The 257,345-nt window shown below is 37.3% G+C and overlaps 2 pseudogenes; one reads left to right on the top strand and one right to left on the bottom strand.

Annotated features, from left to right (window-relative positions):
* Positions 1-18,999: 18,999 nt before the first annotated feature.
* Positions 19,000-141,594, bottom strand: Gm46188 (annotated as a pseudogene).
* Positions 168,957-170,268, top strand: Gm7198 (predicted gene 7198; annotated as a pseudogene).

Below are 257,345 nucleotides of genomic sequence, written 5' to 3'. Positions count from 1 at the left end.
GAGTGGCACTTCATACTCATCAAAGGTAAAATCCTCCAAGATGAAACTATCAATTCTGAATATCTATGCTCCAAGTACAAGGGAAGCCACATTCAATAAAGAAACTTTAGTAAAGCTCAAAGCACACATTGCACCTCACACAATAATAGTGGGAGACTTCAACACACCACTTTCACCAATGGACAGATCGTGGAAACAGAAACTAAACAGGGACACAGTGAAACTAACAGAAGTGATGAAACAAATGGATCTAACAGATATCTACAGAACATTTTATCCTAAAACAAAAGGATATACCTTCTTCTCAGCACCTCATGGTACCTTCTCCAAAATTGACCACATAATTGGTCCCAAAACAAGCCTCAACGTATAAAAAAATATTGAAATTGTCCCATGCATTCTATACGATCACCATGGACTAAGGCTGATCTTCAATAACAAAATAAATAATAGAAAGCCAATATTCACGTGGAAACTGAACAACACACTTCTCAATGATACCTTGGTCAAGGAAGGAGTAAAGAAAGAAATTAAGGACTTTTTGGAGTTTAATGAAAATGAAGCCACATTATACCCAAACTTATGGGACACAATGAAAGCATTTCTAAGAAGAAAACTCATAGCTCTGAGTGCCTTCAAAAAGAAACTAGAGAAAGCACAGATTAGCAGCTTGACAACACACCTAAAAGCTCTAGAACAAAAGTAAACAAATTAACCCAAGAGGAGTAGACTGCAGGCAATAATCAAACTCAGTGGCGAAATCAACCAAGTGGAAACAAGAAGAACTATTTAAAGAATCAACAAATCGAGGAACTGGTTCTTTGAGAAAATCAACAAGATAGATAAACCCTTAGCTAGACTCACTAAAGGGCACAGGGACAAAATCCTAATTAACAAAATCAGAAATGAAAAGGGAGACATAACAACAGATCCTGAAGAAATCCAAAACACCATCAGATCCTTCTACAAAAGGCTATACTCAACAAAACTGGGGAACCTGGATGAAATGAACAAGTTTCTGTACAGATACCAGGTACCAAAGTTAAATCAAGATCAGGTTAATGATCTAAACAGTCCTTTATCCCCTAAAGAAATAGAAGCAGTCATTAATAGTCTCCCAACCAAAAAAAGCCCAGGACCAGATGGGTTTAGTGCAGAGTTCTATCAGACCTTCAAAGAAGATCTAATCCTAGTTCTTCACAAACTATTCCACAAAATAGAAACAGAAGGTACTCTACCCAACTCATTCTATGAAGCCACAATTACTCTGATACCTAAACCACAAAAAGACCCAACAAAGATAGAGAACTTCAGACCAATTTCCCTTATGAATATCGATGCAAAAATCCTCAATAAAGTTCTTGCTAACCGAATCCAAGAACACATCAAAAAAATCATCCATCCTGACCAAGTAGGTTTCATCCCAGGGATGCAGGGATGGTTCAATATACAGAAATCCATCAACGTAATTCAGTATATAAACAAACTCAAAGACAAAAACCAAATGATCATGGCTGTCCACTCTCTCCCTACCTATTCAACATTGTACTTGAAGTCCTAGCCAGAGCAATTCAACAACAAAAGGAGATCAAGGGGATACAAATTGGAAAGGAAGAAGTCAAAATATCACTTTTTGCAAATGATATAATAGTATATATAAGTGACCCTAAAAATTCCACCAAAGAACTCCTAAGCCTGATAAATAGTTTCAGTGAAGTAGCTGAATATAAAATTAACTCAAATAAGTCAATGGCCTTTCTGTACACAAAGGATAAACAGGCTGAGAAAAAAAATTATGGAAACAACACCCTTCTCAATAGTCACAAATAATATAAAATACCTTGGTGTGACTCTAACTAAGGAAGTGAAAGATCTGTATGATAAGAACTTCAAGTCTCTGAGGAAAGAAATTAAAGAAGACCTCAGAAGATGGAAAGATCTCCCATGCTCATGGATTGCCAGGATCAATATAGTAAAAGTGGCTAACTTGCCAAAAGCAATCTACAGATTAAATGCAATCCCCATCAAAATTCGGACTCAATTCTTCAATGAATTAAAAAGGACAATCAGCAGATTCATCTGGAATAACAAAAACCTAGGATAGCAAAAACTCTTCTCAAGGATAAAAGAACATCTAGTGGAATCACCATGCCTGATCTAAAGCTGTACTACAGAGCAATTGTGATAAAAACTGTGTGGTACTGGTACAGCGACAGACAAGTAGACCAATGGAATAGAATTGAAGACCCAGAGATCAACCCACACACCTATGGTCACTTGATCTTTGACAAAAGATCTAAAACTGTCCAGTGGAAAAAAGACAGCATTTTCAACAAATGGTGCTGGCATAACTGGTGGTTATCATGTAGAAGAATGTGAATTGATCCATTCCTATCTCCTTGTACTAAGGTCAAATCTAAGTGGATTAAGGAAGTCCTCATAAAACCAGAGACACTGAAACTTATAGAGAAGAAAGTAGGGAAAAGCCTCGAAAATATGGGTACAGGGGAAAAAATCCTGAATAGAACAGCAATGGCTTGTGCTGTAGGATCAAGATTCGATAAATGGGACCTTATAAAGTTGCAAAGCTTCTGCAAGGCAAAAGACACCATCAATAAGACAAAAAGACCAGCAACAGATTGGGAAAGGATCTTTACCTATCCTAAATCAGATAGGGGACTAATATCTAATATATATAAAGAACACAAGAAGGTGGACTCCAGAAAATCAAATAACCCCATTAAAAAATAGGGCTCAGAGCTGAATAAAAAATTCTCACCTTAGGAATACCGAATGGCAGAGAAGCACAAGAAAAAATGTTGAACATCCTTAATCATCAGGGAAATGCAAATCAAAACAACCCTGAGATTCCACCTCACGCCAGTCAGAATGGCTAAGATAAAAATTCAGGTGACAGCAGATGCTGGCGAGGATGTGGAGAAAGAGGAACACTCCTCCATTGTTGGTGGGATTGCAAGCTTGTACAACCACTCTGGAAATCAGTCTGGCAGTTCCTCAGAAATTTGGACATAGTACTACGAGAGGATCCTGCAATACCTCTCCTGGGCATATATCCAGAAGATGTCCCAACCAGTGAGAAGGACACATGCTCCACTATGTTCATAGCAGCCTTATTTATAATAGGCAGAAGCTGGAAAGTACCCAGATGCCCCTCAAAAGAGGAATGGATACAGAATATGTGGTACATTACACAATAATGTACTACTCTGCTATTAAAAAGAATGAATTTATGAAATTGCTAGGCAAATGGATGGACCTGAAGGGCATCATCCTGAGTGAGGTAACCCAATCACAAAGGAACTCACACAATATGTACTGCTAAGTGGATATTAGCCCAGAAACTTAGGATACCCAAGATATAAGATACAATTTGCTAGACACATGAAACTCAAGAAGAACGAAGACTAAAGTGTGGACACTTTGCCCCTTCTTAGAGTTGGGAACAAAACACCCATGGAAGGAGTTACAGAGACAAAGTTTGGAGCTGTGATGAAAGATGGACCATCTAGAGACTGCCATATCTGGGGATCCATCCCATAATCAGTTTCCAAAGGCTGACACCATTGCATACACTACCAAGATTTTGTTGACAGGACGCAGATATAGCTGTCTCTTGTTAGACTATGCCGGGGCCTAGCAAACACAGAAGTGGATGCTCACAGTCAGCTATTGGATGGATCACAAGGCCTCCAATGGAGGAGCTAGAGAAAGTACCCAAGGAGCTAAAGGGATCTGCAACCCTATACGTGCAAGAACATTATGAACTAACCAGTACCCCGGAGCTCTTGACTCTAGCTGCATATGTATCAAAAGATGGCCTAATTGGCCATCACTGGAAAAAGAGGCCCATTGGACTTGCAAACTTTATATACCCCAGTACAGGGGAACACCAGGACCAAAAAGTGGGAGTGGGTGGGTAGGGGAGTGGGGGGGGGGAGGGTATGGGGGACTTTTGGGATAGCATTGGAAATGTAATTGAGAAAAATATGTTATAAAAAATATCAAAAAAAGTTATGCCCTGGAAAAAGTGTTTTTAAAAAAAATACCTAATAATAATAATAAATAAAAATTTTAAAATTGCATTATAAATAAACCAGCCCTAATCTGTGATGATCTGATAGGATGCATGGGATTATTTCAATCTTCTTGTATCTGTGGAGCCTGTTTTGTGACCAAATAAATGGTCTATTTTGGAGAAGGTACCATGTGCTGCTGAGAAGAAGGTATATTATTTTGTTTTATGATGGAATGTTCTATAAATATCTGTTAAATCCATTTGGTTCATAACTTCTGTTAGTTTCACAGTATCTCTGTTTAGTTTCCGTTTCTATCATCTGCCCATTGCTGAGATTGGGGTGTTGAAGTCTCCCACTATCATTGTGTGAGGTGCAAAGTGTTCTTTGATGAACGTGAATGACCTTGCTTTTGGATCGTAGATGTTCAGAACTGAGAGTTCATCTTGGTAGATTTTTCCTTTGAAGAGTATAAAGTGTCCTTCCTTACCTTTTTTCAGAACTTTTAGTTGAAAGTTAATTTTATTTGATATTAGAATGGTTACTCCAGATTGTTTCTTGGGACTATTTTCTTGGAAAAAAATTTTCCAGCCTTTTACTATGAGTTTGTGTCTGTCTTTGACAATGAGGTGGGTTTCCTGAATGCAGCAATAAATTGGTTCCTGTTTACATGACTAGCATATTAGTCTCTTATTGGGGAATTGAGTCCTTTGACGTTAAGATATCTAAAGGAACAGTGATTGTTGCTTCCTGTTATTTTTTTGTTAGAGGTGAAATTATATTTGTGTGGCTCTTTTCTTTTGGGTATGCTGAAAGATTACTTTGATTTCTTTCTTGCTCTTTTTTTTTTTTTACCTGTAGGTCTTGTCAGCCATTCTTTATTATTATTATTATTATTATTATTATTATTATTATTATTATTATTATATTTTCTTTATTTTCATTTCAAATGCTATCCCAAAAGTCCCCTATACCCTCCCCCTGCCCTGGTCCCCTAACCACTCACTCCCACTTCTTGGCCCTGCCTGTTCCCTGTACTGGGGCATATAAAGTTTGCAAGACCAAGGGGCCTCTCTTGCCAACTAGGCCATCTTCTGATACATATGCAGCTAGAGACATGAGCTGGGGGAGGGGCAGGTACTGGTTAGTTCACATTGTTGTTCCACCTATAGGGTTGCAGACTCCTTCAGTTTCTTGGGTAATTTCTCTAGCTCCTCCATTGGGGTCCCTGTGCTCCATCCTATAGATGACTGTGAGCATCCACTTCTGTATTTGCCAGGCAATGGCATAGCCTCACAGGAGACAGCTATATCGGGGTCCTTTCAGCAAAATCTTCTGGCATATGCAATAGTGTCTGTGTTTGGTGGCTAATTATGGGATGGACCCCAGAGTGGGGCAGTCTTTGGATGGTCCATCCTTTCGTTTAGCTCCAAAATTTGTCTCTGCAACTCCTTCCACAGGTATTTTATTCCCTATTCTAGGGAGGAATGAAGTATCCATGCATTGGTCTTCTTTCTTTTTGATTGTCTTGTGTTTTGGAAAAGAGCTCAAGAAGCTGAACTCCAGAAATTCAAATAACCCCATTAAAAATGAGATACAGAGCTAAACAAAGAATTCTCAACTGAGGAATACGGAAGGGCTGAGAAGCAATTGAAAAAATGTTCAACATCCTTAATCATCAGGGAAATGCAAATCAAAACAATCCTGAGATTCCACCTCACACCATTCAGAATGGCTAAGATCAAAATGTAGGTGACAGAAGATGCTGGCAAGGATGTGGAGAAAGAGGAACACTTCTCCATTGCTGGTGGGATTGCAAGTTTGTACAACCACTCTGGAAATCAGTCTGGCGGTTCCTCAGAATACTGCACATAGTACTACCGGCAGATCCAGCAATACCTCTCCTGGGCATATACCCAGAAGATGTTTCAACATGTAGTAAGGACACATGCTCTACTATGTTTACAGCAGCATTATTTATAGCCAGAGCTGGAAAGAACCCAGATTTCCTTCAACAAAGGAATAGATACAGAAAATGTGGTACATTTATACAATGGAGTACTACTCAGCTATTAAAAACAATGAATTTATGACATTCTTAGGCAAATGGATGTATCTGGAGGATATCATCCTGAGTGAGGCAACCTAATCACAAAAGAAGTCACTTGATATGCACCCACTGATAAGTGGATATTAGCCCAGAAATCTTGTGTTTTCTAGGGTGTAGTTTCCCTTCTTCTGTTGGTGTTTTCCATCTATTATCCATTGTAGGGTTGTATTTATGGAAAGATACTGTGTAAATTTGGTTTCTTCATGGAATACCATGCTTTCTCCATCTATGGGAATTGAGAGTTTTACTCGGTTTAGTAGCCTGGGTTGGCATTTGTGCTCTCTTAGGGTCTGTATGGCAACTAGCCAATATCTTCTAACTTTCATTGCCCTTAGTGAGAAGTCTGGTGTAATTCTGATAGGTCTGCTTTACATGTTACTTGACCTTTACTGCTTTTAATATTCTTTGTTTAGTGCATTTGGTGTTTTGATTATTATGTGACAGGAGAAATTTCTTTTCTTGTCCAGTCTATCTGTACTTCTGTAGGCTTCTTGTATATTCATGCACACCTCTTTCTTTAGGATAGGGAAGTTTTCTTCTATAATTTTTTGAAGATATTTGCTGACCCTTTAATTTGGGAACCTTCCGTTTCTTCTATACCTATTTTCATTAGGTTTTGTCTTCTCATTGTGTGCTGAATTTCCTATATGTGTTAGGAGTTTTTTACTTTTTGTATTTTCTTTGACTCTTGTGTCAATGTTTTCTATGATATCTTCTCCACCTGAGATTCTCTCTTCTATCTCTTGCATCTGTTGGTTATGTTTGCATTTATGGCTCCTTGTCTCTTTCCTAGGTTTTCTGTCTCCAGGTTTGTCTCCCTCTGTGATTTCTTTATTGTTTCTATTTCCATTTTCAGATCATGGATGGTTTTGTTCAATTCCTTCACCTGTTTGGTTATGTTTTCCTATAATTCTTTAAGGGATTTTTGTGTTTCCTCTTCAAGGGCTTCTACCTCTTTACCTGTATTCTCCTGTATTTCTTTAAAGTAGTTATTTATGTCCTTCTTAAAGTCCTTTCTCAGCATCATGGGATGTGATTTTAAACCAGTCTTTTTATCTGGTGTGATGGTGTATCTACGACTTGCTATGGTGGGAGAAGTAGGTTCTGATGATGCCAAGTAACCTTGGGTTTTGTTGTTTATTTTCTTAAGGTTGCCTCTTGCGATGTGGTTATACTTAGTGCTACCTAGCCTCACTTTTTCTGACTAGAGCCTGACCTTCCTGTGATCCTGATTGTGTCAGAAATTCTCAGATCCAACTCTTTCTGTGATCCCGTGATTCTTGGAACCTGTGATCCTGAGATCCTGGGTATGCCAGAGCTCCTGGGAGTCAAGCTGCTTCTGGGATCCTGAAATTCTTGTGTGTCCAAGCTCCTAAGCTCCTGTGGTCCTATATTCCTGGCATGTTAGAGTACCTGGAAGTCCAGATTGTTCTAGGTCTTGTGGGACCTAGTGCCTAAGGTCTGCTCAGGACAATGGCTCAAACCAGAAGGTACACATACCACTGGCTGGACAGGGGTTCCTGAGTTCCTGGATCTGCTGACCCAGTAATTCCCAGTGTTTGAGCAGTTGTTTTGGCCTTCTCGCCTGTGTTAGTGTGCATGTTACAGTGCCTGGGAATCAAGTTTCCTCTGGGTGTTGTGGCACTGGGTATGGAGTTAGTGCCCAAAGTCTGTTCAGGGCACCAATGCAGACTGGAAGTACATCTTGCTTAATTTTTGTGTTGAATACTTGTTGACTATATTTTATGGGTAAATCCACTTCTGTGGAACAAGTCCAAATCGATTTCTCCAGAATGTGAATATATGTCCAGGTCTGGTGGTAATGAGTTAATCCTGGATATTTGGGAGCATGATATTAGACTCTCATAAGTTCAAGATCACCCTAAGCAAAAAGTGGGGTCAAAAGTAGCCTGAGATCCTTAGAAGATCCAGAAAAGAAAGAAAGAATAAAACAAAGAAGGAAGGAAGGAAGAGAAAGGAAGAAAAGAAAAGAAAAGAAAAGAAAGAAAGAGAGAGAAAGAAAGAAAGAAAGAAAGAAAGAAAGAAAGAAAGAAATGGTGAGAGAAGACAGAAACAGAGAGATAGAGGAAGAAGGGAAGATAGGAAGTCAGAAAGACAGGAAGGTAGGAAGAGAGAAGAGAGAAGAGAAGAGAAGAGAAGAGAAGAAAAGAAAAGAAAAGAGAAGAAAAGAGAAGAAAAGAGAAGAAAAGAGAAGAAAAGAGAAGAGAAGAAAAGAGAAGAAAAGAGAAGAAAAGAGAAGAGAGGGAGACTGAGAGTCAGAGAGACAGAGACAGAGGACAGGAGGAAGAGATAAAGGCAGACTGGCAGACAGGACAATATAAGAAATGAGTAAAATGAGGTCCAGTGATGATGTTTCTCAGTACTAAAACACTAATCTGACCTGTACAAAAATCCCTAGTACTTGGGGAAAATAGAATATGAAAAGAATAATAATGTATGAAGATGCTTAGCTAAATTTATCTGGAGGGTGGGGCTGGCATGTACAATACCTAGTCCAGTTTACAGCACTGTGAAAATGACCATTCTACCATACATCAGAGGTAAGACAACAAAAGACATGTTGTAGCAATTGTGCTTGTTTTGATATTTGCAAAAAAGGATAGTTTCATAGCCGATATCCGCTCAGCTTGAGGACTAGATTTTGCAGGAGAGACGACAGAACACTGAAAACAGAATGATATACAAGGTAGCTGACAGGGTAGAAAATATGACTCCTCAGCAAACATATAGACACACAGATCACCATATAGTCTCAGAAACTTATCTTTTTTCAATGATTTGTATATCTTAAAAAAACACATTAGAAATATATGTAATATTCTATTGTAGTACATTAAGGTACCAAAAAAATCAATCCCGGAAATCTGAAATAATTCATCAACTGACAGTATCAGCTGTGTCACATTCCCTGAGCAGTGTGCTGAATATTTGCAATTTTCCTGTTTTACACTTCCCTGGAAGCATTAGCACATTTTCATTTTAGAAACCGTGCTAAACTCAGCATTGGAGCCAATCATTTGAGGAAATCAAAGTGAGGGATAAGATTCTTTTTAATAGTTCGGGTGCACAACTGGGAAAATGATCTGTCAGGATATTTTGTAGAACAAAACAGTTCATGTAATTAAGTTGGTCCAATGAAGGGAGATAGAAAGGACAAGATAGAGATATTCCTTCAGGAGTAATTAGCCCTAAGAGTACAGCAGAGGCTGTGTGAGCATAAAAATGTTGCACAGTCAAATCCTGAGGGAAAAGAAGTTAGAACATAGATTAAGAGCAAGCTAAACGACATCTCTACAAAAGCGAAGGACAAAGGATATACCATAGAACTCATTGAATACCTTTTAACTAGAATTGAAACTTTAGCAACTTTACATTTGATTTTTGCTTTAATAATACGTATTTACATGAAACCAATATCTTGTGAAATAATCAATTATTCTAAATGAATAATCCCTTGATGGAAAAAGTATAATTTTTAAATTTTCCATAATTCTAGGCATATGACAATCTTTAATACATAAGAGAGAATAAGATAACTTAAGGAATATTTAAAAAGATATGTCCTTAGGTCACAAATTTTTTTTTATAGTTTTTTTTGTCATATTCATTAGTAAAAACTTCTCATGGCAGGAAGGTAGATGGGTTTAATTACCATCTCTAAATTATGTAAACTATGGAAAAGTATAAGCTTATGTTTGTATTCTGGTGTTGTTTTCCCAGGAAACCTACAATTAAATGATTTTCTCTTTATATTTATTTGTTGATTGATTTTTATGTTGATGATTGTTTTGCCTATATATGTGTATATGTATGCTCATGGAGGTGAGAAGCTGGCATCAGTTCCACTGAAAATGTAATTATAGATTGTTGTAAGCTACCATATGGGTCCTGGGAACCAAATTCAGGTCCTCTGAAATAGTAATAAGTACTCTTAACTGATAAGCCAATACCCTACCTCCTAAAATATTATTTTGTAAGTATCACATTATGGCTTTAAAACTGTCTAAATATGTAAGTTATTATTAAGATGTTCTAACCTTAATGTAAATATTTCCCTCTATATAGGTTGACTAAATCAAGGCATAAGAGGGATTGTCTAAAATGATTCACTATCAACCTCAAATGTTTTGGAATGTGTACATACTCAGTGTTACGATAACAATTGTTTGAAACATAAAGCCTATTTATAGAAATAAGGGATTGCCTGCAGTGTTCCAACCTGAGGAGAGTGTACAATCTCTTCATTAATGAAATTAATGAATATTGTAAATGTTATACTTATGCTTCCCAGATTTAAATAAATGAAATCATACAATAAATAAGTGAATAATTTTCCAAATCAAGATATTAAAAGTGCAGCAAGGAGATTCTTTGGCCAAGGAAAAAAGTAAGTCTTCCTCATCCAATGTAAGAACCAAACACAGACCTTGCCTCAAAACCTGAGAAATAGGATATTTTGAACCATCTCTGAGTAGATCACAATTTTGAAAAAGGGACATTAAAGTTATTCCAGTAACATGCTCCAGTGTGGAAGTGATTATATGACTTCTTATGGTCATATAATAGGAAAATATTTGAAATTTAAAAATCAGGACAATCTAAAAATATATTCCTTGGAGTATGAGGTATGTAGTATAGCAAAGTACTAGTAGTAGATGTTACATCAAACACAGAGAAAAGCAATGAATTGCTGTAAATATAGCTATGGATCATTTAGCTCTGGAGTTGTAGTATCCCAAATTTACCACAGCAGGATGCACAGATAGAGGACGTTCTAGTATCTTTAACTTAGATGTGAATCTTTTTTTTGGGGGGTGGGAGGTTTAAGTTCATCCTATCTAAAGAAAGAAACAATGTTAATGCAGTTGAATATTGACGTTCAATGCAATAAAACCAAATTTTAAACTCATATACTACACTAAAAAATAGTTCAACATATGTGTAAGACTTAAGTGAGAGCCAAAACAATAAGACTTTCAGAAGAATGCAGGGTTTAAATTTCATTCTCTAAGATAGGGCAGGAAGTTATTCGGTGGGTGCCAAAAGTATCCTCATAAGGAGAACTCAGAAGAATGGTCTCAGTTCTATAGTTCAATGTGCAACATCTGCAGTGGAGGAGCTGGAGTCATGGCTCAGCAGGTAAGAGCATTTCCTGCTCCAGTAGAGGGCCCTAGTTCCGTTTGTACCTGCAAGGCAGCTTCCATCCTTCCATAAATCCAATCCCAGTGGATCTGGTGCTGTCTCTGGCTTCTGTGCCTACCAAGTATACATGTATTGCACAGACATACATGGAGACAACACACAGACACTCACACTTGCATAACATAACAATATTTAGAAGACATTCATATTTATAAGCAGCAATATTCATAATGAAAATGCTGAAACAAAACAAATATCCATCAGCCTAAAAATAAATATATAACTACAGCATGCCCAAACACTAATATTAATTGGTCACAAAAAGGTGGAAAATGTTCTGAACTTGAGTGTGATAATAGTTACACACATCTGGGCATAAGGTTGTGCTTTCTACCAATGAATGGCACATTAGCTTGTCTACTGTTGAACAACAGACAAAAATGGACAAGAAATGGGGGCAAATTGTTCTGTTTCTCTTTCTTTTTGTTTTGTTTTGGCAAATGGCTTTTCCTTTTGTTTTCCTCTACCTCCACTTGAAGCTATGGTGGCTATATGCATTTTAAAACAATCTGCAGAATTCTTAAAGATTTATTTTAATGATTTAGTTTTCCTTATGTGTGGACATATGTACATGAATGCAAGTTAAGAGGAGATGCTTCACTGCTTCCTTGTATTAGAGCTTCAGGTGATTGTAAGCAGTTGAGAATTGACTCTGGCCCTGTACAAGACACTGCACATACTTAAATTCTTTTTTATTAAGGTCATTTTCTTTTTTTATTGGATATTTTATTTTCATTTCAAATGTTATCCCCTTTCCTGGTTTCCTCTCTGGAGACCCCCCTATGCCCTCCCCCCTTCCCCCTGCTTCTATGAGGGCACTCCCCCACCTATCCACCCACCCACTCCCACCTACCAGCCCTGGCAATCTCTGACACTGAGGCATTGAGGCTTCACAGGGCCAAAGGCCTTTCCTTGTATTGATACCCGATAAGGCCATCCTCTGCTACTTATGTGGTTGGAGCCAGCCATGGGTTGCTCCATCTGTACTCTTTGGTTGGTGGTTTAGTCTCTGGGAGCTCTGGGGGTTCTGTTTGTAAGGGCACTGCCAATAGAACATACTCAACTTCTGAACCATCTGTCCAGCCCAAGATTTTGTGTACTTACCTTTGGTTGATAATATTTGTGATCATAACAGAATTCGAAATTGGAATGTTGTATTTATACAATGTAACCTGCTCCATCATATTCAATCTTAGCCGAGCTCAGCACAGTGTAGTTTACACGTGCCAGGAGGATTTGTTCCAAAGGTGTAAGATTTATTGGGAGTAGCCTTGCTCTTTGAGGCACTTGAGTCAGTTTCTTTTTCTGACATTCTTTATATGCAATTTTTTCATATTGTGATTCAAAATGGGGTTCTAGTATAATCTAGGTTTTGTTCTCAATGTCTGACGCGAGAAGATGAAGATTTGAACATTTTATTCTATATGTTCAATCAGGCAAACTGATTCATGTGGTGCTCACAAACCATGGAGAGAGATGATTAGGTTGATTCTGTGGGAGTGACTGGGTAAAAAATGCAGACTACAGACACAGTGTCAAAGTTATGGAGCGAACCACAAGTAGTGATTGAAAGTTTGAAAGGAAACAGGCTATTGATCAGCTAAGCAGTTATAAACATGCACCATTTATACAATAGATTGCAGAGAAACAAAACAAACACTGATGTAGTTGTTTCTCATCATCTTTTTTTTAAAAAAAACTATTCAATATGCATGCACAATTCATTCCATTTTGTGTGTATTTTTAAAAAGTATATCTAATTATTTGTGAGTATAGTCCAATTTCAAAATATTTCTGTAAGTATGTTGTTATTTGATGTTATTCCAGTTTTCAGGGGAATGATATAAATTCATTACACTGGTAGTAATACTGCCCATCCTACATTTATAGTAACAATTCCATTTCTAAGGCAAGTACACTATTGATTTTAGTCTTCATTTTCTTATATGGGATCATTTTGAGTTCTCTTTTAGCAGACATTTCCTTAAAATAATAAAGAGGATACAAGATGGATATACCATTACATAATTTTAATGTAAATACAATGAAGCCTTAGATAGCACATTCCTATGTAACATATAAATGAGAGTACATTTCAACAGTTTTCAATAAGGACAATTAGCTTCTTTATTTGATTTGTATCCTGACAGATATTCAGAATATAAGTAGATGAAATCAGTCTTCACTGAATTAGACTCAAAGGCACACATTCTTAAAAATAATTGTGTAGAAACTAAGTAGGAAGGGACAAGTTTCTTAAGTGAAAATCTTTCAAATATTTGCTCAGGTGTCCTTTATAAATATTACTGTGGCTATTCAAAAGGCTGAATGTGTCCCCTAGCCCTCTGAACTGCACGCTGCTAGCTTTTCCTTGTGAAAACATGGAGGCAGAATTTTGCCATAGCCATTTGATTACTGATTCTAAGGCTGAGATATCACCCTTGCCTCTGTCTTCTGCTTATACTGGGGTCAAGGGAAGCAGAAGAAATTTGTGAGTAACCATGTGAAGGAACTCAGTGCTAAACCAGACAATGTTACTGTATTCTGCAGGGGCTGAAGAACTGTGGCTTACTTTAAAAGAGTTTGTCTCTGCTGAATGAGAATAACAAGAGTTTGGTGTTTTAAAATAAGAGTGAAAGAGAAATGATGTTTTCAACACAGCAAATTTAATTATTCTTTATATTTTATGGGAGTCTGATGTTTGATAAATGGTCTATCCAATAAACTATCAAATAAGGAGGACTGGGTAGTGAAATCAAACTCTCTGAAAAGGAATGAACAAAGGGCCCAAGAGTCAGAACACATAGATTACCATATCGTATTCAGTGGAATTTACAATTAATGTTATTGTATGAGACTTCATTATTCAGTTGCTTCAATTATTATTTTAGAGTACTTCATACTAAATCTACAATAAAACTGACTCTAAATAAAGCCAAAGCTCTTTAACAGCAAAAAAGGGAAAGGGCATCTCCTCCCTTTGATGTGAATTGACTTTAACTAATGATATCATTAGGAACTTTCCTCCAAGTTAGATTTGATTTGATTTTCTTTTCATGCTGCTGTGAATGTCTTCTGTTTATTGATTGAATATGAGGTCTCACCTCCTGAGAAGGTTTTATTGACCTTTGTGCTTAATGAGGCATAGACACAGGCATAAAAGATAGGTAGATGTGAATAACTCACTAACACTTGTAGAACAGAGCTTTTTGATGACTTGACTCAACACTGTTCAATAACATGGAGCTACACATCTAGACATGTTGTAGAGTGTAGTGTCCTATATACAGCACAGAGCTAGCCAATACTGGGAGGCAGTTTGTAGATCACTGGGATATGGACTTTGAATCATCTTGGGCTTGATACAAAACAACATTGCCAGTTACAACCCTGTGACCCTTTGTAGATTATATCACTTTTTAAACCTTAGACCAATGACTAACCCCCTCTTTATAATATAATGCTGAGGACTGAATAAGGTGGTAAATCTGTTATGGCTCCACCCACCACTCACTCCCCCATCCACATTAAAATATAAGAAAAAAAAATAGTATAGTTTTATATCATAGCTTCTAGTATAACAAACCTTCAAATTTCTCTTATCTATGTCTATCAAAGAGCTAGAAAGTTCAGAGCCTTAACTGTCTCCACAATCATTTCTCGAACATGATGTACAAGCTTCAGATCTTTGAAATAAGTTATAAAGATTTACAGATTTAAAAAAGTGATAACTTTGGAGAGATTTCAATAGTTGAAACATCTGTTACATAACCCATGAAAGCGACACCCTAGAAAAGATGCAGCGGTCACATAACAGACCAGTAAATGACAATCTTGAGAAATGAGAGCCTAAGTTATCAACAGCCACTTAACACCTTTGAATGAGAAAACATGTGCTGCCCTTTAAAATCACTCAAAGTGCTCACCAGCTCACAATATCAAATCTGTTGTCATTCTTTTATTGTTTGCAGCTGAGTGGGTCATTGCAAGCATCCAATACATTGAACTTGCTAAATGCATCGGAGAAATGCAATCCAAGTTGTTCAAATGCACCTTCCTACAAGACAAGAAACAGAAAAGTTGGATTTGAAAAAACATCCTTAAATGTGTAAAGTGGCAAGAAACTAATTTCTTGCTTTCAACTCTTTTCTTAACTTTTATCTATGTATAAATATAGGAGCATTGGTATGTGTGGGGGCACACATGTATGTGTGTGCTTTGTATGGAGGTTAGGAGTTAAAATGAGGAGTCTTCCTAGATCGCTTGCCACCTTACTCATTACAGTTTGGTCTATCAATAGAACTCAGAGCTCACTGATACAGTTGGGTTAGATAGCCAGGTTGTTCTAATGAGCCTCTGCTTCTGTATTCTGAGCACTGGAATTAAAGCAGGGCCCCAGAGCTACCTAACATGTAAGTGGTTTATGGAAAACTGAAACTTAGTTCCTTCTTGTGAGGGGCAGGTTAGCCATTGAGCCTTCTCTCCAGGTTCCTCCTTTCCTTTTAAAAGTGACATGCAGGATTTGAGAGCTTAGTAACTTAATTGAAGAAAATAAGAAAAATTTAAAATGCTGTCTTAGAGTTACTCCTGCTGTGATGAAACACCATGGGGGAAAAAAGGATTTATTGGTCTTAGACTACCGTACCTAAAGGAAGTCAGGGCTCAAGCAAGGCAGAAACCTGGAGGCAGAAAGTGATGCAGAGGCCATGAAAGAGTGGTTCTTATAGGTTTTCTCCTTATGGCTTATTCAGCCTGCTTTCTTATAGTGCTCAGGAATACCTGACTAGAAGCTGCTCAACCCACAACAAGATGGGTCTGCCCACATCAAACATGAATTGGGACAATGCTATATAGACTATCCTACAGCCCAGACTTAGAGAGGCATTTTCTCAGTTGAGGGTCTCTCCTCTCTGATAACTATAGCATGTGTGAAGCTGACATAAAATTAACCAGCATATGTGCCATTTAATAAAACTATTTTAAAAAAATCCATCTGTGCTAACAGGGTAAGGTGTTTCTAGCAGTCTAGAGGTCTTCTCTGTGCCTTGAAGAGCATAAAGAAAATGGATACCCAAATACCACCAGCATTCTGATTTTAGAATGTACTTTGTTAGCATATGGTTATCACGATACACAAAACTACTTTCCTCTCTATTGTTTCTATTATTTCCATGACACAGACTCTACCTATATGATGTAATGGCCGTATGTTGTTTCCTGCCAGCAAGCTGTTAAGCATGGATTTACTATGTTTTTAATTTGAAGTAAAATTCTGAGTTTTTACACTTTAATATAAATACAACACTAAACTTGATGTAATCCCTGCTCAGACTTTTATTATGTCCTAATATATATGTAATTATCTAATATGTCTAGTATATATGTAATTTATATGCAATTATATATATATATGTATATATATATATATATATATATATATATATAAAACATAAACATAAAATTTAGGATATGAATGCATTTTTCAAGTAATGGCCAGGTAGTGTTTTTATTTTGTATACATAATTAACACTTTAGTCTGGCTGAAGAATGTCATCTTATATTTTATTTGTTTGCTGGTAGTACACAAATATTTCTTGAATGGTCTGTCTTCATTTCCCCTCATTGTTGAAAACTGTTTCCACTGTTTGTAGACTGTAGACTGACAGCTTCAATATTTCATCAATTTGAAGACATGATGTAGTAGATTGCCAGGTACTGCTTAATCTAGATTTTTGTGTATTTACTTTTCCTTGGTTTGACAATACTTTCTAAATCTCTGGTTGATATATTCATTCAATTTTAGAATTTTTGTACACATTAGCCTTCAAGATAGTAGGCTTACATGCCTGTTTTTATTTTCTGTTTTACCTTTTGCAGTGTGGTATCTATAGGATGTGATGTATTTATATTCTTGACACAGTTTATTCATTGTCTTCCTTCAACTTTAACTAAAATTTACCTAATGCACTTTCTTCTAATAAGCAATTTTCTCACAATGTTTAATAGAAGTATATGACATGGGAATCTTAGGAATAAGCAAGGAAGAGTTACTCTAAAGGTTTTCAATCACCTTTACATCTCACCTAGAATTTTCTACAATTAAATGTCAGGTTCAGAATATTTTAATTTGCATGTGAGCTAAAAGGATTAAATGAAGACAGTTGGGCAGACAACATCTTCTAAAGAATTTCAGAATTGGTGGAAAGAGATATACCAAGGAAATTTGATGACTGTGTTTTGCTCCCACAAATGTTACTATACTCTGTTCTGGGTTTTTAACAACATAAGAAACAATTTTTGTATAGCCAACTTTTTCTTCTAAATATATCTAAATACATAATTGAGATCATTTGTATAAGCTTCACTAAGACATTTTATAATCTTCTTTATGAGTACTATATAATGTTGAATTTATATTTCTATTCCTGTGTATTCCACTGTTTTGTTATCAGCACGTAATTAAGTTTCAATTATAATTGAGAACGAGTTTGTTTCCTATATTATCACTATCTGTGCTAAGTGTAATCACCTGTTAATAATGGGAGTACAAATATTTTAAACATATGAATCATTGTATCAAGATTACATTTTAGCAGTTTTATTTAAATGAAGTTACCTTTTTCAAATTCAGAATTTTGATAAATACAAAAAAGTGACACTTCCATATTAATGCAGAAATATGAAATTCACCAGTTTTTTCTGATTAATGTCCATTGTATGTGAACATATTTAATTTCATTTTAAACAGATTATTTAATGATTATTTGATTATTTAAAATAATTGATTATTTATATTCTTTTAAATTACTTTTACATAATTGACTTCTTGAAAGAAAGCCTAAAATTATTTTTAAAAACTTCAGAATAAAAATTTTGTACAGTATACCGTTCCATTTGTAATTTTTTTGGGGGGGGCGTGTTTTTGAGACAGGGTTTCTCTGTATAGCCCTTCCGGTCCTGGAACTCACACTGTAGACCAGGCTGGCCTTGAACTCAGAAATCTGCCTGCCTCTGCCTCACAAGTGCTGGGATTAAAGGCATGTGCCACCACTGCCCTGCTGTATTTTTTTTTAAACTAAAAGAGCTGACCATTTTATTTTCACATTTCACAATATAAGTAAAAACTTCCCGTTTTTGTATCACTTCTCCCTACAGTAAGTATTCTCTCTGTTAGGAAGGGAAGTTTCCTTGTCATGAATCTAGGAAACACTCAGGCTCATTCATCACCAAGATCTCCTGGTGTGATGGTTTGTATATCCTTGGACCAGGGAGTGGCACCATCTGGAGGTGTGGCCTTGTTGGAATAGATGTGACTTGGTTGGAATGGGTGTGTCACTGTGGGTGTGGGTATAAGATCCTCAACCTAGTTGCCTAGAAGTCAGTCTTCCACTAGCAGCCTTTGGATGAAGATATAGAACTCTCAGCTCTGCCTGCACCATGCCTGCCTGGATACTGCCATGCTCTCACCTTGATGATAATGGACTGAACCTCTGAACCTGTAAGCCAGCCCCAATTAAATGTTTTTTATAAGACTTGCCTTGGTCGTTGGTGTCTGTTTTTAGCAGTAAAACCCTAACTAAGACACCTGGTGAAACAAAAAGAAGTGCAAAATGATAAAGAGTGCTTCTGCTCTCATCTGTCTGGCAGGGTCATGCCAGGCCATGTGGGCACCACCCAGGGCTGGGAAGAGGTCTCATCATTGGAGGCTCACACATCATGGGCATGTGGTCTCCCATGGGTGTTCTCATCCCAAGATCTGCTCCCACTGGCATCATCCCAGGAGGAGGAAGAGGACCTATCATTGGTATCATGGGAGGTCTCCCCATGTTGAGTGCAGGCATCATGTCAGGCCAAGGATGACCCGGGAGACTGGTGGAAGGTGGGATCAAGGCCTCTGCAGGCAGAGGAGCAGAGAACAGAGCCAGAGGGATCTTTCCTTATTGAAATGCAGTGGTTGCTTTGTAAGTCAGACTTTGGACCTGCCCTTCCATCCATTTCTGGTAATAGTCTTCAGACCATGGCAATGAGTCTTCCTCACACATGGTGAATTGTGGGTAAGATACATACCACAGTAGTCACAATAAACTTAGGCATGGTGTTCCACAAGCCGTTGACCTCCTGGGTCCTCATTTATATTTTTATATATATTTTTGCATTTTATTTATATTTTCACCCATTAAGTAATGATGGGTTACAGCTTATATTTTCACATAGAATAAACCTGTTTTTCCAAAACTATTGGGAAGAAAGATTGTCTTTTTCTCTCAATCTTATTTAGCTACTGTACTGGCTAGATTTGTGTCAACTTGACACAGCTGGAGTTATCACAGAGAAAGGAGCTTCAGTTGAGGAAATGCCTCCATGAGATCCAACTGTAAGGCATTTTCTCAATTAGTGATCAAGGGGGAAAGGCCCCTTGTGGGTGGGACCATCTCTGGACTGGTAGTCCTGGGTTCTATAAGAAAGCAGGCTGAACAAGCCAGGGGAAGCAAGCCAGTAAAGAACATCCCTCCATGGCTTCTGCATCAGCTCCTACTTCCTGACCTGTTTGAGTTCCAGTCCTGATTTCCTTGCTGATGAACAGCAGTATGGAAGTGTAAGCCGAATAAACCCTTTCCTCCCCAACTTGCTTCTTGGTCATGATGTTTGTGCAGGAATAGAAACCCTGACTAAGACAGCTACCATGAAAAGAGTTGTCCACACTTAACTCTACCTAGAATCTCTTATTCTTACATCTTTTCTCCTATAATCATGTCAATTTATTTACTGATGTGTTTATTAATAGAGGTAGCTAGTACACAATTTACAACTACTGACTATTTGACTGGCATAATGCAAAGTAGTGAAGTCTTAATCATCTGCCCAACACCGGAGTGCTGAATATTTATGATATATGTATGTATATATATATATATATATATATATATATATATATATATATATATCTGTCATTAACTTATAGCCAGCTGTTCTGTGAGACAGGCTCTAGGTTCAGCATGCACTGGGATGTGGATGTGTACAACATCTCAGAACTAATGTGCATAGTTACATATTATGCATAACTTCAAGAGTCCATGGGAAATCTTAATATAATGGACACCCTGCCATTAGTTGAAAATTATCTTATTTTCTTTTTCATGTTGATAATTCCTTGCTTTTATATACAGAAGAACAAATGACCACTGGTTAGTGGAGCATTCTTCTAAATGCATTGATTTAGAATTCCTCCTATTGTGTGAGCAAAATGTTTAAACTTTATAGACAGATAATTTTTCCAGAGAGTAATGTATATATTGAGAATCTTTTGTGATTCTGCCTTGTAAAGAAAAATAATGATACTATGATATCATGTGGACATTCAGAATAGTTTCTGCATCCAAAGATCCTTCTTTTTTTGTTCCTATTTATATTATGCAGTTTAAATTACCCTTTGCATTTTCAAGTCTAAGATTTTGATAATATTTAGCATGTCATTTTTTAAATATAGCAAAAGCATATGAGATGACTAAAGCTAAAAAAAATTGGTTAATAAAAGGTGTCAAACAGTATAATGGTAAAAAATAGTACTTTTATTTTATGCAAATGCATACTTAAACCACAAGAAAAACCTGAGTATGTATTTTGTGAATGGTTTAAAGCTACTGATGTGCATATAAATCCTAAGAGAATCTTCAATATTCTAATTAGCTCTAAAGATATTCAGAATGTGAGAGTAAGAAAGCAAGAAAGACCCACGAAATGTTTTAATGAGTATTTTCATGACACCAATTATGAGCATAGCTTTTACTTGGTGTGTCCCTTGTAGGTTACAAATGTTTAAATATTTAAATGATTAATTATTAGTAGATGAGTCTAAGCAATTATATCACTTGTATTTAAAATAAAATCTTTTTGTCAAACACATAAAAATTATAAAACACAATTTGATTAAGATTCTGTCTCCTAAGGCTTCCTAGTCAAACAGTCTGGCAGTGAGTTAGTTATTGATATCGATAGCTGACGTAGTCTGACAGAGTTGTGTGGAAAAGTGAAGATCTTAGATTTATCTAGTGAAAATGTAAATAAGATAATATTAGAACTAAGGTACCTCTGTCTCTCCTTGTTCAACTTCTCTGGCAAACAACCCCTTCCCAACAACAGCATAATGCTGCAAAGGTTGGAGCTTGAGAAGTGGCCCATGCCCTTTGGCAAATGGAGAACTATGAGTGTCCCAGCACAAAATACTGAACTTTGTATACTGCTGAATGTGTGAAAAGTTAAAGACTTTGAGGATTTAAAAGTTGAGGTGTTTTATATTGTGGTGTTCGAATTAATATGATATCTTGGGCCTGCAGTTGAGTCTGGGCTCAGCTCTCTGTGTGTAGTGCTAGTCTTGAGCCCATGATGCTGGGTTGTTATAGCAAAGCAGGCTGAGAAATCAGATGAGTACGAAACATTGTTCTCTGATGTTGCTTAAGTGCCTCCCACCAGGTTCCTGTCTTGAGTTTCTTCCCAGACTTCTCTTTATGGTTTGTTATGATCAGGACATGCATATATAAGTACTCTTTCCTTACCTATTAATGTTTGGTCTGCTGTTATATATTGTAATGCTAAATACTGGCCCACAAGGTCTAGTTGCCCCCCCCCCTCAACCCCAGGGACAAGGAAATTTTCACATACACCAAGTGATGCTACGTAATCCTGCTCTTTAAAACTATTGGTTGAATAAAGGTGCCTACAGCCTATAGCAGAGCAAGAGAGAAGTACTCAGGGTTTGTTTTCTTGCGGTTGGGGGTCTGAGGCAAGACCATGAGGGGGAATAGCGGAGGCAGGAGAGGGGAGCAGATGCTATGGAGTAAAGAGTCTTGCAACCTGGGCATGAGGTAAGAGCTGACAAGATAGATATATCATCAGCAAGTGACATATCAGAGTTATTGGCAGGGAAGTAGGCATAATGGCACACAGGGCAGATTCTAGCCAGCTCTAGTGCTTTAAAGGCTTACTATAAATATAAATCTTTTGTGTCCTTTATCTTGGTACAATGATCAAAGGTGGGGTAGAAACAAACCCTCGATTGAAACTAAGTATTTAATATAACACTCTCTATTTTGGTTTTACTCAAGATGATTTTTTTCCCCCAAATAGTAGAAACCCTAACTATGCCAAACACCAAACAATATAAAAATAAAGCTTAAAATCTTAGAAAGATACTCAGTTCAGTCCTATTTTATATAACTTTCATTTCTATTAAACAGGTGTTGAGTAAAAATAACTATTTTTCATTTTTGGCAAATATAATGTTCTCAGTTATCCCTTCTCATATTAAACATTTTAGTAATGTTATAATCTATATGTTCACAGTTTTATTAAATATTCTACTTGAGGTGTCTGTAACCCTATAGGTGGAACAACAATATGAACTAACCAGTATCCCCAGAGCTCATGTCTCTAGATGCATACGTAGCAGAAGATGGCTTAGTCGGCCATCATTGGGAAAAGAGGCCCCTTGGTCTTGCAAACTTTATATGCCTCAGTACAGGGGAATGCCAGGGCCAAGAAGTGGGAGTGGGTGGGTAGGGGAGCAGGGCAGGGGAAATTATAGGGGACTTTCAGGATAGCATTTGAAATATAAATGAAGAAAATATCTAATAAAAAATTGAAAAAAATTCTACTTGATTTTCAAGATCAGTTGTTCCTTAAAACACTTGCCTTCTTTTCACATGGCCATATAAAATGTGTTCTATGTAAATTTATGAATTTTTTAATATGAAATCAGTAAAACTAGTCATTATAGGTAAATTAATTCCTCCAGCTCTTTTTTTTTTTTTGGAAAAATGTATTTTGTTTTGTTTCTGTGGTCTTGATTTTAGTTTTCAAAATTTCTGAACAAGTGTTCAATGCTATATATGTATTAAACATTTACAATACTCACAGGAGGAAATGTGGAAACCAAGTGTAAAGCATAGAATAAAGGAAAGGCCATTTAGAGACCTCTCCACCTGGGGATCCATCCCATATACAGTTAACAAACCCAGACACTATTCTGGATGCCAAGAAGAGCTTGCTGACAGAAGCCTGATATAGCTGTCTCTTGAGAGGCTCTGTCAGAATATGACAAATACAGAGGAGGATGCTCCTAGCCAACCATTGGACTCCGCACAGAGTCCTTAATGGAGGAGTTAGAGAAAGAACTGAAGGAGCTGAAGGGCTTTGCAACCCAATAGGAAGAACAACAATATCAACCAACCATTCCAACCCTGCTCCCGAGCTCTGAGGGACTAAATCACCAACCAAAGAGTACATATGGAAGGACCCATGGCTCCAGCTGCATATGTAACAGAAGATGGCTTGGTCGGGCATCAGTGTGAGGAAAGGCTCTTGGTCCTGTGAAAGCTTGATGCCCCACTGTAGGGAAATGCCATGGTGGAGGAGGTGGGAGTGGGTGGGTGGTTGGGGGAACACACCCATAGAAGCAGGGTGAAAGGGGATGGGGTGGGGAGTTTTATGTGGGGGAACCAGGAAAGAGGATAACTTTTGAAATGTAAATGAAAAAATATCCAATAAAAATGTAACAAACAAACAAATGAACAAAACCCAAAATGCTGTTGTAGATCTTAGAACAAAAACTTTAAGTAGAATTGTGTTTTTGAAAATAGGGACGTTGAGTAAGCTTTGAGACAAATTAACTTGCTTTTGACATTTCTAAAAACAATCATTACAAATCCTGTTAAACAAATACATTAAATTACAAGTTATGAGAAATTTTCAAACCAAAGTCAAGGGTAGTAGAGTGTGCTACACACTATAATTCCTTTCTTCTAAATGAGAAAAGCAAAACAGGATTCCATGTAGAATTAATTAGTAACAATATTACAATCAAAGAGTCAATTTATTTGTTCAACCATGGCATACTTCTGTCAAGCCTTTTTCTTTCCCATAAAAGAGTACGGGGAAGACAAGACAATAATGGTATGCTTATTCATTACCCTGAGAAACTGATGTAAGTAAAATTGATATCTTACCAAATAAGCTCCAATGATTTGTGAGGGGCTAGGCACTGCTTTTGGATTAGCTTGTAGACATATCATGCTTAATATTTTCATAAAACCTTTATTTTTGTTGATTTTAAGACAAAAACCCATAATATTTGTACTTCAGTTTAAATTGGTATATGGCAGACAGTCTTGATGCACTATGTCCTCAATTCTAGACAAATTCTCCATAAGAAGAAAACCTGAGCTGAGAACTTCCAATTTGACCCCAAAGAAATGGTTGTCAAGCCTACCACTAGCTTAGAAAAGATTTTTCAAGCAGTTTTAATTTCAACGTGGATATACTTATTGGTATAAACTCAGCAATTTTCATGTGACATGAGCAGATTTGTCTTTGAGGAGGAAACAAAAGCCCATAAACTTGCTTCCCATTTCCTTGTCTTTGGTTTATAGAACCTAGGCGCATAAGTAAAGTCATTCATCTGTTTCCTACCCCATATAGTGAAAGAAACTTTCAAAAATAACTGGGTTCAAACACACAGATTGGGGAAATTCTGAAATACCTAATTGTAATTCAGGCCTCTCATTTAGTTAGAAAGAAAAGTAACCAGGAGTGTGGAAGCAAGCTAGGACACTATACATGCTTGGGTAGGATATAATACAGATGTTAGCTGTACAGGAAGCCAGGCTTCAGCCTTTTAACTGGTGAGGGGTTTAGTGATTGTTGATGATGATGGTCAATTAACAAATGCATTAGCTACCATGTGGATAGGTGCAGTGGTTAGTCAGTATTTGTTTGGAAAGCTTGAAATTCACATCTGTTTTTCTGGCTCCAGAAGCTGTCCATGAAAACCAAAGCTGATGCAATAACATAATAACACATTTGAAAGTTAGTACATTCTCAGAAACAAGACAAATGAGAGCCAGAACATTATTAGCATGTACGCTGAGACTGGTGAGAAAAATAATCAGGTAAGTAAAATATAGAATTAAAATCAGGCCCAGAGAAAGTCAGAATTGACAAATTGGTGTGTCAGAGTACTAGAAAAATCAACCCTGGTACCTGTCAAAATACTGATCAACTGGGTATCAGTGTAAAGACACTGCAAAAAGAAAAAGACTACACACAATAGACATCAAAGAGAAGAGCAAATAGTTCATGAGAACTTTAAGCTCTTGCCAGGAAGAAAAATAAAATGCTCATGGACCTGGGAGGCAGGGGAACATGAATTAAAATAGATTAAGCTTTGTAAAAACTTCTAATTAGTATTTTTTATATCAAGTTCCGTAGTGAAAGCAAAATTAATAAAAGAGGACCAGTATTTACTCAAAACATAATTGAGTATTCCAATGTCATACTTGGAAGAGTTGGCAGGTAATTACCAGAAGAGAATGAAAACAGCCTAACTCTAAAAACGCCATTTCTAACAGGATCCTAGAACTGAATATGAAGAATTGTTGAAGAATGTTGAAAAGGTAATTGTGACTCTTGTGACTGAAGACATGAATGAAACTTTTGTAGAGCAAGGACAGGTGCACACAGTCTCATATTTGCACACTTTGAATATATTACCAACCAATAAAAGACTCTTGAGGAGGCCCATCTAGCTAAATACAAATTATTAATGAAAATAATTAAATTGGATTTGAATATATAAAAGACCATTGCATTTTAATATTTTATTAAATCTACAAATTATATATATAGTTTCCATTTATATATATAAATTATTTATATATGTACTTTAGAAATCTATACATTATATACATATATATTGTGCATATTCATATGTTAATAGAGATTGAATTAAATACTGAGTAACAATGGTCTCCTTTATATTCATATCTAATATATTTGTCTCAAATAATAATTTGGCCTTGTCTAGATGGGCTTCTTCAAGTATATTTTATTGGTTGTTAATGTATTTACAAAGTGCAAGTGAATATATATATGTACACACACACACACACACACACACACACACACATATCTGTGTGTAAGTGTGTTCAAATGTAATGAATACATACATATATATATATGTATGTATGTATATATACACCAAAATAGTTATAGACATAAAAACTTTATGGATCAATTATGATAAAATTCTAATGATGATATGTGTAGAATAGTACTTACATGTCTAAGTTAAAGGATATATTGAATATCAAGAAAGATATAATTTATAAAGCATAAATATCACCTTTGTGTAGGCTGCAATTTCAAAGCACAAAGCAATTAAGAGTAGGATTTATTAATAGAAGATTAAACCTAATCCTCCAACATCGTCTACATATAAATGTGGTTTTGTGAATATATTCAGTAAGAATAAATTGACTGTGCATTAATGGGCAATCTTTAAGGTAATTTAACAAACATTATGGAAAGCTAGAGAAATTATACCTTTTACCACATGCTCTTTTCATTCCTGTTATTGACTCCCAAAACACATTTGAGTACGTGCTCTGTAAGAAAACATTCTAAAGTTTCCTATATTACATCATGGAACAGATCCTACAGTTATAACTGACCACTTATATCTGACCCAATAGAAGAAAAAAACAAAACAAAACGATAGTCATGATAATGAGTGTGGTGGTTTGGATAGGAATGATCCACATAAGCTTATAATTTTGAATGCTTGATCATCACAGGGTGGGACTACTTCAAACAGATTAGGAGGTGTAGCCTTGCTGGAGTAGCCATGGCCTTGTTAGAGCAAGTGTGTCATAGTGGGTGGGCTTTGGCATTTACAAAGCCCAAGCCAGTCCCAGTGTCACACTCTTCCTTGTGCATAGACTCAAATGTAGAAATGCCAGCTACTTTTCCACATGTTGCCATGCTCCCCACTAGGATAACAATGTACTAAGCCCCTGAAACTCTTAAGACAGCCCCAATTAAATGCTTGCTTTCTTTTTTTTCTTTTTTTTTTAATTACGTAATTTCCTCAATTACATTTCCAATGCTATCCCAAAAGTCCCCCCCACCCTCCCCCCCCACTCCCCTATCCACCCGATTCCCATTTTTTGGCCCTGGTGTTCCCCTGTACTGGGGCATTTAAAGTTTGCATGTCCAATGGGCCTCTCTTTCCAGTGATGGCCGACTAGGCCATCTTTTGATACATATGCAGCTAGAGTCAAGAGCTCCGGGGTACTGGTTAGTTCATAATGTTGTTGCACCTACAGGGTTGCAGATCTCTTTAGCTCCTTGGATACTTTCTCTAGCTCCTCCATTGGGGGCGCTGTGCTCCATCCAATAGCTGACTGTGAGCATCCACTTCTGTGTTTGCTAGGCCCCAGCTTAGTCTCACAAGAGACAGCTATATCAGGGTCCTTTCAGCAAACGCTTGCTAGTGTATGCAATGGTGTCATCGTTTGGAGGCGAATTATGGGATGGATCCCTGAATATGGCAGTCTCTAGATGGTCCATCCTTTTGTCTCAGCTCCAAATTTTGTCTCTGTAACTCCTTCCATGGGTGATTGTTTCCAATTCTAAGAAGGGGCAAAGTGTTCACACTTTGGTCTTCATTCTTCTTCAGTTTCATGTGTTTTGCAAATTGTATGTTATATCTCGGGTATACTAAGTTTCTGGGCTAATATCCACTTATCAGAGAGTACATATCATTTGAGTTCTTTTGTGATTGGTTACCTCACTCAGGATGATGCCCTCCAGGTCCAACCATTTGCCTAGGAATGTCATAAATTCATTCCTTTTAATAGCTGAGTAGTACTCCATTCTGTAAATGTACCATAAGAGTTGTCATGGCCATGGTGTCTCTTCACAGCAATAGAACATTGACTACATTGAGACTTACATCAAAATGGGAACTCAAAAGGATGCCATGTGTATATTAGAAACACAGAGACAGTATCAGCAGACTTATTCAGACACTGGTTTTATTTTGTAGAAGTCCCCAGAAAGAAAGAAGCACAAGATTCTTAGGCAGTGACATAATATTAAATAAAATCTGTGATTTTTTTTTAATATGAGGAAGAAAACAAGACATACTTCAGCATTCAATATAGCCTGTATAATTGCAAACTAACTGTAGATTCAGTTACAAGTCATTGGTGAGCTTAGTGCTAAGTAACTGGTTGGCCAAGTAAAATCATTTGACTTGTGCAACTCAAACATTTATTGCATAAATCAGTTCATGATCAAATTTCATTTTTGTTTCTTCCTAAATATCTTTTTCTTCTTTAAGGTGGAATATATCAAATAATATATGTAAAATGGCTGTAAGTAAACTGTAAAATAAATGTACTATCTTATTACATGGTTGATTATTGTTACCTGTTCTTTTATATTTAAGTGACAGAAATTATTACTTTATTACCTATGAATGAATGTTTTTAGTGAGTTTAGATGTGACACATCAAAGAAAGGACTTAAGTTTTGAATTTTTAGAAGTGGTCATATACATTAACCTAAACAAAATTTCTAAATATCATAAAATCATAAACCATATTTGAGTTAATAAAATATTATATTTAAGATGCATTGGCAATATTGAGCTATAATAATACCTCCTGCAGAGCTTCATACTCCAAAAATGAAACACAAAGCTAAGTACTAGACTTCCACATTTATTCCTTTAGTAGAACAAGGCATATGGAGGTTGGTTTCTGCTTGAGTCTATAGAAGTATATCTTCTTCTTTTTTTTTCTCTTCCTAATTTTTTATTAGGCATTTTCTTCATTTACATTTCAAATGCTATCCCAAAAGTACCCTATACCCACCCCACCCCCTGCTTCCCTATCCATCTACTCCTACTTCTTAGCCTTGGTGTTTCCCTGTACTGGGGCATATAAAGTTTGCTAGACCAAGGGGCCTCTCTTCCCAATGATGGCTGTCTTCTTCCTGGGGATTCTGCAGTTGATTTGGAATTGTGGTGGGCTTAGAGCTTAGGTCTATGGGTATTATATGTCTTAGTTAGGTGTTTATTGCTGTGAAGACATACCATGACCAAGGCATCTGTTATAAAGGAAAATATTTAATTGGGGGCTGGTTTACCATTTTAGAAATTCAATCCATTCTCATCATGGTGGAAAGCATGGGATAGTCCAGGAAGACGTGATCCTGACGAGCTGAGAGTTCTATATCTTGATCCAATGGCAGCCAGAAAGGGACTGGAATTCCACACTAGGTGGGACTTGAGCATAGAAACCTCAAAACCCACACTTACTGTGACACACTTCCTCAAATAAGGCCACACCTACTCCAACAAGGCTACACTTCCTAATAGTGTGAGTCCCTCTGATCAAGCATTCAAACAATAACATCATCCTTAGCCAGTGTTAACTAGGGTGGACACATAATGATATGCAAGGTGGAGCAGAGTGTCCCCATTCCTCTGTAAGGATCTTGCAGTGCTCTGCTGCAGAAAGTATGGAGACTTAGTAATAGGGATAAGACTGAGCTTCCTACTATCTTCTTATGGAATTTGTTTTCTTTTGCTCCAACCAGACCTCACCTGGACATAATTTCTCCTAATTTCATTAGTTCCTGTTAAATTATCATTGTACATGTGTGAAGGTTTAGTTAAGCTGATGTTTTTGTGGATGCAAATATATGAAACTTGTGCTGCTTAGTACATATCACTCTTAATTCAGGGTCTCCTTGTAGAAGACTTGGTCATCACAGTTGTAGCAGTGATATGGTTGTAGAGCATAGACAATAGAGTATTATATAAAAAAGGATCACAGGAAAATATTCTGGTAGATAGTCTAGAAAGGATTTTGTTATATTAGGCTTAAGAACCAACAATCTTCTGTATTTTAAAATTGCTCCACTCATAGCTACCAAGATGAGTATGTAATAATTAATTTATAGTCAAATGGTATGGAGAAGTTACATGTCATCTTTGTAAAATGAAGGCATGATTTTCAAAGTTCAAAACTGAAAGCAACCATGCCCTAAGACCCTTAACTGTATACCTAAAAAAAAAAAAAAAAAAAAAAAAAAAAAGAGAGAGACCTGAATTCATTCTAAAAAAAAAAAAAATGTGTCTATTAACTGTTAAACTCACAAGGCAAACATTGATTCCTGGAACAATAGCACTCATTCTAATTCTAATATCATGATTATATTAAGAGAAAAATAACTTCGAGTGTCTCACTTCATCCTTTAAATGTCCACAGATGTTACAATAATGGAAAAAAACACATGTAACAAAACTATCTATTTGTAAATAAAGCTAACACATTTAGACATTTCACGATTAAGGAACTCTTGATTTATAATGTAACAAATATAGTCAATATGGCAAAATGATAGCATATATATTTTTTTACAAAAATGAGTTATACAATACATATTTATTGAGTAAATGGGACAATTCAAGTTAGAAAAACACTTTTAAAGTATCAATGGATTATTCTCTTGAATTCATCATTGTGAAGCATATCACCTTTCTTTCATCAGTTTTTGATTTCTAAGCAAGTGCATCCTATGTGTTAGCTTGGCTTGAATGACAGCCTTTCATCATTGAAATGAGATCCACATTTTAGAATGCATTTGAAATGCCTTCACCAACTGACATCTATTGAATCTTCTCATTTGAGAAATGGGTTAACCACTTGGAAGTATAACAACTAAAATAAATAAGAGTTGAGAGCCTATAAAAGTTTACAACATGAGAATTGGCCTTCTTTTATGTGGAGATACTGTTCTTATCATTTATTATAAATAAATATTTTTAAATAGCAGATTTTCACCATCTGACATTTCAAATCTTTATAATTTGGAAATATGGCATGTTACTGACCTAGGCCTTTCTTTTTCTTAAATTACAGTTTTGACACTAAGTTTTAATGATTAATCATTTTATTTTATTGGAGAAGAAGTATTGATAAAATAAATCTGTAAAAATAAATATGAATTAGAGTTGTATGAGCACTCTGTTAACCATATACATTCTTTTTACTTAATGTGGGGAACTATGACATTTTCCTGGGCTACCTACCTTAAGAGGCATACATCATAATTTATTTAGGTCAGATTTCATGGCTCCTGGGGAAATATGTGCCTTGGTTTCTGAAAAAAACTGAGGCACTTCCCCAGAGAGTGAAACATTCAGGTTCTGTATTTATCTTTTTTCCCTAAAAGTCAAAGAAGCATATAGATGTTTGACAGAACACTTAGTCTTAAGCATTAATTTTGTACCTTAAAGCTTACAAGTATCACTATATCCTGGCAACTACCATAGTATTGATCCTGGCAGCCACCATTGTATTCTGGTTCTGAGGAGGGTATACAAAGAGGCATTGTTTGCAGTAACCTTGTCCTAGACTCAGTCTTATGTGGTCCCTTTCCCAGCCTGGGTTTCCTTCCCATTCACTATAATCAGGTAAACCTAGCTCACAGAAATGGCTGATGCTTACAACTCTCTCTCTCTCTCTTTCTCTCTCTCTCTCTCTCTCTCTCTCTCTCTCTCTCTCTCTCTCTCTCTCCTCTTTTTTGTCTCTTTGCATATATCTCTCTTAGTCTTTCTCTCTTTGTGTCTCTGTCTCTCTCACACATATGATTCATTCCTTAGCCCTAAGTAACCCAAAAGCCCGGTCCTTTCTTTGCCACACATATATTTGCTAATTTGCATGCAGTAGTTTCCGATCTATTCCAACGATTCAGCAATATGATGCTACTGCACTTTTATCTTTGTGTATAGGAAGCTCATTGCCATTTAGTACTCCCAAGACAAAATATTAAATTTAGAAAAAGACTTTTGAAACTCTTGTTTATTTGCTTCTTTGTTTCAGACGCATTTCCTGGAACATAGCCAATAATGATCAGGATCATCTGCCTCAACTTCCTCAGTGTTCATAATTTATTCATGTCATGTAAAAATATGCCATTCTTACAGAGACATTCCTTCAGCAGAGGACTACAATATATAGTCAAATAAAACCACAATATATAGTGAATCCCAGGAAGTCTTGATGGATTGTCTCATCTCTATTTCCCAAAATAAAAATTGAGCTGAATCCACTACACTAAAAAACTTGTACCTCAACTAAGATATATATTGCCATTAAAGAGTTTCTTGAATTCTCTGTGTATACATTCAATTGTTTATACAATTATGTGTTCTATTTGTGGTAGATGGAGATTAACAACAAAGTACACATCTAGTCAATGGGGAGAGAACACTGGAGAGGGCTCAGTCAAGAATGGGACATCTATATCATTTTGCTTCCTCTGGAGGCTTAGGAATCATTGTAGGAGAAAGAACAGAAAACTGCAAGAACTAGGGAGTTAGATAAGAAGAAGGAAATAGTGAGCTATGGATATAGCATAGCAGTTACACAGAAAGTTACAAAGTTTTCCATAGCACACAGAGACTTTCTTTAGGACCATAGACTCTGCTAAGGTTGAGCATGTTCCACTGCAAGGCCAAATAGCTGTAACTAAAAATATAATATCACCTGTTTCCTTTTACAGATTTTAGGATTTTTAAAAAATCTGTTCCTAAACATTTTTTTCTAACTCAACTGTTTAGTATCTTAATGGCTATTTTTATCAATGTGATACTATATATTTAAATTGAATTTATTTAGATTAGAGAAGAGTTAGATGAATTTTACAGTATTTTATTTCTTATATATTTTAGGATGTCTTTATTATCTGAGCCTTCTATATAAATTCTTGAGTTAGTTTGACAATATCTAAAATATGACTTGCTGCTATTTTGATCTGGTTTGTATTGAATTTATACACTTATTTTGGGGTGAATTGGCATGTTAAAAATGGATTTTGCAGTCTCTGAAAATGGTATTCTTCACCAATGGCATTTTTATAACCTGTTTAACACTGATCAATATATAGACCCACACTCATTTGAGTATATTTATCACTAGTTCAGTTTTTATGCTGATATTAACTTTACTAATTTTAAATTATTTCTATTTATCATATTCTAGGTGCTGGGTAGTACATACCAAATATAACCATAGTTGGTTTTCATTATTGATATTAAGAAATCCAATTCTGAGATTTTTGCTATAACTAATGTTCTTCGTGCTATCAGAGCATTAGCAGTTGCAAAAGAGGTAAAGTTTGGAGATATTTTTGGAGGCTAAGCTTAACCTTTTACAAAACCAACCTCAAATATGCAAGGGGTCATTGTGTCTTAAATGTACTTTAACATCCCCATATTTTAATACTGCTATAATGACAACTGAATTTCAATGTAAGTCTTGGAGAAGACAGACTTTCAATACAGAATTACTATATGTGTCCATCAGTGGCCATGTCTCCCCTTTTCTCTGTCTCATTGGCCTGGTTAGGTTTATCAATATCAATTTTACTGTTTTTTTAAAATGAAAAAAATTGTTACTAAATTTTTTAAATTACTTTGGTTCCTGAAACTGAGCCATATATTCTTATTCTATAAACATCATATTTATCCTCCCATGAATTACTTATTTTACAAGAACCAAGGACGTTCCCAATTCTGTCTTCACTTCTTCCTCTTCCTGCTTCTTCTGTTTCATTTTCATCTTAGGGTGATAAGAAGAGGAATTAATGACTTCTGAACTAAGTTTGAGTTGTAGCTTTCATCTACCATATTTTACTCTTCAAACTTTAAAATCTCTCTAATATGTTGTTTGCTTTTAGAAGACTTTACCTTTCATTTTCACAAGAGAAATGTCCTGACATGGTGAACAGATATGCACAAGATCATCCTTGACAGCAGAGATTTAATTCTTATCTCACAAAAGTCTAAATTTATGACACTTTTCTGTCATCTTAGAGTATCAACCCATGATTCATAGTCATTAAATCCCTAGAGATAGTTTTATCACTTCATGATTCATCAATGTTTTATGGGAAATAGTTGTATTTGAGACCCATTAAAATATCACTCTATTCATTATTGTGTTTAAATATTGCTTGGCTTCTCTTTGAGGCTGCATAATTATTGTACCTGGATAAGATTATACTTATAAATTGTAATAAATTGTGAAGATGAGAACATGAAGTTGATGATGGATGATTTTTAGGTAAAAATGGTTTTGATTTCCTTGTAACTTTGCTTATAAAGTTGTCATTATATTCTCAATTTCTGATTACTAAAAATATTTTTAATATAACCTTTCTTAGCTCACTTTAGTTCTAATGGGGGTATTTTTATTAACGTGTGTTGATATAGCTCTATTAGTTTCACAGAATGCTAAGGATAATCTGGACGAAGCTGAGGTAAAACTGAGTCAATTAATAGAGGAAGCAATTCCTCTTCCCCTGATTTTTATATTTGGGAATAAATGCTTTACAATTTTGTTGATAAACTAGGAGAATATATAATTATGAGTGGATTTAATCTAAAATATGGGTGTTTCAAGAACATTGGATATAGAAACGGGCTTTAAATACCCTGAGATACTAGGTTCTAATGATTGGCTACTATCTAATTAGGTTTGGTACATCAGCACTGCATGGTGCAAATGTTCTTCCAAGCTCCATTTTAGCCAGACGTGAGTGCCATGAACATACATTTGCTTTAACTAATTTTTGTCACGAGTCAAAAATAAGCAAGGGGATATCCATTCTTCTCTTTCCTTTGTCTTTCCATTTTCTCATGGTCACATAGAAAAAAGTCCAAGGAGGAATTTAGCTCCCAGAATCCTATACTGAACCTTACAAAGGAACCTCAGATGATGGATTCAAAATAGCAAAGACTAACACACCTATTTATGCCTCAGTGAAATGCATTTCTCTCTCATAGCCTTGATTATCTTTAATACAACTTTAAAGTAATAACTATAAGTTATACCAAATTTATCTTGTTCATTTGTTAGTCTCCCTAGCTTAAAACCAAACACAAGTATGATCCCATGCCATGATCTTGCAAGCTTACTCTGTCTCTTGGTTTCTCATTTGTTACTTTGGATTCAAATACATACTTTCAAGCTTTTGCCTGTGCCTAAATATCAGAAAAAAATAAATTATCGAATAAAATATGGAATGTGTTCTGGAAGGAATAATGAGATTGGTGTCTTCTCCGAATTAGTGTCCCTCATGCTAATGCTGACCTTCCACTTTCTGAATTCTCCTGCTTAAACCTCGCATTTGCATATGGCTCTTGTCCCTGACTTTGAACATGACTGCTCCACCCTAGTGGTATCTAGAGGAATGTTCTATTCTAGTCAAGATCTCTGTAATGTAGAATTTCCATTGTATCATTGAGTTCTCCCTATAATAGCATTTTCCCCCTAGGATTATTCTTTTCTACTTATTCCTGTGTAACCCTTTTAGGAAGCTAATTCACTTCCTATTCAATCAGACAGGTATTTAATTGCTTTCTCAGTACTTTCAAGTAGCTTTTTTTTTTTTAATATGAGAATTTCTTTCACATTCCATTCTACTTCATAATATACTCTTCCCTGATGGAAAAACAAAAGTTAAGGACGTTTAATATTCTATTGTGCTGTAGATGTTCATAAAACAACTTATTTTTTCCACATAAAACATAGATTCCCTGTTTTGAGGAAGATGAGTCTACTTATCCTGTATCAGATACTAAATTTTAGGCCCCAATGATTGAGTAAACCTAAAAAAAATTCCAATAAATGCTTAATTTATGCATATATGACAGTAGTAGTGTTATTAAAAGACCTACAATTTTTCACAACAATTGTTGCATTATTAGTAATACAACTTGCTTTTATTTCCAAATGAAACTGATTAAAATGAAATTTAAAATTAAATGACGTAATTTTTGATATACATGTCCTTTGGGCTTAGGAATTGTCATTTATATGGTGTGCACTATGTAATATGTGTTATATTTGTTTTAAGAGTTTCATTGTTTTGCTTCATAGTTGGGCTTTGAGACATTTTTCTACCAATACTACCTGGGGGCATTTACTAATCACAGTTCAGGTCACTATAGTATTTCTATTATTAATTTTTTGTTTGTTTGTTTGCTTGGTTTAAAGCAAGAATGTTATATATTCTGTGATCTTCCCAAGTTTACTATGTAGTTGAAGATCTGAAGGTAATGGCCATCGTAAGGATAATCTCATAAGTAAAGAAGTATAAGTATTTTGCCTCAATTATGCAGTTGAAGACTCTGGTCTAGGTTGCAAATTTTAACTAAAAAGTCTGGCTTATATTTATTACTTTCAGTCCTGGAAAAATAAGCCTTCTCTTTAAAGTTTCAGAATATTTTACTTATTATTCTAGAATATTGTTTAAATTGAACCAAATAGCAGGAAAGTAAGTAACAGAGCTAAATAAAGTAATAACTTCAAATTATATTGGACATGGATATTGAACAAAGTGATAGAAGACAAAGAAAGTCAGGTAGGCAGAAGGTCTACAATAGTCCTTTGTCTCCTATTGGGTTTTGTGCCCTCAGTACTATTCAGTGCATCAAGGATTTTCAGTGAGAATTCTGACATGACCATAATTTTGACTATAGCAGCACACAGGGGATCTGATAATCCAAATATTTTCTGTAACCTTTACCTTGCAATCATAACAATTGTGACTATTAACTGTGGAGGGTGTAGCTAGAAATGAAGAATTGAAAAGAAGAGAAAAGTAGTCATATTCATACTTCACAGTGAATTCCTGTAGATTTCAAATGTTTCCAAAATTTCTTACTGGTTACTTTATTTATTTGTATTTCAAATGTTGTCCCCCTTCCTGCACCCCCCTCCTTTGCAGCACCCTCCATCACATCTCCTCTCCCCTTTGTCTCTATGGAAGTGCTTCTCCACCCACTCAACCACTCACCCACTCCCACCTCACTGCTCTAATATCCCTCTACACTGGGGCACCAAACCTCCACAGGACCAATAGCCTTACCTTCCATTGATGCCAGATAAGGCCATCCTCTGCTACTTATGTATCTGGATCCATGGATCCCTCAATGTACATTCTTTGGTTGATAGTTTAGTCCCTGGGAGTTTTGTGTAGTCCTGTTAGTTGATATTGTTTTTCCTATGGGGTTGCTACTCCATTTAGCTCCTTCAGTCCTTCCTCTAGCTTTTCCATTGAGGTCCGTGGGCTCAGTCAGATGGTTGGCCGAGAGCATCCGCATCTGTATTAGTCAGGTGCTGGCAAAGCCTCTCAGGTGACAACCTACCAGGCTCCTGTTAGCAAGTGCTTCTTGGCATCAGTCATAGTGTCAGAGTTTGGTGTCTGCAGATGGGATGGATCTCTAGGTGGGGCATTCTCTGGTTGGCCTCTCCTTTAGTCCCTGCTCCATTTTTTGTCTCTGCATTTCTTTTTGCTGTGGTAGTAAGTCCAAATTAGAGTCATGTTGATTTTATTGACTTAGATCTTAGTGAGACTTCCACTCTACAGTAGGATTTCACATAGGTGTCTGATTAACTCTTCAGGTGGACCAACTACCACTCAAGTAGACATTTCCTTCCTTAAGACCATTGGCTTTTGTCATTTGCTTCATGATATGGCAAGGTTTGTCCGATTGCCAGGTATAAAGCACACATGTTACCATGACCAAAACAGTCCTAATTGTTCATTTTCCAACTCCTTTTTAGTTTATGAGAGCTTAAAACTAATAAGATGATGCATACTAAAACAATGACAAACAAACAGAAGCAAAGGAGCCCATGAGAAGGTAAAAGAAGCAGAGATCTACCTGTTCATACACCCAGGAATCCCATAAAAAAAACACTAAACTCCATGTCATAGTCTGTATGTGGAGGACCTGGTACAGATGAGTTCAGGCTGTTGCATTCTGTCTCAGTCTCTGTGGATTCATATCAAAATGTTATAATGCATAGTATCCTATGTATACTAGTAAGTATATGGATATACACATTCCAAGGGGAAATTGCCACTTATCTTTTCCCACAAATGAAAATTTGCCCTTTGATTATTTTAGATGTTACATTTACCTAATGAAAAGATACAGAATTCAGACAGGTTCATATGATACATCAATAATATAATTTTATGATGGAAAATTTACAGAGTACACTCTCTTTTTGTCTCCTATTTTTCTTTTATTTTTAAAATATTGTCTATCAATAAAGACAAATTCTATACATTTTCCTCCAATGAATTATATGAACCTGTGAAATTTTAACATATTCCTGGATTTCATTATAACAATTTGATATTGGGAATCTGTCACAGTAAGCACATATTTTAAAATAAACAACTAAAACTACAATACATTAAAAATTTAAGAATCAGTATTGAAAGAATGAAGAGATTTCTCAGCGCTTACAGTTCCAATGCAGGATTTCAATTCATTCCTAGCACCTTTATCAGGTTGCTTACAAATGCTTAAATTCTAGTTCCAGGAGATCAGACACAGACATCCTCTTCTGGTCTTTTTTTGTTTTTTGTTTTTGGTTTTTGGTTTTATTTTTTGTTTTTTGACTTTTGGTTTTAGGTTTTTGGTTTTAGGTTTTTGGTTTTAGGTTTTTGGTTTTTGGTTTTTGGTTTTTGGTTTTTGTGTTTTGGTTTTTGGTTTTTGGTTTTTGGTTTTTGGTTTTTGGTTTTTGGTTTTTGGTTTTTGGTTTTTGGTTTTTGGTTTTTGGTTTGTTTTTGGTTTTTGGTTTTTGGTTTTTGGTTTTTGGTTTTTGGTTTGTTTTTGGTTTTTGGTTTTTGGTTTTTGGTTTTTGGTTTTTGGTTTTTGGAGACAGGGTTTCTCTGTGTAGCCCTGGCTGTCCTGGAACTCACTTTGTAGACCAGGCTGGCCTCGAACTCAGAAATCTACCTGTCTCGGCCTCCCAAGTGCTGGGATTAAAGGCATGCTCCACCACAGCCCAGCTTTTCTTCTGGTCTTCTAACACACCTGCAGGACAGTGAGTGACATATGTAAACTCGGGCACAGGTACATAGAAACAGTAAATAAATAGTTCTTTAAAATTAGATTTCATGTTTCTTTCATTTTCATGGCATTAAAATAACACAGTGAGTATATTAGGAGTTACAGTTATATATTTCCTCATTAGATAAGGCTTTATTTTTTTTTAAATAATAGCCATTGGCAAATCTACATACACATATTTATGGAATGGCAAGTGCATTTGGAGATATGTGTTCCGACATTTGAAAGTTAAACAATTTTGAGTGAGTTTGTATAGTAACCTAATCATAGAGCTACTTTAAAATTGGGGAGTAGATAGGGCTGCTTTGTGTTCAGGACCAATTCATGGGACTACAGTGGCAACAGGATGAAGGGACCCATCTTTGCTCCATTCGAGTAGCAAAGACATTTGCTGAGTCCATACCTCAGTTGGTTGATTGTGCGTACACATGAAGCACTGCACCAGTTTGGTGTCCGAAGACATGTTTGTATCCCTCTGCTTGTCAAGTGGAGGAAGGAGAATCAGAAACTAAAGATCATCCAAGGACTTCTCTCTTGGGCTACATGAGACCCTGTTTAAAAAAATAAGATTTTTTTTTAGTTATTGTTTTAGACATTCTAGTGTTTATAGACTATACAATGCATTCTATGAAAGTAGCTATTACATAATATATTAAATAAAATGAGGTCAATGGTATTTTGAGCTAATTTGTTGTAGTAGAATAATTTTATAACTATTTTCAGAAAGTATGTCAGCTGACCTGTATGAATAACCTTGCTTCATAACCATAGGCTGTTTATCTTAACTCTGTCAATACGTGGATCAGATATCATTATGGCACAGAAATATACCAGCAATTGTTACCCCTAATTTCCTTTAAACAAAACCCTATATTTAAAAGGCTTGCTTTGGATATTTAAGAACTTGTTTGAACTTTAATTACTCTTTTTAACTTTTTAATTTTGAAATTAATTACCTTTCAGGAGGAGAATATAATTTGAATTTCTCTGAAATAAATGGAATTAAATAGTTTAATTATACTTTTTCTTTTGAAATCCTCAATTTAAAATTAAGCCTGTTGAAATGTATTGTCAGTTTCTTATCTGTGTATCCCACAAAGCTCACTGATGAGCTCCGGATAAACTTCAAGAGCAGAGTCAACTTTTCAAACCCTCAGTTTCCCATGAATATCTAGAGAATAGATTTCTTAACATAGAATACCAACACACAGTGCTGTATTTCTCCTGATTTCTAAGTTGAAGACCACCATTCTGGAAAAATTTAAGTTTATTTAAGATATTTTTAATTCAAAGTTATGTATCTATTTTATAATAATCTTTAAAAGCAGTGAGATTCTTCTATCTACACCTTTCCAATGCATTGTACAGACTTTTAGGTAAAATATAAACAATACTTAACATTCGGAATCAATTTCAAGGAATTGAATATAAAGAGTCCAAGTAATAATATGACTTTGTTATTATGGAAATGAATACAAGGACTAACTTTTGGACTTAGGTTGATGCTGAAATCTAATTAGAAACCTTTAGCTAATAACTTTTATGCTAATGAACAATAATATCCAACATTTTGTTGTTAAAGTCAACTGTTGTAGGGAAACAAAAATAGTGATATTTTTCTCCTGAAATTATAAGAGAAGAATCTTGTTATAATTTCTTTTCTGATACTATGATAAAATATCATGGCAAAATAACTCAAGAGACAGGAGTTTATATGTCTTTCATGGCAGGGAATTAATAGCAACAGTAACTCAGGAAAACTGTTCATCTGCAGTCAGGACAAGAAATTACTGCATTACTTACTACATTAGTGCATTCCTGCCTTGCTGCCTTGCTGTATCACTGCACTCTTGCCAATGCTTTCCCCTTCAGGTCTACTACAGGGCTCTATAATACAGAATGTTTCCCAACATACTAGACATTTGCTTCTTTACCAAAGAATGAAGTTAAGGTAACTGTTTATGGAAAGTTTTAGAGACATTTATCCTGTGTGTGATTCTAGATTGTTCCAAGTTGATAATTTAAACTATCACAATACATTCCCCTTTTAAAATATTCACATGGAATCACACCACACACACACATACACACACACACACACACACACACACACACACACACACCATCACCATCACCACCAAAAAAAAATGAAATCAAACAAAACAAATAAACAAACAAAAAACCTCAGACAGACAAAATTATTTCAGCAATAGAAACACTGCTGGAGATAACAACATCCCTATTTTCAAGTTATACCACCTAGCCATAGTAGGAAACTAGGAAGGCAATGGCAGAAACAGACACACTGGTTAATGCAGTAAAATTGAGTAAGCAGATGCAAGCCCATGTAGAGCAAGCAAAGCATTTGACTTTGGACAAAGAGGCCAAAAAGCATACACTATAGGCAAGACAGTGTATTTAGTAAATGCTATTATGAAAACGAGATAGGTACAAGCAGAAGAATTAAACTTGGGATTTATGCCTTAACCTGCATAGAAGTCAATTGTAAAGGGATCAATATCTGGATGTTAGACCTGAAACTCTAAAACATCCAAAAAAGAGTTGGGGGTATAGCTCATTATATATACTGGTAAGGATTTTGAGAAAAGGACTCTGGTCACTTGAGAAATTAGTACAGAAATAACACAAGTGAGACTTCATGAAATTGCATAGCTTATGTGGTGCAAATTGTTCATTGCCTAAAGAGTGAGCGTATAGAATGGGAAAAATATTTGCTATCTCTATATTTGACAGTGGGTTGGTGTTGGGAATATACAAAACTGAAATCACCAAGAAAGCTAACAGCTCAATCTTAGAAAGAGGGCTTTCAAGTTCATGAATCTCTCATGCCACTTCAGAAAAGCTTCTGCCTACAGAAAATGAAGATTAAAACTGAGATCTCTGGCTGATCAACATGCATTGAATAAGAGACTGTGGAGTCCAGCTCTAACTAGGGAATCGATATCATAAATCCTACTGCAAAAGTTCAGAAATCATTGAAGAAGAGGGGGAGAGATAATGAGAGCTAGAGGTAGTATACCACTACAGAAGAACAGTGATTTCAGAGCACATGAAAGCAGGCAGTGATAAAATCACAGCAACAGTGTCTGTATGCAAAACCTGCACGAGATCATGCCCAGCTAAATTGCGGCATGGAAGACTTAAATCTGTGGTTCTCAACCTTTTTAATCTACAGCTCTTCACTACAGTTCCTCATGTTGTGACAACACACAACCATAAAATTATTTTGTTGCAAATTCACAATTTTGCTATTGATACGAATAGTAATGTAAGAATCTAGTAAGTAGCATATCTGATACCCTACCTCTAATGAAGTCACAACCAATGGTTTGAGAACTGCCAACTTTGATGGCCACCAAATCCTATAACTATTTGAGAAGCTAGTTCCAATTGGGGGCTGCCATAGAAGGGAAAATAAGTTCTCCTCAAAGATATAGCCCCTGAAATGTTACTCAGGCTTGAGCGAATATCCTTGCAGCCAAGAACATACTGGCAACAGTGAGCAGCCCCAGTAACTTTAGACAGAGACAAAAACAAAACTAATGAAATTGAGGGAAGACAGCAGTAGTGGGACTATGGGAGAAATTAGACCCCTCCAATTTAGGGTGGCTCTAACAAAAAAACCCACATGACCTGCATGTGTTCATATATTTGTCAAAGGGGAAAATAGTCTATGGAACTGAATGTGGAGTTCTTAGAATAAAAATGGGTATGAAATGTTATAAAATTTTTTCACAATCCTTACCCAGTAGGAAAATGGAAATTAAAACCATTTTGATGTTTAACTTTCCTCAGTAAGTATGGCTAAGATTAAGAAACCAGTAGACAACAAAGGCTGGCATGGGTTTAGGAACAAGGAACCCTCACGCACTGCTGGTAAAAATATAACTGCTGCAAACACTATAGAAATCATGTGGTGACTATCACAAAACTAGAAAATAGAACTTTTCCACAGCTCAACTATACCACTGCTGGAAATATATCCAGAACACTACTTCCTACCATAAACAATTTTTCATTCATGTTTACTGCTGTTATATTCACACTAACTATGACATGGAAAAGATCTAGATGTCCATCTACGAATGAATGGATAAACCCATAATTTTATGGGTTTACCATTATGTAAAATCATAAATAGTAAAATTTTATCCATCTACAAAGGAAAATGCAGAGAAATGGGCAGAACTGAAAAATACTACACCAAATGAGGTAACCCACACCTAGAAACACATATTACATCTCCTCACTCATGTGTGAATTTTAGCATCACATGCTTCGTTTATATATTTACCTTGGAACAACTCTAGATTTCAGGAAACTAAAAGGAACATTAGAAATTTTAGGGGACGGTAAGGAAGTTCTAAGGTCAGTGTTTGTAGTAGAACACAGGTGATATGGAACATAAAGGAGAGTAAGGAGCAGGGAGATTTAAATGCAGGGAAAAAAGTAGTCTGGCAAACAATATCTGAGAACTAAATGTGGGATCCTCCCCTCAGGAAATTCTTCAAGCATTTCCCAGAGACCTTCAAGAGAATGCAGTCTATTGTCATTGTCATCAATGGTTAGATATTGTTACTAAAGCACCACAGGCTTTTCCTAGAGTTTAGAGAATTTTTTTTTTGACCAAAGAGTTTGGTTTTTTCATGCTTCAAGTTTTATACTACTCAAGGTGCTGGGTAGGTTAACGAGAAAAAAAAATCATTAACTATATTATTCAGCTGTGAATTTGTGAACTGTAATAATGCCTGGTGTGCTTTTATGCTCATGACTGAAGTAGTGACATGAAAGTCATGGAAGTAACCAAGAACTTTCTGATTAGATGGAAGGCCTACTCCACGAGATTAAATGTGTGCTTTCAAATGCAAAGCTGGCCAAGGACTGTTTTTAGGGAGATCACAGGCTGAGGGGTGAACCTACAACTGTTATTTTGCTAAATGGACATACTGTCAAACTGACCTCTCAATTTGCCGCCCTATACTCACAGATTAATAGGATAACTCAGAGAGATTTCTTTCTGTAGGAGATGCAGTTAATGCAGAAAGCCACACCTGGGCAGTGTACAGAAAAACAAACAAACAAACATGTCAGTAAAGTGCTCAGCCATAAATGGGACATCTCTATCAGGACTATCAAAGTGATTAGGGACCCTAGCAGAAGAGAAAACAGAAAGGATACATTGTAAGAACATGGGATTGGTGAAAAGTGGAGAGGAACAGTGTTTTGTGAATATGATTCATCCACTATAGTCATGAGTTCATAGAATCAGGGGTTGCCTGTGTAAGTTGTAGACAATATCAAGCCAATCAGTACCATATGCATGCATTCATACGGTCCCACTATTGGCTAATGAGCTTTTCATTTAATGGCTCCTATGAGAATAATAATCAGTTTTCTTCAAGGGTATGACCACTGTTGTGTTCAACAGGCTATAAGAGATGCCAACATGCCCAGATTGTATGGGCAGCAAAAAGTAGACTTGGAGAAGTATTAACAACAACAAAAACAACAACAACAACAACAACAACAACAACAACATGTTTTTAAAAAGAAAAAATACACACAAATTTGGGGTGATGAATGGTTCATCTGGGAAGAATTAGAGTGAGGAGTGGGGGTAGATCATCATCAAAATATTGAAAAAAAAGTTCTAGAAGAATTAATGAATATATAATTTTTAAAAGTGAAAAGAAGCAGTCATTCCAGAGAACGACCAAAATATATCAGAAATACTTCAAATCCTGCAGCTAATACCCAGCACCTGAGGTATATATTGTAATCAACTGAGCTCCAAAGCCTTAGGTGTTCTGATATCTGAAGCACACACAGCCTTGCTCTTGAGTTGGTCCATTCTTAGTGGATGTTTCACAGGCCTTGCATATTCAATATTCTCATACCAGCAGGAAACTTAGGCTGTCATTCCTAGCTCCACATAGTGCCTTTTCATGCCCCCTACATAGCGAATCCCATCCTGCAGGTCCCCAGGTGTTCAACATGATCCCTTCAATTTTGCATCTCTCCTGCTTTAAAAAACATTATCATATGATGACTTCACCAAGTTCTGTAAGCAGAGGGTATATACACTCCTCCACCTTGGACAAGTCTTATCTCAGTTTCTGTATTATGACCCTGAGAATACACTATGTAGTGTTTGCTCCAGGAGAGCATGAAGCAAAGTATTCAGTTTCCCTTAAATGGAGCTAAATCGTTTGGTTTTTCTGTTTGTTTGTTTGTTTTGGCTGTTGTTTTTTTCTTTTTGTTTTTTTTTCTTTTATTCTTCTCTTAAATATTACATCCTAAAATCAGTTTCCTCTTCTTTCCCTCTCTCCAACATTCCCTACCTCTCTCCTCTAAATGACCCCAACTCGCTGCTATTCCTCTCCCCAAAACTCTACTCCTCCTCTTAGAAAAGAGCAGGCCTTCCAGGGACATTAACCAAATATGGCACAACAGTCTACAATAAGACCAGGCACACACTGGTTGGGTAGCAAGGTTAAACAAGGCAACACAGTGGAACGAAAAGGGCCTCACAAGTAGGCAAAAGAGCCAGGGACAGGTCCTGCTTTCACTGTTAGGATTTCCATAAGAACACCAAGCTGCTCAGCAAAAACATGCATGTAGAACCCAGAAGAATCAGCATCAAAGGACCAGACAGACTTCATCCAACAGCAAGCGAATCATCATCAAAGAGGGCAGAGAGACTTCATGCAACAGTAAGTGATGGGAACAGATGCAGAGTACAACAACCAAACATTAGCTAGAGCTTGGGGAGTTCTGCTAGGACTGGGAGCAAGGACTGGGGGAACCAGAGAGGTTAAGGACACTCCAAGAGAACAAAGCCCACAGAATCAACTGGCTTGAACTCATGGAAACTGAGTGATCAGGGAACTCATCGGAGATAAATCTTTAAGAACTATGTCTGGTTTATTGTTTGTACTCTCCCTTTCTGAACTTTTAGCTTGCTCACAGTTTTCCTTTGTCATATACGTTAAAACATCATCTTACTTAATTTTATACATATATTCTGGATGGAGGCAAAAATGACACCAATTCATGACCAAAATTCTCAAATGGCCTAAAGGTCCTTGATAAAGTCCTTCTTCGTCTTTGAGACTTCATGATCTGAGCCTCCATTATCCATGTACCTTTCAGTATTACTGTATCCAAGCTTCTATTAAATTGGCCAATTAAATACAACTTGAAGAATTCAAAGGCATTTCCATACCAAAGTTCTAAATTCTTCCATGCTGCTCTTCAGAAACTGAAAGCTTACAAGCTACATGGTCAGATTTATCACAGCAACAGCCCTAATTCTGGGTACAAATTTCTGTCATAGTTTCATTTCTGTTGCTGCAACAAAATACACCCACAAAAGGAAGTAAATGGAAAAGAGTATTTGTTTCAGAATTTCAGATCATACCTTATTATAGCAGAAGGCAATGAATTCACAAAAGCATTAATTCATTACTCTCTCCTGGAAATAGAGTAGCAATTTAACCAGCTGCTTCAAACTCCTATTGCTGTGACTTCACTGTCATGGTAGACTATAGCCTTCACTGTGACAAAATGCAAACAGATTATTTTAGGCAACTAGAAAGACATATACTACAAGTAGTTCCTACAACTAAATAAAAAATCTTGTGTATAATATGGAGATGCGTACCATAGAGTAAGCACTTTATTACTATTACGTGTTGGCTTTTTATTGGGGGGGTTGTTGTTTTATTCAAATACTCTTAAATTTATTCCATGAATAATAAATTTAACATTAATAGTGCTCAATTTTTCTTTTTTATTGGATATTTTCTTTATTAACATTTCAAATGTTATCCCCTTTCCCATTCCCCCACCCCCAGATATCCCGTAATCCACACCTCCTTCCCCTGTTCTATGAGGGTATTCCCCCACCCACTCGCTCCTACCCACCTTGGCATTCACTTACACTGGGTATCGAGCCTTCACCAGAATAAGGGCCTCTCCTTCCATTAATGTCCAACAAGAAAGGCTATCTTCTGCTACATATTCGGCTATAGACATGGGTCCCTCTTTGTGTACTCTTTGGTTGATGGTTTAGTTCCTGGGAGATCTAAGAGGTCTGGTTGGTTGATATTTTTGTTTTTCCTTTGGGGTTGCAAACCACTGCAGCTCCTTTAATCCTTATACTAACTCCATTACACTAACACACTAACTCCATTGAGGACCCATTGATCAGTTCAATGATTGGATGTGAGCATCCAGCTCTGATTTTTCAGGCTCTGGCAAAGACTCTCAGGAGACAGCTATATCAATCTCCTGTCAACAAGCACTTCTTGGTATCTACAACAGTGCCTGGGTGTGGTGTCTATGTATAGGATGATGACCAGGTGGGACAGTCCCTGGAAGGTCTTTCCTTCTGCCTCTGCTCCAAACGTTGTCTCCACATTTTCTCCTGTGAGTATTTTCTTCCCCTTTCGAAGAAGAACCAAACAATCCACACTTTGGTCTTCCTTCTTCTTGACCTTCATGTGGTCTGGGAATTGTATCTTGGGTATTCTGAGCTTTTGGGCTAATATCTACTTATCAATGAGTGCATACCATGTGTGTTCTTTTGTGACTGGGTTTCTTCACTCAGGATGATTTACTCTAGTTCCATCCATTTGCCTAAGAATCTCATGAAGTCATTGTTTTTTTTTTTTTTGTTTTTGTTTTTTGTTTTTTTTTTTGAAGTCATTGTTTTTAATAGCTGAGTAGTACTCCATTCTGTAAATGTATCACATTTTCTGTATCCATTCCTCTGTTGAAGGGCATTTGGGTTGTTTGTAGTTTCTGGCTATTATGAATAAGGTTGCTATGAACATAGTGGAGCATGCGTTCTTGTTTTATGTTAGAGCATCTTTTTGGTATATACACAGGAGTGGTATAGCTGGGTCCTCAGGTAATACTGTGTCCAATTTTCTGAGGAACCACCAGACTGGTTTCCAGAGTTATTGTACCAGCTTGAAATCCCAAGAATGGTGGAGTGTTCCTCTTTCTCCACATCCTAGCCAGCATCTATTGTCACCTGAGGTTTTGATCGTAGTCATCCTGACTGGTATGAGGTGTAATCTCAGGGTTATTTTGATTTGCATTTCCCTGATGACTGATGATGTCGAACACTTCTTTAGGTGCTTCTCAACCATTCAAGTTTCCTGAGTAGAGAATTCTCTGTTTAGCTCTGTCCTCCATTTATAATAGGGTTATTTGATCCTCTGCTGTCTAACTTCTTGACTTCTTTGTATATATTGGATATTAGCCCCTATTGAATGTAGAATTGGTAAATATCTTTTCCCAATATGTTCATTATCATTTTCTCCTATTGACAGTGTACTTTCCCTTACAGATACTTTTCAATTTTATGAGGTCCCATTTGTTGATTCTTTTTTTTTTTTTCCATTTTTTATTAGGTATTTAGCTCATTTACATTTCCAATGCTATACCAAAAGTCCCCCTTACCCACCCACCCCCACTCCCCTACCCACCCACTCCCCCCCTTTGGCCCTGGCGTTCCCCTGTACCGGGGCACACAAAGTCTGCGTGTCCAATGGGCCTCTCTTTCCAGTGATGGCCGACTAGGCCATCTTTTGATACATATGCAGCTAGAGTCAAGAGCTCAGGGGTACTGGTTAGTTCATAATGTTGTTCCACCTATAGGGTTGAAGATCCCTTTAGCTCCTTGGGTACTTTCTCTAGCTCCTCCATTGGGAGCCCTGTGATCCATCCATTAGCTGACTGTGAGCATCCACTTCTGTGTTTGCTAGGCCCCGGCATAGTCTCACAAGAGACAGCTACATCTGGGTCCTTTCAGTAAAATCTTGCTAGTGTATGCAATGGTGTCAGCATTTGGAAGCTGATTATGGGGTGGATCCCTGGATATGGCAGTCTCTACATGGTCCATCCTTTCATCTCAGCTCCATACTTTGTTTCTGTAACTCCTTCCATGGGTGTTTTGTTCCCACTTCTAAGGAGGGGCCTAGTGTCCACACTTCAGTCTTCATTTTTCTTGAGTTTCATGTGTTTAGGAAATTGTATCTTATATCGTGGGTATCCTAGGTTTTGGGCTAGTATCCACTTATCAGTGAGTACATATTGTGTGAGTTCCTTTGTGATTGTGTTACCTCACTCAGGATGATGCTCTCCAGGTCCATCCATTTGGCTAGGAATTTCATAAATTCATTCTTTTTAATAGCTGAGTAGTACTCCATTGTGTAGATGTACCACATTTTCTGTATCCATTCCTCTGTTGAGGGGCATCTGGGTTCTTTCCAGTTTCTGGCTATTATAAATAAGGCTGCTATGAACATAGTGGAGCATGTGTCCTTCTTACCAGTTGGGGCTTCTTCTGGATATATGCCCAGGAGAGGTATTGCTGGATCCTCCGGTAGTACTATGTCCAATTTTCTGAGGAACCGCCAGACTGATTTCCAGAGTGGTTGTACAAGCCTGCAATCCCACCAACAATGGAGGAGTGTTCCTCTTTCTCCACATCCTCGCCAGCATCTGCTGTCACCTGAATTTTTGATCTTAGCCATTCTCACTGGTGTGAGGTGGAATCTCAGGGTTGTTTTGATTTGCATTTCCCTGATGATTAAGGATGTTGAACATTTTTTCAGGTGCTTCTCTGCCATTCGGTATTCCTCAGGTGAGAATTCTTTGTTCAGTTCTGAGCCCCATTTTTTAAGGGGGTTATTTGATTTTCTGAGGTCCACCTTCTTGAGTTCTTTATATATGTTGGATATTAGTCCCCTATCTGATTTAGGATAGGTAAAGATCCTTTCCCAGTCTGTTGGTGGTCTTTTTGTCTTATAGACAGTGTCTTTTGCCTTGCAGAAACTTTGGAGTTTCATTAGGTCCCATTTGTCAATTCTCGATCTTACAGCACAAGCCATTGCTGTTCTGTTCAGGAATTTTTCCCCTGTGCCCATATCTTCAAGGCTTTTCCCCACTTTCTCCTCTATAAGTTTCAGTGTCTCTGGTTTTATGTGAAGTTCCTTGATCCACTTAGATTTGACCTTAGTACAAGGAGATAAGTATGGATCGATTCGCATTCTTCTACATGATAACAACCAGTTGTGCCAGCACCAATTGTTGAAAATGCTGTCTTTCTTCCACTGGATGGTTTTGGCTCCCTTGTCGAAGATCAAGTGACCATAGGTGTGTGGGTTCATTTCTGGGTCTTCAATTCTATTCCATTGGTCCACTTGTCTGTCTCTATACCAGTACCATGCAGTTTTTATCACAATTGCTCTGTAGTAAAGCTTTAGGTCAGGCATGGTGATTCCACCAGAGGTTCTTTTATCCTTGAGAAGAGTTTTTGCTATCCTCGGTTTTTTGTTATTCCAGATGAATTTGCAAATTGCTCCTTCTAATTCGTTAAAGAATTGAGTTGGAATTTTAATGGGGATTGCATTGAATCTGTAGATTGCTTTTGGCAAGATAGCCATTTTTACAATGTTGGTCCTGCCAATCCATGAGCATGGGAGATCTTTCCATCTTCTGAGATCTTCTTTAATTTCTTTCTTCAGGGACTTGAAGTTTTTATCATACAGATCTTTCACTTCCTTCGTTAGAGTCACGCCGAGATATTTTATATTATTTGTGGCTATTGAGAAGGGTGTTGTTTCCCTAATTTCTTTCTCAGCCTGTTTATTCTTTGTGTAGAGAAAGGCCATTGACTTGTTTGAGTTAATTTTATATCCAGCTACTTCACCGAAGCTGTTTATCAGGTTTAGGAGTTCTCTGTTGGAATTTTTAGGGTCACTTATATATACTATCATATCATCTGCAAAAAGTGATATTTTGACTTCCTCTTTTCCAATTTGTATCCCCTTGATCTCCTTTTGTTGTCGAATTGCTCTGGCTAATACTTCAAGTACTATGTTGAAAAGGTAGGGAGAAAGTGGGCAGCCTTGTCTAGTCCCTGATTTTAGTGGGATTGCTTCCAGCTTCTCTCCATTTACTTTGATGTTGGCTACTGGTTTGCTGTAGATTGCTTTTATCATGTTTAGGTATTGGCCTTGAATTCCTGATCTTTCCAGAACTTTTATCATGAATGGGTGTTGGATCTTGTCAAATGCTTTTTCTGCATCTAACGAGATGATCATGTGGTTTTTGTCTTTGAGTTTGTTTATATAATGGATTACATTGATGGATTTTTGTATATTAAACCATCCCTGCATCCCTGGAATAAAACCTACTTGGTCAGGATGGATGATTGCTTTAATGTGTTCTTGGATTCGGTTAGCGAGAATTTTATTAAGAATTTTTGCATCGATGTTCATAAGAGAAATTGGTCTGAAGTTCTCTATCTTTGTTGGATCTTTCTGTGGTTTAGGTATCAGAGTAATAGTGGCTTCATAAAATGAGTTGGGTAGAATAACTTCTACTTCTATCTTGTGAAAAAGTTTGTGCAGAACTGGAGTTAGATCTTCTTTGAAGGTCTGATAGAACTCTGCACTAAACCCGTCTGGTCCTGGGCTTTTTTTGGCTGGGAGACTATTAATAACTGCTTCTATTTCTTTAGGGGATATGGGACTGTTTAGAAGGTCAACTTGATCCTGATTCAACTTTGGTACCTGGTATCTGTCCAGAAATTTGTCCATTTCGTCCAGGTTTTCCAGTTTTGTTGAGTATAGCCTTTTGTAGAAGGATCTGATGGTGTTTTGGATTTCTTCAGGATCTGTTGTTATGTCTCCCTTTTCATTTCTGATTTTGTTAATTAGGATTTTGTCCCTGTGCCCTTTAGTGAGTCTAGCTAAGGGTTTATCTATCTTGTTGATTTTCTCAAAGAACCAACTCCTCGTTTGGTTAATTCTTTGAATAGTTCTTCTTGTTTCCACTTGGTTGATTTCACCCCTGAGTTTGATTATTTCCTGCCGTCTACTCCTCTTGGGTGAATTTGCTTCCTTTTTTTCTAGAGCTTTTAGATGTGTTGTCAAGCTGCTAGTATGTGCTCTCTCCCGTTTTTTCTTGAAGGCACTCATAGCTATGAGTTTCCCTCTTAGAAATGCTTTCATTGTGTCCCAAAGGTTTGGGTACGTTGTGGCTTCATTTTCATTAAACTCTAAAAAGTCTTTAATTTCTTTCTTTATTCCTTCCTTGACCAAGGTATCATTGAGAAGAGTGTTGTTCAGTTTCCATGTGAATGTTGGCTTTCTGTTATTTATTTTGTTATTGAAGATCAGCCTTAGTGCATGGTGATCTGATAGGATACATGGGACAATTTCAATATTTTTGAATCTGTTGAGGCCTGATTTGTGACCTATTATGTGGTCAATTTTGGAGAAGGTACCATGAGGTGCTGAGAAGAAGGTATATCCTTTTGTTTTAGGATAAAATGTTCTGTAGATATCTGTCAGATCCATTTGTTTCATCACTTCTGTTAGTTTCAGTGTGTCCCTGTTTAGTTTCTGTTTCCATGATCTGTCCATTGGTGAAAGTGGTGTGTTGAAGTCTCCCACTATTATTGTGTGAGGTGCAATGTGTGCTTTGAGCTTTACTAAAGTTTCTTTAGTGAATGTGGCTGCTCTTGTATTTGGAGCATAGATATTCAGAATTGAGAGTTCCTCTTGGAGGATTTTACCTTTGATGAGAATGAAGTGTCCCTCCTTGTCTTTTTTGATGACTTTGGGTTGGAAGTCAATCTTATCAGATATTAGGATGGCTACTCCTGCTTGTTTCTTCATACCATTTGCTTGGAAAATTGTTTTCCAGCCTTTCATTCTGAGGTAGTGTCTATCTTTTTCTCTGAGATGAGTTTCCTGTAAGCAGCAAAATGTTGGGTCTTGTTTGTGTAGCCAGTTTGTTAGTCTATGTCTTTTTATTGGTGAGTTGAGACCATTGATGTTAAGAGATATTAAGGAAAAGTAATTGTTGCTTCCTGTTATTTTAGTTGTTAAAGGTGGCATTCTGTTCTTGTGGCTGTCTTCTTTTAGGTTTGTTGAGGGATTACCTTCTTGTTTTTTCTAGGGCGTTGTTCCCGTTCTTGTATTGGTTTTTTTCTGTTATTATCCTTTGAAGGGCTGGATTCGTGGAGAGATAATGCGTGAATTTGGTTTTGTCGTGGAATACTTTGGTTTCTCCCTCTATGATAATTGAGAGTTTGGCTGGGTATAGTAGCCTGGGCTGCAGTTTGTGTTCTCTTAGTGTCTGTATAACATCTGTCCAGGCTCTTCTGGCTTTCATAGTCTCTGGTGAAAAATCTGGTGTAATTCTGATAGGCTTGCCTTTATATGTTACTTGACCTTTTTCCCTTACTGCTTTTAGTATTCTATCTTTATTTAGTGCATTTGATGTTCTGATTATTATGTGTCGGGAGGAATTTCTTTTCTGGTCCAGTCTATTTGGAGTTCTGTAGGCTTCTTGTATGTTCATATGCATCTCATTCTTTAGATTTGGGAAGTTTTCTTCAATAATTTTGTTGAAGATGTTTGCTGGACCTTTGAGTTGAAAATCTTCATTCTCATCCACTCCTATTATCCGTACGTTTGGTCTTCTTATTGTGTCCTGGATTTCCTGGATATTTTGAGTTAGGATCTTTTTGCATTTTCCATTTTCTTTGATTGTTGTGCCGATGTTCTCTATGGAATCTTCTGCACCTGAGATTCTCTCTTCCATCTCTTGTATTCTGTTGCTGATGCTCAAATCTATGGTTCCAGATTTCTTTCCTAGGGTTTCTATCTCTAGTGTTGCCTCGCTTTGAGTTTTCTTTATTGTGTCTACTTCCCTTTTTAGGTCTAGTATGGTTTTGTTCATTTCCATCACCTGTTTGTATGTTTTTTCCTCTTTTTCTGTAAGGACTTCTACCTGTTTGATTGTGTTTTCCTGTTTTTCTTTAAGGACTTGTAACTCTTTAGCAGTGTTCTCCTGTATTTCTTTAAGTGATTTATTAAAGTCCTTCTTGATGTCCTCTACCATCATCATGAGATATGCTTTTAAATCTAGGTCTAGGTTCTCAGGTGTGTTGGGGTTCCCTGGACTGGGCGAAGTGGGTGTGCTGGGTTCTGGTGATGGTGAGTGGTCTTGGTTCCTGTTAGTAAGATTCCTCCGTTTACCTTTCGCCATCTGGTAATCTCTGGAGTTAGTAGTTATAGTTGACTCTGTTTAGAGATTGTTCTTCTGGTGATTCTGTTACCGTCTATCAGCAGACCTGGGAGACAGATTCTCTCCTCTGAGTTTCAGTGCTCAGAGCACTCTCTGCTGGCAAGCTCTCTTACAGGGAAGGTGCGCAGATATCTTGTATTTGGACCTCCTCCTGGCCGAAGAAGAAGGCCCAAAACAGGACCTTTCTCAGACACTGTGTTGCTTTGGCAGTTCCCAGGTGGTACAGACTCTCACCTAAGCAGACTAAATTCCTAAGTTCCTTGGAGTCCCGGGACCAAGATGGCGACCGCTGCTGCTGTGGCTTAGGCCGCCTCCCCAGCCGGGTGGGCACCTGTCCTCCGGTCCGGAAGGTGGCCGGCTGTCCCCGGCCCACACAGGGTGCTGCCTCAGCGCCTCTGTGCTTCTGCCTGTTCCAGAAGCTGTCAGGTTCTCTGGCGCACCCTCTCACCTGTTCAGACTAATTTCCTAAGTTCGGCGGGTCTCGGACCAAGATGGCGACCGCTGCTGCTGTGGCTTAGGCCGCCTCCCCAGCTGGGCGGGCACCTGTCCTCCGGTCTGGACGGTGGCCGGCTGTCCCCGGCCCACAAAGGGTGCTGCCTCAGCGCCTCTGTGCTTCCTCCTGTTCCAGAAGCTGTCAGGTTCTCTGGCGCACCCTCTCACCTGTTCAGACTAATTTCCTAAGTTCGGCGGGTCCCGGACCAAGATGGCGACCGCTGCTGCTGTGGCTTAGGTCGCCTCCCCAGCCGGGCGGGCACCTGTCCTCCGGTCCGGAAGGTGGCCGGCTGTCCCTGGCCCACACAGGGTGCTGCCTCAGCCCCTCTGTGCTTCCGCCTGTTCCAGAGGCTGTCAGGTTCTCTGGCGCACCCTCTCACCTGTTCAGACTAATTTCCTAAGTTCGGCGGGTCCCGGACCAAGATGGCGACCGCTGCTGCTGTGGCTTAGGCCGCCTCCCCAGCCGGGCGGGCACCTGTCCTCCGGTCCAGACGGTGGCTGGCTGTCCCCGGCCCACAAAGGGTGCTGCCTCAGTGCCTCTGTGCTTCCGCCTGTTCCAGAAGCTGTCAGGTTCTCTGGCGCACCCTCTCACCTGTTCAGACTAATTTCCTAAGTTCGGCGGGTCCCGGACAAAGATGGCGACCGCTGCTGCTGTGGCTTAGGCCGCCTCCCCAGCCGGGTGGGCACCTGTCCTCTGGTCCGGAAGGTGGCCGGCTGTCCCCGGCCCACACAGGGTGCTGCCTCAGCGCCTCTGTGCTTCCGCCTGTTCCAGAAGCTGTCAGGTTCTCTCCCATTTGTTGATTCTTGATCTTAGAGCATAAGCCATTGGTGTTTTGTACAGGGATTTCTCTCCTGTGTCTATGTGTTCTAGGCTCCTCCCCACTTTCTCTCTTATTAGTTTCACTGTATCTGGTTTTATATGGAGGTCCTTGATCCACTTGAAATTGAGCTTTGTAAAAGGAGATAAGAATGGATCAATTTGTATTCTTCTATATGCTGACCACCAGGTAAACATTTGTTGAAAATGCTATTTTTCCACTGAATAATTTTAGTTTCTTTTGTCAAAGATCAAGTGACCATAGATGTGTGGGTTTATTTCTGAGTCTTCAGTTCTATTCCATTAATCTTCCTGCCTGTCTCTGTACCAATACTATCGAGTTTTTATCACTATTGCTCTGAAATACAGCTTGAGGCCAGGGATGGTGATTCCTCCAGAAGTTCTTTAATTGTTGAGAATAGTTTTTGCTATCCTCGGTTTTTGTTATTCCAATTGAATTTGCAAACTGCTTTTTCTAACTCAATGAAGAATTGAGTAGGAATTGTGATGGGGATTGTATTGATTGAATCGTTAGGTTGCCTTCAGGAAGAGGGCCATTTTACTATATTAAGTCTGCCAATCCATGAACATGGGAGATCTTTCCTTCTTCAGGGATCTTATTCAATTTCTTTCTTCAGAGACTTAAAGTTCCTATCATACAGATCTTTCACTTGCTTCATTAAAGTCACAACAAGATATTAAATGTTAGTTTTGACTACTGAGAAACTTGTCTTTCCCTAATTTCTTTCTCAACCAAGTTATGCTTTGAGTAGAGGAAGGCCATTGATTTGTTTGAGTTAATTTTAAATCCAGCCACTTGTCTGGAGTTCTTTATCTGATTTAAGAATTCTCTGATGGAATTTTTGGAGTCACTTATGTATCCTATCATATCATCTGCAAATAGTGATATTTTGACTTATTCCTTTTCACTTTGTATCCCTTTGACCTCCTTTTGCTGTCTAATTGTTCTGGCTAAGACTTTGGGTACTATATTGAGTAGGTAGGGAGAGAGTGGGCAGCCTTTTCTAGTCTCTGATTTTAGTCGGATTGCTTCAAGTTTCTCTACATTTAGTTTGATATTGGATACTGGTATGATGTATATTGCTTTTACTATGTTTAGTTATGGGCCTTGAATTCCTGATCTTTCCAAGCCTTTTTCCATGAAGGGTTGGTGAATTTTGTCAAATGCTTTCTCAGCATCTAATGAGATGACAATGATGTTTTTGTTGTTGGGTTTTTTTTTTTTTGAGTTTGTTTAAGTAATGGGTTACATTTATAGATTTCCAAATATTGAGCCAACCCTGCATCCCTGGATTGAAGCTTACTTGATAATAATGGAATAATAATAATTTTGATGTGTTCTTGGATTCGATTTGCAAGAATTTTATTCCATATTTCTTCATTGATATTCATAAGGGAAATTGGTCTGAAGATCTCTTTCTTTGTTGGGTCCTTGTGTGGTTTAAGTATAAGCATATAATTGTGGCTTCATAGAACTAATTGGGTAGTGTTCATTCTGTTTCTATTTTATGGAATAGTTTGAAGAGTATTTGAGGTCTTCTTTGAAATTTTGATAGAATTATGCACTAAACCCTTCTTGTTCTGTCCTATTTTTGCTTGTGAGACTTTTAATGATTGCTGCAATTTTCTTTAGGGGATATGCAATTGTCTAGAGGGCTTATTAATTTTCGGCCAGGCATATCTCAGGAAAATTGTTCACTTTATCCAGGTTTTCCAGATTTCTTGAATATAGGATTTTGTAGTACGATCTGATGACTTTTTGATCTTCCTTAGTTTCTGTTGCTATAACTTCCTTTTCAGTTTTTATTTTATTAATTTGGATACTGTCTTTGTGCCCTCTGGTTTGTCTGGCTAAGGGTTTTTTCTATCTTGTTGATTTTCTCAAAGAACCAACTCTAGGTTTGGTTGATTCTTTGTATAGTTCTTTTTGTTTCTACTTGGTTGATTTTAGCATGAGTTTGATTATTTCCTGTTGTGTTCTCCTCTTGCATGTATTTGCTTCTTTTTGTTCTAGAGCCAGGTGTCTGTCAAGCTGCTAGTGTATGCTCTTGCCTGTTTCTTTTTGGAGGCCCTTGGAGTTATGAGATTTCCTTTGAGCACTGCTTTCTTGTGTCCCATAAGTTTTGGTATGGTGTGCCTTCATTTTTATTAAATTCTAAAAAATCTTTAATTTCTTTCTTTATTTCTTCCTTGACCAAGTTACCATTGAGTAGAGAATTGTTCCCCTTCCATGTATTTGTGGGCATTCCTTTCTTTTTCTTGTTATTGAAAACCAGCTTTATTCTGTGATGATGTGGTAGGAGGCATGGGATTCTTTCAATCTTCCTGTATCTGTTGAGGCCTGTTGTATGACCAATTATATGGTTAATTTTGGAGAAGGTACCATGAAGTGCTTAGAAGAATGTATATTCCTTTGTTTAAGTTGAAATGTTATATATATATATATATAAAACATTTATATATATGTTTATACATATATATATGTATATGTATACATATATATATATGTATCAGTTAAATCCATTTGGTCCATAACTTCTGCTAGTTTCACTGTGTCTCTGTTTAGTATCTGTTTCCATGAACTATCCATTCCAGAAAGTGGGGTGTTGAAGTCTCCCAATATTAATATGTGAGGTGCAATGTGTGTTTTGAGCTTTAGTAAAGTTTCTTTTACAAATGTGGGTGCCCTTGCATTTAAAGCATAGATGTTCATACTTGAGAGTTCTTCTTGGTAGATTTTCTTTGATGAATATAATGTTTCATTCCTTATCTTGTTTGATAACTTTTGGTTAAATTTTGATTTTATTTGATATTAGAATGGCTACCCCAGTTTGTTTCTTGGGACCATTTTCTTGGAAAATTTATTGTTCAGTCTTTTACTCTGAGGTAGTGTCTATCTTTTTAATTGAGGTGTGTTTCCAGTATGCATCAAAATGCTGGGTCCCCTTTAAGTATCCAATCTTAGTCTATGTCTTTTTATTGGGGAATTGAGTCCTTTGATGTTAAGTGATATTAAGTAATAGTGATTGTTGCTTCCTGGTTTTTTATTTTGTTGTTGTTGTTGTTAGAAGTGAAATTATGTTCATGTGGCTATTTTCTTTTAAATTTGATGAAAGAAGATTGTTTTTTTGGTTTTTTTTTTTTTGTTTTTTTTTTTGTTTTGTTTTTGTTTGTTTGTTTGTTTGTTTTTGCTTTTTTTAATAGTGTGTAGTTTTCTTCCATGGGTTGGAGTTTTCCACCTATAGTCTTTTGTAGGGCTGGATTTGTGGAAATATATTGTGTAAATTTGGTTTTGTCATGGAATTTCTTGGTTTCTCAATCTATGTCAATTGAATGTTTTGCTGGGTGTAGTAGTCTGGGCTGCCATTTGTGCTCTCCTATGGTTTGTTTGACATCTGCGCAGGATCTTCTGGCTTTTATAGTCTGTGTTCAGAAGCCTGCTATAGTTCTTATAAGTCTGCCTTTATATGTTACTTGACTTTTTTTCATTACTGCTTTTAATATTTTTTGCTTGTTTTGTGCATTTTGGTGTTTTCATTATTATATGACAGGAGAAATTCCTTTTCTAGTCCAGTCATTTTGGAGTTTTGTAGGCTTTTTGTATGTTCATGGACACTTTTTCTTCAGGTTAGGGAAGTTTTCTTCTATAATTTTGTTGAAGATATTTACTGGCCCTTAAAGTTGGGAATTTTTGCTCTCTTCTAGTCCTATTATCCTTAGGTTTGGTCTTTTCATTGTGTCCTGGATTTCCTGGATGCTTTGGCTTAAGATCCTTTTGCATTTTGCATTTTCTTTGACTATTGTGTCAATGTTTCCTATAGTATCTTCTGTACCTGAAATTCTATCTTCTATCTCTTGTATTCTGCTGATTAATGATCTATGACTCCTGATCTCGTTTTTAGGTTTTCTATCTCCAGAGTTGTCTCCCTTTGTGATTTTTTAATTGTTTTTATATCCATTTTGAGATCCTGGATGATCTTGTTCAATTGTTAGCTTCTGGGTGTCCTGCCTCCACTCTGCCACAGGGCTTGGGCCACTGGTGGGACATGGGAGGTTTGACTGCCCTCACTCCCCTGCTGGTGCAAGCCAGGCAGGTATCAGTTGGGGGAGTGCAGTCTGATGTCCCTGTGGACTGATGGATCTGGTTTGGGGTTCCCCGGTCCGCAAGGATATCAGGGTCATCTGGTTCTCAAGCTCTTGGACACTCAGGTGCTGCTGGATGCCATAGAAGACTGAAAACAGAGTGGGGGCCAGTAGGCTGGATCTAACCCAGGGGCAACAAGGATAGGTGGGAGAGCTCTGGCTGGGTCCCACAGGGAGGAGAGTCCTTGGCTTGTTAGGCAGGTGGCTTGGCTTGATGAAGGCAGTGGCCAAGTTTTTTAGGTGAAGACCTGTTCCAATGCTCCCCATAGCAGATTCTGATGAAAAGAGACAGTCCATAGTTTAAAGGCATTTATTGTCATGGCAGAGAGTAAAATTATACCCCACTTTCTCAGAACTGGTTTCAGGTTAAATACATTTTGGAGGAAGGAGTATCTGGTAAGAGGAATATATCGGCAAAGTCTCCAGGCATTTAAGTACTTCATTAAAATGACGATTTGTCTTGAGGCTATATGAGTGTAGGTCACATCCTCTACCTGTGAAGGGGGTTGGGGTGTTGCCTTTATGTGACTGATGGCCACAGACTTATGGAGAGCAGCAGCCTTGTGTCAGTAGTCTGGTGTCCAGGAGTGTGGCAAAACCCCTACCGTATACCTTGCAGGGCTATCCCTTGCAGGGTCACAGAGGTTTCCAACCTAGTTCATCCAGAAACCCTGCTGACTTTTATGTCCTACACTTCACGTGTTTGGTTGTGTTTTCCTGTAATTCTTTAAGGAAATTTTGTGTTTCCTTTTTAAGGCCTTCTACCTGTTTACCTCTGTTCTCCTATATTTCTTTAAGGGAGTTATTTATGTCCTTCTTTAAGTCCTCTATCATCATCATGAGAAATTATTTTAAATCTGAATCTTGCTTTTCTGGTATGATGGGGTATCCAGAACTTTCTGTGGTAGGAGAACTGGGTTCTGATAATGCCAAGCAGCCTTGGTTTCTGATGCTTATGTTCTTGTGCTTCTCTCTCACAATCTGGTTATCTCTAGTGCTACCTGCCCTTGCTGTCTCTGACTGGAGCTTGTGATCCTGGTTGTGTCAGAACTCCTCAGAGTCCAGCTGTTTCTGTGATACTGTGATTCTTGGATCCTATGATCTTGAGATCCTGGGTGTGTCAAAGCTCCTGAGACTCAAACTGCCTCTGGGATCCTGAAATCCTGTTCTGACCAAGCTCCTGAAATCCTGTGATCCTGGGAATTTTGCAGCACCTGGGAGTCAAGCTTTTTTTTTTTTTTTAATATATATATATACTGGGTGCCAAGACACCAGCCAAGGTCTACTTAGGGCACTGGCTCAGACTGGAAGGAGCCCATGCCACTGGCTGGGCAGCGGGTCCTGCATCCCTGGTTCCCCCGGGTCCCAGTTACTTTTGGTGTTGGGGCAGATATAGTGGCCTCCTTGCCTGTGATCCTGTGCCTGTTAGAATACCTGAGAGACCATCTTCCTCTGGGTATTTTGGGACTGGGTGCAGAGTCAGTGCCCAAGGTCTGCTCAGGGCACTGACTCAGACCCGAAGGGCTTACTACCTGTTTATACTTATTAATATAAACTCTTCATGTTAATGTCTTCAGAGCAGAATAGATAATATGGAGAGGTCCTTAGGAAGCACATGTTGCCAAGATGCTACCTACAGATGATCAGCAAAACCAATCAAGAGATAATGAGGCTAAAACCAGGGCTGGAGAGATGGCTCAGAGGTCAAGAGTGCTGATTGCTGTTCTAGAGTTTCTTAGATCAATTCCCAGCAACTTCATGATGGCTTACAAGAATCTTTAATAGGATTTGATTTTCTCTTCTGATGTGTCTGAAGACAGCTACAGTGTACTCATATACATAAATAATTAAATCTTTAAAAAGATGCAAATCCATATGTACATGCTTGCACTAAATCTGTTATATATCAAACATAATTAAAAATGGACTTAGTGTATGTAACTTGCCAAGCATCATGTTTATCCTAATGTAACTTAAGTGTTTAAAATATTTCTATTTGTCTACACATTCACCAAATCATCAAATGCAAATTAATTAGAATTAATTACCTCCTGTTACTTTATAAACATCAAACTTTTAGTGGAAACTGTTTGAGTATCTTTCTGAACATAATAACTTGAAAATTCTAAATTAAATAATGATAGAACAAGACCTACGCACACACCCTAGGAATGACTGTGTTTCAAGTATTTCTCCTTGAATTTTAATACTTTGTTACCACAATAAAAGACAAAGACAAAGAAAAAGAAGGATCAAAAGCATAAGCCAAAGTTACTACTATAAGCTAGAAATTGGAGGTGTTTGTGTGTATGTATCTGTTTATGTGTGTGTGTGTGTGTGTGTGTGTGTGTGTATGTTTGTATGCATGTGGACCCCTCCATGTGCTTATTCCTGTGTGTGTACATATGTTGTGTGTGCATGTATGCATTTGTAAATAGGTATGGTTGTTTGATATGCATATGTGTTAATGTGTTTGTGTGTGAGAGAGGTTTAGTGGGGAAAGGGACAGGGTAAGATCTGAGTTCAACAATAAAAACTGAGGAATAAATGGTGATTCTTTGTCATCTAAAGATGTGTTCTATTTTTATGTGTTTGTATTTGTCTTTTAAACTCATGATAGATTCTGAAAATAAAATGTGACTTGAAAGACTTGCCAACTGTCTCACATATCTTACCCAAAGGAGATAGAGCAGAATGTCTCTACAGGCAAAATATTACAACATATAGCTTTGATGTTGTAGTCCCATTGCAATTAACTAACGAACAAGCTACATCTATGTTCAGGAGACATTAACTGAGCTCACAGTGACTTCATTCATTCTTCTCTGCCTTACACACACTCCTTTGGCCTTCTGTTGATTTAATGAAGTCCATAAAGTTTTATAAGAAATTTGCATCATTCGTGGCTGTCCAAAGTTGGAATTATCTCATTTTCTACAGTCACCATTATGCCTTCAGACATGCACAGAGGGTAAAAGATACAAAGGGAATTAGCAGATTGAGACAAAAAGTTTTCTCAGTCTTTGAGGAGAATCTCAAACATATTCAACATTAAGATACCTAAGAAAATCAAGAAGAGAGAAGACCAACGTGTGGATACATCATTCCTCCTTAGAATAGGGAACAAAATACCCAGGAAAGGAGTTATAGAGACAAAGTTTGAAGCTAAACGAAAGGATGGACTAACCAGAGACTACCCCACCCAGGGATCCATCCCATTATCAGCCACCAAAGCCAGATGCAATTGCATATGACAGCAAGAATTTGCTGAAGGGACCCTGGTATAGCTGTCTCATATGCCTGGCAAATACAGAAGTGGATGCTCACAGTCAGCTATTGGATGGAACACAGGGACACCAATGGAGAAGCTAGAGAAAGCACCCAAGGAGCTGAAGGGGTCTGCAACTCTATAAGTGGAACAACAATATGAACTAACCAGTACCCCCAGAGCCCTTGTCTCTAGCTGCATATATAGCAGAAGATAGCCTAGTCAGCGATCACTTGGAAAAGAGGCCCCTTGGTACTGAAAACTTTATATGCCCCAGTACAGGGGAATGCCAGGGCCAAGAAGTGGGAGTTGGTAGGTAGGGGAGCAGGGCAAGGGGATGGTATAGGGAACTTTCGGGATAGCATTTGAAATGTAAATAAAGAAAATATCCAATTAAAAATAAAAGAATCGGAGCCCCGGGCTACCTTGCCAGCAGAGTCTTGCCCAACACCCGCAAGGGTCCACACGGGACTCCCCACGGGACCCTAAGACCTCTGGTGAGTGGATCACAGTGCCTGCCCCAATCCAATCGCGCGGAACTTGAGACTGCGGAACATAGGGAAGCAGGCTACCCGGGCCTGATCTGGGGCACAAGTCCCTTCCGCTCGACTCGAGACTCGAGCCCCGGGCTACCTTGCCAGCAGAGTCTTGCCCAACACCCGCAAGGGTCCACACGGGACTCCCCACGGGACCCTAAGACCTCTGGTGAGTGGACCACAGTGCCTGCCCCAATCCAATCGCGCGGAACTTGAGACTGCGGTACATAGGGAAGCAGGCTACCCGGGCCTGATCTGGGGCACAAGTCCCTTCCGCTCGACTCGAGACTCGAGCCCCGGGCTACCTTGCCAGCAGAGTCTTGCCCAACACCCGCAAGGGTCCACACGGGACTCCCCACGGGACCCTAAGACCTCTGGTGAGTGGATCACAGTGCCTGCCCCAATCCAATCGCGTGGAACTTGAGACTGCGGTACATAGGGAAGCAGGCTACCCGGGCCTGATCTGGGGCACAAGTCCCTTCCGCTCGACTCGTGACTCGAGCCCCGGGCTACCTTGCCAGCAGAGTCTTGCCCAACACCCGCAAGGGCCCACACGGGACACCCCACGGGACCCTAAGACTTCTGGTGAGTGGATCACAGTGCCTGCCCCAATCCAATCGCGCGGAACTTGAGACTGCGGTACATAGGGAAGCAGGCTACCCAGGCCTGATCTGGGGCACAAGTCCCTTCCGCTCGACTCGAGACTCGAGCCCCGGGCTACCTTGCCAGCAGAGTCTTGCCCAACACCCGCAAGGGTCCACACGGGACTCCCCACGGGACCCTAAGACCTCTGGTGAGTGGATCACAGTGCCTGCCCCAATCCAATCGCGCGGAACTCAAGACTGCGGTACATAGGGAAGCAGGCTACCCGGGCCTGATCTGGGGCACAAGTCCCTTCCGCTCGACTCGAGACTCGAGCCCCGGGCTACCTTGCCAGCAGAGTCTTGCCCAACACCCGCAAGGGTCCACACGGGACTCCCCACGGGACCCTAAGACCTCTGGTGAGTGGATCACAGTGCCTGCCCCAATCCAATCGCGCGGAACTTGAGACTGCGGTACATAGGGAAGCAGGCTACCCGGGCCTGATCTGGGGCACAAGTCCCTTCCGCTCGACTCGAGACTCGAGCCCCGGGCTACCTTGACAGCAGAGTCTTGCCCAACACCCGCAAGGGTCCACACGGGACTCCCCACGGGACCCTAAGACCTCTGGTGAGTGGAACACAGCGCCTACCCCAATCCAATCGCGTGGAACTTGAGACTGCGGTACATAGGGAAGCAGGCTACCCGGGCTTGATCTGGGGCACAAACCCCTTCCACTCCACTCGAGCCACGGGCTACCTTGCCAGCTGAGTCGCCTGACACCCGCAAGGGCCCACACAAGATTCCACACGTGATCCTAAGACCTCTAGTGAGTGGAACACAACTTCTGCCAGGAGTCTGGTTCGAACACCAGATATCTGGGTACCTGCCTTGCAAGAAGAGAGCTTGCCTGCAGAGAATACTCTGCCCACTGAAACTAAGGAGAGTGCTACCCTCCAGGTCTGCTCATAGAGGCTAACAGAGTCACCTGAAGAACAAGCTCTTAACAGTGACAACTAAAACAGCTAGCTTCAGAGATTACCAGATGGCGAAAGGCAAACGTAAGAATCCTACTAACAGAAATCAAGACCACTCACCATCATCAGAACGCAGCACTCCCACCCCACCTAGTCCTGGGCACCCCAACACAACCGAAAATCTAGACCCAGATTTAAAAACATTTCTCATGATGATGATAGAGGACATCAAGAAGGACTTTCATAAGTCACTTAAAGATTTACAGGAGAGCACTGCTAAAGAGTTACAGGCTCTTAAAGAAAAGCAGGAAAACACAGCCAAACAGGTGATGGAAATGAACAAAACCATACTAGAACTAAAAGGGGAAGTAGACACAATAAAGAAAACCCAAAGCGAGGCAACGCTGGAGATAGAAACCCTAGGAAAGAGATCTGGAACCATAGATGCGAGCATCAGCAACAGAATACAAGAAATGGAAGAGAGAATCTCAGGTGCAGAAGATTCCATAGAGAACATCGACACAACAGTCAAAGAAAATACAAAATGCAAAAGGATCCTAACTCAAAACATCCAGGTAATCCAGGACACAATGAGAAGACCAAACCTACGGATAATAGGAATTGATGAGAATGAAGATTTTCAACTTAAAGGGCCAGCTAATATCTTCAACAAAATAATAGAAGAAAACTTCCCAAACATAAAAAAAGAGATGCCCATGATCATACAAGAAGCATACAGAACTCCAAATAGACTGGACCAGAAAAGAAATTCCTCCCGACACATAATAATCAGAACAACAAATGCACTAAATAAAGATAGAATATTAAAAGCAGTAAGGGAGAAAGGTCAAGTAACATATAAAGGAAGGCCTATCAGAATTACACCAGACTTTTCACCAGAGACTATGAAAGCCAGAAGAGCCTGGACAGATGTTATACAGACACTAAGAGAACACAAATGCCAGCCCAGGCTACTATACCCGGCCAAACTCTCAATTACCATAGATGGAGAAACCAAAGTATTCCACGACAAAACCAAGTTCACACAATATCTTTCCACGAATCCAGCCCTTCAAAGGATAATAACAGAAAAGAAGCAATACAAGGACGGAAATCACGCCCTAGAACAACCAAGAAAGTAGTCATTCAACAAACCAAAAAGAAGACAGCCACAAGAACAGAATGCCAACTCTAACAACAAAAATAAAAGGGAGCAACAATTACTTTTCCTTAATATCTCTTAATATCAATGGACTCAATTCCCCAATAAAAAGACATAGACTAACAGACTGGCTACACAAACAGGACCCAACATTCTGCTGCTTACAGGAAACCCATCTCAGGGAAAAAGACAGACACTACCTCAGAGTGAAAGGCTGGAAAACAATTTTCCAAGCAAATGGACTGAAGAAACAAGCTGGAGTAGCCATTTTAATATCGGATAAAATCGACTTCCAACCCAAAGTTATCAAAAAAGACAAGGAGGGACACTTCATACTCAACAAAGGTAAAATCCTCCAAGAGGAACTCTCAATTCTGAATATCTACGCTCCAAATGCAAGGGCAGCCACATTCATTAGAGACACTTTAGTAAAGCTCAAAGCATACATTGCACCTCACACAATAATAGTGGGAGACTTCAACACACCACTTTCTTCAAAGGACAGATCGTGGAAACAGAAACTAAACAGGGACACAGTGAAACTAACAGAAGTTATGAAACAAATGGACCTGACAGATATCTACAGAACATTTTATCCTAAAACAAAAGGATATACCTTCTTCTCAGCACCTCACGGGACCTTCTCCAAAATTGACCATATAATTGGTCACAAAACAGGCCTCAATAGATACAAAAATATTGAAATTGTCCCATGTATCCTATCAGACCACCATGGCCTAAGACTGATCTTCGATAACAACATAAATAATGGAAAGCCAACATTCACGTGGAAACTGAATAACACTCTTCTCAATGATACCTTGGTCAAGGAAGGAATAAAGAAAGAAATTAAAGACTTTTTAGAGTTTAATGAAAATGAAGCCACAACGTACCCAAACCTATGGGACACAATGAAAGCATTTCTAAGAGGGAAACTCATAGCGCTGAGTGCCTCCAAGAAGAAACGGGAGACAGCACATACTAGCAGCTTGACAACACATCTAAAAGCCCTAGAAAAAAAGGAAGCAAATTCACCCAAGAGGAGTAGACGGCAGGAAATAATCAAACTCAGGGGTGAAATCAACCAAGTGGAAACAAGAAGAACTATTCAAAGAATTAACCAAAGGAGGAGTTGGTTCTTTGAGAAAATCAACAAGATAGATAAACCCTTAGCTAGACTCACTAAAGGGCACAGGGACAAAATCCTAATTAACAAAATCAGAAATGAAAAGGGAGACATAACAACAGATCCTGAAGAAATCCAAAACACCATCAGATCCTTCTACAAAAGGCTATACTCAACAAAACTGGAAAACCTGGACGAAATGGACAAATTTCTGGACAGATACCAGGTACCAAAGTTGAATCAGGATCAAGTTGACCATCTAAACAGTCCCATATCACCTAAAGAAATAGAAGCAGTTATTAATAGTCTCCCAACCAAAAAAAGCCCAGGACCAGATGGGTTTAGTGCAGAGTTCTATCAGACCTTCAAAGAAGATCTAATTCCAATTCTGCACAAACTATTTCACAAAATAGAAGTAGAAGGTACTCTACCCAACTCATTTTATGAAGCCACTATTACTCTGATACCTAAACCACAGAAAGAACCAACAAAGATAGAGAACTTCAGACCAATTTCTCTTATGAATATCGATGCAAAAATCCTCAATAAAATTCTCGCTAACCGAATCCAAGAACACATTAAAGCAATCATCCATCCTGACCAAGTAGGTTTTATTCCAGGGATGCAGGGATGGTTTAATATACGAAAATCCATCAATGTAATCCATTATATAAACAAACTCAAAGACAAAAACCACACGATCATCTCGTTAGATGCAGAAAAAGCATTTGACAAGATCCAACACCCATTCATGATAAAAGTTTTGGAAAGATCAGGAATTCAAGGCCCATACCTAAACATGATAAAAGCAATCTACAGCAAACCAGTAGCCAACATCAAAGTAAATGGAGAGAAGCTGGAAGCAATCCCACTAAAATCAGGGACTAGACAAGGCTGCCCACTTTCTCCCTACCTTTTCAACATAGTACTTGAAGTATTAGCCAGAGCAATTCGACAACAAAAGGAGATCAAGGGGATACAAATTGGAAAAGAGGAAGTCAAAATATCACTTTTTGCAGATGATATGATAGTATATATAAGTGACCCTAAAAATTCTACCAGAGAACTCCTAAACCTGATAAAGAGCTTCAGTGAAGTAGCTGGATATAAAATAAACTCAAACAAGTCAATGGCCTTTCTCTATACAAAGAATAAACAGGCTGAGAAAGAAATTAGGGAAACAACACCCTTCTCAATAGTCACAAATAATATAAAATATCTTGGCGTGACTCTAACTAAGGAGGTGAAAGATCTGTATGATAAAAACTTCAAATCTCTGAAGAAAGAAATTAAAGAAGATCTCAGAAGATGGAAAGATCTCCCATGCTCATGGATTGGCAGGATCAACATTGTAAAAATGGCTATCTTGCCAAAAGCAATCTACAGATTCAATGCAATCCCCATCAAAATTCCAACTCAATTCTTCAACGAATTGGAAGGAGCAATTTGCAAATTTGTCTGGAATAACAAAAAACCTAGGATAGCAAAAAGTCTTCTCAAGGATAAAAGAACTTCTGGCGGAATCACCATGCCAGACCTAAAGCTTTACTACAGAGCAATTGTGATAAAAACTGCATGGTACTGGTATAGAGACAGACAAGTAGACCAATGGAATAGAATTGAAGATCCAGAAATGAACCCACACACCTATGGTCACTTGATCTTCGACAAGGGAGCTAAAACCATCCAGTGGAAGAAAGACAGCATTTTCAACAATTGGTGCTGGCACAACTGGTTGTTATCGTGTAGAAGAATGCGAATCGATCCATACTTATCTCCTTGTACTAAGGTCAAATCTAAGTGGATCAAGGAACTTCACATAAAACCAGAGACACTGAAACTTATAGAGGAGAAAGTGGGGAAAAGCCTTGAAGATATGGGCACAGGGGAAAAATTCCTGAACAGAACAGCAATGGCTTGTGCTGTAAGATCGAGAATCGACAAATGGGACCTAATGAAACTCCAAAGTTTCTGCAAGGCAAAAGACACCGTCAATAAGACAAAAAGACCACCAACAGATTGGGAAAGGATCTTTACCTATCCTAAATCAGATAGGGGACTAATATCCAACATATATAAAGAACTCAAGAAGGTGGACTTCAGAAAATCAAATAACCCCATTAAAAAATGGGGCTCAGAACTGAACAAAGAATTCTCAACTGAGGAATACCGAATGGCAGAGAAGCACTTGAAAAAATGTTCAACATCCCTAATCATCAGGGAAATGCAAATCAAAACAACCCTGAGATTCCACCTCACACCAGTCAGAATGGCTAAGATCAAAAATTCAGGTGACAGCAGATGCTGGCGAGGATGTGGAGAAAGAGGAACACTCCTCCATTGTTGGTGGGAGTGCAGGCTTGTACAACCACTCTGGAAATCAGTCTGGCGGTTCCTCAGAAAACTGGACATAGTACTACCGGAGGATCCAGCAATACCTCTCCTGGGCATATATCCAGAAGATGCCCCAACAGGTAAGAAGGACACATGCTCCACTATGTTCATAGCAGCCTTATTTATAATAGCCAGAAGCTGGAAAGAACCTAGATGCCCCTCAACAGAGGAATGGATACAGAAAATGTGGTACATCTACACAATGGAGTACTACTCAGCTATTAAAAAGAATGAATTTATGAAATTCCTAGCCAAATGGATGGACCTGGAGGGCATCATCCTGAGTGAGGTAACACATTCACAAAGAAACTCACACAATATGTATTCACTGATAAGTGGATATTAGCCCCAAACCTAGGATACCCAAGATATAAGATATAATTTGCTAAACACATGAAACTCAAGGAGAATGAAGACTGAAGTGTGGACACTATGCCCCTCCTTAGATTTGGGAACAAAACACCCATGGAAGGAGTTACAGAGACGGAGTTTGGAGCTGAGATGAAAGGATGGACCATGTAGAGACTGCCATATCCAGGGATCCACCCCATAATCAGCATCCAAACGCTGACACCATTGCATACACTAGCAAGATTTTATTGAAAGGACGCAGATGTAGCTGTCTCTTGTGAGACTATGCCGGGGCCCAGCAAACACAGAAGTGGATGCTCACAGTCAGCTAATGGATGGATCATAGGGCTCCCAATGGAGGAGCTAGAGAAAGTAGCCAAGGAGCTAAAGGGATCTGCAACCCTATAGGTGGAACAACATTATGAGCTAACCAGTACCCCGGAGCTCTTGACTCTAGCTGCATATATATCAAAAGATGGCCTAGTCGGCCATCACTGGAAAGAGAGGCCCATTGGACTTGCAAACTTTATATGCCCCAGTACAGGGGAATACCAGGGCCAAAAAGGGGGAGTGGGTGGGCAGGGGAGTGGGGGTGGGTGGATATGGGGGACTTTTGGTATAGCATTGGAAATGTAAATGAGTTAAATACCTAATAAAAAATGGAAAAAAAAAATAAAAGAATCATTGACTACCATCTTCCAAAAAAAAAATTAAAGGTGATTTATTTGAACAGAAAGAAGGCTAGAAAATTGATATAGTAAATAAATCTCTTGGGAAGTTCTTGTGCTAGGAAACCTGGTCCATTATACCATTGTGGAATCCTGACTTCTCAGTGTTGTGAATTAAGGAATCATCTTGGCTGAGCAGTAAGTCACTTGGGTTCTGTTTTCAGTATCTCACTAGTTATAATACACCAAAAATTGTGCATGCCATATAGAATCAAGATCCTTTGCGGTTTAGACAATTTAAATATAGAAAATACTCTTTAAGAATTATTATTAAAAAAAGAATTATTATTAAGGTATTAAGTTTTCTTTCATCATTATTAAGTGTATTAGGTATATCTTGGCTAGAGTTTGTTGTCTGTAAGCTGTAGATTGGATTTGGAAGAAATAAAATACATGAAATGTTTTCTTTTCTTGTTTGTTTGGGTGTATATTGAACTACTGGTTCTCTCTGGAGTCTTCCCTCTTTTATTTATTGATGCAGTGTCTCTTGCTGAACCTGAAGCTAGCTTGTTTTGCTAGTATATCTATCCAGCTGCTAAGGCAGGTCCTGCTTTTGTTTTCTAAGTGTTGGAATGAAGAGAGGCTGCTGGCTGCCTTCTTCAGAGTGGGTTCTGTGTAGGCAAACTCAGTTCTTCAAACTTTTATGGCACAAGTTTCATCCAATGAGCCATTTCCCCATCTACTACTTTCCTTTATTTCAAAGTCTACAGCATGCATTTTTGGAATCCTTGTTGAGCATGAAGAAAGAGTTTAGACTCTGCAGCAGACCTTTAGAGAAAAGCAGACTAGATATGAATAATCATAACAGCACTTCACTTCAATTACCTGATTTCATTCATTTCAAATATGATTATTTTAATTTAAGGTATAAAGCCTCCTGAATTGCTCTTTCTTTGTAAACATCATGTTAATACTGCTTTCCTAAAAAATATTTTTATTCATATTATGTTATTTTGAGGTTATATACATATATATATATATGCCAGTTATAAGAGTTTAGTAATATATTACCTAAAGAACTTGCCCCATTTGTTTCTACATGGTAACTTTAAGAAAAAAAAATTGTTTCAAAGGTATCTTGCTAGGTACAAAATTTTTGTGAAAAATTTCATAAGCAGATGTTAATCTCATATCTTTTCATAAATATCTAAAATATAAACAATTTAAAACCCTCAGTTCCGAAGTGCATGGCTGTATGGTGGATGTACAGACATTTCTGCTTCATGTGTATGGAGCTGTTGTTCTTTATCTATTTTAAGTGAAGTCTTTTTGGCCTTTACATGAGTCAGAGATATGTAATGTCTTTGCTTCCACTTTATTATTTGGTCTTTATTTTTATGTCTCTTATTCTATACAGAGTTTTAAATGCTGACACGAGTACTTTGATCCTTTCAGCTATGATTTCTGGTTTTTCTTCTCCTTGGAGAAATGAAACATATGCCAAATTACAGATGACAAGCTCTTCCAATGCCATGCTCAAGTCAGTGACAGCTTCCCTCACACAGAAGGTTCTAGAGAGCTGTTTTGAATTCATTTGGGTCACTTTAGTTTGATGTTGAACTTTTATTTTACAATTTTAAGTTTTTAAATAAAATACACGTTCTCAAATCAAATCTCAACAAGATAATTTCTATATCAGGCCATGCTTCTTGGTTTCTGTATAACTGATACTTCTTGTGATATACATGCAGGTTGGTGTCAAAAAGTGCACAAGTATCAAGCAACTAATATTATTTAGATTCAGGATGTATGTCTTGTAATTTCACAGTTCTTTCTTTTTCAGTAGGCCTCAGTATATTTAGGTATTTGTTATCTTTTCATTGCTTTATAGGTTTTCATCATATGACCAGGTCTGGACTTGAACTGTATGCTCCCAACTCAGTCTCGTGAGTCTAGAGATTATAGCCACATGCCGCCATGTTTCACTTAATATATCTTTAATGATAGAATGTATGACTATTTTTTATAATAATTTTTAACTGTTCAAAAATAATTGATAAAAAATTTCTCTGAAACATCTTATTGATCAGTCATTAAAAATATTGTGGTCCTGCCTTTGAAGATTCTTTTTCCTATATTTAGAACTTCATATAAGGAATTATCTGCTTAATATTTTCAAAATTATTTTCATATTCTTATCCATTAAATATTTACCATAAATTCTAAAATAAATAATTTTGAATATTCTTTAATTATACTTATTTTAATATATAAAATGAACAATTTTGACAGTTATTTTAAAAATACACATTTAAACAATGGTTTTCTATCTTTCAAGACCCATCTGTAACCAGTAATTCAGCAGAGAGATGTAGGTCTAATGTGTCACTTCCTAGTCCATGATGACTGTTGTCCAGTATTGTGTAGTCTCAGAGAAGGAAGCTTCAGTACCGCTGCTATAGGATTAATGACATGAGGTCATCTCACAGCTATCCGGTGAATCTCTGCCCCTAAATGCCTTCCCGTTTCTACCATGAATCTTGAGCCTTAGATAGATTGATATCAGTATCCTGTTTTAAGAATTAGCACTCAACCATCACTGATTCTTATCCTCACAACAGATCTGGGTCTCTGTTTACACCACTGTTTATTGCACAGAAAGGCTCTCTGGATCAATGTGGAAGGATGGCTCGTCTATGTTTATAAATGCTAGCATTTTAGGGTAAATGCACTGGATCTCAAAAACAAAAAGAAAGTAAAAAACAAACTAAAAATTCAGGAATGTTCAATAGAACTTGAAAAGCATGTTGAAGTTAGATGATGGAAAAGTCTGGGGTGGGTGGGGGTTATTGTGCCCAGAAAAATTTCATTTCAAACATGTGTGAGATCCTCGATGAAAAAAAAAATCATTAAAACTGTAAAAATATAAACACACATTCTAAGAGCTGGATATACACTCACTAGTAGCTCTGGTCCAATATGTAACAGGCCTTAAATTCAATCTCCACCACTTCAAAACTATACAAAAAAAAAAAAAACTAAACAAACAAAAAACAAATTAACAATATCAATAAAACATGTAAAAGAATCCTTCAAATATATCCAAATAATACTGCATTTTCATATCTTTAATGGCATTTTTTGTAAGTAGTAATTAATAATATCTGGTTAAAATAACTCAAGTATCCATGTTAACACTCAGGTACTCTTCTAATATGGCTAATTATTTTAATAAAAATATTTTTGGAGATTTTTTTATTCTTTATTATGCTGTAATTTATCATCATTTAGAAAATTGCTCTTCAAAATATTTCAATGAGGTCCTAATTTTGTCTTCCTAGATCTATGTCTTCATTTTAACACACATACACTTTTTTTCTATCTAACAGAAGCAGCAGTATCATATATGAGAAGTCTAAGTCAATGTAATCCAAGTGACTTCCAAACAATACAGGCCACTGCTTTAACCTTGATGACCTCTTATAGATAAGAGAAAAGGACTTTTAGCTGAAGACAATGTATGCTTCAGACTCAGGACTCAAAAACGTTGAGCTGAGCCGGGCAGTGGTGCTGCATGCCTTTAATCCCAGCACTTGGGAGGCAGAGGCAGGAGGATTTCTGAGTTTGAGGCCAGCCTGGTCTACAAAGCAAGTGCCAGGACAGCCAGGGCTACACAGAGAAACCCTGTCTCAAAACAAAACAAAACAAAACAAAACAAAACAAAACTAAACTAAACTAAAACAAAACAAAAACAAAAACAAAAACAAAACAAAAAAAAAAGAAAAGAAACTGAGCTGAATCTAACCTAAAAACCCTTTCAATACTGTCCAACTTTCAAATACCATCCAGTAGTGGGTAAGCTTCCAAGGAAGGGAAGGAACCCATAGTCTGATCCAGCTTTAATACTTTGAACAACAAAGAGGACCATCCTAGTATGATATTCCTAGATGTACAATAGTGACCCTCATATCTTGACAGTAACAAACAATTGTCTATTTTGAATTGAACTTGTCCAACAGAAGAGAAATCAAGTTTGATACTAGAAACAAAATCAGGTAACCTAAATTAATGTGGTCATGGATCTTAGAAGATAAACTTCTACTACTGCTTTACATTTACCATTGCAATTCCTAATTTCATCCTAATTCTTTTCCATATATCCACAGATAACTAGAGCTATCATCACTCTTCATCAAAAAAGCTTCCATTTACAGATAGTGGGGATCATTATAGAAATCTATAATGAGATATAAAGGTAAGATCAATGGATCATAGATATCCCAACCACAAAGAATATATCTTGAACTCAATTTTTGCAGCTATGGCTCCAACATAGTAGAAAAGCAGGAACAAATATTGAGGAAGGAAGATGACCTGGAAGTTTGCTATGAGACTATGTTTCCTAGAAATTCAGGCATGCTACATCCATATTACCTCAAGAATAAGGCTGCCTAAATGAGACCTGAACAATGACAGTATTATTATACATCCAAATGCGGTAGTGGAAACACTCATGGGCCCACACATTGATGAGGAGTAAGGGCCAATTATGACTGCTAAGAGATGGAGAATTGACATCCCAAGGTTGAGCCTGCTATTAGTGGTTAATACTAAAACCATATGCACATAGCAAAAATGTACTCTGCAAGTTGTATATATGAAAGTGTATATGATACTATATGACAGTATGTAGATATAAGCTATATATATTATGTATATTTAATAACAATAAAAGAACAAAAATCTATCAATCAGAGGGAGGGAGGGAGGGAAGGAGATGTCACATGAAAGGGGGCTGAGGGAGAGGCCAGAGAAAAGCTTGGAGGGAGGAAAGAGGAAAGAGAAGGGAAAGTAATTAATATTTTAATTAAATAATAAAATTGAAAAATAAGGAAAGTTTTTATGAACAGATCTCACTTGTAAAGAAAATAAGATCATCATCAAGTCAATGATAAATGCTTTTATGTTTTTATGAGTCTTCTATTTTGATAGATGTAAGTAGAATGTTATTGATACTTTTTAGGTGTTTTCTGTTTATTTGTTTGTTTTTATACATTTTTATCCATTAAAGCACAGTAGTTTTTATTACCCATGCTAATATTTAAATCAAGATTTATAATTTTACCAATTAGATAATTAAATATTTAATTATTAATTAATTTTTCAATCTTTACTATTTGGGTATTAGTGATGTAAAGCAAATTTATTTTTTTCATTTTTTGTTGGTTATTTTGTTTATTTACATTTCAAATGTTATCGACTTTCCTGGTTTCTCTTCTACAAACCTCATATCTGATCTTCCCTTTCCCTACATCTATGAGGGTGTTCCTCCCCACCCACTCCTACTCACCCTTCTAGCATCCCTATTTACTGGGGCATCAAGCCTTCACAGGACAAAGGACCTCCCCTTCCAGGGATACCAGATAAGGCATCCTCTGCTACCTATGTACCTGGAGCCATGTGTCCCTCAACATGTACTCTTTGGTTGGTGGCTTTGTCCCTGGGAGCTCTGGAGTAGGGGGAGTCTAGTTGCTTAACATTGTTGTTCTTTCTGTGGAGTTTCAAACCCATTCAGTTCCTTCAGTTCTTTCCCTAACTCCTCCAATAGGGTCCCCATGCTCATTCCAATGGTTGGCTGTGAGCATCTGCCTCTGTATTGGTCATGCTTTGGCAAAGCCTTCAGAGGACACCTATACCCAGCTCCTGTCAGCAAGCACTTCTTGGCATCAGCAATAGTATCTGGCTTTCTTGCTTTTTAATTTATTTTAATTTTCTTTCCTTATCTAATGACTGGTTTCTCCATCTTCTTTTGGAGATATATAATTGTATTTTAGCAGATCTTTAGGCATTTTCAATATTCCTCAGTAATAATTTGATAGTTAAACTACCTTCTCTCAGCTGTTATTTTTCTGTAGGATTTATTTACATTGTCTTTGCTGGCCAGATGCTTTTTAAAAAATTTCCACCCCTCAGTACCTGATCGTGTTCCCCTTTTTGCCTCCATGTATCCTCTTCCTCCCTGGTCCCTTCCTCCCTCCCACTCCACGCCCCAACATATTGTTTTCTTCTTGCTCCTAAGTAGGATTGAGGCACCATTACTTGGGCTCTTCAGCTTGTTAACCTTCTTGACTCCTGTAGATTGTATCCTGGGTATTCTGTACTGTTTTGGTAATATCCACCTATTAGTGAATGAGCAGAATTCACAACAGAGGAATCTCATGTGATCAAGAAGCACTTAAAGAAATGCTCACAGCCCTTAGTCATCTGGGAAATGCATATCAATACATCCCTGAGATTCCACCTTCCACCAAGCATAATGGCTAAGATAAAAAACTCAGATGACAGCACACAAATAGTGATACCTTTATTCTTCTTTGCCAATTTGTATCCCCTTGATCTCATTTTGTTGTCTTATGTTCTAGCACTTCAAGCACTATATATATATATATATATATTGAACAGATATGGGAGAGGGGTATCCTTGCGTTGTCTGTGATTTCAGTGGGATTACTTCAAGTATGTCTCCATTAAATTTAATATTGGCCCTTGGTTTGCTGTAAACTGCTTTTATTATGTTTAGGTATGGGCCATAAATTCCTGATCTCCAATACTTTTAACATGAATAGGTGTTGTAGTTTGTCAAATGCTATTTCTGAATCTTATGAGATGATCATGTGAGTTTTTTTGAGATTGTTTATATACTGGATTAGGTTAGTGATTTTCTTATATTGAACAAACCTTGCATCCGTGGGATAAAGCCTACTTGATCATGGTGATAATGGTGTTGATGTGTTCTTGGATTTGGTTTGCAAGAATTTTATTGAGTATTTTTGCATCATTATCCATAAGTGAGATTGGTGTGAAGTTCTCTTTTTTTGGTTGTGTTTTTATATGTTTTAGGTATCAGAGTAATTGTGGCTTCATAGAATGAAATAGTGTTCCTTCTGTTTCTATTTTATTGAACAGTTTGAGGAATATTAGTTTTGGGTCTTCTTTGAAGGTGTGGTAGAATTCTGCATTAAATCCATCTAGTCCGGGGCTTTTTTTGGTTGGGGGTTTTTAATGACTTCTTCTATTTTCTTATGGGACCTGGGCCTGCTTATATAGTTTGCCTGCTCGTAATTTAACTTTGGTATGCGATATCTGTCTAGAAAACCATCCATTTCATCTAGATTTTCCAGTTTTGTTGAGTATAGTCTTTTATAGTAGGATCTGATTATTTTCTGAATTTCCTCTGTTTCTGTTGTTATAGCTCTCTTTTCATTTCTAGTTTTGTTAATGTGGATACTGTCTCTGTGCCTTCTGGTCAGTCTGGCTAAGGGTTTATCTGCCTTGTTGATTTTCTCAAAGAACCAAATTCTGGCTTTGTTGTTTCTTTGTATAGTTCTTTTTATTCCTACCTGGTTTATTTGAGCCCTGAGTTTGACTATTTCCTACCATTTACTCCTTTTTGGTGAATTTTCTCCTTTTTTTCTGGAGCTTTAAGGTGTACTGTTAAGTTGTTAGTATAAGATCTCTTTAGCTTCTTTACCAAGGCACTTAATGCTATAAATTATCTTGTTAGCACTGCTTTCATTGTGTCCCATAAATTTGAGTATAATGTGTCAGCATTTTCATTAAATTCCAGGAAGTTTTTATAATTTCTTTATTTCTATCTTGACCAAGTTATTATTGAGTAGAGAGTTGTTCCGTTTCTATGTGTATGTGGGCTTTCTGTTGTTTTTTGCTGTTAATAAAGAATAGCCTTAATAGTTGGTGATCTGATAGGATGCATGGGGTTATTTCAATCTTCTTGAATCTGTTGAGGACTGTTCTGTGACCAATTGAATGGTCAATTTTGGAGAGAATACCATGAGGTGCTGAGAAGAAGGCATATTCTTTTCTTTTCGGGTGAAATATTCTATAGATATCTGTTAAATCCATTCGGTTCATAACATCTACAAATTTCACTGTTTAGTTTCTTTTCAAATGACCAGTCCATTATTGAGAGTGGGTTGTTGAAGTCTCCCATTATTATTGTGTGGTGTTCAGTGTGTGTTTTGAGCTTTAGTAAAGTTTTTTTTATGAATATGAGTGTCCTTGCTTTTGGAGCATAGATGTTCAGAATTGAGACTTTCTCTTGGTATATTTTCCCTTTAACAAATATGAAGTGTCCTTCCTCATCACATTTGATAAGTATTGTTTAAAAGACTATTTTATTAGATATTAGGATGGCAACTCCATCTTCTTTCTCAGGATCAATTGCTTGGAAACTATTTTCCATCCTTTTATTCTTAGACAATATCTGTCTCTGTTATTGAGATATGTTTCTTCTATGCAACAAGATGCTGGGTCTTGTTTGCATATTCATTCTGTTAGCTTATGTCTTTTCATTAGTAAATCCACTAATATTGAGAGATATTAAAGACAGATGAGTGTTTGTTCCTATTATATCGATTTTGAAGGTGGCTTCATGTGCTTGTGGTTCTCTCCTTTTGGCTTGTTGAAAGATGCTTAACATCTTGTCCTTTCTTTGGTGTAGGTACTTTCTTTGGGTTGGATTTTTTTCTTCTAGGATCCTCTGGAGGTCTGGATTGGTAGATAGATATTGTTTGAATTGGTTTTGTCCTGGAATATTTTGTTTTCTCCATGTTGATTGAGAGTTTTGCGGGGTATAGTAGCCTGGGCTGAATTTTGTGTTCTCTTTGAGTCTTCATGACCTTTGACCAGGCTCTTCTGGCTTTCATAGTCTCCATTGAGAAGTCTGGTGTAATTCTCATAGGTCTACCTTTATATGTAACTTAACCTTTTTTCCCTTGCAGCTTTTAATATTTATTCTTTGTTCTGTGCATTTAGTGTTTTGATAATTATGTGACAAGAGGATTTTCTCTTCTGGTCTCATTTATTTGGTGTTCTATAGGCTTCTTGTACCTTTATAGCCACCTCTTTCCTTAGGTTGGGTAAGTTTTCTTCTATGATTTTGTTGAAGTAGTTTTCAGGTCCTTTGAGCTGGGAATCTTTGTTCTCCTCTATTCCTATTATTCTTAGATTTGTTCTTTTCATTATGTCCTAAATTTCCAAGATGCTTAGTGTTTGGAGTTTTTTATGTTTTGAAATTTCTTCGACAGTTGTGTCTATCTCTTCTGCAGTATCTTTTACATCTGAGATTCTCTCTTCTATCTCTTGTATTCTGTTGGTGATACTTACATCTGTAATTCCTGACCTCTTTCCTTGGTTTTTCATTTCCAGGTTTGCTTCAATTTGTGTTTTCTTTATTATTTCTACTAACACTTTTAGGTCTTGGACTACGTTATTCAATACCTTCACCTTTTTGATTGTGTTTTCCTGTATTTCTTTAACGGATTTATTTGTTTCCTCTTTAAGGACTTCTACCTGTTTACCACATTTCCTTACATTTCTTTCAGTAAGTTATTTATATCCTCCTTAAACTATTCTATTATCTACATGAGATATAATTTTAGGTCAGTTTCCAGATATTTAGTTCCGTTGGTGTACTCAGTGTTTGCTGTGGTGGGAGAACTGGGTTCTGATGATACCCACGTATATTTGCATCTGTTGCTTATGGTCTTGCACTTGCTTCTCACCATCTGGTTATTCCTGCTATTTGCTGGTCTGGGTGACTCTATCTGGAGTCTGCCTCTTTTGTCCCTGAGTTGTTTCAGGTCTCCAGGTAGGCCTGACACCCTGGTTGTACCAGATTATCTGTGGAGCCCTTCAGTTAGATGTCTTCACAGGTGCAGAGAAGCTGCTTATCAGTTGCCCTGGCTGCAATAGATATCCTGGGAGGCCTTCAGCTTGTTGGGTCTTCAAGGAGCCTGTGTGAAGATGTTCTCCAGGGGGGACTACAGACTCTGGTTTCTGTTTTCCTGTGTGCAGCAGAACTCCATGGAGGCTTTCAGTTTGTAGGGTTGATGTCTGTTACCCAGTTGCTCTATGTACAGAGGAGCTCCTGGGATGCCTTCAAGTTGTGGTGTCTTCAAGGGAGCATACAAGCTTGTGATGTCTGTTGCTCAGTTGCCTTGGGTGCAGCACATCTCCTGAACTGCCTCAGGCTGTGGTGCTGGATTGCTCTGAGTGCAGAGGATCTTCTGGGGTGGCTCAGGACATGGTGTCAGCTGCTCTGAGAGCAGGAGATCCTCTAGGATGGGGCAGGGTATGGTGTCTTCATGGCAGCAGACTAGCTAGCCATCTGCCCCAGCAGAAAAAGAGCAGATGGCTAGCTGCAGATGGAAGGAGTGGAATGGTAATCGGGGAGCAGGGGTTTTGGTGAGTGATTGGGTCCCAAGTCCACTGGATTCTCAGGGGAAAGCTCAGGGAGTTTGGGGTACAGGGGTTCTTAACTACTGCTCTGAATGCTGTGGATCCTCTTGGATGGGTCAGGATGGTATCTTCATGGGAGTAGACCAGCTAGCAGTCTGTACCAGCAGAAAGGACCAGGCAAAAGGGCTATAAATTCTATTTTTAATTTAGACAATTTCATAGATATTTAATATTTTGGGTAGCATATAAGATGTGGATAGATCATAAACTTGAATTTCTTTGTATACTTTTGTGAACCTCCAGTGGCCCAAGTTTTATTTATGGATTATTTACATAGTCTCCTCTAATATACAAATGTACATCAATCATGCTACAAATAGTATATCTACTCACTAGTGTTGGTCATTTTGTTGTTCCTTATACCAATGCTATAAATACTAAAGAATATTTTAAGTGTTGATATTCAACTTCTATTGTATTATATTTTTAATTTTAAGAGAAATTCTAAAGGCAATATGTTCCAGTCATTTTTTTTAAATATGCATGTAAGTAAGACATGTGTGTGGTGGTGATACTGATAGAAGGCAAACTCAGATATTGTCACAAGTGCCATTCATCTACTTTGAAACTGGTGTCTCTCATTGGGTTAAACCCTATGGAGTTAGGCTGGCTGGAAAATGAATCCCAGGGGTTTTCCTAGCGTAATCCCCAAATCTGAGTTTACAAAAGAGGGTCATCTGCCTAGTATGTGAGTATGAGTGCTGACTGAGCATTGGTCTATGCTCGCAACTGACTTGCCTCCCAGTCCTTATGTTCTTGTGTTTTTTAAAGTAAGCCACTAAGCCATATGGAAGAGAAAGAGTTTGTTTTTATTTCTATTTTTTTTATCCTTTTTCAAATGTATTTGACTTTTATGAGAACCATTCTTTGTTTTGATTTTAAATCAATGAATGTTTTCATCAAATGTATTTTTCTCATTTTCTGTATTTTAATTAAAATACTTGTTTCCTCCAGACAAGTAAACTATTTGATTTGTTTGTTTACTTTAGCAAATATTTATTTAAGGAAAACTAACATTAGCATTTCTTGTTTTTAAATTCTATGAACTATTTTAATATCGAATGAATTGCATATTTTAATATCATGTGATTTTTCTTGTCCAATAATCTGGTTTTTTATGAGGTTTTGTAATGCTGCATATTCACACAATTCTGAATGAAGTGTTCTTTTTCTCATGTCTTATTCTATGAACTCCTTTTTGTCTTAGATTTTTTCATCTGTTTGCAATTTAGATTGGCTCATGATTTTATTTTCTTGTAGAATTTTTGTCTGGTTCTACTTAAGAGATTATACTAGCATTATAAAATGGACCGAAAAGCTTTGTTTTGTTTCCAAACTAATAAAGGAATAAGAGAGGGAATAGTTTTTCCTATAATTTTTAGGAAAGATTGGCCTCAAGTTATTTTAAAACAAGAAAATAAAACATGAGTTGTGCAGATAGAAACCATCATCCTAGCCAATGGGATGCTGAGGAGACAGCCTCAGCCAAGGACAGACTCTGTCACAGGGAGAAAGAAATGTGATCATAGAGTCAGGTACCTTCGAATAATTGCTTAACACACAGTTCAGTTTTCTAGTTGATTATATCTTGATCTTGTTTCTCTGAGTCTTAGATATTCTAAACATATACATATTTTATTGACTGGGTTTATATTATATGTCTTAATTATATAGGAAGACACTTATTTGTGTGATGTTTCTATTTTGAATTTTCTTGGGAGTATGTTTTGTATGTTTTGTACTTGATTTCATGTATATTTCATAATCAAATATGTTATGTATTAATTCGGAACAAAATACATGTACCTCCTTAATGTAACTGTTTCTACTAAAAGGTGTATTATAAAAGTGGGTTTGGTTATTTAGTAGTCTTTATTTGCATGTTTATTGTTTTTTGAGCTATATGAGTTGATGTGAGTTGACATATGTGGGCATGTACACTTACATGTATGTGTAGCCCAGCAGTCAATGAAAAGTGTTATGCACATAATTTGTTTGAAACATAATATCTCACTCAGCCTTGGTCTCAATTATTCAGATAAAATAACCATCCAGCAAGTCTTAAGGATACTTCTATGTCTCTTTCCAGCTGTATGGGCTATACTTAGTATATAGTGTATATCTGTAAGTGCACATGCATGTGTGTGTGTACATGTGTGCATGTGTGTGTGTGTGTGTGTGCACGCATATGACTCAGAAACAGCATAGAGTTGTTTTTAAACACATATGCTTGTTAAGTTTTTGTGTACGCTATATGTTATTATAGTTTTATTTTATTATTATTTTAATTGGTATATTTCTCTTTGTTATTTTTAACTTATATTAATTCTTTTCCACTCTAACATCAAAAGAAATCAAGTATTTGATTAAATTTGTATGCTAAGTATTTCCCACTGAATCTTAATTGTTCATACATTAACTTTATCTTTCATTCAATGTACACATCCCTGCTCTTGTATATTGATACGTTTAAGAGCTAAATCTAACAGAATATGTTATCAAATATTCTATGATGATTCCCTGGTGCCATTAGTGAGTGTTTTTGAGTGATAGATTCTCTTGCTGTCTGGGATTGTCTCCACATTGCTCTAGTTTCAAACAAGGACTCGACTGGATATACATGCTTCATTGGAGCTTTGGTCCATTTTGTGCTACTTAAACAGAATTCTTGAAAATGAATAATTTAGAAAGAGCATCCATTTTTATCTTCCCCATTTTCTAGCAGAGGATATTCAGGAAGAAGACGCTGGCATCTGGCCAGAGTCTTCTTCTTGTGCTGTCATGCTGTGGAAGGCATTGGCGGTGACACTACTGTGAAGCATTATGCATTTTTACATTGGGGAGATTTTTAACATTTCCCTCTGCTGATGTTATTACTAATGTAGCAAACATTAAAAATACTTTCAACATTTATTGCTTTTGTGTTTAGAGTTTTGTTGACTTTATTTAATATTTTCTGCTGTTTATTTTGCTAGCATAATCATGTATTGTTATGAGTATACATTTCTTAATTGTAGTGTTATAGTTTACTTATTTATGGACAGTTTGCCTTTTTTAAAGATAAAGAAAGTAAAATTTAATATACATATAAAATCTCCATAAAATGGGAATATCACCAAAAGATAGTTATGCTGATGAAGTACTATTAGATTATAACAAAAATGGGCAAAAATAAATATCCATGATAATATACCTACTTATCAGAATCATTATGTAAATGAGCTGTTTGAGAAAATAATGCCATGTCTCAGGCCACCTCACCTGCTGCTAAGGAGGTGAGGCATGAATATATTCTTTCTGTTTGTTTTTTGATGTAAAATTCTTCTCCACAATGTTTATATCATTCTTCATTTCCTTCTTCATGTGTAAGAATGCTGTTTCCTAAAACTATTAGGAAACTATTAGCTTTGCTAATAGTGTTCATTTTGTTATAGAACTGGAGATTGGGAACACAGTAGGCAACACTGTATTCACTAATTTTAGAGCAGAGGACTAGTGTCTTTTTGTTTATGTTTTATTTATATGCAAAGATAGTGTCATATATGTGTATGTGCACCAAAAAAAATGTAGTGTGTATATGAAGACCACAAGAGGGATTGAATAGCCTTAGGACTGAAGTAACTGATAAATTATGAGCTGCCATGAAGATGTTGGTAATCTAACCTGGATCTTCTGGAAGTTCAAGCAATGTACTTGCCTGGTGAGCCATCTCTCCAGGCCCATACATACCTTTTACTGAATTAGGGTGTCATCATCGATAACTTCTTCCAAATGTCACAGATTACAATCTTAAACGACATTACAATGATACACTGTACATAAACTTAAGCAAAATATGTTTCTATACATTTCCTTATACAACTTTGAAACAAGTCCCTTGGTATCATTTTCTATGAAGTTACTACTCTTAAGTTCCCATGTACAATTAAAACTTCTAATAATGTTAAAATTAAAGCTAGTGGTTAATGTGTTTTCCAGTGTTAATCTTCATTGCATGAGTTTACATCCCATTTTTATGATAAGATACAGGTCAGAAATTCTTTACAATGAGAGTCCAATAGGAATAATTTAATCTCTGGAGATAGTGTTGTTTCCATTACCTAAAATCAACTCTCTTAACATATCTTAAAATCATCTATAGACTATATGTGTACACACATGTACGAAGCTGTTGCAGAAGTTTCAAAAGCTAGAAAACAGGATTTGTTTGTTCTTTTCTGAAGGCTAATTTTTACTTAAATATTTAATCATTTTATCTCATAAAACAAAAATAGTTTAATTAAAGTCTCATACTAATAAGAGCATAATATCTTATGTGGTTTAAAACACAGTCTTTAAATTTTTAATATTTATTATTAAACTGTGATTACAGGGAACAGTCTGAGTCCAAGGAACAGAGAATTCAACATTACTTTATTGGGTACTAGTAAAAGAACAATAACAGCTCCTAATATTTGTGTATTGAGACTTGACAAAACAATTTTTACAAGAAAGTTGATTTATGACTGACTGCTTTAGTCTTGATAAAATAATAGTGTTTGGAAGAGATTGTTTTGGCTATGTATCAGTCCAATATTAATATACAAAAAATGTCAACTGAGCTTGGAATTGTATAACTTGAAGCATTCAGAAAACCATTCTGTAATTTTAAGTCTTTAGATTTGGCAATATATTGTTTTCATCTCAGCAGAACCCCAGATTTAATATGTACAGAGACTTAACTTTCTTAGGTCATTTGATTTTCATGTGTACTCATTGGATTCTTCAGAAATTTGTCCACTTCTAAAACATTATGTCTTTGTTTCATTAACACATATGTAAACATAGAGTGGAGCAATACTGCAAAGTTCTACAATATCTTTCTCACTAAATGTTCCAGAGATTCAATGTCAAAATTTTTATGCTGTATTTATACCCAAGATTATTTCATATTTATATTAATCAATTTCCCAAAATGTAAATCATGTTTTTTGATTAAGATGTTCAATTTTGAGGATCCTTCTGGTCTCCATTTGCACTTGTGGGACAGCTCTCCATACATAAATCCCGCCCAAAGAGATCTGGTCTTCCAGGAGTATTGTCACTCATAAGTTCACAGGAGAGACCCATACTTTTGCTTCAATAACTGGTCAAAGAGGAACCCACCAGAAGACCACAGGGCACAGGAACTACAGATCAACTAGAGACAGGATGCCTTCTGTCTCCATCTGCACCCAGAGTTAATTCTGTGGTACAGTTCTGCATATTCAGATTCCATCCATAGAAAGCTGGTCTTCCAGGAGTGCTGACACACATAAGATCACAGGGTCACAGGCTCAAAGGAAGGACAGGCTCCAGTCAGAGACACAAGACTAACAAAAGAGGCAAGCACAAGAACATAAGAAAAGAAACTAAGGCTACTTGGCATAATAAGAACCCACTTCTCCCAACACAGCAAGTCCTGGATACCCCAACATACCTGATAAGAAAGATTTGGATTTTAAACCACAATTAATGGTGATGAGAGAGGACTTTAAGTAGAACATAAATAACTCCCTTAAAGAAATTCATAAAAACAAAGGTAAACAGGTAGAAGCCCTTAAAAAGGAAACACAAAAATCCATTAAAGAATTATAGGAAAATACAACCAAGTAGGTGAAGGAATTCAACAAAACCATCCAGGACCTAAAAATGGAATTAGAAAAAATGAAGAAATCACAAAGGGAGATAACCATGGAGATAGAAATCCTAGGAAAGAGATCAGGAGTCATAGATGCAAACATTACCAACAGAATATAAGAGATAAAAGAGAGAATCTCAGGTGCAGAAGATATCATAGAAAACATTGACAAAACAGTCAATGAAAATGCAAAAAGCAAAAAGCTCCTAACCCAAAACATCCAGGACACAATGAGAAGACCAAACCTAAGGATAATAGGTATAAATGAGAATGAAGATTATCAACTAAAAGGGCCAGTAAATATCTTCAACAAAATTATAATAAAACTTGACCTAAAGAAAGAGATGTCCATGAATATACAACAAGCCTACAGAACTCCAAACAGACAGAACCAGAAAGGAAATTCTTCCTGTCACATAATAATCAAAACACCAAATGCACGAAACAAAGAAAGAATATTAAAACCGGTGATGGAAAATGGTCAAGTATCCTATAAAGGCAGACCTATCAGAATTACAACAGGCTTTTTAACAGAGACTATGAAAGTCAGAAGATCCTTGTCAGATGTTATATAGACCCTAAGAGAGCACAAATGCCAGCAGCCCACATATCTATACACAGCAAAACTCTCAACATGAGGGGAAAACTAAGGTATTCCGTGACAAAACCAAATTTACACAATATCTTTCCAGAAATCCAGTCCTACAATGGGTACTAAATGGAAAACTCCAACACAAGGAGGGAAACTACATCCTAGAAAAGGCAAGAAAGTAATCTTCTATCAACAAATCCGAAAGAAGATACCCACACAACCATAATTTCACCTCTAACAACAAAAATAACAGGAAGCAACAATCACTTTCCCTTAATATCTCTTAACATCAATGGACTTAATTCCCCAATAAAAAAGCATAAATTAATAGACTGGATATGTAAACAAGACCCAGAATTTTGTTGCATACAGGAAACATACCTCAGTTACAAAGACAGATACTACCTCAGAGTAAAAGGCTGGAAAAAAAAATCTAAGCAAATGGTCCCAAGAAACAAGGTAGAGAACCCATTCTGGGAGTTACAGAGACAAAGTTTGGAGCTGAGATGAAAGGATGGACCATGTAGAGACTGCCATATCCAGGGATACACCCCATAATCAGCATCCAAACGCTGACACCATTGCATACACTAGCAAGATTTTATCGAAAGGACCCAGATGTAGCTGTCTCTTGTGAGACTATGCCGGGGCCTAGCAAACACAGAAGTGGATGCTCACAGTCAGCTATTGGATGGATCACAGGACCCCCAACGGAGGAGCTAGAGAAAGTAGCCAAGGAGCTAAAGGGATCTGCATCCCTATAGGTGGAACAACATTATGAACTAACCAGTACCCCGGAGCTCTTGACTCTAGCTGCATATGTATCAAAAGATGGCCTAGTCGGCCATCACTGGAAAGAGAGGCCCATTGGACTTGCAAACTTTATATGCCCCAGTACAGGGGAATGCCAGGGCCAAAAAGGGGGAGTGGGTGGGTAGGGGAGTGAGGGTGGGTTGGTATGGGGGACTTTTGGTATAGCATTGGAAATGTAAATGAGCTAAATACCTAATAAAAAATGGAAAATAAATAAATAAATACATTTAAATAAAAAAAAAAAAAGAAGAAAGTCTCCCAGCCAAAATAAAGGCCAGGACCAGATGGGTTTAGGGCAGACCTTCAAAGAAGACCTAATACCAATACTCTTCCAACTATTTCCCAAAATAGAAACAGGAAGAACACTACACAATTTTTTCTATGAAGCCATAATTATGCTCATAACTAATCACACAAAGACTCAACAAAGAAAGATCACTTCAGACCAATTTCGCTTGTGAATATCGATGCAACAATACTCAACAAAATTCTCACAAACTAAATAAAAGAACACATCAAAAAAGTAAAAGCAATATGAAGCAAACCAGTAATCAACATCAAACTAAATGGAGAGAATTTTGAAACAATCCCAGTAAAATCAGGGACAAGACAAGCTGCACAATCTTTATACCTATTAATTATAGTACTCTAAGTCTTAGCCAGAGCAATTAGACAACAAAAGGAGGTCAAAGAGATACAAATTGGAACAAAAGAAACCAAAACATCACTATTTGCAGATGATATGATAGCATGCACTCACTGATAACTGTATATTATTAGCCCAAAAGCTGGGGGAGCCCCGGGCTACCTTGCCAGCAGAGTCTTGCCCAACACCCGCAAGGGTCCACACGGGACTCCCCACGGGACCCTAAGACCTCTGGTGAGTGGATCACAGTGCCTGCCCCAATCCAATCGCGCGGAACTTGAGACTGCGGTACATAGGGAAGCAGGCTACCCGGGCCTGATCTGGGGCACAAGTCCCTTCCGCTCGACTCGAGACTCGAGCCCCGGGCTACCTTGACAGCAGAGTCTTGCCCAACACCCGCAAGGGCCCACACGGGACTCCCCACGGGACCCTAAGACCTCTGGTGAGTGGAACACAGCGCCTACCCCAATCCAATCGCGTGGAACTTGAGACTGCGGTACATAGGGAAGCAGGCTACCCGGGCTTGATCTGGGGCACAAACCCCTTCCACTCCACTCGAGCCCCGGCTACCTTGCCAGCTGAGTCGCCTGACACCCGCAAGGGCCCACACAGGATTCCACACGTGATCCTAAGTCCTCTAGTGAGTGGAACACAACTTCTGCCAGGAGTCTGGTTCGAACACCAGATATCTAGGTACCTGCCTTGCAAGAAGAGAGCTTGCCTGCAGAGAATACTCTGCCCACTGAAACTAAGGAGAGTGCTACCCTCCAGGTCTGCTCATAGAGGCTAACAGAGTCACCTGAAGAACAAGCTCTTAACAGTGACAACTAAAACAGCTAGCTTCAGAGATTACCAGATGGCGAAAGGCAAACGTAAGAATCCTACTAACAGAAATCAAGACCACTCACCATCATCAGAACGCAGCACTCCCACCCCACCTAGTCCTGGGTACCCCAACACAACCGAAAATCTAGACCCAGATTTAAAAACATTTCTCATGATGATGATAGAGGACATCAAGAAGGACTTTCATAAGTCACTTAAAGATTTACAGGAGAGCACTGCTAAAGAGTTACAGGCTCTTAAAGAAAAGCAGGAAAACACAGCCAAACAGGTGATGGAAATGAACAAAACCATACTAGAACTAAAAGGGGAAGTAGACACAATAAAGAAAACCCAAAGCGAGGCAACGCTGGAGATAGAAACCCTAGGAAAGAGATCTGGAAACATAGATGCGAGCATCAGCAACAGAATACAAGAAATGGAAGAGAGAATCTCAGGTGCAGAAGATTCCATAGAGAACATCGACACAACAGTCAAAGAAAATACAAAATGCAAAAGGATCCTAACTCAAAACATCCAGGTAATCCAGGACACAATGAGAAGACCAAACCTACGGATAATAGGAATTGATGAGAATGAAGATTTTCAACTTAAAGGGCCAGCTAATATCTTCAACAAAATAATAGAAGAAAACTTCCCAAACATAAAAAAAGAGATGCCCATGATCATACAAGAAGCCTACAGAACTCCAAATAGACTGGACCAGAAAAGAAATTCCTCCCGACACATAATAATCAGAACAACAAATGCACTAAATAAAGATAGAATATTAAAAGCAGTAAGGGAGAAAGGTCAAGTAACATATAAAGGAAGGCCTATCAGAATTACACCAGACTTTTCACCAGAGACTATGAAAGCCAGAAGAGCCTGGACAGATGTTATACAGACACTAAGAGAACACAAATGCCAGCCCAGGCTACTATACCCGGCCAAACTCTCAATTACCATAGATGGAGAAACCAAAGTATTCCACGACAAAACCAAGTTCACACAATATCTTTCCACGAATCCAGCCCTTCAAAGGATAATAACAGAAAAGAAGCAATACAAGGACGGAAATCACGCCCTAGAACAACCAAGAAAGCAATCATTCAACAAACCAAAAAGAAGACAGCCACAAGAACAGAATGCCAACTCTAACAACAAAAATAAAAGGGAGCAACAATTACTTTTCCTTAATATCTCTTAATATCAATGGACTCAATTCCCCAATAAAAAGACATAGACTAACAGACTGGCTACACAAACAGGACCCAACATTCTGCTGCTTACAGGAAACCCATCTCAGGGAAAAAGACAGACACTACCTCAGAGTGAAAGGCTGGAAAACAATTTTCCAAGCAAATGGACTGAAGAAACAAGCTGGAGTAGCCATTTTAATATCGGATAAAATCGACTTCCAACCCAAAGTTATCAAAAAAGACAAGGAGAGACACTTCATACTCATCAAAGGTAAAATCCTCCAAGAGGAACTCTCAATTCTGAATATCTACGCACCAAATGCAAGGGCAGCCACATTCATTAGAGACACTTTAGTAAAGCTCAAAGCATACATTGCACCTCACACAATAATAGTGGGAGACTTCAACACACCACTTTCTTCAAAGGACAGATCGTGGAAACAGAAACTAAACAGGGACACAGTGAAACTAACAGAAGTTATGAAACAAATGGACCTGACAGATATCTACAGAACATTTTATCCTAAAACAAAAGGATATACCTTCTTCTCAGCACCTCACGGGACCTTCTCCAAAATTGACCATATAATTGGTCACAAAACAGGCCTCAATAGATACAAAAATATTGAAATTGTCCCATGTATCCTATCAGACCACCATGGCCTAAGACTGATCTTCAATAACAACATAAATAATGGAAAGCCAACATTCACGTGGAAACTGAATAACACTCTTCTCAATGATACCTTGGTCAAGGAAGGAATAAAGAAAGAAATTAAAGACTTTTTAGAGTTTAATGAAAATGAAGCCACAACGTACCGAAACCTATGGGACACAATGAAAGCATTTCTAAGAGGGAAAATCATAGCGCTGAGTGCCTCCAAGAAGAAACGGGAGACAGCACATACTAGCAGCTTGACAACACATCTAAAAGCCCTAGAAAAAAAGGAAGCAAATTCACCCAAGAGGAGTAGACGGCAGGAAATAATCAAACTCAGGGGTGAAATCAACCAAGTGGAAACAAGAAGAACTATTCAAAGAATTAACCAAAGGAGGAGTTGGTTCTTTGAGAAAATCAACAAGATAGATAAACCCTTAGCTAGACTCACTAAAGGGCACAGGGACAAAGTCCTAATTAACAAAATCAGAAATGAAAAGGGAGACATAACAACAGATCCTGAAGAAATCCAAAACACCATCAGATCCTTCTACAAAAGGCTATACTCAACAAAACTGGAAAACCTGGACGAAATGGACAAATTTCTGGACAGATACCAGGTACCAAAGTTGAATCAGGATCAAGTTGACCATCTAAACAGTCCCATATCACCTAAAGAAATAGAAGCAGTTATTAATAGTCTCCCAACCAAAAAAAGCCCAGGACCAGATGGGTTTAGTGCAGAGTTCTATCAGACCTTCAAAGAAGATCTAATTCCAATTCTGCACAAACTATTTCACAAAATAGAAGTAGAAGGTACTCTACCCAACTCATTTTATGAAGCCACTATTACTCTGATACCTAAACCACAGAAAGAACCAACAAAGATAGAGAACTTCAGACCAATTTCTCTTATGAATATCGATGCAAAAATCCTCAATAAAATTCTCGCTAACCGAATCCAAGAACACATTAAAGCAATCATCCATCCTGACCAAGTAGGTTTTATTCCAGGGATGCAGGGATGGTTTAATATACGAAAATCCATCAATGTAATCCATTATATAAACAAACTCAAAGACAAAAACCACACGATCATCTCGTTAGATGCAGAAAAAGCATTTGACAAGATCCAACACCCATTCATGATAAAAGTTTTGGAAAGATCAGGAATTCAAGGCCCATACCTAAACATGATAAAAGCAATCTACAGCAAACCAGTAGCCAACATCAAAGTAAATGGAGAGAAGCTGGAAGCAATCCCACTAAAATCAGGGACTAGACAAGGCTGCCCACTTTCTCCCTACCTTTTCAACATAGTACTTGAAGTATTAGCCAGAGCAATTCGACAACAAAAGGAGATCAAGGGGATACAAATTGGAAAAGAGGAAGTCAAAATATCACTTTTTGCAGATGATATGATAGTATATATAAGTGACCCTAAAAATTCTACCAGAGAACTCCTAAACCTGATAAAGAGCTTCGGTGAAGTAGCTGGATATAAAATAAACTCAAACAAGTCAATGGTCTTTCTCTATACAAAGAATAAACAGGCTGAGAAAGAAATTAGGGAAACAACACCCTTCTCAATAGTCACAAATAATATAAAATATCTTGGCGTGACTCTAACTAAGGAGGTGAAAGATCTGTATGATAAAAACTTCAAATCTCTGAAGAAAGAAATTAAAGAAGATCTCAGAAGATGGAAAGATCTCCCATGCTCATGGATTGGCAGGATCAACATTGTAAAAATGGCTATCTTGCCAAAAGCAATCTACAGATTCAATGCAATCCCCATCAAAATTCCAACTCAATTCTTCAACGAATTGGAAGGAGCAATTTGCAAATTTGTCTGGAATAACAAAAAACCTAGGATAGCAAAAAGTCTTCTCAAGGATAAAAGAACTTCTGGCGGAATCACCATGCCAGACCTAAAGCTTTACTACAGAGCAATTGTGATAAAAACTGCATGGTACTGGTATAGAGACAGACAAGTAGACCAATGGAGTAGAATTGAAGATCCAGAAATGAACCCACACACCTATGGTCACTTGATCTTCGACAAGGGAGCTAAAACCATCCTGTGGAAGAAAGACAGCATTTTCAACAATTGGTGCTGGCACAACTGGTTGTTATCGTGTAGAAGAATGCGAATCGATCCATACTTATCTCCTTGTACTAAGGTCAAATCTAAGTGGATCAAGGAACTTCACATAAAACCAGAGACACTGAAACTTATAGAGGAGAAAGTGGGGAAAAGCCTTGAAGATATGGGCACAGGGGAAAAATTCCTGAACAGAACAGCAATGGCTTGTGCTGTAAGATCGAGAATCGACAAATGGGACCTAATGAAACTCCAAAGTTTCTGCAAGGCAAAAGACACCGTCAATAAGACAAAAAGACCACCAACAGATTGGGAAAGGATCTTTACTATCCTAAATCAGATAGGGGACTAATATCCAACATATATAAAGAACTCAAGAAGGTGGACTTCAGAAAATCAAATAACCCCATTAAAAAATGGGGCTCAGAACTGAACAAAGAATTCTCACCTGAGGAATACCGAATGGCAGAGAAGCACTTGAAAAAATGTTCAACATCCTTAATCATCAGGGAAATGCAAATCAAAACAACCCTGAGATTCCACCTCACACCAGTCAGAATGGCTAAGATCAAAAATTCAGGTGACAGCAGATGCTGGCGAGGATGTGGAGAAAGAGGAACACTCCTCCATTGTTGGTGGGAGTGCAGGCTTGTACAACCACTCTGGAAATCAGTCTGGCGGTTCCTCAGAAAACTGGACATAGTACTACCGGAGGATCCAGCAATACCTCTCCTGGGCATATATCCAGAAGATGCCCCAACAGGTAAGAAGGACACATGCTCCACTATGTTCATAGCAGCCTTATTTATAATAGCCAGAAGCTGGAAAGAACCTAGATGCCCCTCAACAGAGGAATGGATACAGAAAATGTGGTACATCTACACAATGGAGTACTACTCAGCTATTAAAAAGAATGAATTTATGAAATTCCTAGCCAAATGGATGGACCTGGAGGGCATCATCCTGAGTGAGGTAACACATTCACAAAGAAACTCACACAATATGTATTCACTGATAAGTGGATATTAGCCCCAAACCTAGGATACCCAAGATATAAGATATAATTTGCTAAACACATGAAACTCAAGGAGAATGAAGACTGAAGTGTGGACACTATGCCCCTCCTTAGATTTGGGAACAAAACACCCATGGAAGGAGTTACAGAGACGGAGTTTGGAGCTGAGATGAAAGGATGGACCATGTAGAGACTGCCATAGCCAGGGATCCACCCCATAATCAGCATCCAAACGCTGACACCATTGCATACACTAGCAAGATTTTATTGAAAGGACGCAGATGTAGCTGTCTCTTGTGAGACTATGCCGGGGCCCAGCAAACACAGAAGTGGATGCTCACAGTCAGCTAATGGATGGATCATAGGGCTCCCAATGGAGGAGCTAGAGAAAGTAGCCAAGGAGCTAAAGGGATCTGCAACCCTATAGGTGGAACAACATTATGAGCTAACCAGTACCCCGGAGCTCTTGACTCTAGCTGCATATATATCAAAAGATGGCCTAGTCGGCCATCACTGGAAAGAGAGGCCGATTGGACTTGCAAACTTTATATGCCCCAGTACAGGGGAATACCAGGGCCAAAAAGGGGGAGTGGGTGGGCAGGGGAGTGGGGGTGGGTGGATATGGGGGACTTTTGGTATAGCATTGGAAATGTAAATGAGTTAAATACCTAATAAAAAATGGAAAAAAAAAATAAAAGTAAAAGCAAATTTTCATGCTAAAAAAAAAAAAAAAAGCTGGGAATACCCAAGATACAATTCACAGACCACATTAAGCTCAAGAAGCAAGAAGACCAAAATGTGGGTGCTTCAGTCCTTCTTAGAAGTGGAACAAAATACTCGCAAGAGCAAATATAGAGATGAAGTGTTGAGCAGAGACTTAAGGAAAGGCCACCCAGAGACTGTCCCATCTGGGGATTCATCCCATATACAGTTACCAAACCCAGAAACTGTTGTGGATGCTAAGAAGTGCATGCTGAAAGAGCCTGATATGGCTATCTCCTGAGAGGCCCTGCCAGAGCCTTACAAATACAGAGGAGGATGTTCATAGTTAACCATTGTACTGAGTGGGGGGGTCCCCAATGGAGAAGTAAGGAAGGGACTGAAGGAGCTGAAGGGGTATGCAACCCCATAGTAAGAACAACAACATCGACAGCATCAACTAAACCCCCCCCCCCCCCAGAACTCCTAGGGACTAAGCCATCAAAAAAGAAGTACACTTGGCTCCAGATGCATATGTAGCAGAGGATGGCCTTGTTATGCATCAATGGGAGGAGAGGTCCTTGGTCCTATGAAGACTCAGTAGATGCCCCAGTGTAGGGAACTGAGGGCAGGGAGGTGAGAGTGGGTGAGTGGAGAAACACCTTCATAGAAGCAGGGGGAGGGAGGATGTGATAACGTGTTTCTGGGAGGGCGGGAAACTGGGAAAGGGGATAACATTTGAAATGTAAATAAAGAAAATATCCAATTTAAAAAAAAAGGAAGATCAAAGTGTGGATGCTTCAGTCCTTCTTAGAAGGGGAAACAACATACTCCTGGGAGGAAATATGAAGCAAAGTGTGGAGCAGAGACTGAAGGAAAGGTCATCCAGAGACTGCCCACCTGGGGACCTATCCCATATAGAGACACAAAACACAGACACCATTGTGAATGCCAACAAGTGATTGCTGACAGGAGCCTGATATAGCTGACTCCTGAGAGGCTCTGCCAGTGTCTGACAAATACAGAGGTGAATGCTCTCAGCCAACCATTGGACTGAGCACAATGTCCCCAATGGATAAGTTAGAGAAAAGAAAGAAGGAGCTAAATGAGTTTGCAGCCCCATAGAAGGAACAACAATATGAACCAACCAGTACCACCAGAGCTCTCAAAGACCAAGCCACTAACCAAAGAAGGGACCCATGGCTCCAGCTGTATATGTAGCAGAGAATGGCCTTGTTGGACATCAGTAGGAGGAATGGCCCTTGGTCTGGGGAAGTCTAGATGCCCCAGTGTAGGGAAATGTCAGGGTGGGAAGGTGGAAGTGGTTGAGTGGGTATGGGTGCACCCTCCAAGAAGCAGGGAGACAGCAGAGGATATAGGGGGTTTCTGAAGAGGAAACCAGGAGTGGGGATAATATTTGTAATGTAAGTATATAAAATATCCAATAAAAATAAAAATTAAAGAGATGTTCAAATTTTAATACACTCTTGTAGAGAATAGTATTTAATTAGAAACATTCTTACAAAAGGATATCAAGAATTTATAATCCTGCATCTAAGCCTATCCCTAAAATAGGTTTGGGGTGATTTTATAGCAGTTGTATTAAAGACTTGGAAACTGACCTTTTGTTTTCGCTGAAGCCTCCTCAGTGTGTGAAAATTATTGTTACTTTTCTCTCACTTTTAAATATGAAGGGATGCCACCAAATGTTGAGGCAGAAATTTACAATCATCTAGTCGATTTTATCAACATAGAGAATTTGTTTTCTGTGTATCAATTCTGCACGTCTCAAAGGAAAAGGATCATTAGGGGCTATCCAGTGTTTGTTTTTTGCTTCTTTGTTTTTTTCTTAAAGGAGAGAGACAGAATGAGTCTGAGCCCCTGGATTGTGACTCTCAAAACTTGTTTTGCCTTATTTGTAAAATAAGTTTGTTGTGTTTGGTGAGCATCACAAGTCACGTCTATCTCCTCCTTAGAGAACAGTAAATTAAATATTAAAGTTTTATATAAATAATGTACCATTATCTCTGCCACATCCTAGCCTAACGTTGCAGTTACACCATCTTTCATGTCACATCACAAGTCTATAAACTCTGAAAAGCAATTAAGTTGAATGCAATGTGTTTTCAAAAGTTTCCAAATCCTATTGAGTACAATCCAGTTTCTAAAGTATGATCCCACAAACATGTGAGAAAATATTTATTGAGTCTATACGTACAATTCTGAGCCTGAAACTTAGACTCATGACTCCAAAATGTGTATTGTCACCAACTTGTTAAAAGGACACTTACCATTCTTTAGTTATTTTACCTCCTTTAAATTACAGTTTGGCCACGATAATTATACTTCACTTGGAAAGATAATGAATTTTGACTAGTAAATTAAAGAAATATCTTTTTTTTTAAACACATGTTCTGGGTCTCTAAGGAAAGAGTGGTTTCTGTTTAATCTCGGAGGCTTTACAAAAGCTATGGGAACTCCTTTGAGTTCTTGCAATGGGACAGTCAAGCTGACTCTTAGGATCAGAGGAAAAACAAAGACCAATTGTTCTTGCAACAGAGGTGCACATAGCCACAAGTCTTCACTGGAAATAATATCCTGCTTTGTTATTGAGGACCTCCCTCAAATTCTGTGAGCTCTGTCATATGATCCCCAGAGTGCTGAAAGGGTTAGCCTTGCATTGGGCTCTTGATTTAGAGCTATTTCTTGCACTGTGAAGAGGGCATAGACAGACAGCTGAATGTAAGGAGGGGGGGGTGGAAATCCAGCCACACAATAAACAGAATGTGTCCTTAGTTTGGGGAACAGAAGGACTCATTAAAAGATGTAAACTGGTAGTGAATGGGAAGCTTAGAAAAATATCTAGCCATGACTCTGCTCTCAGTGTTTTCTGAAGTTTCTATTGTATTCTGTTTTCCGCATTACCAAGAAACCTCTAAATCTCATAAGTAGTGCAAAGAACTTTTGCCTCTCCTCCCGCCATGGATGACTGTCACTCTTTCATCTGGAAAGGTCATGGGGTATTGATTGAAGAAGTACATAGCTTGGTGTTCAGTGCCCTCTCTGTTTGAAGTGATTTGTCTGTTTGCTTTATAAATAGTCCCCTGTCCCCAAACAAATGGAAAATTAATCATCTTTTCTTTTCTTAGAGAGATGTTTTGACCTGAAATAAAGCTAAACATACTGTCAATTTAATGTTGAAATTGTGTATCTTAAATATTCAATAATTATTTCCATTACTAGGGTACTATAGTGAAAATGATTGAGTAGATTATTGTAATATGTGATAGTTGAGTTCAAAAGAAATATATGAGTAAAATAGCCATAGAAAAATATTCAGATGAAGATAATAATATCATATGACAAAATGGATGTATAGTAATCAAAAGTATGTCTAAAGCCACAAGTAGTTTCAGTGTGCTCCATGACATACTAAACTCTGTTTAATGAAAGTAGAAAGTTCTACAAGAACAGCCTGTGCTGATTGCCAATAGGGAGCTTGCCCATGATTTCATATTGAATTTCTTAAACTTTTTAGCATCAGGCCAGAGGAGAAAACAGGGAATAACTGGAAAAGGATGTAAAAGATAAAAAAATCAGAAATGTTATGAAGAGTTGGGTATGGATTAGCCTGTTATTGCCTTACAAGATAGTAACCATAGGGTATAATCACTGGAGTAGATAATGTTGCAAAAACAAAGTTAGCAAAAATATATTTTATTCCTGTTGCAATCATGTGCAAAACATTGAATGAACATAATTCTTAATAATTGATTAGAGATGGGAAGTATAGAGAGTTTTGAAAGCTTGGCCTTTAACAGTTGATTGATAGTTAGCTGGAGGAAAGAAGGAGTTTTTAAAAAGTTATTATTAAATAATTTAGAAATGAATACAGATTTATGTTGAAAAACATACTTTTTTTAAAAGCAAGCTGTTAAACAGTCAAAGATTATGTTGTCCATGAGAGACAATGACTTCAGTAGTCTACTTTTCTAAGCAGGCTTACGAGTCAAAACTGCTTTGCAATGTTTGCAGCTTTTTGTAGTATAATGAAGCATTGTGCTTACTACTTTACACTGCCTGGTCTGCATTATGAAAATGTAATTTCACTCACACTGCAATATGCACTACAATGAAATTGTTTATAGGACTTGAAAGATCATTTTTAAAGTTTCTTCTTTTGCATAATGTCTCTCTGATCTGAGAAAGGGAAACAGTATGAACCCCAAAAGGTAAAACAGTAAAATCCATCTCTCCAAGAGCTCACTAGTGTGAACTCCTGATAACATTCATTTCACATCAGTTCAAAGCTACTTATTTGCTTAGGCACATTGCAGAAAACCTTCTGTATCTCGTCTCCCACAAAAATTCATGCATTTGTCTCCCAACATCTTTTCAAATCTAGCAGGATGAAAGAAGAAAGAAGAAAAGGTATTGAGAATCAAAGAGTATCCACTGCACAGTGAGTCGGTAGGTCTGACTTCTGTTCCTCTTTCTATCCCAAAGCTTGTCTAAGCTTCTCTCTCTCTCAGTTTCTATATTAGAAGCATAATGATATACATGCCACTTTTATGGAAGACAAATGGAGACTATAAAAGCTGTTTGTATAGAATGACAAATTGCTAGCTGATAAACGGCAATTGGATTGACAACTGCTTTAAATGGCAGAAGTCACACTGGGAATGACTATGAGATAGAGTGTGCACAGATGTGCTTGAAACCAGTGCTGGCCTCCTCCAGGAGTGAGAGCCTATAAAGCTCAGCCCTGCAAGTGTTGCTCAGCTGACTGCATCCTTTGAAACTCAACCAAGGTTTTAACACCGTCAATGTGACATTTCTCCATAAATGTGCTCTCACTTTTGCCCCGCCAGATAAACTTGTCAAATAAATTTGTTTTTAAAAGTGTATATTTCTGATTGTAGAAGCACAAAATAGCTAGTCTCTACCTGTCAACAATTATTTAAGAGATAACTGAGTATTTTAGAACTGTACACTAATAGTGCAATTGAAAAACCACACAGCAGTAAGTACAGTTTATTAATATGTATTGTTAGTCCTCTTAATACTGTTTTCTGTATTCTAATTGTTAAGTCTTTAGGATATTTTCAGATTCCAAGACAACAACTCTGTTTCTGTCTCCTGATTGTGCTTCCTGCCAACCTCTTGTACCATAATCCGATCCTTCCCTTCAGTGAATTGAACTTTATCTGCCACATAAAAATGGAACTCTGCACTATCTGGCCTTCCAGTTTTGGCTTATTTCACATAGCATGTTGTCCCCAAGTTCCATCCATACTGTTACAATTAACTTAATTACCTTACTAATTATTATCATATTTACTGTTGACCAGTCAGTAAACATCTTGGTTGTACTCTTGTAAGCATCTATTATGAACAATACTACAATGGGCGTGCAAAGGCAACATTGCTAATTCCATGCCATTTTCAATTATATTAAGAGTAAATAATGAGAAATGAGATTGCTGGGTCCTGTTCATGTCCTGGCTTTCATTTTGGAAAGCTCAACTGATTTTCCTGTAGTGGCTGTACCATTCTTTAACTGGACAGTAATGAAAAAGGATGCTAATATTTCTGTATCCTCAACTAAACATGTTATTTTGCTACCATTTTAGCAACAGCTAATTGTAGCTGGCCTTTGCTACTTTGTAGGTTCTTTATTTCCCCACCCTTCAATTCCTGGTTTCACCCTCTAACACAGAAACAAGGATACAGAAACAAGGATAGATGGGGAGAGAGGAAATAGGAAATTCCCTCAACCCAATTTCTTTCCTTTTGTTTCCTCTTGGGAAATCCCACTAAATGATAAACAACCACACACTCCCACCTTTCAGACCTTCATGTTTATGTATCGCCTAAAAAGTTGCCAGAATTCCAAAAGTCACACAATGACAGAAACTACCTGCAGCTGGTAAAACCATATCTCTGATAGAGCATGGGATCAACGATAGTCAACTGCAACTGCTGTGGACAGTCTGAAGTACACCCATATTCCCACTCCTAGGGATAAAATAAAAATATATTTTAATCACATTTCTGTGTTCTTAAAGATATCAAAATTCCAAACTTATCACTGCAGCCATTATATCATATCTGAAAGTTAATCTTGTCATTTTCCTTAACATTTCTTTGATATCTACTGAATATTTCTATGTGCTCCTTGGAGAACTGTCTATTCAAGTCCTGTCCTCACTTATTAACTGGGTATAATTTCATTTTTACTGACTTGTAAAATTTCCCAACATATCATAGATAGCTGCAATTTACCAGATGCATGGTTGTAAAAATATTTCCACTTATTTCATTAGCTAACTCGATTCTTTTTTCTTATATGAATGGATCATTATTTGATAAGGTCTCACTTATATCCTTTTTCTGAGTATGTTTCCTGTAACAGCCAAAAGAAACTTGTAAAGACCCAAACTACAATGCATACTCTCTGTTTCTCATACTTGTGTTTGACTTGTGTCAATTTAGATTTTCTAATTTAGTTTTTAATACATTTGAATTAATTTGGCTCCATGCACATTTTATAATGTGTCTAATTTTATGTCAACAATTGGTATTGTTGGGGTCTTTATTATGTTTCATTGATATTTCTGTCTGCCTTAGTAACACATAGTTTATATTATAATACTTTTATCTTATATTGCAATAATTTAGCAGTAGCTTTGTTAGGAAAAACAAATACACGACTCAAAAATACAGTCTTTCTCAAGATTGCTTAATGACTAGGAGCTGTTTTTGATTCAATAAGAAATATCGGTTTTTATATTTAAGTGAATGTATTTTATTTCTTTGTTTTACCCTGATGAGCAGCATGGTCAATTTCTTCTTATGATAGTTAATTGTTAACACATAAAAATAGTTGATTTAAATATTATTATTTCTGTTTTGCAATTTTGCTGAATTTATTTAATCGTGTAATAAGAACTTGGGAGAAAACTTTAGTTCTTAAGAACATGTCTTTCAGAAATGAAGACATTAGCATAGCATTCCAATTTGTATGTTTGTCATTCTTTGTCTAGTTCAAATGTTCAGGGTGGATTATCTAACACCACCTGAGTATGAAGAAAGGAATGAACACCTTTAAGATGTTATTGACATTAAATGAAAAAAATTCATTTTCCTCTCTTACATTTGATTGTTCCTTCATGCTTTTCTATAAAAAAAAACTTTAAAGTGATCAGGTAATTTTTTTCTATACTTAATTTGTGGAGGATATTCATGATAAAAAGATGCTGTTGGAGAACCCTGATATTAATGTCATAGGCTCCATATCTAATGGCTTTCAGAACCAGGAGCAAAACGGAGGACTCCCTTTCTCAGAAGGGATTCCCTCTGCCTGACCTTCTGTGGACAGTTTACTGGGCACAGATGCCTGCCCGCGTCTGAAAATGCCCTCATGCAGAGCTCTCTACAAATGATGTATAAGTCAAAACACCAATGCCACTCTGGTTTTCTATCCATATGACTGCATTATGACTGATCAGCCCTTCCACCTATATCTTTAAAAGTCCTTATCTAACCTATTCCTGGAACAAAAATGTAGATCTGTCTCATTGCAGTGGTCTCCGGAAGTCTTTGCATCATACTCAAGAGCTGTCGGAACTCGTCTCACTGCTTCTGTTCTCTTTGACCGATGATAGCTGCTTTTGTCGTTTGTTTATTTCAACATAGATGATCCTATGATCTTTGATCTCGTTATATAAATAATAAATATGGCATACCACACTGTTTAATTTTTATCTGTAGAATTATTAATTAATACTAGTGCTATATGCTACTGTGCCACAATACAGTCTTTTATTCTATATCCTGAATCCTTTTCTCTAGTAAGCTGTAAGATTTTTGCTTTTGTACTATTGCAAATGTTAGCCTATGATTTCTTCTTTCCTGTGCTTCCTATGTACAATTTGTATGGCTTTAGAAGTAGGGCATCTATAAATGCATATAATAAGTAGACAGTATGTCTTTGTTTTTAATTTCATAGAATGTGAAAGAAATGATACTATTCATAATTTTTTGGTAGAGTCGTTCAGTGTAACCCCTCAATATTGGGTTCATTCATGGATGTGTGTGTGTGTGTGTGTGTGTGTGTGTGTGTGTGTGTGTGTGTCTGTGTGTCTGTGTGACTGTGTGGGTTTAATCTTTTTCTGTGTGTAATTGAAAAAAGGAGACATGTTTACAATGTGAAACAGGATGTTTTTTATATGAATACATTCTACACTGATTACCAAAAGCCAGTGATTAACTTATCCATCTACTAAGTTGTCTGTTGTCTGCTTTCATTTCTGGTAAGGATGTTTACAATCTAATCAGTGAGCAATTTGCACAGTACACCATGCTGTCATGAACTATAGAGTATCATGCTCCTCAATACCTTGCCCTTTCTGTGCTCTATATATGTTGGAAGAATTTTCATATTCCACATAAATGCCTCTAATTCTAGCAATCATCATTTACATTTCTGTTTGGGCTGGCCAGTGGCTCTCATGTCTGGGTTTGAGCCTGGGAGGCAACCGGAGCTGAAAGCGAAGAGGGAACCTAGGCAGGTCGAGAAAGAGTGGAAACTAAGACAAGCTAGTCTGTTCAAGGCTCAAAGGTTTAATGGGGATGATGCTTATAAAGAAGATGGGGAGGCCCATCCCCCAGCCGGTTCATTCTTGGAGCCAGGAACCAGCTGCAGGCGATGATGTTCAGGATAGGGTGTAGTCTCTGGAATAGCTCCAGGGGGCCTCTCAGCAGGTAGCAGTATCTTGAAGAGGAACTGTAACAGAGGCTGAACAATAGAGTGATCTAGGGAGGAAGGCTCCACCCTTGGTAATCTCCGTAGTGGCAGCAAAGTCAAAGTCTGGCTCAATCTGCTTCAGGCTGAGACGGAAGTTACACTCTTCTAATAAATTTGATGTGTTTAGATTCTAATGAGTGTAAAATACAATAGTGTATTTGTTTTTCTCTGCTTGTTTCTTATATCACTTTAATGTCTGGAAATTTTATCAAAGTTATTGTGAGTGACAGGATTTTTTGTTTTATTAGTCTCAGTAATTTTCCATTACACACACACACACACACACACACACACACACAAACACACACACAAGCACACACACACATGTACACACACACACAGACACATGACACATACACACACAGAAAGAGGGAGAGAGAGAGAGAGAGGAAGAGAGAGAGAGAGAGAGAAAGAGAGAGAGAGAGAGAGAGAGAGAGAGAGAGAGAGAGAGAGAGAGAGAGAGAGAGAGAGAGAGAGAGAGATGTTTTAAAGACTTCCTCACATTGTGAATTGGCTCTGGATATGAGATAAGCTAAGGGCAAAGGATCATTCTCCTACAGATTGTACTAGTGTATCTTATATCTTGGGTATCCTAGGTTTTGGGCTAATATCCACTTATCAGTGAGTACACATTGTGTGAGTTCCTTTGTGAATGTGTTACCTCACTCAGGATGATGCCCTCCAGGTCCATCCATTTGGCTAGGAATTTCATAAATTCATTCTTTTTAATAGCTGAGTAGTACTCCATTGTGTAGATGTACCACATTTTCTGTATCCATTCCTCTGTTGAGGAGCATCTGGGTTCTTTCCAGCTTCTGGCTATTATAAATAAGGCTGCTATGAACATAATGGAGCATGTGTCCTTCTTACCAGTTGGGGCATCTTCTGGATATATGCCCAGGAGAGGTATTGCTGGATCCTCCGGTAGTACTATGTCCAATTTTCTGAGGAACCGCCAGACGGATTTCCAGAGTGGTTGTACAAGCCTGCAATCCCACCAACAATGGAGGAGTGTTCCTCTTTCTCCACATCCTCGCCAGCATCTGCTGTCACCTGAATTTTTGATCTTAGCCATTCTGACTGGTGTGAGGTGGAATCTCAGGGTTGTTTTGATTTGCATTTCCCTGATGATTAAGGATGTTGAACATTTTTTCAGGTGCTTCTCTGCCATTCGGTATTCCTCAGGTGAGAATTCTTTGTTCAGTTCTGAGCCCCATTTTTTAATGGGGTTATTTGATTTTCTGAATTCCACCTTCTTGAGTTCTTTATATATGTTGGATATTAGTTCCCTATCTGATTTAGGATAGGTAAAGATCCTTTCCCAATCTGTTGGTGGTCTTTTTGTCTTATTGACGGTGTCTTTTGCCTTGCAGAAACTTTGGAGTTTCATTAGGTCCCATTTGTCAATTCTCGATCTTACAGCACAAGCCATTGCTGTTCTGTAAATGCTATTTTCTTCTTTTTTTTTTTTTTTGGTGTATTTAATTTTTAGTATATATTGACTGTGTATCTTGACAATCTAATAAATCAGTTTGTTAATTATTCCCAATTTAGGGGGTCATTTTAATTTTATAATTTTATAAGTTAGATGACATTTATGTGAGAAAGTAAGAAAAAGATGTGAACTTCAGATTCAATTCAAGAATGTGTTTTCATTTGAGAAGCATGGGGGTGAAGAATATGCAGGAGGTAGCATTACATTTGCTGTAAGATTCATGCATTTGCTTACAGCTTCCAAGGTATGTTTCTCAGTAGCAGTTTTTCACAGCACTCAGATTACAAACATACTGACTTTTAATCTCTCTCTCTCTCTCTCTAATGCAATACTTTATTTACTTACATTTCAAATGTTTTCCCCTTTCCCAGTCTCCCCTCCATAAGCCCCCTATCCCCTCCTTCCCCACCCACCAACTCCCAACTCCCTGCCCTGGCATTCCCCTACACTGGGGCATTGAGCCTTCATGACCTATCCTCCCATTGATGCCTGACAAGGCCAGCCTCTACTATATATGCAACTGGACCATGATTCACTCAATGTGTAATCTTTGTTTGGTGGTTTACTCCCTGGGAGCTCCAGGGGGGCGGGGGGTCTGATTGGTTGATATTGTTGTTCTTCCTATGGGTTGCAAACCCCTTCAGCTCCTTCAGTCCTTTCTCTAACTCCTCCATTGGGGACCCTGTGCTCAGTCCAATGGTTGGCTGCTAGCATCTGCCTCTGTATCTGACAGGATCTGGCAGAGCCTCTCAGGAGATAGCTATATCAGGCTCTTATCAGCAAGCACTCACTGGCATCCACAATAGAGTCTAGGTTTTGTGTCTCTATATGAGATGGATCCCCAAGTGGGGCAGTCCCTGCTCCATATTTTGTGTCTATTTTCTTCCCCCTTCTAAGAAGGACTGAAGTACCCATACTTTGGTCTTCTTTCTTCTTGTGCTTCATGTGGTCTGTGAATTATATCTTGGGTATTCCCAGCCTTTGGGCTAATATCTACTTATCAGTGAGGACATACCATGTGTATTTTTTTGTGATTGAGTTACCTCACTCTGGATGTTATTTTCTAGTTCCATCCTTTTGCCTAAGAATTTCATGAAGTCATTGTTGCTAATAGCTGAGTAGTAGTCCATTGTGTAAATGTACCACATTTTCTGTATCCATCCCTCTGTTGAAGGACATCTGTGTTCTTTCCAGCTTTTGGCTTTTATAAATAAGACTGCTATGAACATAGTGGAGCATCTTCTGGGCATATGCCCAGGAGTGGTTTTAATCCCTTTCTACCTATATGCTATTTAGACATAAAACTATTGACAGTTCAATTTATCATGTCTTTTAACACTCACTGGATGATTAGGAATCTTAAAGTTGTTAGTGTGACACCTAAATATAGTAATCTAAACTCAGACTTCCTATCTCATCTCCTTGGTCTCATCAATGCTTGGCAGATCCAAGGTATCATAGGCCATTGGCCCTGTGTCCTTTTAATCAAAGTTCAAATCAGCTCTCCAGCTTTATGTTTAATTGTCACTTCCAAAACAATCACAAAACAGATGCAATCGCATGGTGTTAACATCATCTAAGATAAAGCAGGGGTTGTGTTTAGTTCTACCCATTTTCAAAGACTTATTAATATTTGAGGTTCTATCATTCATAGATTTTTGTATCAGTTTACATATAATAACTTCAATGGAGTAAACATCAGCTTTATAAGCAGTTTCCCTAACATGGAGTAGCTTGCTAGTTGCAGAGAACCAAGCAGCAACACACCCTTCAAAGACACATCAAGGTTAACAATTATCTCTGGATGACATGATAGGGTTTCAAATGTTATGTTTTATTCAAATCTTCATACTATTCCATATATTCACAAACATCACATTAGTTTTTCTTGACACATGATGTGGTAAGTGTTTTGTCAGTCTTTGAGTAGGAAGATGAGAATTTCTGTCCAAACCAACTATTATCCCCTCTTCAAAGACAGAAGTCTCCACCTAAACATTGAAGTCCTCTGAGACTTGCCACACTGCTTCACACTGATAGTAGTTTGAGTTCTCAAAATCAGCGCTGCTCATCTCTGAACACTCTGTAAGATGTAAAGTCTGTCCAATCTCATGTTTGTTTGCCCAGAGGGCTAGGGGCATCAGCACAGTGGCAAGTCTTTAATACAAATAAATACATTCCTTTGAGAAATTGTAAAATGTCATCCTCAACCTGCTTAATCTATCTAAAGTACGTTCTCTGACTACAGGATTTCAACTCAGATGGGCACATCTCTGTTTTACCACTGGTGTTGCAACTGTTGGTACTGACATAACCTAGCCATCAGTGAAATGTAAAACCTCAGCATCTCAGTAAAACAAAAATGCTGGTAAAAGGTCTAGGGAGATATTTATGGGTTTTTCTTCTGATTCTATCCTTGTGCCAACTCTATGAACTGATTCCTTAGCCTGGCATTACAGATTTCAGAAAATCACAATGATATTAGTACCCATCACATAATTTCAGATCCAACCTTGAGGCTTCTGCCATTTACATTTAGGTGCTCAGATTATTTAACTTATCTCTGCTCTAGTAACTATTGCCTCATTCCCTTCATGGACTTCAAACTAATACCATTGCCCTATTTTGAGAAAAAAATAATTTATTACAGATCATTTAAAATTGTATTGACAATTCTTGATTGGTGCTACACTAGGTCTCTGCGCTACCCAACCTCTGGATCTTGATGCTCTACGTAATATGAGGGATGGGCTTCTCATGTCATCGGTCTCTCAAGCTGAAGGAGTCATTAGTTGGCCACTCCAACAATTTATGCTTCATCCTTACTTCAACTTATCTTGTAGGCAGAACAAAAAGTTGGTCAAATCTTTTGAGGCTGGCTTGGTGTCACAGTCCCTTCACTGGAAATCCTGTCTGGCTACAGATGATGACCCATTCAAGTTCAATATCTTCCATTGCTAGAATTCTTAGATAGGGACACCTTGGTAGATCCCTGGGAGTTTCCATTGTATTAACTTTTTAGCTGGTCCTCCCAAGATGCTGTCCAATTCCAGTACTATCTTCCTCCATCCTCTTCCACTTGATCACTCTTGTCCTTATTCCAACCACCCCTCTATCCACTGAGCAATGTATATTCTATATATCTTCCCAGGGAAATCATATGTCCCTCCTTGAGTCCTTTTTATTTCTTAGCATCTCTGGGTCTGTGGAATGTAGCAAGTTTATCCTTTACTTCACAGCTAATATCCAGGGGCTCTCTGACTCTTGTCTGCTCTTGGGACCCCCCTTTTTTTCCATACAAGGTTATCATGTACAGCTTTACTACTACAGGAGGTACCTTTTCTTTCTGAAACTTGACATGACGTGCTTGATTGCTATCCATGGCAGGCCTGCAATTTTCTGCAGAGAAAAGGAGAATGAGTAGACAGGACAGGCAAAGAGGACATGTGGCAGTAGGACTGGGAGAATAGGAGAGATGGGACGCTATAGTCAGGTTGTTAACACTACTATTAATATAAAATTGTATTTATTCACACATTTTTATTAACGATGGTTTTTGGCTTCAGAAAATTACATTTTTTAGTTTTATTTTTCATAGGATACATATTCATTCTTTTGTTGATATTGCTTCTGTTTATTTTTGAGGTTATATTTCAATTGCAATATTTCTTGCTTCATTTTTTCCCTATCTGTAATAGACAGAGACCATTACAGAAAATCACAAGCAATCAATATGCAGAGTTGTGTATCCCAGTCCCAATAGTTATATCCACAAAATGTCTCTAGGGTTAAGGGTCATGGAACACTATGAAAGAGGGGATAGAAAGATTTCTAGGTGCTAGAGGATCAGAGATCTTTTAAACATCAGAAGCTATCTATACCCATAAATTCTCACCACCATGACCATCCATATATGAACTGAACAAAGATGTTAGCAATAAACATGCCAAGTAGGATAGGGGGAACTCAAAAAGGCCTCAATCCTACACAATGAACTACATGGAACACACTAAAGTTGAGAGCTGAAGAGGTGATCCTTCTCAGAGAAAAGAAAAGAAATTAGTTGCCTGGTAATTTTTCTCCTTTTGTGTAACTTTTATAGTTATTTTCTATGTGGTTACATAAGTCATCTCTATAATTTGAATACTTTATTTTAAATTGTTATACATTAAAATTCTATTGTGGTACTTCTATTTTATGATTTTGATTTTACAGAGGATCTCATTGAATATTATTTGACTTATTTTATGAAGTGGGGGAGATAGACCCATGCCATATGAATGCCAGAGAACAAGTGTGGGAATAACTTCTCTCCTTTTACCATGGAATCCTGGGAACTCAGATTAAAACCCCAGGCATGGTGACAGATGACATTATCAAATGAATCTTCTTGCTGGCCACAAAATGGTTTGCATGTTTTTATATTTTATTGTTATATTTTCACAATTATAATTCAAATGTTTTAAACTATTTTACATGTATGCCACAATTAAAAGAGTTTTTATGCTCTAACTAGCTTAAGTGATCCATATATCTGAATTTAAAGGACTCATCTTACCACTTATTTTGAGGTGATACCAGAGAACAAAATTTCTCAGTCTTTATTCCTCTGAAAAGTTTTTTTCCCTTCCTATTTGAAGCAAAGCTTTGTCTTCGTTGACTACTCTGAAACCATATTTCCATTTTATTCTTCTGATTAGACTCTTATTGATGTTTCTACATTCATGATTTATTCCAGAATGATTTAGTTTTCATTGTTCCTGCTTTGAATTATTATGTTCCTTGAATGTGTCTGACACCTTCCTCAGATTTGTGAGTGTTTAGGTATTGTTCTTATAAACAATCTTTAATTTGTTCTTCAATGAAAAGCCTATAATTTATTTATTGGTTAATGTAGGGTTTCTGCATTCTTGGTCAATTTTTTTTTTTTTTGACCTTAGAATTTCATAGTACATATCTTTGTGATCAGTCATTCTTCCTTGTGGAGGAAAGATTTTTTTTTCCATTTTTTATTAGGTATTTAGCTCATTTACATTTCCAATGCTATACCAAAAGTCCCCCATACCCACCCAACCCCACTCCCCTACCCACCCACTCCTCCTTTTTGGCCCTGGCGTTACCCTGTACTGGGGCATATAAAGTTTGCGTGTCCAATGGGCCTCTCTTTCCAGTGATGGCCGACTAGGCCATCTTTTGATACATATGCAGCTAGAGTCAAGAGCTCTGGGATACTGGTTAGTTCATTATGTTGTTCCGCCTATAGGGTTGCAGATCCCTTTAGCTCCTTGGGTACTTTCTCTAGCTCCTCCATTGGGAGCCCTGTGATCCATCCATTAGCTGACTGTGGGCATCCACTTCTGTGTTTGCTAGGCCCCGGCATAGTCTCACAAGAGACAGCTACATCTGGGTCCTTTCGATAAAATCTTGCTAGTGTATGCAATGGTGTCAGCGTTTGGATGCTGATTATGGGGTGGATCCCTGGATAAGGCAGACTCTACATGGTCCATCCTTTCATCTCAGCTCCAAACTTTGTCTCTGTAACTCCTTCCAAGGGTGTTTTGTTCCCACTTCTAAGGAGGGGCATAGTGTCCACACTTCAGTCTTCATTTTTCTTGAGTTTCATGTGTTTAGGAAATTGTATCTTATATCTTGGGTATCCTAGGTTTTGGGCTAATATCCACTTATCAGTGAGTACATATTGTGTGAATTCCTTTGTGAATGTGTTACCTCACTCAGGATGATGCCCTCCAGGTCCATCCATTTGGCTAGGAATTTCATAAATTCATTCTTTTTAATAGCTGAGTAGTACTCCATTGTGTAGATGTACCACATTTTCTGTATCCATTCCTCTGTTGAGGGGCATCTGGGTTCTTTCCAGCTTCTGGCTATTATAAATAAGGCTGCTATGAACATAGTGGAGCATGTGTCCTTCTTACCAGTTGGGGCATCTTCTGGATATATGCCCAGGAGAGGTATTGCTGGATCCTCTGGTAGTACTATGTCCAATTTTCTGAGGAACCGCCAGACGGATTTCCAGAGTGGTTGTACAAACCTGCAATCCCACCAACAATGGAGGAGTGTTCCTCTTTCTCCACATCCTCGCCAGCATCTGCTGTCACCTGAATTTTTGATCTTAGCCATTCTGACTGGTGTGAGGTGGAATCTCAGGGTTGTTTTGATTTGCATTTCCCTGATGATTAAGGATGTTGAACATTTTTTCAGGTGCTTCTCTGCCATTCGGTATTCCTCAGGTGAGAATTCTTTGTTCAGTTCTGAGCCCCATTTTTTAATGGGGTTATTTGATTTTCTGAATTCCACCTTCTTGAGTTCTTTATATATGTTGGATATTAGTCCCCTATCTGATTTAGGATAGGTAAAGATCCTTTCCCAATCTGTTGTTGGTCTTTTTGTCTTATTGACGGTGTCTTTTGCCTTGCAGAAACTTTGGAGTTTCATTAGGTCCCATTTGTCAATTCTCGATCTTACAGCACAAGCCATTGCTGTTCTGTTCAGGAATTTTTCCCCTGTGCCCATATCTTCAAGGCTTTTCCCCACTTTCTCCTCTATAAGTTTCAGTGTCTCTGGTTTTATGTGAAGTTCCTTGATCCACTTAGATTTGACCTTAGTACAAGGAGATAAGTATGGATCGATTCGCATTATTCTACATGATAACAACCAGTTGTGCCAGCACCAATTGTTGAAAATGCTGTCTTTCTTCCACTGGATGGTTTTAGCTCCCTTGTCGAAGATCAAGTGACCATAGGTGTGTGGGTTCATTTCTGGGTCTTCAATTCTATTCCATTGGTCTACTGGTCTATCTCTATACCAGTACCATGCAGTTTTTATCACAATTGCTCTGTAGTAAAGCTTTAGATCAGGCATGGTGATTCCACCAGAGGTTCTTTTATCCTTGAGAAGACTTTTTGCTATCTTAGGTTTTTTGTTATTCCAGATGAATTTGCAAATTGTTCCTTCTAATTCTTTGAAGAATTGAGTTGGAATTTTGATGGGGATTGCACTGAATCTGTAGATTGCTTTTGGCAAGATAGCCAGTTTTACAATGTTGATCCTGCCAATCCATGAGCATTGGAGATCTTTCCATCTCCTGAGATCTTCTTTAATTTCTTTCTTCAGAGATTTGAAGTTTTTTTCATATAGATCTTTCACTTCCTTAGTTAGAGTCATGCCAAGATATTTTATATTATTTGTGACTATTGAGAAGGGTGTGGTTTCCCTAATTTCTTTCTCAGCCTGTTTATTCTTTTTATAGAGAAAGGCCATTGATTTGTTTGAGTTTATTTTATATCCAGCTACTTCACCGAAGCTGTTTATCAGGTTTAGGAGTTCTCTGGTAGAATTTTTAGGGTCACTTATATATACTATCATATCATCTGCGAAAAGTGATATTTTGACTTCCTCTTTTCCAATTTGTATCCCCTTGATCTCCTTTTGTTGTCGAATTGCTCTGGCTAATACTTCAAGTACTATGTTGAAGAGGTAGGGAGAAAGTGGGCAGCCTTGTCTAGTCCCTGATTTTATTGGGATTGCTTCCAGCTTCTCTCCATTTACTTTGATGTTGGCTACTGGTTTGTTGTAGATTGCTTTTATCATGTTTAGGTATGGGCCTTGAATTCCTGATCTTTCCAACACTTTTATCATGAATGGGTGTTGGATCTTGTCAAATGCTTTTTCTGCATCTAACGAGATGATCATGTGGTTTTTGTCTTTGAGTTTGTTTATATAATGGATTACATTGATGGATTTTCGTATATTAAACCATCCCTGCATCCCTGGAATAAAACCTACTTGGTCAGGATGGATGATTGATTTAATGTGTTCTTGGATTCGGTTAGCGAGAATTTTATTGAGGATTTTTGCATCGATATTCATAAGAGAAATTGGTCTGAAGTTCTCTATCTTTGTTGGTTCTTTCTGTGGTTTAGGTATCAGAGTAATAGTGGCTTCATAAAATGAGTTGGGTAGAGTACCTTCTACTTCTATTTTGTGAAATAGTTTGTGCAGAATTGGAATTAGATCTTCTTTGAAGGTCTGATAAAACTCTGCACTAAACCCGTCTGGTCCTGGGCTTTTTTTGGCTGGGAGACTATTGATAACTGCTTCTATTTCTTTAGGTGATATGGGACTGTTTAGATGGTCAACTTGATCCTGATTCAACTTTGGTACCTGGTATCTGTCCAGAAATTTGTCCATTTCGTCCAGGTTTTCCAGTTTTGTTGAGTATAGCCTTTTGTAGAAGGATCTGATGGTGATTTGGATTTCTTCAGGATCTGTTGTTATGTCTCCCTTTTCATTTCTGATTTTGTTAATTAGGATTTTGTCCCTGTGCCCTTTAGTGAGTCTAGCTAAGGGTTTATCTATCTTGTTGATTTTTTCAAAGAACCAACTCCTCGTTTGGTTAATTCTCTGAATAGTTCTTCTTGTTTCCACTTGGTTGATTTCACCCCTGAGTTTGATTATTTCCTGCCGTCTACTCCTCTTGGGTGAATTTGCTTCCTTTTTTTCTAGAGCTTTTAGATGTGTTGTCAAGCTGCTAGTATGTGCTTTCTCCCGTTTCTTCTTGGAGGCACTCAGAGCTATGAGTTTCCCTCTTAGAAATGCTTTCATTGTGTCCCATAGGTTTGGGTACGTTGTGGCTTCATTTTCATTAAACTCTAAAAAGTCCTTAATTTCTTTCTTTATTCCTTCCTTGACCAAGGTATCATTGAGAAGAGTGTTGTTCAGTTTCCACGTGAATGTTGGCTTTCAATTATTTATGTTGTTATTGAAGATCAGTCTTAGGCCATGGTGGTCTGATAGGATACATGGGACAATTTCAATATTTTTGTATCTGTTGAGGCCTGTTTTGTGACCAATTATATGGTCAATTTTGGAGAAGGTCCCGTGAGGTGCTGAGAAGAAGGTATATCCTTTTGTTTTAGGATAAAATGTTCTGTAGATAACTGTCAGGTCCATTTGTTTCATAACTTCTGTTAGTTTCACTGTGTCCCTGTTTAGTTTCTGTTTCCACGATCTGTTCATTGATGAAAGTGGTGTGTTGAAGTCTCCCACTATTATTGTGTGAGGTGCAATGTGTGCTTTGAGCTTTACTAAAGTGTCTTTAATTAATGTGGCTGCCCTTGCATTTGGAGCTTAGATATTCAGAATTGAGAGTTCCTCTTGGAGGATTTTACCTTTGATGAGTATGAAGTGTCCCTCCTTGTCTTTTTTAATAACTTTGGGTTGGAAGTCGATTTTATCCGATATTAAAATGGCTACTCCAGCTTGTTTCTTCAGACCATTTGCTTGGAAAATTGTTTTCCAGCCTTTCACTCTGAGGTAGTGTCTGTCTTTTTCCCTGAGATGGGTTTCCTGTAAGCAGCAGAATGTTGGGTCCTGTTTGTGTAGCCAGTCTGTTAGTCTATGTCTTTTTATTGGGGAGTTGAGACCATTGATATTAAGAGATATTAAGGAAAAGTAATTGTTGCTTCCTGTTGTTTTTGTTGTTAAAGTTGGCATTCTGTTCTTGTGGCTGTCTTCTTTTAGTTTTGTTGAGGGATTATCTTTTTGTTTTTTTCTAGGGCGTGGTTCCTGTCCTTGTATTGGTTTTTTTCTGTTATTATCCTTTGAAGGGCTGGATTCGTGGAGAGATAATGGGTGAATTTAGTTTTGTTGTGGAATACTTTGGTTTCTCCATCTGTTGTGATTGAGAGTTTGGCTGGGTATAGTAGCCTGGGCTGGAATTTGTGTTCTCTTAGTGTCTGTATAACATCTGTCCAGGCTCTTCTGGCTTTCATAGTCTCTGGTGAAAAATCTGGTGTAATTCTGATAGGCTTGCCTTTATATGTTACTTGACCTTTTTCCCTTACTGCTTTTAGTATTCTATCTTTATTTAGTGCATTTGTTGTTCTGATTATTATGTGTCGGGAGGAATTCCTTTTCTGCTCGCATCTATGGTTCCAGATTTAGATCTCTAGAGGAGTAGGGTGCAATATTCTTCTTCTTGGGAAAGAAAATAGACTAGATTTTATGTTGGTGGTAAAAATCAGAGTATCAGGTAGAAAGTGGAAGAGAATAGATTTATAGGAAGAAGGAGGAGGAAGAAAGGCTGCTAAAACTGAAGAGTATGTAAAGTAGTGTAGAAGACTAGTACAGTCATAATGCTCTATAACATGTGAAGGCAATCCTAATGAAGACTCCAACTAAAGGAAACAGATCCTTTTGACAATTTTTTGTCACTAAACAAGGTGTCCAGTACCAGGACTTGGTTTCATCCAATTGAATAGTTGCCCAACATAATGCAGTGGGAACTTTCTATAATATATTAAGGTGATCCTAATGAAGTCTCCAGCTAATGGAGACAGTTCCCCTATTGGCAATCTGTTGTCAACGAACAAAAGTTCCAGGACCAGGATTCATCCAATTGAGTTGTTGACCAAAATGGTCCCATGGAAATCTCCAAATAATGTAGGCTGTAGCATTCTTCTCAAAATGGATTTCTTCTCAAATATTTGCAGAAAGGACTCATGGTGGAAGATACAACTCACTGAATTTGGAGAGGATGAGATAGGGCCTCCATAGAAATGTCAAACTCACATTCCATTTTCTGTGACAAGAATGGTATTTTACAGGCTACCAGAAGAGAAAAAAATAAACAGCAAACCAACCACAAAACCTTTGATCTACAATCTGTTCTGCCTGCAAAATATGTTAGAATAGTGACGGCACAAACCATTTAGGAGCAACCAAACAATGTGTGATTTGACTTAAGTTTCTTCCAGGAGATGGAACCCATGCTTGACACTTTGGTGACCAAGAACAAGAATAGCTAGCCCAGAGACCTAGAGTAAAACCAAACAATACTTGTCTAGACAGAAAATAAAACATTAAAATTACTCTTAATCATATTTTGCTATACTTATAGATGACTGCCTTATTTGGGCATTGTGAGAGAACTATTTCCTGCATTAGACAAGAAAAAAATACAGCGGCCAGCAGAGTCTTGCCCAACACCCGCAAGGGCCCACATGGGACACCCCACGGGACCCTAAGACCTCTGGTGAGTGGAACACAGCGCCTGCCCCAATCCAATCGCGCGGAACCTGAGACTGCAGTACATAGGGAAGCAGGCTACCCGGGCCTGATCTGGGGCACAAGTCCCTTCTGCTCGACTCGAGCCCCGGGCTACCTTGCCAGCAGAGTCTTGCCCAACACCCGCAAGGGCCCACACGAAACTCCCCACGGGATCCTAAGACCTCTGGTGAGTGGAACACAGCGCCTGCCCCAATCCAATCACTGGGAACCTGAGACTGCGGTACATAGGGAAGCAGGCTACCCGGGCCTGATCTGGGGCACAAGTCCCTTCCACTCGACTCGAGCCCCGGGCTACCTTGCCAGCAGAGTCTTGCCCAACACCCGCAAGGGCCCACACGGGACACTCCACGGGACCCTAAGACCTCTGGTGAGTGGAACACAGCGCCTGCCCCAATCCAATCGCGCGCAACCTGAGACTGCAGTACATAAGGAAGCAGGCTACCTGGGCCTGATTTGGGGCACAAGTCCCTTCCGCGCGACTCGAGACCCGGGCTACCTTGCCAGCAGAGTCTTGCCCAACACCCGCAAGGGCCCACACGGGACTCCCCACGGGATCCTAAGACCTCTGGTGAGTGGAACACAGCGCCTGCCCCAATCCAATCACGTGGAACTTGAGACTGCGGTACATAGGGAAGCAGGCTACCCGGGCCTGATCTGGGGCACAAGTCCCTTCCGCTCGACTCGAGACTCGAGCCCCGGGCTACCTTGCCAGCAGAGTCTTGCCCAACACCCGCAAGGGCCCACACGGGACTCCCCACGGGACCCTAAGACCTCTGGTGAGTGGAACACAGCGCCTGCACCAATCCAATCGCGCAGAACCTGAGACTGCGGTACATAGGGAAGCAGGCTACCCGGGCTTGATCTGGGGCACAAACACCTTCCACTCCACTGGAGCTCCGGGCTACCTTGCCAGCTGAGTCGCCTGACACCCACAAGGGCCCACACAGGATTCCACACGAGATCCTAAGACCTCTAGTGAGTGGAACACAACTTCTGCCAGGAGTCTGGTTCGAACACCAGATATCTGGGTACCTGCCTTGCAAGAAGAGAGCTTGCCTGCAGAGAATACTCTGCCCACTGAAACTAAGGAGAGAGCTACCCTCCAGGTCTGCTTATAGAGGCTAACAGAGTCACCTGAAGTACAAGCTCTTAACAGTGACAACTAAAACAGCTAGCTTCAGAGATTACCAGATGGCGAAAGGCAAACGTAAGAATCCTACTAACAGAAATCAAGACCACTCACCATCATCAGAACGCAGCACTCCCACCCCACCTAGTCCTGGGCACCCCAACACAACCAAAAATCTAGACCCAGATTTAAAAACATTTCTCATGATGATGATAGAGGACATCAAGAAGGACTTTCATAAGTCACTTAAAGAATTACAGGAGAGCACTGCTAAAGAGTTACAGGCCCTTAAAGAAAAGCAGGAAAACACAGCCAAACAGGTAGAAATCATTAAAGAAAAACAGAAAAACACATCCAAACAGGTGATGGAAATGAACAAAACCATACTAGAACTAAAAGGGGAAGTAGACACAATAAAGAAAACCCAAAGCGAGGCAACGCTGGAGATAGAAACCCTAGGAAAGAGATCTGGAACCATAGATGCGAGCATCAGCAACAGAAAACAAGAAATGGAAGAGAGAATCTCAGGTGCAGAAGATTCCATAGAGAACATCGACACAACAGTCAAAGAAAATACAAAATGCAAAAGGATCCTAACTCAAAACATCCAGGTAATCCAGTACACAATGAGAAGACCAAACCTACGGATAATAGGAATTGATGAGAATGAAGATTTTCAACTTAAAGGGCCAGCTAATATCTTCAACAAAATAATAGAAGAAAACTTCCCAAACATAAAAAAAGAGATGCCCATGATCATACAAGAAGCCTACAGAACTCCAAATAGACTGGACCAGAAAAGAAATTCCTCCCGACACATAATAATCAGAACAACAAATGCACTAAATAAAGATAGAATATTAAAAGCAGTAAAGGAGAAAGGTCAAGTAACATATAAAGGAAGGCCTATCAGAATTACACCAGACTTTTCGCCAGAGACTATGAAAGCCAGAAGAGCCTGGACAGATGTTATACAGACACTAAGAGAACACAAATGCCAGCCCAGGCTACTATACCCGGCCAAACTCTCAATTACCATAGATGGAGAAACCAAAGTATTCCATGACAAAAGCAAATTCACACAATATCTTTCCACGAATCCAGCCCTTCAAAGGATAATAACAGAAAAGAAGCAATACAAGGACGGAAATCACGCCCTAGAACAACCAAGAAAGTAATCATTCAACAAACCAAAAAGAAGACATCCACAAGAACAGAATGCCAACTCTAACAACAAAAATAAAAGGGAGCAACAATTACTTTTCCTTAATATCTCTTAATATCAATGGACTCAATTCCCCAATAAAAAGACATAGACTAACAGACTGGCTACACAAACAGGACCCAACATTCTGCTGCTTACAGGAAACCAATCTCAGGGAAAAAGACAGACACTACCTCAGAGTGAAAGGCTGGAAAACAATTTTCCAAGCAAATGGACTGAAGAAACAAGCTGGAGTAGCCATTTTAATATCGGATAAAATCGACTTCCAACCCAAAGTTATCAAAAAAGACAAGGAGGGACACTTCATACCCATTAAAGGTAAAATCCTCCAAGAGGAACTCTCAATTCTGAATATCTACGCACCAAATGCAAGGGCAGCCACATTCATTAGAGACACTTTAGTAAAGCTCAAAGCATACATTGCACCTCACACAATAATAGTGGGAGACTTCAACACAACACTTTCTTCAAAGGACAGATCATGGAAACAGAAACTAAACAGGGACACAGTGAAACTAACAGAAGTTATGAAACAAATGGACCTGACAGATATCTACAGAACATTTTATCCTAAAACAAAAGGATATACCTTCTTCTCAGCACCTCACGGGACCTTCTCCAAAATTGACCATATAATTGGTCACAAAACAGGCCTCAATAGATACAAAAATATAGAAATTGTCCCATGTATCCTATCAGACCACCATGGCCTAAGACTGATATTCAATAACAACATAAATAATGGAAAGCCAACATTCACATGGAAACTGAACAACACTCTTCTCAATGATACCTTGGTCAAGGAAGGAATGAAGAAAGAAATTAAAGACTTTTTAGAGTTTAATGAAAATGAAGCCACAACGTACCCAAACCTATGGGACACAATGAAAGCATTTCTAAGAGGGAAACTCATAGCTCTGAGTGCCTCCAAGAAGAAACGGGAGACAGCACATACTAGCAGCTTGACAACACATCTAAAAGCCCTAGAAAAAAAGGAAGCAAATTCACCCAAGAGGAGTAGACGGCAGGAAATAATCAAACTCAGGGGTGAAATCAACCAAGTGGAAACAAGAAGAACTATTCAAAGAATTAACCAAACGAGGAGTTGGTTCTTTGAGAAAATCAACAAGATAGATAAACCCTTAGCTAGACTCACTAAAGGGCACAGGGACAAAATCCTAATTAACAAAATCAGAAATGAAAAGGGAGACATAACAACAGATCCTGAAGAAATCCAAAACACCATCAGATCCTTCTACAAAAGGCTATACTCAACAAAACTGGAAAACCTGGACGAAATGGACAAATTTCTGGACAGATACCAGGTACCAAAGTTGAATCAGGATCAAGTTGACCAACTAAACAGTCCCATATCACCTAAAGAAATAGAAGCAGTTATTAATAGTCTCCCAACCAAAAAAAGCTCAGGACCAGATGGGTTTAGTGCAGAGTTCTATCAGACCTTCAAAGAAGATCTAATTCCAATTCTGCACAAACTATTTCACAAAATAGAAGTAGAAGGTACTCTACCCAACTCATTTTATGAAGCCACTATTACTCTGATACCTAAACCACAGAAAGATCCAACAAAGATAGAGAACTTCAGAACAATTTCTCTTATGAATATCGATGCAAAAATCCTCAATAAAATTCTTGCTAACCGAATCCAAGAACACATTAAAGCAATCATCCATCCTGACCAAGTAGGTTTTATTCCAGCGATGCAGGGATGGTTTAATATATGAAAATCGATCAATGTAATCCATTATATAAACAAACTCAAAGACAAAAACCACATGATCATCTCGTTAGATGCAGAAAAAGCATTTGACAAGATCCAACACCCATTCATGATAAAAGTTTTGGAAAGATCAGGAATTCAAGGCCCATACCTAAACATGATAAAAGCAATCTACAGAAAACCAGTAGCCAACATCAAAGTAAATGAAGAGAAGCTGGAAGCAATCCCACTAAAATCAGGGACTAGATAAGGCTGCCCACTTTCTCCCTACCTTTTCAACATAGTACTTGAAGTATTAGCCAGAGCAATTCGACAACAAAGGGAGATCAAGGGGATACAAATTGGAAAAGAGGAAGTCAAAATATCACTTTTTGCAGATGATATGATAGTATATATAAGTGACCCTAAAAATTCTACCAGAGAACTCCTAAACCTGATAAACAGCTTCGGTGAAGTAGCTGGATATAAAATAAAGTCAAACAAGTCAATGGCCTTTCTCTATACAAAGAATAAACAGGCTGAGAAAGAAATTAGGGAAACAACACCCTTCTCAATAGTCACAAATAATATAAAATATCTTGGCGTGACTCTAACTAAGGAAGTGAAAGATCTGTATGATAAAAACTTCAAATCTCTGAAGAAAGAAATTAAGGAAGATCTCAGAAGATGGAAAGATCTCCCATGCTCATGGATTGGCAGGATCAACATTGTAAAAATGGCTATCTTGCCAAAAGCAATCTACAGATTCAATGCAATCCCCATCAAAATTCCAACTCAATTCTTCAACGAATTGGAAGGAGCAATTTGCAAATTTGTCTGGAATAACAAAAAACCTAGGATAGCAAAAAGTCTTCTCAAGGATAAAAGAACTTCTGGCGGAATCACCATGCCAGACCTAAAGCTTTACTACAGAGCAATTGTGATAAAAACTGCATGGTACTGGTATAGAGACAGACAAGTAGACCAATGGAATAGAATTGAAGACCCAGAAATGAACCCACACACCTATGGTCACTTGATCTTCGACAAGGGAGCTAAAACCATCCAGTGGAAGAGAGACAGCATTTTCAACAATTGGTGCTGGCACAACTGGTTGTTATCGTGTAGAAGAATGCGAATCGATCCATACTTATCTCCTTGTACTAAGGTCAAATCTAAGTGGATTAAGGACTTCACATAAAACCAGAAACACTGAAACTTATAGAGGAGAAAGTGGGGAAAAGCCTTGAAGATAAGGGCACAGGGGAAAAATTCCTGAACAGAACAGCAATGGCTTGTGCTGTAAGATCGAGAATTGACAAATGGGACCTAATGAAACTCCAAAGTTTCTGCAAGGCAAAAGACACCGTCAATAAGACAAAAAGACCACCAACAGATTGGGAAAGGATCTTTACCTATCCTAAATCAGATAGGGGACTAATATCCAACATATATAAAGAACTTAAGAAGGTGGACTTCAGAAAATCAAATAACCCCATTAAAAAATGGGGCTCAGAACTGAACAAAGAATTCTCACCTGAGGAATACTGAATGGCAGAGAAGCACTTGAAAAAATGTTCAACATCCTTAATCATCAGGAAAATGCAAATCAAAAACAACCCTGAGATTCCACCTCACACCAGTCAGAATGGCTAAGATGAAAAATTCAGGTGACAGCAGATGCTGGCGTGAATGTGGAGAAAGAGGAACACTCCTCCATTGTTGGTGAGAGTGTAGGCTTGTACAACCACTCTGGAAATCAGTCTGGTGGTTCCTCAGAAAACTGGACATAGTACTACCGGAGGATCCAGCAATACCTCTCCTGGGCATATATCCAGAAGATGCCCCAACTGGTAAGAAGGACACATGCTCCACTATGTTCATAGCAGCCTTATTTATAATAGCCAGAAGCTGGAAAGAACCTAGATGCCCCTCAACAGAGGAATGGATACAGAAAATGTGGTACATCTACACAATGGAGTACTACTCAGCTATTAAAAAGAATGAATTTATGAAATTCCTAGCCAAATGGATGGACCTGGAGGGCATCATCCTGAGTGAGGTAACACATTCACAAAGAAACTCACACAATATGTACTCACTGATAAGTGGATATTAGCCCCAAACCTAGGATACCCAAGATATAAGATATAATTTGCTAAACACATGAAACTCAAGAAGAATGAAGACTGAAGTGTGGACACTATGCCCCTCCTTAGATTTGGGAACAAAACACCCATGGAAGGAGTTACAGAGACAAAGTTTGGAGCTGAGATGAAAGGATGGACCATGTAGAGACTGCCATATCCAGGGATCCACCCCATAATCAGCATCCAAACGCTGACACCATTGCATACACTAGCAAGATTTTATTGAAAGGACCCAGATGTAGCTGTCTCTTGTGAGACTATGCAGGGGCCTACCAAACACAGAAGTGGATGCTCACAGTCAGCTAATGGATGGATCATAGGGCTCCCAATGGAGGAGCTAGAGAAAGTAGCCAAGGAGCTAAAGGGATCTGCAACCCTATAGGTGGAACAACATTATGAACTAACCAGTACCCCGGAGCTCTTGACTCTAGCTGCATATATATCAAAAGATGGCCTAGTCGGCCATCACTGGAAAGAGAGGCCCATTGGACTTGCAAACTTTATATGCCCCAGTACAGGGGAAAACCAGGTCCAAAAAGGGGGAGTGGGTGGGCAGGGGAGTGGGGGTGGGTGGATATGGGGGACTTTTGGTATAGCATTGGAAATGTAAATGAGTTAAATACCTAATAAAAAATGGAAAAAAAAAAAGAAAAAAAATACAGCAAGCCAAAGAAAGACATTAGACACAGAGAAAGAAGACAGTCTTTAAATGGAATTGTCTCGTATATACTTTTGTATACAGCAAGTGTTTTTAAAGACAACTCCATCCCTTGTGGGAAGTTGAAACATAAGGTCTTTCTCAGTCTTGAAATGGAAAGTATATTATAAACAATGAGTACATGCTAAACTAAATTAGTATCTTTGTTTTTACTATCTTCCAACCTGGTATCATTTTTTTTCAATTTTTATTAGATAATTTATTCATTTACATTTTAAATGCTATATACCCTCCTCCCGCCCTGCTCCCCTACCCACCCACTCCCACTTCTTGACCTTGGTATTCCCCTGTACTAGAGCATATAAAGTTTGCAAGACCAAGGGTCCTCTCTTTCCAATGATGGTCGACTAGGCCATCTTCTACTACATATGCAGCTTGAGACATGAGCTCTGGGGGTACTGGTTAGTTCATATTGTTGTTCCACCTATAGGGTTGCAGACCCCTTCAGCTCCTTGGGTATTCTCTCTAGCTCTTCCATTGGGGGATCTGTGTTCCATCCAATAGCTGGCTGTGAGCATCCACTTCTATATTTTCCAGACACTGGCATAGCCTAACACAAGACAGCTATATCAGGGTCCTTTCAGCAAAATCTTCCTGGCATGTACAATATTGCTATCATTTTTTAAATCAGTGCATAGATTCCAACAAGACAGAAGCTCACTCTTATGGATAGCCATGTACCCATGCAAGCCAGAATGTTTGATATATGATATAATATTCTGATATACTCCCCAAGAAAAAGTAAAACAAAACAAAACAAAATTTATTTTCCAACATTATTGGGCTGGGGCAGAGATTATTGCATGTGATACCCAAAACTTTCCTACCAGCCTCATTATGGTTATTTTATCATTTTCTTAATTCATTTTTACATTCACATCAATCACCTAGATTTGTTGAATTATCATTTATTTTAGCATAGGAGAGTTTGTGCTTCCTAGCATGTCATTGCTTAGATTCATTTATAGAAAGTATTAATTTCAAAATGCTACTTAAAATATGCACAGCACTATCTATGCTTAATAGTTTTAGAAATGAGGCATATTGAAATTGTTACTTTCTTTATAACACATATTCAATGATATCCTTTTAAAATACCTTAGGCAACCATATATGCACTTAAATCACCCTGCTTTATTATTCTCTCAGAACTGAAAGTGCTAATATGAGCAGTCTACTTCCAACACACTGAGTATACAAAAGTTTTTAATCACCTTCTTGTTGGTATCCTATATAAATAAATCCAAGTATTAGGAATAATGTTATTTTCCTTCTGTAAATAAATCAAGTTTAAAATGATCCAATAAAGTATTTGATTTCTCAGTTATCTTAAATAATGTCTAAGCTATTAACATACAAATTTGAGTTCAGTTTTCCATTGTTAAGAAAAAAGTTAAATGAGTCAATGACAATATCTAAAATATCTTAATTAAAAGCAAATGTGATTCTAGGCCAGTCATAAAACATTGCTCCTTATTGAAGTTAGATCCTACTATTACTGTCTTGCATAACTTGTCCTGAAAGAAAAATCTGATAGTTTAACAAATCTTTAATTGCTCTGAAATTTAAATTAGTCAATTAAATTATTTGAAACTTGTACATTAGTCGTACAAAATACACACTTCAAACCTATGTGGCAGAACATAAGAAAGAGAAAAAAAAAACCCACAAGAACCCTAAAAAGAAAACATTTTACTGGAAATAAAGATGCAAAGTGTATGCCTATGTACCAGTAAAATCATATCTATGTGCAGACAGCCAGCACTACATGGGCTCAGTGGGCTTCCAAAAGAAGCACAGAAACTTGGGATGACAAAGTGGCAGGTGAGGATGTGAGAATAATTTGAGAGGAACATGACTCTGTTCAAAATACATTATATAAACATATAGAATTCTTTAACAATTTTAAAAGTGGAAATGATTAATAGTATGGATAAAAAATAAAAGCCAGATGAAATAAAATAAATATGTAATGACAATTAAGCAAGTATAATGCTGGCCTTAATAACAATAATAATTGGAGACTGTCTACCAAGTTGAAATATAAATAAATTTAAACAAACCCTTGTTAAAAGGTTGCACATGTTTTTAATTTCTTAGTGTGCACTATTTTACCTTTAAGGGTCTATCACTCAATTCCAAATTGTCCTGCTAACTATCAACTTAAGATTCACTGACCCTTAGCCAATGAAACCACATTAAATATAAATGTTCTATTCATGAAATTATTTTATTGACCCTTAGAGACATTCAGTTTTTAGCTTAAAAACATTACACACACACACACACACACACACACACACACACACACACACATTTTTGTTTCTAAAAGGACTCTTTCATGGGGTCATGCAACAGAGAGCAAGAATTTAAGCATTCCCCTGTGTGCAGTGGGAATACATTCTGTATTTGAAAGCATTCAAAGGCTTTCCTTTCCTCAGGGGCATTGTGTTTCAGCTTTATGAAGGACTCCTTTAGAATAATTTGAACTTAGCTTAGAGAAGAAAGAATAGGAATGAGTAAAAAGGAGAAAAATTCAATCAATTTAAATAAAATCTTCTGAAGACTTCTTTCTCAAAATTCAGTTGCAAGTGTGTTGCATCAAGTGTCTTAGCTCATCTGCTTCTTTCAAAGACAGATTTTCTGCACTATAATAAAATCATGTCTTTAAAAATTGACTGGATGATGTAAGTTATACAAGAACCAAAAAGAAAATAAACTTTAAAGTGACATATGATGGATTAATAAAAAGGATTAAGATATCAAAGGTCAAAATTCAATTCGGTGATATGAGTCTAAATCAGTATCAGATCTTAAAAAATGTTGATATCATCATGGTAGCATTTATAAAAGTGTGGGTAAAGGATTGTGTTCAATCAGGTTGACAACTTGAAGATACTAAGTGATGGCATTTATTTAAAACTTCTTTTCATCTGAGCTAAAAGCTAGTTTTCATAAATGACTTTTCATGCATTCTAATCTGTTCTAACAGGTATTTTCATCTTTTCCCTTTGGATAAATCCCTATCTGGTGAGTGGAAACTGTATAAATAGTAGGGAAAATTCTAACTTAAGGTCTTGTGCATATCAGAAGTGTTCATACTAACTTACATAATAAATACAAACGCTAAATTCCTAATAATCATAAATAAATTGTGTTTTAAAATACTTAAATTGATTCTGTTTATCTCAGGTTCTCTTGATTAATGATTAATTATTAAATGGAACACTTCAAATAATTAATTCTACTTCCAGGCTAATCCTCCAAACAACAAATAAATAGCCAAAATGGTATCATTAATCAACAATGACTCACTACAATCTAAAGAAAATACTTGCACTTCCATATTCACTTTAATTTTGAGATTATAATCTAATTTGTTCCTTTTTGTCTTTCAAAATCCTCCAATAGCCACATCCCCAATCTCTTTCTGATTCAAGTTTTCTTTTGAAAGCTATTACATGCAAGAATATACATATTTTTTAAATATAACCTGATTAGTCTGAATAATTTAGTTGTTTATGTATTTTTAGAGATTACCATTTAACACTTGACTATCAATTTGTGTGATAGTCTCCAGGGAAGAACATCTTTCTTCCAACTTTCCCCAGTTGCCTATAATTCTTTGGTTAGGGTTGAAATCTCTAGAGCTTATCACTGTTCAGTTTGGCATGTTCATTAGTTACATCCTTACTCAGCTCTTATTGGGGCAATCATGTTGGTGAGATTTTAGAGTTAAAGCTTAGATATTACAAGGATATATAATATCTATACTAATATTTCTTAAATCCTGTGATATTTAAAATTGCAATAACGGCAGTCTTGATTCTGACATTATAGGTAGAGATCACATCAGTCCTCTACTTCAAAACTATAACTTTTACTTATATAAACACAAAATGTAAGATCATAGATCCTCAAAACCCTATATATTCCTCAGCAATAACTTTATGCTCACAGGTCTTGGTTGACAGTTGAGCCAAGTAAGCCTGGTTCCTCCCAATTGCAGCTACAGGATAAATTTAATGTTCTTCACAGTGAGATTCTAATTTTGTGTCAGGTAGCCCTTACTTTTACTATATGAACACACAACTAGACAACAGTATGAATGAGTTTGAAAATAGGCCGCTGGCAGACACTGCCTTATTAGCGCTCTCATCTTGTCTTGCATGTTCTATATCCCTTAAGTCATCACTCTCTGAAGCTTTCATGCTCCTAACATAACTATTAAATCTTTGATAGTAGTTGTTTTAATATTTGTGAATTTGGGATAGACACATATTCAGTCCATTATTGTTTCAGGTTTTATTTGAAAATTGATTAGATACATTTTCACTTGCTTTATGCTGTGCTGGGCTCCATTCACCTTAGCATATATATTCATGCATTGATATGTACTGGACATCTTCCATGAAATAGACATTGCTTTATATACTATATTTCATCATATATTTTTATTTCAAGTTAATTTGAGATTTTCCTACACAGACAAGTACTTAATACCTGTTTATATATTGAATATGAAAGATATTTTAGATATTTTATTGTGTTAAATGCTACTCTATACACATGTGTGTGTTTGTGTCTGTATATGTATTTGTGCTCATATTCATTTATGTATTTGAGATATTTCTATTATCTACCTTTTTATCTTTTTTATGAAATTACAAAAGTAACAGAAATGATTGTCAGCTAACTTTTGCTGTATTTCCTACTATTTTTCAAATTATTTTAATTCTGTTTCAAAATTTTATAACATTTTGTCTACTTATGGTCAGACATAAAATTTCCAAGGTTAATTAAACCTGCTCATCTGAAAAATATTGTCTATGATGTTACATACATGTGGTTTTATTCAGCTTGCTTATGTCTGATCAATTTTTTTCATATTTGCAAGTCTCCTTTGTTTGTTGTGAGTGGTAAAGATATTAGTAACATAAACTTAAGAGTGCTTACATCATATTGTTTGTATTAGTAATTTAAATCAAGTAAGTTTATAAAGTATTGAAATTTTTTTGTGTGTGAAAACTGAATTTACAATTATATAAATCTTGCTATTTTGAGTAACACCACAATGTTAGATAAGCTAACTTTTAGCTGTATGTCAGAAGAAATGGCATCTATCTGATATCATTGGCTAAATAAAAAATAAAATGCTGTATAAATAATGAAATATTATCCATATATAAAATGAAACTTTGCCATTTGAAGATAAATGAATGGAGCTGGAGGATATATTTTGTTGTATTAAAAAAAACACAGAAACAAAGTACCACATAAATATTCTATGTGGCATTTGAAAATGTATTTTAGAAAGCTCATTCAATAATAAAATTGTAATTACTGGATATAAATATTAATTTAAATTAAGCTAATACACTTGCTGTTTTCTTTATCCTACCTAGTTCCCTGATATTTGCACAGAAAGATGGATTGTTTTTCAAGCTTCGCCTCAGTACATGAGCGGTCAATTGGTCTATCCTAATGCCCTAAAATAGTCTCTTTACTTCTCAGCCAAAATACTTGCATTTAGGGTTTTCCATGCTCTAGCTGAATTCTTATGAACTCTTTTCTCCTTACTCCTCATGGCAGGTCTGATTCTGTCTTTCTCTCTTTCTCTCTCTCCTTCCTCTGGCTGGTGGAAGTCCTGCCCTTTATTCTCTTCTGCCAGGCCACTGGGTGATGAGCTTTTAATGACACAGTAGAGAGTAAATAGTGAGAATTGATTATACAAACATCAGACAGAATATTTTTCATCAGCATTGCAATGCCCTGTCCTGACTGAAACAAGATGAGAGGACAGAGAAATCATCATTTGAATAGCACAAGGATAACCTTTATGCAGTGCACAAAAACATTCTCTCTATAACTGGAAGTGAGTAAGGAAAAGCAAGGGTGAAATTTGGAAGAGTGGGTTTCATCTTTGCAAGATGCCATGGTATCTAAAACTCACAGAGTAAAGCAAAGTAGATGGAATGAATAAATTTGTTAATCTGTGTGCCTGTTGTGAGGCACAATACAAAATACTTATAGGTACAAATTATACATGTTAATAAAAATCTAAAAAGTAATTGAGGATTTTCTTTTCTTTTATAGGTAAATTATAAACTGTGCCTTCACATTTTTTTTTCAGAGCAATAGCAATTACACAGCCTGTGTGATTGTGTGTATGGTGTGTTTTAAAGAAAGAAAGATTTATTATATGGATGTTCGTTGGTTGCATTGTTGTGGATACGGTTGATATTTTTCTAACAAAGAGAAATTACATAAAATTCCACTATGAATTTTGGTTCTTAATAAAGGTATTATATCATAGACTCCCTATTAAATGTAATTTGATTTAATAATTTTATGTCTTATGAATTTTATTTTCCCCATTAACAGCTCCTCTTGGTCATGCTTTCCTTTCTTATTTTAATTACTACTTTCCCCCTTCATTTTCCTCATAACAATGTTTATTTCTCTATTTTTATAATACCTATCTCTATTAAAATAGGGGCTCCAATGAAAATTATTCTATTGATACTTAGAACAGAATGTTAGAATCTAATAACTTCCTTCTTCCACAACCCCTCCTCAATGAAATATAGGCAAACAACTTGAATAAATGACTCAAAAATAATAAATACAGCAAAATTAAAGTTTACAATTTAATCATTGTTTTTAACATAAAGTAGTAGTTACTTTATATTTTAGACCTTTATATTATGGTCATTCTCTTTCTCAATGTGTAGACTCAAATAGATATTTGATGATAGTAATTTCTAAATTTGCCTAAAGATATGATTATTTTGTCCAACTTGTTACAGATGTTTAGCTGTTTCTTGAAAGACAGCCATTTCTCTCACTTTTACAACTGTCTTAGTGTTTGTTCTTCTCTGAATTTGCTGTTTTACTTCTAATAGAAAATATATTTTCTCTTTATTATTTTTTATAATATTATTCTTGATATTAATGTTTGATGGTTTAAGTTATGGGTATGTAGGTATTTATTTCTTCGTCACCATATTTGAAATTTTGGACAAAGAAAGAAATCATTCTTCTGAGTTGAAAGAAATTTAGTATGATAATTAAGCCATATATAAATAAAATTTACATTTTAAAATATACAAATTTTGTCACTTAATTTTCATATTTGAATAAACTTAACTTAAATCTCATGTTTAAAATTTAGAATAACATGTAAATACAATAACTAATTATATTCAGACACTCAGCTAGATCTTGAAAGTTAGACAAATAGAAGGAAGGCACTCATGTAATAGATTCATTAAAAATGGCTTCTACCAACTGTCTGTTAGAAACTTGAAAGTAGACATGGGGTCCCTCAGCTCAACAGCCAAGATGATAACCCAAGAAACTGAAAGTGAATGGGCTGACCTGCACGTACTCAAAGAATAGTATATATTTCCTATAAGCAAATGAGAAAGTGGCTTTTAACTGAATGTGACTTCCAAATGTGCGGATGTTCTTGAATACCTGTCTACATCCTTAGGAAAATGAACCATTTCCTCCTTTTTTTTTTTTTTTTGTAGTTTCTTTTCTTACTTAAGCATTATTTTTGCTAAGTAGGATTAAAAATTTTAAGTTGCCAGGCAGTGGTGATGCACGCTTTTAATCCCAACATTTGGGGAGGCAGAGGCAAACAGATTTCTGAGTTCAAGGCCAGCCTGGTCTACAAAGTGAGTTCCAGGACAGCCAGGGTTATACAGAGAAACCCTGTCTCAACCCCCCCCAAAACAAACAAACAAACAAAAACAAAACAAAAATAAAACAAAAATAAAATTTAAGTTATTATATGTGATTGTTTATTTGTTGTGTCCTTGCGTGAAGAAGAATTTGTGAAAAGAAAACAGGAGGGAAGGAAAGCAATGTGGACATTTTCAAGATGTCATAAAATATAGTCGAAAACACTCACACTGCAAAACAAAGTAGATATATTGAAGAACCTACTGTTAGGCCAAATTAAGCAGGAGTGTAAGAATCAAAGATTATACCAAGGTCTGGCATGGAAAACTGTGGTTTAATTTGCCTAGGACAGAAAAATTAGGGCAGAGTAAATGCAGTGGTAACCAAATCAGAGAGTTGGGCATGGAGGGGGTTGTGAGAAAGAGATATTCCACTTGTAAACTCTTGGTTTTCATTTATGTGTGGACATCTAAAATTGTATCAATGAACTCAGTTCACTTTATAAGCCTAAAGCTCATAAGATTGGGATGTGAGTTCAGATAATTAATTCCTTTGTATATGAACTCAATCTATGGGAGTGGAGGAGAGCCTACTAAAACCTCCTACAGAGTGAAGAAATAGTTCATGAAAGAAACAAGAGTTCACTGAACTAGAGAATCAAAATAGACTTAAAGGGTACAACAGAAATGAAGAGAGAATAAAAGAATAGTTTTTCAACAAGAAAGGCAATATTCAAAGGGAGAGTAGAAGGTATTAAAGACCGGAATGTTCTTGACCTGCCTCTGAGGGGTGTTTCTTTTGATATGAATAAAGACAATTTATATTAATTGAAAGTAAATAAGTTTCTATACCAACAGTAAAATGTTATTTCACCTAAAAAAATCCTTAAAACTATCTATCACTCTATAGCGATATATTCAATTAATATCCATAAAATGAAGGTAGACTTCTTAGAGATGTAAAATTTTGGACCCAATTGTAAATATAAATCAGAAAGTATAGGTTAGAATAAGTTTGCATTTTAATAAGATCTACAGATAAATCTGATACTGGCTTAGATTTGAAATTAAGATCAATTACTCCAATAACAATAGTATCGACACAATATTTCTCACTGGATTCTTCTGCCACACTGCTAAACATGGTAGTCCTTATCATTCTCCATATTTAATAGGCCACTAAGACATTTTAAGGCCATGGTTTGCATATCAATTATGATAACATTTCAGTTTCTGCTTCTATTAATTAATTTGAAGAATGTAATATAGTTTTTAACTTGATCTAAAATGATTATAAATTTGTTTAACACATAAATTACTTTTTAAAAATCCTCCATAGATACCTGTGTTTTGTAAATAGTCCATTAACTGAAAACATGTATAGATATAAACATATGTGTAATTATATACACATTTAAACACAATTTAGACATAGGTTTTCAATGAGTACATATTATGCATAATAAGAAGCTGTGGTAGTACAGAAATTGTAGGAATGGTCAAACAACTTCTCATTGAACTTGAGGCCCGTAAAACAAGAAGGAACAAAACACGGATGGCAATAAACAGGACTATATAGTCCAGAGACCTAGGGTAGAAGAAAAAATTGTGGGCCAAAATAACAGTGGTGATGACAATGATGATGATGGTGATGGTGATGGTGATGGTGATGGTGATGGTGATGGTGATGATGATGATGATGATGATGGTGATGATGGTGAAAGAATTACTCATTGCATTCTGCAATACTAATGGAATAATGATTGTCCAGTCATCATCAGAGAAGCTTCATCTGGCAACAAACGGGCAAGGGGTAGAGACCCACAGGCAGACATGATGCCCAGAGCTTAAACTGGAGATCCATCCCAGCTCCCTTCACTCTGAGCTTGGGGAATCCTGCAGAAGATAATAAAAATTGTGGGCATTAAGAGGGGATGGGGGATACCAGAACAGCATGTCTAACTGAACCAACAAAATAGGGCTCATATGGGGCTTACAGAGATGGAAACTATAAGCATTGGGTCTGCAAGGGTCTGTACCAGGCCTTCTGTGTATGTTATTGCTGTTAGCTTAATGTTTTTATGGGAGTCCTGACAATGGGCACAGGTGTTTCTCTGACTCCTTTTCCACCTCTTGGGACTCTTTTCCTCCTATTGGATTGTTCAGCCTTGGCATAGGGCTGTTGCCTTGGCTTACTGTATTTAATTTTGTCCTGTTTTGTTTTTTTCTCTTGGAGGCCTGCTCTTTTCTGTAGGGAAATGGAGGGGGTATATATTTAGGGGAGAGGCCAAATTGCAGGAGTTGGCAGAATGCAAAAAAGAAAAAACCTGTGGTAAGGATGTTTTATATGAGAGAAGAATCTATTTTCCTTTTTAAAATGAATCAGCAGAATAGCCATGCCCTACAAGCCTTTCATGTTTTAATGAAGACTATATTATACTTAGTATTCTATTTCTTTCTTTCTCAAGTTCAATTAGGTATCTATCAACTCATAATATTATTCTAGTATATATAATGAACATTATAAATTTTATGTGCATTTAATTATAAATATGTATCTCAAATAATAAATTATACTGATATGCAAACTATCATAATTTTGTAACTGGAATGAAAGAAAAATGGAATACATTTTACTTCTAAAGTTTTCTAAAAGCAATAGTATTATTAGTATTATCATGATCTTCAACAGACATGTTAATCATGAACAATCTGCTTTCATGAATGACTTAATGATGTCAACCTGGAAATAAGGTTACTTTTCTACATGTATTCAAGCAATATTTAAACAGTCCCTCCTAGTGGAAGGCATGTTAAGACTCAGGAAGTAAAATTTCCAAATCTCAGAGAGCCCCTGAAACCTGAAAGATTCATAAGACCCACCTCCATGGTTATATACACAGTAACAATTCCTGAGAATTCTGTGACGGAAAGACAACCCAGCCAATCATGTTGTTCAGGGAGTTTCAGGGTTACATCTTTCCTAGATCTCACCTGTTCTGCAATTAGCTTTCTTTTGTTGATTGATTGGTTGGTTGGTTGGTTGGTTGGTTCTTTTTTTTTTTTTTTTTTTTTCAGTGATGCAGCTACCTTTGAGTTACTCTTGCTTCTAAAACAATACAAAAGAAAAAAATACATAAAATACCTTAACCATATTTCCATATTCCTTTCATAAGTGCCAATAAACTAATTGTTTCATTAAGCAAATTTTGGGAGGAATTTATTCTTTAGTCTTTTGTCACCATTCTATCTAGAACATACTACTACCTGCTGTTATTTCCTGAGAAACATCTGACAATCTTATATATCAAAGGAATATCTATTAATAATAGCCACAGACCAGCCGGGCATGGTGGTGCACACCTTTAATCCTAGCACGCAGGAAGCAGAGGCAGGCGGTTTTCTGAGTTCGAGGCCAGCCTAGTCTACAAAGTGAGTTCCAGGACAGCCAGAGCTACACAGGAGAAACCCTGTCTCGAAAAACAAAAACAAAAACAAAACAAAAAAAAGAATAGCCACAGACCTTCCATTTTGTCCAGGTGATCCCTAGAACCACGTCATGCAGCAAAAAAAAAAAAAAAAAAAAAAAAACCCTTCAGTAGATACAGCCTTTGTGTCTTGGGCTCATAATGAAAACATGAATAAAATTTCCTTATTTTAACCAGTCACTGTCATTCTGCTGTAGCAACAGAAAACTAAGTAAGACACTTACCTTAGACACTGTATTTTATGTGTTTGATGGGGTTTTGTATTAACAAGGAGAATACTTAGTAAATTTCTTAAGACAGAATATAAATGATTTAATGCGTCCTTTACTAATTCCAAGTCAGTGGTGGGGTTGAAAAGAGAGGTGTCTGAAGGTCAAACCCTGGGATGCTTGTATTCCCTGCTCTTCAGATTTTCCTTACCTACGACACTTTTTACTCTCTTGCCAGCTTGTCTTTTAAAAGGTTGTATTTTATGGACTGTGTTAGTTGATATATTCATTATAATACGTAGTATTGCAGCTTTTTGTGATTTAAGAATGCTTCCTATTTCTCTTGCCACTCAGTTGGTCAATAGATAGCTAAGTAAATATTATTTGAAAAATATGAATCATTGTCTGGTTGAAAGTATTGATAAAACGATATAATGTGCCTAGGGAACAATATAAAAGCAATGATGTAAGAGAATTTGATGAAGGCTGGCATCATTGAAATTATCAGAAGCAATGAGCAATACATAGACAAAACATCTTCTAAGGAATTTTAACGAATTGAATGTAAATTTGCAAAGACTGTTATAAATATCCAATGACAAGGTCTCCAATAGTGTTTTCAAGACACGTATAATTAATATGCATTTACTTTTAGATATAAGCTTGATTAGCTATGGCCCACCAATTTTATGAAGAAAAATCTGATGTGCTTTTAAAAATGTTGACTATTTAAAAAACACCACCAAAGAAACACTAAAATCAATGTCTAAGCAAGCAACCGAGTACCTAGTAGCCCTGTCAAGATGATACACAAAGTTTAACCATCACCAAGTCCATCATCATAGTCTAGTGAAAGGTCTTGCAATGTCACTGTTACTTCCTCTACAGACAAGTTAGTCCCATATGTTCTTTTTTTTTTTTAAACTAATAACTTAGTATTCTGTCTGCATTGGTGTGGGGCAATAGACTGTGAGAAGAAGCCTGATAAGGTAGAGCTAAGACTTGAAGCCCTGGGGACCCTGAAGGGACAGTAGGAGCTTAGCCTGCTCTAGACTCCAGGTCCCTGTCAAATAGCCACAGCCCCCCATAGGAAGTATTGTGGCCATCAGTCTCATAGAGGCAGGGCCCACAAGTCCCTCCTCATGTAGACGCGGCATCTCAGGCCAAGCCAAGATGTCAAGACCCAACCCACCCCAAAACTGTATATAAGATCCTATCCAGAAGGAATAAAGGTGTGTGAGAATTACTCTGTCATCTGAGAGCATCTGTCACAGGAGCTGTAACACTGCCTGGGAAGAGAACACTCTCCGAAGCCTTCATCCTCAGTAGCTCCTCTGCATTCAGCTAGCTAACCAGCCTCCCCTCCCCCCACCCCCTAGCTGCTCAGCTCTGCTCTGGGTTCATTGCTGCCAGTGCAGTGTCTCAAGCAACAGAGGCTGTCAGAGCAGCAGCAGCAGTGAGCAAAAGCATTTCCCCCTCCATGCATGAGCCCTTCCCCCTTGGCTTGAACCCTTCCACTGGGCTGGGCCAGAGGTTTTAGCAGAGCCTACCCTGATGTTTGTCTTGTTTCCTCAAGCATTTCTTTTGGTTCTCTCTCTCCCCCTCCCCCCTCTTTCATTCTCTCCTTTGAAAGCTTGACAGGGTATGATGTATAAGACACAAGTGTGAGTCTTCATTCCAGTCTGCCTAGGAATTAGTCTGTGTGTGAGGGTTGCCTCATGCATGCTCATTCCCTGACAGTCTTAGCAGCGGCAACTAGTGGCCTGATTTTCGTCTCCCTGGCTTTCTGCTCTGGTTCTTTAGGCACCTTGCTCCCCTGTACACCCTCTGTACCAGTTGCTTCCTCTGATATTGTTCTGTTTTTGTCAGGGAGTTTGTAGGAGGGAAGCAGCATCCCAGCTTATGGTCACATTCTGTATTTTAATGAGACTCTATTGGGCTGTAGTTCTCCTAAGATTTTCTTAGCTTGTGCCCTTATTATAGCGCACTAGGCTTTAAGTGCTAGAGTTAGGTGATTGCCTGTCAAAACCTGTGTGCTGGGAAATAATAACTTGTTATGAATTCCTTATATAATCCAATAAGGCTTCCTTTCACTGTCTTGTGGTACATGAGGGACTTATCTATTTGGCTCTTTACTATAAGAATCTATTGGGATATCTTGTGAATGAAAACATGGCACAATCTAAAATAACTATGGCATTCAGATAGGTTTAGTAGCCTGTTCCTGAGCAAAATTTGAGTGTCAGAAAAATACTTGTTTTGATGATTGTTTATACTTTTATGTAAAAATCTTTATTCTGGAAAAAGTGATTAACACGTAAAGAAACTTAATAAGCACACACAGGTGAAAAAGAGCATGTCCATGAAGAGCAGGTGAGGAATCTTTGAAGCTAGCGTGGCTGGCACATGAGCAAATACATCACTGCAGATTTCTGGCTCTGGCTGTACTTTGTATTGTGACACTGACCATGAACAAGATCAGCTTCGATGGAGTCAGTAAACTGTCTAGAGAGAATTACACAATGATGAGAATTTTAAAAATTCCAAGTTCTATATAATTAGTAGGCAAAAATGATTGCTTTCAAGTAAGAATTTTATTTTTACATTCTAAATTATTTCAGTCTATGAGAAGTCTGCTTTGATTTTTAACTTCAAAGAATGATCTGTCTCTCATTAAGCGACATCTAAAGGTAACTCTGACCTTTGTAGTTCAGTTTAATGGGCTATAATGTCCTCTGCTTGGATATGTGACCTGTAGACACCAAGCATTCCTTTAAACACTTGGAAACAAATTTAAACATTTAGATTTCATTTGTTGGACAAATATTCAATTGTAACATGTTACTGACTTCTAAAAGAAAATATTCTTCCCTACTACATGTTTTATGTTCTGTGGTTTCTCTAAACGTTTGTCAAACTAAGTAAAATTATATTTAAATGGAATATCTCTGAAGTAGTTGTTCTGTTTTTGTCAGGGAGTTTGTAGGAGGGAAGCAGTGTCCCATCTTATGGTCACATTCTGTATTTTAATGAGACTCTATTGGGCTGTAGTTCTCCTAAGATTTTCTTAGCTTATGCCCTTATTATAGCGCACTAAGCTTTAAGTGCTAGAGTGAATCTAGAAATTTTGATTAAATAAAATCATAGAATAAAACCTAAACATTGCTGTAGCTGTCTCTAAGTTGCCTACCTGATAGGAATAACAAATATATCTTAACATGGATTGAGCAAATAAAGAAAGAAAACACCTCTTATAAATATAAATTACAGTATAGTTAAAGGGCAGAAGAGAGTTATAAAGAATGTTATGTCTTGGGCAACTGAGTATATATATAAAGATTAATTTTTGTTCATTGAGAAGTTTCTATCGATAGTCATTTGGCTCCATAACTGAAGGCTGTGCTCAGCAAATCATAGAAAAATTACACAAGAAAAATAAAGGTGTCTTTATATCCTGTCTTCCTAGAAGAGTGGGGCAGCCACACGCTGGAATGCCTCAAGTCCTCCTATCTGAGCCCAAACTCTAAGTAATGTACTACGTCACAGTTTGACAAGTAGCCTTTGAGGGACATTCATAATCCAATGATAGCTTCAAAGAATCTCTCCTACTTGTGACATAATAATGGATGTTGCAGGATATAGAGTGTTTACAAATTCACATCATACCCATGCCATCATGGAGCAGATAGGCACCTATGCACACTGAATTTTGCACTGTATACTCTTAGTCTTCCATTTTAGTAGATTAAAAGTTTCTGAAAGTAGCTAAGCATGTGCCACTGTAATTTTAATATTAGAAAGAGAAGTTAAGAACATTTAAATTCATTTGCTTTTTAGATTAGTATTTTATATCACGTATTTTGCTAGTACAAATAAATAACAGGTTTTGTTTGTTTGTGTGTGTGTTTATTAGTATGGGTCATAGAAGTATTTCAATAACATCCTATATGTAAACTCAGATTATTTTCCTGAAGACTATTTGATGTCAGACTATTAATGCTGCCATCTCCATACGAGAGAGAAAGTGATTTAATGGAGTTCACAGGATTGAACAAAATGATAGGTATTTTTAAGCTTTTGTATTGCATATTTATGCTTAATCAGGAATCAAAGCAAGTCGGTGTGCCTGCAAAACATGCTGCCCTTATTCTTTCACAAAACAAAAATCTCTTTTTAGATAGTACTCAATAAATTAATTGAAATATATTATAACTTGAGTGAAAGAAGTTTATTCAAATGTTTCCTATCTGGTTAGAAAGAAGTGAAGCTATTTTATGTTAGCACCATTTCATTTCTTTGCACAAATCTAATAAAAAAAAAAGTACCTCAATTCGCTTCTCCAATCATGTTGAGTAGCCACAGGCATTATACAACATTAAAACTATCAGGAAAACTGGAGTGCTAATACGGGATGTACATTGGGGTATAGGCGAATATCAAACAACGGAGGCTATTTATATTTATAACCATTACTCTGAATGTGTACATACACATAAGCACATACCCACACATGTGCAGGGATACATGCAAATACACATGGGTCTGCTCCATGCACATGCATACAAACACACAAGCATGCATACACATGTGCACATATGCACACAGACATGTACAGGTACAAACAAATGCACACAGACTCAAAGAATATAATTTGTACTTTCATAGTATCCATTCTTTTAAAACTATCTTTACTGTTTAAGATTTTTTTTATACCATAGAGTAAAAACATGCTTTAAAACAGTGCTCCTCAATAGCAGACCTTCAAGCCTGAATATGTAAAACGCCACTTCTGCAATAGAAAAAGCACATCACTGAGATTCAAGTTTTTTTAAATTCTGCTGGGATTTGAGGAGTCTACATGATGGCACATGCTACCATGTGTCATTTCACTGCTCAGAGACCAGAAGGAATATTTCTTGCTTCTCAGTTATCCTTAATCTAGTATTCTTTTTGCATAAATCCTTAAAACTGAAATCCTCCAAGGAAAAATAATCTGTCAAGATGGTGTTCATTCCCTCTTTTAGAATACTGAATGCAAAACATGGCTGAATACATTGAATCTGAGGAGTTAACAAGCGGGGGAGCAATGTAAGAAAAGCAAATGTTTCTTTTTTTTATAAGGAGTGGCTACAGTGAACCTAGAAATGCCAAATGAACAGTGTTTTTAAGCAAGCATATACCCAATTATATGATGATCCAGAATGAAGCCAAATACATGGTTTTAGAAAGAATATTGACTGTTTTAGCACTCACAAAGGTGGCACAAATTAGATTCAGAGTTAACTTGAGGTTCCTATGCACTTTAGTAGATAAGAGGAGTTATTTTGGATCTTGTTCCTGCTTAATCAGCTCTCTTTGTTATACTGGATATTTGTGATTTTCAACGGTAGAATTTTTTATTATTGTTGTGTACAGTTTACCTGAAAAGAAAAAATAAGATATCCATACTCATAAAATTTATATATTAGAATAACTTGTTTTCCCAGAATGACAGTGTAGTATGCCAAATAATCTAAATTACATGTGTCCCTATATAGAGCTTAATTATAAATAACATTTGCTCCATTGAAACAGTGAACTTTCCTTCCAGGGTAGAAATAACTATGAATAGAAGATTGCAGCTCTTTTCTGCTAACAAAATTTGAAACGTAATATCCAAACTGAGTTTCTGCAAATGTCTTAATGATGTTTTATACAAAGTGTGGAGTCAATCTGTATTTAAGACGATGGTAGAAGTACTGATTTCTCTACACAAGCAACATACAAACCTACAGTGATGTTATCGAAATAATTTTGCTGTCATGAATGTTTGCCTCCGGTTGTTTGTTGTTATACTGGCTAGTTTTGTGTCAACTTGACACAGCTGGAGTTATCACAGAGAAAGGAGCTTCAGTTGAGGAAATGCCTCCATAAGATCCAACTGTAAGGCATTTTCTCAATTAGTGATCAAGGGGGAAAGGCCCCTTGTGGGTGGTGCCATCTCTGGGCTGGTAGTCTTGGGTTCTATAAGAGAGCAGGCTGAGCAAGTCAGGAGAAGCAAGCCAGTAAAGAACATCCCTCCATGGCCTCTGCATCAGCTCCTGCTTCCCGACCTGCTTGAGTTCCATTTCTGACTTCCTTCGTGATGAGCAGCAGTATGGAAGTGTAAGCTGAATAAGCCCTTTCCTCCCCAACTTGTTTCTTGGTCATGATATTTGTGCAGGAATAGAAACCCTGACTAAGACAGTTGTACATTGATAAAAATTAAAGCTAAATAAACATTAGTTCCTTTGTCACTGGATGGGCCTGAATCCAAAGAGTCACACATTAAGCTTCTAATTCCAGAAGCTTATAGTTCTAACCCTTGAGAACTGAATGCTTAAGGTTCAAAGATTTTATAGCTAGATGCTCCTAGTTCAAGGAAAGGGCTTATTGCTCTGGGGTTAGAGTATAGACAAGTAGTGACTAGAGTTAAGGTATCAAACTTTAGTCCCCTACACTTAGTGGCCCACAGAAGGTTAACTACCTACTCTCCGCCATTATAGCTCTGAGTTTCAGGACTCTAAGGTGTCAGTAAATATCTATATCTTTTAGTTGCCTCATCACCTTTGAGGTTACACTGAAGCACTCAGGTTTTGTCTGTATTTGATATAAACTGTCACAGTTACATCACTATAATAAAGACCTAAGGGGGCAAAAAGACCCTACGGAATGAGGCTCTTCAGAGCTCAGTGCTGCAACATAAGAATCATAGAACATGCAGAGGAGAAGGCTCCGTATCCAATACTATCCTGACAAAACTGAAAACTGCTTGAATAGATTGAAAAAAGATTCCGCACCTGTGTGTAAATTGTAATTACATGGATCATATCTTGGTTACCTGTTTCATCAATTGCATGACTTCCATAAATGTTAATCAGGAGTCTCAAATTGTGTCAATCACAAACCTCATCCTAGATCCCTATAGATGTTTTCCCTTCTATCCTGAGTGAATAACATCAGAGAAACGTAGAGTTTACAGATGTGTATCGCAAAGGAGAATCTTCCAAGGCTTGTGGTGGTTAGTTGCCAAGTGTAGTCATGGCTGAAAGCACAGTCTCCTCTGCAAGTGTATGGGTAGCAAGGTAAAGTACTTTTATCAGCAGGCATTTGTTACTTCGAGGTTTCTATGTTTCATTGAAAGCGGGAGCAATGCTAGAATGGTTCTATAAAATCATAACAGAATAAGGATTAGACATATTTGTTGTGTAGGCATTTTTATCTGCAGAGGAGGTTTGAGTCACAAAATTTGCTCTCATCATTATGTGAACATGACCACATAAAACAATAAAACCGTTGACGTTTTCTAGAGATAGAAACCCAAGGGTAAGGCATTTTCTGTGCAGGAAATTAGGAAATTTAGGGGAAATTAGGGGAATTTAGGGGAAAAATCAGAATAGGATAAATAAGAATAAAAATAAGTAATACTAAAAAAGGTATTGATTTCTTTGAAAATATATAGTTGACGATGGGATTAAGAAAGAAATTTGTTAAATTGAAAGATTATATTCACTTATAACACTTGCAGATAGAAAAATGTACAAATTTTAAATTTCCCTGTTTACTGATTTGTTAGACTGAATATTTCCTAGGGAGGTCATAGTGGATTGCTGGGGCTGCAGAACTATGAATCCTTTGCTAACTGACCGATTTCAGTTGTTTCTAGGAAACAACTGCTAAAACTGGAATTGACTGCTTTCAAAGAGGTGCTACAGCTGTATTGCATTCACAGCAATGCCTGTCTACCTCCATAGTTCAACTGATCCCTTTGCTCTGAAGTTTCTTGCTGTGATAGCATCTAGTGGAGAATCAAGAGAGGCATTGTTTATTTTATCCCTTCTGTTATTGTACCTTTTCTTTCCTATGTACAGTTCTCAGGTCAATTAGTAGATAGTTCCTCCTGGAAGAAAGGTACTTTTTCAGTTTGGTTCTCAAGTACAGTGACCCACCATATTGTCTCATTCAACATGTTATAGCTAAATAAATGTTCTTCTGCATTCAGATGACAATGAATCCCAGGGGATCATCATAACTAGAGTGTGAATTAAAACAAAGCAAAATAAAAACAACAAAAACACAACCCCACCAAAAATAACAACAAATAAGGAATGTGTTTAAAATACTATGGAAATTAAATAACAATGAAAATACCACTCGTGGCCATCCCCATCATCTTCCTTCTGAGTCCAGCAGAGGCCACTAAGGCCTCCAGAGTGCTCTCCATGCCTCAGGACCTCTGGATCACTGGTGAGTGGAATGCAACATCAGCTTCAAGGGTTTTATGCCAGCAGGAACAGAGACAACAAGAGGTTGGGATCCATTCAGGTTGGGGCTAGCCCTGCCATCTTCTGCGTGAACCTAGCCGAGGGCATCTAGGGCACCAGAGGACTCTCGACACCACAGGACCCCTAGCACACACATCTGAGAGCATGTGGGCTATAGAAGCAACAGAGCTTCTTGGTCAAGGTCCCCTCCAGCCTTCATCCTTAGCCAGGAGGCAGAGCTAAGACCCAGATTGCTGGGCACATTCCTTGCCAGAGGAGAGATGGCCTACAGGGAAGGTTCTGACCCCAGAACTCAGGCCTCAACAGATACAAAAATATTGAAATTATCCCATGCATCATATTTGATCACCATGGAATAAGGCTGATCTTCAATAACAGCATAAATAATAGAAAGCCAACATTCACATGGAAACTGAACAACACTCTTCTCAATGATACCTTTGTCAAGGAAGAAATAAAGGAAGAAATTAACGACTTTTTAGAGTTTAATGAAAATGAAGCCACAACATACCCAAACTTATGGGACACAAAAAAGCAGTCCTAAGAGGAAAACTCATAGCCCTTAGTGCCTCCAAAAAGTAACTAGAGAGAGCATACACTAACAGTCTGACAGCACACCTAGAAGCTCTAGAACAAAAGGAAGCAAATTCACCAAAGAGGAGTAGACAGCAGGAAATAATCAAAGTTAGGGCAGAAATCAACCAAGTGGAAACAAAAAGAACTATACAAAGAATCAACCAAACCAGGAGCTGGTTCTTTGAGAAAAGCAACAAGATAGATAAACCCTTAGTCAGACTAACTAGAGGGCAGAGGGACAGTACCCTAATTAACAAAATCAAAAATGAAAAAGGAGACATAACAACAGATCCTGAGGAAATCCAAAACATCATCAGATCCTACTACAAAAGGCTATACTCAACAAAACTGGAAAACCTGGATGAAATGGAGAACTTCCTAAACAGATACGACGTACCAAAGTCAAATCAGGATCAGATTAACGATCTAAACAGTCCTATTTCCCCTAAAGAAATAGAAGCAGGCATTAATAGTCTCCCAACCAAAAAAAAAAAGCCCAGGACCAGATGGGTTTAGTGCAGAGTTCTATCAGACCTTCAAAGAAGACCTAATTCCAACTCTTCTCAAAATATTCCACAAAATAGAAACAGAAGGTACTCTACTCAATTCATTCTATGAAGCCACAATTACTCTGATACCTAAACCACACAAAGATCCAACAAAGAAAGAGAACTTCAGACCAATTTCCCGTATGAATTTTGATGAAAAAATACTCAATAAAATCCTCGCAAAATGAATCCAACAACACATCAAAACGATCATCCATCATGACCAAATAGGCTTCATCCCAGGGATGCAGGGATGGTTTAATATAAGGAAATCCATCAAAGTAATCCACTATATAAACAAACTCAAAGACAAAAATCACATGATCATCTCATTAGATGCTGAGAAAGCATTTGACAAAATCCAATACCCCTTCATGATAAAAGTCATGGAAAGATCAGGAATTCAAGGCCCATACCTAAAGAAAATAAAAGCGATATACAGCAAACCAGTAGCCAACATCAAAGTAAATGGAGAGAAGCTGGAAGCAATCCCACTAAAATCAGGGACTAGACAAGGCTGCCCACTTACTCCCTACCTATTCAATATAGTACTTGAAGCCCTAGCCAGAGCAATTCAACAACAAAAGGAGATCAAGGGGATACAAATTGGAAAGGAGGAGGCAAAATGTCACTATTTTCAGATGATATGATAGTATATATAAGTGACCCTAAAAATTCCACCAGAGATCTCCTAAATCTGATAAACAGCTTCAGCTCAGTAGCTGGATATAAAGTTAACTCAAACAAATCAATAGCTTTTCTCTACACAAAAGACAGAGAAAGAAATTAGGGAAACAACACTCTTCACAATAGTCACAAATAACAACAATATGAACTAACCAGTAACCCCAGAACTAGTGTCTCTAGCTGCATATGTAGCAGAAAATGGCCTAGTTGGCCATCATTGGGAAGAGAGGCCCCTTGGTCTAGCAAGTTTTATATGCCCCAGTACAGGGGAAAGCCAGGGTCAAGAAGTGGGAGTGAGTGGGTAGGGGAGCAGGACGGGGGAAGAGTATAGGGGATTTTTGGGATAGCATTTGAAACTTAAATGAAGAAAATATCTAATAAAAATAATTTAAAAAGAAAAAAAAAGAAAAGAAAAGAGAAGCAAAGCAAAGCAGAAAGAAAAGAAAAGAAAAGAAAAGAAAAGAAAAGAAAAGAAAAGAAAAGAAAAGAAAAGAAAAGAAAAGACAAGACAAGACAAGACAAGACAAGACAAGACAAGGCATGCAAGGAGACAAATAATCCATAGAAAGATAAAGCTATATAGAATAGCCTGATAAGATATCTTTTTCTGGTCTCTATACACATAAGAAGTGAGGTATGGACCAATTTTTATTATATATGGATTTATTAGTTGCAAGCACCTGGGCTTCAGGCCAACAAGAAACACTTACACTTAGATCCGGGTGCAGAGCAGATCAAATTAGCCAAGCTTTCTAGACCCTGCATCTCATTTTGTCAGACCATTCACTACATTCCTATTTGTGCAGACTTCTAAATACCTTCAAAGATTGTTAGGGATAGCTAGACATTTCAACTAGCTTTGGCTGTCGTGGAGTCTAAGTGCCTATTGTGTATTCTGTTCTGTAGGTTAAATTGTATTAACTAATTAACTACTTTTCTATTGAGGTGAAGTACTCTAACAAAAGCATGTTAAGAGGGAAAGAGTTTACTTTAGTTTCCAAAAGGATAAAGTCCTTTACAGCCTGAGGAGGTGGCAACAAGATCAGAAACTAACCCAATGACATTATCTGTTTGCTTGTTTCTTTTTAATTAATTACTTGATTTACTTATTTACATCACAAACACTGGCCCTGCTTCTGTCCCTCCCCCAATCCACTGTAGTGCCCCCATAACCAGCTCAACTTGAGACCCATCCTGTAGGCTAATACCAATTCCTGACACTATTAACTATAATTGGTCATACTTGCAGACAGGAGCCTAGCATAATTGTCCTCTGAGAGGCTCTTCCTAGCCGCTGACTAAAACAGATGAAGATACCCACAACCGAACACTGGACATAGGTCAGGGATGCTTATGGAAGAGTCTGGGCAAGGATCGGAAGCCTTGAAGGGGATAGGAACTCCACTGGAAGTCAACAGAGCCAACATTCCAATATAGGAAACTGAAAAGTAGAATATGAAACGGACTGAGGCAGTAAACCCTCCAATCCTGCCTTCAGTGATGTGCTTTCTCCATTAGGTCGCAGTCTTCTAAATGTTCTACAACCTCCCCCAAAGGAGTCATCCAAGTGTTCAAATTCATGACACTATGAGGAATGTTTCTCACTCACACAACTGGTAGTAATAGGCGGACTGTACATGCTTAACACTGTGACTATTCTCCTCATGGATTAAAAACTAAAACAGCCACCAGAGGGAGGAGGGGCAATCAAAAAAGCAGTGCTATAATTTAGATGGAAAAAAAAAAAACCTTGTATGCGACAGATAAACTCTCTTACTCTCCAGCATGTGGTTAAAGTTTGGATTGTGGCCTCCTCTTGGCTCTTCTTTCACTCTTTTATATGGCTGAGAACTTGCTATCCAGGTATGGAGAGGTTGCCAAAAGCCCCAGAAAGTGAGGTGCAATTGTTTTTTGTTTGTTTGTTTGTTTGTCTTGTTGTTTTTGTTGTATGCTTGTTTGCATTAAGATGTATCACTTCAGAAAAATTAAAATCATGATGCTATAATCAAATTAACTTAAATAACTGCAGTGAAGGCAGTAGAGATGTTTTTTATTTTTCACCCCATCAGCATAAAATAAACCTGGTATGTCAATTGGAAGAATTTGCGTGGGTGTATCCTTTGTTTTTTCTATTGATGCCCTATGATGGAAATTTGTAATGTATGTCTATACACCATCCTCACTATTGTTATCTCTGATGGAATAATGTTTGTATTTTGAATTGTTCTATCTTTAGAAAGATAATTTCTTCTTCCTCATATATGGCTTTTAATGTACACTTAACATTGTTTTGATAATTGATAATTTGTCTATTAAGAGAAAGAAAAATGTGTCTAACCACCTGAAATAAAACACCACCACCAACCAGGCATGGTGGCGCACGCCTTTAGTCCCAGCACTCGGGAGGCAGAGGCAGGCAGATTTCTGAGTTTGAGGCTGGCCTGGTCTATGAAGTGAGTTTCATGACAGCCAGGGCTATACAGAGAAACCCTGTCTCGAAAAACCAAAAATCCACAAAAAAAAAAAAAAAAAAAAAAACAAAAACAAAAAAAAAAACAAAACAAAACAAAAAACAAAAACAAAAAACCCCAAAAACCCAACAACAACACCTTTCTTCTACTGAGAACCAACAATTCAACAGTCACAGCAATATGTCATTAGCACATATCCCCCTTACGTGATTTACATCTTTTATCAAACCTCTTAATTTTATCCCTTACCTGTCAAGTATACTTTAGAACTTTAGCTGTATTTAATGGACTAGGGGAGACTAGGGGAGGACTGAAAGAGTTAATTCTTTCATCTTTCACAGTGGAATGAAGTTAATAGGCTGCCAATAACATGGGTTATAGTTGCAAAGCTAAAGTTATAAGTAATCCTAAAGGGAAAGAGGAAAATTGTTCCTGACAAGCTGAAATTACTTTATAAAACCTCTTATGTGTTGAGAAGCCCTGAGTTGGTCAGGGCATGAAGCTTATTTCAATGTTTAACTCAGTCTGTTTCAAAAGAAAATATCTTGCCCAATATCATTTTCCTAAAGCACGCCCTTTAACCCAGTTTTTTTGTTTTGTTTTGTTTTTTGTTTCTTTTTCTTGTTGGCATGGAGACTAAGAATCACTCCACCAGACTGATCAATGCATGGTTACATCAACATAACATTTTCAGTCAAGTTCCCAGGAGCCTTCCTCCTGAGTCTGTCATTTTGATTCAGATAACTAAATCAGGCTAAGCACAGTGATGATAACGGGTGACTTGCCTCATTAGCTGGATCCTGCTGTTCTAGCTGCCAGGAAGCTCTGCCCTGACTGCAGAGGAGCCTGGGAGTGATAACTAACTTTCTCAAAAAAATAATAATTTTGATGTATTTTTCTGGTAATTCTCATCTTGCATTTTGACAGTAATTTTATAGAATGACATATGTTCTAAGTCCATATGCCTGGATATTTCTCCTGTAAATATGTGCCTTGTGCATAGTTTCATGAAGATGAGCAAACAACAGCTTTCATCTAGAGGATGATTTAAAAATGTCCTGCACATTTTTCTTTCAAATATGACATAAACATCTGATATTGCTTTAATTAACAGCATTAGAAATATTACAACTATCTGTCTTCCAACATGAAAGTAATGTCAGTGGCCAAGGCTTTCTGTAAAATAATATTTTCATTGAACCTGAGAAGTTATTAGGTTTATTCCATGAAATAATACTTCTTAAAAATGAACAACCCATTATCTGCAGAAATTTTTGATTCATGGGGGAGAGTAAGCAAGGGAGAAAAACATGAAAAAAACAAAAGAAATCATTTAGGCATCACAATCTCATTCTGAGACTCGTGAAATTAGATATAATTATCCATGTGGCTGAAAGCTGCCTGTAGAAAAAAAATGAATGGTAGCACACAATTGGAAGCAAAAGAAGCTGCAATTAGACCATGATCAATGCTCCAACTGAGAGAATAGTAGCAAATTAAGAAGGGCCGCTCCAAATCAAACATTATTTTAGCAATATTATGACTTCTCAATACAGCTCTCACTACTAGCAAAAAGCTAATCTTTAAAATAACATCCACAAAAGAAGCATTTATGATCCCAATACTTTGATGGCGTCTTCCTCTTCATGAACAAAAATTTCTCTACAGAAATATCCCAACTAGCCTTTCTTTCCACTCAACGGCCCTGCACTCATTCATACCCTATTTGTAAAACATCAGGCAGTGTTGGACACATTTCATGAATGTAGATTCTCACTTCAATGGATGAAAATCTACAATAGGTTTGTATGGATACATCTGTGCAAATAATGGCTTAAGTTGTATTTAGGCACCATCTAAATGGAATGGAGCAGAGATATTTGTATAGTAATGAGCTTTGAACTGATGGCCTGAAAACATCAAATTAGGATGCATACATCCTCATGTATGGAATAATAAGATGGCTTGGAGGTGTTTTACTTCTCAACATGTGATATTAATTTTCAACACAACTCTGACATGTCCAAATCTTATTCTCCATTTCCTTCATTACATAGATTAGACTTTATAATCAGTTTTGAAAGGTTTTTCCCTTAAAATTATCCATGCATTTCTACCTGGATTAAGGGAGTTATTTTAGTTTTGCTTGCTTGGGAACCCTTAATAATTAGAAAAATAATCTAGTAGAAAAAACTAATAAAATATATGTCAAACCTAAAACAGATTTAACACAGTCTAGGCCAAAATTTGACCTACCTGAAGCATAGTTTTGTCCTCTGGGATAACTGTCTCTGTTCCTTTTCTCAGTGACGTGAGGATGTCTACACTTTCTGTTTCTACCACAAAGGCCGATTCTGGGCACATGACCTTTCATGTTAAATGAACTTATTAGAATTTTCTCTGACTAGTACTCCTTCATGGACATAGAGGATGTTTTTTTCTTTGATTACGACCATTATGTCAGGTGTTTCCAACTTGACCCTTTCTGCTACATCATTACTTTAAAAATGCACAAGTAATAAAATACATTCTCACCGATGTTTGTAGCTCAACTTCCTTTAGTCTCACTATTACTCCAATCTTTCAATTACCTGGTTCAGTACAATTCAAGGGCACTGACCATGCTCTGACCTCAATTGTCAAAACATCACATTGCTAAATTGAGTGATTGCTTTTTTAGTTCTACTCTTATTTGGACCCTTAATTTTAGAGTTAACATATGTCTTCATCATTCTGGTGATAATTTATCTGAGTTTATTTATTACCAATCCATCTGTAACAATAGCCCTTTTGCTACATCAAACCTATATCCATTTTTCTGACTCTAATAACATGGATTTTCTCACAAATCTAGCTCTAGGTTTTTTTGCCCATTTTTATTTTATTGGGAATTCCTATTTGTTTTCATAGCTCAGTATATCTATGTGCAGGCAAGTTAATAAACACAATATAAGATTTTCCTCTCAACTGGAGGGAACCAAATATACCTGGGTTGTAACCCTACTGCTTCAAAACCTGTGATCAACTGAAGTCCAAAAAGACCAGAGCTTTTAAAAGATTCTACTCTCCTGACAAACTAAATCTGTCTGGTGTTCATTAAGACCGTAAAACATGCCAACAGACACTTGAAACACTGTTTTTACACTAGCTGCTTAAATTAAATTTTTAGTTAATGCCAAATACATTTGAGATTATCCATATATCACACACACAATCTAACAATTATCAATTTAGATTACATTGAATTTAATGATAATTACCTTTCAAAATAATAACACTTTTGGAAGTTTTGACAAATATAATTAACAAATTAATTTATCATGGCATATGAATTATGAAGCTTAAATAACTGAAAAACAAAAATTGAAAATACCTATAAGGATCTGGACCTAAGCTCAAGTTGCTAGAATTCATGAATATTGGTTTTTTATAAAAACAGCTAGGCATATAGCCAATATCATGGAATTTTTCTTATGGGTATGTTTTCTACAAAAGAGGAAATCGAAAATTCAATATTAAACTTTCCCTTTGAGTTTTTATATCTGTACATTACTATTACTGAAATAACAGTACCTTTAAGTGTATGTAGTACAATCATATTTTTTCCAGGCAAATATAATAAATATAAACAAAAGATTTTTGTTTACATATAATTTGGAACTTCCTTTTCTTAAATCCTTACTAAAATTATGCAAATTAAACTTATTTATTACAAGTTTAGAACACCTATCTCACATTCAATTTAGAAAAACTCTGCCTTCTCAAACTAAGGAAGTGTTTAAAATGGTATTTTATAATCATGTTCTGTATTCAGTACATACGCTTACCTTTTAGCTCTCTTGAGTGAGAAGGAATGATTATTTTGGAAGGTGTTTGCAAGTACTATTTCTCACACAGGTTTCTGCTGTTAATGATATAATGCCTGGAAAATGCAGATGTATCATAGCAGATAGGAAGCTTTTGCTGGAATTTTACCACCGCTCAGGGTTGTACCAACTTTTGACAATGTATGGTCATAATGCAGCCAGACAAATAGATGAAAGATAGAGAGGTTCTTAGCCAAAATTACCATTAGGGCATTTTTTTCAATGTTTACTGGTTTTAACTTTAAGTTTTCTCCAGATTAGACATGGAGGCTAATTCTTTTATTGCTAGAACTTCCCTAACATTGGTTACTGGAAGTATTTTCATTTACCTTCTAGGTTATTTAATAAAACTTCTCATGTGGCATTCTTTATATTGGTTTGATAAAATGAGCCAGTCTTATTGGGAATATTTTCTTCTTCAGATCTTAAATCAGCCTTTTCTCTGCAAATTTTTAGCTTATTTGAATAGTGCTGCTAAATATTATATTAGAATCATCTATATTTTCATTTACTGTTGTATTTGTGTAGTTTGTCATTTCACCAAAGTTAATTCTGTATCTTTATTTCTTTATGGGCTTTGTTTTCTCTTAGATACCTCCTACTTCAAAATTATAGCTATGATCTGGACTATTAGAGTGCATACCTGTCCTTTCACGTTTGATCTATTATCAAACAGAACATTATTTTATATAATATTTGAAGTGTTCTTCAAATTACCTTTTTTTTTTTTTTTTTTTTTTTTTTTTGAGACAGGGTTTCTCTGTGTAGCGGTGGCTGTCCTAGAGCTCACTTTGTAGACCAGGCTGTCCTCGAACTCAGAAATCCGCCTGCCTCTGCCTCCCAAGTTCTGGGATTAAAGGTGTGTGCTACCACGCCCGGCTCAAATTACCTTCGTTTTGTATTGAATTCTGAGAACACAGTAGCATTTAAAAAAAAAAAAAAAAAAGCTGAATATTTACTTCCTGTAGTAAATATTTTCTGTTTAAAAATTTACACACTTTACTGGGACTCTTGTTCATCAAATTTCTATATATTCTCTAAATGTAAATTATTTCATGTAGATTTGAAATGTCATATGTTAGACCAGATTCACTGTGATAATCAACATGCATATCTCTGATAATCTTAAACGTTTGTTGATTTTTTTTCAATCATTTTGAGAAGATAATAAAAAGTGATAAAATGCAAATTGTAAATGTGTTGGTAAGAATGATGAAATGGAAGGTCAAGTGACAAAGTTGAAGTGCTTTCTTTTCTTGATATAATATGGTAAAGCTTCCAACTAATTAAGACTCCTTTAATTCCTGTAAATTATATCTCATGCTCTTTCTTTAAGTAAAATCAGATAAATTTTATCGGCCCTGTTTACAAATGTCACTGTTTTGTGTGCCCTTATAAATAGTATTACAAAATTATTAAGATTAATAAATATTTCCACAAACTAGACATATTAGTAGATTTGCTTTAATTTTTATATTTATAGCAAGGATGAAATATAAGACAATACTAATAATTTATATGCAGACCCATTTGTAGTCCATAATTGCTTATCTTCCTTTTAGGTGACAAATTGTTTTTGCCTGTCTGATGTTTAATTTTTCTATTTCATTTCTCATTTATTGTCCTATAGAAGATAAAAGAGCTGTTTTCTTTTTCTTGATGTCAACGGGAATGAATTTAATATTCTATAACTCTATAGAGATTCTAATAGTTGGTATATATTAAAAATAATGGTACCTGTTAGTACTATTTGAATGTGAAATATTTCCCATGTATTTGAACAATAATTTTATGGTCATTCTTTATTGTAAAAAATATCTCCTATTCCAAAAGACTGGAAATTTTGCTGCACTTCATAGTAAATAATGTACATTATAGAGTTAATAAAACATCTTGAGGTCACTTTAAACTTAAGACTGGCATCCTACTATGTAGTCACCCTGTTTGTTTAAATTGCCTTTAAGAGAACAATATAGTAAACAAATTTATTTCTCTGAGATTTTCCACATAATCAAGTTTAAGAAATATGCATGCCCATATGGATGCTACAGTTCCAGAAAATATAGTCAAAAAGCATTTTAAAACAATAGCATTCACCATACATTTTGAATGTGACATGTGCATATTACTTGAAAGCATTGGTTCCTTTGTTACTTGGTCAGTTGGAGTCAGTTGAGGTCAGTTGAGGTCAGCTATTAATCCCTTTTAAACTCTGTTAAAGACTTTTATAAATTATTCCTGATTGCTTCCCATGTGATAACGTCTATAATATTCAGTTAAAGAAAGAGCAAAGTACTTTACTAGCAACACAGACACAGGGACAGATAAGATAGTCTTCAGGCCAAGCCTCATTCAATAGATAACAATGAAAGACATATGATACGGTTTTAGATTATTCCAATCTGGCCAGTAACTTGGTTAAATTAGATCGTAGAGAAGTGATTTTTTAAAATTTCTTTTTCATAATATGATATTGCTGAATTATTGATGACTCTAAGTTTATTATTATTGAGTCCAAAGTGATGCAAAACTTCCAGTGCTATAACTCTATTGGAGTAGCTGGGGCAGGAAATCTGGTGTCAAGTGTTGAGTCATTGGGTGTGGCTTTTGGAGGGTTATAACAGAGCTCTATTACTACAATCTAGTATGCTTCCCAGTCCAGAAAGGACAGGGTCAGCATGCCACAAGATCTTGCTGCCAAGCCGTGTTATTTCTCCACTATGATAGATTAAGGTAAACACAATCAAAATAATGTCTTTCCTCCCTTAAGTTATTTATGTCAGGCATTTTGTCACAGCACTGAGAAAAGTAACTAATACTGAGAATTGCCACTGGAAAATTTACTTTTGATATTGATACTTCTTAGCAATGGGGAAGAATTTGGACCTGAAGGTCAGAGAAGTGCTAGAATCCAGTACACTTGATAGCCTAACCTATTGGAAGTGTGAAAGGAAAGAAAAACAATAGAAATAAAGGCATAGAAATAAGGTTCATGAGAACACTAGAACAAAACTTTGTCAAAAATCGTACTAGAGATCATTCATGTTACCTTACATCAACCATTTTGGCTGTGTTATTCCAGTTTGAGATATATATATATATATATCTCAAACTGGAATAAACACCTAATAAAAAAGAAGCCATAAATTACAAACTGTGTGAAAATTGTTCTTGTTTCAAATTCTGATTAAGTACAATATGAACAAGCTGTCCCTCAAAATTCTATCAGCACAAATAGAGCCACCCTGTTTCCACATTTGCTTAGCCAAGATGAATTACCTTCTGAAATTGTGAAGCAAAATACAACCTCTTTTCCTACCATTGTTTCTGTTAGAAATTTTGTCACAGTTGCAAGCAGCCAATAGAGAGAACATAACATACAGAATCTGTTATGAAATTTTATTAATTGGTTTTGAATTATACCAATGAATTTCTACTAATAAGAAAGGGACTCAATATCATTTACATTGTGGCAACATGACAAAATATTTTTAAACTACATTATCATGTCTCTGTCTCCTTTTCTCCTTCAGTACCCTCCCATGTATCCCTCCATACTTTCCTTCTAATTCATTACTTCTTTTTCTTCAGTAATTGCCTTTGAGAGTATATGTGTATATGTATATGCATATATATTGCTAAATATAACCTGTTTGGTATATATAATTTTACCTTCTTATAAGTTTTCAGTGATGACACTGGACAACCAAAATAAGCAAACAAAAAACCACAAAGAAACAAACTAAGAGTTAACTAGTATAACTACAATTCCCTAACTATAGGTAAGAGTATAACTATAATTCCCTAACTATAGGTAAGAGTATAACTATAATTCCTTAAAGTTCTTATTTCTCATTAGTTTATAATAATAAAAACCATAATTCTATATGTCATATTGTCTCTTTTAAAATTCTCAAACACAAAATATGTACAGTTTGAACACACCAAGCTCTTTGTAAAATAATTTATAATTAATTAAAATAGTGTATAAACATCTTAGCAGGCAATATATGCTCAAAACATATAAAAAATACAGTCCATTATATTTTATCATCATTTTGCCCAATTAACATTAACAACATTTGTACAGTTTTGAACTTTTACAAGCATAAACTATCAGGTATACCATAACACTTTTCTAAGTGTAAAACATATAAAATTAATCCTTGAGAAATGTGTGAAAGAATAAAATAAATTTACTTATTACTTCATTTGTCTTCATATTTTACTCTCCTATTGGAAATGATGTGGCACAAGCCCCTTCTGCTCCACTCGAGCCCCAGGGCTACCTTGCCAGCAGAGTCACCCAACACCCGCAAGGGCCCACACAGGATTCCCCACGGGATCCTAAGACCTCTGGTGAGTGGAACACAGCACCTGCCCCAAACCAATCGCGCGGAACCTGAGACTGCGGTAAATAGGGAAGCAATCTACCCGGGCCTGACCTGGGGCACAAGCCCCTTCCGCTCCACTCTAGCCCTGGGCTACCTTGCCAGCAGAGTCGCCCGACACGCGCAAGGGCCCACACAGGATTCCCCACGGATCCTAAGACCTCTGGTCTGCTTATAGAGGCTAAAAGAGTCACCTGAAGAACAAGCTCTTAACAGAGACAACTATAACAGCTAGCTTCAGAGATTACCAGATGGCGAAAGGCAAACGTAAAAATCCTACTAACAGAAATCAAGACCACTCACCATCATCAGAACGCAGCACTCCCATCCCACCTAGTCCTGGGCACCCCAACACAACCGAAAATCTAGACACAGATTTAAAAACATTTCTCATGATGATGATAGAGGACATCAAGAAGGACTTTCATAAGTCACTTAAAGAATTACAGGAGAGCACTGCTAAAGAGTTACAGGCCCTTAAAGAAAAGCAGGAAAACACAACCAAACAGGTAGAAGTCCTTAAAGAAAAACAGGAAAACACATCCAAACAGGTGATGGAAATGAACAAAACCATACTAGAACTAAAAAGGGAAGTAGACACAATAAAGAAAACCCAAAGCAAAGCAATGCTGGAGATAGAAACCCTAGGAAAGAGATCTGGAACCATAGATGCGAGCATCAGCAACAGAATATAAGAAATGGAAGAGAGAATCTCAGGTGCAGAAGATTCCATAGAGAACATCGACACAACAGTCAAAGAAAATACAAAATGCAAAAGGATCCTAACTCAAAACATCCAGGAAATCCAGGACACAATGAGAAGACCATACCTACGGATAATAGGAATTGATGAGAATGAAGATTTCCAACTTAAAGGGCCAGCTAATATCTTCAACAAAATAATAGAAGAAAACTTCCCAAACATAAAGAAAGAGATGCCCATGATCATACAAGAAGCATACAGAACTCCAAATAGACTGGACCAGAAAAGAAATTCCTCCCGACACATAATAATCAGAACAAAAAATGCACTAAATAAAGATAGAATATTAAAAGCAGTAAGGGAGAAAGGTCAAGTAACATATAAAGGCAAGCCTATCAGAATTACACCAGACTTTTCACCAGAGACTATGAAAGCCAGAAGAGCCTGGAGATGTTATACAGACACTAAGAGAGCACAAATGCCAGCCCAGGCTACTATACCCGGCCAAACTCTCAATTACCATAGATGGAGAAACCAAAGTATTCCACGACAAAACCAAATTCACACAATATCTTTCCAAGAATCCAGCCCTTCAAAGGATAATAACAGAAAAGAAGCAATACAAGGACAGAAATCACACCCTAGAACAAGCAAGAAAGTAATCCCTCAACAAACCAAAAAGAAGACAGCCACAAGAACAGAATGCCAACTCAAACAACAAAAATAAAAGGAAGCAACAATTACTTTTCCTTAATATCTCTTAATATCAATGGACTCAATCCCCCAATAAAAAGACATAGACTAACAGACTGGCTACACAAACAGGACCCAACATTCTGCTGCTTACAGGAAACCCATCTCAGGGAAAAAGACAGACACTACCTCAGAGTGAAAGGCTGGAAAACAATTTTCCAAGCAAATGGTCTGAAGAAACAAGCTGGAGTAGCCATTCTAATATCGGATAAAATCGACTTCCAACCCAAAGTTATCAAAAAAGACAAGGAGGGACACTTCCTACTCATCAAAGGTAAAATCCTCCAAGAGGAACTCTCAATTCTGAATATCTACGCTCCAAATGCAAGGGCAGCCACATTCATTAAAGACACTTTAGTAAAGCTCAAAGCACACATTGCACCTCACACAATAATAGTGGGAGACTTCAACACACCACTTTCATCAATGGACAGATCGTGGAAACAGAAACTAAACAGGGACACAGTGAAACTAACAGAAGTGATGAAACAAATGGATCTGACAGATATCTACAGAACATTGTATCCTAAAACAAAAGGATATACCTTCTTCTCAGGACCTCATGGTACCTTCTCCAAAATTGAACATATAATTGGTCACAAAACAGGCCTCAACAGATACAAAAATATTGAAATTGTCCCATGTATCCTATCAGACCACCATGGCCTAAGACTGATCTTCAATAACAACATAAATAATGGAAAGCCAACATTCACGTGGAAATTGAACAACACTCTTCTCAATGATACCTTGGTCAAGGAAGGAATAAAGAAAGAAATTAAAGACTTTTTAGAGTTTAATGAAAATGAAGCCACAATGTACCCAAACCTATGGGACACAATGAAAGCATTTCCAAGAGGGAAACTCATAGCTCTGAGTGCCTCCAAGAGGAAACGGGAGAGAGCACATACTAGCAGCTTGACAACACATCTAAAAGCTCTAGAAAAAAAGGAAGCAAATTCACCCAAGAGGAGTAGACAGCAGGAAATAATCAAACTCAGGGGTGAAATCAACCAAGTGGAAACAAGAACTATTCAAAGAATTAACCAAACGAGGAGTTTGTTCTTTGAGAAAATCAACAAGATAGATAAACCCTTAGCTAGATTCACTAAAGGACACAGGGACAGTCTCCTAATTAACAAAATCAGAAATGAAAAGGGAGACATAACAACAGATACTGAAGAAATCCAAAACACCATCAGATCCTTCTACAAAAGGCTATACTCAACAAAACTGGAAAACCGGGAGGATATGGACAAATTTCTGGACAGATACCAGGCACCAAAGTTGAATCAGGATCAAGTTGACCATCTAAACAGTCCCATATCCCCTAAAGAAATAGAAGCAGTTATTAATAGTCTCCCAGCCAAAAAAAGCCCAAGACCAGACGGGTATAGTGCAGAGTTCTATCAGACCTTCAAAGAAGATCTAATTCCAGTTCTGCACAAACTATTTCACAAAATAGAAGTAGAAGGTACTCTACCCAATTCATTTTATGAAGCCACTATTACTCTGATACCTAAACCACAGAAAGATCCAACAAAGATAAATAACTTCAGACCAATTTCTCTTATGAATATCGATGCAAAAATCCTCAATAAAATTCTCGCTAACCGAATCCAAGAACACATTAAAGCAATCATCCATCCTGACCAAGTAGGTTTTATTCCAGGGATGCAGGGATGGTTTAATATATGAAAATCCATCAATGTAATCCATTATATAAACAAACTCAAAGACAAAAACCACATGATCATCTCGTTAGATGCAGAAAAAGCATTTCCAAGATCCAACACCCATTCATGATAAAAGTGTTGGAAAGATCAGGAATTCAAGGCCCATACCTAAACAAGATAAAAGCAATCTATAGCAATCCAGTAGCCAACATCAAAGTAAATGGAGAGAAGCTGGAAGCAATGCCACTAAAATCAGGGACTAGACAAGGCTGCCCACTTTCTCCCTACCTTTTCAACATAGTACTTGAAGTATTAGCCAGAGCAATTCGACAACAAAAGGAGATCAAGGGGATACAAATTGGAAAAGAGGAAGTCAAAATATCACTTTTTGCAGATGATATGATAGTATATATAAGTGACCCTAAAAATTCCACCTGAGAACTCCTAAACCTGATAAACAGCTTCGGTGAAGTAGCTGGATATAAAATAAACTCAAACAAGTCAATGGCCTTTCTCTACACAAAGAATAAACAGGCTGAGAAAGAAATTAGGGAAACAACACCATTCTCAATAGTCACAAATAATATATAAAATATCTCGGCATGACTCTAACTAAGGAAGTGAAAATCTGTAGGAAAAAAACTTCAAGTCTCTAAAGAAAGAAATTAAAAAAGATCTCAGAAGATGGAAAGATCTCCCATGCTCATGGATTGGCAGGATCAACATTGTAAAAATGGCTATCTTGCCAAAAGCAATCTACAGATTCAATGCAATCCTCATCAAAATTCCAACTCAATTCTTCAACGAATTAGAAGGAGCAATTTGCAAATTCATCTGGAATAGTAAAAAACCTAGGATAGCAAAAACTCTTCTCAAGGATAAAAGAACCTCTGGTGGAATCACCATGCCTGACCTAAAGGTTTACTACAGAGCAATTGTGATAAAAACTTCATGGTACTGGTATAGAGACAGACAAGTAGACCAATGGAATAGAATTGAAGACCCAGAAATGAACCCGCACACCTATGGTCACTTGATCTTCGACAAGGGAGCTAAAACCATCCAGTGGAAGAAAGACAGCATTTTCAACAATTGGTGCTGGCACAACTGGTTGTTATCATGTAGAAGAATGCGAATCGATCCATACTTATCTCCTTGTACTAAGGTCAAATCTAAGTGGATCAAGGAACTTCACAAAAAACCAGATACATTGAAACTTATAGAGGAGAAAGTGGGGAAAAGCCTTGAAGATATGGGCACAGGGGAAAAATTCCTGAACAGAACAGCAATGGCTTGTGCTGTAAGATCGAGAATTGACAAATGGGACCTAATGAAGCTCCAAAGTTTCTGCAAGGCAAAAGACACCGTCAATAATACAAAAAGACCACCAACAGATTGAGAAAGGATCTTTACCTATCCTAAATCAGATGGGGGACTAATATCCAACATATATAAAGAACTCAAGAAGGTGGACTTCAGAAAATCAAATAACCCCATTAAAAAATGGGGCTCAGAACTGAACAAAGAATTCTCACCTGAGGAATACCGAATGGCAGAGAAGCACCTGAAAAAATGTTCAACATCCTTAATCATCAGGGAAATGCAAATCAAAACAACCCTGAAATTCCACCTCACACCAGTCAGAATGTCTAAGTCAAAAATTCAGGTGACAGCAGATGCTGGCGAGGATGTGGAGAAAGAGGAACACTCCTCCATTGTTGGTGGGATTGCAGGCTTGTACAACCACTCTGGAAATCAGTCTGGCAGTTCCTCAGAAAATTGGACATAGTACTACTGGAGGATCCAGCAATACCTCTCCTGGGCATATATCCAGAAGATGCCCCAACTGGTAAGAAGGACACATGCTCCACTATGTTCATAGCAGCCTTATTTATAATAGCCAGAAACTGGAAAGAACCCAGATGCCGCTCAACAGAGGAATGGATACAGAAAATGTGGTACATCTACACAATGGAGTACTACTCAGCTATTAAAAAGAATGAATTTATGAAATTCCTAGCCAAATGGATGGACCTGGAGGGCATCATCCTGAGTGAGGTAACACATTCACAAAGGAACTCACACAATATGTACTCACTGATAAGTGGATATTAGCCCAAAACCTAGGATACCCAAGATATAAGATACAATTTCCTAAACACATGAAACTCAAGAAAAATGAAGACTGAAGTGTGGACACTATGCCCCTCCTTAGAAGTGGGAACAAAACACCCATGGAAGGAGTTACAGAGACAAAGTTTGGAGCTGAGATGAAATGATGGACCATGTAGAGACTGCCATATCCAGGGATCCACCCCATAATCAGCATCCAAACGCTGACACCATTGCATACACTAGCAAGATTTTATCGAAAGGACCCAGATGTAGCTGTCTCTTGCGAGACTATGCCAGGGCCTAGCAAACACAGAAGTGGATGCTCACAGTCAGCTATTGGATGGATCACAGGGTCCCCAATGGAGGAACTAGAGAAAGTACCCAAGGAGCTAAAGGGATCTGCATCCCTATAGGTGGAACAACAATATGACCTAACCAGTACCCCAGAGCTCTTGACTCTAGCTGCATATGTATCAAAAGATGGCCTAGTCGGCCATCACTGGAAAGAGAGGCCCACTGGACTTGCAAACTTTATATGCCCCAGTACAGGGGAACGCCAGTGCCAAAAAGGGGGAGTGGGTGGGTAGGAGTGTGGGGGTGGGTGGGTATGGGGGACTTTTGGTATAGCATTGGAAATGTAAATGAGCTAAATACCTAATAAAAAATGGAAAAAAGAGGAAATGATGTAAAATGAAATATATAGCACACGATTTAATAAAATATAAACTTGTAAGCTTAAAAAGATGGAAAAAACCTAAAAACTGGAAACTAAAAGAAAAAGAAACAAAAATAAAATATTAATACTTGAAAAATTCTTCAGTTCCTTTCTCTATCTTCTTCATTGGGGACCCTGTGCTCCATCCAATGGATTGCTGTGAGCATCCACTTCTGTATTTGTCAGACACTGGCAGAGCCTTTCAGAGGACAGCTATTATCATGCTACTGTCAGCAAGCTCTTGTTGGCATCCACAATAGTGTCTGGGTTTGGTGGTTGCTCCAACATATAATAAGGACACATGCTCCACTATGCTCAAAGCAGCCTTATTTATAATACCCAGAAGCTGAAAAGAACCCAGATGTCCCTCAACAGAGGAATGGATACATAAAATGTGATAGTTTACTTAATGGAGTACTATACGGCTATTAAAAACAATGTATTTATGAAATTCTTCAACAAATGGATGGATCTGGAGGGTTTCATCCTGAGTAAGGTGATCCAGTCACAAAAGAACACACATGATATTCACTCACTGATAAATGGATATTAGCCCAGAAGCTCTGACTACCCAAGATACAATTCGCAAAACACATGAAACTCAAGAAGGAAGACCAAAGTGTGGATACTTTGATCCTTCTTAGAAGGGGGAACAAAATACCCATGGAAGGAGTTACAGACACAAAGTGTGGAGCAGAGACTGAAGGAATGACCAGCCAGAAACTGCCCCACCTGGAGTTCCATCCCATATACCAAACGCAGACACTATTGTGAATGCCAGAAAGAGATCTATGTACTTTAAGGAAGATGTGTGGACACTACACAGGATCTAGTACAATTTCAGTGTTATCTCCATTAGGCTTTTGTATTGTACCATAGCATAGCTCGTGCTTGGTGTTTAGGTTCTATTAGGTGTTGGTTTTGTTTTGTTTTGTTTTGTTTTGTTTTGTTTTGTTTTGAATACTGGCATTCCAAGTCAGGGCATAGTAAACTTTATGCAAATGCTCTACCACTGAGCTAAAGGTCTCTCACTTGGTGATTCTCTTTTTGACATTTAACTATTATTTGAATGACACCTGAGCTTTCTTAATTCATATTTCATATTTCCCATATGTTCTCTGTAACAGATTAATTTTAGTTATATAGGATACATTTTATTGTTACTTCTACACAAAATTTTGCAGACATATAACTGATAAATATGTAATATTCATAATTCTATGAATATACTGAATAAAAGTAACACAGTGAAGCAGGGACATTGCTTCCAATCTAAAGACCTGAGTTTGCTCTCAATAACTCATCTGGTTGAATGACAGAAATGACTCTTGCAAGTTGTCCTCTGATCTTCATAAATGCCCTGGCACACACATATGCACACACAGGGGCACGGACCAAACACATGCACTAAAAATAAAGAAATAAAAAAAATTAATGGATATCTTTATTCTAGTACACACATTTTTTTCCACTATTTTGCAACTTAGAGAACTTCTGCAGACCAGTATGCCTTTGATTAACTTAATGGTCCTTTGAATTTCATAAGATGAAAGGAATGATTTAGAGGACAAAATTGTTTTATGTTTGATATTTATTGACTTTTGAGACACCATCTTATTATATACTTCAGATTGGTTTATAATTACTGTGAGTACAGAAGCATGCCCCTTTAGTAAGTCCAAATAACATTTATGTATTTATTTATTTATTTATTTATTTATTTATTTATTCATCTTTCTTAAGGTAATATCATGTAGCCAATTTAACTTTGAAATTTCTCACAAATACTCTAGTCTAGTTAGAAAAAAATAAAACATACTGCTCAAGCTTTTAAGTTTATCATGAGAAACCTTGAACCTGCCTAAATTCCAAATCTGTCATTATGGTTTGAATATTCTATCAAAATATTAAAAGCCCCATAAGTAATCAAGTATTTGTTACATCACTTGATTTTATTTTTATTTTTGGATTAAAAAATCGTAAAATATTTTAAATTGTTTTTTATATTAATTAATTTAATTAACTTGGGTAGTCATTAATAGATAATTCATTTATCTATTAAATTTTAAAAAATATTGGGAACAATTATGAAAGAACCTCATATTATCTAAGGCAGAGTATGTGCTACATTTTATATTTATTTTAGTGATGTGAGAAAACAGTCCTTAACCCTGAAGTTTATAACTAATAAGATTTCACATTTCACTAGTTCTTGTGTTCTGGAACTCCGTCCAAATCCCTTCATCAGCAGGAATGTGGCTCACGAGGTCACTGAGCTTGGGCCTCTGTTTTTATCCTTGGATGAGACGATTTTTGAAGTGAGATATGGTCTTCTGCATGAAGGGTTAGAAGAGCATAAGAGTGAATAAGTTTGCACAATTACAAACAGAGTAATCCTTTCCACAGGATCTGACTTTCTACACCTTATGTAACTTTAAAAAAATGTGTGTTTTGGTTTTCAAGATTTAGACTCTCCAGATTATAAGATTAAGCTCCCAAGATTGTAACTTCTGATACTCTGATCTTTTGAAGTTTTGTACTTGAGAGATTTTGATCTCATAGGGTTTCAATGTAAGTTTTTATGGTATTGAGGACTGCATCTTTATGATTATGATCAGCGCTGATCAGTTATGGGTGACACATGCCAAACCCTTTAAAGAGATCTTCTCTGTATCCTGAATCAGGGTGAGTGGGTTTGATTATGAAATTCAGTGAGCAGCCATCTGTGAAGTGAGGTGCAAGTCTTTCTTTTGATAAATACACATAAATTTACACTGCAATGGAGATACATATTTATATTAAATTTCTTCCTTAACAGTCTCATATTTTCATCAAATTTGTATTATGATTGGCTGAACCTTGATTTTGACAAAGCTTGTCTGTGTGTCCTGCCTTTAAACATAGCCACTGGAGCACTCTTGCCTCAGCTGTGAGGACATATCTGCAGACAATGACTTTCCTGTCCCAGAATCCTTAAGTAGCTGATAATTCAGCGGGGAAGGATGTGACACTTTGACCTCTTTCAGGACTCATGATTGACTATTGAGAGTACCAGTCTTGTCATGCCTATTCCCAGTGATGACAGCTGTGAGTTCATGATTGTAATGAATATGTCATGGGTGACATTTGACAGCCTTCTTCTGACTTGGTTTTGTTATGCCTTCTATGTTTCCTGAACCTTAGAGAGAGGATTAAAATGTTTTGCTTAGGGCTAAGCTTTCACCCATACCTTATTCTTTGCATATTGGGCAGCCATGATTTTCTGCTTTTATTCTTCTCCACTGAAGAGACCGTGCTAGCTAAGGCTAATAGACTTTGTGAGTATGAACATAAGCAGCTAGAGAGAAAAAGATGTTAGTGGTCTAACCCATTTCCAATGGCAGATCCAATTAGTGAACTAGATATGATCCCCTGTGTCACAATCGCACACGTTTTATGGGAGTAATAAACTGCTTCCTGGTAAGGGTAGAGGAGCTCTCCACATGAGGGAATCTTTGAACGTTATTGCAAGCTTAACTAACAACTTATGGTTGTGAGGTCTCGGACACAGTGAGGAATCTGATACTATTATCTGACTAAACTGACCAAAGCATTAAACTGCCTCCTATATATTTTTGATAGATAAATGCTCATATGACAGAGAAATGCTGCTTCAGCCTTATTCAGAGATCCTTTCTTGCAGTGAATAGTGGTTAACCCATAACTCACAATGCTGAAAATAAGTGCTACCAGAAGGGTTTAACAATGAAAAATGGGACATTTACTTACACTACCTACTTTAAGGGTTAGGTGACTTTGAGATCATGAATTCAAAGCAACAGGGGTTACCTTTACTGGACCTGCACAAAACTTGCTCTTTCTAAACTTTGTTATATACTGGGGAGTATTCATAAGGATCTGCTATGTACGTTTTACGAGTTACTGAAATATCAGCTACTGGCAGAATCTAGGAGAGGGGTCATGTCGTGTGCCCGTCAATCTCTAACAAGAAACTCCAAAGATATGGCTATCGAGATGAACCTAGATGGACATAGTGGATCATAAAACAAATTGATGAGTTTGAGGAAATGATTTTTAAGAAAGAGGCGAGGGGAAGATAGAGGTGGTAGGGAAATGGGAGAGTGCCAGGGTGAAAAGTGTTCAGTATTAATTACTGTAGATCGGAAAATCTGCTAACATTTATAAAATTAGTGAACAAATATTTTAGAGTAAATATAGTTTGTTTTTTGTTTGGATAAAGACACAAGTAAGCACTTCTATTACTTTCAATGTCGTTTTGTAATTTTTTTACATCTATTCTAAATGATACAATTTCATTCTGATAGTTCTAGCTTTCCTTACACAAAAGTTGGGTCTTTTTCTTTATGTTCTTGTTCTAATTTTTGTTTTAATTTAGTAGTATATTTTGGAATTTGTTTTAACAAAAGTGTAATAGGTATATACACGTTTGCATAAATGCATTGCATTGCATTTATTCAATCTTAAATTATGTCACCATGTAAATGGATGTTTAGCTACATATGCACCCAAGTTTGGGTTTGAGCACCAAAGCAACTCTCAATTATTTAAAAAAGAATTCAAGTGATATAATTTATGCCTTGTTATTTCAGTGTAAGTCATTTATAAATTTCCAAAGTGGCTGCACTAGGTTATACATTCACCAACATCATGCAAGCTCCCTTTTTTACCCACATCCAAAGCAACATTTGTTGAAATGTTTTATGATGACTATTCTAACTGAAGGTAGATGAGACCTGAAAGTGGTTTTACTCTGCATGTTCTTGATGGCCAATGTTGAATGCTATGTAAATTAGTAGGTAACTATTTTTTTATTCTTATTTGAGGATTCTCTGTTTAGTTCTATAGTCCATTTTTAAATTGGATTGTTTGTTTCTTGTGGATACAAAGAATAAATTGTCAAGGTCCAGCCTCAGCTTGGGGTGTCTGGAAACAGCGAAAACAAACATCTCAAAGTCAAGTTGTGGGTTGAAGCTTGGAGCCTTTACCCTTCTGGAAACAGCTTTCCAGCATGCTTTTCCTCTGTTCTGCTTTCTCTGGAGACCTCCAGATAGCTCTCTCTTTTTATTTCTTGTATTTTATTCCATTCTTCAAGAAGTTCTCTCTTGCTATTCTGAAATATTCTCTGGCTAGTTCATCTCCTGCAGATCAAAAGCCCAGACTTATCATATCATTCCAATCTATTCATTGACTTCAGGTTTCCTTTTGATTATCCTATGAATCAATATCAGAGTCAGAGTGATCCCTGCCCCTTAATTCTTAGGAGAAAACAAGCACAAATTTTCCTTTAACATTGCAAAAGCATTCAGAGACCTGCCTGCCTCTGTAAAGCAGAGACAATAACTAGCTGGGTGGGACCTCGTCCTGAAATTACCATCTCTTCCCCACCCTGGTCTAACCTTCCCTGCTCTCTCCCAGGCCAACTCTGAACTTAGGAATCTGTCTGCCTTTGTAAGCATAAAAACAAACAAACAAACAAACAAACAAATAAATACTTTCTTTGATTGGTGGTTTAGTCCCAGGGAGCTCTGGGGGTTCATATTTTTGTTCCTCTTATGGGGCTACAAATCACTTCAGCTCCTTGGGTACTTTCTTTAGCTCCTTCATTGGGGACTCTGTGCTCCATTCAATGGATGGCTGTGAGCATGGTGGGACTCATGGCTCTAGCTGTATATGTAGCAGAGGATGGCCTAGTTTGGTCATCAATGCGGGGAGAGGCCCTTGGTCGTGTGAAGGTTCTATGCCCTAGTATAGGGAAATGCCAGGGCCAGGAAGCAGGAGTGGGTGGGTTGGGGAGCAGGGGGGGGGATTGGAGATTTTCAGAGGAGAAACTAGGAGAGAGGATAACATTTGAAATGTAAATTTAAAAAATATCTAATAAAAAAAAAAAACTTAGCTGGGTAGGCTTTCCTGTGATCACCATTCCCAAACTCTTTATTTTCTTCCTTGGTATCTTTCTGACAAGTTGGCTCACAACACAGCTGCTTTTGTTCCTTACATTGTGAAGCCCTTCATAATTCATATTTCATCTTAATATTACACATAGTTGAGAAATTATATATTTTGAACTCATGTTTTTAGAGTTCTTTTGCATGGCCATAAGGGGCTGTCTTGAAGGTCCCAGCATTTATGCTTTTGCTAAGATTAATATCTATCATGCTTTCGCCTCTCTGCCTCACGCTGTCTCTGATCATCATGAAGTCATTACCATTAACATGGAGAACATTCCTAGAAAGAGGAACATAAAATATGTACATTATTGTACAAATAAGCCTTATTTTCACCACAGCCATCCATCTACACTCTTGGAGACTCACATCTGCTGGCCCTGTCCCAGGAGCAGGAACCAAATTATTCTGTCCCCACCAAGGCCATGCTGGATCTAGCAATCAATATTGCCAAAATGCCATTAAAAACATTTTATAAATGAAACAAAATTCCAATCAAAATTTCATGGTAATTTCTCATAGGTATAAAAAAATTAATCTAAAAATTTATATGAAAGAATGGAACCAAAGACAGCTAAAGCAACCCTGGATAGCAAGGAGACTGTGGGGAGAATCATTGTACCTGATTTCAAGTTACAGCCTCAGAGATACAGTGATGGAAACACCATAACACCAGAACAGTGCAGAAATAAATATTAGTGAAACAGAATAGAGGTTCCAGTTATAATCCCTGGCAACTACAGATAACTTATTTTTGCCAACGATGCTAAAAATACACCCTGGCTTTAATGACTGGCACTGGGAAAAGTGGATACCAACAGAATGAATCCAAATTCTTATCTCTCACTGCACAAAACTCAGCTGCAATAAATATAGAGCCTCTTTATAAGAAGCTGCATACTGAAGTTACTAGATTGCAAAGGAGAGAGTACAGTTCAAATTATAGTCATAGTGTTTTTTTAAAAACAAAACAAAACAAAAAACAAAAATCAAAAAACAAAAAACAAAAAATGTGCTCGAGTCACTCCGCGCAGCCTAGGCTTGCTGTGCGAGTCAGACATGTTTGGGCCCACCATCCTGCTCTGTACTACTACTTGGCTTTCCTGTCAAGATACCTGAGGAAGTGCTCCATGGAGAGGAAGAGGTGGAGACCTTTGCCTTTCAGGCAGAAATTGCCCACCTCATGTCCAAACATGGAGCCTTTCCTCTGAGAGTTGATCTCTAATGCTTCGGATGCCCTGGACAAGATTCGGTATGAAAACCTGACTGACCCTTCCAAGTTGGACAATGGGAGAGAGATTAAAATTGACATCATCCCCAACCCTCAGGAATACATGCTGACTTTAGTGGACACCGGCATTGACATGACCAAGGCTGATCTCATTAATAACTTGGGAACCATTGCTAAGTCTTGCACAAAAGCATTCATGGAGGCTCTCAAAGCTGGTGCAGACATCTCCATGATTGGTCAGTTTGGTGTTAGATTCTACTCAGCCTATCTAGTGGCAGAGAAAGTGGTTGTGATGACACAGCACAATGATAATGAGCAGTATGTGAGGGAGTCTTCTGCTGGTGGATCCTTCACCCGCCTTGCAGACCATGGCGAACCCATTGGCCAGAATACGAAAGTAATCCATCACCTCAAAGAAGACCAGACAGAGTACTAAGCGGACAGGAGGGTCAAGGAAATGGTAAAAAAAAACATTCACAGTTCATTGGCTATTCCATCACCCTCTATTTGGAGAAGGAACGGGAGATCAGTGATGATGAGGCAGAGGAAGAGAAAGGTGAGAAAGAGGAGGAAGATAAGGAGGATGAGGAGAAGCTCAATATTAAGGATGTGGGATCTGATGAGGAAGATGACAGCTGCAAAGACAAGAAAAAGAAAACAAAGAAGTCCAAGGAGAAGTATGTTGAACAGGAGGCCCTAAAGAAGACAAAGCCTATCTGGACCAGAAATCCTGATGACATCACTCAAGAGGAGTATGGTGAATTCTATAAGAACCTCACCAATGATTAGGGGGACCACTTGACAGTCAAGCACTTTTCTGTAGAAGGTCAGTTGGACTTCAGGGCATTGCTCTTATTTCCCTGGCGAGCTCCCTTTGACCTTTTTGAGAACAACAAGAAGAAAAACATCAAATTGTATGCCCATCATGTGTTCATCATGGACAGCTGTGATGAGCTGATACCTGAGTACCTCAACTTTAAAAACAACTTCCAACCCAAAGTTATCAAAAAGGACAAGAAGGGGCACTACATACTCATCAAATGTAAAAATCTTCTAAGATGAACTCTCAATTCTGAACATCTATACTCCAAATGCAGGGGCATCCACATTCATTAAAGAAACTTTAGTAAAGCTCAAAGCACACATTGCACCACACACAATAAGAGTGGGAGATTTTAACACCAAACTCTCATCAATGGACAGACCCTGGAAACAAAAACTAAATGAAGACACAGTGAAACTAACAAAAGTTATAAAACAAATGGATCTAAAAGATATCAAAAGAACATTTTACCCTAAAAGAAAAGGATATTTACTTTCTTCTCATACCTTCTCCAAAGTTGACAATATAATCAGTCACAAACCAGGCCTCAAAAGATATAAAAATATTGAAATTATCCCATGCATCCTATCAGATCAACACAGACTAAGGCTGATCTTCAATAACGACATAAATAATAGAAAGCCAACATTCAGGTGGAAGCTGAAAAACACTCTGCTCAATGATACCTTGGTCAAGGAAGAATTTAAGAAAGAAATTAAAGACTTTTTAAGAGTTTAATGAAAATGAAGCCACAACCTACCCAAACTTATGGGACACAATGAAAGTAGAACTAAGAGCAAACCTCACAGCTCTGAGTGCTAGCAAAAATAAACTAGAGAGAACACACAGTAGCAGCTTGCTAGCAAACCTAAAAGCTCTAGAACAAGAGGAAACAAATTCACCCAAGAGGAATAGACTGCAGGAAATAATCAAACTCAGGGGTGAAATCAACCAAATAGAAACAAAAAGAACTATACAAAGAATCAACCAAACCAGCAGCTGGTTCTTTGAGAAAAATCAACAAGATAGATAAACCCTTAGCCAGACTCACTAAAGGGCACAGGGACAGTCTCCTAATTAACAAAATCAGAAATGAAAAGGGAGACATAACAACAGAACATGAGGAAATCCAAAACATCATCAGATCCTACTACAAAAGGCTATACTCAACAAAACTGGAAAACCTGGATGAAATGGACAACTTCCTAGACAGATACAAGGTAACAAAGTTAAATCAGGATCAGATTAAGGATCTTAACATTCCCATATCCCCTAAAGAAATAGAAGCAGTCATTAATAGTCTCCCAACCAAAAAAGCCCAGGACCAGATGGGTTTAGTGCAGAGTTCTATCAGACCTTCAAAGACCTAATTCCAACTCTCCTCAAAATATTCCACAAAATAGAAACAGAAGGTACTCTACTCAATTAATTCTATGAAGCCACAATTACTCTGGTAATTACTCTGGTACCTAAACCACACAAAGATCCAAAAAAGAAAGAGAACTTCAAACCAATTTCCTTTATGAATATCGATTAAAAAATACTCAATAAAATTCTTGCAAACTGAATCCAAGCTTGTACAACCACTCTGGAAATCAGTCTGGCGGTTCCTCAGAAAATTGGACATAGTACTACCGGAGGATCCAGCAATACCTCTCCTGGGCATATATCCAGAAGAAGCCCCAACTGGTAAGAAGGACACATGCTCCACTATGTTCATAGCAGCCTTATTTATAATAGCCAGAAACTGGAAAGAACCCAGATGCCCCTCAACAGAGGAATGGATACAGAAAATGTGGTACATCTACACAATGGAGTACTACTCAGCTATTAAAAAGAATGAATTTATGAAATTCCTAGCCAAATGGATGGACCTGGAGAGCATCATCCTGAGTGAGGTAACACAATCACAAAGGAACTCACACAATATGTACTCACTGATAAGTGGATACTAGCCCAAAACCTAGGATACCCACGATATAAGATACAATTTCCTAAACACATGAAACTCAAGGAGAATGAAGACTGAAGTGTGGACACTATGCCCCTCCTTAGAAGTGGGAACAAAACACCCATGGAAGGAGTTACAGAAACAAAGTATGGAGCTGAGATGAAAGGATGGACCATGTAGAGACTGCCATATCCAGGGATCCACCCCATAATCAGCTTCCAAATGCTGACACCATTGCATACACAAGCAAGATTTTACTGAAAGGACCCAGATGTAGCTGTCTCTTGTGAGACTATGCCGGGGCCTAGCAAACACAGAAGTGGATGCTCACAGTCAGCTAATGGATGGATCACAGGGCTCCCAATGGAGGAGCTAGAGAAAGTACCCAAGGAGCTAAAGGGATCTTCAACCCTATAGGTGGAACAACATTATGAACTAACCAGTACCCCTGAGCTCTTGACTCTAGCTGCATATGTATCAAAAGATGGCCTAGTCGGCCATCACTGGAAAGAGAGGCCCATTGGACACGCAGACTTTGTGTGCCCCGGTACAGGGGAACGCCAGGGCCAAAGGGGGGGAGTGGGTGGGTAGGGGAGTGGGGGTGGGTGGGTAAGGGGGACTTTTGGTATAGCATTGGAAATGTAAATGAGCTAAATACCTAATAAAAAATGGAAAAAAAAATTCTTGCAAACTGAATCCAAGAACACATCAAAACTATCATCCATCACAACCAAGTAGGCTTCATACCAGGGATGCAAGGATGGTTTAATATATGGAAATCCATCGACATAATCCATTATATAAACAAACTCAAACACAAAAACCACATGGTCATCTCATTAGATGCTGAGAAAACATTTGACAAAATCCAACACCCATTCATGATAAAAGTCTTGGAAAGATAAGGAATTCAAGGCACATACCTAACATTATCAAAGCAATATACAGCAAACCAGTAGCCAACATTAAAGTAAATGGGAGAAGCTGGAAGCAATCCCACTAAAATCAGGGACTAGTCAAGGCTGCCAACTTCCTCCCTACCTATTCAATATAGTACTTGAAGTCCTAGCCAGAGCAATAAGACAATAAAAGGAGATCAAGAGGATACAAATTGGAAAGGAAGAAGTCAAAATATCCCTATTTGCAGATGATATTATAGTATATATAAGTGACCCTAAAAATCCCACCACAGAACTCCTAAACCTGATAAACAGTGCAGTAGCTGGATATAAAATTATCTCAAACAAATCAATGGCCTTTCTCCACACAAAGGATAAACAGGCTGAGAAAGAAATTAGGAAAACAACACCCCTCACAATAGTCACAAATAATGTAAAGTACCTTGGTGTGATACTAACTAAGTAAGTGAAAGATCTGTATGATAAGAACTTCAAGTCTCTGAAGATAGAAACCAAAGAAGATCTCAGAAGATGGGAATATCTCCCATGCTCATGGATTGGCAGGATCAGTATAGTCAAAATGACTATCTTGCTGAAAGCAATCTACAAATTCAATGCAATTCCCATCAAAATTACATCTCAATTCTTCACAGAGTTAGAATGGGCATTTTTCAAATTCAACTGGAATTACAAAAACCTAGTATAGCAAAAACTATTCTCAATGATAAAACAACCTCTGGTGGAATCACCATGGCTGACCTCAAGCAGTACTACAGAGCAATTGTGATAAAAACTGCATGGTACTGGTACAGCAACAGACAGGTAGATCAATGAAATAGAATTGAAGACCCAGAAATGAACACACACACCTATGGTCACTTGATCTCTGACAAGGGAGATAAAACCATCTAGTGGAAAAAAGACAGCATTTTCAACTAATGGTGCTTTCTCAACTGGCCATTATCATATAGAATAATGCGAATTGATTCACTTTTCATCTCCTTGTACAAATCTCAAGTCTAAGTATATCAAGGAACTCTGCATATAACAAGAGGCACTGGAACTTATAGAGGAGAAAGTAGGGAAAAGCCTTGAAGATATGGGCACAAGGGAAAAATTCCTGAACAGAACAGCAATGGCTTGTGCTGTAAGATCAAGAATTGACAAATGGGATCTTATAAAATTGCAAAGCTTCTGTAAGGCAAAAGACACTGTCAATAAGACAAAAAGGCCACCAACATATTGGGAAAGGATCTTAACCAATCCCAAATCTGATAGGGGATTAATATCCAATATATACAAAGAACTCAAGAAAATGGACTCCAGAAAAATCAAATAAACCTATTAAAAAGTGGGGTATAGTGCTAAACAAAGAATTCTCAACTGAGGAATACCAAATGTCTGAGAAGCACCTGAAAAAATGTTCAACATCCTTAATCATCAGGGAAATGCAAGTCAAAACAACCCTGAGATTCTACCTCATACCAATCAGAAAGGCTTAGATCAAAAATTCCGGTGATAGAAGATGCTTGCAAGGATGTGGAGACAGAGGAACACTCCTTCATCATTGGTAGGATTGCAAGCTGGTAAATCCACTCTGGAAATCAGTCTGGCAATTCCACAGAAAATTAGACATAGTACAACCAGAAGATCCAGCAATACCTCTCCTGGGCATTTACCCAGAAGATGTTCCAACTTTTAATAAGAACGCATGCTTCACTATATTCATAGCAGCCTTATTTATAATAGCCAGTAGCTGGAAAGAACCCAGATGTCTAACAGAGGAATGGATACAGAAAATGTGGTACATTTACGCAATGGAGTACTACTCAGCTATTAAAAACAATGAATTCATGGGTCTTGAGGATTTCATCCTGAGTAAGGTAACCCAATCACAAAAAAACACACATGATATACATGTACTGATAAGCAGATATTAATCTAGAAACTTAAAATATCCAAGATACAATTTGCAACACACATGAACCTCAATTAGAAGGAAGATCAAAGTGTGGATACTTCTCTCTCCTTCTTAGAATTGGGTAACAAAATACCCATGGTAAGAGTTACAGAGACAAAGTTCGGAGCTGAGATGGAAGGAAGGACAATCCAGAGCTTGCTCCAACAGGGGTCCATTCCATATACAACCAGCAAACCCAGACACTATTGCATATGCCAGCAAGATTTTGCTGACAGGACCCTGATATAGCTGTCTCTTATGAGACTATGCCAGTGCCTGGCAAACACAGAAGTACTGCATGCTCATAGTCAGCTATTGGATGGAACACAGAGCCCCAAATGAAGGAGCTAGAGAAAGTACCAAAAGAGCTAAAGGGGTCTGCAACCCTATAGGAGGAACAACAATATGAACTAACCAATACCCCCCAAGAGCGGTGTCTCTAGTTGCATACATATCAGAGGATGACCTATTTGGCTATCATTGGGAAGAGAGGCCCTTTGTCTTGCGAAGATCATATGATCCAGTACAGGGGAATGCCAGGACCAGGAAGCAGGAGTGGGTGGGTTGGGGAACAGGGCAGGAGGAGAGTATAGGGGACTTTGGGGATAGCATTTGAAATGTAAATGAAGAAAATATCTAATAAAATGTACACCCTAAAAATGAAATTATTAATTAAAGAGGCAGAATACAGAATAGTAAAACCTATATATCAGATACATATCATACAGAGACTAAGTGTTTCAACTAAATAAATAACTCAGAAAACTAAACATCAAGCAAACAAATAATCATACTGAAAATGGAGACAATTTTAATGCCTCTTGGATAGTGAGTTTGCCTTGTAATAAAGAAAATGTCATAATTAGTTTAATACACAGGCAATTTAGTTGTAAAATATAGATGTATTGCATTTAGTCAATATTAAGTAAAGTAGCAAATAGAAAGACTTACCATTAATCTTTCCTAAGTTATAAGCAGAGTTCTCCGAAGCCTTTTGTATTGTCAGTGGAATGTACAAGTGTTGTTGATTATATTTTGTTCTGATTATTGAACCAAATTCTCCTTGTTATATAAATGACCTAAGTAAAATCCAATCACATACTAATGATGCATGATTAATTTTAATTTTGACAAGTGTCAAATTATTCTACTATCCCTACTGATTACAAGAATGTTTTATGAATTTATGAGAGTTAACTATTCAATTTTCCTTATAGTGTCACTATCTTGATTCATAATCTTCTTATTTTACTTAAGTTTGTATAAAATGTTAATATTGGATGTACTGGCTAGTTTTGTGTCAACTCGACACAGCTGGAGTTATCACAGAGAAAGGAGCTTTAGTTGAGGAAATGCCTCCATGAGATCCAACTGTAAGGCATTTTCTCAATTAATGATCAAGGGGGAAAGGCTCCTTGTGGGTGGGACCATCTCTGGGCTGGCAGTCTTGGGTTCTATAAGAGAGCAGGCTGAGCAAGCCAGGGGAAGCAAGGCAGTAAAGAACATCCCTCCATGGCCTCTGCATCAGCCCCTGCTTCCTGACCTACTTGAGTTCCAGTCCTGACTTCCTTAGTGATGAACAGCAGTATGCAAGTATAAGCCGAATAAATACTTTCCTCCCCAACTTACTTCTTGGTCATGATGTTTGTGCAGGTATAGAAACCCTGACTAAGACATTGGATCATTTAACTAGGTCAATATACATTTTTCTTCATTTAAGTGTATTTTCTCAAATTATATATAAAGATTTACACACATCAGTTTCTGTTGGCTAAACTTTCAAAATAGCCCTTTAGTTTATCTACCTCTTTTATGTTCTTTAGCAGTTTATCTTCAAGCCTTACAATTTCCATTCTGCATATTTAACCTCTATAGACCATGACATATCTTTCCCCATTGTCATAGAATTGATCATTTAATTGCTTCTTTATTTTTGTCTTTTTTATTAAATATTTATTTTATTTACATTTCAAATGTTATCCCCTTTTCTGGTTTCTCCTCTGAAAGCCCACTGCCCCCCCTTCCCCTGCCCACCAACCCACCCAAACCCACTTTCTGGCCCTACACTGGAGCATAGAGCCTTCACAGGACCTAGGGCCTCTCCTCCCATTGATGACGAACTAGGCTATCCTCTGCTACATATGTAGCTGGTGTATGTATGAATTCTACCATGTGTACTATTTGGGTCCCTGGGAGCTCTGGGGGGCGGGGTACTGGTTAGTTCATATTGTTGTTTCTCCCATGGACTGCTAAGCCCTTCATCTCCTTGGATCATTTCTCTAGCTCCTTCCTTGGGGACCCTGTGCTCATTCCAATGGTAAACTGAGAGGTTCCACCTCTGTATTTGTCATGCACTGGTGGAGCCTCTCTGGAGACAGGTATAGCAGGCTTCTGTCAGCAAGCACTTGTTGACATCCACAACAGTGTCTGTGTATGGTGATTGTATATGAGATGGATCCCCAGGTGGGGCAGTCTCTGGATGGTCATTCCTTCAGTCTTAGCTTCAGACACTCATGCATTGTTTAAAATCTGCCTGACTTTTAATTCCTTTAACGGCGTCTCCAATATCATTATTATAGTTCTGTCTCTGTTGATAAAGGAAGCTAAGGTTTGTTGCTACTCTTGCTTTGTGCTGTAGTTGGTCATTGTAACTATTCACAAAATTTATATAATCCCATCTCATAAAATATATACCTAGAAGATCGATCGCACTAAGAAAAGTTGTTTATAATTTATAATGTTATATACAAATTGTGTGTGTGTGTGCATGCGTGTGTGTAATTAACAACTATTACAACAATTGAGTAAAAATGGCATATCATTGCCTAAAATATTTAGTGATAGAACTGCATGGTGCTGGTACAGAGACAGACACATTGATCAACGAAATAGAATTGAAGACCCAGAAATAAAACCACACACTATGGTCACTTGATCTTTTACAAAGATGCCAAAAATATACATTGGGGAAAACAAAGCATCTTCAATAAATGGTGCTGGTATAACTGGCTGTCTCTCTGTAGAAGAATGAAAATAGACCCATAGTTGTCACCTTGTACAAAGCTCAAGTACAAGTGGATCAAGGTCATCAACATAGAACCAGATACACTGAATCTAATAGAAGAGGAAGTGGGAAAGAGCCTTGAACTCATTGGCACACAGAAATATTTCCTAAACAGAACTCCAATGGCTCATGGTCTAAGATCAATAATTGCTAAATGGGACCTCATAAAACTGGAAAGCTTCTGTAAGGCAAAGGACATAGTCAGTAAGACAAATCAGCAACCTACAGATTGGGAAAATATCTTTACTAACCCCACATCTGATAGAGGGCTAATATTCAAAATATATTTAAAAACTCAGGAAGTTAATCACCAAAAAAACTCAAACAACCCAATCAAAAAATGGGGTATAGAACTAAACTGAGAATTCACAACTGAGGAATCTTGAATGGCTGAGAAGCACCTAAAGAAACTTTCAAAGTCCTTAGTGATCAGAGAAATGCAAATCAAAATGACCCTGAGATTCCACTTTACACCAATCAGAATGGCAAAGATCAAAACCTCAGGTGACTACACATGTTGGAGAGGATGTGGAGGAAGAGGAACATTCCTCCATCACTGATGGGATTGCAAACTGGTACAACCACTCTGGAAATCAATCTGGAGGTTCCTCAGAAAGTTGGAAATAGATCTACCTGAAGACCCAGCTATACCACTCTTGGGAATATACCCAAAAGATGCCCCACCATGTCACAGGGGTACATGTTCTACTATGTTCATAGCAGCCTTATTTGTGATAGCCAGAAGCTGGAAACAACCTAGATGTCCCACAACAGAAGAATGGGTAAAGAAAATGTGGTTAATTTACACAATGTAATAGTACTCAGCTATTAAGAATGAGGACATATTGATTTTTTTTTCAGGTAAATGGATGGAACTAGAAAATATCATCCTGAATGAGGTAACTCATTCCCCAAAAGTACGTGCATGTTATGCACTCACTAATAAGTGGATAGTAGCAAAAAAAAAAAAAAAAAAGAAAAAAAAACCACACGCGAACACACACACACACACACACACACACACACACAGAGAGAGAGAGAGAGAGAGACAGAGACAGAGAGAGAGAGACAGAGAGAGAGAGAGAGACAGAGACAGAGACAGAGAGAGAATACACACGAACAGGTCAGAGAATTCTAAAGGCTCAAAAAGCTGAAGTGCCTAAGTGAGATGCCTCAGTCCCAGTTGGGAGAGAGAAGAAAGCAATAAGAAGTGGGGATGGAGGGATGGAGTTTGGAGGGAAAGTGGATGGGGGGAAGGGGAGACAGGGGAACCTGATCTGGTATTGATCTGGTATTGGGTGAGGGACAAAGACTGAGGCCCCGAGGGCCAGTAGAAAGAATGTTAACAGGCAACCTCAGGAAATAGGAGCTTGGGAGACCCCCCCCCCTCCCCAGAATACACCAGAGACCTGGCAGGTGAGACACTCCTGAACAAGGAGGGACTTTTGATGAAATTCCAGACAGTAGGGAGAGGGAACTTATAGAACCCACCTCCAGCAGGAAGACAGGACATCAAGTGAGGGATGGGGTTGCCATCTCACACTCACACCTCTGACCCACAATTGTTTCCATCTGAAAGAATTACAGGGATGGAAATGGAGAGGAGCCTGAGGGAAAAAAGGTCCAGTGACAGGCCCAAAGTGGGATCCAGCTCAAGGGGACGTCCCAAGGCCTGACACTATTACTGAGGCTACGGAGCACTCGCAAAAAGGGATCTATCATGACTGCCCTCTGAAAGACCCAACAAGCAGCTGAAAGAATCAGATGCAGATGTTTGCACCCAACCAATGGACAGAAGCATCTGACCCCTGTTGTTGAATTAGAGAAGGCTCAAAGTACCCGAGGAGAAGGGAGATCCTCTAGAAGGACCAGCAGTCTTAATTAATCTGGACTCCTGAGATCTTTCAAATACTGGACCACCAAACAGACAGCATACACCAGCTGTATGAGATCCCTAATAAACTTAGAGTAGAAGATTTCCAGGTCTGTGTTCAGTCAGAGATGATGTACCTAACCCTCAAGAGGCGCAAGGGAGTTTAGAGGTCAGGAGCGGGGGGGGGGGGGGGGGGGGGGATGGGCATCCACATGGAGAAGGGGTGTGGTGGGGAGGAGGTATAGGATGTGGAGCAGTCAGATGGTGGATGGGGGTGGGGAATGGAATATGGAGTATAAAAAATTAATTACAAATAAAATTAAATTAAAAAAGAAAAGCTGTTTATAATATTTATAATGTTATATAGTCTATATATTATGTTATAATATTATGTTATATATATGTGTATATATATATATATATATATATATATATATATAATTTTGTGTGTGTGTGTATAATTAACAACTACTACAATCATTGAAGTAAAAATGGTATATCATTGCCTAAAATACGTATTATACTTCCTTTATTTACCACAAATTTACACTACATGCTTTCAGTATTCAATATTTCTTTTTGTTTAAGTAGTTGAGTTAGCAATTTCCTAATATACAAACTTGAGTGGTAAGACAAACTTTTCATGTTTATTGCAATGGAAAAGCAGGCTTTTCTTGAATAAACATTTGACTGTTATTTAACATGAGGAAAAATCTTAGTAAATAATTCTTTCCTGTTATACTTATGGGAGAGTAGTCTATTTTTCTTAAGACTCAAAGAATGAAATTTCATAATGAGTATGTGAGACATTTTCATAATCTTTTTTCTGGTTCCAAATCTTAAATACATGTTACATAGAAGACTAAAATAGCCATTAGATGATGAAGTTATCACAGACTGAATAAATTTCTCTAAAATGCTCACGTTGAAGCCTCCATTTCAATATGAAGGCATTGGGATGTAGGGGTGGGAAATTGCTCAATAATAGGTCATGGCAGCAGATCCATCAGGAAGAAAAATTAGTATCCCTGTAAAGGCCCAGAGCCTTACTGTGTACAGGAAGACATCAAGAAGAGTGTTTGCAGGTAGCAACTGGCCAGGATTTTGATGTCAATTAATGATGGCAATTAATGTTCTGTTGTCTATGGGCTACTTAGTATTTTGCTTAGCAAATACTACTCCGTATTTTGCTATAGTAGTCCAAACTAAATATCCACATACAAAGTCTAATCTCCTGCTCTTTGGATCAGTCTCATAACTGTATCACTATAGAGAGTTAAGGAGAGTAGGTAAATACTACAAAATACAATTCATGCATGTTTAATATCATAGAAATGTAATGAATTTCCAAGTTAAGTTACTTCTGGTTATCCTTACCTGGTCAAAGTGAGAGACCTAAGGGAAAAACAGAGCTTAAGCAAAGGACCAGGTCCCAGGCTGAAACACATCAGGCCAGCTGCTGGGAGTCCCACCACATTCCTTTAGATAACATTTCCTAGCAACCCTAGCATGAGCTGAAACGAAAGGATGGGCCATCTAGAGACTGCCACAACCAGGGATCCATCCCATAATCAGCCTACAAACGCTGACACCATTGCATATGCCAGCAAGATTTTGCTGAAAGGACCCTGATATAGCTGTCTCTTGTGAGGCTATGCCGGTGCCTGGCAAACACAGAAGTGGATGCTCACAGTCAGCTCTTAGATGGAATACAGGGAACCCAATGGAGGAGCTAGAGAAAGTACCCAAGGAGCTCAAGGGGTCTGAAACCCTATAGGTGGAAAAGCAATATGAAGTAACCAGTACCCCCGGAGCCCATGTCTCTAGCTGCATATGTAGCAGAAGATGGCCTAGTCAGCCATCATTGGGAAGAGAGGCCCCTTGGTCTTGCAAACTTTATATGCCTCAGTACAGGGGAAAGCCAGGACCAAGAAGTGGGAGTGGGTGGGTAGGGGAGTCGGTAGGGAGGGTATGGAGAACTTTGGGATAGCATTTGAAATGTAAGTGAAGAAAATACGTAATAAAAATAAATAAATAAATAAATAAATAAATAAATAAATAAAAGAAAAAAGGAAAAAACCTTCCTGCCACATTAACTTTAAAAAAATAAATAAATAAAAATAAAAACACAGATAAATAATAATAGGACCTTCATTTTGAATATTTACTATATTTACTATGTATGAAAATTTTTATAAGTTATTTACTGCTATTTCTACTATTTAATTTGTTATAGTAGATAGTGTATTACATATTTGGACAAATATTTTATAAAATGTTTGCAGAGAAATAGCTAAAATTATAAATTTGAAATATTTTCACAGTATCCATTTTCCTTTAAATTTGTTTCTTCATTGTAGCATATGGTTAAAAAAGCATTTTGACATACAAAATGGACATTCATTTTGTGCATACAAAACCCACTTTGCTCCTTAGATAAACTTTCTGTGAGGGGAGAATTCCAGGTAGGCAGCCTGCCTGCTAAACTCCATCCCCCCCCCCCCTTTCTAGTCCCCACTGGATCTTCTGTACTCTACCCTCCTAATTACCATATCCCAACCCTGAAATGGAGTGGAGACTTCCTGTTCTATCAAAGACTAACATCATCAGCATAAAGTCCAGCACCCAATTGGGGCAAAGACTCCCAACTCCTCCACTATCTCATTATCTCAATATGTCCCCTGCCCTCCCTATCCCTAGTCCCATGCCCTCCTTGTTGTGTTGTCCCAGCCTCCAATTGGGACAGAGACTCCCTACTCTACCACAGACCAACAGACTAGTAGAAGTCCAGGTAGCCTCGCTGCCCACCAGTCACTCCTACTCTCATTATCTCAGCGTCACCTTACAGGACCACCAGAACTGCTCCCTCTTATTTGCCTTGTTCCAGCCTCTAACTAGGGTAAAGACTTCCTACTTGGTCAATAATCACATAGCCAGGTCAAAATACAGTTCTGGGCTCTCCTTGTTGCCCTATGCCAGCCTCAAACTGGGGCAAAAACTCAGCTCTAGACTTCAAGAATCTCAGTATACATGGACCAGAAGACCAGAAAGAAAACAGAAACCAAGGAACAAAGCACTCATCTAGCAAAAACAAACCCAGAAATTGGTACCTAGACCTATAAGTTCTCTAAATCCTGAGGCCTAGTGGCCAGTGTAATAAATAACACAATCAAAAACAACCAAGACATTACAGCACCAGAACCCAGATATCCTCCTACAGCAACCTTTGAATATTCCAACCCAATAGAAGCACAAGAAAACGATCTTAAAACAAACTTTATGAATACTATTGTGGTCCTTAAAGAGGAAATAAATAAATTATTTAAAGAAACATACAAATATACAAATAAATAATTGTAGGAAATAAATAAATAATTGAAAGCAAAAAACCAAAAAACCAGAACAAAAAACAAAACAAAACAAAACAAAACAAACATGGAAAAGTAATTTTTATTAACCAGACATAATTGGCATCATGAAGGCTTAGTGCTGTTTGGTATTAAAGATGTATAGTAAGTATGTGTGTGTGTTGCAGCAAGAAGAGTTGACCATATATTTAGATTAGATCCCTTAGCAGATCAGTTTTGTGTGTTGCAGGATAAAACATTTTTACACAAAAAAATTTGAAGAAATTAAATAAAACTGTTCAAAAACAGAAACACAAGCAACAAGGAAAACATAAATTGATAAATTTTTGGAAATAAAAATCTATGTAAGAAAATAGACTACACAGACACAGGTGTCCCCCAAAGAATACAAGAGATAGAAAATAATCTCTGACATTGAATTTATGATGGAAGAATTTGTACATAGGCCAAAGAAAGTGTTAAATCTGAAATGTCCATGACTCAAAACATCCAGAAAATGAGGAATAAAAAGGCCAAACCTAAGAATAATGGGATTAGAAGGTGGGGAAGATTACTACATCAAAGAGCCATAAAGTATCTTCTACAAAATCAAAGAAGAAAGTATTCCTAAACTAAAGAAGGAGATGTCTATAAAGATGTAAGAAGCTTACAGAAAATCAAATATATGAGATCACCAAAGAAAGTCCACTTAACACACAATAATCAATACACTAAATACTCAGAACAAGGAAAGAATACTAAAAGCAGCAGGTGGAAAACAGGAAGTAACATGCCTACTGGAATTACACTTGACTTCTCAATAGAGTCAATAAAAGCCAGAGGGCCTGGACAGATGTCTTTGAGAATCTAAGAAACCAGTGATGTCAGCCCAGACTACTGTACCCAACAAAGCTTACAATCATCATAGAAGGGGGAAACAAGATTTCCATAGCAAAACCAAATGTAAATAATATCTATCCAAAAATACAGCCCTACAGAAGGTACTGAAAAAATAAAATGAAGGGAGGTTAACTATACTCATGGAAACAGAGACAATGTTTAATCTCACATCAGCAAAAACAAAGGAAGGGAAACACAGACACACATGTACACACACACACACACACACACACACACACACACACACACACACTACCACCAACAAAATAATAGAAATGAATATTCAGTTGTCACTGATATCTCTCAATATCAAAGGACTCAGTTCCCTATTAAAAAGAAACAGGCTAACAGAATGAAGTGAAAACAGAATCCATCCTTCTACTGATTACAAGAAAGGTACCTCAACATCAATGATAGTCTTTATCTCAGAGTTAAGTGTTGGGAAAAAACAACAACAACAACAACAACAACAACAACAACAACAACAACTTCCCAAGCAAATAAAACCAAGAATCAAACTGGTATAGCCATTGCAATATCTATCAAAATTAATGTGAAGATGTAGGGAAGGACACTTCTTAATCATTAAAGGAGAACTCCATCATAACAACATCCCAATTTTGAACACCTGTGCCCCAAATGCAAGGTATTTGAAAAAGAAATATTAGCAAAGTTTAAATAGATACTGAACACCATACTTAAATAGTGGGAGACTTCAAAACCCCAATCTCGCCAATGGACAGGTCATCCAGAAAAAAATTAAATAGAGAAATAATGGATCTAACAGACAATACAAATCAAATGGAAATAAGACATATTTATAGAAAATGTCACCAAAACACAAAAGAATATACCTTGTTCTCAGCACCTCATGGAACATTGTCCAAAACTAATGACATATTTCTCTACAAAACAAGTATCAGATACAAGAAAATTTTATTAAAAATCCTGCATATTATCATACCACCACAGAATACACCTGGATTTCAACAATAATAGAAAAAAAGAAAAGAAACAGAAAGCCTATGAACTCATGGAAACTGGACATCTCATTACTAAATAACAAATGGGTAAAGGAAGAAATAAATAAAGAAATTAAAGACATTTTAGAAATATATGAAAATCTAGGCACAACATACCCAAAATGTGGGACACAATGAGAGCAGGCTAGCAGGAAAGTTCATAGCACAAAGTCCCTATTCCAAGAAATAAGAGAGATCAAATACTAGAAACTTAACAGTTCACCTGAAATCTCTGGAACAAAAAGAAGCAAACATAGCCCAGAGAAGTAGAAAGCAGGGAACAAACTGAGAGCTGAGATCAATTGAACAAAAAATAGAGAATAATACAAAAAATAAATAAAACAAAGAGGTGGATATTTGAGAAAAGCAATGAGATAAACACCCCTAAGTTCACCATCTGCAGAAATAAAACTGCACTGTATAGGCTTAAAAGCAGAAAGGTTTGTCAATAATATTGAATTAAAACCTAGATGTAGACTCATACAAATTGGCACTTCATTTTTATAAAGAACTCAGAATTGTAAAATGGAAAAAAAAACTTCAACATATAGTGCTGAACTAACTGTATGTCAGTATGTACTAGTGGGTAAATAGGTCTATAACTATCAACCTGAAAAAAACTCACTATAAGTAGATCAAACACCTTACCATAAAACCAGATACACTGAACCTGATAAAAGAGAAACCTGGTTATGTGCTCCTAAGCAGGCACAGAAACAGGGAGGGAGCCAGTTCCATTGTATGTCTCAGGTTTTACCATTTCTGTGTTTGAACAAGCTCTGCCTTCTAGTTCCATCACTTCCTCTTGTTGCATGATCTACATGCCACACAGCATGTAAGATGTGCTGGGGTCAAAATGGCACAGAAATTGTCTGAATAGACAACCAATGACTGATCCAACTTAAAACCCATTCTAGGAGGGGAAGCCTACCCCTGACACTGTCTGGAGGTAGAAACCAGAGGCTAGATATCGCTGAGACCTAGGACAGAAAGACACAGGAAAAAAAAAAAAAAAAAAAAAAGGAAATAAGATGATTCCTAATGAAATTCTTCTATAGCCGTGGACTGGAGTCTAGCAAAATCATAATGAGAGAGATGCAGAGACCCATAGGCAAACATTAGATGGGGCTTGAGAAATTCTGAAAAAAAAAAAAAAAAAAAAAGACAGGGAGAAAGGATTATAGAAGCCAGAGGAGTCAAAGAAAAGGAACCATAAAAAAACCTACAGACTCAACTAACATGAGTGTATAGATTCTCACAGAACTGGAACCCCCAACCAGGGAACCTGAAAGATACTAACCTAGGACCACTGTATATATGTTATGATTGGGGAGCTTGTCTTAGTTACCTTGTGTAACTCCTAAAACTGGGAGCAGGGTCTGTCTCTGGTTCTATTGCCTGCTTTTCAGCCCCTTTTCCTCCTACTGTGTTACACTGAGCAGCATTAATATAAGGGGTTTTCCCTAATTTTATTGCAAATAAGTATATCACATTTTCTTGATATCCCTGGGATTCCTGCTCTTTTCTGAAGGAAAATAGTATTCAGAATATAATACATAAGAAAATTTCAAACCAAATTTAAAAATCTCATGCTTAGAAGATACAATAGATAGACATGATATGTTTGTCAAAGAAAAAGCCAAATAAAAAGCTTCTAACACAAAACACCCAGGAAATTTGGGACAATATGATAAGATCAAACCTACAAATAATAGGAATAGAAGAAGATTATCAGATCAAAGAGCCAGAAAATATTTTCAAAAACTAATAGAAGAAAATGTACCTAATCTCAAGAAAGAGATGTGTGTAAACTTAGGAAACTTTCAGAACTCCAAATAGAATGGAGCAGAAAAAAAATATTCCCCCAAGTACATAATAATACAAACACTAAATGTAGAACAAAGAATGAATATTAAAAGCAGCAAGAGAAAAAGAACAAGTAACATATAATGACAGACCTATCAAAATTATACCTGACTTCTCAACAGTGACCATAAACCAGAAGGACATGTACAAAAGTCTTCCAAACCTCATGAGACCACATAGCTCATTCTAGACATCTATACTCAGCAAAACTTTCAATCACCATAGTCTGAGAAACTAAGATATTTCATGACAAAACCAAATGTAAACAATACCTTTCCACTTCTCTAACCCTACACAAGATACTAGAAGGTAAACTCCAACACAAAGAAGATAACTGTACGCCCCAAAATACAAGAAATTTGTAATTTCAAAGCAAAACCAAAAGAAGACAATTTTACACAAAGACACACGCACACACACACACACACACACACACATACACCCACACTACCACCACCACCACCAAATAATAAGAACTAACAAGAACTAACAATCATTGGTCATTAATATCTCTCACCATCAATGGCCTCAATAATTCATTAATAAAAAGCATGATTAGATGCATAAACAGGATTCATCATCTGCTGCATACAAGTACTTGATCAGAAAAGAGACAGTATCTCTGTGTAAAGGGCTAGAAAAAGATTTTCAACGCAAATAATTCCATGAAACAAGTCTCGGTAGCCATTCTACTATCCAATAAAATAGACTTTCAACTAAAGAAAATAAAAAGAGATGAGGAAGGGCAATCCATACTTATCAAAGGAAAAATCCACTGAAACAAAAATCTCAATTCTGAACATCTATGCCCCAAATGTACAGACATCCACATTTGTGAGAGAAAAATTACTTAAGCCTAAATCATACGTTGAACCCTACAGGTTAATATTGGGAGACTTTAACATCTTACTTTCACCAATTGACAGATGAATGAAACAAAAACTAAAGAGATAAATTATAATACTAACAGAGATTATGAGTTAAATGGATCTAACAGATGTCTACAAAATATTTCACTGAAACACAAAAGGAAATAGTTTCTTCGCAATACCTCATGGAACTATCTCTAAAATAGACAGTGTACTTGGTCACAAAGCAAACCTCAACAGATACAAGAAGCTTGAAACAGCCCCTTGATTCTTATCAGATTATTATAAAGCAAAACTGAACTTTAATGACAACATAAACAGCAGAAAACTTACAAACTCATGGAAACTGAACAACTCTCTCCTCAATGACCCTGGGTCATAGCAGAAGTATAGGAATCTAAGACTTTCTAGAATTCAAAGAAAATAAAGGTGCACCATACACAAAATGGAAACAGTGCTAAGAAGGAAATTCAAAGCATTAAGTGCACTCATAAAGACATTGGAGAGTTTTCATACTAATGATTAAAAAATATACCTGAAGCTTTAGGAAAAAAGGGAAAGAAAACACACCCAAGAGAAGATGGCAAGTAATAATAAAATCAGAACTGAAATAAAACAATTAGAAACAATGAGAACAATACAAAGAATCAATAAAAGCAAGAGCTTGTTCTTTAAGAAAATCAACAAGATGGACAAACCCCTAGCCAAACTAACTAAAAGGCAGAGAGACAACATCCATATTAACAAAATCATAAATAAAATGGGAGACATAAAAACAGACCCTGAGAATATTCAAAGAATATTTACTTATTTCAAAAGCCTGTCCTCAACAAAATTGAAAAATCTAAATGAAATGGATGATTTTCTAAATAGATACCACTTACCAAAGCTAAGTTATGATCAGTCAAACGATTTAAATAATCCTATAACTCCTGAGGAAACAGAAGCTGTCACTAAAAATCTTCCAACCACAGAAAGCCCAGGACCAGATGGTTTTAGCTCAGAATTCTATCAACTTTTTCAAAGAAGAACTAATATCAATACTCCTAAAACTATCCCACGAGACAGAAACAGAAGAAACTGTGACAAGCTCATTCTATGAGGCTACATTCACTCTGATACCTAAACCACACAATGAATCAACAACAATAACAACAACAAAAATTGAATTTAGAACTAATCTCCGTTATATTGATGCAAAAATACACAATAAAATATTCACAAACCAAACCTAAAAACTCATCAAGAACATCATCCATGATGATCAAAGAGGATAAGTCCTCTTTGGAATGCAAGGATGGATCAATAATCTATCATGTAACCAAATTGAAAGAAAAAAAAAACATAAACTTCTCATTAGATACTAAAAATTCCTTTGACAATATCCAATACCATTTCATATTACAAAGTCTTGGAGATATCAGAGATAAAAGATACACACTGAAAGACAATAAATGAAATATACACCAATCCAATAGCCAACATCAAATTAAATGAGGAGAAACTTAAGCAATTCCACAAAAATCTGGGAACAGGCAAGGGTATCCACTCTCTCCTTTTCTTTTTCATATAGTACTTGAAGTTCTAGTTATCACAATAGAAGAGCTACTGGAGATCAACATGATACAATTTAGAAAATTTGAAGTCAAAGTATGTCAATTAGATATGACAGTAAATATATGTGACCCCAAAACCTTTTATCAGAGAATTTCTACATCTGATAAACACCTTCAGCAAAGGGACTGGATACAAAATTACCAAAAAAAAAAAAAATGGACTTCTTTACACAAACTGTAAATGGGCTAAGTAAGAAATCAGAGAAAGAACACACTTCAAAGTAGCCACTGATAATATAAAATGTCATTGTGTAGCTCTAACCAAGCAAGTGAAAGAAGTATATTACAAGAATTTCGAGTGTCTGAAGAAAGAAATTGAAGATGTTCAAAAATGGAAAGATCACCCATGCTCATGGATCAGTAGGATTAGCAGAGTGAAAATGGTCATCTGACCAAAAGCAAGCTACAGATTCAATGCAATTCCCATCAAAATTCCAGCATAATTCTTTATAGGTCTTGAAAGAACAATTCCTAACTTCATATGGAAAATCCCAGGATACCTAAAACAATCCTGAACACCAAAGAACTTCTGGAGGTATCACCAATCCTTAGTTCATGCTGTACTATAGAGCAATATGAATAAAAACCTGCACAATATTGTTATCAAAACTGACAGGTTGATCACTAGAATATAATTTTTTAAAACCCAGAAATAAACCTACACACCTACAGATACTTGATTTTTGAAAAAAATACATACAATGGGGAAAAAAGCATTTTCAACCAATGTTACTGGTCTAACTAGATGTCTGTCTACACATTAAAGAATTCAAATATATCCATACTTATCACCCTGATGACAACTTAAGTCCAAGTGGAACAAACACCTCAACATAAAACGAGGGACACTAAATCTAATAGAAGAGAACATGGCAAGTAGCCTTGATCTCATTGGTACAAGAGATAACTTCCTAAACAGAATACCAATGGATCAAGTACTAAGTTCAACAATAAATAAATGGGTTGAAACTGAAAACTTCTGTATGGCAAAGAACACTCTCATTAGGTCAAAGCAGCAGCCTACATATAGACCGGGAAAAGATCTTCACAAACCCTATATTCAATAAAGGGCTAACATCCAAAATATATAAGGAACTCAAGAAGTTAGACACCAAGAAACCAAATAACCCAACTTAAATGGAGAATAGAGCCAAATAGAGAATTTGCAGCAGAGGAATCTCTAGTGGCTGAGAAGTACTTAAAGAAATGTTCACCTTCTTTAGTTGTCAGAGAAATGAAAATGAATATGACCCTCATATTGCATCTTACACGAATCAGAATGGCTAAGATCAAAAACTCAAGTGACAGCTCATGCTGATGAGGTTGTGGAACAAAGGGAACACTCTTCATTGCTGGTGGGAGTGCAAACTTGTACAAGCACTCTGGAAATAAATCTGGCAGTTCTCAAAAATTTGGTATGATGATACCTCAAGACACCCCTATAGCAGCTTTATTCATAATAGACAAAAAATGGAAACAACCCAGAAGCCCTTCAACCAAAGACTAGATAAAGAAAATGGTGTTAATTCATACAATGGAATACTACTCAGCTATTAAAACAAATTTATGTCATGAATTTTATAGGCAAATGCATGAATTGGAAAATATCATCCCAAGTGAGCTAACCCAGGCCCAAAAGGACATGCATGGTAGGTACTCACTTATAAGTACAACATATTAGCTGTAAACTACAAGATCCCCACACTATATTTCAGAGACCCAAAAAAGCTAAACAAAAAGGATGGCCCAAGCAAGGATGTTTGAATCTTACTTAGAAAGGGGAATAAAAGGAGGCAGATGTGGGGAGGAAATTAGGTGGGACGGCGATTGGAAAGGAGAATGAGATGGACAGGGGTAACCAGGATCAGGTGTACGGAAAGAGGAGAGAGTGACAAAGGGTCAGGAGAGTGAATGGAATCTGATGACTGGAAAGGGCAGGGTTTGGGGAGGCATCTGTAGGATTTGCCAGAGATGTGAAAGGGGGGAGGCTCCCAGGAGTCTATAGGATAACTTTAGCTGAGACTCTTAGCAATGGGGATATGGAACCTGAAAGGCTCACTTTCTGTTCTAGGCAAGACACTCAGTGGAGAGATAAGGACCCACTCACAAAACTTTTGACCCAAAATTTGTCCTGTCTACAAGAAGTTCAGGGATAAAGTTGAATCATAGACTGAAAGAATGGTCAACCAATATCTGGTCCAACCTGAGACCATTCCAAGGGCAAGCCCCAGTTCCTGACACTATTAATGATAGTCTCTCATGTTTGTAGACAGGAGCTTAGTATAACTGTCCTGAGAGGCTACACTCAGCAGCTGACTAATACAGATGCAGAGACTCACAGCCAAACATTAGACAGAGCTGGCAGGGATGGGGGTTGGAGAGTGAGGCTTATGGAAGAGTTGCAAGAAGGATTTAGGGATGCTGGGGGCATAGGAATTCCTCAGGAAGGTCAAGCATCAACTAACCTGGACCCTTGAGGACTCTCAGAAACGGTACCACCAACAATAGAGCATATGTGGCTGGACCAATGTCACCTACACACACGTAACAGATGTGTAGCTTTGTCTTCATGGGGAGGGAGGGTGTTCATGGGCTGTTCGTAAATATGTTCCTTGACTATGTAATCCAGTCCCCTAACTGGGCTGCATTTTCTGGTGTCAGTGGGAAAGGATGTGCCTAGAACTTCAAAGACCTGATGTACTAGGTTAGGTGGCTTCCAAGGACAGGCCTCTACCCTCTCAGAAGAGAAGGGGAGGAGGAATGAGAAGAAGGTCTGTGTGAGGTGGGACCAGGAGAAGAGAAGCTATGATTGAGGTGTGAAGTGAAAAAATAAATTAAAGAAAAAAATATGTTATTTTATCTCTTTTCATTCTCTCTAGTTAAATGAAGAAGCCACAGAAAATTCAGCTGCATTAGACGTCATTAAACAAACTCATCCCAACTTGTCTTTTGTGTGCAGTATGAAATGTTCATTGTAGTAAACATTAATTACTTACAACAAAGCAAAGAAAAGCAGACTGAATCTAGAGCAACACATTTTCCAAGTATGAGATCTTATGGCATCTATTATAAATGTCCCTCTATTTTTTTATCTCTTCATCGGTACCAGAAACTAATGCAAATTCAAATTATGTGAAATAGTCATTACTTTATCAGAAAAATAAGTTTTTGAATAGTATTTAATTCAGTGTCACAGTTATTTTGTAAGTAACACAACACTCATTTTAAGCTTGTAAACAGAATGAGAAAACATGTATGTTCTGGTATTTAGTTCAGAATTTATTGATTAGCACTAAAGTATTGCTATGTAATAAACACAGTGGTCATATTTCATCCTATTTTATTCTAATAATTTTAGCCTTAGTTTCTCATGTAATCCCAGAGTTGTCATTTTAGTCTTTGCTCTGTACCTCTTGTTCTGAAGATAGTAAACCTAGAGTAAAAATTTGACTATTTTATTCATAAAATTAAGTTGGTGATTTTTTCATTAATTTCTTGCATATGAAAAATAATTTCAGATCATCATATTGGTTCAAAATGACTTATATTTTCATAGGATTCATTCAACACAATAAGTGCAAATATGTTTTACTATATATTAGATTCTTTATTAAAATATAATAATGAACATATATTTGGGTGGTTTTTTTAGTAGAAAAATTAACCTTGATATTTAAGTGTCAAATGGCATATTTAAAGTATATTCCTCATTATTCAGATAAAAATACTTCCAAAATACTTTATGACAAAACAGTTTTCAGATTAGTTATAGTCTTAGAGTCTCTAGATCAAAATCAAGATAGGACACTATATGGTGAAAATTGAAGCAAATAATCCAATTTGATTCCTGTTCTATATGAATTAAAAGATAGTTATTTATTGCAAGTTTGACAGATTTTGTCAAATAAATAAGGACAATATCAAAATAATGTTACTTGGAATGCTATGCATATAAATACACAAAAATGAAAATATTTGTTGCATCCATTGAATCACATACATATATGTACATACATATAAAATGTACATACACAAGGTAATAACCTACTAAGTAGTAAGTTACTAAGCAAAAGTTAAATCTATGCAGTCAGAGGCCAAGACTTCTAAGAAAAATTCTTAAACTAACATGAGCTTCTTTAACTATAAAATTAAACCACTCTAGTATTTCCTTCACTGGTTTTGGATACATATCAAGTAAATTATTCTTCATATTATAAACTATGTTTGACAAATCCTCTATGACTAAATATCAGAAGCTGTTAGTGAGTTAATGTCAGCTAATATTTATATACATGGTTTCAAAGTCAAACAAGCTAAAGAGTGCCAAATTAGGAATTTGGGAAATGGATTAATGTAGGTTGATGTCTTTGGAGATTACATATATTAGAAATGTACTGACATTTACGTTTAAATGCTCATTGATTTATCACATCACATAACTTATTTAAATTGAAATTTATTTAGTTTTTCCGCTTATGTTAACATCACATGTACATCACAGTAAACCTACAGAGTAAATTTTTGACTATTTTATTCATAAAATTAAGTTGATGATTTTTTCATTAATTTCTTGCATATGAAAAATAATTTCAGCTCATCATATTGGTTCAAAATGACTTATATTTGTATAGCATTCATTCCACACAATAAATGCAAATATGTTTTATTATTTATTAGATTCCTTATTAAAATATAATCATGAACATATGATATTTGGGTGGTTCTTTTAGTAGAAAAGTTAATTTTGATATTTAAGTGTCAAATGGCATATTTGAAGTATATTCCTCATTATTCAGATAAAAATACTTCCAAAATACTTTATGACAAAACATTTTTCAGATTAGTTATAGTCTCTAGATCAAAACCAATGTGTATTTAGAGGATAAATTTAGCTAGTATTAATCAAGATATAAAATAACTTATATAAAGGGAAATTTTGTATTATTTTGGCTAGTGAAAAATGTCATGAAAGTGAATAATATATAATATGATTGTGTATGAAATATAGAGGTGTTCAAAAATCATAGATAAAAATCTATCACCATCATTTGTCATTTGAAGTTGATGAGTTGGTTAACATTATTAATACACTTTGGTAAATGTTGAATTTATTACAATGTAATTTTTAAAAATTTTAATTTTGTGTGTGTGTGTGTGTGTGTGTGTGTGTTTGTCTACATGTCTGTTTGTCTGTGTGTGGGTATACATGAATATCTGAGTGAAGATGTCTTGGGAGACCAGAAGAGAGCATTAAATATTGTGGGCCATCTGATGTGAGCAGTGGGGAACTGAATTCAGGTCCTGTACAAGATCAGTGTACACTCTTACCCACTGAGCCATTTTTCTAATCCTTAGAAACATTATTAGGACTCATCCCCTTGTCTTCTTGTGCCCAGATTGCAAAGCCCTCACAAAGAGAGCTCCAGGAACCACAACTCCACTGCAAACACATGAGAGTCTTTATTCAAACTCACAACCTTGGGCCACAAACTTCCAGATGCAACAGGATAGGAATAGTGATTACAAGGGAAGGGGTTTTTAAAGAAAAACAAAACAAAACAAAGCAAAACAAAATAAAACAACAAAGCAAAACAAAAACCCTGCAAGCAGGGGTTTCCAAACATAGGCATTACATGACAGGGTAAGAGGCTTATGGAGAACATCTGGTCATTAACTGCTGCTATGGAAGAGGAGAGATTAGCACCCTTTGAAAAGATCTCAGAACATGGAAATATCTCCCATGCTCATGGATTGGCAGGATCAACATTGTAAAAATGGCTATCTTGCCAAAAGCAATCTACAGATTCAATGCAATCCCCATCAAAATTCCAACTCAATTCTTCAAGGAATTAGAAAGAGCAATCTGCAAATTCATCTGGAATAACAAAAAACCTAGGATAGCAAAAACTCTTCTCAAGGATAAAAGAACCTCTGGTGGAATCACCATCCCTGACCTTAAGCTATGCTACAGAGCAATTGTGATCAAAACTGCATGGTACTGGTATAGTGATAGACAAGTAGACCAATGGAATAGAATTGAAGACCCAGAAATGAACCCACACACCTATGGCCACTTGATCTTCAACAAGGGAGCTAAAACCATCCAGTGGAAGAAAGACAGCATTTTCAACAAATGGTGCTGGCACAACTGGTTGTTATCATGTAGAAGAATGCGAATTGATTCATTCCTATCTCCTTGTACTAAGGTCAAATCTAATTGGATCAAGGAACTTCACAAAAAACCAGAAACACTGAAACTTATAGAGGAGAAAGTGGGGAAAAGCCTCGAAGATATGGGCATAGGGGAAAAATTCCTGAATAGAACAGCAATGGCTTGTGCTGTAAGATTGAGAATCGACAAATGGGACCTCATGAAACTCCAAAGCTTCTGCAAGGCAAAAGACACCGTCAATAAGACAAAAAGACCACCAACAGATTGGGAAAGGGTCTTTACCTATCCTAAATCAGGTAGGGGACTAATATCCAATATATATAAAGAACTGAAGAGGGTGGACTCCAGAAAATCAAATAACCCCATTAAAAATGGGGCTCAGAATTGAACAAAGAATTCTCACCCGAGGAATACCGAATGGCAGAGAAGCACCTGAAAAAATGTTCAACATCCTTAATTATCAGGGAAATGCAAATCAAAACAACCCTGAGATTCCACCTCACACCAATCAGAATGGCTAAGATCAAAAATTCAGGTGACAGCAGATGCTGGCGAGGATGTGGAGAAAGAGGAACACTCCTCCGCTGTTGGTGGGATTGCAAACTTGTACAACCACTCTGGAAATCAGTCTGGCGGTTCCTCAGAAAATTGGACATAGTACTACTGGAGGATCTCGCAATACCTCTTCTGGGCATATATCCAGAAGATGTCCCAACCGGTATGAAGGACACATGCTCCACTATGTTCATAGCAGCCTTATTTATAATAGCCAGAAGCTGGAAAGTACCCAGATGCCCCTCAACAGAGGAATGGATACAGAAAATGTGGTACATTTACACAATGGAGTACTACTCAGCTGATAAAAAGAATGAATTTATGAAATTCCTAGGCAAATGGATGGACCTGCAGGGTATCATCTTGAGTGAGGTAACCCAATCACAAAAGAACTCACATGATATGTATTCACTGATGAGTGGATATTACCACAGAAACTTATTATACCCAAGATACAAGATACAATTTGCAAAACGCATGAAACTCAAGAAGAATGAAGACCAAAGTGTGGGCACTGTGCCCCTTCTTAGAATTGGGAACAAATCACCCATGGAAGGAGTTACAGAGACAAAGTTTGTGTTTTTATTTTTAATGGGAATTTCCCTCACGACATTAATATCTGAAATATTTTCCCAGTTAATTACAATTCGCCATTACAATATGGCACTGACATCCTGTGTTCTAAGTAGTAAACAAATAATCTGCGCATGTGCCAGGATAGTTTTCCACTCCATGTGCTCTGCCTTCCCTGTGAAGACAACTCGGCCGATGGGCTGCAGCCAATCAGTGAGCGACACGTCCTAGGCGGAGGATAATTCTCTTTAAAAGGGACGGGGTTTTGCCATTTTCGCTCTTGCTCCTGAAGAAGTAAGTAATAAAGCTTTTGCCGCAGAAGATTCCGGTTGTCCTGAGCATGTTCTTTCCGGTGGGAACAAAAGCTCGGGATAAGTTAAGGAGTTCATTGCATAAGATTCGGAGGAAGTGTATCATACCAGGAAGGCTTGGGGTTTAAAAGGGTTCAGATTATTTCCCATGAGCCATTTGCTACTTGTTTGGGGTTTGAAATATAAGATCTACTGCAGGTGACATGCGTACCACTGCCATAGTTCCCAGAATTCATAAGGAGGGGCCCTTAACCTTCTGGAACCATGAGCACCATGGGAACCTCTTGTTCAGTAAATTTTCTTGCTCATCATGTTTTATTACAGTAATAGAATCATAACTAATACACCAATTTTTTAAAATAAAAAAATAGTGATTTGCTTTGTTTTGTTTGAGTACAGGAGACATTGTTAAATTTAACCACAATACTACAAGATTGACATTCCTATCACAAAAAATAAAGCTTATATAGTAAAAAAAAATCTTCAAAATTACTTTAATTATTCATTCCATATCATGAGCTTTTTATTATTTGGGGTTTTTAATGGATAATTTCAGTTATAGTCACAATTATGAAAGAAATTATCTAGTAACAAAAAAATCATTAATTACACCCTACCTGATAACTTGACACAGTTCATTAAGACTTTGATTTGTATATTCAGAAAGGACTTCATAACAAAAATAAAGTATTCAATAAGTAAATAGTGAACATCTTACCGGCTATTTTACATTTGCATTCTTTTGAGTACTGTGTCTGAAACAGTAATATACACACACATGAGTATATGTATATATAATTTTATATTATTTGTTTTATTAGTTTCAAAAGATTGAAAGGTATATTCACATGTTTAAGAAACATTAAATTACTATGAAGAAACAAGGTTTGGCTGCTCATTCCTTTAATTCCAGAATGTGAGAGAGTCAGGAATATCTGCACCAAGAGATTGTATGTGTATAGATATAGGTATAGGTACAGGTACGGGTACGAATACGGGTACGGGTACGGGTACAGGTATAGGTATTTCAGCTGTAATCCAAACACTTGGGAGGTTGAGGCAACAGGATAAGCAGCTCAAGCTCAGTCACCATTATATCCATAGCAATTTACAAAATTAGCCTGGGTACTATAACACCCTTAAGGCAACACCAAAAAGGGGAGGGGACTGAGAAAAGATATCATCACTGCTCATGGTGAGACCCTGAATTCAATTCCCAGTTCCCCTGATCAACTAAGTCAAAGCTTTAGTAACTCCAGCTCAGGGTGCAATGCCTAGTGGTCTTCTTGAGCACCAACACGCACAGCAACGTGTACCTCTTTCCCATGCACATACATGTAATTGAAAATAAAATAAATAATTTTTAAAACTAGCACAAACAAAACTACACAAAAATTAAAGAAATATATTTACATTTTAGATAAAATTAAAACTAAGCTTTCAAATATCAGAAATTTATTAGTTTTCAGACAAAAACACAGGTACAGATAGATAAAGTTATGTCTTCAGGATTAAATAAATAGGATTAGCATCAGACATATAAGACAAAGAGTTTTTTGCTAAATAGATATGGTGAAGATGAAATCCCTCTGAAATATGTATAATCTGAAAATATTTAGGTAAAGAAAGAGTGACTTTTGGGAAAATGTGAGTACTAAACTTTAGACCATGTCTTATTTCTTAGACACATAATATGCTTTCAATAGCACATTTGTCATATGGTTATGTATTGGGTTTTTACTCTATATTCTATAAATCTATATATTATTAAGATAACAGTCTTGACATGGCTTAGCATGCAAAAGTGCTTTCTACATAAGGTTGAGAATGTGAGTTCAATCCCTGAAATCTGAGGTAGAAAGAGAAAAATGACATCTTGAAACAGTCCATTGGCTGACACATGAGCCTACACAAATACACATAAACACACACACACAAACACACACATACCCTATATACACACACATTTATGAGACAGAATAACAGTACATAACAAATTACAATTTTACAAAATTAAAGAATGTATATTTTTAGCAGTTTAAAGAGTTTTATTTCGATATATTCTAGCATAATCTGCCAAATATATGCAAAACTGTCATTCAAACCTGTAACAAGTATACCTCCATAGCCATAATTATATGTTATATTAACAAGGTACATAAATGATTCAAGTGCGTACTAAATTTTCAAAAGTCATGTATTATGCTTACAATAGTAGTAGTATATCTCAACTGTCTTAACTAAAATGAAAGGAAATTTATAACATGATTGAACATAACAATCATTTCTCCCAACAAAATGGAGTAACATATTTGACAACTTTTACTTATTGTATTAGATATGAAACAGAAATAATAAATACCAACTATAAATTTGGTAGTTTAAGTTAATCTTGTACAAAATATTTTAAATTATATTAATTCAAACTTCACAAAGTTACAACTTAATATGCATCTAATGACTAGAACATGCATTCAATATATCAAGATCTTGAAAATAATAAGCTATAGTATCTAAGAGGGAAAGTGATTTCAATATACATATTAAAACACTCACTGATAAGTGGATACTAGCCCCAAACCTAGGATACACAAGATATAAGATACAATTTGCTAAACACATGAAACTCAAGAAGAATGAAGACTGAAGTGTGGACACTATGCCCCTCCTTAGAATTGGGAACAAAACACCCATGGAAGGAGTTACAGAGACAAAGTTTGGAGCTGAGATGAAAGGATGGACCGTGTAGAGACTGCCATATCCAGGGATCCACCCCATATTCAGCATCCAAACTCTGACACCATTGCATACACTAGCAAGATTTTATCGAAAGGACCCACATGTAGCTGTCTCTTGCGAGACTATGCCGGGGCCTAGCAAACACAGAAGTGGATGCTCACAGTCAGCTAATGGATGGATCACAGGGCTCCCAATGGAGGAGCTAGAGAAAGTACCCAAGGAGCTAAAGGGATCTGCAACCCTATAGGTGGAACAACATTATGAACTAACCAGTATCCCGGAGCTCTTGACTCTAGCTGCATATATATCAAAAGATGGCCTAGTCGGCCATCACTGGAAAGAGAGGCCCATTGGACATGCAAACTGTATATGCCCTAGTACAGGGGAACACCAGGGCCAAAAAAATGGGAATAGGTGTGTAGGGGAGTGTGGGGGTGTTGAAGGGGGGACTTTTGGGATAGCATTGGAAATGTAAATGAGCTAAATACCTAATAAAAATGGAAAAAAAACACATATGGCTTACAAAGCAAAAAATGCATTGTATACTCTATTGAAAAGTACAGTGGTAAATATTTTCAAAATAGGTTAAAAATTTTTTTTAGCACTTAGGAAGAAACACCATTCCATTCAGTGTTACTAGGAGACACAACCTTATAGCAAATTCCCTGATTCTCTGGCTCTTATAATGTTTTGCCCTCCTTTCCTCCTTAATTCCTGACTCTACAGTGTGAGAGTATTTTGTAGATATGAGAGGCCAGACATACTCTATCTTGGGAATGGCCTCCATTTTAAAAGTAAAAAGTCTTAAGAACTTGACCTGCAGATGCACCCAAGCTGCACCCAAGTTCCAGGGAGAACTGCATAGCTTGTCTCTGGCCCATACGCTAGAGTTCCTCTCTAGGCAATCCCTAGCAACAGCCAATCAGGATTAGTCTGGTAGTTTAGGTGTACTTTCAGACCATTTGTGATTATTGTTCATGGTTTTGCTTCAGAGCACTCACCTATTAGAAACCCCCCTCACTTGCTTGCAGTTTCATATAAAGCCTTGTCTAGCTGAGGTGGCTCAAAGCTCAAAGCTTGACCTTGAATAAAGACCCTAATGTGATTGCATCAGTATCAACTCCTTAGTGGTCCTTTTGGGGCTCACAAAGGGGGGACTACTTTTTTTTTTGCCCTGTGAGACTGTGGTCCAGAACTCTGCTAATTGATCAGTTATCATTTGGCATAGTAGTTTCTGTTTGTTGCAAAGAGAAGTTTACTTGAAGAGTGATGAAGACTACCATTAACTGTGAGTAAAGGTAAAATATTTATAGATTGTTCTTAGGGATTATGTTGATTTAGCAAATTGGAGTTTATCAGTTCTTGTTCAATAACCATTGTTTTATAATCACTGAGCAGTTAGCTAGGTTTCTAAGACCAGGCATTTTACCCTTCTTATTGAGTGGATCTTATCCCTAATTAAGGAGCACACTGGATACTGCCAAAGTAGATATGACACTACAGGACTGATACAAAAGAGGTATCTTGCCAAGCCGAACATTGATGATGTTCATAGGCATCATAGGTAGGGGAGAGTTGGCTTCCTCTCTTCTTTGGAAGATTGCATGATATCTTCTGATACCATAAAACTATCCCACACAGGGGTATTAAGGGTCAGTTCTAGCTACATAAATAATTTTTAAAAAATTGTAAATGAAGAAAACCCCTAATATGAAATACATGAAAACATATTAACTTGCTCTGCTAAATCAAAATAACAATATAATTACAAATATTACATTGAAAGAATGGCTGTAGTCTAATTTGAAATGTTCTGTGTATATACACACACATGCACACATACATGTGAAAACTGTAACACAATTATGGAAGAAAAAATAAACATGAAATAGGGCAGACACAAACTTTTAATTGTTTGGAGGAAAGAAACTAGGAATATTCTTAAGAAAAATTTCCAAATAATAACATGAAATGCATTTCTTGTTATTCTTTTAATCAAAATAACTTCTCTGGCACACACACACACACACACACACACACACATACACACACACACACACACACACATATATATATATGTATGTATCTATAAAACATAATGAATCTGTATCATATTTTACAAGATTTTTCTAAATGTGAGACAAAATAAAAGGCATATAATTATTATCAGAAAAAAATCTAAATTTATAAATGTCTGCATTCTGGCCAAGGAAGCAGGTAGCTTAATTGCAAATCTTCATCTCTCTTCTTCTTGTCCTCTAAATCCTATCCCTTATTCTTTCCATCAAGTCTGTAGCAGACTACTTTTGTGGCTTCTTGTCTTGCTCCTTTCTGCCCTCACATATAGCAGATCATACTTATCTCCTCAGTAATGCCCTCACACTGGTATCCTAGCCTACAACTCTTGAAGCTATTCCCTGGTAACCGGACACCCAAGCCTGCCAGAGAAATAAGTAGGCCAGCAAGGCAGATAGATACACAAGCTCCAAATCTTTACCCTTAACATTCTCCTGTGAAAACAATCTTCCAGTTGTATTCCCAGCTCTGTAGCTAGTATCCTGTTGTGGATTCTCTTCACTTTGCCTTCTTCCCTGGGAGACTAAGCTGATCCAAGTGAAACACCATGCTTTCCTCCCTTCTGTGGATACCACCAGATATCAGAAGCTAGAAATAAAATCATCCCAACCTAGATGCCAAGATGCCAGTTTAAAATCATTCCATTAATAGGCAGGACAAACCTTTATGAAAGTGATAGTTGTCCTTACAAAGAAAATGAATAAATCTCCTAAATAAAGCTACGAAACCACAATTTAAAGAAAACTAGTGAAAAGCAAGCAAATTGTGAAAGGAAATGAATAAAACGGTCAAGACCTCACAGTAGGACTAGAGCCAGTAAAATCATAACACAAAAATAAAGCAAATCCAAAATCACAAACTGGGAGAATTCTGAAAGTAAAAGAATTTAGGAACTCAAACAGGAAACCTCAGAAGCCTCATCAACAGACTAAAAGTAATGGAAGAGATACAGGCGTGAAGTGATAATAGGCGTAATAAATTACTTGGTAAAAGAAAATGCTATATCAAACAAACAAACAAAAAAAAAAAAACTGGAACAAAAAATACAGGAAATCTGGCACAATAAAGATAAAATTTTCCTAACTTAAAAAAGGAGATGTCTGTACATAGGATATGTTCTACTAGTTGGGCTGTCTTATCTGGCCTCTGTGGGAAAGGAAGCACCTAGCCTCACAGAGGCTTGAAGTTCCTGGGTGAGGAGGATAACCAGGGAGATACCAGGAGATGGGGTGGGGGGATGGGGGAAGGATTGTGAGAGAGGTGATAGGGAAAGGGGCAGTGACCAGAATGGGAAATGAATATTTAAAATAATGAATAAATTAATTAAAAATTAATGTCTATAAATTCTAAGAAGCATACAGAATATCAAATAAAATGACTCAAAAATGACCCTCTGCACATACTATCTAATACATACTGACAAAGAAAGATTATTAAAAACTGGAAGAAAAACAAAAATAAGTAACATATATAGTCAGACCTATTAGAATATGAACTGGATTCTTAGTGGAGACTCTTAAGGCCAAAAAAGCAAGCAAAGATATTCTGTAAACTCTCTGAGACTACTGATGTCATCCCAGACTACTACAAGCAGAAAAACTTTAAATAGAAGAAGAACGAACTTTCACAATAGGATAAAATTTAAGTGGTGTCTACAAATCCAGCCCTACAGGAAATATCCACCTAAGAAGATTAACCATGTGTAAGAGAACACAAAGTTCAAATCATCTCAGACCAGCCAATCAAAATCCAAGAGTGTAATCCTTAATATCTATGTACCCAATATGGGGGGCATCAAATACCATAAAAAAAACAAAACAAACAACAAAAAACCACTAGAGCTTAGGCCACATAATTACTCCACACACTAATACCCTACTCTGATCAATAGCCAGGTCACCCAGACCAAACCTATGCAGAGAAATGTTGAAGTTAGTTGACATTATAAATCAAATGGACATAACTTAGTTAAAGAACAATTCACACAAACTGTAATGAATATACTATCTACTTAGCTTCTCATAGAAATGTCTCCAAAATAGACTTCATACTTAGACAGAAAGTAAGTCTTAACATATACAAGAAAGTTCAACTGGCACTGGTCTTCTATCTGACCATTACAGATTAAAGCTGGATGTCAATAACAGAAACAGCAAAAATCTTACAAACTCATGGAAACTGAATAACTGCCTACGAAAAGTCACATGGAATGAGACTATTTACAAAAGAAATTAAAGCCCCAGCACTAGCCCCCCCAGCCCCCCAGCCCCCCAGCCCCCCAGACACCCAGGCCCCCAGACACCCAGACACCCAGACACCCAGACACCCAGACACCCAGACCCAGACCCAGACATATGATATTTGCAGTTTAATATTGTTCTAGCTTTGTCTGCTTCAGATGTTTCTGCCCATGGAGTCTTCTTGGATCCTCTCCTCATGGACCAAATTCTCACCAAACACACAAAACACACATGGAGGGACCCATGGCTCCAGCTGCAGACATAGCAGGGTATGGACCTATCTGACATCAATCAGTGTAGAGGTCGTCATTCCTGTGAAGGCTTTATGCTCTAGCCTAGGGCAATGCTAGGGTGGTAAGGCGGTAGTAGATGGGTGGGTGGGAGAGAATCTTCTTGCGGGGATGGGGGTGGGATAGGGCATTTGTGGATGTAAAACTAGGAAGGATGATAACATTAGACATGTAAATAAATAAAATGACCAATAAATTTTGTTTAAAAAAATAAAAAGAATAAAAGAAAAAAGACCAGGGAGTGTCACTGAAGAAGCAACTAAGTTTTGGGCCGGTGTCATGCTCAGCAATATGAGCTCCTACCCCCAAAATTACTCAGCTGGATATTTGCAAGTTTTTTCCCACATATTGTTGTTTCTGGGCTCTTTCTTTCTCCCTTGCTTTCTTTCCTTCTTTATATCTTTCCTTCTTTCTTTTGTTTTTATTCTTTCTTTTATCTCTCTTTTTTACTTTTATTTAATTGTATATATTTTATCTGTTTTTACCCTACAGTTCCTTTGCATATATATTATGGATTACAATTTAATATTTTATGTGAAAGAAAATAGATTTCTGCATCTATATCTGTGTCTTTACTTTGTCCTTTTTCTTTCTCTTTGTTTTGTACTATTCTAATATGTTAGGTTTTGTTCTATCTCATTATAATTTATTATTTCATAGAAGTTTGTTTGTTTTCTAATAAAAGACAGAAAGCAGGGGAATTTCATGAGAGCAAAACTGGAGAGGAATTAGGAGGAGCAGAGGAAGGGAAAACTATAAGCCATGTATATTAATGAGAAAAAAAATTTCCAATAGAAGAAAAAATATGCTGGGTTAAGAAAGGTCAAACAAGTGAAGTTCCTAAGACTTCAAGCTGTATACAATCACAAAGACAAATCACAGGTGGCAAAAATACTTTTACATAAAAAATAAGTATAGTTTAAACATTTAATTTAATGAATAACAACTGCAAGAAATAACACACAACCTGAAGTAAACATGCTCTTATCCTCTACATCTGGAAGGAAAACAAAAACACATTCCAGGAACAATTTTGAGGAATTCCAAGAACACTCTGAATAAACAAAAAATTACAAGTCTCTTCTTTTGTTTCCTTGAAGGGGTCTCATGTGCAAGCAATGTTATTCCTGGACTATATTCCTACAAAAGATAGACTAAATTCTGATTGAGTGTATAAAGGCAATTAACAAAGCAAGCTGATGTTTCTGAATATGGGAAAGTAGGTTTTCAGACGTATCCCTCTTACTGAAAATATAAAGGCATCCTTGGTGACATAAACAAGAAAATATAAAAATCAGTCAGGCAATCAATCAAAATAAAAGGATATTACTACATCCTTAAGCCAACTTGGAGATAATAGGAGCAGATATACAATGAAAAACATAGATTTTCACGATGTAACGAAGGAATTTTGATTTTAATATTTCATCCACCTTTTCTCCTGAAGTTAGACTGCTAATCATCATGTTGGATAATTTTTTAAATGAATTAAAATTAAATGCAAATACTACAATTTAGTTCTTTGAATGAATTAGATTCATTTTTAGTGTTCATAAATCACATAGGATCAGCAGCTGCCATTGAGCCATAGAAATTGAGAACTGCTATTGTCTGAGTTTTCCTGCACAGTACTGAAAAAGCAAGTACTTACAATGAGAAGCAGCAAAGGTTCCCTGAGCAACCTTGAAAGTCTCAGGGAATGAGGGGAAGAAATTTTAAGTTAAGGTTGTTTAGGGGTAAAGAGCAGATGTTAACAAAAGTCAACTTCGCTTTCATCTTCACCCTGAGGAGGATGCAACAAGAAATAAGAATTCGCTAGGAATCATCCTTTTCTTACAGAAGCTAAGCTGGCTTTATGTCATTCCAATACAGATATTTGTGTCAAAATAAACATGCTTATAGATAAGAATTCAGATAAGAAACAATAACATGAAATGAAAATAATGAGGAAAGCAATTACTATGAAGAGGATAAAATAAAAAAATTAAATTAAAGAAAAGTCTAAAAGAAATTCTGAAGTGGAAATTAAATGGAATAGATTCTCACCAATGTTTGGACATATAATAATGAAAAAACTATGTCATGCCTCATTAAAAAATAGATGGCTCAATTAACTGATTAATCAAGAAGAAGATAGAAAGGGGGAGGGAGGTGTAGAGGAATTTAAATCCAACAGCATGGCTGCTTTGGGAAGGGAATCACATTTAAGATTTGATCTAGTTTGAATGCAGACATGCCTGGAATACAGTATGGTGTGGCTGAAAAACAGACACACCCTTAGTATACACCTTTAATCCCTAACAATGAAGGTAAAGTTAGTTTATAGAAGGAAGAAACCAAGTTTGAAAATGTCTTCTAATTGAGGGGCAGTGAAGGATCAAAGAAAGATTTGACAGAATAAATCAAAGATGTGATACACTGAACTCACATGAAAACAACGCAGAAAAGAGACTACTTAAGAACAGCAAGAGAGAAGTCTGTGCAGATCAGTTCACTGACTGTGAAGGGTGAGTAAGCTGACCGAAGAAGCAACACAGCTTCTGGGAAAGGCAGAAGCAACACAACTTCTGGGACAGATCCCGTTTTTTTGGGCTCCAGACTTCCAGGCACCTTCCCTGCCAGAGGAGAGGTATCTGCCCGGGAAGGCTATGACCACCAGAGCACGTGAGAGAACCATCTTGTGTCCCATGTCCCTCAGAGACTAGTCTGTGCAGGTGAGCGTGCAGACTGCAGAGGCAACACATCTTCTGGGACAGGCCCTGTTTTGGGCCTTCATCTTCAGCCAGGAGGCAGGCCTGGTCACCAGATATCTGTGCAGCTTCCCTGCAAGAGCAGAGATTGCCTGCACAGAGTACTCTGACCACTGAGACTCAGGAGAGAGCTAGTCTCACAGGTTTGCTGACAGAGACTAACAGAATCACAGGAGGAACAAGCTCCAACCAGAGACAACTATAACAACTAACTCCAGAGATAACCAGATGTCAAAAGGCAAACATAAGAAGCTTACTAACAGAAACCAAGACCACTCACCATCATTAGAACCCAGCACTCCCACCTCAGCCAGTCCTGGAGCCACAACACACTCAAAAAGTAAGACTCGGATTTAAAATCATATCTCATGATGCTGGTAGAGGACATCAAGAAGGGCTTTAATAACTCACTTAAAGAAATACAGGACACTGCTAAAGAGGTAGAAGTCCTTAAAGAAATACAGGAAAACACAACCAAACAGGTAATGGAATTGAACAAAACTATCCAAGACCTAAAAAGGGAAGTAGAAACAATAAAGAAAACCCAAAATGAGACAACGTTAGAGATAGAAACCCTAGGAAAGGAATCTGGAACCATAGATGCGAGCATCAGCAACAGAATACAAGAGACGGAAGAGAGAATCTCAGGTGCAGAAGATTCCATAGAGAACATGGGCACAATAATAAAAGAAAATGCAAAATACAAAGAGATCCTAACCAAAAACATCCAGGAAATCCAGGACACAATGAGAAGACCAAACCTATGGATAATAGAAGTAGATGAGAATGAAGATTCTCAACTTAAAGGGCCAGCAAATAATCTTCAACAAAATTATAGAAGAAAACTTCCAAAACCTAAAGAAAGACATGCCCATGAACATACAAGAAGCCTACAGAACTCCAAATAGACTGGACCAGAAAAGAAATTCCTCCCGACACATAGTAATCAGAACAACAAATGCACTAAATAAAGATAGAATGTTAAAAGCAGTAAGGGAAAAAGGTCAAGTAACATATAAAGGCAGGCCTATTAGAATTACACCAGACTTCTCACCAGATACTATGAAAGCCAGAAGATCCTGGACAGATGTTATGCAGACCCTAAGAGAACACAAATGCCAGCCCAGGCTACTATACCCAGCCAAACTCTCAATTACCATAGATGGAGAAACCAAAGTATTCCATGATAAAACCAAATTCACACAATATCTTTCCACAAATCCAGCGCTAAATTTGGTATATGTGTGGGGTGTAGTATGTGGTGTATGGGGTATGGCAGTTTTACCAGGACAGTTTTATAATGACAGATTGCAGAGTGACAAACACAAGTGATGACAGAACTATCAAGAATGAGAAGAAGCTAGAAGATTATAACATGTCGTAAAGATAATATGAGACCAGGAAGATCAATTCAGTCAGAACCCCAGAGAAGCTAGAGTGAATAAGTCATCTTGGAAGATTAGATTGTATGAAGGACTAAGCCCAGGGATACTTAGAGCAGAGAAAGGAACACTCTGTTCTCAGTCTAAGCCATGAATTCACTCAGCTTTGGAATGGCTTTCATCTTATCACTTCATCTGAGGAAATAAAAGTGACACTTATAGGAGGGATTTGATTTTCTAGCATTAAGGTAGTCAGTACAATAAATATAAATGTCATAGTTCTAAATAATTACATTTATCAAGTTGGATGTTCTTTAATGGTTATGATATTTATTCTCATGAGGAAATTTCTTATGTTTTACTATATATACAGGGACCATTAATGCTAACAAACATTGAAAATAATATTCAATAATGATAGAAAATATAGACATATAAATAACTGACTGGATAATAGAAATCAGTAAATGATTAAATGATAGTTTGTCTAGAAAAGTTGTAATTATGAATGATAAAAGTCATCTCCACAGTCAGTATAAATAAACTTAGGAAATGAGTGCAAGAGTTTTTTCTTTTAAATAAATTATTTATATTTCATCATGGAAAATGAAGAAAGTATCATTTTGTATACAGGTGTACTACTTACTCCTTGGATTTTTGAAAATGTATATGCATTAAAAATGATGTTCCTAAGACAGATATAGTAACATACTCCTTCAATCCCAGCATTTGAGAGACAAAGACACCTGTGAGTTCAAAGCCAGCCAGTTTAACATAGAGGACTCCAGGACAACTAGACTTATATAGAGTGAGTCTGTCTCAAAACTAACTAAAACAATGATAAAACAAAACAAACAAACATAAATGATATTCTACACAACATGAAACAATTATTAACTATGAAAAGCAGTACATTAGGGTCACACAGGAGATGGACTTTTACTCAGAGTGTAGGGCAAGTTTACAAGAGGGAGAAGTGGGTAATTCTTGGCCATGCAAATTAATAATACAACTTGACTAAATATGCCAGATTATGTGTCCCATTGAAGTGAGACTTTGGCTTTTGGAAGATTGTATATCTGATTGAGACTGTCAATCAGAGATTAACTCTCCCTGTGATGTTAAATCTACCCATGAATCTAGACAGAATTACGAGAAACCATCATCTAACTAATGTTAGAGTTCCGAAGAAGTTCCTGTTTTTCAATGGTAATATGGTTTGCTATTTCAGAGCACACTGATTAATTTCCTGACTTCATAGTGAACCAGGAAACGTTAAAATAGAAAACCTGTGTAACACTGCTTGTTGTCAACATTGTACCCATTAAACCTGAAGCTGTAATGCAACTTTTGCTAGTCTCCTCTAATTTATTTACCTAGCTAAAAACACATCTTAGTTAATCAGAATGTCTTCTTGAGTGGAGAAATAGCTCTCACACTTTTTTAGGGATATTCAACTCTGCCAATGAAAAAGTTAAGGAAGTCTTTTTGGCCACGAAAATAGAGACAGAAATGTTTCCATACATACACTGCCACTTTACTTCTTCCTGCTGTAGAATTGTAATAAGCATTGTTAAGGTTTCATCTAGACGTGAATGAAAGAGGAACCAGCCCTCAGTTCCATAAGGTGGTAATCTTACCTAGGCTCATCTTTTTTTTTTTTTTTTTTTTTTGGATATTTTTTTTCTTTTTTTTTTAATTAGGTATTTTCCTCTTTTAAATTTTCAATGCTATCCCAAAGGTCCCCCATACCCACCCCCCCCAATCCCCTACCCACCCACTCCCCCTTTTTGGCCCTGGCGTTCCCATGTACTGGGGCATATAAAGTTTGCAAGTCCAATGGGCCTCTCTTTGCAGTGATGGCCGACTAGGCCATCTTTTGATACATATGCAGCTAAAGACAAGAGCTCCCGAGTACTGGTTAGTTCATATTGTTGTTCCACCTATAGGGTTGCAGTTCCCTTTAGCTCCTTGGGTAATTTCTCTAGCTCCTCTTCTAAATAAGAGTCCTTTATTAAATCACATACTTTACATCATGGGGACCATAGTGTTATATTCATCAAAAGAGCATAAATCCTCCACTTTACTTAAAGCAATCTTTTTATCCCTAAATAAATAAATAAATAAACAAATAGTAAATAAATAAATGGAGCATTCCATACTTTGTATCAGATATAGGCTACTGCAAAGTTTATTTTATTTACTTCTGTTGTTCATTGACGTTTGGATACACTGGAATAGTGTTGTCCAAAATAACTAGTTTTCTGGAATGCTCCATCTGTATTCTTTGACTAGAGCAAATAGATGTGGGTTAATAGTTTATTGTGTTGTGTTGAAATTTCTAATTTTTCTGCTCCTTCAAAGACTATGCAGAGTTATATAGGTCAGAAAATTCAATGATGTCATTACTATGACATTCCCTGAGTCTTAGACCTTCATTCTTCTCTAGAACTTTCAGTGTTCTTGTGTATGTTTTATTTTTAGTATTTATGGTTTTATGTGTTCTTAGTACTCACCAAAAATTCTTGAGAAGGCACTTTATAAATATATGATCACCCATCATTGTGAGACACATAATGAAGGGTTCTGATGTGGTTCTAGATACATATACATCAAGAAAAAATGATAGCAGAAAGAGTGAAATAAAAATAACAAGCCAACATTTGTAATGAGCTGTGCATTCAGTTTCCAGCTTTCTAATTTTTAATAACTATCAAATATATACAAATAGATATCATATACTTTCATCTATGTGTGTATGTATGTATAAGTATACATACACACAAAAGTTATCTACCGAATATATGCAAATAGATGTCACATACCTTCACACACACACATATGTACATACATGTTTATAAAGATGTAGACATATATATGTATGGGTTTATGTATACCCAAATGATTTTTATTTTCCTTTTATACATTTCTCACTTTTATTCAACTTTTAAATTATTTTTAAATGAATAGGCCACTGCATGTCAAAACTTGAGAAACACTTCATTAGTATTTTTTTTATTTGTTATTGAGTTTCTATTGACACATTATTACAGAAAATAACTTTAAAGTAAGTTTGAAAGAAGAACAATAAGAATCATAGGGAAGAAGTAGCCATTATTATGAGCATTACATTTTAATGGATCATTCTACAGTTGGATTCAGGGTGTCCTAGAAAGTTATACTAAAAGTATGAAGTTATTTCTTCACTATCATGGATATTAACACATCCATCATTTATATATCCCTGTGGAAATATTATTCCACTCATAAATAATATTTAACATCAGATACCTCATAATGTAGTTCATGTGCAAATTTAGCTTTCTACAGAATGCTACAGCCTAATTAATTTCTAAGCCCAATCAAGAAATTAAGTTAGTTGAGAGCTGACAGTGTTAGAATATGAAAGATTTATATTTACATATTTAACTAATTAAATTTGTAATTATTCAATACTTTCGTTCTTTAAGCACTTAACTTCACTGTTGAAGTCAATTTCTATGGAGTGGTGCAGTAAGTCATAACCAGCCATATTCCTCTGAGAGAAACCATGGAGTTGTGAATTTTATTGGTAATTTCCTTTTAATCTGTATTTATATTAAAATAGATGAATTTTCTAGCTGACATAGAAAATGCTCCAGGGAGTATGCACTCAGTTGTTCCTGTTAATTTATATACTACTTGAAAACGGGTGCTGCTTTTTTAAAAATAAAGTCATTAAAGACCCATTGATTGCTAAGGAGTACACGTGCAAATTCTTATCTGCATTAATAGGGATACATTTGCCAGTGACAGTAATGTTTATGACAATTGTAAGTGGTCAAAGGTAACTTGTTAACTTGTGTTCATGCAAGTATAAAACTTTGTTTCATTGATTCTAGAAGTCTGCAAGAAATTTAATAAGTATAGTTTTGCATATTGAAACATCTTTGACCAAGATTAGAAGCTTGTTAAGAGTTTTTGACCATAAATTAATACTCATTGTTGACAAGGAAAATAAGATGTGTTGGTTATCTAGTAATACAATTGCAATCTTAATTTAGGATTTTTTATAGCTATTAGTTGGTATAGAATTATTATATATTAAAAATTATTTACCAATTGAATGTATTTATTTTATTTAAATATATTTTCCTATTCTACTCACCAACTTAATCTGTAAAATACTAAATATATATACATACATTATACATACATACATACATACATTATTTCCCTTTCAAGATGATGATATAAAAGCAGATGATACCTATTTTCTATCAACAGGGCCAGTAAATCTTTCACACAGAGGGAATTTTCATAAAGAACATAACTACATCCTGTTTTCAATAGAAAACAGAGAAGGAAGAAGTATATCTTACATGCTGAGTGGCTTTCGTAGGGTCAGACACATCCGTGGGTTAGTTGTAAGTACATTTCAAATGGTCTTTTTTTGCCATTGACTTAATGAGTTTCCCCCTCTTGTTCCATTGCTCAATGTTCCATTTTCTGGGTTTCAAAGGAAACAGAACAAATGCAATAAGTTACAAAAAGCAAAAGGGATTGCATTCAAAGTTGGATTATTTTAAGCATATTTTTTAATTATGATTGTCTGTGGTCAAGGATGTTAGTTTTAATGGCATTGTTTCAGAAATTAAAGAAGGAAATATTAGTACTAAAATTATTTAAAGAAAACATCTAAAACCTCCTAAAAATTTTAAAGGTGATTTATATATTGCATTTTAAAAGTAGATCTCTTTTTAAAGTTTTTAATTCAAGATGAAACTGTTTGTTCCTGGTGAGGACATTATACTACTTATTATACTATGAGAGAGTCACAAAATTGAATCATATTGAACGATGAACAAATGTGTTTTTATATATTTCTAATAAGGAAATTCACATACTATTCTGTGGAATTTTCTTATATATTACTTTCTATTGCTTCTTACAATAGGTCAAATTTTTGTTCTCACAACAAATAAAGACCTAGTTTGACACTATTGAAAGTAGGACTTCTCATTGATTGTGGGAAGCCGCCCTCACATTTGCCATTACAAGATGGCGCTGACAGCTGTGTTCTAAGTGGTAAACATAATCTGCACACGTGCAGGGGCAGTTTTCCCGCCATGTGTTCTGCCTTTCTCGTGATGACAACTGGGCTGATGGGCTGCAGCCAATCAGGGAGTAATACGTCCTAGGCGGAGGATAATTCTCCTTAAAAGGGACGGGGTTTTGCCATTCTTTTTCTCTCTCTTGCTCTGGCTCTGGCTCTCTCTTGCTTGCGCTCTTGCGCTCTGGCTCCTAAAGATGTAAGCAATAGAGCTCTTGCTCTCTTGCACTCTTGCTCCTGAAGATGTAAGCAATAAAGTTTTGCCGCAGAAGATTCCGGTTTGCTGCGTCTTTCCTGGCCGGTCGAGAACGCGTGTAAGAATTGATCAATTCATGTCCCTATATAGTACTGCTTTTGAAAAGTGCTGTGTTTATGTGATATCCATGTGAAGTTATTGAACTTAAATTGATGAATGCTAAATCTCATTTACATGCATAATTAGAGTGGTTCTAATGCATCAGATAAAGCCTTTCTCCTGACATAGAAAATCCATTTTTCTTCAAGCTATATCATTAACTAAGTTGTTTTTATATTTTTACTTTATATGCCTCTATCAACTTCTTCCATTTCCTTGGAATTCTTCCTTCATTAAAGTTTGGTCATCAGTTTATATAGTTGAGAGCTGATGATATTCCCCCATTTATATAAAAAATAAACCATTTCCTGTGATCGATCCTTAAAAAGAGAATGAAGCAGTAGAATTTTTTCTTACTAAAAATATCATAAATACCTAAAATACAAAAAGAAAAGAAAAGAAAAAGACAAAGGAAAATAGTTTAGGGACATTTATTGCTATTGACAAGAAAAATTTAATCAACAAGTTTTAAGTACACAGGAAAAAAAGGTACTTTATCATTGATAACCTAGAGGTTTAGGTTAGAATTAGGGTAGATATTATTTTTGTCTAGTTAGAAAGAAGGAGGGTAAAGACTAAGAATGAAAACTTTAAATATCTTGTGGAAAAATATTTACAAATATGATAAATTACTCAAAGCTCTAAATCATAAAATCCAGATTATGAACTCATAATTTTTATGTAATAAGTCTAGACGGTGTCATGACATGCATATTTGTACAGTGTGGTTGTGTGCATGTATATCCATCCATTCCATGTGTTTGTGTGCTTTTATGTGCATATCCACATAAAGAGGGGAAATTGATTCTGGGTATCTTTCTAAATTACTCTCCACTTTATGGAAGCAGTGCAGAGACCCTTGCTAGCCTGCCTACTTTTCCGTCCCAGGTGATTCCTGGGTTTGCTTCTGAGTCCTGAGATTGAAGTCAGCATCCACACCTAGTTAGTATCTATATGAGTTCTATTATCTAAACTGGAATTGATGCTTTGGGACAAAATTTTTATCCTTTGAACCTCCTCTGTCCTTAAATATACTTCAGAGTAATTGTCCATAAATGTTGTAATTTCTTGAACCTTCTGTCATGCTGACTATAATAACTAGCATTAGCATTCCTAAGTCTTCCACATGCCACACGTTGATAAAAGTTAGTTTTTTCATTAATTTATTTCTAATTCTACTGGAAAGCATTCAAAACAAGATATCAACAGAACCAAAACAATAAGAAAAATACATACTCCATATTTCCTGTGCATAGTCAAAGTATAAATGAAGATATTCGAAAGTGAAATGTGACTTGAGGAGAAAGGAGGAGACAGATGGACAGAGTTGAAGAGAGTTTGTCCAGCTCAGTGAAAATGTGCTTACTAAATTATCATTACATAGAGAGAAGCAACAGTCAGGCCCAGAAAATTGCCCTTCAATCAGCAGTCATGGAAGTCTGTTTATAGTGCACATCAAATCTTAAATAAAGGGCATCTGGAAATATTGTAGTGTATAAGTGTGTGTCATATGAGATTTTTAAGTTCTCTTTTAAATATTGATTCAAAAAGGAAAACATATGTAAAATGCCACTTAAAATAATAAATATTCATAGGAAATTGCTTAAAAACTATTGGCAAGAAAAAATATCAATTTACATTTTAGCTTTTATCAATGCAATGCAATAGCTGAAGGAGAACTGGGTTTTCTGGAACTGGAGAGATGGCTCATGGTTAAGAAGTATACCTGCTCTTACAGAGGACCTGGATTAACTTTCCAAAATGCAAGTCTGAGTGCATATATCCATTTATAACCCTAGCTTCAGTGTATCTGATAGCCGCTTCCCACCTCCAAGGATACATATACAAGTGGCATACATTTATACACACACACACACGAGTAAAATTAATTCTTAACATTTTCTGATTATTTTTTCAAAATGAATATTTTCCTAATTAAAATTGAGTGAGGGAGTGTAAGACCAACTTTTTTTTTTAAATGTATGTAATTACAGATAGATACATATGAGAACACAGGACTATGAGAAGAAATATAACCTAAATACTTATGGAAAGTTCCAGTGATGCTTATGATTTTAGCTTAAAAACTGTCTAAAAAGAAGACAATATTTTCTGAGAACAAAGATGCAAGAGATAGGTAAAGTTTTACGACATAACTTTTTGATGTTCTTAAGGACTCCGTGGAAGATGTGCACTTGACACCTTCAAAATATACATCCATCTACCAAAGTCCTCAGGCAACAGAACTGAGCATTATTGTTTTCTGTGACATTATTCACACAAGCAAGTCCATGGCACCATCCCAGATCTAGGAAGAGATGAATGAATGAGAAAATGTGTAGAGAGTGGGGTTTTATTTGCTGATAAATAAAATTACGATCTTCACTGGAAATTGAAAGAACATGAAATCTTCAGTTAAACAAAATAGACTCAACTTCAAAAGATGAATATTACACTTTTTGTCCTGTGGTAGGGTACCTTTTGCACACATGTGCAAATGAGAATGACATGAAAGTAGATGTTAGTATTGAGTAAGAAAATGGAGAACAATGAAGGTGTATGAGAGTATAATGTGGGTAAGCACAACTGAAGTGACTTTTACTTACAATTGTGAACTTCAAGGAAGAACCAACCACTATCTATCTTGCATAGATAAGACGGCCTGTAGGAATGTGTGTAGAAGAAAGTTGTGACTGCCTTAATTGATATAACACCCAGCCTGAGAGTGGGGGTGTTTAGGCCCTGGACTGCAGAAGACCAAAACAGTTTCAAGCATGTATGCTTCGAGTTCTGTCTGTTCCTGGCTGTGGATGTGAGATGTCAGCTTTAAGTTCTTGTTACTTTGGCTTCTGGGAATATAACCTGTTCTTGTGAGTGCAAAGAAACCCTTTCTCGCCAATGTTCTTTATTGTCTTGATATTTTATCGAAGCATCAGAAATGAAATCAAAACAAGAAGAATAAAAAAAAATGTCACAATGAGCCACAGTCTGCATGCCTCCTAGGAGGTTTGCAGTAACCAAAGACACAGGTGAGAATCCCACCCAAATACAGACACCAGCTAGGACACCCGAAGAGCACATCTGATGTGGGATCTGTCCTCCCTGCTGCTCTCCACCTTCATTCCAAGCCACTTCTCCATGCAAGTCAGGTTATCTGGCCAAATATTCTCCCACACCTTACAGCCTGCCTGCCTTCCAGGAGGTCTGCAGTAACCAGAGACACAGGAGGCCCACCTTAACTAGATACATCACTCCTTAACTAAAAGGAGACTGGCTCTAAAACAGAACTCTATCTGTCTCCAAGGAGGCTGACTCCAGTCAGAGACATCTAGGTCAGTTAACAACAAAGATAACCAGATGACCAGATGTAAGGGCAAGATCATATGCAACAGAACCCAAAGAAATTCTGTGCCATCAGAATCCAGTTCTCCCAGCAGAGCAAGCCCTGGACAACAACCTAAAATCCTACCTCATAAAGATGACAGAGGCATTTAGGGAGGATATAAGTAATTCCTTTAAAAAGTTACAGGGAAATATGGATAAACAGGTAGAAGTCCTTAAAGAAGAAACAAATCCCTTAAAAAACACAGGAAAATACAAACAAGCAGGTGAAGGAATTGAACAAAGCAGTCAGAGACCTAAATATGGAATTAGAAACAATAAAGAAAACACAAATGGAGTCAACCCTGGAGATGGACAAATTAGAATAGGAGCTACTAAGCATCACCAACAGAATACATGAGATAGACGAGAGAATCTCAAGAACAGAAGATACCAGAGAACATAATAACACTTCAGTAAAAGAAAATACAAAGTGTAAAAATCTTTTAACCCAAACTATCCAGGAAATTGAACAAACAATGAAAAGATTAACCCTAAGAATAAGTGTTATAGAAAAAGGTGAAGAATTCCAGCTCAAAGGGTCAGAAAACATTTTCAACAATACATTGAAGAAAATTTCCCCAACCTAAAGAAAGAGATGGCCATAAATATACAAGAAGCCTACAGAACAGCAAATAGATTGAACCAGGAATAAACTTCCTCTCACATAATAATCAAAACACCAAATGTACAGAACAAAGAATATTAAAAAGCTGTAAGAGAAAAAGGCCAAGAAACAAATAAAGGAAGATCTATCAGAATTACACTAGACTTCCCAACAGAGACTCTAAAAGCCAGAAACCCTGATTAGATGTCAAGCACTATCTCAGAATAAAAGGCTGGAAAAACAAAATTCTAAGCAAATGGTCCCAACACACAAGCTGGACTAGTATCCAATAAAATATATGTGTAACCAAGTTATTAAATGAGATAAGGAAAGATACTTCATATTAAGCAAAAGAAAAGTCCACCAACAGTAATTCTCAATTCTCAACATCTATGCCCCAAATGCAAGGACACCAACATTCTTAAAAGAAACTTTAGTTAATCTCAAAATACTCAACAACTGTGGGAGATTTCAACACTTCACTTTCACCAATGGATAGGTCATTCAAACAGAAATTCAACAGAGATGTGCAGATGGGTTGTAGGACCCATATCTGCTCTACCACAAGGCATGGTTACTTTTAGAAGCAGAACTCGGGGAGGTTGACCGTGCTCATCCCACGCCACAACTGAAAGCTCTAGAACAGAAAAAAGCATATACACACAAGAGGAGTAGACAGCAGAAAAATAGTCAAACTCAGGGCTGAAATCAACCAGATAGAAACAAAGGGAACAATACAAAGAATCGGCAAAACCAGGAGCTTTTTCTTTGAAAAAAAAAAAAAATCAACGAAATAGATAAACCCTAAGCCAAACTAAATAAAGGGCACACAGAGAGTATCCAAATTAATAAAATCAAAAATAAAAAGGGACACATAATAGCAGAAACTGAGGAAATTTTAAAATTCATCACAATATTCAACAAAAGCCTACAGTGTAAAAAAAAAAATCAGAGAATCTAGATGAAATAAACGGTTTTCTAGAGAGATAGCATATAACAAATATTAAATCAAGATCAGGTAAATAATCAAAACAGTCCCATAACCACCCCAAAAAAGCGAGGGCAAGATGGGTTTAATGCAGAATTCTACCAGACCTTCAAAAAAGAGCTAAAACCAAGACTTCTCATACTAGTCCACAAAATAGAAACAGAAGAAACACTTCCTAATTCATTCTATGAAGTCATAGTTACTCTTATACCAAAAGTACACAAAAAAGAACCAACAAAGAAAGAACTTCAGATCAATTTTCCTTATTAATATTTATGTAAAAATACTCAATAAAATTCTCACAAACTGAGTCCAAGAATACATCAAAATCTTCATATGCCAAGATCAAGTAGGCTTCATTCCAGGTATGCAGGGATGGTACAATATACAAAAATCCATGTAATAATATATATATATATATATATATATATATATATATATATATATATATTCACACACATATATTCAAGGAAAAAAGTCACATGATTATCTCATTAGATGCTGAAAAAGCCTCTGACAAAATATAACACCATTTCATGTTAAAAGTCTAGGAGTAATCAGGAATTCATGGTACATACCTAACCATAATGAAAGCAATATATAGGAAACAAACAGCCAACATCAAATTAAATACAGAGAAAATAGAAGCCATACCACTAAAATCTGGGGAAAAACAAAGTTGCTCACTCTTACTTTTTCTATTTAATGTAGTACTCAAAATTCTAGCTAGATCAATTAAACAACAAAGAAGATAAAAAGGTTAAAATTTGAAAGGAAGACATCCAAGTATCATTATTTGAAGATGACATGATAGTATATATAAGCAATTTCCAAAATTTGACCAGAGAATCCTACAGCTGGCAAAAAAAAACTTCAGCAAAGTACATCTATATAAAATTAACTGAAAAATTCGAGCCCCGGGCTACCTTGCCAGCAGAGTCTTGCCCAACACCCGCAAGGGCCCTGACGGGACTCCCCACGGGATCCTAAGACCTCTGGTGAGTGGAACACAGTGCCTGCCCCAATTCAATCGCGCGGAACCTGAGACTGCAGTACATAGGAAAGCAGGCTACCCGGGCCTGATCTGGGGCACAAGCCCCTTCAGCTCCACTCGAGCCCCAGGCTACCTTGCCAGCAGAGTCTTGCCCAACACCTGCAAGGGCCCACAGGGGACTCCCTACGGGATCCTAAGACCTCTGGTGAGTGGAACATAGTGCCTGCTCCAATCCAATCGCACGGAACCTGAGACTGCTGTACATAGGGAAGCAGGCTACCCAGGCTTGATCTGGGGCACAAACTCCTTCCGCTCCACTCGAGCCCCGGGCTACCTTGCTAGCGGAGTCGGCCGACACCCGCAAGGGCCCACACAGGATTCCACACAGGATCCTAAGACCTCTAGTGAGTGGAACACAACTCCTGCCAGGAGTCCGGTTCGAACACCAGATATCTGGGTACCTTCCCTGCAAGAAGAGAGATTGCCTGCAGAGAATACTCTGCCCACTCAAACTAAGGAGAGAGCTACCCTCCCAGGTCTGCTTATAGAGGCTAACAGAGTCACCTGAAGAACAAGCTCTTAACAGAGACACCTATAACAGCTAGCTTCAGAGATTACCAGATGGCGAAAGGCAAACGTAAGAATCCTACTAACAGAAATCAAGACCACTCACCATCATCAGAACGCAGCACTCCCACCCCATCTAGGCCTGGGCACCCCAACACAACCGAAAATCTAGACCCAGATTTAAAAACATTTCTCATGATGATGATAGAGGACATCAAGAAGGACTTTCATAAGTCACTTAAAGAATTACAGGAGAGCACTGCTAAAGAGTTAAAGGCCCTTAAAGAAAAGCAGGAAAACACAGCCAAACAGGTAGAAATCATTAAAGAAAAACAGGAAAACACATCCAAACAGGTGATGGAAATGAACAAAACCATACTAGAACTAAAAGGGGAAGTAGACACAATAAAGAAAACCCAAAGCGAGGCAATGCTGGAGATAGAAACCCTAGGAAAGAGATCTGGAACCATAGATGCGAGCATCAGCAACAGAATACAAGAAATGGAAGAGAGAATCTCAGGTGCAGAAGATTCCATAGAGAACATCGACACAACAGTCAAAGAAAATACAAAATGCAAAAGGATCCTAACTCAAAACATCCAGGTAATTCAGGACACAATGAGAAGACCAAACCTACGGATAATAGGAATTGATGAGAATGAAGATTTTCAACTTAAAGGGCCAGCTAATATCTTCAACAAAATAATAGAAGAAAACTTCCCAAACATAAAAAAAGAGATGCCCATGATCATACAAGAAGCCTACAGAACTCCAAATAGACTGGACCAGAAAAGAAATTCCTCCCGACACATAATAATCAGAACAACAAATGCACTAAATAAAGATAGAATATTAAAAGCAGTAAGGGAGAAAGGTCAAGTAACATATAAAGGAAGGCCTATCAGAATTACACCAGACTTTTCACCAGAGACTATGAAAGCCAGAAGAGCCTGGACAGATGTTATACAGACACTAAGAGAACACAAATGCCAGCCCAGGCTACTATACCCGGCCAAACTCTCAATGACCATAGATGGAGAAACCAAAGTATTCCACGACAAAACCAAATTCACACAATATCTTTCCACGAATCCAGCCCTTCAAAGGATAATAACAGAAAAGAAGCAATACAAGGACGGAAATCACGCCCTAGAACAACCAAGAAAGTAATCATTCAACAAACCAAAAAGAAGACAGCCACAAGAACAGAATGCCAGCTCTAACAACAAAAATAAAAGGAAGCAACAATTAATTTTCCTTAATATCTCTTAATATCAATGGACTCAATTCCCCAATAAAAAGACATAGACTAACAGACTGGCTACACAAACAGGACCCAACATTCTGCTGCTTACAGGAAACCCATCTCAGGGAAAAAGACAGACACTACCTCAGAGTGAAAGGCTGGAAAACAATTTTCCAAGCAAATGGACTGAAGAAACAAGCTGGAGTAGCCATTTTAATATCGGATAAAATCGACTTCCAACCCAAAGTTATCAAAAAAGACAAGGAGGGACACTTCATACTCATCAAAGGTAAAATCCTCCAAGAGGAACTCTCAATTCTGAATATCTACGCACCAAATGCAAGGGCAGCCACATTCATTAGAGACACTTTAGTAAAGCTCAAAGCATACATTGCACCTCACACAACAATAGTGGGAGACTTCAACACACCACTTTCTTCAAAGGACAGATCGTGGAAACAGAAACTAAACAGGGACACAGTGAAACTAACAGAAGTTATGAAACAAATGGACCTGACAGATATCTACAGAACATTTTATCCTAAAACAAAAGGATATACCTTCTTCTCAGCACCTCACAGGACCTTCTCCAAAATTGACCATATAATTGGTCACAAAACAGGCCTCAATAGATACAAAAATATTGAAATTGTCCCATGTATCCTATCAGACCACCATGGCCTAAGACTGATCTTCAATAACAACATAAATAATGGAAAGCCAACATTCACGTGGAAACTGAATAACACTCTTCTCAATGATACCTTGGTCAAGGAAGGAATAAAGAAAGAAATTAAAGACTTTTTAGAGTTTAATGAAAATGAAGCCACAACGTACCCAAACCTATGGGACACAATGAAAGCATTTCTAAGAGGGAAACTCATAGCTCTGAGTGCCTCCAAGAAGAAACGGGAGACAGCACATACTAGCAGCTTGACAACACATCCAAAAGCCCTAGAAAAAAAGGAAGCAAATTCACCCAAGAGGAGTAGACGGCAGGAAATAATCAAACTCAAGGGTGAAATCAACCAAGTGGAAACAAGAAGAACTATTCAAAGAATTAACCAAAGGAGGAGTTGGTTCTTTGAGAAAATCAACAAGATAGATAAACCCTTAGCTAGACTCAATAAAGGGCACGGGGACAAAATCCTAATTAACAAATCAGAAATGAAAGGGGAGACATAACAACAGATCCTGAAGAAATCCAAAACACCATCAGATCCTTCTACAAAAGGCTATACTCAACACAACTGTAAAACCTGGATGAAATGGACAAATTTCTGGACAGATACCAGGTACCAAAGTTGAATCAGGATCAAGTTGACCATCTAAACAGTCCCATATCACCTAAAGAAATAGAAGCAGTTATTAATAGTCTCCCAACCAAAAAAAAAGCCCAGGACCAGATGGGTTTAGTGCAGAGTTCTATCAGACCTTCAAAGAAGATCTAATTCCAGTTCTGCACAAACTATTTCACAAAATAGAAGTAGAAGGTACTCTACCCACTCATTTTATGAAGCCACTATTACTCTGATACCTAAACCACAGAAAGACCCAACAAAGATAGAGAACTTCAGACCAATTTCTCTTATGAATATCGATGCAAAAATTCTCAATAAAATTCTCGCTAACCGAATCCAAGAACACATTAAAGCAATCATCCATCCTGACCAAGTAGGTTTTATTCCAGGGATGCAGGGATGGTTTAATATACGAAAATCCATCAATGTAATCCATTATATAAACAAACTCAAAGACAAAAACCACATGATCATCTCGTTAGATGCAGAAAAAGCATTTGACAAGATCCAACACCCATTCATGATAAAAGTGTTGGAAAGATCAGGAATTCAAGGCCCATACCTAAACATGATAAAAGCAATCTACAGCAAACCAGTAGCCAGCATTAAAGTAAATGGAGAGAAGCTGGAAGCAATCCCACTAAAATCAGGGACTAGACAAGGCTGCCCACTTTCTCCCTACCTTTTCAACATAGTACTTGAAGTATTAGCCAGAGCAATTCGACAACAAAAGGAGATCAAGGGGATACAAATTGGAAAAGAGGAAGTCAAAATATCACTTTTTGCAGATGATATGATAGTATATATAAGTGACCCTAAAAATTCTACCAGAGAACTCCTAAACCTGATAAACAGCTTCAGTGAAGTAGCTGGATATAAAATAAACTCAAACAAGTCAATGGCCTTTCTCTATACAAAGAATAAACAGGCTGAGAAAGAAATTAGGGAAACAACACCCTTCTCAATAGTCACAAATAATATAAAATATCTTGGCATGACTCTAACTAAGGAAGTGAAAGATCTGTATGATAAAAACTTCAAATCTCTGAAGAAAGAAATTAAGGAAGATCTCAGAAGATGGAAAGCTCTCCCATGCTCATGGATTGGCAGGATCAACATTGTAAAAATGGCTATCTTGCCAAAAGCAATCTACAGATTCAATGCAATCCCCATCAAAATTCCAACTCAATTCTTCAACGAATTGGAAGGAGCAATTTGCAAATTTGTCTGGAATAACAAAAAACCTAGGATAGCAAAAAGTCTTCTCAAGGATAAAAGAACTTCTGGTGGAATCACCATGCCAGACCTAAAGCTTTACTACAGAGCAATTGTGATAAAAACTGCATGGTACTGGTATAGAGACAGACAAGTAGACCAATGGAATAGAATTGAAGACCCAGAAATGAACCCACACACCTATGGTCACTTGATCTTCGACAAGGGAGCTAAAACCATCCAGTGGAAGAAAGACAGCATTTTCAACAATTGGTGCTGGCACAACTGGTTGTTATCGTGTAGAAGAATGCGAATCGATCCATACTTATCTCCTTGTACTAAGGTCAAATCTAAGTGGATCAAGGAACTTCACATAAAACCAGAGACACTGAAACTTATAGAGGAGAAAGTGGGGAAAAGCCTTGAAGATATGGGCACAGGGGAAAAATTCCTGAACAGAACAGCAATGGCTTGTGCTGTAAGATCGAGAATTGACAAATGGGACCCAATGAAACTCCAAAGTTTCTGCAAGGCAAAAGACACCGTCAATAAGACAAAAAGACCACCAACAGATTGGGAAAGGATCTTTACCTATCCTAAATCAGATAGGGGACTAATATCCAACATATATAAAGAACTCAAGAAGGTGGACTTCAGAAAATCAAATAACCCCATTAAAAAATGGGGCTCAGAACTGAACAAAGAATTCTCACCTGAGGAATACCGAATGGCAGAGAAACACCTGAAAAAATGTTCGACATCCTTAATCATCAGAGAAATGCAAATCAAAACAACCCTGAGATTCCACCTCACACCAGTCAGAATGGCTAAGGTCAAAAATTCAGGTGACAGCAGATGCTGGCGTGGATGTGGAGAAAGAGGAACACTCCTCCATTGTTGGTGGGAGTGCAGGCTTGTACAACCACTCTGGAAATCAGTCTGGCGGTTCCTCAGAAAATTGGACATAGTACTACCGGAGGATCCAGCAATACCTCTCCTGGGCATATATCCAGAAGATGCCCCAACTGGTAAGAAGGACACATGCTCCACTATGTTCATAGCAGCCTTATTTATAATAGCCAGAAGCTGGAAAGAACCTAGATGCCCCTCAACAGAGGAATGGATACAGAAAATGTGGTACATCTACACAATGGAGTACTACTCAGCTATTAAAAAGAATGAATTTATGAAATTCCTAGCCAAATGGATGGACCTGGAGGGCATCATCCTGAGTGAGGTAACACATTCACAAAGAAACTCATACAATATGTACTCACTGATAAGTGGATATTAGCCCCAAACCTAGGATACCCAAGATATAAGATATAATTTGCTAAACACATGAAACTCAAGAAGAATGAAGACTGAATTGTGGACACTATGCCCCTCCTTAGATTTGGGAACAAAACACCCATGGAAGGAGTTACAGAGACAAAGTTTGGAGCTGAGATGAAAGGATGGACCATGTAGAGACTGCCATATCCAGGGATCCACCCCATAATCAGCATCCAAACGCTGACACCATTGCATACACTAGCAAGATTTTATTGAAAGGACCCAGATGTAGCTGTCTCTTGTGAGACTATGCTGGGGCCTAGCAAACACAGAAGTGGATGCTCACAGTCAGCTAATGGATGGATCATAGGGCTCCCAATGGAGGAGCTAGAGAAAGTAGCCAAGGAGCTAAAGGGATCTGCAACCCTATAGGTGGAACAACATTATGAACTAACCAGTATCCCGGACCTCTTGACTCTAGCTGCATATATATCAAAAGATGGCCTAGTCGGCCATCACTGGAATGAGAGGCCCATTGGACTTGCAAACTTTATATGCCCCAGTACAGGGGAACACCAGGGCCAAAAAGGGGGAGTGGGTGGGCAGGGGAGTGGGGGTGGGTGGATATGGGGGACTTTTGGTATAGCATTGGAAATGTAAATGAGCTAAATACCTAATAAAAAATGGAAAAAAAATTAACTGAAAAAAATCAGTAGCTCTCCTTTATACAAATGATAAACAGGTTGAGAAAGAAATTAGGGAAACAACCCCCTTCACAATAGCCATAAGTGGTATAAAATATCTCGGTGTAATTTACAGAGCAAGTGAATATCTGTTTGACAAGAATTTCAAATACCTGAAAAAAGAAAATGAAGAAGACCTCAAAAACCAGAAAGATCTCTGTAAGGAATGCATGGCCCCAGGAGGCCCTTCTCCCAGTGCTGCAAAGCTGCTGCCCTCACTCTGCCCCTAGCCTCCAGGCTTCACTCACTGCTGAGGCCCCATGTAACCATGCAAACCTAGCCTAGTGTGTGTATGCGTGAGGGTGATAATGTTGGAGCAAGGGCAACTTGAAGTTATGTGTGAATGCCTTAATTATGATTGGTTGAAGTTAGCTTAAAAACTCTGGTCTGGCCACAGCAACTTGCTCATTCCCAGGTCCAATGGGAGATGCCATCACTCTGAAAATCAATTCCACTGACCTGGTTGCCCACCACCAAGAAATCAGCCACTACTGGGGATCGCTCCAGTGAGACTGGAAAAGTAGAAGACTTTGCAAGCCTTACCTGATGTGCAACCATTGAGCCTGGATACCACATCAGGCCAGACCAGAGTTTAGTGGTGTGTGCGCGTGTGCGTGTGTGTACGAGTGCAATCCCATTTCTCCATTTACTTGTTTATTGCTGTTTACTGCTGTTTATGAATAGACTAGTTGTTATAACCTAACTTCTGAGTCCTAGGCTCCCTTCTCGCCTCTGTTATTAATTCTGATTCAGGACAGTTTCATGACAATTTCCCATGCTCTTGAATCAGTAGGATTAACATAGTAAGAATAGCCATCTTACCAAAAGCAATTTACAGATTCAATTCAAATCCCAGCAAAATTCCAACACAATGATTCACAGACATGGAAAGAGGAATTCTTAGAACTTCTGTGGGAATCACCATCACTGACCTCAAGCTGTACTACAGAGCAATAATGAAATTAAACCCATGACATTGGTACAGCACAGGCAGGTGGATCAATGGAATAGAATTGAAGTACCAGAAGTAAACCCACCACATATGGACACTTGGTCTTTGGAAAAGAAGCCAAAATATAAAGTGGAAAATAGAAGGCATCTTCAATAAATGATGCTGGTCTAAATTGCAGTCTGCACATAGAAGAATGAAAATAGAACGATCTTTATCACCTTGTACAAAGCTGAAATCCAAGTAGATCAAGGACCTCAATGTAAAACCAAATACACTGAGTCTACAAGAAAAAGAATTGGAAAAGAGCCTGGAACTCATTGACGACAGGGGGAAATTTTCTGAGCAGAACATCAATTGCTCAGGCTTTAAGATCAACAATTGATAAATGCAAAATACATCTAGTCCAATTTCCAAAGTCCTCATAATTTATAGCAGTCTCAACAATGTTAAAATTTCAAAGATTCTTCTGAGATTCATTCAATCACTTAACTGTAATCCCCAAAGCATTCCAGGAAACCAGCTGGGTGAACTCCAAACTCTGCATCTCCACATCTGATGTCAAAGCCTTCAAGTCTCAACCTCCTTTTTCACATTTGATGACTACAACAAACTTCTTTCTCCTGGGCTGGTTCTGTTCCCTATCATCAGCTTTCTTATGCAGATATCCCATGGCTCTGGCATCCTTAACATTTTGCAGTCTCCAAGTCAACTTCAGCTTTACAGCTTCATGTTCAAGTGTCTAGGATCCACACATGATCTTCTGGGCTCCTTCAAAGGGCTTGCATCACTTCTCCAGCTCTGCCCTCTGTAGCACTCTAAGCTCAGGTTGATCTACTACACTGCTGCTGCTGTTTGTGGTGATCATACTGTGGTACTGTCATTTCCAGTACTGGGATCTTCCACTGCATCTAGGATTCATCAAAAGCCTCTCCGAGGCGTTCTTCATGGTGCCAAGCTTCAACATTTTTGAATGACCCCTTCAGTCCTAGACCATCAACTACAACCAAGACTGCACCTTCACCAATGGTCTTCCCTGGCCTCTCATAGTACCAAGCCTCAGCTGGTCTTCATGAACCCTTCATGTCTTCAAGACCAGTACAACTTGAATGACTCTTAGATATCCCCTGGCCTCACTCTTCCTTGGGGCCTCAAGTTACCTCACTCAGGGTGCTACTTTCTAGCATTCATTTGATTGCAAAACTCATGAAGTTCTCATTTTTAATAGCTGAATACAATTGCATCGCGTAAATGAACTGCATTTTCTATACAGATTCTTAGGTTGAGGGAAATCTGGGTTGCTTCGTGTGGCAGTATCTTCCCTGTCCAGTTAATTTAAATATTAGGGCAACAAGAGGCCTGTGATAGGACAGGGAAAAGGGAGGTGGAGCTAAGAGTTGCAAAGAAAGGGATTGACTCAGGAGAGAGGAGAAGGAAGCAAGATGAAGGGCAATGAGCAGGGTGATTCAGAATCTGCAGGGTTTTAAATAACCACAGGTAGATTTAATATCATTTAGGGATAGAATAATTGAGATGACTTGTCTAATCTAGGTGGGCAGCTTGTACCATTATCAATTCTCGGTGAAGTTATTGTGTGGGCATCCTGGAAATCTGACTGACAATCCTGCCACATTTTCCAGCTGCTGATTATTACAAGTAAAGCTGCTATGAACATAACAGGGAACCTATCCTTGTGGCATGGTCAGGCATCTTTTGGGTACATACTGACCAGTGGTATAGCCATATCTTCAGGTAAAAATATTTCCAATTTTCTGAGTGTGATAGTTTGTATATGCTTGGCCCAGGGAGTGGCACTATTAGAAGGTATAGCCCTTTTATAGTAGGAATGTCACTGTGAGTGTGGGATTTAAGACCCTCTTCCTAGCTGTCTGGAAGCCAGTCTTCCACTAACAGCATTCAGATGAAGATATAGACCTCTCAGCTCTGCCTACACCATGCCTGCACCATGGAAGTATGAGGCTTAGGGGGGTGGTTGGGGCAAGTATCCTCTCAGAGGTAAAGTGGAGGAGGAATGGGATGAGGAACTGTGGAACTGTGGAACTGTAGAACGGGGAACTGGGAGGGTTGGAGTGGCTGGAATATAAATAAATAAAATAATTTTTAAAAGTAAAAATAAAAAATGTCACAATGAAACTTATCTTTTTTACATAAGACAATCAAGAGACAAAAAGAAACACTGTTATAAAAATGTGCTTGAAATATTGATATGGCACTAAATAAGAGCTAATAGTAAATGCACCTCAAAAATGTTTACATACAATATATTATGAGTTAAAAATAATTAATTCCACCATTTATTTGACAAAATTACAGGCCACAAAGGAAAAGGTAACCAGGATGAACACTGATTTCTGATCCTAATACCAATATGTGTAGAAAACTGATCACATAAATATGGCATCTGATGCTAAGATTAAGACTAGTTTTTATCAGATAGTTGTTGACAATTAATAAATATTGACACAGAGGAGACACTTTGAAGCCAAAGAAAAGAAAAAGAAAACCCAACATGGGACAGACTTATCAGTTGGAAAGAAACCTATCAAGAATATACTATAAATTAATTATACCATTATAGAGCATAAATAATGAAATACTGCAGTATCTTGAATGAAGTTTAGAACCTAGAATCACTACCCTAATCACTAAAGTACTTAGTTCCAAAGCTAAAATATTATATATATCAGAAAGTAGAATAAGGAGAAGAAGGAGGAGGAGGGGGAGTAAGAGGATCAAAATCATGAACACAACAAGAACATGACCAAGGCCAAGGCCAAAGCCAAGAAAAAGAACAAGCAAGAAAGAACAAGAACAAGAACAAGAACAAGAACAAGAACAAGAACAAGAACAAGAACAAGAACAAGAACAAGAACAAGAACAAGAACAAGAACAAGAACAAGAACAAGAACAAGAACAAGAACAAGAACAAGTTATAGCCATCTAATAGAGTAATTAAAACTAACAGAGTCACAGGTACTTTGAAAACTGCATGGAGTGGATAAAGATCCACAAAGTAAGATTCTTTAGTGGACAAAGAGGCAAAAGAAGAAAAAGAAAAAGGATTAGCAACAAATCCCACTCCTGGTTGTAGAATTCTGACTAATTTATGTGTGTATATATATATATATATATATATATTAGGCATTCTCAAGACCAATAAGAATATATTTGTTAAGATCTATATATTGACACATTTTAGTAATACCTTGAAGAGAAACTTTAAGAAAGAAAAGCTAAGGAAAATTGTCCAAGACCAAGTACATGAGTGTCTCCTCAGAAAGAGAAAGGAGGCCATATGATGTAGAGGAACAAAGTGTCCACAATGAAAACAACCAGTAACAAATCCTGTATCAAGTGAAAATATTCTCTTAAAGAATGCTAATTTTTTAAATAGATGCAGCCTGAGACAATTGGCTTTTAATGTGTGTATCTTAAAAATGACACTTAAAAGGAAACTTGAGATGAAAGGATCCACACCAGATGGCAAAGGCAACTGAAAAGATAAGTGACAGACATACATGATCCGATGAGAACTAGGAAATAATAGTGTAAATATGGTTTTTCTCAATTGTTTCTACTCACTTTCAAATACTGCCTATAAATGTCAATGTGTTCTTTTGTTTGTTTGTTTGTTTGTTTGTTTCTCTGTATGGGCCTGGCTGTCCTGGAGCTCACTCTGTAGACCAGGCTGGCCTCAAACTCAGAAATCCGCCTGCCTCTGCCTCCCAAGTGCTGGTACTAAAGGCATGTGCCACTAATGCCCAGATAGAGTAGGTATTTTATAAAAGTTTAATTATGCATGAAATAGTGTAATGAAAAAATGATAAAGATAAATGATATTGAAGCATTTTCTTGGCCATCATAGACTTATCCTAAAGGAATATTTAGAACACACAGATGTACACATAAAGTTTTATTAAATTAACAAAGGCTGGGGAAAAAAAGGTGAATAGAGAGCATCTGCTAATGATACGATATCCGTAAAGTAAGAATGGGCTGAATGGTCCTAGAAGGATAGTATTTGATGCACACAAACAAACATCAAGAAGATACATACCACAAACACATTAATCTGTATAAAAACAGTGGCATAAAAACTGTGCAAACTGTCAGAATTATTACACATGAAAGCCATACAAAAATCAAGTATTTGCAAATTACAACAGAAATTATCTTTTTAGAAAGCAGAAAAGTTTTTCTCCATTGAAGCCCAAAATTCTTAAAATGATAATGTTCATTCATTTATTTATTTATTGTTTTAAAGAAAATTTTGTAAATCAAAAGGAAGGATCAAGTTCATGCTTGACATCAAGACTGTAAAACTCCTCTTCATAGTAAAATGTTACTAATCATTCCATTCAAAGAAGAGAGATTGTTTATATCTAAAAGACTCTCAAAATTAGAATCTTCATTCATTTCATATCAGCTATCACTACTATTGTTTTATATAACATCTTGTTATATGTTCCAGAAGAGGTTTGTGGAATGTTATCATGTCTTCTTACTCCGGTTCTCTACCCAAGGTTTCACCAACAATTGTATACTATCAAAGAGAAAATGAAATATCTTTATCATGGTCTTCACACTTCATAATTAGTGCCTTTAAATTTACATTGTTCTTTCTTAATAAAGCTACGAGCATCCATACTTCAAGTTTATATCCATTAAGTGAAATCAGGAAAATATTATGCTGCTTAATCATAAAAAAACTAATCCTTTAACACTCTCAGTGCTCAACTGCATAGACTAAATCATTAATATACAACTGTCTTGCCTTCTAGAGACTCCCTGAATTCGAAAACATTATTTCCCTCTAGATATTCATCTAGTTTGTGCATCATTGCTATGATAATGCAGGTCTGAAACTTTCAGGATATTGCTTTATACCAGTAAATTCTCAAGAGAAGAGATATCATTTCATCAAACAAATTTTGTAATTTTGCAAACAGCTAAATTTTACCAATCTACTCCATGATTCTCTGTGTTTGATTGCTCTGCACCTGCGTGAAATGATCGCTAAAGCAGTATGCATTCTGAGAGAATTATAGAGTATGCTGGCCTTATAATGATACTACCTTTAGTTATTTGTATAGCAAACTCACTTAGAACATTGTCCTTGTAATGAAGACACAAATATCTGGGTCTCCTCAATGACACATAAGCTAAGAGTTTAGAACAGTTTTTGATAGCTCATATATTAGGAACTCCCTTATTCTCTATGCAACAGCTAAAATATGTAATTGCCATATGATTACATCATTTATCACAAATCAAATAGCACATGTTAGTAACAAGTGCATGGACTTCATAAATTTACAAATAATTTACCAAGTACATACACACATGATAATTTTTTAATAGAGTTACTAGAATGATATATTGTAACATTTACTTACATGGTTGTAATCTTTACATTAAACTGCACTCTCCTGCATTTTAAATAGAAAAAGAAAATAAATTACAAAGGTGTCTTAGTCAGGATTTCTATTCCTGCACAAACATCATGACCAAGAAGCAAGTTGGGGAGGAATGGGTTTATTCAGCTTATACTTCCATACTGCTGTTCATCACCAAGGAAGTCAGGACTGGAACTCAAGCAGGTCAGAAAGCAGGAGCTGATGCAGAGGCCATGGAGGGATGTTCTTTACTGGTTTGCCTCCCCTGGCTTGCTCAGCCTGCTCTCTTATAGAACCAAGACTACCAGCCCAGAGATGGTCCCACCCACAAGGGGCCCTTCCCCCTTGAGAAAATGCCTTGCAGTTGGATCTCATGGAAGCATTTCCTCAACTGAAGCTCCTTTCTCTGTGATAATCCAAGCGGTGTCAAGTTGACACACAAAACGAGCCAGTACAATTGACCCCTTATTACCTTGACACACAAACACATCACTAGTAACCCTCAACCCTTACATTCTTATTCATCCCCAAGGTCTAAATAACTTTAAACGTCCCACAGTCTTTACATATTCTTAAAATTTCAATCTTGTGGGAAACCACATGTGCCATTGCAGGGTGGCACTGGCTACTGCTGGCCACCACGCATACATAGGCAGTAAAGTTTTTCCGCCAAGATGAGGTTTTGAGAGTTAACCAATCAGATGAGAGACTAGTTAACCAATCAGATGAGAGACAAGTTAACCAATCATATGAGAGACAAGATAACCAATCAAATGAGAAACAAGTTAACCAATCAGATGTGAGAAATGCAAATGAGGTGGTAAGCATAACCCATGCATAACCAATCCGGGTGTGAGACACGCCTCTCCTAGGCCTATATAAGCAGTACCAGTTCTGGGCTTGGGGTCTGCAATCAAGCTCTCCCAATAAACGTGTGTGGAAGGATCTTGTTGCAGCGTCATTTTGGCTGGCAAGTCATGGCGCGCACAAGAAAATCTCTTTAAAATATGGAGGCCAGCCTGGTCTACAAAGTGAGTTCCAGGACAGCCAAGACTATACAGAGAAACCTTGTCTCGAAAAACCAAAAAAAAAAAAAAAAAAAAAAAAAAAAAAATTAAAATATCCATCTCTTTTAAAATCAAAAGTGTTTTTACAATTAAAAATCTCTTAACTGTGGGTTCCACTAAAATAGTTTCTTCCTTCAAGAGGGAAAATATCAGGGCACAGTCACAATCAAAAGCAAAAAATCAGTCTCCAACCATCCAATGTGTGGGGTCCAACTAACCATCTTCTGGGCTCCTCCAAGGGCTTGGGTCACTTCTCCAGCCATACCCTTTGTAGCACACGCATTGTCCTCTAGGCTCGAGATGCCTGTCCTCCACTGCTGCTGCTGCTCTTGGTGGTCATCTCATGGTACTGGCATCTCCAAACCCCTTCAGTTCTGGGCCGTCAATTGCAACTGAGGCTGCACCTTCACCAATGGCCTTCCATGGCCTCTCACAGTGCTGAGCCTCAGCTGCTCTGCGTGACCCCTTCATGCCTTCAAAACCAGTACCACCTGGGTGACCCTTATACATTACCAAGTCCTGCTGCAGCAGGAGTACAACCTTGGCTATCTCTGGAACACAGCCTCTTTGTGCTTTAAGAAAACACTTCTCGGAAGATGTCACCTCAATGATGCTGGTCTCTTCTTAATCACTGCTAATTTCTTAGCTCCAGCTAACCAGAATCAATAGTCCCAGTAATGCAAAGTTTTTGCTTTAGTAGTTCTGGTATCTTGTTAATCACAGCTGATTCTTCAGCCCCAGCTAACCATAACTACAGAATCTTCACAATCAAAATAGCAATGGCCCTGAAAAGAGTCATTAATTTTGCCTCTGAAATTTCACAAGCCAGGCCTCCATCTTCTGTACTGTTCTCAACATTATCTGCCAAGCTCCTACACAATATCTGACAGAGCTATTAACACCGATTTGATCTTCTAGCCCAAAGTTCCAAAGTCCTTCCAAAGCTCCCCAAAACATGGTCAGGTTGTCACAAGTGTACCCCACTCCTGGTACCAATTTGTCTTAGTCAGGATTTCTATTCCTGCACAAACATCATGACCAAGAAGCAAGTTGGGGAGGAATGGGTTTATTCAGCTTACACTTCCATACTGCTGTTCATCACCAAGGAGGTCAGGACTGGAACTCAAGCATGTCAGGAAGCAGGAACTGATGCAGAGGCCATGGAGGGATGTTCTTTACTGGCTTACTTCACCTGGCTTGCTCAGCCTGCTCTCTTATAGAACCAAGACTACCAGCCCAGAGATGGTCCCACCCACAAGGGGTCTTTCCCCCTTGATCACTAATTGAGAAAATGCTTTACAGTTGGATCTCATGGAGGCATTTCCTCAACTGAAGCTCCTTTCTCTGTGATAACTCCAGTTGTGTCAAGTTGACACAAAACTAGCCAGTACAAAAGGTGAATTTTCTCTTCATTTTGTTGTTAAGTATTCTTTATGTCTCAGTCTTCCTTAGAGTTCCACAGAAGTTTTATGATGAAAATTACTAAAGATAAAAATTTTGTGAAACAAAAATTGCAAAAGGTTTACTATTTTCATGTTTGTGATGTGCAAGAGACCCAGAAAGGTAAGAATGATTTTATTGTCCATGTATATCTGAGATGTCAACCAAGTTCATTCCATCCTTTAATTTTCAGATATAAATTTGCCTCAGCACTCTTCCACAGGGATAGGAGAGTGTCCATCTCACTGTTTGAAGTAATACTTTTAAAGAAAGTTTTATTTGAGGAATGAATGGCTCAGAGGTTGAATCGAAGTTTTACTGCTACCTATTCATTCACTGGACTTTTTAGATTCTCATGCCATTCAGTGTCTTCATTTCCTTTTTCTACATTGGAAAAACTTTCTTCAAACCAATATATTGCAGAGATCAAATGCAAATAGTGTGAGGATATGTGACCCTGGTGAATGACTACTATAAAGTATTAGACTGACATTATTAAAGGTCACACTGTGCATCTTTAATTTTTAAGGACCCATAGAAGTGTTACTTCTAGTAGCCTGTTGCTGTCCAAGTTTCTTAATAGCTTCCAAAGGTTTTTGTGTATAAAAGAATAATAATTAGAATAGTATTAGCCACTGAAGGAAATAGTCCTTTAAAGGCACTTCACTTTAGTTCATAAAGACAATATTGAAAGGGTGTTTTTACTAGGGAATTCAGAGATCAGAGAGTGAGGTAAGCACTATAGAAAAGGCCATATACAGCAGCTGATTTTTTTAAAAAGAACATGGTGAGCATAGGTTGTCCCTTGTATTAACGGAATCAGAGGAATAGAAACCCCGAGTTTCTTCTCTTCTAGTCCTGTGTCTTGCTAGTGTCTCACACAAGCTCAGCCTGTTGTATGCCAGAATATAACATACATCATGCTAGCAGTCTTTATAGATCACATCTGCAGAAAAGGGAGCAAGCTCTCAAAGGGTGTTCAGAGAAGACAAGTAACTACTGCTATACAAATGTAAGTTCAAAGACTCTGCATCTGTGGGGTCAAACAATCCAGAGAAGGAAAAAATGTGAGCTAGCGTGAGGATGCTTGAAATTAAGGAATGTTTCCTCTTTAAGGGCTTCTCCCTTTTTACCTTTGTTTTACTGTATTTCTTTCAGTGAGTTATTTATATCCTCCTTAAAGGACTCTATTATTGTCATGAGATAAGATTTTAGGTCAGCTTCCTGATTTTCATGTGTGTTGGTGCATCCAGGTTTGCTGTGGTAGGAGAACTAGTTTCTGATGATGACAAAGTATATTGGCTTCTGTTTCTTGTGGTCTTCTGCTTGCCTCTCATCATCTGGCTATCAGATGATGGCTATCATCTGGTCTGGGTGTCTCTGTCTGGAGCCTGCCTCCTGTGTCCCTGGGCTTGCTGCAGGTTTCCTGGGGGACCTATAGCCCTGACTGTATCTGACCTCTTTGAGACCTTCAGGCTGCGAGTTTTTCAGAGGGCCATGTGACCTGTTGCCCTGGCTGCAGCTGTTCCCCTGGGAGGCCTTCAGACTCTGAGGTCTTCACAGAGGCCAACAAGCTGGTGATTTGTTGCCCCGTGTCCAGCAGATCTCCTGGGAGGCTTTCAGACTCTGATGACTCCAGAGGAGCAGACAAACTGGTAATCTGCCTTGGTCTGTCAGAAGGGACATGCCAGAAAGGGAGTGAACTTTAAATGTGTGAGGGGGTGCTGTTTCCTGAGTCTGCTGTGCTTCTCAGGGTTCCCAACTGCTGTGGCTGTTTGGGAGGGTCCCTTCCCTATTGCAGCAGAACTCCTGTGAGACCTTCAAACTCTCAGGTCTTTAGAGGAACATACAAGCTGGTGATCTGCCTTGAAGGAAGGCCCACTTCCAAAGGGGGTGAATTTCCAGGGGTGATGATATGTGACAGTGTCAGCTACCCACTGCAGAAGATTAATCTACAGAGAAATGGAACTATAAATATGGTCCACAGATTATTGTTAAGCACTGATATATTTACTACTGGCCTAGTTTGTAATAAATATAGTAAACAAGCATTTGGAAACATAGTCTTTTTTAATATTAATTAATTGTTTTATTTATTTACATCCCAAATATTACCCTTCTCCTACTCCCTCCTCCCAGAGTTCTTTTCCCTCCCCCCTCCTCTTTACTTCTGAGAAGGTGCTCCACCCCCACCCCAGCTTCTCCTCTTCCTGGGCATCAAGTCTCTACAGGATTAGGCACATCCTCTCCCACAGAGGGTAAACAGGGCATTCCTCTGCTACATATGTGTTGGAGCTTTGGACCAGACCATGTATGCTCTTTAGTTGATGACTTAGTCTCTAGGAGTTCCCAGAGTTCTAGGCTACTTGACTCTTTTGGTCATCCTAATGGGTTACTATCCCCTTCAGTACCTTCAGTTCCATCTTTCCCCTAACTCTTTCCTAGGGTTCTCTGTTACAAAGATATCTGCATCTAGGGGCTGGTAGAGCCTCTCAGAGGATAACATACTAGGCTACTGTCTTCAAACACAGCACATCATCAGTTATAGTGTCAGGGTTTGGTGTCCACCCATGAGATAAATCCCAATTTGTGCTGGTCACTGGTCAGCCATTCATTCAGTCTCTGCTCCATTTTGGTTCCTACATTTCTTTTAGACAGGAACAGTTTTGGTTTGAACATTTTGAATGAGGGTTCATGTCCCCATACCTACATTGAGGGCAGCTGTCTAACCACAGAGGTGCTCTCTTTAGTTTCCATACCTCCACCATTGGGTATTTTGGCTAAGGTCACCCACATTAAGTCCTGGGGTCCTTGCCCATCCCAGGTCTTTTGGACTTTCTAGAGCTTCCCCTACCCTCCATCCTTAGCAGCTGCAGATTTCCATTCATACTCTTGGCACTCTGGGCTTCTCTCCTATTTTCCCTTATACCTGCCCCTGCTCCTCCTTATCCCTCCCCCCTCTCCCCTGCCCCTTCCCACTCTAGTCCCTATTTCCTTCTGCCTCCTATGATTATTTTGTTTTCCCTTCACTTAAGCCTTCCTTCTTGTTTAACTTCTTAGGGTCTGTCTGTTGGGTATATCATGGATATTCTGTACTTTTTGGCTAATATCTACTTATTAATAAGTATATATATATATACATATATATATATACATATATACATATATATATATATATATATATATATATATATACACACCATGCATGTCCATTTGGGTCTGGGTTTCCACACTCAGGATGATATTTTCTAGTTCCACCCATTTGTCTGCAAAATTAATGCTCTTCTTAATGGCTGAATAGTACTCAATTGTGTTAATGAACCACATTTTCTGTATGAATTCTTTGGTTGAGGGACATTTGGATTGCTTCCGGTTTCTGGTTATTATGAATAAGGCTGCTATGAACACAGAGAAGCACATATACCTGTGATATTGTGGAACATCTTTTGGGTATATGCCCAGGAGTGGTATAGTGGGTCTTCAGGTAGAACTATGTCCAATTTTCTGAGGAACCTTCAGGTAGATTTCTAGAGTAATTGTACCAGTTTGCAATCCCACCAGCAATCGAGGAATGTTCCCCTTTCACTAAAAAGTCCAAGAGACCTGGGATGGGCAAGGCTCCCAGGCGTTAATGTGGGTGACCTTAGTCAAAATGCCCAACAGTGGAGGTATGGAAATAAAAAGAGCTCCTCCAGTGGTTAGACAGTTGCCCTCAATGTAGGTATGGGGACACCAACCCACATTCAAAATGCTCAAACCAAAACTGTAAGGTAGAATCTCAGTGATGTTGTAAAATGCATTTCCATGATTAATAAAGATATTCAATACTTCTTTAAGTGCTTATGGCCATTTGAGAGTTTTCTGTTGAGAATTTTCTGTTTAGTCCTGTACCGTATTTTTAAAATCGGGTTATGTCTGGAGCCCGAAATGGGGTCTGCCTCAGAAGCTGTGTGGCTTCTGCCTGTCCCAGAAGCTGAACCTGGAGGGCATTATCTTGAGTGAGGTAACCCAATCACAAAAGAACTCAAATGATATGTACTCACGGATAAGTGGATATTAGCCGAGAAACTTAGTATACCCAAGATAAAAGATACAATTTGCAAAACACATGAAACTCAAGAAAAACGAAGACCAAAGTGTGGACACTTTGCCCCTTCTTAGAATTGGGAACAAAGCACCCATGGAAGGAGACTGCCATACCTGGGGATCCATCCCATAATCAGCCTCCAAACGCTGACACCACTGCATATACTAGCAAGATTTTGCTGAAAGGACCCAGATATAGCTGTCTCTTGTGAGGCTATTCTTGGGCCTAGCAAACACAGAAGTGGATGCTCACAGTCAGCTATTGGATGGAGCACAGGGCCCCCAATGGAGGAGCTAGAGAAAGTACCCAAGGAGCTAAAGGGATCTGCAACCCTATAGGTGGAACAACAATATGAGCTAACCAGTATCCCCCCGAGCTCTAGACTCTAGCTGCATATGTATCAAAAGATGGCCTAGACGGCCATCAGTGGAAAGAGAGGCCCATTGGTTTTGCAAACTTTATATGCCTCAGTACAGGAGAACGCCAGGGCCAAGAAGTGGGAGTGGGTAGGGAGGGGAGTGGTGTGGGGAGGGCATGGGGGACTTTTGGGATAGCATTGGAAATGTAAATGAAGAAAATACCAAATAAATAAATAAATAAATAAATAAATTGGGTTATTTGGCTTTTTGGAGTCTAACTTCTTGAGTTCCTTATATATTTTGAATATTAGCCATGTATCGGATGTAGGGTTAGTGAAGATATTTTCCCAATTTGTAGGCTGCCGTTTTGTATTATTGACAATGTCCTTTGCTTTACAGTGTTTTTGTTTTTGTTTTTGTTTTGTTTTGTGACAACTTTTCTCTGTGTAGCGTTGACTGTCCTGGAACTCACTTTGTAGACCAGGCTAGCCTCAAACTCAGAAATCTGCCTGCCTCTGCCTCCCAAGTGCTGAGATTAAAGGCATGCTCCACCATTGCCCAGCTTGCTTTACAATTTTAAGAGGTCTTATTTATTAGTTGATGATCTTAGAGCCTGAGAAATTGATGTTCTGTTCAGGAATTTTCCCCTGTGCCAATGTGTTTGAGTCCATTTCCCAATTTCTCTTCTATTTACTGAATCCGGTATCTCTTAAAAGTCTTCAGTTGGTTTCACAGATTGTGAAAATTTATACACAGGAATGTAATGCTGAAGATGGTGTACTTAAAACATCTCCATTCCTTGGCATCTCCACACAAGATCAATTTCAACTACTTTTCTCTGCTGTGGACACTGGAGTTTATCCAAGACTTGTGTGTATTCCCTTTTTACCGTTGAGGGATCAAGGATGTCAGATGTGCAGCCAACTCAAATTACTGCAGGGAGTTTTATTAAACTTACTTATTTCTAGGCCCTTTGAATTCCATTTTTCTGGGAATATAGTTTATGAAGCAAATAAGAATATCTCTCTAATGTGGAAAAGCTCTTTGAGAATCAAAATGAGTATATTTGCTCACATAGAAGGAAGAGAAAGGATGGTTACAAATGGTACCCAAATGTGATGAAAGCTTTCGTGAATCACAGAGGCTTTGAAGTTCTGGTGCAAAATGTCTTATTTTCGGCACAAGCTTTTTTAAAGCCCTCATGTAATTTAAAAAATATATATTAGCAGTTATTTCTAGGACTTCAGATAATCTATTAATTATTTTATATTTTTGTTTTCCCTAATTTAAATATAGAAGCCCCGAGACTAGAAAGTTGGTGTACTTATTATAACACATTATTTAATAATCAATATGTGTGAAATTTTGATAATTGCTTCATCTCCTTATATGGGCTTTCCTGTGTGTATGGGGGGGACCTAACATTTCACTAAGTGTCATGAACAAGGGTTGAAATTCTTAGGGAAATGGGTGTATGAGAATGGTGCACTAAGAATAATACTACCAAAAAAAGATATGCACAGAAGCAAATGATTCATAAACTCAAAGCCAAACATGGTATATGACAAATTCTGAAAGCTTTAAGGAATTTCAGTGACCAAAAGTCTGCCTGTGTCTGTGGAGTGTGTAGGTTATCTGCGATGGAGTGAATTTCTTGCGATATTCAAAGATTTAGATAAAACCCCTGTATTGTCCTTTATTAATTTTATGACTTTTGTATATTTCAGATGTTCTGGCAATTTATGAGAGATAGCAAGAACTTTATTTTTAAAATGTGACAAATGAATATGTGATGTACCATAAAATAGAACCTTATAAAATTGCTAATTATCTCTCTTCTTGGGAATGAAACAAACAAGAGTCCTCAGTAAGTTACAGAATACAGATACATAGAATATGTATTTTATCTTCATGTAGGAGGTACTGATTATAAACAGCCAGGAGTTGAAAGAAATAACAAACAAGGCTTATATCATATTTTCCTATACATTGTATTCTGGTTTTCTCCTGTATGTTGGGATATGACAAAACTCACAGTGGTGTAATGAACTGTGGATTGCATTATCAGTGAGGTTGTCCTAATTGTTTTCTAGGGATCAACTGATAAGGTGATGCATTGCTTCTCCAATGTGCACAAGAATCACTCAGAAATTCAGCAGCAGGGGAGGCCTTACTCTCCCAAAGCCTGCTTGTGGAGCTCAGTATTGGCAAAGTTAAATTTCATTCAGTAGATTAATCTCTCATATCTTCAAGAGAGTGTTAGACATTGTGATGTATACTGGAGCTGCGAATGTAAAAAATACAAGGACATCCTTCTCTAAAGTAATTTTTCAGAAGCAATAGCATCTGTCCATAATAACCATGAAGTGCAACAAATGCAATAAGAGATTTTTAGTAGGTGTCATAATAGTGCAAAATAGATGAACAGTTAAAAAAATAATGATCTCTACCTGAAATACAACTTAATGTCTGAGTAGGAATTAGTCATGCTGAAAGTAATGCAGTTGGCAGGATTCCGGGTGTAAGTAAATTAAATATGAAGTGATAGAGACTGGAATTAGTATGTTGTACTGCAAGCACAATAGATTTTTTATATCACTGCATAAAACTTTATAAGCATTCTTTGTGTCTTTACATAATTTACATAGTCAAAGTTAAATAATCTACCAAATTATGATTTGGAATATTTAGAGTTCATTGCAGTTTACTTCTTTCAAAAGACATTTTCTGCTTTAAATATAAACTGCTATTGGGTGGTAGAGAAACATGTCTGTGAGTAGAGAGCTTTCTGTGGCAAGAGTGAACACCAGAGTAGCAAAGAAGCCCTGTGAACATAGTGTGAGCATGGTAGTCCACCTGTAATTCCAATATTCAGGACATAGAGACTGGGTTTCCATTGACCAATATGACTAGCTAGACATTAACCTGAACCCTCCATAGGCATGTTTACGCACATGCACATGCATCCCTACACAGGCAAGAGCCCATATACATGTGATCAGACATACACCGATGCATGTACACACCACACACATGAAAGAGGTTAAAGGTATAAAATAAGCCCCTATTCCACAGGCGCTATAACAGATTGAGGAATTTAGGGCTGTGCATCCATTTATTTTCTACATGTAACTCTAGAAGCACTTATTCTTTGTATATAAGCCATAGTTGGTATATCCTTCACAGTCTTCATAATTAAATCTGTATGTTTTGACTAAATATATTATATGTAAGTATACACATTTCTTAAATCGAATTTTAAAAAGAGAACAAACTTAAGGTAAAATTATTTTCTATAAAACTTTATCTTGAACCCTAAATTCTGGGTGTAAAAAATGATGTACTAGCATGTAAACATGATTTGTATAAATGTTTATTTTGGTGTATTAAGTATTTTCCAAGTTTATCTATGAGACTGTCTACATCCTGCTATTATTCCTTCGTAAAACTATTTATCACTAACCTATGACTACATATACATACTTAAAATGACTGATTTATCTGATCCTCAACTGAAGTTGAACCAATGTACATGTGCTTTCTATATTGAGAAAATAAAAGTAAATTACTGTTTCATATATATATATATATATATATATATATATATATATATATATATATATATAAAACAATTAGAGGCAAGACTTAGAAAAACATAAAGGAATGCTTATCTATCCCGGCTGTGCATGTTTTTTTGTACTAATTGAACAAATAAATTGGTAAAGTGTTAATTTAAACCGAATGTTATTTATATACTCTGGATTAGTTCTCTGTAAAACTAGGAGCTACATTTCACGTGGCTTACATTTAATTGATGTACTGAAGGAAAGACCATTCTTAGATACCTACTCTGTCAGTTGAGGGCCATTTATTTGTTAAGTAATTACACTCCTCACTCTGATGTAATTTGTTTTCTTTGGGCTCTATGACACCTACACTAAATTAGATTGTGCTTTCTCATTTTAAAGGAGAGAGTTGAGTAGTTGAGATTACCTTTCCATGTCATTATAAGTAAATTACACAAATTAATGATCACATTATTTTTTAGGTTATACAACAAAATAAACACAAATAGGAAGGTAGAATTCAGGACTCAAGATGCTGTAAGCACACTTAGCAGGAAACAACAAAGAGTTATTATGGTACATAGAATAAAATTTAGGCAAGGAGTAGAGTTCATATGCTACCTATTTTGAATTGTGAAGTAAACAAATATTTCTTATTTCTTTATGATTATTGTAAGTTATTAAATGCTGTCAAGATAATATTTGCTTGACTTTAAGTAATCAAACTTAAATTATATCTTTGGATTCTGTGTGCACCTCTCATTTTAGTATAATGACTTTAAAATTGATCATTATTTTGAAATATTGAAGAAGTGCTAGTATCCTGTATGCCTACCCAGGAGACTTGTAAATATCAGCATTTTTGCACCTATTATTCCAAAGTCCTAAAGAAATCCTGACTTACATTTCTGCAATGTTGTTCAATAAATCTGCAACACTGTCACCAAAGAGACTGATGGCAATTAAGTAATAGTCTAAACAAGCATGACCAGATATGTCCCTTTTAGTGTATTTGATAATTCACCCACCTTGTGTTGAGGAGTTTAATAAGCCACCCTTGGTTTTAAAGAATTACATGTGATAGTTCTGAACAGAAAGTACTAGAAATATTTAAGTAAAGGCAGATTCCTAATTAATTGGAGTAGACAAAGTGCCTGTTTACTTTAGTCTCCGTTGTGTTGGTACGCACTTTGTACTGAGTTGTAAGTGGCATGCAGTTGATAGAGATATCCCATCAGTATCAACTTGTCCTATCATTCCTTGACATTTTCTCAGTTCTCCTTAAATCTTTCTTTAGAAATGGAATCTGATCTGCTCAGTAGGTAGACCATTAGGTTAAATTAACCAAGAACAGGAAGGGCTTCAGAAAGTACACAATACTATCCTTTGCCAATATTTAAAGCTAAAATAAATAAAGATGTTTTAAATAGTGAAACTAATTTTGCAAAATTGCTATAATAATTATAATACAATTTAAGCTTACATGCCTTTGAGCTTGATTGGAGGTATTTTGTTAGCAATATACAGTAAGAAAAAAATAAGTCATGTCTATAAATCTAGATTTCTGATAAAACTATCTTGGTAGAATTCTTTTATTTTTTCCTCTAAACTAATTAAAATAATAGACACAAAACTTTTCCTTGGCCTTATAAACTCATCTGTGCCTCCAGGTAGAGTATAACATTGGGTATACTAATAAAATTCAAAATGGTAACTCTAAATAGCCATGACCTTTTAAAAATTGCAGGCATAAACCGGGTGTGGTGGCACACATGTTTAATCCCAGCACTTGGGAGGCAGAGGCAGGCGAATTTCTGAGTTCAAGGCCAGCCTGGTCTACAGAGTGAGTTTCAGGACAGTCAGAACTACACAGAGAAACCCTCTATTGAAAAACCAAAAAAAAAAAAAAAAAAAAAAACCAAAAAACCAAAACAAACAAACAAACAAAAAATGCAGGCTGCTGGCATATATATTTTACCAAATACCAATTCTTTACTAATTTTTCCCATTTATATTGTCTTTTCTTACTCATAACATTTTGTTTCAAATGTTAACTTTGCATATATTTTTGATCTCATATTACTTAAAATTCTGAGTAATACCTGTCTTCCAAATAAGAATACATAGCCAGTGTGGTAACTCATAAATCCTAGGGCTTGAGAAACTGAAGCAGGAGAATTCCCAAGTGTTTGTTCATACTCTCATCCACGTAGTGATTTCTAAGCTAGCCTGGGCTACAGAGCAAGATCCTGTTTCCAAAAATGAAACAGTATAATTAGTAATAATTTAAAAATAAATGCTTGATTATTTCAAATATTTCATGGCTTTCATGACAAATGATATACATCACTAAACATTGGTAAGATTACATTTTATCTGGATTTTGATGCCATAATACAATTTATAAGAACTCTTCAAAAGTCTACCCTTGGTCTTGTAAACTATATATGCCCCAGTACAGGGGAATGCCAGGGCCAAGAAGTGGGAGTGGGTGGGGAGAGAAGCAGGGTGGGGGAAGGATATAGGGGACTTTCGGGATTGCACTTGAAATGTAAATGAAGAAAATATCTAAAAAAAAATTGAAAAAATGTAAATGAAGAAAATATCTAATAAAAAATTGTTTAAAAAAGTCTACCTATATAATTGGATGTAGTCTCAAAGTTAGAGCTACATGATAGAATTCATCTTCTTTCGAATGGTTAACCAGATGTTTCTTTGAAAACAAAACCAAACAAAACAAAACTAAAAATAAACAAAAATGAAAACAAACAAAAACGAATAATGCCAAAAGTGAATGATACAGAAAAGGGAAAGTCAGTTCAATTTCAAAACTGTACTAGATGGTTTATTTTCCACGTTAGGAATGTAACGGCTACATAATGATCTCTTCTACATATGTCTATGATCTCTGTACTAATTGGAGATTTGCATTTTTTTGCATTTTGTCTTTCCTTGTCATTTTTGTGTTTTGATTTAAATACTATTCTTGATTGTAGAGTCACCAGGAACAAACAGTTTCTTATTGACTCTCAGAATGACCTGGATAAAGGAGAAATGTTTTCTGTGCAACAGTCACAGTTAAATATGTCACTTTTCTAGGACTGCATATTTGTATTATCTCGCAATAAATCTCAAGATTGAAAACAAGATATAAGCCAATATCTCCAAAGTGATAATATTATTAATCACAAAAAAACTAAATAAAGCTAATCCCTGAAAAACAAGAAATAAAACATTATAAGTAAATCCAGGAGATAGAAGAATGTCTCAGTGCTTAGAAACACTTAACTACTCCCAAAGGAGAACCCGAGTTGTGTTAAGAGCTAGCATGTCTGGAGGTTCACAGCCACGTTGACTTGCGTTACAGGGGATCAGATGTTCTCCTGTGGCCTCTGTTGGCATTTGTATTCACTTGCACATAGACAAAGCTGCTCATTTACTTGTATACAGAGAGAGACAGAATGAAAGGAATGAAGGAAGAAAGATGAAAATAAATATAAATAAATAAATAAAATCTACAATACATATTACAGTTTTAAATATATTAGTTACTTCTCTGACAATAATATAGGAGCTATTACATATAGGAAAATATGGATATGCTTTTGAATAGATCTATAATTGTATCATATTTATTTTTTTAAGTTTTTATTTATTTATTTATTATTATTATTTATTTATTTATTTTTGCCAAACCACTGCTGATAATTCTAGTCCAGGCTAACAAGGATTACCTTGTAAATGAGTAGCAAATTTCTCAAAGAACAACTAGAATCTGGATTAATTTTATAAAAGCAAAAACAAGAACCTGTTTAATAGCTTTGAAAAGCCAAGACAACCAGGATGTGAGGAAACAGGAAGCCATAAAAAGGGGAGCTCATTAAAGAGAGTTAAACAGCTGTGTGCTACCCACCCTAAGCCAATTGGTAACACTGATGTTGTTCTAGGCAAGAAGCCATGCTCTTCAGCAAAAGCAGCTAAACTGTGAAAGTTCTCGGCAAGGAAAGTTTGAAGACCCCAAGACTTACAGACACGAGGGACTGAGAACCCAGACATAGGGAAGCACAGTATGATGAGCCCAATTCTCTGCCCTGGTTTCTAGATATTTGAAAACATCAGGTCAAATATACCTCAAAGAGGGGATATAATTCATAGAGTGGAACCCTTCCCTAACACACAAAAGTTCTTGGTTTGATGCCCAGTACTATATAAGCCTAGGTGTGATGGAACATGCCTCTAACCTCTGCACTCTGTAGGTGGACACAGGAGGATCAGAGAAATTCAATGTCATTCTCTATTATACACTGAAATTTAGGTCAGTCTGGCCTTCAACAAAGTCTCTGACTCACAAAAGGAGGTAATAATAAGGGAAGTGGAGAAATTACAGATATCCCAAACAGGGTGCACAGAATTTCTAAAAATTCAAAACCATGAAACTGGAACAAAAAAATAAATGAGAAAAATACCTCAGCTGCCAAAAAAACTTTCAAAAGAACTCAAGCAGTTTATTAGTCATTTGGCTTATGAAAGTTAAACTTGTCACAAAATTTCATTAAACACCTATTTCAGGAGATGTTGAGAAAATAACTGAGGATACAGAACAGTTAGAACTTTTCATAGTGTATAATTGGTATGCCTACTCAACAAACCTGCTTGTCATTCTCTCCTGAGTATGGGCATAGCCATCTCTTATTTTGAGCCTAGAAGTACAATATACTCAAAAAGTGTGTGTGTTTGTGATAGATGGGTCAATAGATGATACAAGAATGATACATGGATAGATAGGTAGATAAATAGGTAAATGATAGATAGATAGATAGATAGATAGATAGATAGGTTAGAGAGAGAGAGAGAGAGAGAGAGAGAGAGAGAGAGAGAGAGAGAGGTGTATGTGTTATAACAACTACAAGAATATCATAGCACAAAATTTGAGTAAACCATAAGTTATAAATAATGTAAAAATCTATCAAGGGTTGATAGCAAGAATACTTTGCATTTATGGGTAGTTCTAAAATAGAATTGGTCTTGCTATGAGTAGACTTTTCTTCTGGGAAATACTTTCTATTTATATGCTTATGAGTAGAGAAAAGAGAATACCGTTACAGATTGAGGAATACCCAGGATATTGCTGAACATCTAACTTGTATATAACTACTACAATAGCAAATGTACCTGCACAAAAATGTCAATCATATTACAAACAAAAATGATCTAGAAACAAAAGCATCACACAGCAAATGAAGTTAATGAATGATTCTTCTACCACAGGCAACAATTGATTTCATAATATGGCTTAGAAAATAAACCACTTACAGTGAATACATATTTCATAAGCCCACATATATTTGTAAACAAAATTCAACACAACCTACACATTTTTATTTTTGACATGGGGCTAATTTCCTATGTGGTGAAATCTTGTCTGAAGGGGTACAGATAATTTTAATCAGATGGTGCCTGATCTGAGCACAATTCTTGTAGTGGGTGATTATGTTATATATTAATATAATATTTGATTATAAAATATATTTAACATTATATTTAATCACTACCATATTATACATAAAACAATACTTAGTATAAAGATCATGTTTATTATTATATTTGTGTATATTTATGTGTGTGTATGAGAAAGTTTTCAATTTCAAAAAAAGGAACTTCAATTTACAAAAGCATCATAGGTCGTTATTTAAATATGTGTCACTTTTATTTCCTAGATAATTGAGCTATGCCTCTGTTTGTATGTGTGCATATGACTGGATTAATGGGGCTGTGTGTGAGAGAATTTTTGTATAATTGAATGTGCACACTAAATTGTCAAGGAGGTCTTCTTGGCAAAATATTTTTTTTAAATATTGCTACTTCCTATATTTTTTTATCTTCTTCCTTCCAAAGGCAAGGTTCTTTGAAAATGTGTTTTTTTTTTTCATTTTTTGAAAAGTACCTTAGCTTTCACAAGAATAATAGAATAGACAGCATATCAGGATACCACACAGTGAAATACCATGGCAACAGATACTTTGACCGTGGGCAAATCTGCCCAAGCTTGTCAAATTCAGTGTCTCCAAATTGCCATAAGAAATATTAACACTGCAAGAGAAGTAAAATTTCTTCCTGTTGTGTATTTAGGTAATACATTTGACTATTTATGTTAAACCAGAAATAAATTATTCACCTAAGGGGTAAATGTATACTAAAGTAAATGTTAAGTATAAAACATAACTTCATTAAGCCACTTTATCATACAAGCTTATGTAGATTGTGTTTTGTGTAGCTTATCACAAATACATAAATGAGAAAGATGTCTTTGTTTACGAGTGTTTGCTACCACACTGAATAAAGCAAAGAGGAAAGAAACTGAACTCAGACTGGCAGCTGAATCCCCAAGTCACCTGCTAAGAAAATAATATATGCTGTGATTAACTTAATACTCATCTCCTTAAGTTCCACATAATTATGTATGTCTTCCTGTTGCTTGTATTGTGTCTCCTTATTCAATGAAGGAGACAGAAAGATAGATGGTCTTGATTTCTTTCTTTCCTTTTTTAAATTAGATATTTTCTCTAGCCAGGGCCTCAGCTATGCATATTCTGTAGATCTTTGGCTATAGAACGCTCAGAATTTATTATACTATCTGTTCAAATGTCATAGAAAGAAATTTATATTTTAGTTTGGTTATACAGTCCAAACTAACTTATAAAGTAAATTGGATGCCTTCCTACTGAAAAAGAAAGAAAGAAAGAAAGAAAGAAAGAAAGAAAGAAAGAAAGAAAGAAAGAAAGAAAGAAAGAAAGAAAGAAAGAAAGAAAGAAAGAAGGAAGGAAGGAAGGAAGGAAGGAAGGAAGAAAGAAAGATAGGTAGCCAATGAACAAGATTTCAGGAACATAATAGAAGGATAATAGAAGGAAAGATAAAATACTGGAACAAAACAAAGCAAGCTACCTTTGAGAAAGAGATGAAAAGACGGAGGAGGCAACATTGTTGGGGGACAATTGAAGACATTATTTAATAAAGAACATGTTACCAATTTATCTTGCAAATGGAAAAAGTGGTGGACTACATGCTGGCATGTAGGGTTTTATTTTAAATAACTTTTGAGGCTCGGTACTTTTCTTTCCTAAGATTTTGGAGTCTTTGTCCCCTCCCTCACTCTTTGAATTCTAGGATGAGTTGGTGAACTGGACACACATAAATCAGAATAAGAAGATAAAAAAAAAAAAGACAAAGACCGTGACCCTATACAAATGTCACAGCAATCTGCTACATTCTCTCAGGGAGAACGGTGTAATTTTTGTTTGTGAACTTTTATTTTTTTCTGTTTTAATTTTAAATGTTTTCCCCTTCCCAGGTCTCTACTTCAGAAATACCTTATCCCCTTTCCCTCTTCCTGCCTCTATGACGGTGCTTCCCCACCTCTCCCACCCCCTCACATCTTCCTGCCCTGGCATTCCCCTACATTGGGGCATCAAGCACCCTCAGATCCAAGGGCCTCTTCTCCCACTGATGCCCAACAAGCCCATCCTCTGCCACATATGAGGCCAGTGCCATTGGTCCCTCCATGTGTATTCTTTGGTTGGTGGTTCAGTCCCTGGGAACTATGGGGCTCTGGACTGTTGACACTGTTGCTCCCTCCATGGAGCTGTAAATACCCTCAGCTCCTTCAGTCACTTCTGCAACTCCTCCATCTGGACCCCAGTACTCAGTCCAATGGTTGGGTGAGAGCATCATGAGCTCTGATTTTTAGGAGTTCATTTGTAACATCCAATCAGTACCTAACACAAGGCCTCTATTACTAACTATACTCTTATGCTGGAAACGATGCAATACTAACTGGTGGCCAGCATACTCAAAGATCCATAGCCTAAATTCTGAGGAATTAATGGAGTACAATATAGATTTGTATGTTGAAATATGAGATATAGTTGTGGTATGCTGAAATTGTGCTGTCTTCTACATACTTATATTTTGACACGGTTTTCCCTAAGGTGTGACTTTGGGAAAAGCTATGGAATTCTCATATTTGACCTATCTGATGGGTTAAGGGAATAATTTGGGTCCTGACATGATGTGCAGAACTTCTGTGGCATTATTCCATACAGTAAAAACAGCCAACTACTTCCTGAATGAGGACTGAGGCACTTAAAACCATGAGCCCAAAAAAAAAAAAAAATCTAAAAACAAACAAACAAAACCAAAAACCTTGCCCTTGCTGTTTTTGTCAAGTCTTTTGCCATGGTGATGAGAAGAGCAAGCAGTGTACTACAGTATATATGTTCTGAGATGAAGTTGATTGACACTAGTCACTTACAGTTAATATTTAATGGAAAAGAAACCAGTCCACTCAAAATAAACCTAACCTTCAAGTAGCAGCAACAAATTCATTTACTATCTAATTCCTAAAAATGTTACCAATCATATCACAATATATAACCTAAATATAAGTGAAATATAATACACCAACCAGTCTACCTGCTAAGGAAGGGCAAAATTCAGACACTTTCAGGATAGGATAAAGATAATTAAACTTTGTCACATTAACTGTACTAGAATATTTAAAAAATTTTTATTATAGGCAATGAATTGATTATATATGTGTCTTTAAAATTGTTCCTTAGGGAAGATGGAATAAAATAACAAGACATAGAAAACCCAGTTATCTCAGAGTTATAAGAAACAGAGAAAAATGAGTACATAGACCCTAATATATAGTAAGAGTAAAATTAAGAGGTACCTGCCCCTTCATGTCACTGTTAGAATATGCTTTGAAGAGTTTTGATGATAAGCTGAGTGAGACTCATGTCTGACATTTTGTTTCATTTGGCCTCATTATCTAGAATCTTGGAATGAATTTTATCTGCCTTATTTCCAAGTGTCCTAATCCAGGGCTTCTTCCCTTTTATGTTTGCTCCCTCCCAGGTAACTCGTCGTTCCTTTCAGGTAACATCTGTCATCCACATATTATAACACTGAGAGACTGTGAGCACATGGGTATCTATACAACCAAAATAGAAACGAACTGATTTAAGATTGAAGTTTAATATCTGGTCAAAACAAAGGCAAAAGCATACTGTAACAGACCAGAATCTACCAAACAATGACATTGAAAATGCTTACATCACAAATTTACAACAAAGTACATCAGAAAAGGCTAAACAGAGCAAGAGAATCCGAGGCTACTACCACGTACCGGACTTTATTTATTTATTTATTTTTATTAGGTATTTTCCTCGTTTACATTTTCAATGCTATCCCAAAGGTCCCCCATACCCACCCCCCAATCGCCTACCCACCCACTCCCCCTTTTTGGCCCTGGCGTTCCCCTGTACTGGGGCATATAAAGTTTGCAAGTCCAATGGGCCTCTCTTTGCAGTGATGGCCGACTAGGCCATCTTTTGATACATATGCAGCTAGAGACAAGAGCTCCGGGGTACTAGTTAGTTCATATTGTTGTTCCACCTATAGGGTTGCAGTTCCCATTAGCTCCTTGGGTAATTTCTCTAGCTCCTCCATTGGGGGCCGTGTGACCCATCCAATAGCTGACTGTGATCATCCACTTCTGTGTTTGCTAGGCCCCGGCATAGTCTCACAAGAGAGAGCTATGTCTGGGTCCTTTCAGCAAAATCTTGCTAGTGTATGCAATGGAATAGCCAGAAGCTGGAAAGAACCCAGATGCCCCTCAACAGAGGAATGGATACAGAAAATGTGGTACATTTACACAATGGAATACTACTCAGCTATTAAAAAAATGAATTTATGAAATTCCTAGGCAAATGGATGGACCTGGAGGGTATCATCCTGAGTGAGGTAACCCAATCACAAAGGAACTCGCACAATATGTACTCACTGATAAGTGGATATTAGCCCAGAAACTTAGGATACCCAAGATATAAGATACAACTTGCCAAACGCATAAAATTCAAGAAGAACGAAGACCAAAGTGTTGACACTTTACCCTTTCTTAGAAATGGGAACAAAACACCCATGGAAGGAGTTACAGAGACAAAATTTGGGGCTGTGATGAAAGGATGGACCATCTAGTGATTGCCATATGCAGGGATCCATCCCATAATGAGCTTCCAAATGCGGACTTTATTTTTTGAGAGAGCGTTTCTAACTGAACCTGAGCCTGGTACTCATCAAAGTGCTAGGGTGGAAGGAGAGCACTACCCAGCATCCTCCTATCTCAGCACACGTGAATATCATTTAAACACTGATATTCACAGCTCTTTTTTTTTAAATAATTAGATATTTTCTTTACTTTACATTTCAAATGATATCCATTTTCCTGGTTTCCCCACCGAAAAATCCCCTAATCTATCTCACCTCCTCCGGCTTACCAACTCACCCACTCCCACTTCCCTGTCCTGCCATTCCCCTACACTGGGGCATCGAGTCTTCTAAGGGATCCATCCCATATACAATCACCAAATCCATGAACTATTGTGGATGCCAAGAAGTGCTTGCTGACAAGAGCCTGATATAGCTGTGTCCTAAGAGGCTCTGCCAGTGCCTGACAAAGACAGAGGTGGATGCTCTCAGTCAAACATCATTGGACTGAGAACAAGGTCCCCAATGGAAGAGCAAGAGAAAGGACAGAAGAAGGAGCTGAAGGAGCTGAAGGAGCTGAAGAAGCTTGCAGCCCCATTTAAGAAACAGCAATATGAACCAACCAGTGCCCCTGAGCACCCAAGAACTAAATCATCAACCAAAGAGTACACATGGAGGGACCCATTACTGTACACAGCTCTGACAGAGGATGCTGATGATGCAAACCCAGGTCCTCAACTGACCAAAACAAAAGAGTTTACCCACTGAGTTATCTCCATAGCCCTGAGATATGCATCATAAGAACCAACTACAACATTTAATATATACCATTGTTGAATGAACATAATAACTAATCTCTCCTAAAGGATGCTTCCAATTTTATTCTCTATATTCTTAAGATTCATAAATTGAAACTGTAACATGTCACACAGGACTATAAACAATTTAATTTTATTTTGAGGTCAACAATATTTTCTATATAAATTTTAAGAGACTCAAAGGTTTATCTTTAATTTATTTATGAAATATTATCACTTCCCTTGGTTCTTTGAAATGAATTCCTCTAAATAGCACTTAGTAAAATGAAAGATTATAGGAATGAAAGATTGTTATATACACAAATTGATAGAAAGTAGAATTATTATGTTGCTGTTAAACCTTTTTATGCATCAATTCTATATCCAAATAATTCTTAAATGTGTCAATTATAGTAGATTAGCTACATAGCTGGTCAGAGAGAGACAAAACTTTTAAGAATATATTAACATTTTACAATATATTCTTTTTCAATAGAGCCATTCAGTGTATTCTATCACTTTATAAAGTGAAAAACTAGAATTAATAATCAAATATTGTGATACCATGCTATCATGTTGAATATGGTTATTTTAAAACTCAAGTCCTTTGAAAAAATAATATTTCTAAGTGCAGAACCATCTTTATAGTACCCAATGTGGTTCTTTAAGCCTAAAAGCAGGTTCTCCGAGATAAAAGAGATGTTGTATGAAAAAGTTGAATCTGTATGTATATAAATAATTAACAAGAAAACAGAAATAGGGCTAGTAATAGGGCTCAGTAGGTAATTACCAGTCAAACATGAATATATGTGTTTGAACTGATGAGCCCAGTGAAATATCTGGGAACAGTCATGCAGGCCTGTAGCTCCACATATGAGGACATGGAGGTAGAAGAATTGGTAGCATTTGCAGACTTCCAGCTTAACTCCAGCTTCAATGAAAGACATCGTCTCAAAAGAATAAGCCAGGAACTAAATTGTATACCCACTGGTCAGTGGTTTTTTCTTTCTCTCTCATACACAACCATATACAATTAACATATCACACTCACACTTATAAATATAAATATTCAGCAAAAAAGACATTCCTTCATATATAACTTGGATCATTTAAGATAGCGCAATAATATAAACTCATAATTCTAAAAGGAGAAAGCATCCAGCTTGTAACTTTGTTTAATTAACTCAGTGAATCCAGGTGTATGCCTCTTAAAATTACTTTCATGGCATTAAAATTAAGGCTGATTCTTAGCTTCTATTTGATAGTTAACCACCAATGATATGTTGTCTGCAGTAATTAATTGATTTGTCACCATTGTCTTCTTCAAATCCCTGCTCATTTTTTAATGATAAAAAACAATCTGCACATGAAAAATTAAACGAACTAAGGGAATAAATTTTTAGAAGACTGAAGAAATTCTGTCTTGAATAATTGATGCAACATTCTCCCATCACAGTAGACTAAGTTATAATGCAGAAAAAAATATATACTCACATCTAGGTGCCTCAACCAAAAAAACTTTCTGCACTTCTGAGGCCTGTTAAAGAGGTGACTGTCCCAGCAATTTACTCAACTGCAATGGTGAAGATGCAGGAGTAGAGGAACTGGTGGTTCCTCTACCTCAGCATGTGTGTCTACAGTGCTGGCGATAAAGGAATCACAGGAAAATTCATACTGGTTTTGTTGTTTATGAGTAAGTGGTCGATTTGGCTCATTTTACCCATACGCAAATCAGATGCAATAGTACAGAAAGCTGCAAACAAGTGGGAGTTGTACTTTGAACACTTTTAAAAACTTAAGTGAATTATAAATAAAAGCCATGTCTGTGTTTCTGGTTATCTAGTCTTCCTAATATGCTCTCATCCTTAGAACTATACCTCCTAGATTCCAAATCAAATGAGCTTCAAATTTTGTCCAATAACACAACAGGCAAAAAAAGGTGACATTGATTCTACACTAATTCGTGGCTTCCCAAATTTAATTAATGGAAATAGCAAGATACATAAATAATTGCATGAATTAAAATAAACCTAATAGTTTCCTGATCAGCTAAATATTATTCAAGTTAGTAAATAAATGGATAAATAAGATAGTCTGTTGAATTCTTATAAATATTTCTCCATTAAAAGGGATTGGCTGAAAGCCATTGGCCTGTAACATTTAATCCTGCTGGGAACACTCTCAGAAGAACTGTTAGCTGGTTTTTAAAAATATGTGCCTTGATTATGATCTTAAGTTTTTTTTTTTCCTGAAGACTTCATTTTAATCCCAGGAACGCTTTGTCTTTTGAACATAGATCTAATGTGAGTGTGAAGTCTCCAACAATTAATGGTTTGTTTACGAAAAGACTTAATTCTCATTCTCTCTCTCTCTCTCTCTCTCTCTCTCTCTCTCATGTCTCTCTCTCTCTCTCTCTCTCTCTCTCTCTCATGTCTCTCTCTCTCTCTCTCTCTCTCTCTCTCTCTCTCTCTCTCTCTCTCTCTCTCTCTCTCTCTGTGTGTGTGTGTGTGTGTGTGTGTGTGGTGTGCTTGAATTCATTCCATAGGATGAAGTGGGTTTATGAAAAATATATATTTTTTTACATTTTTTACTTGTATTGGATATTTTATTTATTTACATTTCAAATGTTATCCCCTTTCCTGGATTTCCCTCCAGAAATCCTACCCCATCCCCCCTTTCCCCTGGTGCTACCCCTCCCACCCACCTCCTCCCAACCCTGTAATTCTCCTACACTGGGGTATTAAGCTTTCATAGGACCAAGGGCCTCTCCTCCCACTGTTGCCCTACAAGGCCATCCTCTGCTACATATGCAGCTGGAGCCATGGGTCTCCCCATGTGTACTCATCAGTTAGTGGTTTAGTACCTGGGAGCTCTTGGGGGTTTGGTTGGTTGATATTGTTGTCCTTCCTATGGGGTTGCAAGCCCCTTCAGCCCCTTCAGTCCTTTATGGAACTCCTCCACTGGGGACCCCATGCTCAGTCCAATGATTGGCTGCAAGTATCCACCTCTGTATTTGTCAGGCACTGGCAGAGCCCCTCAGGAGACAGCTATATCAGGCTCCTGTTGTTGGCTTCAGCAAGCACTTGATAACATCCACAATAGTGTCTGGGTTTGTTGACTGTATATGGGATGGATCCGCAGGTGGGGCAGTCTCTGGATGGCCTTTCCTTCAGTCTCTGCTTCACAAATTGTCTCTATATCTCCTTCCATGGGTATTTTGTTCCCCCCTTCTATGAAGGACTGAAGTAGCCATACTTTGGTCTTCCTTCTTGAGCTTCATGTGGTCTATGAATTGTATCTAGTGTATTCCAAGCTTTTGGGAAAATATTCACTTATCTGTGAGTGCATACTATGTGTGTTCTTTTGTGATTGGTTTACCACACTCAAGATGATATTTTCTAGTTCCATCCATTTCCCTAAAATTTTTATGAAGTCATTGCTTTTAATTAAAACTGGGTAATATTCCATTGTGTAAATGTACCACATTTTCTGTATCCA

The sequence above is a fragment of the Mus musculus genome, chromosome 10 (genome assembly GCF_000001635.26).
Source record: "Mus musculus strain C57BL/6J chromosome 10, GRCm38.p6 C57BL/6J".
Lineage (NCBI taxonomy): Eukaryota > Metazoa > Chordata > Mammalia > Rodentia > Muridae > Mus > Mus musculus.
The sequence above is the reverse complement of the archived record's forward strand: the minus strand, read 5'-3'. Positions and strand labels throughout refer to the sequence as shown.